Source organism: Pan paniscus, chromosome 14 (assembly GCF_029289425.2).
Source record: "Pan paniscus chromosome 14, NHGRI_mPanPan1-v2.0_pri, whole genome shotgun sequence".
In the NCBI taxonomy this organism is placed as follows: domain Eukaryota; kingdom Metazoa; phylum Chordata; class Mammalia; order Primates; family Hominidae; genus Pan; species Pan paniscus.
Window position 1 is genome coordinate 36,367,152 of NC_073263.2, and position 288,358 is coordinate 36,655,509.

General features: G+C 39.3%; 6 protein-coding genes and 2 pseudogenes across 57 annotated transcripts; 1 reads left to right on the plus strand and 7 right to left on the minus strand.

Annotated features, from left to right (window-relative positions):
- Positions 1-818: 818 nt before the first annotated feature.
- On the minus strand, positions 819-75,967 carry SMAD9 (SMAD family member 9). Of its 2 annotated transcripts, XM_034936587.3 has the most exons (7): positions 75,733-75,945; positions 35,279-35,876; positions 28,637-28,894; positions 23,255-23,365; positions 21,519-21,740; positions 9,406-9,662; positions 819-4,793 (listed from the first exon to the last, which is right to left on the minus strand). In XM_034936587.3, the coding sequence occupies exons 2-7, from the start codon at positions 35,688-35,690 to the stop codon at positions 4,650-4,652; spliced, it is 1,404 nt and encodes a 467-aa protein (XP_034792478.1). In that variant the 5' UTR covers positions 35,691-35,876; positions 75,733-75,945; the 3' UTR covers positions 819-4,649. The 2 variants fall into 2 exon arrangements, with proteins under 2 accessions (XP_034792478.1, XP_034792482.1); XM_034936591.3 differs by lacking the exon at positions 23,255-23,365 and having other exon boundaries at positions 75,733-75,967.
- A 2,713-nt stretch (positions 75,968-78,680) lies between these two features.
- On the minus strand, positions 78,681-79,783 carry LOC134728862 (large ribosomal subunit protein eL29-like; annotated as a pseudogene).
- A 10,246-nt stretch (positions 79,784-90,029) lies between these two features.
- Positions 90,030-91,933, minus strand: LOC100977412 (eukaryotic initiation factor 4A-I-like; annotated as a pseudogene).
- Positions 91,934-102,395: 10,462 nt separating this feature from the next.
- Positions 102,396-153,255, minus strand: ALG5 (ALG5 dolichyl-phosphate beta-glucosyltransferase). The gene is made up of 10 exons (XM_003826894.7): positions 152,434-153,255; positions 148,630-148,801; positions 148,194-148,240; positions 146,809-146,877; positions 142,667-142,759; positions 138,209-138,322; positions 124,540-124,599; positions 118,135-118,286; positions 105,063-105,148; positions 102,396-102,605 (listed from the first exon to the last, which is right to left on the minus strand). Exons 1-10 carry the CDS (start codon positions 152,683-152,685, stop codon positions 102,490-102,492), a joined length of 1,161 nt encoding a protein of 386 aa, XP_003826942.2. The 5' UTR covers positions 152,686-153,255; the 3' UTR covers positions 102,396-102,489.
- LOC100987737 (mitochondrial import receptor subunit TOM6 homolog) lies at positions 138,759-139,108 on the minus strand. The gene has a single exon (XM_008952255.4). The coding sequence runs from the start codon at positions 139,103-139,105 to the stop codon at positions 138,881-138,883; it is 225 nt and encodes a 74-aa protein (XP_008950503.1). The 5' UTR covers positions 139,106-139,108; the 3' UTR covers positions 138,759-138,880.
- A 247-nt stretch (positions 153,256-153,502) lies between the features above and the next one.
- On the plus strand, positions 153,503-162,615 carry EXOSC8 (exosome component 8). 2 transcript variants are annotated; one of them, XM_003826896.5, is made up of 11 exons: positions 153,503-154,028; positions 155,481-155,517; positions 155,694-155,757; positions 156,140-156,213; positions 157,746-157,791; positions 159,153-159,258; positions 159,348-159,393; positions 160,192-160,288; positions 161,272-161,392; positions 161,943-162,049; positions 162,398-162,615. In XM_003826896.5, the coding sequence occupies exons 1-11, from the start codon at positions 154,012-154,014 to the stop codon at positions 162,511-162,513; spliced, it is 831 nt and encodes a 276-aa protein (XP_003826944.1). In that variant the 5' UTR covers positions 153,503-154,011; the 3' UTR covers positions 162,514-162,615. The 2 variants fall into 2 exon arrangements, with proteins under 2 accessions (XP_003826944.1, XP_063451829.1); XM_063595759.1 differs by lacking the exon at positions 155,481-155,517 and having other exon boundaries at positions 153,754-154,028.
- On the minus strand, positions 162,526-214,453 carry SUPT20H (SPT20 homolog, SAGA complex component). Of its 50 annotated transcripts, none has more exons than XM_063595732.1 (26): positions 214,168-214,453; positions 205,796-205,891; positions 202,841-202,876; positions 202,154-202,212; positions 201,811-201,877; positions 199,523-199,649; positions 198,353-198,456; positions 194,851-194,967; positions 194,680-194,733; positions 186,589-186,728; positions 184,878-185,034; positions 184,728-184,784; positions 182,922-182,993; positions 181,316-181,473; positions 179,956-179,982; positions 179,370-179,402; positions 178,487-178,604; positions 177,507-177,609; positions 177,202-177,360; positions 175,179-175,248; positions 174,616-174,770; positions 172,512-172,567; positions 170,419-170,538; positions 165,378-165,483; positions 163,768-163,871; positions 162,526-163,023 (listed from the first exon to the last, which is right to left on the minus strand). In XM_063595732.1, exons 2-26 carry the CDS (start codon positions 205,796-205,798, stop codon positions 162,886-162,888), a joined length of 2,340 nt encoding a protein of 779 aa, XP_063451802.1. In that variant the 5' UTR covers positions 205,799-205,891; positions 214,168-214,453; the 3' UTR covers positions 162,526-162,885. The 50 variants fall into 50 exon arrangements, with proteins under 50 accessions (XP_063451802.1, XP_063451800.1, XP_063451780.1 ...); XM_063595730.1 differs by having other exon boundaries at positions 199,523-199,652; positions 214,168-214,390; XM_063595710.1 differs by having other exon boundaries at positions 175,179-175,485; positions 199,523-199,652; positions 214,168-214,390.
- Positions 214,454-257,829: 43,376 nt separating this feature from the next.
- On the minus strand, positions 257,830-260,745 carry CSNK1A1L (casein kinase 1 alpha 1 like). The gene has a single exon (XM_003826899.5). The coding sequence runs from the start codon at positions 259,825-259,827 to the stop codon at positions 258,814-258,816; it is 1,014 nt and encodes a 337-aa protein (XP_003826947.1). The 5' UTR covers positions 259,828-260,745; the 3' UTR covers positions 257,830-258,813.
- Positions 260,746-288,358: the final 27,613 nt, after the last annotated feature.

Below are 288,358 nucleotides of genomic sequence, written 5' to 3' on the forward strand. Positions count from 1 at the left end.
CTCTAAGACGGGCTGATGTTTAAAGACAGTATTTTATGTCTGTACCATGATATGTTTAAAGAATGTGTATTCGTGTTTGAAATGCCAATACCAAATATTAGATGCAAGCACAGGGTCGGGAACCATGGGAGATGCAGAGACAAACAAGACACAATCACTGCTCTCCAGAAACTTACAGTGTAAACTGGAGGCTTCACGGTCCCCACCAGGATCTAAACAGGCACATCTTTCATGTGTTTGTATTTTGGAGTTCCACAAAACACTTTTTTTGAATACAGAGCTCCATTTCGTTAAAAAAAATTGACAACTCTGATCAAGTAAATAAGAAAGCTGCTTTATAGGTATAGAGTTTCCCCTTCCTTTTTAAGATTAGAAGGAAATTTAGATGAAAGGAATTGAGAATTTACATTTTTAGATGTGTTCATATTTCTTTGGATTTCATCTTCGTTTTCCCTCACCAGTTGCCTTTTAGCACCTTTCTAATAGGCAATCTGTAGCAATGTACAGATGTTTACAATAACAAAAGTGCTCATTCTTTCCTATATACTGCAATATCACATATTTGCTACTATCCAGAAAAAGGTTCTACATATATCCTTTCTAAAGTTACTGTGAAGTATCTTCAAGATCTATACTTCATGACGGTTATTCTAAGGTGTTTAATTCAAAACCACTACCTAATTTCTCTATAGCATGTGGAATTTAACATCCCATTTTCAAAATAGAAGAATGGTTTAAAATTAATTGACTTAAGGAGCTGCAGACCCACATACAGTGAATCTTCTATGAGGTTTACAGGAAAAATGAGCCAAAAGACATGTAAGTACAGTATTCTTTATTATAAACAATCAGATAACAGTATAAGTGTGCATTTGATGGATAACCAAAGCCAAGTTATTATAATAGAAAGCATGACTTCACTCCAATAGAAAGTTTCTTTGTTGTTGTTAATCTGTTTTACATTAATTTGAATTTAACATATGCTAGGATCACCTAAACTTGTCATACAGTTCTGCTATTAAAATCGTAACACGGAAAGACAAAATGTGAAATGCATGTTATATTTTGCTTTATTTGTTGAATATATATGTGTGTGTGTGTATATATATATATATATATATATATACACTAAATATTTGGGACACATTCAAAGTTAAGCAGGTGCTTACAGTCTATCAAGTGATATTTATGAAATGTTTCTGTTGCTGTTTTGTTGCTGTTATGGGAACATCCATCTCCTTAGAAGACAATAAAAAAGAGGATTCTAAATGCTAGGTGGTTGGCTAACTTCTCCTGATTTATACTGAGTGTAAAACAAAACAAAACAAAGGTATATGTGTTAAGTAGTGACATCTTTATAGTTCCAAAGCACTCGCAGCTATTAAAATATCATCTAGCTAAAACAAACTTTTCACAATTTTTTAACAGAAAAATAATAAACCAACAACAAAAACTGATCAATGTTCTGGGTCTTGTGAGCAGACCGAAATGTTACTACAGTGTTCTCTATTGTGTGATCTTTGTCCGTGGCAACCTTAAATGTGTGCTGCAGTGCTGATGTATTTATAGGCTTAGCATGTCTGCTTTATTAGTTATCCTGGAAAGAATGCTATTCAGTTTTTTTTTTATTGTCTACATCAAGGAATGAATGCTAAATGAGCCCATTTAGCAGCCTGAAATCAAATACTGCATTTATTTTTTGAAACTCTTGGTAGCAAAAGAAAAAGCTGATTAAAATATGATTGTGTTACAATGACTAAAGGGTTAACTTCTCATTAATTCTAAATTCTTCAAAATGTACAAGCATCATAATAAAGGCTTTTGATGAGACATGACTGGTGATGATCATATGTGCCAATTTAATAATTTATTTGTCACAGAAAATTCAGATTCACTGCAGTATTGTGTTCTGGCTTCCCAAAGCTGCAGGGAAATACAAGTTTTTTGTTTCTTGATTTTTGTTTAGAGACAGGGTGTCACTTTGTCGCCCAGGCTAGAATGAAGTTGTATGATCATAGTTCACTACAGCCCCAAACTCCTGGGCTCAGATGATCCTCCCGCCTTGGCCTCCCAAAGTGCTGGGACTACAGGAATGAGCCACTGCATCCAGATTTTTTTTGTTGTTTTTAATATCATTTATGAGCCACCAGTTTAGATTAATTCTGTAAAGGTGTAAGATTACCAGAGGAAGCCGGGCGCGGTGGCTCATGCCTGTAATCCCAGCACTTTGGGAGGCTGAGGCGGGCGGATCACGAGGTCAAGAGATAGAGACCATTCTGGCTACCATGGTGAAACCCTGTCTCTACTAAAAATATAAAAATTAGCTGGGCGTAGTAGCCTGTAGTCCCAACTACTTGGGAGGCTGAGGCAGGAGAATCACTCGAACCCGGGAGGCAGAGGTTGCAGTGAGCCAAGATCACGCCACTGAACTCTGGCCTGGTGACACAGCGAGACTCCATCTCAAAAAAAAAAAAAAGATTACCAGAGGATAAGTTAGATAGCTGGTAGAGAGATCACGAAAGCTATGTTTGATCTCTGGAGCAAAAACTGTGTTGAAGTTCTCCCATGGAATGGTTCCCATACGAGATTCACCATATTAATGCCTTTTCCAAGAAAAGGGGAGATGGAGAATTATTGGAAAACAGGGAAGAAGGGGAGGAAAAAAAACAACTTTGAGACATGGAAGAAAAGTAGCATTTATACAAGGAATCCATTACCTGACTTTGCAGAAGAGTAAGGAAATAATTTCAAAACAGAGATAAGAAATCAATCACATTCTTTCAAGCAAAAGATAGATTGCATTATTTTGTTTTGTTTTAAAAGTTCTGAAACATGAAGATGTCTGTACAAACAGATTCACTATTAGATTCTCGGCTCCATGAGGGCTGGGACTGTCTCTTATTTACATTTGATTCTACAGTACCTAACATTGTACCTGATACCCATAGGTAGGTGCACAATACATAGTTGATGAACCAATAAACTACAGATTTTTCTATACACTACATGGGCCATATATTACATTTTTCAATGTAAAATGTAATAATTCTTTTCTATTGTGTATATATGAAAGTTTCTATTAGCTAACACTAGTAATTATAAGAGGTGACAGTAGTAGCTCAATCATATGTCTTTCTCACATGATCATTTCTACCTTGAATACAATTTAATTAGAAAAACTACTATGTGCACTAATGCTAGAAAGAGTTGAGATAAAATGTATAAATGAAGAAACATCTTGGATTACTGAAGTGCTGTCTGTTACAAGCATAACTGCCATCTTAAATTGTACATTTTTAAAGAGGGTGTGAAATATTTTTCCAAGCAATGCAGTGTTTAGTGCATGGCAAGTATATATATGAAAGTACCTAGAAATTTGGGGGATTTTCCTCCCTCATCTAAAGTAAAATAAGAACAGGTTTTTAATATTGTGTATATTTTTAAAAGATGTCTTATTATTCAGTACCACTGTTCCCCAGAAATTGCAGATGATTATGAAATTATTATCACTTTCCTTGGGAATTTATTTCCAGGTTAGATAATCACTAGAGACACTAGGTTAATTAACTCATTGATCCAATAATGTGTCTAGATTTTCTCAAAGTCTTTACTGTTGCTTTAGTAATCTGCAAAGAGTTAATATTTGCCAAGAGGCAGGAAAACGTGGCAAAAGAGTGCCCTTCCCAGGAGACTGGAACGTGGGAAATGAGAAAGTGTAAGTCGACGTGTGATGCTTTTCTCCAACCTTTGGTTTCACCTGCTTCTTGACACAGGACTGAAACACAAGCTATTCTGGCATGCTGCGCAGACTCAAAGTTTGCAGGACTGCCTGACACAAACAACCAGCACGACAGGAACCTGGTCTCCTCTGTGGAAAGCAGGAGTCTCCCTGGGTGGCTCTTGGACCAAGTTCTGGTCTTATCTTGTAATCTGGGAAACAGCATTTCATGCTATTTTCATATTTATTTTCCCATATTAGACTCTGTTTTTACAGTGGTAGACTGAGGGAACATGACTTTTGGCTTCACAGTTTTTTTTCTTTTCCGATCACAGTTTGTTTAAAATGTACCACTGAATATAAGCACAGGAGCCCAGCTATAGGTATGTCAACCTTAGAAATAAAGTTTCTATGGCCTATCTCATTAATTCATTGTACAAGTTTGTTGTTTTTTTTTTCTTGCCAACAGCACTAAAAGTGACATCATTTAAACTGTAGGGGTTTCACTGCTTTGTTTCATCTGAGTGATATTTGCTCTAGTGCTGCTAATACCTGACTTTTGCTGTATAAACAGTTTCAATGTTTCTGTGAGGCCACACAACATGCTTTATAATGACACGGCTGACTAAAGCTGCCTTTTATTCTGCTAACACCCTTCAAATACTGTTGACAATATTGCCTCTCAATTTGTTTCCTCCCACAAAATCTGCCGCTTATATCACAGGCACCAAAGGCCTGCTTTTCCAATTGCACTGTACTGGCATCAGGTTAACTAGAAAGCACAAAACAAATGGTGATTAAAAAAAATAAGAACAGTATACATTCTATGTATTTACACGTTTTTAGAAACTTCAGTTGCAAATCTGAAATGATACAAGCCACTCCCTGCAATAGCCTCTATCCTATGGAAATGCAGCTTAAGACATGACTGTTAAGACACTGAAGAAATGGGGTTATGTGGAGAGCCCATCTGAGTCAGAACTTTGTCCAGCCACTGCAGTGGCCCATGAAGATGAATCTCAATCCAGCAGGGGGTGCTGGTGACATCCTGGCGATGATACTCAGCGCCCCAACCCTGAAAAACAAGAAAGGAGCTGAGTGATGGTGCCACACTTACACTCAGCCTCCAGAGCCCCAGGCAGAGCTCAGCGAGGCACAGAGCCCACCCCCCAGCGTAGCTCCTGAGACCTGAGAGGGAGAGAACATGGCCTCTACCTTCCTGTAAACACAGGTCAACTCTCACACCAACCAGATGCTTTCAGATGAATCCAAATCAGTGCATTCCCTCAGGGTTCACAACTGAATACTCGGATCTAGAGAGGTTCTGGCACTCCAGTCACACGGGAAGCACTAAAAAATCATTTTCCCTTCCACAAAGGAAGAAACTTGACCTTTTGTTCACCCCTTCATGCCCAGGACAGCATCTTGCACAAAATGGTTACTGCAGACCAGTGACTGGACCTGAAAGTGGTAAAGACAGAACTGGAAGGTGCTCTTGGTTTTTCAGGGCTCATTATCAAAGCTTGCTTGTTCTCTCTCTCTCTCTCTCTCTCTCTCTCTCTCTCTAGTTCACGTGGCAATTTCCCTTTTATCACCAAAGGAGAGACAGTAAAAATTTTTTTTAAAAAATTTGCATATTTTTCTCTATATGTTATATATCAATGAAAGGATATTTAAAAATGAAGGGAGATCACAGCCAAGTAAATCAGTTCTGTGACTGGGAGCAGTGATTCTCTGTAGAGTTTTTTAAAACTTGGATTTCAACACAACCATGCTGCCTGATCACATTTTACTTTCATGACTGAGAACCTCAAGTGAACCTGTGATGTCCCTGGCAGTCACAACCCACCCCCCCAGTCCCTTTTCTCATGTCCCCCTCCTAGGTGATCGCTCCTCCCCACTAAAACCTCCAACCCCTTTTTCCCTGTCCATACCTGCAACTGATATTTATTTTGTAATTTAATGAGAAAAATGAATACATCAGAAATAAGGGTTTCCATAGGACCTGCATCCACATACTTGGCCTTTCTACCTCTTACTACAGATTAATTATTTGTGTTTCCAAATAAGCTGGTCCACCCATTTATGCACTCTCAGACCTGCCTTCCCAGAGACATCATTCCAGCAAATCTTCCCTTTCTCTCCTGCAATCTTTTGCGTCTACTATATCATTCCCGTCAACATTTGAACACACTGAAATGTCTTCCACCTTCAAGATACTTCTCCACCCCCCACCAGCTACTGCCCTATGTTTTTATCCCCCTTCTGGCAAAAACCCTCAGAAGAGTCATCCATACTAGCCGTCTCAATTTGTCTCCTTCCATTCTCTCTTAAATCCATTCTGATCATCATTTCACCCCAGCCGCCAACAAAACTTTTCTTGTCAAGATCAAAAAAGGCCTTCATATTGTTAAAATGAATGATCAGCTCTCAGCCTTTGTGTTATGTGGGCAGCATTTGATTTAGTTCATCACATCCCCTCATCAATGCACTGTCTTTTCTCAGCTTCCAAAGCACCACACTTCTTGGTCTTATTACTACCTCACTGGTTGGTCTTTCTCAGTTTTCTTTGCTGATTCTGTCCCTTCTGTCCCATCTTTAAATGTTGAAGTGTCCCAGGGCTCAGTCCTAGAGCCCCCTTTCTTATTTATTTAATTTTTTTGAGATGGAGTCTGGCTCTGTCACCCAGGCTGGAGTGCAATGGTGCGATCTCAGCTCACTGCAACCTCTGCCTCCAAGGTTCAAGCGATTCTCCTGCCTCAGCCTCCCAAGTGCTGAGATTACAGGCACGCGCCACCACGCCTGGCTAATTTTTGTATTTTTAGTAGAGATGGGGTTTTGCCATGTTGGCCAGGCTAGTCTTGAACTCCTGACCTCAAGCAATCCACCCACCTTAGCCTCCCAAAGTGCTGGGATTACAGGCATGAGCCACCATGCCCGGCTCTTCTCAGTTTAAACTCAAACCTTTGGTGTTCTCATCCAGACTTAGGGAGTTAAATACGGTCCCTTTGCAGACAATTCCCAAATTTGTATTTCAAGCCCAAACCTCTCTCCCCGAATCCAGACTCTTACATTGAACTGGCTACTCAGCAACTCCACTTGAATGCAACAGACATCTCAATTACACCTGCGTCTTCTCCATCTTGATTGAAGGCAACTAACTTCATCTTCCTCTTTTTCTCCCACGCCTGATCTGCCTTCACAATTCAGAAGCCTTCCACTTCTCACAGCTGTACTGGATCCCTCCAGGTGGGGGCGACTCTCACCTGAATATTACAATAGCCTCCTAAGTGGTTTCCCTACTTGCAACCTTGCCTGTATAATATCTATCCTCCACACAGCAGGCAGGGCGATCCTTTAAGAATAGAAGTTAGATCATGAAAATGCTCTGCTCTGATCCCTGCAAAAGCTCGCCACCTCCTTACAGTCACCGCTGAACTCGTAGCAGAGGTTCAGGAGGCCTTGCTATGGTTCCCTGCGGCTGCTCTCATCTCACTTCCCCTGCTCATTAGGCCCCAGCCACACTGGCCTGCCTGCTCTTCAGAGTTTCCAGGTGTATGCTGTTGCCTTGCTCTTCCCTCTGCTTCTGCTCTTCCTCCAGGGGTCCCTGGGCCTAGCTCCATGTCTCCTTCCAGTCTCTGCTGACCTGTCACCTTTTCAGTGAGGCCCACCCTGATGTGCAGATGACTCCACTGCCCCCGTGCTCCAATTCCCTTCACCCTGCCCCCCAGACTTTCTCTTTCCATCCTTCTTCTGTGTTTTGGCTGTTGTTTATTATCCATCTCTCCTTCCTAGAACATTGGTTCCCTGAGGGCAGAGATCTGTGAGTAAACATTGGCATGTCCCACGTGCCTGGCCTGCACATGGCAGGTGCTCAATAAACATTTGTTGACTAAGTCCTAGAATCAGTAAAAATCAGAGCTGAAAGAAACCTTAAAGAGATCTGATCCATCAGCCCAGTGGTAGCTACAGCTGCTCATCTCAAATGTTAAAAAAAATGATCTATAGTTATATTTACTATGTATTTATTTTTAAAGTTCCTGCAGTATTAGGAACAGTTTGTCTTCTGTGTCAATTGTGTAGCTTTATGAATGTAAATGCTGCCTATCTGAGAAATGTATCTAGTTATTAGGAAAATCAGATTTCTATATAAGCTTATATTTAATTAGAGTGAAATAATTACCTATGAGATATTGGCATTTCATCCTAATTTTAAAAACACAGACCCGGAAAAAAAAAACTGTATGATTCAAATGATGCCCTCTGCCGTTTCTAAAGCAACAGAACATTTGAAAAGATTTCAAAGTTATTTGTTAATGTAACTTTATAATATATGCTTTCAAAACACTAAATTTGAATGAAACTGCTTTGCCACCATGAAAGAGAAATAATTTCAAGCAGCTGTTTTTTAAAATTGGAAACTATATTGTTCTTACTTTTTAAATAATTACTAAAATGATAATAAAAACATAATTTGAGTATAGAAAAATTATTTGTCATGGTAATTTTAAAGTGCTATAAAATTTACTTTGAAAAAAATGCCTGGAACAAGCCATGCTGATTCCTTGGACGGAATCATGGCAGTATGAAAACTGTCACACATACCCCGATACTTTGATAAGCCCAGATTTTGAAATACTAGACTCATTTGCGAGTACTTTGCAACAGATAAAATAGCAGGTGATGAAACTGAAGGCTTTCACTTCCATATACAAACCCAGTTGTCTTTCCTTCCCACTAAGAAACTTCTTTGGTTCTCCAGCCTTCATAGCAACCTTAATAAGATTCGATATGAGAAATTCAACAAATATTCATCAACAGAACATATACTGCTCTCTGAATTAATCACACCCGCCTCATGTTTCTATTCCAAATTGTTTATACCTTTATAACACTACTTAGTTTATTATCTTGTATTAGAACCAACCCTGCCTATTTTTGTAGCTTATTCATAAATATTATCTCCTCCATGTGCCTGTATGCTTTCTAAGAGTAAGGAGAGTATCTTACTGAATTCAGATAAATTCACCAACATTCACTGAGTGATAACAGTGCTTGGCAATTGGAAGGATGAAAAAATCTCTGTTGCACTAGTCCTGTAAAATTACTGTTGTTACTTTATCATCTGCATTAAAAACAATCAGATAGCCACCTTGTTTTTCCTCAAAAGAAATGTGTAACAATTTTCATATAATTGCTAAACAAGACAGTTTATACTCAAAGAGGAACTCCTCCTAAAAACAATAGAATTTAAAAAAATTGGTTTTGGGCCGGGCGCGGTGGCTCACGCCTGTAATCCCAGCACTTTGGGAGGCCAAGGTGGGCGGATCACAAGGTCAGGAGTTCAAGACCACTCTGGCCAATATGGTGAAACCCTGTCTCTACTAAAAATACAGAAATCAGCCAAGCGTGGTGGTGCGTGCCTGTAATCCCAGCTACCCGGGAGGCTGAGGTAGGAAAATCGCTTGAACCCGGGAGGCGGAGGTTGCAGTGAGCCAAGATCATGCCACTGCACTCCAGCCTGTGTGACAGAGTGAAACTCCGTCTCAAAAAAAAAAAAAAAAACAATAAAAAATTGGTTTTGTCTATCTGAATTGACTGCAGAACTGCCTGCCACATCAGTCAGGGTGCTTTTTTGTTTTGTTTTTCACTGAACATTTTATAATGTGATAGCAAGCACTCCTTACCTTAACAAAACTCATCCGGATAGTACACATCTTGGTCAGTTCATACACGACTTCAAAGCCGTGGTGAACTGACTGGGCCAGGAGCTGAGCGAAGAGCTGGTTGTTGAAGACCTTGAGGCTGCAGCCGCTGGGGATCTTGCAGACGGTAGCTGGGTGGAAGCCGTGTTGATAGTTGCAGTTCCGGCTCTGCACAAAGATGCTGCTGTCACTCACACACTCAGCATACACCTCTCCCCCGACGTAGTACAAGTGCACACCTGCAGACACAAAAACACAGCCTTCCTTCACATGCCCTTTCATAGCGTGCCTCTCCCACTGATTCCTGAAACCCTAGGAGATGTGACTCTCCCGTCAGGTTGTCAGATCACTGATCAGATGAATGAGATGTGTGACCTAAATGCCACTTAGTTTAATTATAATCTGTGCTTTTTCCACAAATCCATTTAAAAGTGGATTGCAGCTGGGCGCGGTGGCTCACGCCTGTAATCCCAGCACTTTGGAAGACCGACGTGGGCAGATCATTTGAGGTCGGGAGTTCAAGACTAGCCTGGCCAACACAGTGAAACCCCTTCTCTACTAAAAATACAAAAATTAACCAGGCATGGTGGTGGGCACCTGTAATCCCAGCTACTCGGGAGGCTCAGGCAGGAGAATTGCTTGAACCTGGGAGGCAGAGGTTGCAGTGAGCCAAGGTAGTGCCACTGAACTCCAGCCTGGGTGACAGAGCAAGATGTCATCTCAAAAAAATAAATAAATAAAAATAAAAAAATAAAAGTGGATTGCAACCCATGTTAACAATCACTCCCAAGAACCAGTCAGTAAGGTCTCATATACTATTCCTCCCATCATTCCTGTTTATTTGTTCCAAAAATTAGGTTTTATAATATTAGAAATGAAGTGAATATATCACACAAAAAAATCAAGTAATCCTTCATGTACATACACAAATTTTTTTTTTTTTTTTTGAGACGGAGTCTCGCTCTGTCGCCTAGGCTGGAGTGCAGTGGCACGATTTCAGCTCACTGCAACCTCTGCCTCCCGGGCTCAGGTGATTCTCCTGTCTCAGCCTCCTGAGTAGCTAGGATTACAGGTGCCCGCCAACACAGCTGGCTAATTTTTGTTTTTTAGTAGAGACGGGGTTTCACCATGTTGGCCAGGCCAGGCTAGTCTCAAACTCCCAACCTCAAGTAATCCACCCGCCTCGGCTTCCCAAAGTGCTGGGATTACAGGCATGAGCCACCGCACCCAGCCCACAAATTTTAAAATTTAAAACTGGACACAGTTAATATCATGAAAATGTAACTTAAGTGCACATATTAAACCTACCTCAGAGGAAACAATAAAAGACACTTAAAAAAATTACCAATACTTATAAATCTGTTTCTCTTAACAAATACCTCAGAGATCTATTTCAATTAAGTTTGTCATCCACTAATATAAATCATATAAATAATGTCTATTTTTATTTGTGAAGTGAAATTTCTACATTTTCAGATACAGTAATATAAAAACTCATAAGCAAAATATAGCCTATATCACTTTATCTAATATTCTTGGAATTAAAGTTCAAAAGAGCATCTTGAGGCTGGGTGCTCACACCTGCAATCCCAGCACTTTAGGAGGTCAAGGTAGGTGAATCACTTGAGATCAGGAGCTCAAGTCTGGCCTGGCCAACATGGTGAAACCCTGTCTCTACTAAAAAATACAAAAATTAAGTGGACATGGGGACACACGCTTGTAATCCCAGCTACTTGGGAGGCGGAGGCTGCAGTGAGCGAAGATCACGCCACTACTGCACTCCAGACTGGGCGACTGAGTGAGAGTCCATCTCAAAAAAAAAAAAAAAAAAAGAAAAGAAAAGCATCCTGAGAATGTTGCTGCTCATGCTAATTTCCATTCCAAATTAAATTTTAGTTGATCCTTTCCCTCTAAATGTCTGGGTTTGAGATTTAATATAAATGTATAGCAAGGGACTGATGTTAGAAAAAAATGAAGAAATTCTAGTCTAGTGAATATTAAATATCAGAACAATTTTACTCCCACTTTTGATGGGGAAAAAAAGTCTCCAGCACTAGAAGTCAATGTGATTATACATATGATCACTATGCAGTTATAAGGTGTTTGTAGAAACAATCCAGAATATACTTATATATTTGGGGTCTAATTGTGAAACTTTTAAAGAACAGAACTCACAGCTTCCAGGGCTGCTCAGGGCCTCGTGTGCATGACTCTGAATCTAGGAAACGTTACTGACATAGCTGCTGGGAGTTTCTTTGTCAGGTCCTAAGTAGCACTTGAGGCAGTTCTGCATTATATGTGATTACATCCCACCATATTTATTGTTTCCTTTTCCCTTAATAAAATTTTAGAAAAGAACAATTTTGAGTAGTATGTATCCCACCCACATCACTCTGAAGAAACTGAGCCAGGGTCGCACAGCTAAAGCACAGCCCTGGATATCCAGTCCACGACTGTCCTGTCACTGCCTCTCCTCTTCCTCAGTCAGAGACTGGCTCCCCTTCTCTGCTTCCCTCAGCCTTCCTCTCCCTCCTCTATCTCATCGCTGTTACCCACTCTCCTGAATGGCCTTGGGCCCTAACCCCAGGGCCTAGGCGGTGGTGCCAGGGGGCAGAAGGATGGTCCTAACTGGCTGGGAGAGTTACTTGGCTGGACCCTCACGATCATAAAGAGAACCCCAGGCCAGGGCAAAATGCAAACACCGCCTCTTACAACAACCCCTGTGGGCTCCAAAGGGGAAAGACCTGCCTTGTGAGGATGGGCGGAGGTTTTTTCAAGAGGGAAAGCAGGTGAAGGAGCCAGAGTGGAGCTGCTAAGGATTTAGTTGGTATGTGAATTGAATGACCTTCAAATATGTAATCCTCTCAAAACCTATTACATAAGATAAATACGATTTTTTTGTTATCTGAGTCTGTTATCTATCTTTAGGGGTTGGTTTTCAATCCTGTTCAGGTCATCTGCAACCACAGTCCACTTTGGCAAAGCTACCAATGCAGAGAAGAGCCTGGGCAGGTAGGCAGTCATCCAGCATCCAGAGAGAGAAGAGCAGAGCCAATGGGACCAGCATGCGGAGCCCGCCCAGAAACACCAGAAAAGGGTGGAACCCAGCCTCAGGGTGAGGGAGGCCAGATTCTGGCTAGAGACACCAGCATCTGAGGAGGAGTCAAGTAGGCCAACAATGTTATTTGCATCCATTTGGTAGGCCAGAATAGTAGCTTTAAACGCTAGTGTCAGATTCAAGATCACCACAGAGTAGAGCAGTGGTTCTTAAACCTGAGCTTGCACTAAGACCACTTGCAGGACTTATTAAAACAGATCACTACTTCAGCAGGTCCAGGGTGAGGCCGGGTGACCTGCACTTTTTTTTTTTTTTTTGAGATGGAGTTACCCTCTTGTCGCCCAGGCTGGAGTTGGGGTGGCGCGATCTCGGCTCACTGCAACCTCTGCCTCCCGGGTTCAAGCGATTCTCCTGCCTCAGCCTCCCGAGTAGCTGGGATTACAGGCGCCTGCCACCACACCTGGCTAATTTTTTGTATTTTTAGTAGAGATGGTGTTTTGCCATGTTGGGCAGGCTGGTCTCGAACTCCTGACCTCAGGTGATCCACCTGCCTCGGCCTCCCAAAGTGCTGAGATTACAGGCATGAGCCACCATGCTTAGCCAGTGATATTCCTTTAAAACGGTACAGGAAAAGCATGAACATGTGCAGATTTTACTGCAGCCTACATTCTGACAGTTCTGTATGAAATGCTTAAAAGAGACATCACACCTGTTACTGTTGCAATCAAATATGCCATTAATATGTTCATTATTGTAATTTAGTAGCATTAGAAGTGGAAGGAAAAGCTAGTGTTACAATCCTGCAGCCTGTTCTAACTCCTAGCAATAAGGAATAAATGCCCCAAAGGAAGTACTGCCTGAGATCATAAAGAGAACGCTGGCAATGCGGCCCTCAAGCAAGTTCCACCCACATCTTGGGCTCTGTATCTGCTTGGGCTGTGTCTTTCTTTATCTGAACTTTCCATTTGTGTGTGACTGCCACCCACTTTTTATGAGATCAGGGAGTGTGGAGTCCTGTGTTGTGGTTAATGAGGACTAGAAGAACCTTGGGTTTAATTTGGGTTTGCTGGGTGGAACTACAAAAGTGTGTCCCCTTTTAATCCTCTTCTTTTGCCTTGAATGACAGGAAATGACTGGGAAGAGGGCAGGTTGGGCAGGCTGGTGAGAGTGTGCCAATCTCTGGAACCTACTAACAGAGGAAGAAGTCAGTGTCCCAAAGTAGAAGGAAGGTGCAGGGATGCCCTCCTTACTGGGAGGGAGGCAAAAAGATCACCATAAAAGGCAGAGTGTCCTGCACAGAAGATGCAGAAGCCTCTCCACTCCTCTTAGGACAAAACCTAAACGTCCCAACACAAGCACAACGCCTCCTCTCGAGTTTGTAATTAATCTTCCCCTTGCCTTTGTTGCCTTTTCCTCTGCACAGCTATTTTAGAAGCTTTAAGAAAAAATATATATTTCTGAGTGTAATAATGGTATTATTTCTTATATAGTTAGATATAAACTCCAGTAGATGGGAAAAAGGATATGAAGCATGAGATTTGCTCTAAAATATTCTAGCAAAAATACTATAGAGCGATAGATGAAAAAGAATGGCACAGAATGTGAATCTTTATTGAAGCCAGAGATATTAAGATGAAGACTCATTATATTCCCCTCTCTGTTTTCCTATTTGAAATTTCCCACAATAAAAAAGTTTTAATGGGTGGTAAAAAAAAATACTAATAATATAAAAATACATTTTTCCAGATCCACACCATGGCCTAGGTCAGAGGATGGAGGCAGGTCTTCCAGAGGACTGTGCCTACCGTTGCGCACTGCACAACCACTGCAAACCAGGGTTTGCCTCCTAGTCTTCAGAGCTTTGTGTAATTATTACAATCCTTTCCCAGCAGATGGCAGTAATTTCTCTTGAGGAAGAGGCACCTTTTCCTAACTCACACAAAGTCACCTCTGGGCTGATAGCAAGGCTGGTCCTCCAAGACTGCCCCTGATGACCAAGTTTCTCAGGACAACACGATAAACAAGCTTGTTTGGGTCCAACTGTACTACACGGCATGTCCCATACTGTCACTCAAACACGCAGCCACTCTGCCTGGGCTGCACTGTGAGGTGTCTCCCTTACCACTGCTGCTGCCTTCCAGAGCACCCTTACACACCATGCCCACCCCATCCTCACAGGATCAAGAAAGCCCACTATAGAAAATTTAGAAAATACAGACAGAAAAGAAAAATCAGCCACAAATCCACGGCCCAGAAATAATCAAAGCTAACATCTATTAGTTATTAGCTATTAACATTTTTCAGTCTTTTTTATGTGTTTTTGAGACAGTCTCCTGCCTAGTTGGGGCTACAGATGCACGCCACCATACTCAGCTAACTTTTTTGTATTTTTTGTAGTGACAGGGTCTCACCATGCTGCCCACCTGGTCGTGAACTCCTACGCTCAAGCAATCCACCCACCTCGACCTCCCAAAGTGCTGGGATTACAGGTGTGAGCCACCATGCTCAGCCATGTGCATTTTTAAGAAGAAAATTGGGATCATACTCTACAGGATGTTTTAAAACTTGTTTTCAGTTAATAATATCTTGTGAACATTTTCTCAGGATATTAAGTATTCTGCAACATCAAGTTTAATGACTGTAACAGTATGACATTGCATCCTATGTTAAAATATTTTTTAGAATTTGCTTTTTTTAAGATGAGAAGCCTTACATGTGTTCAGAGGCAGAACAAAAGGACTATTTTGAGACAGGGAAGTGAAATCCATTGGGAAAGGAAGCAACCCAAATACCACCTGGACATGCAGACCCTCTGCCCAAGGAGTTTGAACCAGAGTGACTCCGTCTTGATTAGAAGCTGGGTAAAATAAGGCTAAGACCTACTGGGCTGCATTCCCAGACGGGTAGGCATTCTAAGTCATAGGATGAGATAGGTTGGCACAAGATACAGGTCATAAACACCTTGCTGATGAAACAGGCTGCAATAAAGAAGCTGGCCAAAACCAAGATGGCGATGAGAGTGACCTCTGGTCATTCTCACTACTACACTCCCACCAGTGCCATGACAATTTACAAATGCCATGGCGAACATGGTAACATCAGGAAGTTACCCTATATGGTCTAAAAAGGGGAGGCATGAATAATCTACCCATTGTTTAGCATATAATCAGGAAATAACCAGCCAGGCACGGTGGCTCACACCTGTAATCCCAGCACTTTGGGAAGCCGAGGCGGGCGGATTGCTTGAGGTCGGGAGTTTGAGACCAGCCTGAGCAATATGGAGAAACCCCATCTCTACTAAAAATACAAAATTAGGCGGGCATGGTGGCACATGCCTGTAATCCCAGCTACTCGGGAGGCTGAGGCAGGAGAATCGCTTGAACCCGGGAGGCAGAGGTTGAGGTGAGCCGAGATTGTGCCATTGCACTCCAGCCTAGGCAACAAGAGTGAAACTCCATCTCAAAAAAAAAAAAAGAAATAACCATAAAAATAGGCAACCAGTAGCCCTGGTGGCTGCTTTGTCCATGGAGCAGCCATTCTTTATTCCTTTCCTTTCTTAATAAACTTGCCCTCACTTTACTCTATGGATTCGCCTTAAATTCTTTCTTGTGAGAGATCTAAGAACCTTCTTTTGGGGTCTGGGTCAGGACCGCTTTCCGGTAACACCTCTGCAAGGAGCTGACTGGCGAAATCCTTATGTCAGGATAATTCCTTTCATAAAACAAGAAGAATTACTAGAATTATACAGAACTTGAGATATACAAGAAAATAAAGATTCATAAAATGGTTTAAAAAAAGCCCAATTCCAAAAACAATGCAATGATTTGGAATATGTGATAATTATTTTCAGGATACGCTTGATCTATCTCAGAAAGTTCAATAACCAGGGTTAATGGTTATCACTTTTTTTCTCCCACAAAGGGAGAAATTTTTTTACCTTTTTTTTTTTTTTTTTTTGAGATGGAGTCTCGCTCTGTCGCCCAGGCTGGAGTGCAGTGGCACCAACTCGGCTCACTGCAAGCTCTGCCTCCTGGGTTCACGCCACTCTCCTGCCTCAGCCTCCCGAGTAGCTGGGACTACAGGCGCCTGCCACCACACCCGGCTAATTTTTTTTTGTATTTTTTAGTAGAGACGGGGTTTCAGTGTGTTAGCCAGGATGGTCTCGATCTCCTGACCTCATGATCCACCCGCCTCGTCCTCCCAAAGTGCTGGGATTACAGGCATGAGCCACCATGCCCGGCCACCAGCGTGTCTCTTACATATTAGGTAATCAGTGGGGGTAGCTATCATCATCATCATATTATTATTATTTGATATGTCATTGTAGAGAGTTCAAGTGGTCTGCCTAGTTTCTAAGGAAGAATATGGATAGATCCCACACTGGAATGAGATGTTCCAGGCTGCCCAAGGTATTGCCTTTGACAAAAGCTACCTACACAAAAGTGGTAGCTTTTGGTGTGCTAGTGCTAACTGTTAGTAGCTATTTAAAGCATCTTGCTAGTGAGGTCAAAGTCATAAGTTCAGTCCCTTTGTACCAGTTAACTGCTGCATGGCTACAAATAAATGCTTTCTACCAGCCCCTCTACCTCAGGGACATACCCACTAGATGGTAAGTGGGGTAAATGAGGACCCATCATCACCACTAGAGAAAACAAAACTCAAAATGCACGCACTGCTGACAGGGTGGCAACGTGACCTTCCTTTAGCAGGGCCAGCCATTTAGCTAATTTAAGTCACAAGGAATAAAAGCCAGAAATGGTGTGAAGGCTAATTGATATCTACTGGGTAGGGGAATGGCTCATCATTAACTATAATAAAAAGAATTTTTTTTTTTTTGAGATGGAGCCTTGCACTATTGCCCAGGCTGGAGTGCAATGGCACGGTCTTGGCTCACTGCAACCTCCACCTCCTGGATTCAAGTGATTCTCCTGCCTCAGCCTCCCGCATAGCTGGTATTACAGGCACCCGCCACCACACCTGGCTAATTTTTTGTATTTTTAGTAGAGACGGAGTTTCACTATGTTGGCCAGGCTGGTCTCGAACTCCCGACCTCAGGTGACCTGCCTGCCTTGGCCTCCCAAATTGCTGGGATTACAGGCATGAGCCACTGCGTCTGGCCACTAAAAAGAATTTTTAAAAATGATATATTCAGGCCAGGTGCGGTGGCTTACACCTGTAATCCCAGCACTTTGGGAGGCCAAGGCAGGGGATCACCCGAGGTCAGGAGTTCGAGACCAGCCTGGCCAACATGAAGAAACCCTTTCTCTACTAAAAATACAAAAATTAGCTGGGTGTGGTGGTGTGCGCCTGTAATCTCAGCTACTCAGGAGGCTGAGACAGGAGAATCGCTTGAACTCTGGAGGCAGAGGTTGCAGTAAGCTGAGATCGTTTCATTGCACTCCAGCCTGGGTGACAGAGCAAGACTCCCGTCTCAAAAAAAAAAAAAAAAATCTTCCATCCTTGCCCATCACCGTCTAATTAATCTCAATAGAACAGCCAGGCAATCTTTTCGAAAGTGTAAAGTCAGATCATATTGTAAACCAAAAATAAAATTGGAAGGCCCCGCAACAATTTCAATGGACCCTCTCCTCAGCCAGGGAGCTCTAAAATTTAACCTGACAGACTGGTTCAGGCTCCACGAACACTGACTTCCTTGCTCTCTGTGTCACAGCCATTTGAACCAGAGCAACTCCATCTTGAATAGGGGCTGAGTAAAATAAGGTGGAGACCTACTGGGCTGCATTCTCAGGATGCTAGGAATTCTTAGTCACAGGATGACATAGGAGGTTGGCACGAGATACAGGTCACAAAGACCCTGCTGGTAAAACAGAGTGCCATAAAGAAGCCAGCCAAAACCCACCCAAACCAAGATGGCATGAAAGTGACCTCTAGTCATCCTCACTGCTCATTATATGCTAATTATAATGCATCAGCATGCTAAAAGACACTCCCACTAGCACCATGACAGTTTACAGATTCCATGGCCATGCCCAGAGGTTACCCTATATAGTCTAAAAAGGAAATGAACCCTCAGCTCCAGGAAATCTCCACCCCTTTCCCAGAAAACTCATGAAAAAGGAAAAAGTCCACCCTTTGTTTAGCATATAATCAAGAAATAACTACATTATCAGTCGAACAGCCCATGCTGCTGCTCTGCCTGTGGAGTAGCCATTCTTTTGTTTCTTTACTTCTCTAATAAACTTGCTTTCAGTTTACTCTATGGACTCACCCCAAATTCTTTCTTGTGTGAGTTCCAAGAATCTTCTCTTGGGGTCTGAATCGGGACACCTTTCTGGTAACATCTGCTCAAATGTCACTTTTTCAGGAAGGCCTTCCCTGGTTACGCTGGTTTAAAGTCTCCATTCTCTCCCCTGCTTTGTGTTTCTCTATTGGACATACTATATGTTGTATTTCGTGTCTGTCTTTCCCCAGCAGCAAGTAATCCAGGAAGTCTGGTCATTGTCTTTTTTCCACTGTTGCATCCCTAGTGTCCAGTCTGGCTGAGAGTCGACGCTCAGTAAGTACTTGTGAGATGAATGCATATTACTAAAACCTAATGTCTGTTAATTAACTCCACAGAGCAAGTTAACTCATTTGCTAGCCTAGGAATGCATTTTGCAGATAACTTACTCAGGCTGGTGCTCCTGGAAGCCATGCTGCTCAGAACCAGACAACCCATGGCAGCATCTGAGAGAGAATCCTGTGATCTCACAGAAGACTGACTGCCCTTGCTTTAAAATCTCCCAAGCCAACACTTTTTTCCACCCACGCTTTATGGCAAGGCTTGTGGCATGTCTAAAAAAAAATTTTTTCCACATTGGAGTAATTTCTAAGCAGCTCTGAGAAAACTGTAACTTTGCCTTCAGACCATGTGACAATGAGTGCCCTTGCATTGAGGGGAGCACTATTAGGTGCTCCAGTTTGCAGAACAGGTCATCAGTCCCAGCTCTTGCTCATGTGGCTTCTTAACCCTAAAGATGAGCTCTCAGTCAACAACACAGGAGCTACTGATATAATTGGGACATTTGACTCCTCCAAATCTCATATCGAAATCTGATTCTCAATATTGGAGGTGGGGCTTGGTGGGAGGTATCTGGGTCACACAGAAGGATCTCTCATGATCTGCTTGGTGCCCTCCTTGAGGTAATGAGTGGATTCTCACTCTATTAGTTCCTGCCAGATCAGTTTGTTAAAAAGAGACCAGCACCTCCCTCCCTTCTCTTTCTGTCTCTTCCCAGGGGACCCACAGGCTCTCCTTTGCCTTACACAATGATTTTCAGAAGCTTCCTAAAGCCCTCACCAGAAGCACATGCCAGTACAGCCTGCAGACCCATGGGCCAAATAAACCTCTTTTTTTAATAAATTACCCAGTCTCAGGTATTCCTTTATAGCAACGAAACAGACTACCACACACTCTCCGTGTCCTCAGCAGGAGCACCTTGAAGAAGCGACTTGCAGACAGGTTCCTAGAACACATTCAGCACTCCTTTAATATTTTAATCCTGTCTTTGGATCCACTGGCACCAGCAGAACTTGAACATGCAGACCAATCTGCAAAGCTCCTCAGCAAACTGCTTCACAACATTATGTGTTAATGTTTTGCCTTGAGAGTTCACTGAAGGTTCTTCTAAAAATCATTTGAAAGTAAAGCCATGCTCAAGAAACTTGTTTAGGAATTAATTCAAAGATTATTTCCTTTGAGGAATGGCTATTTTCCCCCTTTGGGATAAAAATTACATTCCAGAGTGAGTTTTTCATTTCTTCCCTCCTTGTCAGGAAACCTAGAGTAAAATCACCACCATCTTCTCCAGCTCTCTGTGTCAGAGACGTTTGAACCACGGCAACTCCATCTTGAATAGGGGTTAGGTAAAATAAGGTTGAGACCTACAGGGCTGCATTCCCAGGAGGTCAGGCATTCTCCCATCCAAGTACTAACCAGGCCCGACCCTGCTTAGTTTGGTTAACAATGCTAACCCTTATGGATGACATATCTGGATTCTTCTCCCCTCCCCTCGACCTGTTTCTGATTTTCTATTTTTCATTTATCATTTCACTGCAATGGTTTCTCGTAAGTTGCCTCAAAGCCACTATGGAGACAGAATATAAATAAACATAAAGTAACTGTCTCCATTAAGAGTCAACATCAATGAATGATTTCAACCTGTTTCTAAACAATGGCTTTTAGGTTTACTCCAACAGGAGACATTTTGAAGGTATGTTAGGAAGAATATTAGAATGCATCACCAATGGAACAATGAATCTCGCCTGGAAATTTGAAAGAAAAGGCTGAGGCTCCCTTCCCGAGGTGGCTTAAGTGCTGGATGGAGAGAGGAAAGGTCAAATGACTGAAGGTTCTTCACATCTATGACTCCATGGTATCATTCGAAGATACCAACTATTCCAATAGAAAAGAAAATAATTTAAAGATCCTCAGCCAGACCACACACTCAGCTGGGATTTGCTACCATCACTCAGACCAATGAGATGGGCTTCAAAAGCATCACTGGTCAGAAAAGAGACCAGTATGACTTGTACCCAATCAGCCTGCACACAGGAGAGCCCCAATCACATGCCAAAGGCTTCCAGACATAAATCAGTCATTCTTTCTAACTACCTAGCTGCTAAGTCTCCAAAGGGAACTTCACCTGATACAAATAATCATCTAGTCAGAATTCCTGTTCTTCAGAAATGATCCTAGTTTGTAAGTTTTAGGGAAATGAAAAATAATGCATAACAGTTCTATTTAATAATTTCATCCGGCTTTCTTCATATTTATCATCTTGCTTGTCTTCACAATCCCCACTCCATGCCACCCCTAGAAAGTGGCATGATGACATTAGAGGAAGAGGGACTAAGATCCTGACAACCTATGTGCTTTCCCCAGTGGTAATGTCAGAGCTATCTCAGAGCTCACCAGCCCTGGGGTCCTTCCACAGGGGCACGTGACCAACATGTGAGGGTGGTCACGTGCACTTCTACACACATGACCATCTACATTTCGGCTAGATGACTAAAGGAATAACATCTTTGCTCTTACCCTTTCCTATATGTCTCCTGGTATTTTCTATCGTTGAGTTTCTGTTTACATTAGAAAGAAGTCCAAGACAGAATCTGTTCCTGTTATTTGAAGGGTCGGTGAACCCATCTATGAGCACACTTCGGGAGGAAGCCTGGAATGTCTCCCCAACTCGGTTGTTCAGTTCATAGTAGGCGACCGAGCACCAGTGCTGGGGCTCCTCATAACAAACTGGTCGAAAGTCTGGAAGAAAACAAACCAGAGAGCACATGGCTACTGTCATACCTGGGCTGTGTAGTTCATGATTCCACCAGGAAACTTAGTTAATGCTTTTCACCAGAAAGTTGGCTGCAAGACCAAGCATGCCGCTCTGCAATCTTTTAGAACCTGTAGCTCTCATGGGAGCTGCTTGGGGCTGGCTATTTCACTAGCACACCTGAGATGTAGAGCCCATGGTCCTTGTTCATCTTCCATGGCTAGAGCATTTATAAACATGTGTATTGGTCATGAAGGGGCCAGGGAAAACATGACATGAACAGATGAACATAAAAAAACTGTCGGCCCTAAAGCAAGCACAGCTCAAAGGAAGCTGGCAGGTCACCTCTTCTTTCAGAAACATGTGAAAGATGGCATGTTGCTGTTACTGTGCCCACTTGAATCCTTGTGGCAAAAAGTATCATTTTCTAACAAACTAGACATGGAAAACAATAGTTTGACTATGATAAAAAGCAAATCAATAATGCTGAATAAGACATTAAATTATTTAAGGAAAAAAAAACCTTCCACATAGAGGGGCTCACATTCTGCTTTGTGGATATCTAGTTATGCATGGAAAAAAAAAACATTTAAAGAGAGCTGGATATTTCATCAGGAAACCCATGGATGTTTTCACACCCAACATAAAGTTAAGTCACTTTCCTGTAACTAACCAAAGTTCAGAGTTCCTTCTTTCTTTGCCACTCACACCCTTTCTCTGCCTTTCTAGTGATTGTATTACCTTTCTCTTCCTTGAACATCCTTGTCATTCTTGCAACTAGAGTGTGTTCCTATATGCACTAAATATAAATTTATGAAACAGATAAATTTGGGGGTTATTATTTCTCTTACAAAAGGATCTTAGCTTATAAAATATTCACTTGGAGTATTTCAAATGGTACACTTCTTTAGAACCTCTCTACTCAAGATCTGGCTCATGGAACAGTAGCCTCTGCATTACATGGAAGCTTAACAATGTAGATTCTTGGACCCCACCGTAAGATCTACAGAATAAAAATCTGCATTTATGCAAGATCACAACGTGGTTTATATGAACATTAAAGTCGAGCAACACTTATCTAGACTATTATAAGAAGCAAATAAAATTTTGTAAAAACCTCATTTATGTATATTTCTAAGAGTATCTCTCTGGCCAACTGAAAGACACCACTATAAACATATAGTAAAAACACAAATAGAATAAAATCCCTAACTTCTTGAGTTCCCAACTCCATACTTAACATCAAGAACTACAAACTTCTAAATGCTGAGTTAAAATAAAAAGTTAACTTGTTCTAGTAATGATGATAAACAAAACATTAATTCTATTGTACTAAGGAATGTCAAAGTTAAAATGCAAAGCCATCCCATTTGCCTCTTAAAACACATGCAAAACAGCAGGCCAGTACATTTCTGGTTTTCTTTTTTGAGTTGCTTTGTTTGGGGGTAATAGGAAATACTTTTGGAAAACAGCTACATTTCACTGTTCATCTGCAATTTACCTCCATTTGGTATCGATAGCACTAAATGTCTATCAGCTGTGGCATCTACAGGTTGGCCACTCTGGGTCTCAGAGGCTTCTGTGGCATGATAAGGCAGGGGTGGTGTGTCAACTAAAAGAAAGCAGTAGAACAAAGGAATTGTCAAATCGATAAACCACACAAAGACAGTTGGATCCGACATCTTTTGCCATTAAACTGCTGAGCTTGGTGGACAGTGCTACTCCTACAGAGAGACCATATTAATGTAACAAGGCTCTTCTGAAGTGACATTGTGAGTACCCTACAGAAGAAACTGGTTGTTCTGAGAGCCTCACTAAAGGGTCAATTCATTTTCCCTCCGACTTTTGAGTTATCATTGAGTTCTCATGACTTCAGGGCAAGACTTTCAAATGCAGAACCTGTTCTCCTAGCTTTTCTCATAGCAGAATAGTCTGTGATCTGGCTTGCAAAACACAGAGAAAGCTAAACCTTCTTTGAAGTGAGCTTAATTTTCAGCTTCTATGTTGTCACAAATTGTACAATGGCCACGGGGACGCTCTATCCCTGAGATACTTCAGGATACCTGAAACGTAATTATAACCTTGTACCCAAGGCACGCTGAGAAGGGCCCTTCTACCCAAATGACAGTCCTGTGACTGGACAGTGATCATGGTTAGGCAAATGGGATGCATTCCATGGATAGTAATTCATAACACAGTAAAAACTCATGAGGCACAGGAAAAACTCTTTATGGAGGACCTCAGCACAAAACAACCGATTCCTTCAGTATGCATGTCTAATGTTAGTTCAGAATGGTCTTGTTAACATGCGTGGTGGAATACAACAGCGTAAAAGGTTGGATCAATCTGCCTTTGTTGTATCGAATTGTCCACACAAGTAGTTCTCACACTTAAGTGTACACAAAAATTGCCAGTGGAGCTTGCTAAAAATGCAGATTCCTGGCCCCATCCTTAGCAATTCCGATTCAATAGGTCAGTGGTTGAATGTAGCCATGTACATTTTAACATGCCCCAGTGGCAATTCTAATGCAGGGTTCGTGGACCATACTAGGAAACCATGGGTAAGGTATTTCCTTGTGAGAAAATGGACTATGACTCCTATGACTTTGGTGAAAAAGTTATAAGGCAAGATGACCTTTTTGTAGGTCTTTGACTAAATATGTCTATTTACTCAAGAAGCAGAACAGGCTGAGCACAGTGGCTCACACCTGTAATCTTAGCATTTTGGGAGGCTGAAGTGGGAGGATCACCTGAGTCCAGGGGTTTGAGGCCAGCCTGGGCAACATGATGAGACCCCATCCTACCAAAAATTAAAAATTAGCTGGGCATGGTGGTGTACGCCTGTAATCCTAGCTACTCAGAGGCTGAGGAGGATGACTTGAACCCAGGAGTTTGAAGTTACAGTGAGCTATGACCGTGCCACCATACTCCAGCCTGGGTAACAAAACAAGGCCCTATCTCTAAAAAATTAAAATTAAAAAAAGGGGGACTGAAAATAGAATTACCATATAATGTAGCACTTCCACTCCTAGGTATATACCCAAAGGAATTGAAAGCAGGGTGTTATTTACTAGAGCCAAAAGGTGGGAACAATCCAAATATCCAACAGCTAATGAATTGATTTTTTAAAATGTGGTATAGCCATACAATGAGATATCGTTCAGTCACAAAGATGAACTACCGATATATGCCACAACACAAACTGTGAAAATACTTGGCTAAGTGAAATAAAACATACACAAAGGGGCAAATATTGCATGAATCTAGTATATGAGGTACTTGCAATAGGCAAATTCAGAGAGACAGAAAGTAGATAGAGCTTACCAGGGGCTGGCAAAGTAGGGAAATACGGAGCTATTGCTTAATCAGGACGGAGTTTCTGTTTGGGGTGATGAAAAAATTTTTGAAAATAGATATGGTGATGGTTGCACAACATTATGAATGCACCTAATGCCATCAGATTGTACTTTTTTTTTTTTTAAATAGTCCTCACCCAGGCTAGAATGCAGTGGCACGATCTCAGCTCACTGCAGCCTCCGACTCCTGGATTCAAGCGATTCTCGTGCCTCAGTCTCCTGAGTAGCTGAATTACAGACGTGCACCACCACGCCCAGCTAACTTTTGTATTTTTAGTAGAGATGGGGCTTCACCATGTTGGCCAGGCTGGTCTCAAACTGCTGACCTCAAGTGATCCGCCTGCCTAAGCCTCCCAAAGTGCTGGGATTACAGGCGGGAGCCACTGCACCCAGCCAGACTGTACTCTTAAAAATGGTTAAAATGGGCTGGGTGCAGTGGAGCATGCCTATAATCCCAGCACTTTCGGAGGCCGAGGCGGGTGGATCACCTGAGGTCAGGAGTTCATGACCAGCCTAACATGGTGAAACCCCGTCTCTACTAAATACAAGAAAATTAGCCGGGTGTGGTGGCGCATGTCTGTAATCCGAGGTACTTGGAAGGCTGAGACAGGAGAATGGCTTGTACCTGGGAGGTGGAGGTTGCAGTGAGCCGAGATTGCGCCATTGCACTCCAGCCTGGGCAACAAGAGCAAAACTCCATCTCAAAAAAAAAAAAAAATGGTTAAACAAATTTTGTGTTAGATATATTTCACCACTGCTTGAAAAAAATTAACATATGAGAAACCACTGAATTGTACACTTGAAATGGGTGGTTGTATGGTATGTGAATTATACCTCAATAGAGCTTTTTAAAAAATTTAGAGGCTGAACCAGTAAATCGCAAAGGTTCCTTTTACTCTTGTTTATCTACAGGTCTGTTACTCAGGTTGGCATTTTGCTGTTAATCATTCAGACAAGAATTATTTTCTTTGAAGTGAAAAGGGCTATGCCTTCGGTGAGAAACTAACCAGCTTCTGCATCATTGTTGGTGTCTGTCCTGCTTGGGTGGGAAGAGTAAAAAGAACATCAACCTGTCAGAGGAACCAGGGCAGGAATTCAAAGTCAGCACAGGAGGTCTTTGTAGCATAGAGGTATGTTAGGTAAATATATATTTTGCAACACAATTATCCTCCTGTTCCTTAACCAAGGTTCTGTCCTCAAATGACTTCTCTTTCTGTTGTATTTCTTCTTTCTCAGTGAACTCAGCCACTTGCAAAACTTCAACCATCTGCTCCTACACCGAGTGAATGACTCTCAAGCTACCCTCCAGCATCTCTGCCTTCACCCTACAGTAAGTCCTGTTGGACCTCCCTCCTCCAATTCACTGCCCTCTTTCCAACCCCACATCCCTGTTTTAGTTCAAGTCCTTATAATCACTTGCCTGGACTGCTACAGGCTACCTGTATGTGATGGCTCTCAATAGCTACTGCCTCCTGAAGGTCAGAGACCACAGTAGTCCCCACTTCTCCACCAGAGATACAGTCCGAGACCCCCAGTGGATACCTGAAGTTGTGGCTAGTACAGAATACCACATATAGTATGTTTTTTTTCCTATACATACCTGTGATAAAGTTTAATTTATAAATTAAACACAGTAAGAGATTAGGAACAGTAACTAATAATAAAGTAAAACAACTAGAACAATATGCCAGCATCACTACTCTTGCACTCTGTGGTCACTATTAAATCAGAGTGACCTCAACAGTAGATCTGATCACAGAGACAGCTACTAATTGACTCACAGGTGGATAGCGTCTACAACGTGGATGCGCTGGGCAATGGAATGATTCAGAACCTGGATAGGATGGCACGAAGTTTCATCCCCACATACAATTTAAAATTTATGAATTGTTTATTTCTGGAATTTTCCATTCAGTATTTTCAGGCTGCAACTGACCTCCGGTAGCTGAAACCTCAGATAAGGGGGGACAACTACATTGTCTTAATCATCACTGCACCTCTAGCACTGGCCCAGTGCCAGACACTTAGCAGGTGCTCAGTCATCACTTACTGAGTCAATAAAACCTGTGCCTATGGTCTGGAGCTCCATGTCCATGTTCTAATGCCTGTGTGGGCTGGGTGCAGTGGCACCTGCCTGTAATCCCAGCACTTTGGGAGGCCGAGGCGGGCAGATCACCTGAGGTCAGGAGTTCAAGACTAGCCTGGCCAACATGGTGAAACCCCGTCTCTACTAAAAATGCAAAAACTAGCTGGGCATGGTGGTACACCCCTGCAATCCCAGCTATTTGGGAGACTGAGGTGGGAGGATTGCTTGAACCTGGGAGGCAGAGACTGCAGTAAGCCAGGATCATGCCACTGCACTCCAACCTGGGTGACAGAGCAAGACTCCGTCTCAAAATAAAAAATAAAAATAAATAAATGCCTGTGTAGTAATTTATTTATTCAATAAGCAACTGATGAGCAACCACTGCATTTCAGGCTCTGTGCTAGACATAGAAAAAAAAGGCTCACTGTTCAATGGGGAAAATAGACACACAGGAATTATATAATATAGTGCAATAAATATAATAGATGCTTATCTAACTTGCTGAGGAGCAAAAGGAACTAAGTAACTGAGAGGTGAAGAGGCAATTCCCTCTTTATCTTCCCACATTGTAGGGACAATTTTTATTAACCTTTTAATTCCCCTTTCAGCAATCCTAAGGCAATGCTTGCATATAGTAAGAGTTTAATAAATATCCATTAAATAAATGATTATAGGAATAAATGAATGAGGCAGATTGTAACATCTGGCACCAAACGTATTTATGCATGCCTTTAGGAACTTGTCAGCTCCACATAGTATTTATCTCACACTCACGAAGTGCATATGTATCTTTTATTCATTATCTCAACTTAGATCCACTTTACAGGTATGGTAGCAAGAGCAATTATGACAGCATGCTAGAGGCTCCCTTTCCCTTCCATATGCTTTCTCAGTTCAGCAAACTGAAGAGCTCTATATTTAAGATGCTGTCCTGGCTTCACATGGCAGAAAGGGATAATGCACTGGCTGGAGCTGGGGCTTCACTTTCTGCCTCACTCAAAGGATGCAGGCATATGTTTTAGGCAAGGGCTTCCTTTGATTGTTGAAAGAGGCAACCAAGGTAAAGGCCTAGCATTGATCTTCCATGTTGCTTGTCCTCAGGCCAAGTCTTCTGCTTGGATTACAGAAGTCTTTTCATCTTATTTCTACTGCCTTAAAAAAAAAAAATCCTTGGAAATTCCCAGGGATACTATTCAAATCCATTTAGTTTCTGAGAGCTTCCAGAGCATTAGAACTAAAACTAGAGGAAAAACATGTTCTATCTCCAGGGTAACTGCTTCAAAATAGGTATAGTCCTAATCATTTCAAGGCTGATTGCTTTGTAAACTGTTTATACTATATGAATGACAGTTACAATGACTGTCATTGTGACTGTTCATCATAAATCATGATGTTGGGCTTATTTTCCCGTATTTCCCCACAGACCATAGTTCTTACTGACCTGAGTGTTGATAGGGACTCTCTGGCTCAGAAGGACTTCCTGGGGAGTGAGGGTAGCTGGCCGTGCACGGGGACTGGGAGAACGCGTGGCTGGGTGAGGGAGGGAGTGCAGAGCATGGAGGCTGCTGGAAAGAGTCAGGATAGGTGGCGTTGTGTGGCATGAGTGGCTCACTGTGCAGGGAGGCGCTGCGGAACTTGGCCAGGAGGCTGAGCTGGGGGTTATATTCACTGTGTCTTGGCACGAGCACAGGAGGCAGTACTAGGATCAGAAAGGAACAAGGCAGTTAGAATTGAACATTGCTCATCAGTACACAACAGAGTGGATAATTGCTGTTCTTATCTATTTTTTTTTTTTGATGATAGAGCTGTTTTTCCCCTTGGGAACTACTCCCATTAGTCTTTGTGCTCATCATAAACCTGTCGATTAAGTCCCCATCTCCACCTAAGAAGCAAGCATGTGAGTAAGCTAAGGTAACAGTCTTCTCCTTGTAACCGGAATCTTAAGCAGAATGTCATAATTCACAAAAGCAGGAGGAGGATCTTTCCAGTGTCAGCACTCTAAAGAGACCTGCTATTTATTCCTACCTTGGAAATGACCAGAGCTGTCCTAATACCTCGCCTTCTGGCGACCTGATTGTTACATCTTTCTTTAATTCTGCCAAATAAGTCTTTTTTTCCCCCAAGGCAAAATCAGTTTCTATTGCTTGCAATGAAACCCTAAGTGATCCCCAGAATACTTTTCCTTCAGAGATCATGTTGAATTATTTAGATGACCAGACTCAATTTCAGGTTCAGCAGTGCCACTGAAATAAAAACATTCTATGTGTCCTTAATGGAAAGATTTCAAGGTGAGTAATTAGTTATTACTAATTACAAAGTGAGTAAAAAGTTATTAAGTAAAATACAAACAGTGAATAATAATAAAAGTGACTAAGTAAAAGATAAGCAGCAGCAGGGCACAGTGGCTCACGCCTGTAATACCAGCACTTTGAGAGGCCGAGGCGGCCAGATCACCTGAGGTCAGGAGTTTGAGACCAGCCTAGCCAACGTGGTGAAACCCCGTCTCTATTAAAAATACAATTAGCCGGGTGTGGTGGCGGGCACCTGTAATCCCAGCTATTCAGGAGGCTGAGGCAGGAGAATCGCTTGAATCTGGGAGGTGGAAGTTGCAGTGAGCCGAGATCATATCATTGCACTCCAGCCTGGGTGACAAGAGTGAAACTCTGTCTCAAAAAAATAAAATAAGCAGCAATAACAAAACATAAATGATGTTTGTTCATTTACTATGCTTTTCTGGGTTTCATTTTTTAAAAAGAATGTTACTGTTCTTGATTCTGATTATATACAAAATTTCAGAATAAATTCAAATTCTTAAGGGCAAGCTTTGCCCAGGCCCTCACGTCCTACCGACTCCTAGAAGGTTACAATGCCTGGCATAAAGTAGCTACTCCAAAACTGTTGTTGAAGAGCCATCTGTGACCAACATAAGTTCCAGACAGGGAAGCAAAGAAAATACAAGGGGGAAGTGGTCTAAGAAATAACAAAGGAAAACCTCAAAGAGCTACAAAGGACCTACGTCTTCATGTTGAAAAGAGCCAGAGTGTGCAGAGCTCAATTAATGAAAAAAAGATCCAGACCTAGTCTTTCCATCTTGAATTTCAAACACTGCGGGATAACTGGAATATTACAAAAGCTCCTAGAGGATCACCGCAAAGTCACCTACAAAGAAATGAGAATCAACCGACCTCAACTTCCCACTCTAACCCTGGCTACTAGAAGTCAACAGACCAATGCCCTTCTGAGGACAAATAATTCTTACCCCCGAATTCCACAATGGAAACCACTGGAATAACCAAAAACAAATACAAACTATGAACTAAAATACAGATATCAAGGATGAGAAGAGGAGGAAGGAAGAAGATGAAAACATAAGTGAGTGAGGCTGGGCACGGTGGCTCATGCCTGTAATCCCAGCACTTTGGAAGGCCAAGGCAGGTGGATCATGAGGTCAGGAGATCGAGACCATCCTGGCTAACACAGTGAAACCCCGTCTCTACTAAAAATACAAAAAATTAGCTGGGCGTGGTTGCGGGTGCCTGTAGTCCCAGCTACTTGGGGGGCTGAGGCAGGAGAATGGCATGAACCCAGGAGGCGGAGCTTGCAGTGAGCCAAGATCGCACCACTGCACTCCAGCCTGGGCAGAGCAAGACTCCATCTCAAAAAAAAAAAAAACTGCATATATATATATATATATATATATATATATATATATATATATATATGTATGTGAGTGAAATCCTCATCTTTTATGGTAGAGAGTCAATGACATTATCTAAAAGGTGATAAATTTGGAAATAGATCTGTAAGCATATTATATATTATCTAGAGTTACTGTCATAATTCTTAGTAATAATAGAGAGAAATATGAAAGAACTAAGCAGGAATTATTTAGAAGAGTTTGTCTCTGGGTATGAATAGGACAGATCTTGGTTCTAATCACACTACTGATTTGTCAACCACAGGCAAGTATTAATAAAAACTCATAAAAAGTAAATGTTCTAAAACTGCTCTAAAAAATAAGGTCTTAAAAAAAGGTAAATGTTTTGGAATAAACAGACAATTACGATAACAATGACATTAACCCCGAAGTCTGCCATCTGCCTTTGACATCATACATCTATCTCTTTCTTAACAAACAATAATTTTCAGTTATACGGACAGAAAATAAACTAAGAAGGGTAAATAAAAGGTTTTAAACTAAAACTGCTACAGGTGAGGGTGGCAGAGAAACAAATAATTTCTTCCCCTTTTATAAGCTATCGTATACGTACGCTGCCTTATGACACCAGAGACCAAACATTCAACATCACCATCAAACAGTGACATGGATCATAAACCATTAAATTCCCCTTAATGTATTCATATTCCACAACTATGCAGAAAAAAAAAGATTATGTGCCTCACGAATAGTCTGAAGTGAGGAGTTGACACAGCGAATGTGTATGGCTTCTTTGTCAATGACCCTTCATCAAAATGTTAACGATGTTCAAGTAAACACTCACTTCTTTATGAAGAAGAATTTGAATCATCTCTGTGACTTCAGTTTTAATGTAAAATATCTACGGTATATTCCTAACACTGATAAAAATATAATGCCTCCTATCCATCTGAATGTAGAGACTTCTATTTCTTCATGGCCTGTAGATCTGAGGCACCAAGAGAAAAGAAAGGATACATTTCCCTTTATCATAACAACTATCTTGATAATATATTTTTACCATCTGGGTAAAATCAAAACCAGGGGATGTTTGCAAAGAAAACTGATAGTTTCATCCTAGTTGTTATTTGACCTGACTGGCTCAGTTGCCTTAAATGTGCACTGATCATATTTTTAAATACTTTCACTCACAACACAGCTATCCCTAATTACTTAATTCCACTTCCACAACTCAACTGCTGCTTGTAAATATGACAGTGCGCTTACAGACACTCATGCCTATCTTATGCCACTTTTAAATACCATGCTATCTTTACATCTCAGTGTCACACAGGGGGAGACAGCGGAAGGAGTTACAGGGCACATGGGCATGCAAAGCAGAGCTGGAAAAAAAACACTTCTGTCTTTTTTAAAAAAGTCATGTGGTTTTGATATAATATGAATATTTTATATAAAAAAGAAATTACACTCCTGAAATAACCTCCAGCCAAATGGAGTAAAATCATCATGTACCACAACAACAGTCTTGCATGGCTTCCACCAGAACTGTGCCAGGTAAAGTGTGGTTTGAGGACTGGGGACCCTTCACCAACTGTTGGGTACCAGTCTGTGAAGAAATTAGTGCTTAGAAACTTTTCACAGCAATTTGACAGAGTTTCTAGTTTACATTTGTTTAAATAATTTTTAAAATTGGGCTTACATTTTCTAAGTCTTTTTAAAATTTCATTTGCCTAGTAATTCGTCTGTACTATAAAAGTATTCGTTTGAAGGACTGGAAATTAAAAAAATAAAAACTGATCCCTCACCACACATAACTTGGAAAGCACTGAAGTCAATTATTGAAGTGGATGTGTGAATGAAAAGAAAATGGGAATGCAGCCTTCAATGTATCTAAAATGGATGGCCAAAAAATGAGATTTCAAAGGCAAAACTTAAGCTTTATGATAAATAGGAACTCAGCAAACTTGTTTAACATTAACATTTTTATTATTCCTAAAATATTTACTTTAAATATGGATAGCTAACTAGATATAAAGTCTACTTTTTCTATTAAAAAAACACAAGTAAGAAAAACCTCTGTAACTTAAATATTACCTTAAATTAATATAACCATTACCCATCTTTCCTTCTGGAAATTCACACCTAAATTATGATAAAATGAAATATATTTACCATATGTGAAACACTCACACTATCATTCCTAAAAGAATCTTACAGAACATGAAAAACTAAAGGCCAGGTATGGTGGCTCATGCCTGTAATCCCAGCACTTTGGGAGGACGAGGCAGGCGGATCATGAGGTCAAGAGATCGAGACCATCCTGGCCAACATGGTGAAACCCCGTCTCTACTAAAAATACAAAAATTAGCTGGGCATGGTGGCACGTGCCTGTAGTCCCAGCTACTCAGGAGGCTGAGGCAAGAGAATCACTTGAACTGGGGAGGCGACAGTTGCAGTGAGCAGAGATTGCGCCACTGCACACCGGCCTGCCAACAGAGCAAGACAAAAAAAAAGACATGAAAAACTAAAACGTCAAACAGTTCTTTAAAATTAGGCTTCTGAATATTCAAAAGGAAAACCAGGTACATTTTACAAGGTATTTCTTACAAGTTGTTAAATTTTACAACTACATTATTCAGGAAGACAGAAATGATTTATTAATGAACATTTTTCCATTTGGATATATTTTGGATGCTTAATGTAATTCAAATCTTTGAAACACAAAATGGAATCAAGTCATTTTTGTTATAAGCTTAGACATTATTGACTTTTTTTTTTAAGTAAGCGAAGAGAGTCAAAATGAAGCAGGGAAGAAGGGTGGAAAGCAACTCGCTCCAGGATTTAGGGGAAAAGCATCAGATTTGCCAAGCATGTGGAACCTTCTAATACCTTCTCAGCCAGGGCCTCAGTCCCTGAATGGGCTGTGGGAGGCATCCACACACAGACAGATGTTAAGTTCTGGGAGCTTGAAGGATCACTTAGCTAAGACTGAGGTAGGCTGGGCATAAATCACTTATTGGATACTGTTTTAAGGTTAACTGAACCTGCCTACGTAGACAGGACCATCTCTTCATTGGACATGGGCAATTTCCCTGAGCTAATGTGTCAGCGCTTTGGTTTCCTGGGATGAGGCAGATGGCCAAAGAGAGAAAGCTCTCCTAAAACTGTGTTCTTGTGTGGAATGCCACAGAAACACTCAATCTAAGAGAATCACAGTGAAACCCTGTTATAGCCAGTGTGAAGGAACAAAGACAAACACCAGGCTTCTCCAAGAGGAGGAGGAAATATATACATATTTCTTACACACATATATAGAATATACACACACACACACACACAGGGGTGTGAAGGGTTTTAGAAAGATACTTTCCTATACAATCATGCACTGTGTAATCATGTTTTGGTTGAGGGACCAATATAAAACAGTGGTCCCCCAAGATTATGATACTGTACTTTTGCTGTACCTCTTCTATGTTTAGATCTGTTCATATACATTCAATACCATTGTGGTTAGGATTGCCTACAGTATTCAGTACAGTAGCATGCTGTGCAGGTTAGTAGCCTAGGAGCAATAGGCTACACCATATAGCCTAACGGTGTAGCAGGCTCATGGTTTGTGTAAGTACACTCCAGGGTGTTCACACAAGGAAGAAATTACTTACTGATGCATTTCTCCAAATGTATTTCCATCATTAAGTGATACCTGTCTGTACTTAAAACCATTTTTAAAAATAACTGCCTGGAATGATTTCCAGCAACTCTTTCATTGGCTGTTTTCGGACCTAGACATGAGATATCTTCTACTTACCTGAACTTGAACAAAGTAGCAGCCAAAAACCCTGCCTTAGTTCAGTTTAGTACAGTTCAGTTCAGTTGTTTGGGGCGGGGGGAGGAGGATGTTTAATTTTTACAGCTCATCATTATCAAGGCCATTTTAAAACCTTTCAGGACCCCAAGAACTGGTAAAAGATTATGCTGACTTGTCCCAGATACCTCAAAATAAAACTTTTATGGCAGTTTTCTCCGATTAGCCATCTGCCTCATTTTCAAAATCACACAAAGCTTACCAGCATAATGAAATCAAATGAAAATATCTTCTTTCTAGATTTTCCTGACTAGTTTATCTTCATTCCTTCACACTGGCTATAACAGGGTTTTACTGCGATTCTCTTTGGATTGAGTGTTCCTGTGGCATTCCAGGCAGGAATATCATTTTCATGGGAACCTTCTTTCTTTGATTGGACAGCTGCCTCATTCCGGGAAACAAAATTTTGGACGAGTCCCTCAAAACTGAACCTCCCTCTCCTCTCTCTCTCTCTCTCTTTTGGGAGAGGTCCCTCTCTGCTGGTGCGCCATCATTCTCCATCAATGGGGCACACGACCTTCACTCTGAAAATAAACCTCGACGTCGTAAAGACGACCCACCTGGAGTCTCCACCCGGCGGTAGTGGTAAGGGTTAATGCACACCTCTTTCTGCTTGGAGCCAAATGGGAACTCACAGCACTCCAGCGGCTTCAGCTCGTGGTGGGACTGCAGATCCGGCCAGCGCCACACGCGGCAGTAAATCACGTGGGGCAGGCCCTTGCGGTGGGACACCTGCAGCCGCCCGTCCAGGGAGCGGGGAATCGTGACGCATTTGCTGGGCTGCCCCGGGCAGCTGAGAGCCCTCTCCAGCTCGTCCATGGCTCCCTTCTTCTTCTTTAACTTCTTCACTAGAGAGTCCACTGCCTTCTCTGCCCACTTTTCCTCTTCATCTCCTTGCTTCCAGCCTAGCAGTCTCTTCACTGCGGGGCTGGTGAAGGAGAAGAGGGAGCTGATGGGGGTGGTGGAGTGCATAAGAGGCCACAGCAGGCTCCGGCGCGCACGGGAACCGCACAGCCCTTCACGGCAAAGTGGGCGGCGAGTAGCTCTCCAGGGGTGGCATAGGGACCAACCCGCCCGTTCTTCTGGGAGCAGCTGGGACCAATTCAAGTTGCGAAGTGTGTTGACTTTCTCCTAAGCCCTTGAACAGGCTGGCTAACTCTGGAAAACACGACAAGACTTCAATTAGCTTAATCAGGGTAACATTCAGAAAAAGTTGAAGTTGGATAGAAAGAGGCAATCTACACCTGCAGTCCCAGCTACTCAAGTGGGAGAATGGCTCGAGCCCAGGAGGTCAAGGCTGCGCCACTGCACTCCAGCCTGAGCAACAGAACCAGGCCCCAAAGTTGGATAGAAGGGAAAAAACATTCTTCAAATGTTTTAATTTTAAAACTGTTGTCTTTGACTCTGCCCTCTCCTGTATTTCCTATATCCAGGTCTCAGGTCATTCTGCCCTCAAAGTCTTTGGAGTTTGTCCTTTCTCTCCATTTCTGCCAACACCTGAGGTCTGACTCACCACACCACTTCTCTGAAGTAGCATCTCTCTTTCTCTCTTTCAATTCGAATTCACTTACTCCCAAACACAGCTCTTATCATTTTCCCATTTAAGAAATGACAGTGGCTCCTTGGTCTCCCAAGTGTAAACTCCTCTGCCTGGGTTTTTCCAGGGCCTCCATAATCCGCCCTCAACATGAGTATGTTCTTTCTTTCTCATTTTTAGTTTGCACAAGCAATCCATCTTCTTGTAGAAAATAAATACTAATGAAAAGAAAAGAAAAAAAGAATCGTGAATAATCTCACCACTCCTGGACAGCCATTCTTAACATAGTCTTCCAAACTACTTTTCAGGACAGTGGCTCTCAAAGTGTGCCCCAAGGATCCCTGGGAGTCCCTGAGATCCTTTTAAGGGGACTATGAGGTTCTCTCTTTTCCAATTACTTATTTGTGTGAACTAACTTCGCTTCACATACTTCAACCAAAACAACATAACACAATAGAGTATATGGAGAAACAGATGACAATCTAGGTGCCATTTATTAAGCCAAGTATTAAATAGATTTGCAGTAATATAAAACAATAATACTCTTCTCAATAACTTTTTTGAAAACAATGTTTTAAATAAAAATATTTTATGTTAATAGTTTTTTAATGAATCAATCAATATTTTTTAAATTTCTTAGTTTCAATTTTTAAAATGGTAAAAATTGATAGATACAGCCTACAGAAGCAAGAGTTCTTTGGAGTTCTCAATAATTTTTAAAAGTGGAAATTTTCAAGACCCAAATGCATGAGAACTGCTTTTCTAGAAATTATACACTATCACACACCAATACATACACAAAAAAGCACAGCTGTCACATTTGTTATTTGGCCTAAAATCAGCTTAATTCTTCTTTGCCCTGTCATCCACAGGAGATGTTCTTTCCCGGTTATTCAGCAGTCTCATTTAAATTTCCTGAGGTAGAACTGTATTTCCTCTTCTGTGAAATAGTTGGCTTAAACAAAACCTCCTCCTCCTTCCAGATTTTAGAAACCAGCTACCTCATTAATGTTTAAAGTGGCTGGCTGGTAACATTTTGGAGTAAGCTGACTCAAGTATTTTGGGATCTTGGAATCGATGTAGCTTATAATCTCCAACAATTGTTTGTTTAATATGCATTAAATATAATTTTCTCCTTTGCTTCCCTGGAGGGCAAGCTGTACCTTTCTGAGTCCAATTCTATAAACTTCTTTCGAACAAAGGTGCCTTATAACCCCCCGCTAGGGTGACCATTATCGGGCACCTCAGGTGAGGAGGATGGCAGCATGGTCCCACAATAACGGATGAGATTTAATAAGTATAAAGCAATAGTCACATCACTTTATTCCTCATCTGGGCTTTATCTGGCATTGTACAGAGATAAACTATGACAAAAGGGAGAGTTGAGAGCTCCATAGCTGCTCTTTTCGCTTGGCAGTTTGACTTACACTCAGTTTTATTTGGAAAGGTTGATTCTGTGGCTTAACAATCATGAATTTATAAAGTATAGTTAAGTCATTGTGTTCAAGTTCTGTTTACTTAATCTAGTCAGGCTGCCTTAAAGCAATGGCTGAAGAGGGTTAGAAGCTTTAAGGAGAAGTCTCATGATAGAATAACCTGAACCCCAAAAGAGTTGTGAATTCTGCTTAGTTTTACATGGAATTCATTATTAGTAAGTTGTGGTATAGATCTTTAAGCTGAGGTCAGTCATACAGAAAAGCTTTTTATAAAAACACTCAGCAGAGTTAAACCAAATACACCTTTTAGAAACTTTTGCTCCACATACAACAGTTCCCTAAACCAGGTTTTGTTTGGTTCGTTTTTTTAAACTGTGGGTTTCTATTTACCAATGGCATGTGAAATCAATTCATTGGAACAAAACAGCTTTTGCACAAACAACAAAACAAAACAGACTTTATTGCAGAGCAGCTGACAAAAAATAAGTATAATAATAATCATTTCATGAAAAATTTTCATTCACAGGTATGTGTTGTGTGTGTGTGTGTGTGTATGTGTGTGTGGTGTATGTGTCCAGGGTTACAATGGAAAATTTACTTGTTAAGTTGGGTTACAATAAAAAAGTTTGAAAAGCACTACTCCTAAACCATACATTTTTCTTCAAACTGTCTGTCTGAGGTTTCCCTTGATGAGTGACCTTCAGTGGCCACCACACTTTCTCATCCCTTGGGGAATTCCCAACTAGTCATGAATCTAGGGTCTGAAACATCTCGGGTCTCTGCAGACCGATCTCACTGACACATTTCAAATCATTACAGTGGTCTCACGACAGTTCCAAAACTGTGATTTTACTGCTGCAAGATACCGCTCCTGTCCCATTAAACATAGGCCCTTGCATTGAGGGAGGCCCCAAAGAGTTAAACTCAGAACTTCAAGAGTGATAAACACCCAATTCATAACAGTGGCCTCCAGGTAGGCTAGAAATAGATCGAAAAGATTTTAATTAGGCTGACTGGTGGGTATACAGATGTTCCAAATATTATTTTCTATGCTTGTTTGTATGCTTGGCATATTTTTAATAGAAAAATTAATTGTAAAAAATGAATCATGCCAGGTGTGGTGGCTTACAGCCTGGGTTCCAGCTACTCAGGAGGCTGAGGTGGGAGGATCACTTGAGCCCAGGGGTTTGACTCTGCAGTGAGCTATGACTGCACCACTACACTACGGCCTGGATGGCAGAGACCTCATTTCCTTGTCTAGGTTGTTTCTATTTGTCCAGGCAGTGCACTTTAGGGTTCATAAAGGTTATTCATTCTCATTCCTATAATGTTTTAGCCACTAGTAGAACAAAGGGCCTCCCTGTTTGTCTCCAGGTGGTCATCGCCCTGACATTAACAGTGCAAGTTTGTTCAGTTGTGTCAACCTGGCTCCGAACAGCTTTCCATTGTCAGAGAACTGAAATGCCCACAGACTCTAAGCTCTAACCTACTCTCATCTCCTGATAACTCCACGGCCCAGGTTCACCATAACAAAACAGAGCACCCTCAGAGCATTCACTGAAAAAAAAACTGGTTGCAAAAACAGGAGGGGCGATTAATATTTCTCTCAGTTACTACATTTCCAAAAAGTGCAAAGAAGAATGAAACAAACAATAAGTGAGCCCAACCTGAGGGGGCGGAAAGTCTGGAAAGATTCCTGAGAGGATAACTGGGCTGCACTTAAAAGGATTTAAATCACAGTTAAAAATAAATAAATAAACTGGCCAGGCACAGTGGCTCTCGCCTGTAATCCCAGCACTTTGGGAGGCTTTGGCGGGCAGATGGCTTGAGCTCAGGAATTTGAGACCAGCCTGGACAACATGGTGAAACACCATCTCTACAAAAAATACAAAAGTTAATTGGGCGTGGTGGCGGGTACATGTAGTCCCAGCTTCTTGAAAGGCTGAGGCAGGAGGACGGCTTGAGCCTGTGAATCGGAAGTTGCAGTGAGTCATGATTGTGCCACTGCACTCCAGCCTGGGCAACAGAGGGAGACCCTGTCTCAAAAAATAATAAAAATAACAAAAAATAAAAATATAAACTGTGGTGGATTAGGATAATTTTCTAAGATTTTTTGGTGTGGTATAGTCTCACTTTTGTAAGAAAATCGTGTATCCCTGTCACAGATCAACTGTGTGCTCTTAGGCACGTCATGCTGTCTCTCTGGACTTCACCCCCTCCTCATTTGCAGATCAAGACAAGGCTCAGTCTCCAGGGAAGGGTGTTTCTGAGCGATGGGTCCAGGACTCCATGGCTGTTGGCTGGATGTGTCACATGGGATCTCAAGACTTGCTCAGCTGTTTTGATGCTACTGGGACTACCTGTAGCAGTCTGAGCGCGACCTTCACTCATGACACTTCATAGCACAGAGCAGGGCAAAACAACAACTCTGACACGGCTATCAAACTGACCCTGTTAATAACAAATATCATCTACCAACATGAACCAATTCCCACTTTGCTCTCCAGCTACTTGTTTCATTTTAGTATTAATTACTGCAAAGGAATAAAAATAAAAACATATACTGGGCGTTCCTGTGTTTGAAACCATTGGTCAGTGCGTGATTAGCGTTCATAAGCCCAGATCCCCCACAAAGCCTCCTGCTGGCCCTTACAGCTTTCCTTCTTTGGGCAGAGAGAAAAAACACCATGACTGTCCTTTCTTTGGAAAGGACACACTTCACACACTTGCAGCATAAAAACAGTACTTTTTTCTTTTTCTGGCATTGAGTTTTACAATAAACCCCAACTGAGTAAGAAAACAACTTCTCATTTTCGAGTCTCTTAAATAAACAAGCCCACTTAAAAGAAAAGCAGCGCTGACCACATGCATACACCATGATTTAAGTGTACATAATTCCACACTAAAAAACAATTTACCCGGCTGGGTAACAGTACAGGAGACATAAGCTTTTTTACTTTAAGTTGACGGTTTTAAATCCAGCTCCCATTAGCAGTTACTGAAGATGATTTCCACTCAGTTGGTCTCCTTGGAAGGTTCAGTTGGTGATTTTAATCCTGAAGAAAATACAATTTTAAAAACACCGTTTGAGATGGAGCATTCCTAAGCCCTGGGCACATGGAACCTTTGAGCAATCCTTCACAGGCACTGCTTTTGGGTCAATGTGGCCAAGGCCTCCATCACCTACCAGGGTGCACAATGCGCTCAGCCCAGGGGGTCAGGGAGCACTTGTTTGTTCTGCGAAGGCCTAGTCCAGAAACAATCACCCCGATAAAACATCATGATTTCCTTGTTTTTGTCTTTTAATTTTTCAAACTTATCAATTTTGACCCTCTAATCCATGACCAGCATTAAGTATACCTTGGTATCTATAAAACAGTTTACTAACCAATTTACAAAGTGAACACATTTGCTGAAGGAACATTTAACCCCCTCCAAGAAACATACTGTTATCTAGACTATTTCTGCAGCACTTTTTGTATACTGGTAATTAATACAGCCATAATAAATGCTTATTTTACTTTATAATAACTTATTTATACTTTACACACAAGTATAAAACTATGTCCAAAAGGACTTCTATCTAGAAAACAGCTGGCTGTTATTATCACCATTGGCACACATATATCATGTCTTATTACCGTACAACTTGAGAAGAAACTGGGCTTAAAACACACACACACACACACACACACACGTATATTTAATTCAAATTTGTCCTCACTTAAAGTAGCCTGGCATTCCCATATGTCCCAAATGAGTAGCAATCATAAGCTGTATTATAAGACATAATCACTTTATGCATATACCCGTTTAGTACCATGCGGCTGGATACACATAGAAATGGTATCATAATTTCACCTTCTGGAAGGAGACTTTTCTAGCTGTATTCTGAGGTTTCCTAAATATCCATGAAGGGTCAGTTCTAGTTTTCTGGGTGGAATACCTTTGGTCCACAGCACCAAAGAAGACAACAGAGACAGGGGAGCTCTATCTAGGGGGCCGTAGAGAGATTCCAAGGCATCTGTGGACATTTGAATTGTATGCTCATTTTGGGTGATTGCACAAATACTGAGTTTTTCTAAGGCAACAGTCCATAGGTATTCTTCTTTAAATTCTCAGAAGAGCCGGTGACCCCCAAAAGGTTAAAAAAGCAACAACAACACTGAATTAGAAAAAGGGGGGAAAGGAGAAAGTAAGAGTGAGAAGGGGACTAAGCTAAAGGGACTGTAGAGAGTAGCTGACTATTCTCACTATGCGGGTACTGGGAAGAGCCTGGAAGGATTACAGTGCATGGAGATCATGAGAAGAACGTAGAGGGGAGAGAGGCAGATGGCCAATGCATATTGACTATCTTCATGATAAGTGCCTTAAGTACATTTACTCACCGAATCACTGTCACAGCTGCATATGCTCATTAACCCCACTTGACATGTGAGGAAACCAAGGAACACAGAGATTAAGTATCTTGTAAAGGTCACACCACTAGTAAGCCAGGATTCAGACCCCTGCAGTTTGGCTCCATACATCCTAAACCACTGCACCATAATCCCGCTCCCAAAGGACATGGGAGGAAAGCCACATGGGTGCTTCCCCTGACAAGGCGAGACGGACAGCAAAAGACCCCCTGAATCCAAGGCTGGGCCTGAGCTGTACTGAAATGCAGGAGGATGGGAGATGGAGCCCAAATGGCGGATATGTGAGAGAGAAGCCCTCCAAGATCTCCTCAATCTCCAAAACGTTGTGGCTCTAAAGGGGCATGAAGCACAACAGAGAGGTTGGCTCTGTCTCCTAAAGGAAAGGACAAACCCGAGCTGAGCTGCATGTCAGCCTCCATTCACTCATTCACATACCTCAGCAAATGGCCCTGATATGAATGCCTATCATGTGCCAGGCCCTGCCCAGTGGGGAGCAAAGCAGACATGGCTCTTGCCCTTACAGGGCTTAGAAACTGTCTGGATATGAAACATGTAAATATTAACAAGCCATGAAATCTTATGCAGGAACAAACATGATTGTGGGGCCAGGGACCTGCTTGGACTTCTGGTGAAGACCCCTTGAGGAGGTGACAATGAGATCAAGAGGACGAGAAAGTGCGGCCACTCCAGGGGCTGTAGAGTGAGACCTCCAGAGAAAAATGCCAAGAGGGTGGCACAGGGGTGGAGAGAATTCCATGCATTTGGGTAACTGGAGGAAAAACTGTGGCCAAGGAAGAGTGGGCAACGGTGTGAGTGGCTGGAAGTGAGGCAAGAGAAGACACGAGTGTCCTGCTGGAGCTGGAAAGCAGCATATGGAAAATGGGTTTTATCTAAAGTGCAAAGGGGAGCCTTTGAATGGTTTTTTTTTTTTTTTTTTTGTAGAGACGAGGTCCAGGCTGGTCTTGAACTCCTGAACTCAAGTGATCTTCCTGCCTCAGCCTCTCAAAGTGCTGGGATTATAGGCATGAGCCACCATGTCCAGTTTGAATGGGTTTGAAAAGCAAAGAAGTTAAATGATCTGACTAGATCTTTTTTTTTTTTTTTGAGATGGAGTCTTCCTCTGTCTCCCAGGCTGGAGTGCAGTGGCGCGATCTCAGCTCATTGCAACCTCCACTTCCTGGGTTCAAGTGATGCTCCTGCCTCAGTGTCCTGAGTAGCTGGGATTACAGGTGTACACCACCACACCCAGATAATTTTTGTATTTTTAGTAGAGATGGGGGTTTCGTCAAGTTAGCTAGGCTGGTCTCGAACTCCTGACCTCAGGTGGTCCGCTCACTTCGGCCTCCCAAAGTGCTGGGATTACAGGTGTGAGCCATTGCGCCTGGCCGACTTGATCATTTTTAAGTGATCGTCCTAGCTGCTTATATGGAGAACAGATCAGATGGGGGAGCAAGTAGAAAACAATGTAGAAGGACAGATGAGAGAGCTGGGAGACCTGGCAGAGGTGGTAGTTACTAGGAAGGTAAGGTCAGTGTGGTGTGTTTTGTTTAAAGATGAGGCTTCTAGAGAGAATCTTACTCATTTTACTGATTATCCATAAAAAGGAGAGATGCATGTGGCAAAAGATAGAAGTGGGACAACAGAAGGGAAGAGGAGTAAACGGGAGCAGATACAGGCAGGTTTGTCTATCTGGTCACAGGATGATGAGGGTGTTCCCTCTGAAAACTCCAAGGTTGCAGAGAAGTTAGTGAGACAGGCAGCAGGAGGGGTGACAGATTTAAGGAGCAAGGAAAAGGTAGGAAGTAGCCACAGTGTGGGGAAGCAGAGGTGTGTTCTGCATTGAAAACAAAAGGCAAACTCCAACAGGGGCCCGTCTGCCAGAAGGGCTGACAACAAAGCCACTGCAAGGGTCCCACTCTGAGGAGTTTCAGAAAAAGGAGCTCCACTCTCAGAATAAATGAGCACTGCTGTTTCAGGGTGTTCAGCCTACAACCAGAGTTGGTTACGGTTATGGTTTGGCTCTGCGTCCCTGCCCAAATCTCATCTTGAACTGTAGTCCCCACTTGTCGAGGGAGGGATCTGGTGGGAGGTGATTAGATCATGGGGGAAGATTCCCCTCTTGCTGTTCTCGTGATAATGAGTTCTCATGAGATCTGGTTGTTTGGTAAGTGTCTCGCGCTTCCCCCTTCTCTCTTTCCCTCCTGCTGCCATGTAACATGTGTCTTGCTTCCCCTTCACCTTCTGCGATGATTGTGATGATTGTAAATTTCCTGAGGCTCCCCAGCTATGTGAAACTGGAAGTCAATTAAACCTCTTTTGTTTATAAAGTACCCAGTCTCAGGCTGTTTCTTTATAGCAGTGTGAGAATGGACTAATACAGCTTACTGCTGGGCTCTTTTCACCTTTATGATACAGAAGGTGACCAGAGCTGGATAAAGAGGCAGAAGAGCCAGGCAAGTATTTGGGCACTTATGTACAACAGATGCAAAAATATCACTGCAATCAACTCCCAAATCATACACTGATCACGTTATGATGAAAGTAGGCGGTGCTCTCAAGTGGGAAAAAACAACACTCCTAAATATGTTTTGTGATGTGCATGACACTTGGCACCTGGAAGTGAGGAAGTGGGGAGACATTCTGAAATGGGAATACAGAGTGTTTGCGTGCTTTACTAAAGGATGTGATTAACTTGATCGTCCTTTGAACCCTTTTAATATAATAGCTTAGAGAGGAAGGGAAAACACTTTCATGTGCCAGAGAGGACGCACATGAAACTGACCACATTTGTTGCCTTTGGAAAGGGAACATGGCCAGAGGAGAAGGGTGGAAGACATTTCAGTTTGCATTTTATATCAACTGAAAAATGCCTCCCAAGTCAGAAAAATCACAATAGGAAATTGAGAAGAGGACTGCAGAAGAGTGGGAAACAGGTTGCCCACTGTCTTTCCAAACACTGATTCTGCTTCAGAAGAAATATCATAATTGAATTTATTCCTGAATAAACGTTTTATTAGCAAAGATTCATTTTTTCCCACCCTTCCTCAAAACGCTTTGAAGCAGTATAATATGATTAGTGTCTCTGGGGTGCCCACATATTCTGGTCCAGCTCTTGTTAAGACCACAGGAACACTGGGTTTCCTGTATTCATCAGAAAGTTGTGTGCTATTTACTTTAAAATGTGGCTCCATGTTTCTTTCATGCTCAAGATAAGTCTTGCACTTTCCAGTTAGACAGCAGGTAGTGACCACCTTTCTAACAGGGACAATCCATTCATCACGAGCTCCTACTTGTCCTAAAACTCTAATTAAATCGCCAGAACTCAGCAGACAAACGAGAAAACAGAAGCAAAATGGGCCTTTAACTCATAGAACAAAGCAGCCCATGTTACTTCAAGACAATTCTTAATATAGATCTCCCTCTAACAGGCTTTTTTATTTTTATTAGAGTGCTTTGATTGAAATTTTATGTATACACAAAATTATATCATTACATTACTGACAATGAAATCATTTCTTCCTGCCCTACTCTATTTGTAACTCTTAATGTGTTTATAAAACATCCCACATTCTCAAGGAGAACAGAATCAAGGCCAACTATTTTAGCATGAATGATTATCAATTACAAAATGTAGATCCTTAGAAATCTATTTTTATTGAATTGTTTATCATCTGGTAAATAACGATTGCCCTTAAAAAGAACCAAACCTCTTATACTTTGGCAACCTCAAAAAGAATACCCCAGATCTTATGCAACATCAAAAGATGTCCTTACTCCAGCAATTCTGACCCATGAAAATCTAAGTTTATCAAAAATATAAACTTAGGAATGATTATTTGTCTTATGAAATAAGTCATAATACATGTAAAAATATGATTCAATTTACAAAAATCTGATTCACAGACAGCTTTTTCAGGAATAAATATCCTTTAATTCAATAAACATTTACACCAAGCTCTTGCTTGGTGTAACTGCTAATTTTACTTCGAAAGGCATATCTAATTTTTTTTCTTTCTTTTTTGTTTTCTAAAGGCATATTTAATTTTTTGGTCAGAAAAAAATCTATACCCTTTAGTAAAATTAAGAGATCTCAATTTACATTTCTACTTCCAAAATATAACTCTAACTTTTAAAATGCATTGTGCTTATCTTTTCATCTACATGTTCTGGAAGGGCACTGAAGAATATCACTGTTAAGCAAACTGTAAAACAAATCAAATTAGTTTTGAGGACGCTTTATAACTCTTTGCCCATCAAAACACCAAGCATCCTTAAAACTTTAAGAATTATACAACTGTTCCAGCTTTTTGGTAAACAATGCAGCAAGTAATATTTTATTGACGTAGTCAATGAACCAGTTTTTTTCAATGTTCCCAGCATGTCCTTCAGAAAACAGATAAATTGTATTTTTCTAAATATCAGACAATACCCAGGTGGAACAGCTCAGCTTGAATTTGGAAGAGATATTTCTCTTTGTTTAAAGTAGGTGTTTAAAATTGGTTTTGCAGGTAACTAGGCACATTCAACTTTCTTCTCATTGTTGTAAAGTCACCTCAGGAGAGTTTGGATGCCCTTTTTAAACTCTGATGCCTGTTTGGGAACCAGAGAAATGAGCTCCCCTCCAACCACACATGTATGCACTCGTACCCTCTCTCCCTTTCTCTCACCCCCCACTCTCCCCTCTCCACACCCCCATGACCCCATCTCTCTCAAAATCAATGCAGTTCAGCCAAAACAGGAGGAATGTGAGCTGGTGGCAGAGCAGGAACAGTGCATCACAGACACACCACACAGACTACAGAGCATGTTCTTCAAAACGTTCCCTATTTTTCATTCAGAATCTCTCATATGCTAACTCACAAGCCACTTTTATGGGGCTTATTAGAAAATGTATTAACTTCACTCCAGCCTGTAGTTCATGGTGGTAAACCCAACAAATGACCTTTCGCTTTTCCTCCTTCCCACTTTGGTCCTCTGAGAAATACAAATCCTAAGAAGAATGAATGGCCATTTTGCCTAGTCCTACTAAAAACATGTTACTATCTTTCCTTGTGCTTAGGAGTAGAGATTATTTCTAAAAAGCCCTTTAAAACCTCCTTGCGGAAGCTATCCCGACATACTTCTCAACACTTTCACTCATTCTTTGATTCAGTCAACAAGTATTTACTGAGACTCTGTCATGCACTGGGTGCTGTGGCATGAGCTATACTTTCCCAGATTCAAAATCTCCATTGCCTAAGGAATAAGAACTCTAAGTCATGATGCCATTAGCCTGCTTCAAATATTCAGAGTCTTAAACATGTAATAAAATATTGGGGAGGTGCTATTTCTGGCCTTACTAAATGGTTTACTAGGTGAAGGGGGAGATGTGTTGCTTTGTTTTATATTGTTTTTATTTAAACGTAGGTGGCAACAGAGTGATTTCATTGTAGAGAGTCTAAAACTCTGGGCTAGGCCAGAAGTAATGTATTTTCTTCATTACACCCGGCCTGGTAAGCCCCAGAATCTGTAACTGGCACCCACAGGACAGCTTTCCGGTTCCCTAGGTCAGAGCTGGATGGACCCTAGGGCATAAGCTCGAGCTAATCCAACTTGCTATATTTTTCTCCAGGTGGAAGTCTGAAAATGCAGTTATGGTGTAACTGAGGAAATGACAACAATTAGGCCTTATTCCTGCTGCACAATCATTCATCTGCTCCTTCCATCTGGCATCTGTTAAATGCTACAGTCCCACCACACAAACAAGCACTTCTTTAGATTTGCAGTTTAGATTCTTAAGGTTGGGAAAGAATTTCAGAAATTAAAAACAAAACAAAACCAAAAACTGAATTTGTCCTGGAGTAAGGGTGAGCTCATCCATTGTAATGAGCTCTGTACCTTCTCAAGCCAGAAAAACACACAGAAAATGACAGAGTACAAGACCACGTTGAAATATTTTTGTCAATGACGATGGTAGTATTGTTGAAATATACATAAAATGGTATTAATGGGTGACTAGGCTTCATTCTACCACTGACTTGAAAACTTAAACTGGAGCCACTCAGGTCAGACAGATTAAGGAAAGAACCTTACAAAGTCACGGAGGATACATATCCCATGAATAATGAAGTTGGTCATCGTGCAGAGCAAAAATTCTTCCTATGTCGATTTACTCACTGAATGTAGATGAACAAGTAGATTTTTATGTGCTAAGGAGTCATGAAACACAGCAAAAGCCAAAAGAGGATACACCAGCCTATCAAAGCACCACCCTATCAAAGCACCACCCTAGCAAGTGCAAAGAAAATATCAGTAAAGACATTCTCAACCTTAAAAATTATGGCAAAGCCCACAAACTAACTACACTAAGTTCTTCCTGTGTCGCTTCAGATATTAAAAACCACATTTTGACAAACTCAACCAAAATTTTTCCCTAAACCATCTGCTTGTATAAATTTAACCATCATTTGTCCTTTAAAGTTGACATCACCAACTGTCCATAAACATTCCAGTCTTCTGAGAGTGAAATGGATCGGACTACATCAGGAACGACCGAGCTGTTTTCTCAGTAGGTTTAAGTTTTACTAAGTAGATAACTTATCAGTGATGCTTAACTTTAAAATAATCCAGCACAAAGCCACAACTGAGATAGATCAATAGCTGTAATCTTGAGCAGCAAAGCAAAGACAATAACAAGCAAGAAGTACTTTTAAGAAAAGAAAATGTGAAGACATTCTATGCAAAATCTCAATCAGAATAAAGGACAACTCAGCATTCTCCAGTCTTCTAGAAACACTGGCACTTTTTTGGGCCAGAAATGTTTAGTTATAAAATTAGAATATAAGTAAAAATCATTAAAATATCTTCATATAATTTACTAACTTACTAGACTTCTTGTAGAAAACTTAAATTTGGTCTGGATTGGCAAGTGTTGATAAGAATGTGAATAAAAAGAATTTATAGAAATAGTTGGTTCAAGAACTGTGGAAATAATTTGCCATTATCTTGTAAAGTTGAAATTTGTATAAGACATAGCAATTCCACAACAAAGTATATAACCTAGGCTAGTTTCTAAACATCAAGTAGAAATGATTAATGAAACCAATTCATTGGATCTCAACCAGCACTTTAAAAAATGGACTAGATTTTATCAGTCATTGTTGATAGTAGGGAAAAATTCTACTTCTTGAAGTTTTTGAAGACATGAATAGAGGTATTTGTGTATATGTCCAACTGGATCATAGTTTTTTTTAAAAAATTGAAAGCCACTTCCCTAAAGAAACTATTGTATATATTCTGTGAAGGGGGAGTTTTATATATATATAAAGATACATATGTGATTAAATTTCATTTTAAAAATCAAGACAATAAAAACACAGAATTCAGAAATTAATGCTTCTGAGCAGAAGGCAGGGGAGTAGCCCAACAAGAAGATGTGGCATTAGTATGTTATACTGTCCTATTATATTATGTGTTATATTATTATAATATTCCATAATTTTTATAAGTGTGCTACATATTCTTTCGAATGTATCAAATATTACAAAATAAAATATTTTAATTTAAAACAAAATCCTAGACAATTTTATATAACATGGTCCCTGCTGTTAACAATATTTCTTATCAGATATAAGTTCAACAAAAGTTCAAAGATTAAGAAAAAATAAGAATTTTAATCCATAACTAGAATAGCGTTGGAACAATGAATAAAAAGGTTAAGAACAGTATTTATTGGGCAACCATTATGGTTTGATATGGTTTGGCTGCATCCCCACCCAAATCTCATCTTGAATTGGAGCTCCCATAATTCCCACATGTGAGAGGGACCTGGTGAGAGATAATTGAATCATGAGGGCAGTTTCCCCCATGCTGTTCTCTTGGTAGTGAATAAGTCTCATGAGATCTGACGGTTTTCTAAGGGGTTTCCTCTTTCGCCTGGCTCTCATTCTCTCTCGTCTGCCGCCATGAAAGACATGCATTTTGCCTTCCACCATGATTGTGAGGCCTCTTCAGCCATGCAGAACTACGAGTCCAATAAGCCTCTTTTTCTTTATGAATTACTCAGTCTCTGGTATGCCTTTATCAGCAGTGTGAGAACAGACTAATACAACAACTCATAAAGTTACAAAACTAACACATGGAACAATTAATGAGTAGCCAAAGAATGAAATTATTCGTTATATACTAGAAACTCTTTCCTGGCTCCGTATCTTCATTCCTGTCTTTCTGCTTCCTGACCTCTTCCTCTCCCCTCTTTTAGGTCCAGTCACCTCCATGGAGTCCTCCTGATCCCCTGCCCGATGCTTTGTACTTATCATATGTCACTTATCCTGTGTGGCATCATGCTGATTGAGGTCCCAGTGGAGAACCCCACCTCCCCTGGAGCCTGTGGTTCCTTTAGCCCCCAAGTGACATCTCACTGAGAAATGCAAATGATGCCATGAAAAAGACAGCAGTGAACCAGCCCTTGTAGAAACATCTCACACCCCAAGAACACTACTTGGCCATGATTTATGACAAATTCCCTTATGTCACACTCTCCTTCACTTCCATGGCAAGGAGGGCTATCAGTTTTCCCGAATTGTTTGGTAGTGAGGGGCTCCAAACTGCCTGTTTACTTAGCACTCACCTCAATCTCCGGCAGTCAGTTCCAGCCAGCACCTGTCAGCTTTAGGTTAGATTAACCAGTTAGATTCCTCCACCACTCCATCAACCCTAAATCCTCAAAGCTACATCTTCCTCAGTGTTCCCAGGTCACCCCTTTTCTAATGAGTCCCAAATTTCTATACCCATATGTACCAATGATTTCCTTAACTGTAAACAACCCTGTGATGTGGATATACCTATCCTCTTAGACATGACTAAGAGGAAACCCCTTAGTCTCTTACTAAAACATGAGCTCACTTGCATCTCTGTATCGATCTAAAGATCTAGCATAGGTTTCTCAACCTCAACTAGCATAGGTTTCTCAACTACTGACATCTGAGGCTAGATTTGTGTGGAGGGGCTGTCCTGTGCGTTACAGGGTGTTTAGCAGCACCCTTGGCCTCTACCTATAGATGCCAGTAGCACACATTCCCATCAAATTGTGATGACAACCAAAAATGTCTCCAGACATTGTCAAATATCTCCTGTCACCCTCGTAGAGAACCACTGATATAGCATAAATCCTGATTCTGCTCAATAATCACAAGATCTTTTAGATTTGGGTAATTGTTAAATAGAAATTAAGCAGAATTTCAGAGAAAGATGTGTTCAATGTGAATTTCAATATTTGGAGAGAAATTGCTTTGCTAATGGCTGCACACAGATGAAGTTTTGAATCCTAGGCATAGGAAATTCAGTGCTTTTTTTTTTAAGTTGGCCTAGGGACTGTTACCCAGTGAAGTTACTCAGGTTGAAGACATTAGAAGGATTTGCATCATAGTTTTTATATTCAGATATTAATCTACTTGAAATAAATAGTATTTTCCAAGTCAGCCTGAAATTGGGATTTCCACCTAAGCAGAGACTTAAGTTATTGTCACAGAAAGAGAAGAACTGCAGTTTCCTATTTATGTTACCTAAATCAGAAGTAATGTGCAGTTACAAAATAGATTTGAAAAGACTTAGTTTTAAAATGACAAATGTAAAAGGCGGAAAATTAACCTCTCCCTTATTCTTTCATTCTACTCCCACCCACCCTGTTGCCAATCCTGTTGAGTATTTATTTATTTATTTATTTAGAGACAGGGTCTCACTCTATTGCCCAGGCTGAAGTGCAGTGGCACGATCTCGGCTCACTGCAACCTCTGCCTCCCGGGCTCAAGCAATCCTCCCACCTCAGCCTCCCGAGTAGCTAGGACTATAGGCACACGCCACCATGCCCAGCTAATTTTTGGATTTATTGTAGAGACAAGGTCTCTTTATGTTTCCTAGGCTGGTTTCGAACTCCTTGGCTCAAGCAATCCACCCACCTCAGCCTCCCAAAGTGTTGGGCTTACAGGTGCGAGACACCAGACCCGGCCGATTTTTTATTTATTAAACGTCCTTCAAACACAACTCTTCCTCTCCATCTTCTTGATCTCCCTCCAGACCTCCCAAATCTCTTCTACAAATTGCCAGACTTCTAAAATGCATATCTGATCCTACCATTCTCCTGTTAAAAAGCACCAGAATTCCCTGTAGCATGCTTGTAAATGCTAAGAATTTTCTTTCTTCTCTTCCCTTCTCGGAAATTTGTGTGAATGAAAAACAAGCCAAAAAAATAGAAAAATATGGAAAAGTTCCTAAAAAAGAAGGCTCAAATAACCACTGTTTATCCACCCAGAGAAACCAATCACTACTAACATTTTTGTGTATTTCTTTTTTCTAAATAAACATTTTTAAATAATTCACTTATAAATATATCTTATATTCTGCCTATTTCAATGAATGGTATACTCCAAGCATTTTCATGTTATTAAGTACTTAATGTTTTTAAAGTTTTGAGGTAGCAAGAGTAATATCCAACTTTTATTTGAATTCTAAGTTGCATTTGAACTTTACTTGCAATACTTTCTTATGCCATAATTTGAAAAAAAAACAGATTTAGAACACTCTATGTGTAGATTTTATGAGCTGGTTTTCAACAGCTTCAAAGTAACTGCTGAAACAAAAACAAAAAACAAAATCTGGAGGCATTTTCCCTCTAGTCATCAGTAAATCTGCCACAGCCCTTCACAGTTCTAATTACATAAGTTCTATGGTAATCTGCTATTATTATGAAAATTCAAACTTCTATAATCAGGTTAAATCTCATCTGACCATCACCCACAGTTCCCAAATCCTTATGCACTCTTTGGTGTGACTACTAAAATTAGCTTGGACTTATTTATAGATATTTAACTCTGCATATCTTTACATATTAAAGTCCTTACAAAAAATATAGCATTAGTTTGAATTTTTAAAGAGATTCAAGCATTCTGCAACTTGCTTGAGGATATTTTCTGTTACCAGGACATAAATCTACTTCATTCTTGGTAACTGCTTCATAGTGTTCCATACTGTGGCAAAGCCCTTTCTGCTTAAGCTCAACCTGCTATACAAAAGACTCTCCCACAGTACATGAAATCTACAATATATTCATGACTGTCTATTTGAAAACTGGCATCAACTGACAAAATGTGGGATATCTTCAGAGGAAATTAGAAAGTTAACATCTTCCTAAATAAAAAATAATAATGCAGAATTTGATAACCTGCTTTTCATAAAAACAAAATGTAGAAAAATTCCTATTTTTTTTTGAAAACTGCTAATGAAAGAAAACTCTTACTTGATTGGGTAAAAAAGGTATAATGCATTTGCATTTTCAGTTATAATTGCTCAATTCATGCAGTTCATGACTTACAAGGAGCTATTTACCCAAAGTTCATTAGTGGAAACATTCCAAGGTAACAGAAATGTCCTGTGTCTTTTTTTTTTTTTTTTTTTTTTTTGAGACAGAGTCTCGCTCTGTTGCCCAGGCTGGAGTGCAGTGGTGCGATCTTGGCTCACTGCAAGCTCCGCCTCCCAAGTTCACGCCATTCTCCTGCCTCAGCCTCCCGAGTAGCTAGGACTACAGGCGCCCGCCACCACACCCAGCTAATTTTTGTTGTATTTTTAGTAGAGACAGGGTTTCACCGTGTTAGCCAGGATGGTCTCAACCTCCTGACCTCGTGATCCGCCCGCCTTGGCCTCCCAAAGTGCTGGGATTACAGGAGTGAGCCACTGCACCCGGCTGAAATGTCCTATGTCTTAATAAGGGTGTGGGTTACCCTTATTAGGGGTAGGTAACATAGTTGGTCTACACAGAAAGATGAAAATTTGAACTGCTTTAAATATATTAAAGAAACTGAATTCACAATTTAAAACTTTCCCAGGAAAAATCACCAGGCCCACATGGTTTCACTGGAGAGCTCTATCAAACATTTAAAGAAGAAATTATACACCTACTCTTAAGAATACAAAGGAGCAAACAGTTCCCAAATAATTTTATGAGGCTAGCATAACCCTGATGCAAAAATCTTATAAGATATTAGAAGAAAAAAGAAAACACAAATAGGATTCAGAAAAACAGATGTACACATCCTTAACAAAATATTAGCAAATCACACCCAGCAGTATAGAAAGGACTAACACACATTTTGACCAAATGAAGTTTATCACAGAAATGCAAAACTGGTATTAAATTTGAAAATAAATTAGCATGTTTCACCATACTAACAAAATAAAGGAGAAATGCCATACTATCATGTTAATAGATGCAGAAAAAAACATTTGACACTATTCAATACCCATTCATGAGTTTTAAAAAATTATTAATTCTCACCAAACTAGAAATAGAAGGAAACTTCCACAATCTGTACAGGGTAACTACAACCTATAGCTAACATAATAATTAGTGGTGAAATACTGAATACTTCTCCTAAGACTAGAAACAAAGTACAGAAATCTACTCTCACCACTGCTATTCATGATTGTATGGATGTCCTAGCCAGTGCGATAAAGCAAACAAACAAAACCAAATACAAGCATAAGGATTAGAAATGAAAAATTTTCTGTATTCACAGGCAACAGAAAGAACAAAGTAAGGAAATCCTAAAGAAATCTACCAAAAAAAAAATTGAAAAAACTGTTGAAACTAATTAGTGAATTTAGCAATTGCAGGATACAAGATAAATGTACAAAAACAATTACATTCCTATTTACCAGCAGAAAACAAATGGAAAATTAAAAAGTGAAAACATTTACAATAGCTCAAAAACCATAAAACACTTAGAAATAAATTTAACCAAAAAAAGGTGGGGCGGTGGAGGGAGAACTCGAAAATGATAGCTGCAAAACACTGCAGAAAGAAATTAAATGAAGAAATATACCATGTTCATGGATGTGCAAAATCAATAATGTTAGGATTTCAGTTCTCCCCAAATCAATCTACAGATCCCATGCCATTTTGACCAAATTCCTAGCAGTACTTTTTTGTATATGTTGATAGGGTGATTTTAAAATTTACATGAAAAAGTATGTAGAATATCGCAAAAATCTTGACTATTGACTAGGAATCAATAAAGTAGGAAGAGTCCAGATTTCTTGGGCACCTGAGCATGCCATTCATGAAAATGACAAATTCAGGAGGAACTAAATGAAGTTGGGGGTAACACAGATGCAAAGACATCCATCTTGGATTTACTGAGTCTGAGGTAGTGAGCTGGATAGAGAGTTGGGGGAAGCACAATATCAAAATGGAATTCAGTTGGTAGGTGGGTTCAGGGTCTGGAGCTCAAAGGAGAGGCTGAACTGAAGGATGGAATCCTAAATTTATCAGCATATGAGGGGAAAAGGAAACTAGTTTGGATGAGATTGTGTAGTATGTGAAAAGCAGAAGCAGAATATTTCATTGAATTATTAAAGTAGCCTTCTATAGTCTCCCTGCTTTACACTAGTCCCTCTATTCATAACACCACAGCCATGTTGGCCCAATTAAAACATAAGTCGGGTCACAATCTTTCCCTGCTCCAATCTCTCCAAAGGTTTGATTCACTCTAAGTAAAAGCCAGAAGCCTTACAATGGCCTGCAAGGTCCTACACCACTACTTCTCAGTACTGGTGGCATATTAGAATGATCCTGCTTGAGCACGAATCCGTTACCTTCCTGCCTTCTTTTCCTTCTACTCTCCCCCTTGCTCTCTCTACTCCTGCCACAAATGCCTCCTTACTTTCCCTCAAACATACCAAGTATGCAACTATTTCAAAGCACTTACTGTTTTTCCAACGTTCTTCCTGTTAGTATACACATGGCTGCTGCCCTCATCTGCTTTGGGACTTTACTCAAATATCTTAGTAAAATAAATAGCCTTCCCTATCTTATTTTATTTTTATTTTTATTTTGTGAGACAGAGTCTTACTCTGTCATCCAGGCTGGAGTGCCGTGGCGTGATCTCGGCTCACTGCAACCTCCACCTCCCAGGTTCAAGCGATTCTCCTGCCTCAGCCTCCTGAGTAGCTGGGATTACAGGCGCATGCCACCACACCCAGCTAATTTTTGTATTTTTAGTACAGATGGGGTTTCACCATGTTGGTCAGGCTGGTCTTGAACTCCTGACCTCGTGATCCACCCACCTCAGCTTCTCAAAGCGCTGGGATTACAGGCATGAGCCACCCGCCTGGCCGACTATCTTATTTTAAACTGCAAACCCCCACCACCCCTACCTTACTATCAACCTTTCCTGATTTATTTTTCCCGAAAGGACTTACCACTAAAACTATCATTATGACTACACACACACACACACACACACACACACACAAATGTAAATTATTTTACTTATTTTAAAAAAATTATTAAAGTGAAATGCACGTAACATAAAATCACCCATTTTAAAATGAACAATTCAGTGGTGTTTAATATGTTCACAATCACTGTTATGTAACCAACACCTTTACCTAGTTCCAAAACATTTTGATCACTCCAAAATAGAACCCTATACACATTCAGCAGTTTTTTCCTATTCTTCCCTCCCCATCGACCCTGGCAACCACCAATCTGCATTCTGTCTTTATAGATTTACCTATTCTGAATTGTTCACATAAATGAAACCATAAACTATGTGTGATGAATCATATATGTGTGTGTTTGTCTGTATGTGTATAAACAATTGATAGATATAGTCCATATTCCACCTTCAGGTTATTGTGAATAGTGCTGCTATAAACATTTGTGCAAAAGTATCTGTTTGAGTAGCTGTTTTCAGTTCTTTCGAGCATATACCTAGGAGTGGAATTGCTGGGTCATACAGTAATTTTACGTTTAACTTTTTGAGAGACTGCCACACTATTTTCCACATCATCTGAACCACTTCACATTCCCATCAGAAATGTATGAAAATTCCAATTTCTCTACATCCTCACTGACACTTGTTATTTTTCACTGTTTCTGTTTTTTTTTATAGCATCTTAGTAGATATGTAGTGATATATCACTGTGGGTTTGGCTTCTTTTTTGTTTTTTGGGCCTTTTTTTTTTTTTTTTTTTTGAGACAGAGTCTTGCTCTGTCACCCAGGCTGGAGTGCAATGGTGCAATCTCAGCTCACTGCAACCTCCGCCTCCCAGGTTCAAGTGATTCTCCTGCCTCAGCCTCCCAAGTAGCTGAGACTACAGGCACGTGCCACCATGCTCCGCTAATTTTTGTATTTTTAGTACAGACGAGGTTTTGCCATGTTGGCCAGGCTGGTCTTGAACTCCTAGCCTCAAATGATCTCCCTGCCTCGGCCTCCCAAAGTGCTGGGATTACAGGCATGAGCCACTGTGCCCGGTCCACTGTGGTTTTGATTTGCATTTCTCTAATGCCTCATGATACTGAGCAAATTTGCTGTCCATTTGTATGTCTTCTTTGGAAAAGTATCTATTTCAAGTCCCTTGCCCACTTTAAAATTGGGTTGTATTTTTGTTGTTGCATTGTTAAAAGTTCCTTACATATTGTGGATATATAGACCCTGAGATACATGATTTGCAAATATTCTTTCCTTTTCTGTATGTTGTCTTTTTATTTTCATTATGTCATGTGATGCATGCAAGTTTTTAATTTTGATGAAATCTTTTTGTCTTGTTATTCATGTTTCTGGTATCCTAAGAATCTATTGCCAAATTCAAGGTTATAAATATTTACCAATGTTTTCTTCTAAAAGTTTATGGTTTTAGCTCTTATGTTTGGGTTATTGATCATTTTCAGTCAACTTTTATATCTAGTGTGAGGTAGGGATCTAACTTTATTATTTTGCATGTGGCTGTGTAGTTGCCCCAGCACCATTTGTTGAAGAGATTGTTCTCCACTGAATAAAGAACTGGACTGTTTTCCACTGAATGGTCTTGAAATCCTTGTCAAAAATCAATTGGCCACACATGTTCAGGTTTATTTCTGGACTTTCAATTCTATTCCATTGATCTCTATGTCTATTCTTACATCAATACCACACTATTTTGATTACTGTATATTTGTAGTTAAGTTTTAAAATTAGGAAATGCGAGTCCTTCAACTTTGTTCTTCTTTTTTTTTTTTGAGATGGAGTCTTACTGTGTCACCCAGGCTGGAGTGCAGTGGCGCGATCTCAGCTCACAGCAACCTCTGCCTCCCGGGTTCAAGCGATTCTCCTGCCTCAGCCTCCCAAGTAGCTGAGACTATAGGTGCCCGCCACCACGCCCATCTAATTTTTTTTTGTATTTTTAGTAGAGACTGGGTTTCACCATGTTGGCCAGGCTGGTCTCGAACTCCTGACCTCGTGATCCGCTCATCTCGGCCTCCCAAAGTGTTGGGATTACAGGCGTGAGCCACCGCACCCAGCCTTGTTCTTTTTTTCAATGTTGTGTTGTATTTTACTTTTTAAAAATTATTTATTGTTTCTGTCCCTAGCACAATATGGCCTCAATTAGGATATGGACGTTTGTCCATTTTGTTCACCACTGTACCCTAGCACCTAGAATAGAGCCTGACACATATTATGTGTTTGATGTTTGCTAAATGAATGAGTGGGCTCCTGAAAAGATAAAGTCATCCACAGCTGAGATAAGCGTGAGGATGGGAGTATAAGAAGCGTGGAAGAAAATACCATGGCTAAGTAATTTCTGTCAAAGAGGAGTTTACATGGCAGGGAGGAGGGGAGGCCTAGACCTTGGGCTCTAGTGCCGAGGGGCTCTTTCTTTTTTTTTCTTTTGGTTTTTTTTTTTGAGACAGAGTCTTGCTCTATCACCCAGGCTGGAGTGCAGTGACGCCATCTTAGCTCACTGCAACCTCCTCCTCCCGGATTCAAGACATTCTCCTGCCTCAGGCTCCTGCATAGCTGGGATTACGGGCACGCGCCACCACACCAGGCAAATTTTTGTATTTTTTGTAGAGACAGGGTTTCACCACGTTGGTCAGGCTGGTCTTGAACTCCTGACCTCGTGAACCACCTGCCTCGGCCTCCCAAAGTGCTGGGATTACAGTCGTCAGCCACCACGCCCGGCCTGGAGGGGCCATTTCCAGGCTTCAATGGCAGAGTGAGCAAACAGCAGCAGCTATTGTGTGCAAGTCAGTCTTTAGTATTTCAAATGTACCAAAACTAAAAATCAGTAACTATCACATTAAACATTTTTTTCAAAAATAAAATATCAGGTAAGATGAAATGGAATGAATAACAATGAATTGTTTTCTTTGAACTGAGAGAGAAAATAGCTTTTGCATCTAATCTCAAAAGTCTCCAAAACTTTTAGTGTATACAAGTAATTCTTCTAGATAAGTTAATTTTACAGTCATACTATATATAATGCAAAAGTAACATAGTGACCTTTTTAAAAACATTCTGAACAAAATCTTAAATAAACACAATTATCACACATCACTTTTAGTCAAATTAAATAACCAGGCAGCCACATCAGCAAGTCTGAACATTACTGTTGCTAATGGAACAGAAGCCAGTGAAGAAAAAGCAGAATTACAGGGCACACGTGATAAAGCTTAAGAAACTCATTAGTAATTTTCTTTGATGCATACTATTTACTTTTCCAATGTAAAATATTTAAAATATAAATAATTATGGAAGTCCAAAGAGCACCCTACTGTTAATATATATTATGTAAACTGCCACTGAATAACTATTTGTCTTACATAGCAAATACTGCTATGTAAGAGATTAAGCAATATATTGCCACTCCACAAATCAAGCCATATGGTCCCATCTGTTTCTAGGTTCCATTACACCACACCTACTGCTGGTTAATAAAGAAATTGTTAAGCAGAGGATGCAAGTGTACCTCTTATTTGATTTTTTCAAAATCAACAATGTGTCGTCAATGTAACTTGGCAGGCAGTCTGATACCTGGTGGGAGTTAGATATGCGACTCTTGATCTTCCTTGCCTGGATAATGATTTACAACAATATGTGAAGTGTATAAACTGTCACTAAAATTGCATGGCGCTGGGATTTGCCAGGTGCGAATCGCTCTATCCAAGCCTCAGGGAAAATGTATAATTGCCCTATGCAATCACCCCAGCTTTAATTATGGTCTGGGCCTTTTATTCCCTGGACGGCAGTGACAGTCTGGAGAGAGCTTTGCCACCTGCTTGGTCTTCAATTCAGCCACTAAAAGGCCATGGGCAAATACATTGCCTTAGGCAATTTATTACCTCATCTGCAAAACCCACTCCAAGGGGCAACACTGCTACTCATCCTTCAACCACAGCTCAGACATCCCAGGACTCTGTGACTCCCCCAAATAAAATTATCTTCTCAGTCAGTACCTTGTACATATTTCTATTTTCACTTGGAACTACAATTTACTGCCCATTTGTCTCTTTATTGAACAACAAAGCCTTTAAAGGCAGCAAGTATTTTACTCATTTCTGTAGCTCCAATCTCTCCCATAAAAGAGGTGTTCAATAAATTCTTATTGTTATTTATGTTAAATGACCATAGCATAGCACCCAGTGGTGCCTAGGATATAGTAGATGCTTAATACATATTAATTATTGATAATTTTCTTCTTTTCCTTTACTTGAGATTTCACTTGTTTTCATCCTTTTATCACCATTCTTCCATTAGAACTCAGCTCAGGCTCTTATCACACTGAGCCCTGAGGGAAGACGGAGATGATTTTGCCCCCCACGGGACATCTGGCAATGCCTGCAGAAATTTTTGGTTGTTGTAACTGGGGGAGGGAGGTACCACTGGCCTCTAGTGGGCAGAGGTCAGGGATACTGTTTAACATCCTACAAGTTGGAGGACAGTCCTGAGAATGATCGGGCTCCCAATACCAACAGAGTCAAGGTTGAGAAACCCTCATCTAGACTTTAATTACTTGAAATCGACTTGGTTGTTTTACCCCACTCCCATTCTTTCTCTGTTGTAATTCACTCTTCCTGAAAATCTTAATCATTCTTATCCTGTTCAAAAGGTCTTACACTTCTTTTGAGTATCTTCTTTTGTTAGTTACAGTTACTGCCAGATTTTCAGTAATGCTAATCAATATATCAATATGAAAAGGCAGAACTGGAGCCGTTTTAAAAATTATTATTTCCGGCCAGACACGGTGGCTCACACCTGTAATCCCAGCACTTTGGGATGCCAAGGCGGGCGGATGGCTTGAGCCCAGGAGTTCGAGACCAGCCTGGGCAACATGGCCAAACCCCATCTCTACAAAAACAAAAACGAAAAACAAAAAAACAAAAATTAGCCAGGTATGGCTCTGCAGGCCTATAGTCTCAGCTGCTAGGAAGGCTGAGGTGGGAGGATCACTTGAGGCTGGGGAGTTCGAGACTACTGTGAGCCGAGATTGTACAACTGCACTCCAGCCTAGATAAAAGGGCAAGACGCTGTCTCAAAAAAAAAAAAAAAATCTTACATCCTTTGTTATATTTTTTAAAAGTTTTGTTTACTGTTTTGAAAATACAGATAGGGTCTCACTATATTTCTTGCTATGTCTCAAGCAATCCTCCCGCTTCAGCCTCCCAAAGTGCTAGTATTACAAGTATGAGCCACTGCGCCTGGACAAAAATTCTTATTTCTAATCTACATGCTTTACAACTCTTAAATCAAAAGAAAGTTTTAAATAAGGAGAACACCAAGGGAAAAATAACAAAGACTCTAAGGAATGGCAGCTAATTTTTCTTCACTGATCAAATTTCTACAGCTACAAAGGCCAAATGGCCCTTCAAATTTCATTTGAAGAATAAATGCTGTGTCGTTGAATGTTATATCACACACTGGACTGTTATCTCTTATGCTGGCTAGGTATCTTTTATTCTAACCATGACTTATTTAAAATTAATGTGAACAAAAATTGGTGGGTTTTTAGAAACAGGAAATTTAAAAAAATGTTTTATTCCTTTTATTTACATGACCATATGTTATGGAATTCCACATAAGTAATTATCTTAGATGTGAAAAGACACTTACATAAATAAATGGAAAAAATGAAGTTTCTTGAGAAATACCTCACTAAAAACCATATTCTATGCAAATCATACTTCTGATAAGGGATACACATCCAGAATATATCTCATCACCAGGAAATTGAGGCAAAAAAGAAAAAAGTTAACAGAATATATTTAAAAATTCTTAAAACTCAACAACAGCAAAAAACAAACCACCCAATTCAAAAGAGGCAAAGCACTAGAATAGACACTTCTCCAAAGAAGATATACAAATGGCAAATAAGCACATAAAAGGAGGTTCAACATCATTAGTTACTAGGGGAATGAGTGCAAACCAAAATCACAAGGTACCACTTCATACCCACTAGGATGGCTCTTGTCAACAAAACAGAAAATAACAAGTGTCAGCAACAATGTGTAAAAATCAAGGATGTGCAAAAATTTGCACATTGTTGATGAGAATGTAAAATGGCTTAGCAGGTGTGGGAGAGAGTCTGGGAGATCCTCAAAAAAGTAAACGTAGAATTACCATGTGACCCAGTAACTGCACTCCTAATTATACACCAAAAACAAGAAAATAGGTACTCAATGTTCATAGCATTATTTACAATAGCCAAAAAGTGAAAACAACCTAAACATCCATCAACGAATGAATGAACAAATTGTTATATATATACAATAAAATACTACACAACCATTAAAAAGGAATGAAATTTTGACACTTGCTACAATGTGGATGAACCTTCGAAAGATTATGCTGAGTGCAATAAGCCAGACACAGAAGGACAAATAATGCATGATTCCACTTACTTATATGAAATATCTAGAATAGGGAAATTCATACAGAAGAAAGTAGAATGAAGGTTACCAGCGGCTAAGAGAAGGGGAAAATGGGGACTATTGTTTAAATGGTACAGAGTTTCAGTTTGGGAAGATGAAAAAGTTCTGGCAATGGATAGTGGTGGTAGTTGTACATAAAACCGGAATGTGCTTAATGCCACTGAACTATATGCCTAAAAATGTTGAAAATGAGGCCATGTGCGGTGGTTCATGACTGTGATCCCAGGGCTTTGGGAGGCCAGGTGGAAAGATTGCTTGAGGCCAGAAGTACAAGACTAGCTTGGGCAACAGAGCGGGACCCCACCTCTATAAAAGTTGTTGTTGTTGTTTTTGATTAGCCAGGCGTGGTGGCACCCACCTGTAATCCCAGCTACTCAGGAGGCTGAGGCAAGAGGATGGCTTGAGCACAGGAGTCTGAGGATGCAATGAGCTATGATTGCACCACTGCACTCCAGCCTGGGTGACAGCAAGACCCTGACTCTAAAAATAAATAAATAAACGTTAAAACGGTAAATTGCATTACTATTTATATTTTACCACAATAAAGGAAAATCCTATCCAAATGTTATAGTAATTTGCTTCATCACTACCTTCAAGGGATTTTACAAATGGAGTTTCTCCCTCTGCCAAATTAGAGGTATTTTAATAAACTCTAATTTTCAGGTAGAAAATAATGTGCCATCGGTACCTGGAAGCCTTGGAAGAAAACAGAATCCCTGATAAGGTAAAATGCTGGGAAATCTTCACACTCGCCCAGGCCCAGTTACATAGGTTAATCTCCTTTCAGCAGCCCACCCTCTCTGAAGGACAGCCAGTCCCATGAGATCCCCGGCAGGCTGCCTGCCTTTCAGATCCTTTCTTCTACTTAGTGCCAATTAATGTAAACATATCCATTTTCTCTGATGGTGGTGGTTTTGAGGGGGAGAAGAAAGTACTGTTTTTAAAATAACAGTTGCTTCTATACTAAAAAGGGGAGAAAATATGGAACAATCTCTAGAGAAACCTTTTTTAATGAGATCTGTTTTCTGTTTCACAACCATCCAACAGCAATGTTACATGCCATGAATCAGTATTATTCAGCTTGATTTTCTCAGAACAAGTTATTCTTGTAATGCAAACTATAAAATTTCTTCAGTCAAAACAAATAATTAAATACAACAAACATTCCTAGATTCAACAACTGTGAGCATTCTGAAAGAAGACCGAAATACAAATTTCTGTTATGCTAAATTTTACTAATACCCCAGAGTCTCCATGACTTCAAATCAATTGAAAAGTTCACAAAATTCAAAATTCATTCTTTCATAAAACTGACTTTAGGATCCCTCCTGGAATAGGAATATAACAGAATAGAATCTACTACATAAAAATATTGGGTTAAGTGAATTTACCTTACAATACACAACTAAATATGAGAATATTTGAAGTTCATTTTAAAAATACATTATCATCACTCCTGAATTTGGGTATACTGTGGCCCAGAGGAAGTGACATAATAATCGCTTGAGTCTCATCTGATAAAATAGTCAAAAGGAAAAAAAAGAAGTGAAAATAAAAACAAATTAGCAACTAAACAACTAATTATGGTGGGAGGAGAAAGAACACACACGATCTCACTGTAAAATCAGAGACTCTCCAATAACGGCTGGATTTTTTATATTCACACTGAATTTCACATGAAACTGAAGGCCATGACTACAAGGGATATATGTGGCCCAAATGAAGACTCTTGGTTTACCAGGCAGCCTTGTGCTCATGGCAATGAAGTACTATGGTAAGCAGATGTCACTGGAATTTATACTTAATAAGCCACTTGGGAAGCCTTGGTCTACATTTACTTACATCCCTGAGATACAGTTCTCTTGGCCACTCATACAGTTTGATTTTTTGGCTAGAATGTTACTATTGATTGCATATCATTTTTAAAGTTTCAACGGAGATTTTGAATTATTTTTTAAATTAAAGAGACTAGATATAGTTTTTATTGTTGCTCATTATCACTTCTTTGGAAGACAGAAACACTATTCCATTGCCTGTTTGCTATGTAGTGAAAGGGAAGTAGAATGGGCATTAAAGCAGCAAAGACAGGAGTCTAAAGGTCATGCCCAATAGTTTGGGTCACTTAAGGTAGGTTTAGAATGCTGTATATTTTTCCATGTAATAGTCTGAATATTAAGATCATATTTAAACATTTCAGTGATAAGCCAACATAACAGTGATACAAGAGAAGGCCAGCACTACCTTGTAGAGATCATGGTGTAAGTTTCTAGTATTGCAACCTACATTCTTTACACATACGTAATAAACTGTATATAATTTACATACACATATAGTCAGCATATTCTTGGAAACACTGTATGCCACCCCACAAATGTGTTATTTTATTATTTAAGTTTGGAAGGGCCCACAATTTAATGCTTCCAGAAGCAAGAGGCAACATGATATAATGAATAAAACACAAGAATGGAGGAAGAAGACTCCAGTCTGAGTGCTAGTACCATCACTGTCATCTTCAAGTAATTAGTCACCTCCATATTGTTTCCTCCTCTGTAAAATGGAAACAATAGTCATTACCTTTTGTGCAGAAGTACTGAGGGGATGTGAGAGAAAGCAGTTTGAAAACTGTAAACTAAGATAATATTGTATATTACCAACATGGAGTTATACTTCTGTTTATTCCTCCTGTAGGCTTCACTGTGGGAGTTAAAAGGTGCCCCAAAAATTAAAAACAACCGGCTGGGCGCAGTGGCTCACGCTTGTAATCCCAGCATTTTGGGAGGCCGAGGCGGGTGGATCACGAGGTCAGGAGATCGAGACCATCCTGGCTAACACGGTGAAACCCCATCTCTACTAAAAATACAAAAAATTATCCGGGCGTGGTGGCGGGCACCTGCAGTCCCAGCTACTCAGGAGGCTGAGGCAGGAGAATGGCGTGAACCCGGGAGGCGGAGCTTGCAGTGAGCCGAGATCGCGCCACTGTACTCCGGCGTGGGGGACACAGCGAGGCTCCGTCTCAAAAAAAAAAAAAAAAATTAAAAACAAGCTCTTTAAACTAAAATTTAACCACCATTGACTCCAGGATCCTCAAATACACTATGTTCAAATGTAGAGATGGAACCATAGTGAATATGAGAAGAGGGAGGGATGAAAACACAGACCACAGAGAATTTGCAGGGCAATGAGACGACTCTGCCTGATACTACCATGGTGGATACATGTCATGATACACTTGTCCAAACCCACAGAATGTACACCACCAAGAGTGAATCTCCCAAATTTCTACTCTGAGTCTGTATCCATACATTTCACACTTAAAAGCCCACTAAATATCATGAGGTGGGGGTTGTGAGTTGACGCCTGTAACATCAATTTCAAATAAGGCTGTTCGCAATCTGGCCTCCCCAGACTGCATTCCCAGCCTCATCTCTTTTCACTCCCTTTGCCCATCACTCCTTCCCTCCCTGCCCAGAAGGTCCCTGTACAGCTCTATCTTTCCTGCTCCTTCTTCAAAACAGAGCTGGAAGCCAACTTCCTGGAAACCTTCCCTGGAGGCCCCCAGGCAACAGCACTGATCAGCTCTCTGCTGCTCCTCTGGGCTTCCACAGCACCTAACATGTGCTAGTCACTCACAATAGCACTTACCACACTTGAATCCCCAGATTTGGTAAGTGTTTTCTCCAGAGATGCCTAGCCTTCTATCAGGCCACAAGCCAAGCCACACTGTGGTCTGTACTACCTACCTAGCATGCAGGAGGCCATCAATAAATGTTGAATGAATGAAAGTAAAATCCAGTTTTATCAATACCATTAACTATTGTATTATTAATATTATTATTACTATTTTGAGAAAGGGTCTTGCTCTGTCACCCAGGATGGAGTGCAGTGGCGTGATCATGGCTCACCGCAGCCTCAACCTGCCAGGCTCAATAGATCCTCCCCCTGCAGCCTCCTGAGTATCTGGGACTACAGGCACGCCCCACCAAAACCAGCTAAATTTTTTAAATATTTTTCTCATAGAAGGGTTTTCACCATGTTGTCCAGGCTGGTCTCAAACTCCTGGGCTCAAGCAATCTGCCCCGCTTGGTCTCCCAAAGTGCTGGGATTACAGGCATGAACCATTGCACCTGGCCAACTATTGTATCATTAAGCCCCATGTAATTAATTGAAGTTCTAACCTAAAGCCCATTGCTTTACTAACGCAATACAATAAATTTCTTTGAAAGACAGAATTATATAATGCATTCCCTACTTCCTATGCATAGTCTATCTACTTAAGGTAATATTATATAGAGCATAATTTGTCTGAATACTTGCAAAGTATTAAATGGCTATAAATAATCTGTTTAATATATATATTTTTAATGATGTGTGGGCAATTTTTAAAATTTTATAGATGTGTGTCTCAAGGAAGGCTGTTTCCCGGCCAAAGGCTGCCTGGGGGGGTGGAGTTCATAAACTGATAAAGAATCACAAATAAGCCGTGTTATGAACTGCTGTTCGGGGAAGCTCAATTTTTTTTTTTTTTTTTTTTTTTTGAGACAGAGTTTCGCTCTTGTTTCCCAGGATGGAGTACAATGGCACAATCTCAGCTCACTGCAACCTCTGCCTCCTGGGTTCAAGCGATTCTCCTGCCTCAGCCTCCCCAGTAGCTGGGATTACAGGCATGTGCCACCACACCCAGCTAATTTTGTATTTTTAGTAGAGATGGGGTTTCTCCATGTTGGTCAGGCTGGTCTTGAACTCCCAACCTCAGGTTATCCACCCGCCTCAGCCTCCCGAAGTGCTGGGATTGCAGGTGTGAGCCACCGCACCCAGTCGGGGAAGCTCAGATTTTTATTTGCTAAAGAGAAGCATGAAGCAGTGGAGATGGTGTGTCAACTGCTTAGCTAGGAGTTGTGGCCATTTAAAAGCATGCAAACCACTTGAATTTGCCTTCACTCTTCCAAATACCCCTTTGATTATGTGATTCTTCTGTTCAAACCATTTAATAGTTATCATGACTACGGGTTAAAATTGAATAGTTCTCCTTTGCCTACAGATTAAATCCAAATTCCTTGCCCTTCCTTCCACCTTACTCTACAAAAACCAACCTATTTAGGGAAGAGAAAGGTGGGGTCGTTGAAAACCCAACATATTTAGGGAAGTGAAAGGTGGAGTGGTTCAAGTATCAACAATGAAGTGGACACTACCCTAGCAGCTGAATATTTCAAGATAAGACATGGTCCCTTTCCTCTATACTACTATTGAGACAGCAATCTAAGCACATTATTATCAGGCAAGTAATAGGTGCACTATTACAACAGTTACTAGAATAGTGTATTCAAAGTGGTCTGGAGGCCCCTGGCTGGCTAAAAGGGTTGGGTGGGGTTTCCTATAGGACCAGCCATGCAAACTCACCCTTGAACCAGTAAAGGGTAGCAGGGAAAAACAAGAGGAAACTGTACAAAGGCTGGATCCTCCTCCTGACAGACTCAGTAAGTAGTGAAATTCCATGGCCTAGGGATGTTCTCAGCATCTCTAAGTTCTCATAAGGACTTACTGAAAGAATCTCTTCCTGTTTATGTCTTCTATTTTACCTCTACCTTCTAGTTTACCTCCCAAATCCCAAATGAGATCATTCTCATTATCCTTGACAAGACTAACTAAAAATTCACACACAGAAAATACGGAAGTCTAATCAGGAAAAATACAGTCATCCCCAGGTATCTATGGGGGATTCAGTCCAGAATCCCCACAGACACCAAAATCCAAGGATGCTCAAGTCCCTCGTATAAAATGGTATATTTGCATATAACCTACCACATCCTCCCTTATACTTTAAATCATCTTAGCTTACTTATAATACCTACTATACTGTAAATGCTATGTAAATGGTTTTTATATCTTATTTTTTATTTGTGTTATTTTTAATTTTTTCTCCAATATTTTTCATTTGCGGTTGGTTGAATCTGTTGATGCAGAAACTGCTGACTCACAGGGCCAGCTGAATAGAGAAATAAACCCAAATAGATTACAATTTGGGGAAGTAAGACATCTTACTATTGGAGAAATATTTTAATATTTGCTTTCTTGATCTCTTTCATGCTAACTACGCTATGAAATCCTGGAGACTAGGGTTTTATTTTTGTCACTTTATTTCGTTGTGTAGTCCCCAGGGCCTGTTCTGGGGCCTCATAGGCAGGGTAGACACAATAGACACAGAGTAAATAATAGTTGAATGAATATCCTATACAAGCCCCATAAATTTACAAGTTCCACCTTCTAAAGTGATTGCTACACCCACAAAATTGCAACACTTTAAAACCCCAAGATATAATCAATACAACTCTAAAAAAATAAAGTGTATTTAGAATATCTTGTAATAAAATTAGATGCAATGACAACAGAAAGCAAGTAAAACTGCCACTCCTTTGAAATAATACCAACTTGTCATTATTTGCAAACACAGCCAACACCTAATGACTGCTTTGTGTAAACATATAGTCAATAAGCTGAAAGGGAAGCATTCATGTCCATAAATGTTTGTCTTTGACAAATATTTTATTCAACTCCTATTCCTAAAAATAAAATTCTACTTCCACTAGAAAACAAAGAATGACTAAATGCATAAACAAGAGAAAGAAAACCACATGAGACCTAAAATCTTTTTAGCTTAACACATTTTTCATCTTCCACATTCATTACCACCATTCTTGGCTTCTAATAATCACTTATGTCATTAATAATAATCACCCATATCATCAATCACTGGTGGTCTTGCTTTATGAACAAATGGTGTTCAATCCTGCATAGTTATTTGGAAACTGGAATTCACTTTCCCCTAGAACAATGTCATGAGTGCTAATGTACTTCCCTAGCCAGCTCACTAGGATCCTCTCAACTCACAACGCAGGTGCCTTTCATACCACTAACACTAATTCAAATATGTGATGTCTACCCTTGGCATCTGCCAATCTGCTTTCTGTAACACCCTCTTTCCACACTTAGGTGCCTCAAACTTCTCAACAGTGCTACTGCCCAAGCCTTAAAATGACTTACTCTTGGGCCAGGCGCGGTGGATCACACCTGTAAACCCAGCACTTTGGGAGGCTGAGGCCGGCGGATCATGAGGTCAGGAGATCGAGACCATCCTGGCTAACATGGTGAAACCCTGTCTCTACTAAAAATACAAAAAATTAGCCGGGCGTGGTGGCAGGTGCCTGTAGTCCCAGCTACTTGGGAGGCTGAAGCGGGAGAATGGCGTGAACCCGGGAGGTGGAGCTTGCAGTGAGCCGAGATGGTGCCACTGCACTCCAGCCTGGGCGACAGAGAGAGACTCCATCTCAAAAAAAAAAAAAAAAAAAGACTTACTCTTCCTTCTTCCTTCCTCACTCCTCCTCTCAGCCAAACTCCAATTCTCTCACTGTGATTCTCAGCAAAGAAAGGAGCAAGATGAATTCATGAACTTATGATGAAGTGTACTGATAAGAGATGTCAAATATTCTGCCACAAAGTGGGAAACTGATGGAATCTGTGAATCCCTTTCTGCGTTACCATTAACTCCTGAAATGTGGTACTACCAAGTCAGTTAAATTTAGATACAAGAATTCAGAAAGCAACTCCTGGCACTTCAGTTGAACGCTACCATCCATCAAATGCTTCTTAAAAAAGACCTGCAAATCTGCTGTAAGCTTTCCATAGCCCACAAGTACTTAGGACAAAATCCTTTAGAATGACATTAACCATTGCACAATTACTGCGTTTTGTGAAAACAAATCAAAATACACAGTAACCAAAGTAAATCTGTATTTGATAGGCTTCTAAGCACTTTAACAGATGAAAAGTAAAAAACAGGCTGTATGGAAGAAGATATTCCATAGATTAAAGCAGTCATTTAAGGCAAATGGCCCAGTCTATCTAGGGATGTGCTCCTGGGGTCAGTGAGTTCAGGATGTGGCTACCTCACAGTGTTCACACTTCTACTACTTGCAAACTCTAAGTCGTCAGAATCCTCAACTCAGAATCCCCAATGTCACCAACACGTTTGAATGGCCCCAAGACCACATGTATGCTATCCAGATTCCTTTGTTCAGTGATAGAAAACTGGCAACTGGTGTCCTAGAATGAATGGGCATCCCTGGCACTCCTAGTGCTTGTAAACTGAAGATTGCTTTTCGCAACTGCAGCACCAAACTCTCCTCGGGACTGAGGAGTACATGTTTTCTATTTATAGTCCCTCAGAATTAAATATGAAAAAGAAAAGGAAGTCATCAGATATTAAGTATTAAATTTCCCCAAGGGGAAATTCACATAAAAATAATCCCCACCAGTGAATCAGCTAATCAGAGTACCAAAGAATGAGACAAAGAGAGACAGAGAGAGAAGATTTTGATATTTCATATCTAAAAAAGAGGAATTGGAAATTGTCATTATAGGAAAAAATCAGAACTACATAGGTCTCCTTTACAATTATTCTTTGGGTTAAACTTTTTTCTTTGAATTAAATGTGGGCCGGGAATGAGGGGGAAGAACCATAATCTCTTCAGTGCTTATGACTTCTAAAGTGTTACAACCGTGTGCACACACATATACAATCCACCTTAATATTTATGCCTTTTATTTTAAATTCTGAATTTAAATTTTATATTGGGAGTCGTTTTGATTCTTGAAAAATGCGTTTTGAGCTGATTAGAGCTTCCCAATTAAAACGGTACAATTGAATATGTTATATGGGCATGACATTTATAAGCAAATTCTATTTTTTCACATCATATTAACTTTAATACTGGATTGTTACACAGAACATGATATATTTTAAAATGAGAGTTAGTATTGTTCGATAATAGAATGACCGAGGCACAGAAGGGAGATTCTGCCTCTGACGAGGCTGATAACAAGACCCTTTATACATCCAACGTGAACAAAGCAGCAGCTCATCTCAGTAGCAGTCTGCTTTTCTTTTGTGAGCATAGTTTGAAACACATACACTAAAAACAGTATCAATTTTTATGCGGCTATGGTGGGGGGAGGAATCAGCATATCGTGTTAGCAATTTTCTGTGGAATCACATTAGTGTTTCATTGTGGTAGCCATATCACATTAAAATCTGTTTTTCTACTAAATGGCTTCCATTGTGTATTTAGTGAATCTGATATGGAAAATTGCTAATGCAATAAGAGTATCATAGAAGCTTTCCTGACTGTAATGCTCAGCCACAATATTCAGGAGAAGGAGGCTCTCAACTGGGCTGAGGGGATTTCAGGCCTCTTAACTAGTCCTCAGCTCAGATTCAACACCAGCTTCTTGAAAGATGGACTTTATCCTATGGGTGAAATGCTTTTACAGACTTTATTTCAGGAGGGACCATGGGTTCAGTGAAAAAATGTGTCATGTATTTGTTATTTATTGATAGAGTACTATAAAGGGCACTGTGGTCAGCATTCAGAGAATAAAAAAGGTAGATGAAACAGTCCCTTCCTTCCTGGATCTTGTAAGGATGGTCTGAGGGGAAGAAATAAATTAGTCTATGAGTAACTTAATACAAAACAGGTAAGAGTTGAAAAGGCGAAGAGCCACAAGAGCTCGAAGGAGGACATACCTGGGACCAGGGTCATCACAGAAAGTCCCGTGAAGGCAGAGCCTGAACAGGGCATACAAGATGAAGAAGTCATATTTGAGGATCCTGTGGGAGGTGGGGAAGCTGGGAAGGCCTCAGCGTGGGGTAAAGGTGCACAGGAGAGGAAAGCCAGGGTATGCATGGAAACTAGCATTTGCTATTTTAACTGCAGCATAAAATAGGGAAAGACCGGGAAGATAAGCCTGGAAAAGCGGTCTTGGGTCAGCCTAACACAAAAGGAAGCCGACACCAAAGAAGAGCAGAATACAAGTCAGGCAAGTGCGGCCGAGGTGTCCGTCATGGTTTTGGGGTAGGAAGTGTCAGGATGAAGACCACCAAGCAAGAAGAACATCCAGTTTTCATGGGTATAATGACTCCTAATGCTAACAGATATCTTGAAATCCTAACAACTTTAGTTGACACAAGTTTCTTAAGAGACAAAATTTACCGGAATATTTATTTTAAAAGGTTAGTTTATTACCAAGGGATAATTGTTTATTTTTTTAATGTCCTTACTTAGGACATGGACATTCACCAGGATAACATGAAACATTGTGAAAATGCTCACAGTATTGTTAGTACTTATGCATTTACTGTTTGCATTTTTTTTTTGCTTTAGAATAACTTTTCAACCCACTAGCAACAGTAACCAAGGAAATATAAATCCAACAGCCTAGAATTACAACTATTTGAGAAGATTCATGGTTTCAACGTACTGCTGTATTTACTGTTTCATTCTGGACAGTTTCCCGTTTCTTTAACTCCTCTCTAAGTGTCCAAAACAATATACAGAAAGTCTGCACTAAGCTTCGTTAAAGCTTTAAAATTTAGCATAGTATGTCTGGCAAATCAGAAAAACCACATATTTGTCATAACCTTTACCTTCCCTAAAATCAGAGTACATCCTGTGGATAAGGATTATTTCCCACGTATTAAAGCAGAACATGATGAAACTGCTGTCCTATTTATTACAGAGGGAATGTCAGATATAAACTAGTTACCTTAATCCTACAGTGCTCACTTACGAAACACCATCCCTCCAGTTTGGCAATGCATAGTGCACTCTCATTAATCAGAATTAAACTATTTGGAAAACATATTGAGTATTTTCATACTGACATTGAATATTTTCATCTTTATGAAACAATTTCTGGACAGACTTTTTTCCCTCCAACTGACCACATGATTAGTAAAGACAGTGTACCACTTGTTTATTACTTACGGATATCTTTAGTAATGTTTCATTTAAAAAACAAAACTCTTTCTCATCCATGTCTTGGGCAATCACAGATGCAAGAGTTGACATCTGTGAATATTTTCTGATTACTTACTAACTAGGAATATATAAGTTAAAAAATTTTTTTAAAGGAGAAAAGCCAAATAGTTCATGTTGACTTTGAAAGACTGATGACAATGATGTGGCAATTCTAAAGTACTTAAGAGGTTTAACCCAAAATTTGTTTACGTCTTTGATTTTTAGTAAACACTGCACTGATAAACATGAGTTTGTTCAGATCAAGAGTATGTTGGCATTCTCTTAAGCATAGTTTGAAACCAGAGAGCTCAAGCATAAAACAGCTCTGACAAAGATAACCAGTCAAGCATAAAAATGGGAGTTGGTTGTGTCAGAATACATTAAGAGGCCGAAGGCTGTCTGGCAGACAGCTGTCTTGCCATCATTGAAGGTGACTATTACCACTAAAAGTTGTTTTTCGGATACAGTACTTGAAATTGCTGTCATCTTGTATTTAAAATGCTCCTTATTTATAAAGCGTCACATCCTTTTCTTATCTGAAGCCTCCTTCTTGGATAACCACAAACCTAAAAGCAGTCTAAAATTGTGCTGATGCTTTCCTACAAGCACAGGGAAACTCTTTTATTGAATCTTTGTCTATTTGGAGTTGAGAATGTCTTTGGCTTTTATATTTTAAATGCCTTCTTAAATATAGATCACTATTTTTAAAATGTAAACATCCAAAGGCATTCCCTCACACTTGGAGGAATGCTAAGGCAGGAGATATGCTTGTAGTAGTCACATTTCACTTTCCCAGACGGGTGCCACAAACGTTCCGCTCAGTTACTGCTTAGGAGGCAGCATTATTAAATGCCTCACGACTTAACGGTCAGCCTCCACGCTTCTTGCTAACCTACATTTCCAAAAGATCATCCGAGAAATCTGGCAAGCCACCGAAATGGTACTAGTAAACTGGATCCATCCAAAGCACTCCACAGTGCCCTGTGGGTGTGTTTCTCACTGTAAACTACTGGGTAAAGAATTTACATACAATTTTATCTCCAAACTCGATTTGTATCCTTTGTAGGTTAGTTCTCAGGAGTACCCACTCCAGCCCAGAAATAAGTCAACGTAGTACTTCCAAACTATCACTTCAAATGTCCACGGTCAAGGGCAGGAGGAGGAAGGAATAGTAACGGGAAGACTTGTCAGCGATTAGCCATCCATAAAAATGTTCTCCCAGCGCTCCTCCTTCCGATCACAAAGCTGGCGTCAGGCAGTCTCCTGTATCTGCTCCCCACCTCGCCCCCTCCCCTCTGCGGAGAGCTGGCACCGAGGGGCGGGCCAAGGAAAAGACAAACACCCCGGCTCCGACACAGTCCAAGCGCGAGCCCGGAGACACTTCAACAACATTCCTAACTTTTTTCCTCGCTTCGCATGCCTCAAAGGTAAACAAAGCAAAAAGCCTACGAAACAGAAGGCAAGTGAGGCCAATTCGGCACTGGCGAGTTTAAAAGTGGCCCCCAAAGAGTCACAATGACGACCCCCGCCGCCCCCTCTGTCCGCTGTCCCCGATCTCCAGCTACAGCAAGCGACTCCTCAGGCGCCTATCCTGGTCACTGCCCACGCCCCGGGCCCCAGCCCCGACCTGACCGCCGCCCCCGCCGCGGGTCGAACATCCCCTGACAGGTCCCGGGGCCCGCGGCGCGGGCGGATGCAGGCGCGAGGAAGGCGAGCTGCGCCGCGGCCAACTCCCCAGAGCGGTCCCCTCCGGCCCCGCGCCCACCCCACCCCACCCCACCCCAGACAGGATCCACCAAGAAACCCCGGGACAACGAGCGCCAAGAGCCAAGCCTCACGCCGAGAAGCCTCCCAGGCTGCCCCGAGGACGAACAACCTCGCCCTCCACTCAACGCGCTCACACGCACGCACACAAGCAGCGCGCGGCCGAGGAGGGCACGTCTTACCTGTCCCCGCGGTGCCACTCATCCCTCCCCCACCCAGGTCCGGCGCCCCCCACCCCGCCCCCGCGGTGGTCCCCCGGCCGCCCGCTCCGAGCGCCGCGCACTCACTGCCTGGCTGCGCGCGCCCAGCGCCTGCAGGGCCCGGCGGCGGCGGCGGCGGGGACCGAGACAGCGGCTGCGGCGGCGGCGGCGGCGGCCCCAGCCGGCGTCAGTCAGACTGGAGCCGCGAAGCCTCATCGCCCGTATTAGTGCGCCGACCTGGAAAGCGGCCAGGGAGCCCTGCTTGCGGCCCGCCCCCGCCCGCCGCCGCGCGCTCTGGCCGCTCCGGGAGCCGCAGAGGAGGGGGCTGCGCGGGCCCGGCGGGGGGCGGGAGCGAGACCGGCCCCACGGCCACGTGCGCGGAAACTCGCGGCGCGGGGGTGGCGGGGTAGTACTCCTCGCAGCGGCCTGCGGCTCGGTTCCCGCCTCTTCCCCACCCCCAGCCCCGGGCTGCCCTCTAGGTCCCCCTGCGCGACCCCAGGCTCGGCCCCTGCCCGGCCTGCTGGGGTGGCCCCGGGGTGGGGTGGGAGCCCTTTGTCTGCGTGGGTCGCCTCGCGTCTCTCTCTCCCACCCCACCTCTGAGATTTCTTGCCAGCACCTGGAGCCCGAAACCAGAAGAGTTGTCAGCCCAACAAGAATATAGGATCACCCGCCCATCAGTCTGGAGACCCTTCTGAGCTGCTGTTTCTCACATGTTTCTGGGCCCTGATAGTGACTCTCACTTGCCCTGTTTGTTCCTGATTTGCTTTTCGGAGTAAAGGGATCCTGTCCCCATGGGCAGTGACAGAGCAACTGGGCCGCAATGGCATAGGCAGAAGAAAATCTAATCACTCTGGGAGTGAGTGGTGGTTAAAACGACTCATGTAATTATGTGGATTGTAATTTCCTTACACATATTTATTTGCTTAACAACCCAGCATGTGAGATATATTATCTAATCTAATAAAAGATACAAACTTATGGGCACACAGCAATGTTACTGTACAACTTTCTCGTCTCACGGCCTGGCTGTCCCCCAGGTAGCCTGCCTCTTAAAGTCACTGTGGACTCCTGGAACCCACTCAGAAACGCCACTTAGGAAGAACCACCTCTGATTCCCCATCAGCCCGTAGCTCCTCACAGAAAAGGCATTTGCTGCAGGGGTGAACGTGGAATAAAGCCACAGGGCAGTTTTCAGCTTGCTCCTGTGTGCAGGAAAGTCATACCTCCAGTTGGCCCCGATGGCGGCTCCGAAATGTAAAGCAAGGCCTTAAATTTAACTGCTTTTTCTAGTTCTCAAAGCACTGCACTTTCTTCATGGCAGATGCTATTTTTGCATTATTATACCGTTGTAGTTGAACGGTGATTTGTTTAAAACAACATTTGCAGCAGAACCTTAAATACCATGCCTTAACCTCAAAGTCTTCTTTCTACACTGGCCCAGATACCTCTGCATCCGGCTATGTGTTGGGTTTGAGATTGTCCTGGGTGAGAAACACCAGGAAACAGCGGGACTGGTAAGGGCTACAGATTATATATTAAGGATTAGGCTGGATGTGGACTTTATTGCCAGTAAACTAATTAGGTCCTCAGAATTGATACCTTGTGGCTCAAGTTTTTAAAAATTAAATTAAGAAAAGAAATGGCCCAATCACTATCTCAGTTTCCTTCTCGTATATGAGCATAATGCGGAGGACAAGATGCAGAGAAAGAAATTATAACCTCTGCGGCGCTGGCTCATGCTTCTGGCATGGAGTCTTTCTCAGTTCGCGGAATTCTCTTGACTCTTGGCAGGCCTTTGATTTAGAGTATGTCTAGTCTGCTCTTTTCTGTACGTTCTCATTTACATACCAGGATATTTCTGCACGATGATGACTTTTTCCTGCCTAAACATTAGTCTGTCACTGATATAATTCCTATCATGTATTCCTCAAGGCTAGTATAGAAAGTTAATCCATTACACTCAAGAACAATAAGATCTGGTGAATTCCAAGAAGGAGAAAATGCTTGGCCTAAGACAGAAGGCGCAGTGTTGACACTCCATTTTACAGAAGCTGGCTGTCCTGGTTAATGGAAAGCTAGACTTTGCTTTATCTTTCCTGGTGATTTCTTGATTGGCTGTGGTTTTACTGCTTAATAGAACTTCCACCAAAACATTCTGTTATGGGAATCATATGAAAGGAGAGACTCAGTCAGAGGTTGTGATTTGGTAGAACCGCCAGTGAAATTGTGGTTCAGGACCTCAAAACCACGGCAAAACTGAAATCTGTTTTCTGAAAGATGGTAAGGTCTTGGCCTAACACGAGCTCCAGCCAGCTGTGGCCGTGTGAGAATAAGAATATCCTTTCAAGAGATAAAAGACATCCAGAATTTTATGGAAAATCTTACAACTTAAAATAGTTTTTTTCTGTCGCCCAGGCTGGAGTGCAGTGGTGTGATCTAGATTCACTGCAACCTCCGCCTCGTGGGTCCAAGCAATTCTCCTGCCTCAGCCTCCCGAGTAGCTGGGACTACAGGTGCATGCCCCCATGCCCAGCTAATTTTTGTATTTTTAGTGGAGATGGGGTTTCACTGTGTTGATCAGGCTGGTCTCGAACTCCTTATCTCCAGTTGATCCGCCCTCCCAAAGTGCTGGGATTACAGGCAGGAGCCACTGTGCCCAACCACAACTTAAAATATTTTGCAACCCACCTGGGTTTTATGGTGAACCAAGTTTGGCTAGCAATTTGCAGCCTCTGGGTTTCACTTCTCTTGAGTCCATTTGGCATCTCTCTTTTTGTTCTATGAGAGAGAAACAATAACCAAGGTCATGAAATCAATCAAATTAGAGCTTTTCGTCCTGGGAGAGAACAAACCCTTTCTCAAACCGACACAATATTTGGCCTTTCTTCCACTGTCAGGCTTCACAAGGAGGGCTGATATTTGTTTCTTCTTCCTTGCCACCCCACCCTTCCTAATTTCACCAAATCTGGCTTTTGTCTTCCGCTGTGCACTGTTTGATTTCAGTGCTGTTCTAATATTCTTAGAGGTCACCGGTGACCTTTTAATCATTAATTCAGTGTTTTGTTGACTATCATTCTTTTTAAAAAATTTTGAAACGCACCTTTATTATTTCAGTTAAATTCATGTTACTATTGGAGTTAATCAGATTTATTCATTTATTTAAAAATGTGCTTAGTAATATGTTATTTGGAACCATTTTAGGGACTAGATGAGACTGACTTTTTTTTAATGTCTGATTTTTTTTTCCTGCCTCAGGTTTATTCGTACAAATAGCACGGGAGAACACCAACCCCATGTACACGGCATCCCGGGGGTGTTGCGCTAGTCCTCTGTCCTCACGTTGGCAGACAAAGACAAAGATCTCTACTCTGAAGCCTTTGTAGGAGGCTGGGCACTTAGGGAGCCTGAGCTGGAACTGGAGCTGGAGCTGCAGCCTGGGTCTTGATTTATTCCTTGGCCTTGGCCTTTGGCCAGTACAGCCTGAGCCCCTGGGCAATGAGGGCACGAGCATACTTCCCAAGCTTGGGGTAGGGCAATATAGGCAAGTCGATCAAGCTTGCAGCTGACTCCCTTTGGGATCTTGGGCTTAACCTCCTTGGGCTTTACGAGGGCCTTGATAGCCTTAGCACGTGCACTCATGGCCTTGGCACTGTTGGCCTGCATCTTCTTTGGGCCTTTCTTGTTGTGCTTCTTGGCAAAGCACGTGTTCCTCAGGAACTCAGGGCCCACCCCCCTTAAGAGATTCGTATCGGCTGGGCGCAGTGGCTCAGGCCTGTAATCCCAACACTTTGGGAGACCGAGGCAGGTGGATCATGAGGTCAGGAGATCGAGACCATCCTGGCTAACACGGTGAGACCCCCCGTCTCCACTAAAAATACAAAAAATTAGCCAGGCGTGGTGGCGGGCACCTGTACTTCCAGCTACTCGGGAGGCTGAGGCAGGAGAATGGCCTGAACCCGGGAGGCGGAGGTTGCAGTGAGCCGATATCGCGCCACTGCACTCCAGCCTGGGTGACAGAGTGAGACTCCGTCTCAAAAAAATAGAGAGATTCGTATCTTTGTGATCGGAGTTTCTTGATGCCATTTCTGTGCAGTTTTTGGGACTGGTTGTGTGTGGTGTGGTTCTTGGACTTAGACATGTCTGCATCGTAAGCCGTGGCTTCCTGGAAGTGGAAGCTAATGTCTTTAATTTTTTTAAATGCACAGTTCAGTAGTCTTAACTATTGTCTTGCAGCAACAGATCTCTAGAACTTTTTTATCTTGCAAAATTGAAACTCAGTGCCTATTAATCACTAATGCCGTCTCCCCCAGTTAGAAACTACCTTTCTACTTTCTGTCTCTGTGATTTTTGACTGATTTGGATACTTCATATGAGTAGAGTTGTACAGTATTCGTCCTTTTGTGACCGGCTTATTTCACTTAGCATAATGTCCTGGAGGTTTATCCATGCTGTAGCATGTGACAGGATTTCTTTATTTTTTTAAGGCTGTATAACATTCTGTTATTGCGTGTATATACCATATTTTCTTTATCCATTCATCAGTGAACATTTGAGTTGCTTCTACCTTGTGGCTGGTGTGAAAAAATGAACATGGGTGTGCAAGTATCTCTTTGAGATTCTGCTTTGAATTCTTTGGATATATATCCAGAAGTGGATTGTTGGAGCAAACAGTAATTCTGTTTTTAATTTTTTGAGAAAACGCTGTATTGTTGTCCACAATGGCTGCCACATTTTACACGCCCACCAACAGTGCACAAGGGTTCCAATTTCTCTACATCCTTGCCAACTCTTGTTATTTTGTGTTCTTTTGACAGTGACCATCCTACAGGGTGCGAGGAGATGGCTCGTTGTGGCTTTGATTTGCATTTCTCTTATGAAGAGTGCTGTTGAACATCTTTTCGCATGCCTGTTGGCATTTGTATACCATCTTTAGAGAAATGTCTGTTCAAGTCCTTTGCCAATGTTTTATTCTGGTTGTAATTGTGGTGGTTGTTGCTGTCCAGTTGTAGGAGTTTCTTATGTAATCTGAAGATGAACCCTTATCAGATATGTGATTTGCAAATATATTCTCCCGTTCTGTAGGTTGATTTTTTTATTCTGTTGAATGTTTCTTTTGATGCACAGACGTTTTTTCAGTTCGATGTTGTCCCATTTGTCTATTTTTGCTTTTATTGCTTGTGCTTTTGATGTCATATTTGCTTCTCGTTCTTGATACCTCTGCTGCCCTTAACAAACCCACAAAGATTTTAATAAATTAAATCAATAAATGAATGAATATGCCATAAATAAAAAAGAACAGAAAGCCTTCTACTTACTTAAGTGGCAGGACTTACTCAACCATCAGCTCCCAGTTGAAATTTCACCTGGGCTTCCTCATAGAGTGCTCCTTCTTCCCCTCCTTGCCTCATTAGTGACTTCCCTTCCTCTGCATCCCAGTTTAGTGTCACATCCTAGAGAAGCCTTCTTGGTCTTCTCTGACTTAGATCCTCTGTTTTGTCATCTCATATGGCCTATATCTTTCTCATTCATAATCAACACTGTTGTTCCACATTGATATATAATTTAACTATTTGATCAATATCAGTCCCCTTTAATTAATTATAACATCAAAAAGAATGAAGAGTGTGTCTGATTTTGCTCTCATTTCTCACAGCTAAAACTGCATCTGGCACATAGTAAATGCTCATTACTTCTGAAATGTAGGAAGATTTACTATGAGTAGAAGAAGAGAATAGGATAATGGATCCTGGGCTTGGGCTTGAGTTTTTGATATCCCAGGTGCAGAGCAATGAAGGAGAAAACAATGCCTGCCCCTGGACTCTTTTTTGGAAGACTAACAGTAGTGTGTGTGTGTGTGTGTGTGTGTGTGTGTGTGTGTGTAGTGAGGGTGGACTGGGTGGTGATGCATGTTCATAGAGAAGTGGCAGGCATGTTAAAGGGGCTGAAGAGACAGAGTATGATCCACAAAACTTCCACTGTAAGGGTAAAACTAAGGCTTATTCTTATTTTTACGTGGGATTTAATTATTTGACGGTATATGTGGCACAGACTCTAATCCCATTATAAGGGCTTTTTTACATTTAAATTTTATTTATTTATTTCATTTTTATATATTTTTGTAGTTCGTGATGGGGGTGTTTGATTTTGTGACACCTGATCCCCATAGAACTAAATGGGCCCCATTCTTTTTGAATAGCAGCTATTTAAGTTAAAGATAAATTTAATTTTGATTTGGAAGCTGTGCAATACTTTCTGAAATAAAAGGCAACAACCTAGGGAACCTCAGAATAATAGTTGGGGTTTACCGCTAATAACGGGAAAACAAACCCTTAGTTTAAAGCCAAGTTTTGGCCTCAAATTGGCTAGAAAATGTCTCTCCTTTCCTTTAAAGGACAGGCTGAAGCCATGAGACCAGCAAGACCCCTGCCTGTGTGCTGCCTGTCTGAAATGTGCTGATTTTTTTCCTCATAACTGTGAAGTGATTAACACGTTGCCTTTTTGCCATTTTCATGGTATTATCATCTTTATAATGGCTAATAAATCTTATGCTCTTCGATCCACACATTGCTCTTTCATTTAACTTTAATTTATAGAACCCTAGGAGAAATTAAAGAGATATTCAAAATACTTTAAATGCTAATAAAAGAATATCTCTAAAAGCATTTTCTGTACACATAACATGTTTCATGTGTACACAGAATCTTAAACATTTGACCTAATCACTTTTCTTCCTTGATGATGCACTTCTATGTTCACATATCATTTTTAAAAATTTTTAATTTTAGTTCTGGGGTACAAGCGCAGGATGTACAGGTTTGTTACATAGGTAAATGTGTGCCATGGTGGTTTGCTGCACCTATCAACCCATCACCTAGGTATTAAGACCAGCATCCATTAGCTATTTGTCCTGATCCTCTCCCTCTCCCCACCCTCCCTTCCCAACAGGCTTCAATGTGTGTTGTTCCCCTCCCTGTGTCCATGTGTTCTCATTGTTTAGCTCCCACTCATAAGTGAGAACATGCAATATTTGGTTTTCTGTTCCTGTGTGTGTTTGCTGAGGATAATGGCTTCCAACTTCATCCATGTCACTGCAAAGGACATGATCTCATTCCTTTTTATGGCTGCATAGTATTCCATGGCATATATATACCACATTTTCTTTATCCAGTCTTGTTCATGGGCATTTGGGTTGATTCCATGTCTTTTCTATAGGTTCACATATCATTTAATGAGTCTTAGGTCTATTTTTTAGCCCTCTGTTGACAATAGTTAGGGGCCAGGTGCAGTGGCTCGTGCCTGCAATCCCAACACTTTAGGAGGCAGATCACTTGAGCACAGGAGTTCGAGACCAGCCTGAGCAACATGGTGAAACCCCGTCTCTACAAAAAAAATACAAAAATTATCTGGGCTTGGTGACATGTGCTTGTAGTCCTAGCTACTCGGGAGGCTGAGGTGGAAGGATCACTTGAGCCCCAGGAGACGGATGTTGCAGAGAGCCGAGATCCCACCACTGCATTCCAGGCTGGGTGACGGAGCAAGGCCCAGTCTCAAAAAAAAAAAAAAAAAAAAAATTAGGGATAGAAAATTTCCTTTACAGGAGGAATACGATCAGGAAAACTATTACACAACATGGTGACTGGTGACTATAGTTAATAACAATGCATTGTATACTTGAAAATTGCTAAGAGAGTAGATTTTAACTATATATATCACAAATAAATGATGAGTGTGTGAGGTGATGCATATGTTAATTAGCTTAATTTAGCCATTACACAATGCATGCATATTTCAAAACATCATGTTTTATACCATAAATATATACAATTTTTATCAATTAAAATGAATAAATTTTTAAATAGACATAGAAGGAAACAAACCCTGATACTTATTTGTTCATTCATTGTTTTTTTTTTTTTTTTTTGAGACAGAGTCTTGCTCTGTCACCCAGGCTAGAGTGCAGTGGCACGATCTCAGCTCACTGCAAGCTCTGCCTCCCGGGTTCATGCCATTCTCCTGCCTCAGCCTCCCGAGTAGCTGAGACTACAGGCGCCCGCCACCACACCCAGCTAATTTTTTGTTTGTGTTTTTCGTAGAGACGGGGTTTCACAGTGTTAGCCAGGATGGTCTCGATCTCCTGACCTCGTGATCCACCGGCCTCGGCCTCCCAAAGTACTGGGATTACAGGCGCAAGCCACCGCGCCCGGCCTGTCCATTAGTTTTTGCATTACTCTTAGAGTGAGAAGTTTGAGTGGAGAAATAAAGTCTTTTTTTTTTTTTTGAGAGAGAGTTTCACTCTTGTCACCCAGGCTGGAGTGCAATCACTCGATTTCAGCTCACTGCATCCGCCAGCTTCGGCCTCCCAAAGTGCTGGGATTACAGGCATGAGCCACCATGCTCGGCCTGAAATAAAGTCTTTTAAAATAAAGTTGCCTATAGAATAAGGTAGGTCATAAACACATAAATAAAATATGAGATAATATTCTGTATTTACCAAATACCAAAATATTCTTTCTGATATGTACATGTGTGTTACTGTACATTTTCATTAAATTTTAGTTTGTAAGCTGACGCTCATATTATTTAATTTGGTTATCATTATAACCCTGTGGGGAAGCAACCCACATCATATCATAGATACCATGTCATAGATAAGAAAACTGACATGCACACAGCTTACCTCACTGGAAAAAGTCACATACTTGCCAATCAGTATCTGTCCCCCAAACCAATGCCTGTCTAGAGGAAAATATGATGCCCAAGAAACCACATTTTTAATGAGATTAAATTTTCCAACATATATTTCTTATGTGAAATATAAATAAGTTTCTGTTTTCATTAGAAGAATTTTTATGAAGTGAATGTAAAAAAGTGAATGTGATATGGTTGCCACTAAAGCTCAGCTATAATACATTTACTGTTAATAATCAGAAAGGTGAATTGCAGGTGGCAGGTGTTAAAGAGGGTAAAACGTTACATGGGACTTGATTAAACTGAGGGTTTTAAAATTAAAACCTCCATTTGTTTTTCTCTTTACATAATCAGCCTGTGGGAAGAGAAAAGTAACCATAGTTGAAAACATTAGTGGGCCCAAATCTCATCCTACCTACATCTGGAGTGGTATGATAATCTGTCCTCTTCTGATTAGGGCTTGTATTTGATAGGTTCTTCTAATGCTTCTTTTATTTTATTTTTATTTATTTATTTTTTTTGAGACGGAGTTTCCCTCTGTTGCCCAGGCTGGAGTGCAATTGCGCAATCTCGGCTCACTGCAACCTCCGTCTCCCGGGTTCAAGCGATTCTTCTGCCTCAGTCTCCCTAGTAGCTGGGATTACAGGCAGATGCCACAATGCCCAGCTAATTTTTTTATTTTTAGTAGAGATGGGGTTTCACCATGTTGGTCAAGGCTGGTTTTGAACTCCTGATATCAGGTGATCCACCCGCCTCGGCCTCCCAAAGTGCTGGGATTACAGGTGTGAGCCACTGCGCCTGGCCAATACTCCTTTTATTTTAAAAAGGACAAGTTAGACACTAGTTTGCATGCATAGCTGATTGATTCTCCTGCAGTGGGGTCATAGCTCCCCATTTGTGATGCCAGAAGATTGCCTGTGGAATCACAGGACCCTTCCAATGCTCTGTTATGCTATAAAAAGACCAGAACTTTTACATTTTAAATTAAAAGAATATCTGTGCATTTTTTAAAAATAATAAAACAAAACCAGTAGTTGTGGCAGTAGTAGCTGGTAGTGGTGGTAACAGTAATAACAGGACTGGGGAAAAAAGTTAAATGCCTATTTTAGTTTTCAAAATTAAACTTTTTAGGCCGGGCATGGTGGCTTACACCTGTAATCTCAGCAATTTGGCAGGCCGAGGTGGGCAGATCGCTTGAAGCCAGTAGTTTGAGACCAGCCTGGGCAATATGGCAAAACCCCTTCTCTAAAAAAAAAAAAAAAAAAAAAAAAATTAGCCGGGCCTGGTGGCACGCACCTGTAGTCCTAGGTACTCGGGAGGCTGAAGTGGGAGGATCGCTGGAGACTGGGAGGTGGAGGCTGCAGTGAGCTGAGATCATGCCACTGCACTCCAGCCTGGTTGACAGAGTGAGGCTCTATCTCAACAAACAAATAACAACAACAACAACAAAATTAGAATTTTCATTTTGAGATACCTATAGATTTACATGGGTTATGGACTGAATGTTTGTGTCTCTCTAAAATTCTTATGTTGAAATCCTAACCCCCAATATGATTGTATTAGGAGGTGGGCCTTCGAGAGGTAATTAGGTCATGAGAGTAGAGCCTTCATGAATAGGATTAGTGTCCTTATAATAGAGAACCCACTCTCCCTCTCTGCCAAATTAGAGCGCAAAGAGAACACAGCTTACTGCAAATGAGGAAGAGTCCTTCACCAGACCATGGATCTGTTGGCACCTTGACCTTGGACTTCCCAACCTCCAGAAATGTGAGAAATAAATGTATGTTGTTTAAGCCACCCCAGTATATAGTGTTCTGTTATAGCAGCCTGAACAATGACAAAATGCAATTTTAAGAAATTATACAGAAAGATCTCAGTGTTCTTTGCCCAGTTTCCCCCAGTGGTAGCATCCTGCAAAACTATGGTATAAGACCAAAACCAGGATATTTACACTGATACAATTAAGATACAGGACATTTCCATCACCACAGGATCCCTCCTGCTGCTTCTTTATAGCCACACCCACTTCTTTCCTACTCCAACACTTTCACTAATCATTAATTCATTCTCTATTTCTATAAATCTGTCCTTTCAATAATGTTTTATAAATGGAATCATACGGTATGTATGCTTTTTTTCCACTCAGCATAATAATCTGGAGATTAATTAAGGCTATTGAGTATATCAATAATTGTCCCTTTTGGTTGCTGAGTAGTATAGCATGGTACGGATACACTCCAGTTTGTTTAACCATTCATCTGTAGGAGGACTTCTGGGATATTTCCAGTTTGTGGCTATCATGAGTAAAGCTGCTATAAACATTTATGTAAAGTTTTTGTGTGAACATAAATCTTCATTTCTTTGAGATAAATGCACAAGAGCACAATTGCTGGGTCGTGTAATAGTTGCATGTGTTGTTTTTAAAGAAATTGCCAAAATACTTACCAAAGTGGCCATACCATTTTACATGCCCACCGGCAATATATGCATCATCTAGTTTCTCTGCATCCTTGTCAGCATTTATCATTGTCATCATTTTTTGTTTTAACCATTCTGCTAGGGGTATAGTAGATATCTCATTGTGGTATTAATTTGTGTTTTGGTAATGGCTAATGATGTTGAGTATGGTTTCATGTGCTTATTTGTTACCTGTATATCTTTCTTTGGTAGACATCTCTTTGTACTTTTGACCATTTTTAAATCGAATTGTTTATTTATTTACTTTTTTACTGTTGAGTTTTAAGATATCTTAATATATTTAAGATACTAGTTCTTTGTTGGATATGTGGATTTGGGGTATTTTCTTCCACTCTCTAACTTGTCTTTTCATCCTCTTAACAGGGTGTTTCATCGAGCAAGAGGTTTTAATTTTGATGAAGTCCAATTTAATTTTTCCTTTTATTGATTGTGACTTAGGTATAAAGTATAAGATCTCTTTGTCCAGTTCTAGATCCCAAAGATTTTCTCCTGTGTTTTTCTTTCCAAAAGTCTGACATTTTACATTTAAGCTATGACCCATTTTGAGTTAAGTTTTGTGTATGGTGTGAGACTTAGGTTGTTCAATTTTTGCCTATAAATGTCCAGTTTTCCCAGTACCAATTGTTCAAAAGACTGTGTCCTTCACTAAAGTGCAATTGTACCTTCATTGAAAATCAGTTGGGTCCAGGTATAGCAGCTCACTTGTAATTTCAGCATTTTGGGAAGCCAAGGTGGGAGGATTGCTTGAGGCCGGGAGTTTGAGACCAGCCTAGGCAACATTGAGAGATCCTGTCTCTACTAAATGTTTTTATAAAATCAGTTGGGCATGTTCATATGGGCCTATTTCTGGGTTATCTATTCTGTTCTGTTGATTGATCTGTATCTATCTATCCACCAATAGTGTCAATCTTGATTACTGTAGCTATCTAATAAGTTTTGAAGTCAAAAAGGTTGATTCTTCCTCCTTTTTCAAAATTGTTTTAGTTATTCTAGTTCCTTTATCTTTTCATATAAATTTTAGAATAATCTTGTCTACATCTACTAAAATTCTTGCTGAGATTTTGATAGAAATTGTATTAAGCCTGTACATCAATTTTGGGAGAATTGACATCTTTACTATGTTGAGTCTTCCAATTTAGGAATATGGTATATGTCTCTCCATTTACTTAGATCTTCTTTGATTTCTTTATCAGCATTGTAGAGTTTTGTGTATACATGATTTACACCTATTTCCTCTTTTTTTGGTTGATTATAAATGATATTGCATGTATAATTTCAGTGTCCATGTGTTCATTGCTAGTATATATAAATACAATAAATTTTTGTATGTTTATCTTGTATTCTGTGACTTCATTTTTTTTATTTTTTATTTTTTGAGACAGAGTTTTGCTCTTGTTGCCCAGGTTGCAGTGCAATAGCGCAATCTTGACTCACTGCAATCTCTGCCTCCGGGGTTCAAGCGATTCTCCTGCTTCAGCCTCCCGAGTAGCTGGGATTACAGGCGCGTGCCACCATAACTGGATAATTTTGCATTGTTAGTAGAGATGGGGTTTCTCCATGTTGGTCAGGCTGGTCTCAAACTCCTGACCTCAGGTGATCCACCTGCCTCAGCTTCCCAAAGTGTTGGGATTACAGGCATGAGCCACTGCGCCCAGCCTCTGTGACTTTAATGAATTCACTTATTAGTTCTAGGTGGATTTTTTTTGATAGGTTCCTTAGAATTTTCTATGTAGACAATCATGTGATCTACAAATACAGAGTTTTTATTTCTTCCTTTCTGGTCTGTATGTCTTTTATTCCCCTTTATTGACTAAAACTTCCAATACTATATTGAATAAGAATGTGGTAAGAGTAGACATCCTTGCCTTGTTCCTGCCCTAAGAGGAAAATACTCAGTTTTTCACCATTAAGTATAATGTTTTATGTAGGTTTTATGTGCTTACATTTTATCAAGTTGAGGAAGTTCCCCTCTATTTCTAGTTTTCTGAGGGTTTTATTGTGAATGGATGTTGAACTTTGTCAAATGGTTTTTGTGGGAATCAATTGATATAATCATATAATTTTCTTCCTCAGCCTGTTAATATAATGAATTATGTTGATTGTTTTTCAAATAATGAGCTAGCTTTGCAGATGTATAATAAATCACACTTGGTCGTGATGGGTAAATCTTTTAAAATATTCCCAAATTCTATTTGATAATATTTTATTAAGGATTTTCATGCCTGTATTCATGAGAGATACTGGTCTGTAGTTTTCTTTTCTTGTTCTCTTGTTCTGGTTTTTTCTATCTGTTCTATTTTCTGGAAGAGAGTATGTAGAACTGGTGTTAATTCTTTTTCTTTAAATGATTGGTAAAATTTTCCTGTAAAACTGTCTGAGAGAGAAGTATTGAAATCTCCAACTATAATTCATCTGTTTTTCCTTGCACTTGTGTCCGTTTTGCCTCATGCATTTTGCAGATCTGTTGTTTGGGACACGCACACTTGATTTCTATGTTTTCTTGGTGGATTGAATCTTTTTTACTACATAATATCCCACTCTGAGTCTAGTAATTTGCTTTGATATAAAGTCTTTTATCTGATATTATAATAGCCACTCCTGCTTTCCTTTGATTAAAGTTTGTATGATATCTTTTTCCATTTTATACTTTCAACCTGCTTATATTGTTATATTTGTAGTGAGTTTCTTGTAGACAGCATAGAGTTAGGTCATGTTTTTAAATACTCTCTGCTAATCTCTTTTACTTGAATTTAGATTAGTTATATTTAATGTAATATATTCTTGATATGCTTAAGGCTTAAATCTGTCATTACTTTTGCTTGTTTTATGTCTGGGTTTTGTTTGTCTTTTCTTTTTTTGAAATAGGGTCTTACTCTGTCACCCAAGCTGGAGTGCAGTGGTGCAATCATGGCTCACTGCACCTCAACTCCTGGGCTGAAGTCATCTTCTTGCCTCAGCCTCCCAAGTAGCTGCGGCTACAGGTGCATGCCACCAAGCCTGGCTATTTTATTTATTTATTTATTTTTATTGAGATGGGGTGTCACTATGTTGATCAGGCTAGTCTCAAACTCCTAGTCTCAAGCAATCCTCCAGCCACAGCCTTCTAAAGTGCTGGGATTACACACATGAGCCATCATGTCTGGCCTTCTGTTTTGTTTTATATTTCTGTTTTCTTTTTCTGCCATCCTGTGGTTAGATGAACAATTTTTAGAATTCAATTTTTGTTTATTCATAGTGTTTTTGAGTATATCTATTTATATAGCTTTTTCGTGATTTCTCTAGGTATTACATTATACATAACTCATCACATTTTACTGGTGTTATTTTACCAGTTGGAGAGAAGTATAGAAACATATCTGTTTTTGTCCCTTTACCTTCCCTCATTTATAACAATCTTATATACTTCCTCTGCATACGTTTAAAACTACATCAGTGTTACAATTTTTGCTTCCACAATCAATTTTAAAAACTCAAAAGGAGAAGGAAAGTTTATTTATTTATTTTAGTTTACCATATGCCTTCTTTCTCCCTGATGTTTCAAGGTTCCCTTTTTGGTTTTTTGGCAGTTTCTAAGACATTTTATTTAGAATTTTGCATTTGTTTCCTGAATCAATAAATACTATACAACACAATGTAAACATGGCTACCATTTTCTGTTCCCTGCTTCCCCCTACCTGGGCACAATCCCCTGGCAACCTTACTCAGGAGTTTTAGGGGTTCTCCCTCCAGATTTGGTCCAGAAAATGAGGTTGAGTGACATAGTCCCTCGAATCACTTTCAAAGGAGGTCAGCTGAGGTGAGGAGTGTGCTCTCTCTGGGATCTGGAGGTTACTAGATTGGGGAAATGGATTAGTGATTTTTGGGAGAAGGGCTGGTGCCTGGGGCAAGGGCCTACCCCAAAGAAAAGGGTGTCTAAAATGTTCATGTTTCCTTCTTTTGCCTCAAAAAGTGACATTTATTCGAAGAAAAAAAATGACAAGATGTCCATCCCTTGGCTCCCCTTCCCTCCCCACCCCTGCTGCTCCTCAGCCCCTCGAGACTGAACCCTGGCTGGGGCTAGGAAGCAGGACAACCCCTCAGGTGAGGTCAGCAACATTGAGGGGCATTTCCTCAATGGAGGTGTTGTAGAAGATCTCGATGTCTCAAAGAGTCCTCTTGTCTTCTGCCACCATGTTAATAGCCACACCTTTATGGCCAAACTGTCCACCTCGACCGATTCTGTGGATATAGTTTTCCCTGTTCATGGGAAGGTCGTAGTTGATGACTGAAGAAAACTGCTGCACATCAATGCCTCTGGGCAGCAGGTCAGTGGTAATCAAAACTCTGCTAGAGCCAGAACGATACTCCCTCATGACCACATCTCGTTCCTTTTGGTCCATATCTCCATGCATGGCAGAGACAGTAAAATCTTGGGCATGCATTTTCTGGGTTAGCCAGTCCTCCTTCCTTCAGGTGTTGATAAAGATGACTGCCTGGGTGATGGTCAGGGTTTCATTCAAGTCACACAGTTGTGTCCAGCTTCCACTCCTTTTGTTCCACGTTGATGTATAATTGGTGGATACCCTTCAGGGTTAACTCTTCCTTCTTGACAAGAATCCGAATGGGGTCCCTCATGAACTTCTTGGTCACCTCAAGTACATCAGAAGGAATTGTAGCTGACAGCAAAACTACCTGGGTGTTGCTATTGAGCATTTGGAATATGTCACAGATCTGGTCCTTGAATCTATGGCTTAACATTTCGTCAGCTTCGTCCAGTACAAACATCTTGATGTATTTAGGAGACAGATATCTCCAGTTAAGCATGTCAGACACACGGCCAGGGGTACCCATGATGATATGGGGAGCTTCCATCTGCAGTTTCTGTACCTTAGCACACATGTTGATGCACCTAATACAGGCATGACAGGAGACACCCATGTAGTCTCCCAGTGCTGTGATCACCTTCTGTATCTGCTAAGCCAATTCTCGAGTAGGTGCTAGGACCAAGGCCTGGGTGACCTTTAGATCTAATTCAATCTGCTGCAGAATCAATATGGCAAATGTGGCCATTTTCGCAGTCCCAGATTGGGCTTGAGCGATCACATCATAACCCTTGGTTAAGGTAGAATGGCTCACTACTGGATGGCAGAGGGCTTCCCAAAACCATGGGCATAGGTGCCACAGAGGAGGGACTCCGAGAAGCTCATGTCATCAAAGCTGTCAACAATCTCATTCCAGTTACTCTCGATGATGCCTTCAGGCTCCATCCCATCAGGGCCATTGTCTCTGGATCAGGAATCCTGACTCGCTCATGATCCTTAGAAACTAGCCAAGGTTCCCTTTTTTATTGTCTCCTTTCTATTTAGAGAATTTTGCTTAGCCATTCTTTCACGGTAGGTCTGTGGGTATTAAATTCTGTTAGCTTTCTTTCCTCTGAGAATGTTTTGATTTCCCTTTCATTCTTGAATTATTATTTTTTTTGCTAAGTATAGGATTCTCTGTTGATTCTCTGTTGATGTTGATGTTGACATGACCTTCTGATCACCATGATTTCTGATGATAAATTAATTCTCTGTCATTCTAATGGTTTTCTTCTGATAAATAAAGTGTCATTAGTTTTCAGCAGTTTAAGTGTGATGTGTTTTGGTGTGGATATCTTTGGGTTGATCCTATTAACAGCTGAATCTGTAGGTTTTCATCTATCGTCAAGTTTGGGAAGTTTTCAGTCAATATTTCTTCAAGTATTTTTTCAGCCCTTTCAGGGATTCTAATGACACAAATGCTAGATCTTTTTTATATATAGTCTCACAAGTTTTTGAGGTTCTGTATTTTTTGTTCAATTTTCTCTCTTTTGATCAGATTGTTCTATTTTCTAGTTTACTGATTGTTTCCTCTGTCCCCTTCATTCCACTATCAAGTTCATTCACTGAGCTTTTCATTTCAGTTATTCTATTTTTAAGTTCTAAAATTTCCACTTGGTTCTTCTTTATACTTCTATTTATTTGCTGAGGCTTTCTATTTTCTTCATTTGCTTTAAGAACGTTTGCAATTACATTGAAACTGTTTTGTCATGGCTGCTTTAAAAAAATCTTGGCCAGATAATTCTATTATCTCTATAATCTTATTATTGGCATCTATTGATTATCCTTTTTTATTCAAGTGAGTTTACTTGGTTCTTGGTTTGATAAGTGATTTCCTTTTAAATCTGGATTTCTAAATGTTTGGAGACTTTGGGTCTTATTTGAACCTTTTGTTTTAGCTGGCTTTTCCTGATACCACTCCATTGCCAGGTAGAGGTGTAAGTACAGATGCCCCACTAGGTCTCTCTACAGACACCAGAGAGGAGGACTACTACTGGTGTTGGGCAGGGGTGAGAGGTCTGGCTTACTACAAGGTCTTCACTGTCACTGTGATGGGGGCAGCCTCATCACCACTGGGCCACGAGAGAAACAAAACCTACTCTGACACATGACTAACTCTCTGCTTGGCCTCCTCTGACACCACCCCAATAAACACTTGTTACTGCCGGGTAGGGGTGAAGACCACACCTCCCTGATGGTCTCCACTGATATCATAGGAGTGGAGGACTCATTACAGGCTAGCAGGGATAAAAGTCCTGCACCCTACTTGTCTTCTCTGACATCACCCCAGTAGGGTGTTTGGTGACTAATTACAGCCTCATTAGAATTTGAGTTGTCTCCCCGCTCAGTCTTTGCTGGTATCAGTTGGGGAGTGGCCACCACTTTTCTGTAGTATTGGTTGGAGTAGAATAGTTCTTGTCTAAATGTTTTTTTGTCTTGTAAGCCTGCCCCTTTCTCAGTCTTTTGGCAAGAGAGGCATTTATTGGGTCTTTTTCTTTTTGTCCATGTCCATTGGCATTTCCAGGTTGCCAGCTTCAGCTTCAAGTCTGGGATATAAGAGACAAACAAACAAACAAAACAAACAAAAAACAAAAACAAACAAACAAAAAACAAGGAACTCACCTTTATGTCATTCCTTGGGCCTCAAGTTCCCTAGCCAGTTTGCCTTCTTCTTTTCACCTTTCAGAGTATAATTATGTTTGTTGTATATATAATGTCCACTGTTTTTAGTTGTACTTAGTAGGAGGAATAGGGGAAATTACATCTACTACTCTGTCTTCCCAAAAGTGGAATTCCTTACTTTACTTGCTTTTTTCCTCATCATATAATTATCATGATTCAACAGGCCCTTTCACTAAAATTCATAAGAAAACATTTCTATAGATCTCAAAAAATACAATGTAAAATATAAATGTGTAGGATTGCTATCCTGTTTCAGAAGATTGACAAAGATCAGGCTGGGCATGGTGGCTCATGCCTGTAATCCCAGCACTTTGGGAGGCCAAGATGGGCGGATCATCTGAGGTCAGGAGTTTGAGACCAGCCTGACCAACATGATGAAACCCCGTCTCTACTAAAAATACAAAAATTAGCCAGGCATGGTGGCACGTGCCTGTAGTTCCAGCTACTCGGGAGGCTGAGGCAGGAGAACCACTTGAACCCAGGAGATTGCAGTGAGCTGAGATCACACCACTGCACTCTAGCAGGGGAGACAGAGCAAGACTCTGTCTCAAAAAAAAAAAAAAAAAAAAAAAAAAGAGGCAAAAAACGAAAAAGAATGACAAAGATCAAAAGGAACTGACAGTATATAAACTATCTTCCCAGATGGAGGTGATTTTACTTACATTGTAATTGTGCATTGTGCATGCGGAGTCCCATAGAGATGCAACAATTTAGGGGAAATTTTCCTAATTTTAGACTGCAAAGATTCATCCTTCCTCAGAACATATCTGGCTTCTTGATCTCATATTATTTGCATTGCAATTTAAATGTTTAACATATTCCTTTCTTTCTAAGTAGATCCCTCGAGAATAGACATTTTTTTAAAGTAGAACTGCTAGGCATTCAATCATTGAGTGGATGATGGAAGGACTTACACTTCATAGTGTATATAGTGCGATGTTATGGACTTTTATTTTCCTTACAATTTTATTTCGAAATATTTAAATAAATTCACACCACTGGAGAGTTGGGACATGTTTTGCAATTACTATGGCTTTGGGGCCCTAGGTTTTACTATTTCTGCGATGATAGAAAAAGCTGCAGTGACATTCATTTACCCTGCACACAGGTACATGTTGTTACTGTAATATTAATGGGTCAGAGATATAGACCTTATGACTTTGTTTTCCCCAGCAGTATTTTTTGGTTTTTTTTTTTTTTTTTTTGAGATGGAGTTTCACTCTTTCACCCAAGTTGGAGTGAAGTGGCATGATCTTGGCTCACTGCAACCTTCATCCCCCGGGTTCAAGTGATTCTCCTGCGTCAGCATCCCGAGTAGCTGAGATTACAGGTGCCCGCCACCAGGCCCGGCTAATTTTTGTATTTTTAGTAGAGACAAGGTTTTGCCATGTTGACCAGGCTGGTCTCAAACTCTTGACCTCAAGTGATTTACCCGCCTCTGCCTCCCAAAATGCTGGGATTATAGGCGTGAGCCACCGCGCCTGGCCCCAGCAGTATTTTTGAGGTGCATTGTGATACTGCTCAGGTAAGGACCTCTTTTGTTCCCCTTTGTCCTTTCTCAGTACTATCAGAATTTAGACAGGATCAAATCTAGGTAAAGTATTATGTTTTGTGACCATCAAAATACTAACTGGAGTTTTACTTCAAAATCAGTGAATCAAAAAGATATCACTTCTTAGAGTCTCTTATTGGATTAATAAAATAAATTTATCAATTTGTGGATTTGGCACTTTTGAGACTGCACAAAAACAAACAAAAAACTGCACAAAAACACAAACAAAGCATTTTTGAGACTGCACAAAAACAAAAACAAAGCAGTCCTCTAGACTTCTTCTTCAGGGGATTTAATTGTCAATAAAAAGGATAACCTCGTTCATAGAATTATTTTTTCGATGAGTGAATTGAAATGGTAGCATTATCTAACCATTTCCTTTATTGAACAATCACAATTTAGGATGCTGTAGAGACAAACAAATAAAATAAAGGCAAAGTTTCTGCTCTTAAGGAAATTATAACTGATATGGTTTAGTTTTGTGTCCCCACCCAAATCTCATGTCAAATTGTAATCCCTAGTGTTGGAGGAGGGACCTGGTGGGAGATGATTGGATCTTAGTGGTAGATTTTCCCCTTGCTGTTCTCATGATAGTGAGTGAATTCTCAAGAGACATGGATGTTTAAAAGTGTATGGCGCCTCTCCGTTTGCTCTTTTCCTCCTTCTCCAGACATGATTGTAAGTTTCCTGAGGCCCTTCACCTTCTGCCATGATTGTAAGTTTCCTGAGGCCTCCTCAGTTATGCTTCCTGTACACCTGTGGAACTATGAGTCAATTAAACCTCTTTTTTTAAAAAAATAAATTACTCAGTCTCAGGTAGTTCTTTATAGCAATCTGAGAAAGGACTAATAAAATAACTGAATAAAGAAGGTGGAACATAGAACTGGAGAATCAACTATGAGTAGAAGTACAGTGCACCCCTGAACGATGCAGGGGTTTGGAGTGCTAACCCCTGTGTAGTTGATAATCCATTAACTTTGACTCCCTCAAAACTTAACTACTAATAGCCTGCTATTGACTGGAAACTTTACCGATAACATAGTGTATTAACACATATTTCGTAAATTATATGTATTATATATTGCGTTCTTACAATAAAGTATGCTAGAGAAAAGAAAATGTTATTAAGAAAACCATAAGTAAGAGAAAATATATTTAACATTCATTAAGTGGAAGTGAGTCATCATAAAGGCCTTCATTCTTGTCTTCACATTGAGTTGGCTGAGGAGTAAGAGGAGGGGTTGGTCTTGCTGTCTCCCAGGTGACAGAGGCAGAAGAGGTGGAGGAGGTGGAAGGGGAGGCAGGAGAGGCAGGCACCCTTGGTGTAACTTCATGGAAATATTAATATATCATAATTCTGGTCTGATTTTTTTTCATTTCTCTGAAAATGTTTCTCTACAGTACCAATCCTTCTTCTACCATTTGCTTTAGTTTCAGTGCCCATATTGTGGAAGGGTCCAAGTTGTAAAAGAAGTCACAAGCAGACTTCAATAATTGGAGTCCTGCTTCTTGTATGTCTTCTTCTGCATCATCTGGCACTGGTTCAGAAGCACTCATCTTCATCAAGTCATCTTCTGCTAACTCCACTGGTGTTGTCTCTATTACCTGTTGAATTTCTCCAACATCCATATCTCAAAACTGTTCACCTGCCATCTTTTTTTTTTTTTTTTTTTTGCCCTATCCACAATCTCTTTCATGATTTCTTTGATTGGCTCTGTCATAAATCCTGTGAAGTCATGCACAACATCTGGACACAGTTTTCTGCAGGAATTATTGTTTCATACTTGGTGACTTTCACAGCTTTTATTTTTCTATAACGATGGCTTGCATCTTCAATGGTATAATTCTTTCAGACTTTTTTTTTTTTGAGAGACAGGGTCTTGCTCTGTTCCCCAGGCTGGAGTGCAGTGGTGTGATGACAGCTCACCACAGCCCCAAACTCCTGGGCTCAGGCAGTCCTCCATCCTCAGCCTCCCGAGTAGTGAGGACTACTGGCTGCACCAACCACCATGCCCAGCTAATTTTTAATTTTTTTGTAGAGATGGGATCTTGTTATGTTGCCCAGGCTGGTATTGAACTCCTGACCTCAAGTGATCCTCCCACCTCGGCCTCCCAAAGTGCTGGGATTACAGACGTGAGCCACCAGACCCCAACCCCTTCCAGCCTTTCATGTCCTGTTGGGCTTTTGTTCTAGCATTGACAATCCTTTCTACAGAGAACTGTGTGTAATGAGCCTTCAAGGTCCTATGACTCCCTGATGTAAAGGCTGAATTAGAGACATTGTGTTTGGGGGCAAGTAGACAACTGCTAAGCCTTCCGTGTTGAACTCATGACGTTCTGGGTGATCAGGGGCATTGTCCAATGTCAAAAGAACCTTAAAAGGCAATTTCTCACTGGCAGGGTACTTTTTGACTTCAGGGACAGAACGTCAATGCAGGCAATCCAGAGAAAGGGTTATCATTGTCCAGGCCTTCTTGTACAACCAGAAGACTGGGAGCTGATGTTTATCATTTCCTTTCAGGATTTAGCAGCTTTACAGATAAGGGCAGTCCTGATCATAAACCCGATTGCATTTGTACAAAACAGCAGTTAGCCTGTTTCTTCCTGCCTTAAATCCTGGTGCTTGCTTCTCTTCCTAATAAATGTCCTTTGTGGCATTCCACCCCCCCACCCCCCAGATTAGGGCACTTTCGTCTGCATTAAAAACCCGTTTAGGCAGATATCCTTTCTCCTCAATGATTTTCTTAATGGTGTTTGGGAACTCGTGTGTTACCTCCTGGATCAGCAGAAGCTGCTTCTCCCTTATCTTGACTTTTTTTTTTAAAAGCCAAACCTCTAAAATGAACCATTCATTTCTGGCATTAAATTCCCCAGCTTTAGATCCTTCACCTTCCTTTAACTTGTCATATGATGACTTTGCCTTTTTGTGAATCATATTAGAGTCTATAGGTATGTCTTTCTTATAGCAATCCTGTACCCACTTAAAAGCTGCATTTTCAATATGAGAGAAAAGGTATTTTGCAAAAATTGCAAGATTTTTGTACCTGCAGATGTAGTAGTGGCAATGGATTCACAAATTTTCTTTTTTTTCCCCCCCAATAGTCCTTACACTATTTATGTATTTTTTTGAGACAGTCTCGCTCTGTCACCTAGGTTGGAGTGCAGTGGTGCAATCTCGGTTCGCTGCAACCTCCCTCTTCCGGGTTCAAGTGAGTCTCGTGCCTCAGTCTCCCAAGTAGCTGGGATTACAGGCACCCGCCACCACGCCTGGCGAATTCTTGTATTTTTAGTAGAGATGGGATTTCACAATGATGGCCAAGCTGGTCTTGAACTACCTCAGGTGATCCGCCTGCCTCGGCCTCCCAAAGTGCTGGGATTATAGGCATGAGCTACCATGCCTGGCTTGGATTCATTTATCTTGAAATGGTGAGCAACCTCAGCTGCAGCCCTCATCTATGGTACATATCAAGCAATTCAACTTTTTCTTGTAACGTCATGACTTTTCTCTGCTTCTTGGGAGTATTTCCAGCATCACTAATGGTACTTCATATCGGTCCCATGGTGTTATTCAAGGTTTACAGTATTGCACTAAACATGAAAAACACATGAGAACTCCAAGAGCTCAATTTCTACTGTTAAATGCAATTTACTGGAGAGATGAACTGCTCATATGGAGATGGTTAGTGTCACACAGCATTTAAGTGGATATTTACAACACCTGAGCTCATGCAATAGCAACAGGAGGTGGCTACGAAATTATTAATTTTATGCAGTTATGATTTAATACTGCATCTTTTTTTTTTGAGACGGAGTCTCACTCATGTCACCCACGCTGGAGTGCAGTGGCGTGATCTTGGCTCACTGCAACCTCCACCTCCCCAAGTGATTTTCCTGCCTCAGCCTCCCAAGTAGCTGGGATTACAGGCACCTGCCACCACGCCCAGCTAATTTTTGTATTTTTAGTAGAGATGGGGTTTCACCATGTTGGCCAGGCTGGTTTCGAACTCTGACCTCAGGTGATCCACCCACCTTGGCCTCTCAAAGTGATGGGATTACAGGTGTGAGCCACCGCGCACAGCCTAATACTGCATCTTTGTTTAAATTTCTCTCAACTGAATATGTATGGTCTACGTATGCATAAATTTTGATAAATCTCTGAATAGATTCACGTGTATTTTATATAGTAAATTATAGACTAATATCAAAGTCTTTGATAGTATGAAAGATATTAAGAAAAAGGTTATGTCATTAATGCATAAAATACATGTAGATATTAGTTTATCATTTACTACTATAATTTTACAGCAACCTCCTGTTGCTATTTCAAATTTTCACAGATCCCCAAAAACTTTTTCAATACACTTTTTGAAAACAATCCATGTATAAGTGGATCTGTGCAGTTCAAACCTGTGTTATTCAAGGGTCAACCATACATAACTATATGGAGATAGAGGATTACAGATGTCAAGAGACATTATTGTCCATATGTGACCCTCAAGTCAAATGTTTCATATATATCTTATTCTATAAGAACAAGTGAGAAGACTTGACATAGACATGGCCAAGTTGTCTGAGGATCCTCAGGTTATACTGTTTTAATCATGCTCCATGTTCCTTTGTTTCCTATTTTTTATTTCAGTAGAAGCATGAATAATGGCTACTTGTGTAACCCTGGGCAAATTATTTGGCTACTTCGTTCTGTGAAATGCGGGTAATTATACCTGCATGATAGAGTTGTTTGATCAAACCACATAACGCATGCAAAATGTTCATTACTCTTCCTTGTACATACTATGCAAGGATAGTAGCTGGTGGCCGGGTGCAGTGGCTCACACCTGTAATCCCAACACTTTGGGAGGCCGAAGCGGGGGGATCATCTGAGGTCAGGAGTTCGAGACCAGCCTGGCCAACATGGTGAAACCCCATCTCTACTAAAAATACAAAAAATTTGCCAGGCATGGTGGCAGGCACCTGTAATCCCAGCTACTCGGGAGGCTGAAGCAGGAGAATCGCTTGAACCCGGGAGGCAGCGGTTGCAGTGAGCTGAGATAGTGCCATTGCACTCCAGCCTGGGGGACAAGAGCAAGACTTCATCTCAAAAAAAAAAAAAAACAAAAAAACAAAAAACATAGTAGCTGTTATTTTGCTATTTCACTCTGCTATTGCTGCATGTAGTTTTTGTTAGCAGATTCTGTAAGTTAACAGGTTAAACTACCTTTTCTCTCTGATTGCCTCAGATTCTGTCCCATATTCTTCTTAGGTAAATCTGTGCTTAGAAAGGTAAGCTGGCATCAATGATATCAGACTTTTCCCTACAGTGTTCACAGACAAAGTACATAAAAAGTATCGTGACTTTCCTTCAATATTCCTATTATGCTTCAAATATGCATTTCTATCTCGTTTATAAAGAGCAATAACAAATTATTTCATTGCCTTTTTATAATTTCATTAAGGATCTTATTTTTGGCTCAAGGCTTATTCTTAAAAATTCTTATGAGCATGGTCTTTTCTTCTCTTTGCTTTCTATTATTCTTGATTTATCCATTTAAGTGACTTTAATGCTCACAAAATCTGGTAGTAAATAAAGTTTATTCATCTCATCATTATTAAGTGTTTACTATATGCTAAGCCCTGTGCTGGAGATACTAATTGTAGTAAGACATGCCTTCTGTTTTTTTTTTTTTGAGACAGAGTTTCACTCTTATTGCCTAGGCCGGAGTGCAATGGCGCAATCTCGGCTCACCGCAACCTCTGCCTCGCGAGTTCAGGCGATTCTCCTGCCTCAGCCTCCCAAGTAGATGGGATTACAGGCATGCACCACCACCCCAGCTAATTTTGTATTTTTAGTAGAGACGGGGTTTCTCCATGTTGGGCAGGCTGGTCTTGAACTCCCGATCTCAGGTGATCTGCCTGCCTCGGCCTCCCAAAGTGCTGGGATTACAGGCGTGAGCCACCGTACCCGGCAAGCCTTCTATTTTCAAGAAGCTTATTGTCTACTGCAGATGTGATATTATCGCTGTTGTTCAAACTACTGGAGTTATTTTTAGCTTACTTTTCTACTCAAAAATGTTTTATTCAATGTACTGCCAAAACTTTCTACTTATATGATCCCCAGTTTTCATACCTTCAGAAACTGAAGACTATAGCAGTCATTAACGAGTGTGGGCTTGGGATCCAGACTATGCAGGTTACAATCATGACTCCACTCTTTCCTAAATATGTGACCTTGGGCAGGTCACCCTTTTGTGCTTCAGTTTCCTCTTCTGTTGTGAGTCATTATATATCAAGTGCTTAGAACAGTGGGTGGCATACAGTAAACACTTAATAAATGTCAAACTATTACTAGTTTGTTTCTCTAAGATGGCAGAAACAATCTAATTCTGATTTTGGGGGTTCATTATTTTGTAATTGCTATTAGTTCTTGCAGTATCTCAAAGAGGCTTCTGATGTTACTATGTAAATATATTAATATTATAAAATTGATTGACAGGAACTCCCTCCATCATCCAGGCTAGAGTACAGTGGCACGATCATAGCTCACTGTAACCTTGAACTTCTGGGCTCAAGTGATCCTCCCACCTTGGCCTCCAGTGCTAGAGATGAGTAAGACTATAAGGAAATGAACACCTTTGTGACTAAGTCTGTATTCTTGCCTTTAACATATAATTTCCTAAAGTTTCATAGGCTGAAATAGGTTTCTTTGATTTGGATAAATTTATGTACATTTAAACTTATACCCTAGCTTTATTTTTAAATCTCTGAAAACTGTTACATGATTGTAGTTTATAGTTAAGTTCATGAGAGTTATGCAGGCACTTTAGGGTAAGAATAGCTTCTGTCTACAAAAATTATGTTTCTCAGAATTATAATGATAATGAAGCTAAACAAACAAAAGAAAATCTGACTTTTTAAATAAACATCTTTTAAAAATCATTTATATCCAAAGAGATTTATAATTTTTTACTTATGGAAGTTATTTCTTTAAAATTATCAAAAGGCAGACAATGACAAGAAGTTTATTTCAGCTTTACTTAAAATTTTAGTTTCAAATGAAATGAAATGTGACACTGAAGCATAAGAACACAACTGAAGACTGCAAACAACCTAATTCATTTTCCGAGTTTGCTCAAGCCTCCAGGCACCAGTCAAATACCGAAGTCGTATAAAAAGTAGGTCTTTACCCATTTGTAGCCAGCTCCAGAATGGAACTAATTTAGAACCTGTGATTTAAAAATAATTAAAAACAAATTAGCTTAAATAAACTCAGCAGAAAATGTATCAGTTTAAAGTCAGTCTACATGATCGTTGTGAGCCTTTAGCACCTTAATTTTTTAAATCATAGACCAAAAAGTTAAACAATTTCAAAGCTGAAGTGAGTGGAGTGGTTTTCTCTAAAAACAAAAACAGAACATGTTGAAGTGAAACGAAACTTGAGAGGATCTAAATAGTGAAAATTTCATACGGCCCTACTATAGAAAGGAAGGACTACATATGGTGAGGGCTCTAGAAGTCTAATAAAAAAACTACTCACTGAGTGCTCATTACTGAAAATAATTACATATGAAACAACTAAAGATACAGCACAACAGATAAATATGATTATTTCTACATAAATCCAATCTTAATGATAAAAAATAAAGCCTATGATCAGACTTAAGATAATTTTGTCCAGACCTCTTTGTCTCGGGCTACACAAGAACACCAGCCTAATTAAATATCTGATCCACATATCACAGCAGATTCTTTTTTTGTTTTTTTTAAACAAGATCTTGCTCTGTCACCCAGGCTGTAGTGCAGTGACACGATTATGGCTCACTGTAACCTTGACCTCCCGGGCTCAAACGATCCAGTCCTCCTACCTCAGCCTCCCCAGTAGCTGGGAGTACAGAGGCACGCACCACACCTGCCTAATTTTATAATTTTTTTTATAGAGATGAGGTCTCACTATGTTGCCCAGGCTGGTCTCAAACTCCTAGGCTCAAGTGATCCTCCCAACTTAGGCTCCCAAAGTGCTGGGATTACAGGCATGAGTGACTGCACCCAGCCACAGCAGATTCTTATAACCATTACTTATAGTATATACCTGCAGATAAAGAAGTATCAGGAGGAAGGTTTAACATTTCATTATCATTTTAATTATACTTTATATTTAAAGAAGACCTTTTTCACTGCTCTGAATTTATATGACAGCTTTCTTCTGAAAACATTACCACCAAAGCACTGTAGAGACATTATCGTTTATCAGGGCCAAAAATTATCTTCATCCCACAAATGAGGAAGTTGAGGTACCTACAATTCATATTATAATACAACTATCTCTGTAATGCAAATAAGCAAATGACTAAACATAAAATGGACTTTTACTTTTCCCCACCTCATCTTCCCATAGAGTCTAGGTTGGCCAAAGATCAACACAAATCAACAAAGTTGATCATGATACCCCTGAGTGATCCTTTGACCTGCTTCCCAATCCCCTTTGATTCTAGGCAGCTACTGTGGAGATGAGCTAAGATTTTGTAAACTCAGTTTGATTCAGCAAGACGTAAAGAGGTTTGAATTCATCCTAGACTATACAGTTTGTATAATCTCGAGACTGGTTCTTAACCTTTTTCTGTCCCTAAACATCTGAGGTTACAAAGCAATAATGGTTTACTGCAACAAGGACTCTCACCAGAAGAGCTGGACTTTGAAAAAGTCTCCAGTTGATTATGTTAACTGCTCCCACACTGTGAATTAATTTAGGTTCATTCTAAGGTAAGGAGAAAACTAGAATATGTTTAAAATTCTATACAGCCAGAGCTGTCTAAGCCTTTTTAAATAGGAATTATTAAGATTTATGATAGATTTCAAGTTATTATAGAGTTGGGATCTTTATATTTTTGGATATATGTACAGATATAGTTTTTAAATGGCTCTGGATTGACTGTGGACATTTGGAGTAAAAACACTTTTAGTTATTTATTTTTTCAGATGGAGTTTCACTCGTTGCTCAGGCGGGAGTGCACTGGTGCAATCTTGGCTCACCGCAACCTTTGCCTCCCGGGTTCAAGCAATTCTTCTGCCTCAGACTCCTGAGTAGCTGGGATTACAGGTGCCTGCCACCATGCCCGGCCATCTTTTTGTATTTTTTAGTAAAGACGGGGTTTCACCCTGTTGGCCAGACTGGTCTCGAACTCCTGACCTTAGGTGATCCACCCCCTTGGTCTCCGAAAGTGCTGGGATTACAGGCATGAGGCATGGTGCTCGGCCATAAAAAAATTTTTTATTTCTTATTTAGCTTTGCATAGTGGTTTGCAGGTACCTAATTAATATCCACCTAGTGATAAAAAAAATATAGGAAATGGTGATGCAAAAAATAAATTTATCTATCTCAAAAGACTATCAACCTTCTAACTTCAGATCACCATGACTTTGTCTATTGTAGGAAGTTTTATTGAAGTTTCTTCGACAAGGTAGTAGGCCTACTGAAGGCCCCATGAACAGACAAAAAATATAAAAGGCAGCAAGCCAGATGGAAGGTATTAGTAGGTACTATTCTCCTTGGAACTGGATCTTTGAGTCAAGACAGCTGAGAAGGGCTTGATGAGGGGAGCAAGGAGAACATTAAAGCCAGCTGACTTTACTAAACAACTGTATTATCTGACTCAAGACAATCATACAATAAACAATATACTCACCTTCAATTTCTGTCCAGTTGACAGCAATTTCTGCTATTGGAATTTTAAAGAACTGTGCTATGTACAGTAGTTCTACATCAAATGCCCTAAAATAGAAAATATATTGATATTTATTTTTAAAGACAAATAGAACACAACTACATCTCTACCTTGGCATGTTTTAAAGAAGCTTACATGGCAGATATAAAGCTTATACCATATATCTGAAGATCAGATTCATAGAAATCAAATAATTCAAAGCTGAGTAGTTCAGAAGTTTCAAGTCAAATAATAATTTAGAATATCATTGCATAATATTGTATCTCTATTACAACTCAGAAACTCACAGAGGTAAAACTAGCCTCATGGGTTCCAAGAAAAAATTTAATCCTGGAAAATTTCAAGATTGATGGTTTTCAATCCTAACCTTAACTGGACTAGCTCAAGGTAAAGAACTGACATTTTCAACTAATTCAGAGAGCTGATAAAACAAAACTCTGAGATGCTCTAGTTGAGACTGTTTTACATTACTTTAGAGTTGGTTGCCTATTTTCTTCTACCATCAGAGGATCCAGATTACTTTTCTAATAGTGTCCCCAGGGCCTTCCTTGTCTTTTCTGTTCCCCTTCCCTGTGGTGTCCTGCACAATATAATACTGGCAACTATTGAAAGTAAAAAGCTACTTTGGACTAGTCTGAAATACTCTTTGGGTATAATTAATACATACATAGGAATCTGATATATTGTCTTACTTGTCCTAATATATACTGTTAAAACCATTTCCAGTCGAAATCTCCAGTGTATCCTTCCTTCCACTTACGAAAGGTCTTTCTTAAAGCCTCTTTTCAGTCAGTGCCTTGGCTTAGGTCAAACCTGCTTTCCTTAAAGGTTCTGAATCCTGGCTCATAAATTTTCCTGGATTCTGCTTACAAAATTTCTCTGAACTAGTTGCTTCTCTCACTGGTATTAAAGCTCAGGAAGAAAAGCACCACTACCTGTTAAATCTTCTTCATCGTCATTGAAACTGTCTAAAGTCCTTGACTGTTTTGCCTTCATCCATGAGTCAGTCCCCACTTTCTAGACTGCACAGAGCACAGTTCAAACTTCTAGGGCCTGGTTGTAAAATATTATTAATACAGACAAGAAAATGCCTAAAGTCCACTTATATTTGATTTCTCCAATCCCAGACAACTTGAATTTGGGAGATTTTTTGGTTTTTTGCCACAATACCATAATCATCCATTAGGTAAATAGTTTAAATTCCAAGTATTATGATAAAACCACTTATAAAAGTGGGTTGTATATTAAAACTTTCGTCCCCTAGAATTGTGATACTTATGAAAAAAGAAATAATTTCAATATTAAGCCTGGTGCTTAACCCTTAACTTTCCTTTTAACACAAAAACAAAATATTAGCTAGTGGGCTGAGTTAGTTCCAATGATACTTGATAACCTGAACAAGATTATTATATATTATTTCTAAGGATATCAGTATATAGCTAGTGACTTATCAAATACACAAAACAATTGAGTAAAAAAGAGTGGGGTGGTTAAATGAAATCACTTTATATTAAAAAAAAAAATCCTAGACCAAAAGAGTTTTTCGGTTTTGTTTTAAACAGGGTCTTACTCTGTCACCCAGGCTGGAATGCAGTGGCGCAATCAGGGCTCACTGCAGCCTCGACCTCCCTGGACTCAGGTGATCCTCCCACCTTTGCCTCCTGAACATCTGGGAGCATAGGCCCAGATATTCCTTACTAGTCCTATAATTTTATCTTCTTCTTTTCTAGTTTTGTTCTTTTGAGATTTCCTCAATTTTATTATCTAGCCCTCTTTTTGAATTTTCATCTCTGTGCCACCATGCCTGGTTAATTTTTGTATTTTTTGCAGAGAAGAGGTTTCATTATGTATCCCAGGTCTTGAACTCCTGGGCTCAAATGATCCGCCTGGCTTGACCTCCCAAAGTCCTGAGATTACAGGCTTGAGCCACTGTGTCTGACCCAAAATTAAATTATGTCTTTCTCCTCTTAAACATTTTAGAAGACATGAAGATATTTATTACATACAAAAAAATGCAGCTCATATCATCATATTATAAGTGCCCAGTCTGTTACCTAAGCAAACATTTTAACTAAAATACCAAGTACTTCTACACAGAGCCTTATGTTATTAGGGGGAAACAGTATAAGGGTTATTCTCCAACTAAGATGCCTTCATTTGTTTATGCAAATATGGGTTGGGCTGAGCCACTGTGTTTTCTTTTCTTACTCAGTTCCTGGTACAGCTGTTATCTCACTAACAGATTCCTAAAGGACAAAAAATATGCTGAGACCCTGTTAAACCCACCAGATGGACATGAACCCCACTGCTGCCTCCTGCAGCCCTATCAAAATTAACACAACAATATGGAATAAACATATAAGAACAAAGATGGGAGGAAATGATAATAAAAATAAAAAAAACCTTGGAAGTTGTAGGGAACATGGACAGGACAGTGGGAGAAGGGTGCCACAGAGCACCCCAGAGGCTCAGGCATTGAAGGCCTCAAATGATGTCTTCAGGTGAAGACACAGGTGGGGCTACAAGTAGGACTCACTGAACATCTAAGATTTTCCTTCCCTTCATGCCTTTTCTCTGTTGGTTCTGTGAATGCTAACAGCCAGGCTCACAGCTCCTAGGCAGGAGATTGAAGGACTCTACTTTCACGAAAATGACCTGTCCAAAAGACAATGCCAGTTGGGACTTTCTCACACGTAGCTCTGCTGGTTTAACCTGTAGCGAAATTTACCAATCAGAGGCTCTGCGCATGGACACAGCTTCTACTGAGTGTTTTAGTGCCATACTATAGACATGTGAAGAATGAGTGTTAAAAAGAAACATAAAATCAGAGGCAACAGAAACAATGCAGGTAAAGAAAATGACAAAGTTTTAAATAAGATATTCAGAGGTAGTGGAAGACACTGTAGTCATGCAACAAGAATAGGTTTTTAAAAAAGTTAATACTGAAAAACAAAAAAAAAGAGTTCTAGGAAATTACAATTTTGATAGCAGAGATAAAAATTCAAAAAGAAGATTGGATAATAAAATTGAGGAAATCTCAAAAGATCAAAACTAGAAAAGAAGAGAGAAGATAAAATTACAGGACTAGTAAGGAGGTTCCACATCTGTAAGAGAGCAGAGAAAATGAAGAGAGATGGTGAAAAAAAAAAAAAGATTAAGAAACATTTCTCAGAACTAAAGGACATGACTTTTCAATAGATGGTGTTGGGAAAACTGGATATCCCTATGCAGAAGGACGAAACTGGACCCTTATATCAAAAAACTAAAACAAAAACAAACCTCAACATGGATTAAAGACTTACACACTTATACATAAGACCTGAAACTGTAAAACTACTAGAAGAAAACATATGGAAAAAACTAAATGACACTGGTCTGGGCCATGTGTTTTTTATTAGATTGGATCCCAAAAGCATAGGCAATAAAAGCAAAAACAGACAAATGGGATTACATCAAACTAAAAAGCTTCTGCACAACAAAAGAAATACTAACAGACTGTACAGACAACCTATGGATTGGGAGAAAATATCTGTAGGCCATATATCTGATAAGGGGCTAACATCACAAATATACAAGGAACTCAACTCCATAGAAAGAAAACAATTAATTTGATTAAAAAATGGGCAAGGGACCTGAATAGACATTTCTCAAAAGATGACATACAGATGGCCAAGAGATATAAGAAAAAATGCTCAGCATCACTAATCATTAAGGAAATGCAAATTAAAGCCCCTGTCAGAATGGCCATTATAAAAAAGATGACACAACAAGCACTGGTGAGGAGGTGGAGAAGTGGGAACCCTTGTACACTGTTGGTGAGAATGTAAATTAGTATAGTGATTATGGGAAAGTGTATGGAGGTCCCTCAAAAAACTAAAAACAGAATTACCATATGGTCCAGAAATCTCACTTTTGAGTATTTATCCAAAAGATTTGAAATCAGTATGTTGAGGAGATAACTGCACTCTCATGTTCACTGCAGCGCTGTTCACAACAGCCAAGTTATCGAATCAACCTAAGGGTCTGTCAACAGAAAAACTGGGAAGGAAAATGTGGTATATGTACACAATGAAATATTATTCAGCCTTGGGCAACCTCCTTTGGGTCCCCTCCCCTTGTATGGGAGCTCTGTTTTCACTCTATTACATCTTGCAACTGCACACTCCTCTGGTCCGTGTTTGTTACGGCTCGAGCTGAGCTTTAAGAGGTGGCAGTCTTACACTGCTGGGATCATCAGAAAGGAAAGAAAAGAGAAATAGAAGGGAACCGCCCAGCAGATACTGAAGCCAAAAAAGCCAAAAGAGCTGCAAGGCGGGACCCTCCATTAGAAATGCTTATAGAAGGACCCCTAGTATGGGGTAATCTCCTCCAGGAAACGAAGCCCCAGTACTAAGCAGAAGAAATAGAATGAGGCACCTCATGAGGACATAGTTTCCTCCCCTCAGGATGGCTAGCCACCGAAGAAGGAAAAATACTTTTGCCTGCAGCTAACCAATGGAAATTACTTAAAACCCTTCACCAGACCTTTCACTTAGGCATTGATAGCACCCATCAGATGGCCAAATCGTTATTTACTGGACCAGGCCTTTTCAAAACTATCAAGCAGATAGTCAGGGCCTGTGAAGTGTGCCAAAGAAATAATCCCCTGCCTTATCGCCAAGCTCCTTCAGGAGAACAAAGAACAGGCCATTACCAGGAGAACACTGGCAACTAGATTTTATCCACATGCCCAAATCTCAGGGATTTCAGTATCTACTAGTCTGGGTAGATACTCTCACTGGTTGGGCGGAGGCCTTCCCTTGTAGGACAGAAAAGCCCCAAGAGGCAATAAAGGCACTAATTCATGAAATAATTCCCAGATTCGGACTTCCCTGAGGCTTACAGAGTGACAATGGCCCCGCTTTCAAGGCTGCAGTAACCCAGGAAGTATCCCAGGCGTTAGGCATACAATATCACTTACACTGCGCCTGGAGGCCACAATCCTCAGGAAAAGTCGAGAAAATGAACGAAACACTCAAATGACATCTAAAAAAGCTAACCCAAGAAACCCATCTTGCATGGCCTGCTCTGTTGCCTACAGCCTTACTAAGAATCCGAAACTCTCCCCAAAAAGCGGGACTTAGCCCATATGAAATGCTGTATGGACAGCCACTCCTAACCAATGACCTTGTGCTTGACCAAGAGACGGCCAAGTTAGTTGCAGACATCACCTCCTTAGCCAAATATCAACAAGTTCTTAAAACATTACAGGAAGCCTGTCCCCGAGAAGAGGGAAAGGAACTATTCCACCCTGGAGACATGGTATCAGTCAAGTCCCTTCCCTCTAATTCCGCATCCCTAGATACATCCTGGGAAGGACTCTATCCAGTCCTTTTATCTACCCCAACCGCGTTTAAAGTGGCTGGTGTGGAGTCTTGGATACATCACACTTGAGTCGAACCCTGGATACTGCCAAAGGAAACCGAAAATCCAGGAGACAACGCTAGCTATTCCTGTGAACCTCTAGAGGATCTGTGCCTGCTCTTTAAGCGACAACCGTGAGGAAAGTAACTAGAATCGCAGATCCCCAATCCCCATGGCCTTCCCTTGTCATATTTTTCTCTTTACTGTTCTCTTACCCCCTTTCACTCTCACTGCACCCCCTCCATGCCGCTGTACCACCAGTAGCTCTCCTTACCAAGAGCTTCTATGGAGAATGTGGCTTCCTGGAAATACTGATGCCCCAATGTATAGGAGTTTTTCTAAAGGAAACCCCACTTTCACTGCCCACACCCATATGCCCCTGCACTTCAGGCCATACATTTCAATCCCTGTATCTTTAACCTCCTTGTTAAGTTTGTCTCTTCCAGAATCGAAGCTGTAAAACTACAAGTGGTTCTTCAAATGGAGCCCCAGATGCAGTGCATGACTAAGATCTACCATGGACCCCTGGACGGGCCTGCTAGCCCATGCACCGATGTTGATGGCATCGAAGGCACCCCTCCAGAGGAAATCTCAACTGCATGACCCCTACTACGCCCCAATTCAGCAGGAAGCAGTTAGAGTGGTGGTCTCCCCAGCAGCACTTGGGTTTTCCTGTTGAGAGTGGGAACTGAGAGACAGGACTAGCTGGATTTCCTAGGCCGACTAAGAATTCCTTAGCCTAGCTGGGAAAGGTGACCGCACCTACCTTTAAACATGGGGCTTGTAACTCAGCTCACACCCAACCAATCAGGTTGTAAAGAGGGCTCACTGAAATACAAATTAGGCTAAAGCAGGAGGTAAAGAAATAGTCAAATCATATATCGCCTGAGAGCACAGGGGGAGGGACAATGATCGGGATTATAAACCCAGGCATTCGAGCAGGAAGTGGCAACCCCCTTTGGGTCCCCTCCCATTGTATGGGAGCTCTGTTTTCACTCTATTAAATCTTGCAACTGCAAAAAAAATAAAATTAAAAAAAAAAAGAAATATTATTCAGCCTTAAAAAAGAAATTCTGTCATTTGTGACATGGATGGAATTGGAGAATATTATGCCAAGTTATGCCAAGTGAAATAAGCATCAGACCCAGAAAGACAAATGTTGCATATCCTCTCACTTTTATGTGGAATCTAAAACCATCAAACACACAGAGGCAGAGAGTAGAATGGTGGTTTCCTGAGGCTGGGTGGGGAGATGGTGAGATGATGGTCAAAGGGTACAAAGCCTCAGACAGGGGGAATAAGGTTTTTTTTTGGAGATCTATTATACAATGTAGTGATTATAGTTAATAATAATGTGTTGTACATTTCAAAATTGCTAAGATAGTAAATTTCAAATGTTCCCACCACAAAAAAAGGATGTACATTAATTAGCTTGATTTAATTATGCCACGTTGTATTCATAAATCATAATATCACTTTGTATCCTAAACATATGCAACTATAATTTGTCAATTTACAAAAAATTAGAAGGACCTACTGAATACTCAACAAAATGCATGAAAAAGAACTACATTAAGGCCTAGAATTATAACATTTCAAAACACTGTGGAGAAAAAGCTTCCAAAAGGGGGTGGAAACAACATGCGAAGAGTCAAGATTCAGAATTGGACTCCTTCACAGAAGTATGGAGTGCCAAAGACAATACAGGAATGTTTCCAGAATTCTGAGGAAAAATTTCCATTTTGAATGACTATAATCCTTTCTCTACCTAACTATAAAACAAATGTGAGGGTAGAATCAATTTTTTTTTCACATGCAAGGAATCAAAAAGTTTCTTTCTCATATTTTTAGAAAGTTAATAAAGGAATGTGCTTTACTAACATAGGGGTATAAATAAGGAAATGGAGATAGAGGATGGAGCAAGCTGTATCACAGGCCACAGAGCAAGCAGAAAGACATGAGCTGACTGAGATGTCTCCAGCGAAAATGAAGAAATGCAGAATCTGTGTTTAAACACAGTGAGGGATAATTATACTCTTGAGAGCCTGAACATGAGTAAGTAACAGATCCATAGTAAAGTCAAGCAAACAAAAACCCCAAACATTTATTACCTTCAGGAAAACAAAAAGTAGTACAAGAAAGGTAATATAATCATGCTGCACTCAAATGTGAATTATCTTCACACAGCTATGACTATCAATACTGACAAAAAATAATTATTTTAAAACTGTATTTGGAGTTTACGTGTGGAGGGTATACAGAACTTTAAGAGAACTTTAGTTCTTAGCATCAATTTCCTATTTTGGAAATTAATATCTAAAACTGAACAACTGAGAAATAGCTATGCAGACCCATTATTTTGAACACAAATGCAAATACCACAAAGAAATAGCAAAAAACAGTTGAAAGTGGCCTCAGCTATGGAGTGGAAATTGGGGCAAGGAATTACTATTCTAAGCCTATCAAACTAACTATTTAATATATAAAATTATAACACTGATTAAAAATAAAAAGTATTCATTGAAGCAAAGTTCATTTCAAAGAAAAAACATATATATATTATTATTGAGACAGGGTCTCGTTCTATCACCCAGGCTGGAGTGCAGTGGTGCAATCAAGTGCTCACTGCAGCCTTGACCTCAGGGCTCAAGCTATCCTCCTGCCTCAGCCTCCTGGGTAGCTGGGACTATGGGCATGTGCCACCACGCCTAGCTAATAATTTGCTTTTTTTTTTTTTTAGATGGAGTCTTGCCTGCAATCTCCACCTCCCGGGTTCGAGCGATTCTTCTGCCTCAGTGCCCCGAGTAGCTAGGATTACAGGTGCCCACCACCATGCCCAGTTAATTTTTGTATTTTTTTTGTAGTGATAGGGTACTGCCATGTTGCCCAGGCTTGTCTTGAACTCCTGGGCCCAAATGATCTGCCCAACTCAGCCTCCCAAAGAGCTAGGATTATAGGTGTGAATCACTACACCTGGCCCAAGTATTTTAACTTCCATAAATGGAAAGAATTTAGGTGAAGTACAGCTCTGAAGATGAAGCTATATACATAGTTGGTTCTCCATATCCATGGGTTCCACATTCGCAAATTCAACCAATCATGGACTGAAAATATTAAAAAATAAACAGTAGAAAACCACAATAAAAAATAATACAAATAAAATATACAAGCAGAGTGCAGTGGCTCATGCCTGTAATCTCAGCACTTTGGGAGGCTGAGGTGGGAGGATCACGTGAGCTCAGGATTTTGGGACCAGCCTGGCAATATGGCAAACTCTGTCTCTACAAAAAAATACACAAATTAGCTGGGCGTGATGGCATGTACCTGTAGTCCCAGCTACTCAGCAGGCTGAGGTGGGAGGATCGCCTAAGGCCAGAAGGCAGAGGCTGCAGTGAGCCATGTTCACTCCAGCCTGAGTGACATGAGACCCTGTCTCCAAAACACTAACAACAAAAAACAAACACACACTATTTACATAGCACTTACCTTGTATGAGGTATAAGTAACCTAGAGATGATTTAAAGTATATGAGAGTATGTGCATAGGTTATATGCAAAGACTACACCATTTTATAGCAAAGACTTGAGCATCTGTACAGATTTTGGTATCTGTGGGTGATGTTCCTAGAATTCATTTACTGTGGATACCAAGGGACAACTGTATATATATGTATCTGAATTTGAAGGCCAAATTTACATTACTTAAAACTTTTTAATCTATTTTTGTTTTTAACATACCCATTTAATTTATATTAATATTTGAATATATATACTTAACATACCTATACTCAACTCTGCAGTTCTGAATCCAAAGAGATACTGAGAGTCTTTTTTTGAGACAGAGTCTCACTCTGTCGCCCAGACTGGAGTGCAGTGGCGTGATCTCAGCTCACTGCAACCTCTGCCTCCCGGGTTCAAGCAATTCTCCTGCCTCAGCCTCCCAAGTAGCTAGGATTACAGGTGCCTACCAGCACGCTTGGCTAATTTTTAAAAATGTATTTTTAGTAAAGACGAGGTTTCACCATTTTGGCCAGGCTGGTCTTGAACTCCTGACCTCAAGTGATCCATCCGCTTCGGCCTCCCAAAGTGCTGGGATTACAGGCGTGAGCCACTGCGCCCAGCCGATACCAAGTCTTAATTTTAGGTATACTCCTTTACAGATTTCTAATACCTAGAAACTCTATTTGATTTCGATTTCTTGAAAGTTCTGAGAAAAATTTCAATGAATCCTTAAGAAAAAATAGTCAAATGTCAAAGGTGACATTTGGAAATAAGGCATAGATATACAACTTGGTTTCTGTAACTTATATCGTTCTTTAGTCTTGATTTAAAGTGCAGGAACAAAGATGTTTAAATAAAAACCACTGATGACATATTATTGTGGTGAAGGGTATACTGCTCATTAAGCTGATACATGTATACTTGGTGGTTCTCCTTTAGAGGCACCAAATAAACATAATGTACCCTAAAGAAAAATGTGAGCAGTTAAAATTTTAAGTGAGGTGAATCTTTTTTTTTCCCTAATAAAATTAAAGCAAAAAACAAACCGAGACAGGTTTCACCATTGTTGCCCATGCTGGTTTCAAATTCCTGGACTCAAGCAATCCACCTGCCTCAGCCTCCCAAAGTGCTAGGATTACCACTGTAAGCCACCATCCCCAGCCATTAAGTGAGGTCAATCTTATGTCAATTAACACAAAATAAATAAAAGGCTTGCATGTAACATTAACACTAAACAAAGAAAAAAAACCCCAATAATGTTCTTTAACTTAACCCCACAAGAACTGCTGTCTAATACAACAGCCCCTCAGCACATGAGGATACTGAGCACTTGAAATGTGGCTAGTCTGAATTGAGATGTGCTGTAAATTTGAATATATAGTACAAAGAAAATAATGTAAAATATTTCAACTTTTTTCATACTGATTGCATGGTGATATGACAATATCTTGGAAATATATTGGATAACAAGTAAATCTTATCAGCTTTTTACTTTTTTTAAGAGACAGGATTTCACCCTGTTGCCCAGGCTAAAGTACAGTGGTGCAATCATAGCTCACTGCAGCCTAAACTGGGCTTATGAGATCCTCCTGCCTCAGTCTCCTGAGTGGCTGGGACTACAGGCGTGCACACCACCACACCAAGCTAATTAAAAAAAATTTTTTTTCTGGAGACAGGGTCTTGCTATGTTTTCCAGGGTGGTCTTTAACTCCCGGCCTCAAGTGATCCTCCCCACCTTGGCCTCCCAAAGAACTGGGATTACAGGCATGAGCCATCTTTTTACTTTTTAAATGTGGCTAATAGAAAATTTGAAATTACATATATGCCTTGCCTCTTGTCTCATATTTCTATTAAACAATGCTGCCCTAGAACAATCCTGACAGGGAAGCTTCATGATTTTTAAGTTATCAATCCTAACCTTTTATATTTCAACAAAAATGAAAGATCCTCAACAACGAAAAATAGTATTCTCAATTTCTAAATTCTTCCTTTCAAACCACAAAGAACCTGCATCTCTGACCCTAGTTCTGGAGCCAATAGCTGACTGAAAAATAGCTAATGCAGACAGAGGGCTTTACTTCTAGAGTCGTTTCTTAAATTAGATTTTCTGATTTCGAAGTCTATTAACTATGAGTTTATTTTATTTTTCAACATAATAAAAACACATATCTAAATTTGACAACTAATGTAGACTACTTAAAATGTTTTAATCTAGGAAAAAAAGATTTTAAAAAGTCTGAATGATAATTCTGAAAATACATTTTTTAAAGTAGTATTTTTGGGGTTATATGGCATATATTTCTAGGAAGACAACAGGTCTTTGAAAACAGATGCCCAAAAATTGTAGAGAGTATAAAAATGGACACATACTGGCATAATCATGCAGATACCCAACATGAACAGGATTCACACAGAACCCATGACTAAGTATTAGTTCTTTCAACAGTATTTACTGGGTACCTACTATGTGCCGGGCATGATATTAGATAGTGGGATATACTAATAAGTAAAATTAAATGTGACTCTTGCTCTCATGGAGAAAGATTATGCTTTAATCGAGAAAAAGAAACATTAAGTAATTACGTAAATATAAGAAAAAACTACAAATGTCATAGGTGCTATGAATACAGCACATGGCACTGCAACAGGATATAATTAGGGGCACCCGAGCTAATTATATTATCTTTAGAGAGTGAGGGCAGGCTACCCTAAGGAAGATCTGAAGAAGGTGAGAAGGGGCGTGGTTAGAAAAGAAAAGAGTCCGCATGTGGAGACACAGGTGGGGCCAGACTAAAGACCATGGGAAGCCCATGAAGGAATATAAGCAGAAGAGGTGCATATGATTGATCACACTTAAGTTTGCAAAGACCTTGTGGGCTACAGCATGGTAGTCTGGAGAAGGATGGTGTTCTGGATGGCGGTGGTAGAGATGGAGAGAAATGGAGGAACATAAAAGCTAAAATCAACAGGCCCTGTCATGGATTGGATATATGCATGTGGAGAATGTCAGGGCTGATGTCAGGGTTTCAGCTTCTGTACGACAGTGCTAGCCACCTGTATCTCCAGTATGTTTCAAAAGAGAGCTCAGGAGTATCAAATGCTGCTGATGGGTTAAGTGTGACAAGTGGTCATTTAACATGACCACTGGCTTCAATGACATAGAGGTGGCTAGATGTTAAGATTAAGTAGACTGGGTGCAGTGGCTCACGTCTGTAATCGCAGCACTTTGGGTGGATCACCTGAGGTCAGGAGTTCAAGACCAGCCTGGCCAACATGGTGAAACCCCATCTCTACTAAAAATACAAAAACTAGCTGGGTGTGGTGGCGCCCACCTGTAATCCCAGCTACTTGGGAGGCTGAGGCAGGAGAATCACTTGAACGCAGGAGGCGGAGGTTGCAGTGAGCTGAAATCCTGCCATTGTACTCCATCCTGGGCGACAAGAGCGAAACTAAAAAAAAAAAAAAAAAAAAGATGAGGCATGGAAGAAAATCCATATGAAGAAGGTGGGGTGAGGAGTGAGTGGGAAGCAAGAAAACAAAGCCAGTGAATATAAAACACTTTTTCAAGAGAAGGTTGCTTGTGAAGGAGACAGGGCTAGAGCTGGAAGGGCACAGCAGGGTCAATGGAAAGGGTTCTGGGAAAGATGTGATGGAGGGGAAAAGGCTGAATACACAAGAGATGAAATACATGGAGAGGATTAGGTTTTGACAAGGTGGAAGGAGATGTAGAGGTCAAAAGATCGGTCTTAGGAAAGACACCTTATCTCCCGTAGAAGGAAGAAAAGAGAAAATGGGTGCCCTATTCTGTTTTGATATTTCTGAGCTTTTTCTTTTTTCTTCAAAGGAAAAAAAAGGAAGTCTAAGGAAAAAAAATGTTTTCAGGCCACTCAATTTCTACTGTCTACAATTAAGGTGAACACACATAACTTTATACCATATGGTTGGGTTTGTGTATTATCAAAATAAGATCCAACTCAGGAAAAGTATAAAGACAAGATCAAGTTTACATACATTATTGTCAATTTTGTTTAAATCTACATGTTCATTATAAATATACAGGGCTGTTTCTCATTACCTAGAAGATGGCTGGGTCATAAGACAGACTGGATACATTCCAGTCAGAAACCTACCATCGTTCAACGTGTAGAGATGAAAACGTCCGTGAAGCTGCTTCTCGAGTAAATAATTTGAACCCACACTGTGTGTCCCTGATTCCTTTGACACAAAGGAACCACACCAGAAAGTGGAACCCATACATGAGAAGAGTACGGAAGTAAGAACGCTGAAAACAAAGACAAAATATAAATGACTTTTCCATTCATCTGTAAAGGAGACACCGAAAACACCTGGCTGTAGACAACTGTATTTTAATATTTAATTGACTGGTAGATCTTACATAAGAACACCACTGTTCCATGAGCTTCACCAACAAAGTATATTAAAGAAACAGCAAGAATGCCTACTGCTTGGAGCAGAGTAGAGGCACTAGGAAGCAGTTACTCATTTCCTGGAGGTTGAGTCAGACAAGTGGCCAGGGCTTTAGCCTACCAGGAGAAACAGGTTTGGGGCTGCTGCTGTGAGCAAGGAGAACATCTCGTTTACTTACATATTTTATGCTGCTTTGCCCCACATATATTTCAGTTTCAAAAAAGATGTCAGTTTCCAGGATGTATTGACAAAACAAAGCACAGATGTAAGCCTGCAGTTGATACTTAACTAATGAGAATATTGACAGAAGATGTATAGCAGAGTATCATGAAGGTTATGGACTAGAAAGGAGTTTGAAACAAACACCTGGTCTTTCTAAGTATGCCAGAGATCTAATTAAATACATTTAAAATATTGAGTTCTTTAATACTTTGGATATTAAGATTAAGTAAGTTTTAATCCCATCTGAAGTTTCACTACTGTTACTGATGATTAATTTTATTAGTAGTAACAGAATATTCCATTATTCATAAAACATAGCACATTTTAAAACATAAGAACATAAGATTATTATCACTGGATTCCAGACTTTCACATTTAAGATTTAGTAAAAGATAGGATCTTTCTAAAAAATAAAATAACAAAATTTTTTTTAGAGACAGAGACGCCTTCTGTTGTCCAGGCTAGAATCCAGTGGTGTGGTCATGGTTCACTGCAGCCTCAAATTCCTGGTATCGAGTGATCCTTCTGCCTCAACCTACAGAGCAGCTGGGATCACAGGCGTGTGCCACTACACCCAGCTTCTTTAAGACACGATCTTTTAAAATGTTCCTTAGTTAAGGCAATAGACTCAAGTAATGATGCGTTACTTACATACATAAGCAACCTATTAAGAGTCTATTAGAACATTTAATATCTCATACTATAAGATAAAGGTCCCTGCCTCCTTTTGGCTTTTGCTTTTCAAAATTATAATTTTTAGTATCATTCTTCCTTTGCATGGCTTTTTCCATCATCACCAAACAGAACCACAGTGGAACAGAGTAACAAAGAAAAAGCACCAAATCAGGCGAGGTGCGGTGGCTCACACCTGTAATCCCAGCACTCTGGGAGGCTGAGGCAGGTGGATTGCTTGAGGTCAGGAGTTCGAGACCAGCCTGGCCAACATGGCGAAACCCCATCTCTACTAAAAATACAAAAATTAGCCAGGCATGGTGGCACACGCCTGTAGTCCCAGCTACTTAGGAGGCTGAGGCAGGAGAATTGCTTGAACTTGGGAGGCACAAGTTGCAATGAGCCGAGATGGTGCCACTGTACCCCAGCCTGGGTGACAGAGTGAGACTCCAACTCAAAAAAAAAAAAAGAAAAAAAGAAAAGAAAAGAAAAAGCACCAAACTAGCAGGCCTATATTTGAATCCTGGCTCCGTTACTAATTAGCAGAGTGACCTTCAACAAGTTACTTCAGCCCTCTAAGTCCATTTCCTCACTGATAAAATGAGAATAATGCCTACCTCACAAAGTTATTATAAGGATTAAATGAGATTATTTTAAAGAATATAGGGAAGTGTTTGGCACAGAAAATAACAGGAACTCAATAATGTTCTTCATACAGGAAGAAAGCTTGAAAGCTTACTTTACTCTCCTGACCACAATTTTACTTATGTATTAAATAGGGCAGGAAGGAAAGGAAGAATAAAATACTTATCCATATGGTATGTAAAACAAACTTTTAAAAATGATCTAGCACTTCTCATTTATCATCTAGAATCATTAGTTATGGGTTGATGTAAATATGTCTTACCTCTCTAAGTAGATAGGGCAGAAACCTCATCTTAAAATACTTTAGGAATCTCACAACAGCTTGCTCAGTGCTTTCCATACAAAATACTTCCAATAAATACTGGTTGACTGATTAAACCTCCAAAAGAGCACTTATGCTTAGGAAAGGAACAAATAGAAATTGAAAGATAGAAAAATAAAAATTAAAGGTAGAAAAATAATACCTATAAATTATTCTCCTTGAGTGATTTTTAATGTGATTTGAGTGAGCTTATTTGTTAGCAAATAAAACTATTCATGACTGCTCTGGCTTGGATGTTAATACAGGATTTTTGTTTGTTTTAGGATAATGGCTATTTTTTAAAAAGCAGAAAAATGTAGAGTTCACATGAAGACCTTAAGTTATTTGATTTCTCACATATTTAAAAGCTTAACAAGGTTAGTCACAAACAAGATAATCTTGTTTTTGTTTTTAGAACTTTGCAAAATATCTTAAAATTTAGAAGATACCTAAAATATAGGATAGACTTATTTAGTTAAGTGAAGCTACTAAAAGAGAGAAGGCTTATATGATCTTCTGAAATGGCCATTTAAAACATTAAGGAAAACAATTTTCACTGTTTCAGTGTTAACGCTAGTATCTTCAATGTTTATAAAATGTAAACAAGAAATTAATTCAGGTGAAATTTAAAGGTGACTGCTAATTTCATTAACTTAAAATAAGAAGTTCAAAGAAGTCCCAGGACTTAAGCAAAGACTCTTTAAACAAAAACTAAAAACATTAAGTAACCACTAATGGATTCTATTTTTGAATCCTTTTAAAATGATAAATTCAAGAATAGCCAGACCATATATAAACATTACTGTTATACAGAACACATGGGAATATAAGCACTTTTAAGGATGATACAAGACTCCATCAGGGCAGTGTCATGTTTGTCTTCCAAGGGAGCGGTAAAAGAGGTGGTAGAATAATTGAGAAATGTAGAAAAATATCAAGGAAAGATGTTTCTGAACATTAGGCAATAAGCTACCGAAGTTGTCATTTGCTATCTTGATTAATTCTTTTATAATTTTCTCATTGTCCACAGATTGATCACCATGCAGGGGTTTATTACTGACAGCACATGAAGGGAAATGGAAAGCCATGCTGCAGTTTTCTGGACATGAGGCGGATGCATGTCTTGTGCCTCTTGGAGACCACCTTTTGTGAGACAGCTATGGTTCTATAAGAATAAGCTGGACTCGAACAAGCCTACTGAGCAGTAGTTGTCATAGCATCTGCAGCGGACAACCAATGATCTCTAGTGAGTATCAAAGGTTATCCCTTCTTTCTATAGAATGACAACCAATTCTGTGGGAATCAAGAGCACTAAACCAAACACTTGGTTTTAGAGATGAAAGAATGGATGGATGGAGACAAGATGAATTATAAATATGTGGTTCCTGCGATTGATCCCTTGATACCTGGCTAAGAGCAGTACTAGGTAAAAGATTTAGACCATAGCATAAGTCTCATTTAAATACTAGTGTATTTCTAGGAAAAATTCAGAGTTTTCAACCAATGAAAGTTCTAAGTGAAAAGAATTTACACCATGAAAAACAAAACCAAAACACATGGCTCCTTTCTACAGCCACCACCAACAAATACAAGAACTATCTCTTGCCTATATTACTCACTGGCTCCTAAGTCTGCCTTTGGCTATTTTTCCAAACTATATTTTTTCCTTCACCAAGTAGATTATCCTTTCTCATCTCATTAATATATTTTTTAAAAAAAAAAAAAGAAAGAAAAAAAGTACTTAAAAAACCATTAAATTAGTATTGATCTATTTTCATTAGCTGTTTTAGTGTGCAAAAACAAATTTTTATTTATTTATTTATTTAATTAATTAATTTTTTTGAGGAGGAGGCGTCTTACTCTGTCGCCCAGGCTGGAGTGCAGTGGCCTGATCTCAGCTCACCTGCAACCTCTGCCTCCCGGGTTCAAGTGATTCTCCTGCCTCAGCCTCCCAAGTAGCTGGGATTACAGGTGCCTGCCACCACGCTTGGCTAATTTTTACATTATTAGTAGAGACGGGGTTTTACCATGTTGGCTAGGCTGGTCTCAAACTCCTGACCTCAGGTGATCCACCTGCCTCGGCCTCTCAAAGTGCTGGGATTACAGGTGTGAGCCACTGCGTCCAGCCTATTTGTTATTTCAACACAGATAACTGTATTTATAATATCATACTATTTTTTACAAACAACCTAATATTTCAGGTTTTATCCCATGTTATTAAATAGTCTCCATTATCATCAGCTTTACTGGCTGCACATTTCATCTAGGGCTATAGCTGTATTTCCTATTGTGGGAATTTAGTATTTAATAGTTTCTACTATAATTTTATATATATACTATTTTATAATTATACATATATATACTATTTTATAATTATACACATATATATATAAAATGTGCTGAACATCTTAGACACATACTTTTCCTTTACTTATCCCCCGTGCGTTGTTAAACTGATGAAGCAGGATTAATTCCAAGCTCTCTTCCCATTTTAAATATCTAGGAGTGTGCTATTCTCTATGGTTAACAGATTAACCTTTTTCAAACATCAGTGAGACTCTCTAGGATACATAGAATACTAGACTAGGTGCTAGTGAAATAATTACTTCTAAAAAAAAGGAGAAGAGGCCAGGCGTGGTGGCTGACACCTGTAATCCCAGCACTTCGGGAGGCCAAGGAGGGCAGATGGCGAGGTCAGGAGTTCGAGACCAAATGGCGAAACTGCCTCTACTAAAAATACAAAAATTAGCTGGGTGTGGTGGCGCACGCCTGTAATCCCAGCTACTCGGGAAGCTGAGGCAGGAGAATCGCTTGAATCCGGGAGGCAGAGGTTGCAGTAAGCCGAGATTGCGCCACTGCACTCCAACTTGGGTGACAGAGTTAGACTCTGCCTCATAAAAACAAAAAAACAAACAAAAAAAGAAGGCCGGGCGTGGTGGCTCATGCCTGTAATCCCAGCACTTTGGGAGGCCAAGGCAGGTGGATCACCTAAGGTCAGGAGTTTGAGACCAGCTTGGCCAACATGGTGAAACCTCTTCTACTAAAACTACAAAAATTAGCCAGGCATGATGGCGTGTACCTGTAATCTCAGCTTCTTGGGAGACTGAGGCAGAAGAATTGCTTGAACCCGGGAGGCAGAGGTTGCAGTGAGCCAAGATTGCGCCACTGCACTGCATCCTGGGTGACAGAGCGAGACTCTGTCTCAAAAATAAATAAACAAAAAATAAAAAGAGAGTCTGGGTTTTTGTACTTCAATATAATCCTTAAAAGGTTTTTGTCACTCTGTCATCAATATACCTTTTTTAAAAATTAAAATTTCTACATATCTCTTTTCCGAATCATTGGGGGAAAGGTTCAACCTTTTATTCTACTGGTTCTCAAAGCCTCATGTACATAAGAGTGACCTGGGAAATTGTTACTCTAGTTTTTCTAGCATAACCTACAAAATGAAGAATTGAACATCTTTAGTGACATTTTTACACCCTAAAAGGGCAGTTGCAAACTTGTGAAATTTTAAGGTATAGTGTTTTTCTAAGAGGAATGAGGTTAAAAAAAAATTTTTAACTGAATAAAATTCAAAATAAAGCACTTAACTGTGCCAATGTTAGAAAAAAATAAAGGCAAGTTGATTGGTTAAAAAATGCATCATTTAGGCCAGGCGCAGTGGCTCACACCTGTAATCCTAGTACTTTGGGAGGCTGAGGCAGGCGGATTACCTGAGCTCAGGAGTTCAAGACCAGGCTGGGCAACACAGTGAAACCCTGTCTCTACCAAAATACAAAATCATAGCCAGGTGTGGCGGTGTGCGCCTGTAGTCCCAGCTACTTGTGAGGCTGAGGCAGGAGAACTGCTTGAACCCAGGAAGTGGAGGTTGCCCAGTGAGCCGAGATTGCACCACTGCACTCCAGCCTGGGCAACAGAGGGAGACTTCGTCTCCAAAAAAAAAAAAAAAAAAAAAGCGTAATTTAGAAGTTTGTTTTATTACTGAACAGATTCTCTTTATCTTAAAAATATATTAAAAAGAACTGCTTCCATCCTAAGGCAAAGCGAAGTCCACATCTTCTTGTATATGCTTAAAAAAAAAAATCAATTCTAAAATGTGCCAATCCTTCATAACCTTTCCACAATTAAAACATTAATTTCTTTTGAAAGGAACCTCATGTTTAAGAGATTAGACATAAAAGCCAGTTTCTTGCCAGATATATATATAAAAAAAGAAATAAAAGCCAATTAATTGGCTGTCCCATGCCAATTAATGAAGTCTCACCTGAGCAATTGATTCTTTTTCTAAATGAGCTCGAGATCCACATGCTATAGCCATTTGATTCTGAGGGAAAAAGCAGAGATAGTTTTTCAATATTTAAATATCACTAATAAAAATATTTATTTTCAATGAGAATATCTCATTTTTAGAAACTGATTTTAAAAAAAGTTGACATTAAAAATCTTTTAAAGGTTTATTGAAAAGTTCAGAATATGTACAACTTTGAGAAGCCTAATCATACTAAAAAGACACTAAATTTTGCTTAAATAGAGCTAAATATAAGGGGCATGTGTTATGTTAAAATTTGTAACTTTAAATGATATTTTTTGTGTGAAAATACTATATTATTTGAGAGAAAAATTAGTGGTATGAGAAAGAAAAGGGTTACCTGTAGATGACATAATTATATACCTTGAAAATCAAAGAATAGCAACTGAAAAACTACATTAGAAACAAAGAATTTTAAAAGATGAGTAGTCACAAAATGAATATAATATACAAAACTTTAGATGTCACATGTACGAACAATAATCACAAGATATAATCGAAGACAGCATTTATAACACCAATAAAAATGAAAAATCTAGAAATAAAGTTTATAAGAAAGGTAGAAAGTTTAGACAAGATCTAAATAAAGGAAACATGTAAATGCTAACAAGGAAAACAACAGATTTAAACACACAGAAGGTCTTGTCATGATATATGAGAGGATATAGTAACAGCATTAAAAAGTCAATGCTTCTGGCCAGGCGTGGTGGCTCACACCTGTAATCGCAGCACTTTGGGAGGCCAAGGAGGGCAGATCACGAGGTCAGGAGATCGAGATCATCCTGGCTAACACAGTGAAACCCCATCTCTACTAAAAATTCACAAAATTAGCCAGGCGTGGTGGCGGGTGCCTGTAGTCCCAGCTACTCGGGAGGCTGAGGCAGAAGAATGGCATGAACCCAGGAGGCAGAGCTTGCAGTGAGCCGAGATCACACCACTGTGCTCCAGCCTGGGAGACAGAGCAAGACTCCGTCTCAAAAAAAAAAAAAAAAAAAAAAAATCAATGCTTCCTAACTTAAAACCAATAAAAATACCAAAATGATTTTTCATTGAACTGGACAAGCTGATTTTAGAGTTTCCATTAAAAAAAAAAAAAAGGTCCTTGTTAGTATAGTGGTGAGAAAATAAAAAAATTTTTAAAAGAGAAGCAAAAATAATCAAGAAAGAGCCAGGAAAATTCAAGAGTAAAGGATGACTCATCACAAAAATTTTAAAAATATATGATAAAGCTACAATAATTCAAACTAAGGTGCTGGAATGTGAATAGACAAATCCATGGACAATTCCATGGACAGAATGAAAAGGCCAGGAAACACATACACAAAGCCATATGAGTACTTAGAATATGATAAAGATGACCTTTTAAATCAGTGGGAAAAAGAGGAACTGACAAATGGTGTGGGACATTGTGGTAGCCACTTGGAAACCAAATTAAGTTGGACTTGAGCTTCTTAACTGAATAATGGGACATAGTCCAGATACATCAAATATTTAAATGTAAAACATCAGAAATCATTTTGTAAATAATCTGAAGGAAGGTACAAGTACAAAAAACCAGAAGACGGATCCATTTGTTAGTAACATTTTAAAGAATTGTATGACAAAATAACAAAAAATCCAACCATATTCAAAACTAAAAGACAAAAAAACTGGGGGAAAATATTGGCAATTTATACTACAGACAAAAGGTTAATTTCCAAAAAGCATAAAGTGCATTTACTGTTTTAAAAAGTACCCAAAAATACAGTTGGAAAAGAAGCAGACTTGAAACAGAGTACACAAAAGAGGAAGTGAAAATAGCTCTTGAACAACTGAAAAGATCCTCAATTACACTTATTCCAAGAGTAATGCAAATAAAACCTGTAATTTTTTACCATACTGTGCCCGCACACTCTCTAGCAACAGCAATTTGAAATGTTATCAAAATTACAAATATACATATAACCTGACCCAGCAATTCCAACAATTCTTCCGACAAATATACTTGCATATGTGTAAAATGACTTTCACAGAGTTTAATCATTTCAGTATTTGAAGTAGCAAACCTGCATCTCCATCCGAAGGGACTGGCTATGAAGATGTGAAAGAATGAGGAAGGTCTTTATGCATAAATATAGTGCAATCTCCAAGACACATTGTTAAGTAGAAACAAGAGAACACTGTATAGTACCACACTTTGCAATTTTAAAAAGAATACATAAACAGTATGCATCTTCCCAATAAAAGAAATGAGTAACACTAGCTATATCTGAGGGTAACTGAGAGATGAAAAGTAGAGCTAGTTTCACTGTATATCTTTCTTATACCATTTGAATTTTGAATGACTAACAAAAATAAATTTAAAAGTGCTCATTATAAAAAATTTGCAAGTATACAAATTTACATATATAAATGATAATTAAAGAGAAAACTCATGTATTATCTTACTACCTAAAAGCAGCCACTGTTTTAAACTGTGTATATTTCTTTGTATTCTTTTTTCTCTACATTACAAAAAACCATAGCTCAAATTTACTCATGTATGTCATGTTCCTTTTCAACAAAAATTTATTCATGTTAAAGTTTATTGTTTTTATACTTTTTATTATGGGTATTTTCAAACATACGCAAAACTAGAAAGAAGGGGAAAATGAAGCACCACATATCTACTACCTAGCTTCAATAATTAGCAACACATTGCCAATCTTGTTCTATGTAAAGCCCCCCCACCACCATCCCACCCAACCTGGGATTATTTTGAAAAAAATTCTAGATATCATATGTTACAAATTCATATAATGTCAATCATAGTACCACTATGATACCTAAAACACCAATAATTCCTTAATACCATCAGACATACATATTTCAAATTTGCCCAATTATCTCTTAAATGTTTTCAGTTTGTTTGAATGAATGGCCAAATAAAATCCATACAGGGCCAGGCGCAGTGGCTCAGGCCTGTAATCCCAGCACTTTGGGTGGCCGAGGCAGGCACGTCACAAGATCAAGAGATCCAGACCATCCTGGCCAACATGGGGAAACCCTGTCTCTACTAAAAATACAAAAATCAGCTGGGCGTGGTGGCATGCGCCTGTAGTCCCAGCCACTTGGGAGGTTGCGGCAGGAGAATTGCTTGAACTCAGGAGGCGGAGGGTGCAGTGAGCCAAGATTGCACCATTGCATCCCAGCCTGGGCAACAAGAGTAAAACTCTGTCTAAAAAAACAAACAACCACCACCAAAAAAATCCATACAAATCAGTTGGTATTTCTTTTATCTGTGGGTTCTCCCTACCTCTTTAAATTTTTTTCTTGTAACCTGAAGAAACCACATTGTTTGCTCTACAGTTTCCTAGGTTTTAGATGTTGCTGATTGCACCCCCATGGTGACATTTAACATGTTCTCCTGTCCCCTGTACTTCCTCTAAACTGGTAGTTAGATTCAGAGGCTTGATAAGATTCAAGTTGGATTACCTTTCAAGAATTTGTCATAATAGGGCTGCATGGTAGTTTTTCTTTTTCGTGTCAATTGTAAGGGCTATACAATATTTTAATGTACAGATTTACCATTACTTTGACTATTTGCCTATTTGTTGTCCTTTCTAATTTTATGTTATAGAAAGGCAACTGAAAGGACATCTTTGAATATAAAACTCTTATCTGTATTTTAGATTTCCTTCTTTGGAGTCCTAGATGTAGAATACTAAGTTAAAACTCTGAATGTTTTTTAATGCATATGGGCCAAATTTTCCTTTAAAAGGTTCTTTACCTGTAATCCAAGTACTTTGGGAGGCCGAAGTGGGCACATCACTTGAGACCAGGTGTTTGAGACCAACCTTGGCAACATAGCGAAACCCCATCTCTATTAAAAATACAAAAATTGGCCAGGCATGGTAGCGTGCCCCTGTAGTCCCAGCTACTCGGGAGGCCAAGGCAGGAACCACTGCACTTCAGCCTGGGCAACAGAGCAGTAACTTGTCTCAAAAAAAAAAAAAAAAAAAAAAAAATGTTACTTACATTCCCATTAACTGGTATGATATTGACTATTAAATCAAATTCTTGTCAGTTCTAGTTATTCTATCTTTATTATTAATAAAAAAATAAAACGTTTGGGGGATGTTTTAGCTATCCATATTTTCTTTAAAGAATTTTCTAGGCTGGGCACAGTAGCTTATGCCTGTAATCCTAGCACTTTGGGAAGCTGAGGTGGGCAGATCACCTGAGATCAGGAGTTCAAGACCCGTCTGACCAACATGGTGAAACCATTTCTACTAAAAATACAAAAACTAGCCAGGAGTGGTGGTGCATGCCTGTAATCCCAGCTACTCAGGAGGCTGAGGCAGGAAACTGCTTGACTCTGGGAGGTGGAGGTTGTAGTGAGACAAGATTGCGCCATCGCACTCCAGCTTCAGTGACAGAGTGAGACTCTGTCTCAAAAAAAAAAAAAAAAAAAAAAAAGAAAACAATTTTCTTAGCTGGGCACGGTGGTTCATGGCTATAATCCCAGCACTTTGGGAGGCTAAGGCAGGCAGATATCCTGAGGTCAGGAGTTCAAGACTAGCCTGGTCAACATGGCAAAACCTCATTTCTACTAAAAATACATAAATTAGCTGGCTGTGGTTGCAAGCGCCTGTAGTCCCAGCTATTTGGGAGGCTGAGGCAGGAGAATCGCTTGAACCTGGGAGGCAGAGGTTGCAGTGAGCCGAGATCGCACCACTGCACTCCAGCCTGGGCAACAGACCGAGACTTTGTCTCAGGGAAAAAAAAAAAAATTGTGTTATATACTTTGCCTACTATTTAGTAGTAAAATAATTTCTTCCCTTGTTTTTCTGGTAGAGGTACTTTGTGCAGAAAGGGACAGAATGATTTTCTTAGAGAGGAAGCATGTTAAAAGTTCAAACAGCATATGGCAAATCAGTTTTAACTTTAAACTTGAAAAGAGCAACAACACTATTGAGTAATACATAAAAAAGAACATACTTCTCCATTTCAAAGATTCATGAGTAGAGTTAAAATACCATGTAATTTAACTAAAAACAAATCAAAATCCAAAAAACTTTCTTTTACAAATCTCGTTTTTATCTCAGCATAAGTCCCCAAGAGCTTTTAAGGGTTTTGTGTATCTGAAGAATTCTGATGTAAGAGCTGAATCCCTGATACCAATCTCACTATCAGGTAGAATTAATCTAAACATTTTTTCAAAAAGTTAGCTGTTCTTCAGAAATGAAAGATATCTTTGTTTTAAAAACTGCCCATGTTAGAAAATGTCTGCAGACATGGAGTCTCTTTCTTTTAAACCTCTTTTGGAGTATAACTGAATTTCCCATGGTTTTTTAAAATGAGTATTTAAGTTACTATGACAATTGGCTTTTAATAAGTGAGGCAGGTGTGGTGGCATGTGCCTGTAGTCCTAGCCACTAGGGAGGCTGAGGTAAGAGGACTGCGGCTGAGTCATGATGGCACCACTGCACCCCAGCCTGGGCAACAGAAGGAGATCCCAACTCATTTAAAAAAACAAAAAAAAAGGTGCAGTGGCTCATGCCTATACTCCCAGCACTTTGGGAGGCTGAGGCAGGGGAATCGCTTGAGGCCAGGAGTTCAAGACCAGCCTGGCCAACATGGTGAAACCCCGTCTCTACTAAAAATACAAAAATCAGCCAGGCATGGTGGCACACACCTGTATTCCCAGCTACTTGGGAGGCTAAGGCATGAGAATTGCTTGAACTCGGGAAGCGTAGGTTGCAGTGAGCTGAGATCATGCTACTGCACTCTAGCCTGGGCGACAGAGTGAGACTGTCTCCGAAAAAAAAAAAAAAAAAAAAAAGGTGGTAAGAAGTAAAGTATATTATCTTCTAGCAAGAAATGCTAAATCAATCAAAATCTTTCTCGGTATTTTTTTTTTTTTTTAAATGGAATCTCACTCTGTTGCCCAGGCTGGAGTACAGTGGCAAGATTTCGGCTCACTGCAACAACCACTTCCTGGGTTCAAGCGATTCTCTTGCCTCAGCCTCCCGAGTAGCTGCGATTACAGGCACGTGGCACCATGCCCGGCTAATTTTTTGTATTTTTAGTAGAGACGGGGTTTCACCATGTTAGCCAGGATGGTCTCCATCTCCTGACCTCATGATCCACCCGCCTCGGCCTCCCAAAGTGCTGGGATTATAGGCATGAGTCACTGTGCCCCGTCTTTGTTTTGTTTTGTTTTGTTTTTTGAGACGTAATCTCACTCCGTCACCCAGGCTGGAGTGCAGTGGCGCAATCTCGGCTCACTGCAACCTCCGCCTTCTGGCTTCAAGAGATTCTCCTATCTCAGCTCCCAAGTAGCTGGGATTATGGGCACGTGCCACCACACCCAGCTAATTTTTATATTTTCAGTAGAGATGGGGTTCTGCCACGTTGGCCAGGCTGGTCTCAAACTCCTGACCTTGGGTGATCTGCGTGCCTCAGTCTCCTGAAGTGCTGGGATTACAGGCGTGAGCCACTGTGCCCGGTCCTCAGTACTTTTTAAGTTAAATATTTTCACACAATTTACTGGAGAGAAGGAATAGATAGAGATATAGCTAATTTATATTAACAATCATAAACAGTAACAGAATTGGATCTGATGAAAAAATATCAAGCACAAAGATGAATGTTGGCCAGGCGTGGTGGCTCACGCCTGTAATCCCAGCATTTTGGGAGGCCCAGGTGAGAGGATCACTTGAGGTCAGGAGTTCAAGACCAGCCCTGGCCACCATGGTGAGACCCCACCTCTACTAAAAATACAAAAAAAGTTAGCCGGGCCTGGTGGTGGATGCCTGTAATCCTAGCTCTTTGGGAGGCTGAGGCAGGAGAATCACTTGAACCCAGGAGGCAGAGGCTGCAGTGAGCTGAGATTGTGCCACTGCACTCCAGCCTGGGTGACAGAGTGAGATTTGGTCTCAATTAAAAAAAAAAAGAAAAAAAAAGAAAAAAAGATGAATGTTAATAATTACAGGTACTGGTTGAGTGCTGAACACATGCTAAACACCTGACATACATTTCCTTATTTATTTATTTATTAATTATGGAGTCTTGCTCAGTAGCTCAGGCTGGAGTGCAGTGGCACGATCTTGGCTCGCTGCAACCTCCACCTCTTGGGCTCAAGTTATTCTCCTGCTTCGGCCTCCTGAGTAGCTGGGACTACAGGTGTGTGCCACCATGCCCGGCTAAGTTTTTGTATTTTTAGTAGAGATGGGGTTTTACCATTTTGGCCAGGCTGGTCTCAAACACCTGTCCTCAGGTTCCCAAAGTGCTGGTATTACAGGGATAAGCCACTGTGCCCAGCCACATTTCCTCATTTTAATCACTACCTCAGAGTTATGGTGTCTAAAACAAATGACTTTGGAGGTTGAGTTCTCTTTTGGAAGCCTGCTTTTCTACCCATATATTGAGAGGGTGAAACAAACATACCGGCTTCTTAGACTTGCTCACATGGTCCACAAAAAAAGGGAGAAGGACTAACTGTCACGTTCTTTTAAGGAACCAAACCATGCACGCAGATATGAATCATTGGTATACAAAACTAGAACTGGCCAAGGATTACTATATTAGAGATAGAAGAGCATTCAGGGTCATTAGTAAGCAACCCAGCACTCCAGATTGAGTTGTGCGTGTGGTTAAGATCTGCTTCCTATGGTTCTTCTTAATGTAATTTTTCTCCGTATCTTTTTCATATCCATTAATTCTAGTCATCTGTGGGCTTAAAAAACTAAAAACTCAGCTTGTTAGAGCTATGTCTAAATCAGAATTTAAGGGCCGGGCGTGGTGACTCAGCCTGTAATCCCAGCACTTTGGGGGGCCAAGGAGGGCTGACTGCTTGAGGTCAGGAGTTCAAGACCAGCCTCGGCAACATGGTGAAACCTCATCTGCTAAAAATACCAAACAATTAACCAGGCATGGTGGTTTGCACATGCACTCTCAGCTACTCGGGAGGTTGACACATGAGATTTGCTTGAACCCTGGAAGTAGAGGTTGCAGTGAGCCAAGATCGCATCACTGCACTCCAGGCTGGGTGACAGAATGAGACCTTGTCTCAAAAAATAATAATAAAAAATAAATAAAATAATTTAAAACCTAAGTCACAGCCTGAGAAATTACTCTATGATCATGAAATACACACTTTTTAGCATTTATTTTGCCTGTTAGGGATTTTTTATTCTATTTAGAAAAGTTAAGCAACTGAACAAGTGATCATCATATACTTTGGGATTATTTTTTGAAAAAATTTTATTTTTATTATTTTTTGAGACAGAGTCTCTCTCTGTTGACCAAGGTGGAGTGCAGTGGCGCAGTCCCGACTCACTGCAACCTCTGCCTCCCAGGTTCTAGTGATTCTCATGCCTCAGCTTCCCGAGTAGCTGGGCTTACAGGTGTGCGCTACCACACCTGGCTAATTTTTAGTAGAGACGGGATTTCACTATGTTGGCCAGGCTGGTCTCATACTCCTGGCCTCAAATGATCCTCCCACCATGGCCTCTCAAAGTGCTGGGATTACAGATGTGAGCCACTGTGCCTGGCCAGCATATACTTTGCTTAGAAAAATTACTAAAAAACAAGCATATTTTTAAAAAGAGGTAGACTAACTACCAGTTAGGAAACTGAAAATCTGAGAGGAAAGCTTTGCATATTAAAAAACAAAGATGTGGGAAAAGAAAATACAAGTAAAATATAAATGAAAGTTTTGGCTGAGCGTGGTGGCCCATGCTCCTAATCCCCACAATTTGGGAGGCCGAGGCGGGCAGATCACTTGAGGCCAGGAGTTTGAGACCAGCTTGGCTAACACAGTGAAACCCCATCTCTACCAAAAAACACAAAAAATAGCCTGGCGTGGTGGTGCGTGCCTGTAATTCCAGCTACTCGGGAGGCTGAGGCACGAGAATCGCTTAAGCCCAAGAGGCAGAGGTTGCAGTGAGCTCAGATTGAGCCACTGCACTCCAACCCGGGTGACACAGGGAGACCCTGTCTCAAAAATAAAATAAAATAAAATAAAATTTTTAGTATGAAAATGTAAATGCCCTATTTTATTTGTATGTATTATAAAAAGATCTACTTAAATTATATACATGTAGTTTAAAACCTTACAGGAGCACTTATTATCAGAAAAGAAATTGTAGGCAACTTTTGTAAGATGACTTTGTATAAGAATCATCAGACCAGAACATATAACCTGGTTACTCTAAGAGGAAATACAAGCAAGTAGTAACAAATTTATTTTTGTAGTCATTAAAAAAAAATCAGCTAAGAAAGAAGACATTAGAAACCACTGTAAAATGTACTAAAGAAATGACTTAAATGGTCAAAGCAATATTGTAAAAGATATTTAAGCTAATGACTGCCATCTAGTGAGACAGTCACGTAATTATAGGACTTGACTACAAAACCCATGTTCCTGTTTCATTATTTTCTGAACTATTTCAGTCACTATTTTTATTAGGGCTTAGGGAAATACATGCAAGGCATGCTTATCGAATTTGTGGCTTAAATGAATTGAGAAAACAGCTATTGCCCTAAAGATAGAACAAGAACCTACACTTTTAGACACAGAAATCTAACAAGTTGAAGTTGAGATAACTAGCCACAATTCCATTCCTGAAAACAAAGCAAAAGAACACGGAAAGAAATCCACACCAGTATAGAGATGGAGAGACAAAGTTCAAAGGCAATGAACAGGAAAAAGAGTTGGCAATACCTGTACGAAGTAACAATGTAATGTGGAAACCAAATCCACACAAACAGACACATCTTCAGTGGAAAATTATAAGAAAAAAATATGCTATGTTTAAAAACTGTAAGAACTGGGCCAGACGCAGTGGTTCATGCCTGTAATCCCAGCACTTTTGGGAGGCCGTGGCGGGTGGATCACGAAGTCAGGAGATAGAGACCATCCTGGCTAACACGGTGAAACCCTGTCTCTACTAAAAATACAAAAAAAAATTAGCCGGGCATGGTGGCAGGTGCCTGTAGTCCCAGCTACTGGGGAGGTTGAGGCAGGAGAATGGTGTGAACCCGGGAGGCGGAGCTTGCAGTAAGCTGAGATTGCGCCACTGCACTCCAGCCTGGATGACAAAGCGAGACTCTGTCTCAAAAACAAACAAACAAACAAACAACAACAACAAAAACCGTAAGAACTGACAGCCTAAAACAGAGAATACACATGGAAAACAGCTTTGACACTGTGAAGGGCTGTCACAAAGAAGTGGAGTAGATAATTTTGTGTAGCTACAGAAGACAGAAACAATGGAAGGGGGTGATTAAAAGGAGACGTATTTGCATTTGGTGTCTAGAGGAACTTCACAGCTGAGCTGAGACAGAATGAGCTGCTTAAGCATCACTAGAGCTATGCAGTAGAGGCTGAAAGATCACTAGGTAGTTGTAAAAACTTTCCAATATTGGATAAATGATTAAATTAGATTTAAGAGTCAGCAAAGTATAGCCTGTAGCCCAAATCTGATCTGCTGCTTATTTGTGTAAATAAAGGATGTATTTTATCTATGTCTACTTTCATGCTACAATAGAGCGTTGAGCAGCTGCCACAGAGGCTGACTGGCTTTAAAGCTGAAATATTTACTATATGGTCCTTTACAGAAAAAGTTCTCTAACACCTGAATTACATAAGTAAGAAGATTTCTTCTAATTTCTCTACACATGTCAACTTCAGAATGTAAGTTTTCTGAGAGCAATGACTGGCTGTTTATAAGCTTTGTCAGAACCATATTTTTCACTGGGTGGATCCAAAAACTATGAATTTTGTAACTTTAACCACCTATCATTTATTTGCCTCCTTTCCACCTCCTGCAAAGAGTATTACATGATGCATATTAATAAAACTTACTAAATTTAATTCAAATTAATTCAATTGAGCTGGGACACTTAAATAATTAGGGATATTTTAAGGTGCTGTAAAACCAAGGCTACGAATTAATAGCTTAATGATAATCACATGCTTTAATTCTTTAAAACTTAACATTTCTAGTAACAATGTAGTAAATGGGATTATGATAAGGAAAAAATATGGCATCAGAACTCCTTTTCTTTACAGAGTAGTATAAAGGAACTAGATTTATAAGAATAAAGTTCAGATTTTTTTTTTGTTTTATTGTTTGGTTCACTCCCTAACATCAGCAAAATCATTTAAATTCTCTTTGCCCTACTGCTGAATGACAAAACCAGCTGCTAAAAATCTGATGCCTTATGCCCTCCCTCCCACTGAGTGACTCCCTCTAGAAAGATAATGCAAGGGAAATATTTATCAAGTTTCTCTTGGGGTCCTCTGGAGAAAATCAGGAAATCACACCAAGTAACTTTATGAATCAGATTTTCCTTTTAGCCTATCATGATTTACTAAGATGTTGGACATGAAATACTTTTTTAGTAAGAGTGAACTACAACATATCCAACAATAAATTCATATCATGTTATAAGCCAGAGAACTTTTTGTGATGATGGAAATGCTATACAACAAGCGGGGCATGGTGGCTCACTTCTGTAGTCCCAGCTATTCAGGAAGCTGAGGCAGGAGGATGGAGTTTGAGTCCAGCCTGGGCAACACAGTAAGACCTTATCTCCTTTAAAAAAAAAAAAAGGTAGCTTTTAGCCACAAGTAATTTAAATGTGGCCAATGAAACTGAGGAACTAAATTTTCATTTTATTTAAATTTAAATAGACACATGCAGCTAGTGCTACTCGTCTGAAGAGCAATGGTATGAATATCTTTACAGCTAATTCTCTTAAGAATTATATTAGTTGATTCACTTAGAATCTTAAAAACACAAAAAACACCTAGAAAAAAAAAAACAGCTAGAAATACAAGGGATGGGGATGGATGATGGTGGGGGAGAAATATAATACTTCACAAAGTGTGGAATTAAATAAATATTTATTTCTAGAAAGATATGCAGTGAGTTTTTCTGTAATTATTATTAAATTTTTGGGGGGGCTTATATGTTTACCTTTTTGTGTTGTTTGGTTTGGTTTTTGCTATAACTGGATCTTAATAAATATGTAATAATATTCAGTTCTAAACTAGGTCTATTTCATTCATAGATAGTTTTACATATTCATCTTATTTTGGTCTCAATTTGTTTCCTGAGTTCTGTAATTTTTTTTTTTTTTTTTTTGAGACAGGCTCTTGCTTTGTCACTGAGGCTGGAGTGCGGTGGGGCAATCACAGCTCACTATAACCTCAAACTGCTGGGCTCAAATGATCCTCCTGCCTCAGCCTCCTAAGTAGCTGGGACTAGACGCATACACCACCACACCCTGTTAATTTTTCTCTTATTTTTACAGAGATGGGGTCTCGTTATGTTGCCCAGGCTGGGCTCAAACTCCTGGCCTCAAGTGATCTTCCTGCCCTGGCCTCCCAAAGTGCTGGAATTACAGGCATGTAAACCTGGCCTGTAATTTTTCTTTTAATACCATTTTGTTGTTTTGTCATCTTACCTTTGAAGACCTGTGTTGCTAAATTCTTATTTTCATTGTTTTATTTCTTTAGCCAGAATACTTGCATGTAATTTTGTCCTTTTCCTTGGATTACACTGTCTTAATCTTTTGTATGCAACTTTAATTCTTTTTGTGTAATTATATGTTGGTGTGATTGCCATTTCTTTCTTTTATTTTGTCATGATTAACATGGGCAGCTCTCCTACAGTAAATGAACATTCTCCTTGATGTACCTGTATCTCTTCCCCCTCTAAACTAGAATTTCAAGGCCTGAGTATTATATCTGGACTTGAGGGTAGACGGTGGGAAGGCAGGGAGGAGGGACCCTCCCCTGGAGCTCTACGTGGCTTTGTTGGTTACTTGGGTTCCCTGGTCTTGTGAGATTTTGTCAAGTGTCTTGAACAAGGTACACTCCATCCAGGAAAGGATCTAGTCACATGGATCTGTGTCCCCAATTCAGCTTACAGTCCTGAAAAATGGCAGACCTCAGCAAGTTTTCTTGCTTCTGCTGAAATTCTGACGTATTGTGTGATGGTAGGTATATTGTTTGACATATTGTGTGATGGTAGGTATATTGTTTGATGTTGTCCAAGGGTGCTTTTTCATTCTCTTATTCATTTTTTCCAGATTGGGAAGTATTTGGCAAACGCTCAGGATCCTGAGCGTTTGCCAAATTGATCTTATTTCTCTAAATGGCTTTTAAAAGGTAGGAATGGTACTAGGATTTTATTTCTTTCCTCAACCTCCACTTTTTGAAGTTATGGTGTGAAGTTTCAAATAATCCTTTTTGAGTGATTGCTGCTTGTGATTTTGTTTGTTTCATCAAAAACTGGATTCTGTGATCCAGCTTCATTTCACATCTTTACCTGGAATTCAGGCTATACTTTTAAATAAAAGTCTTAATTGAATATGCACAATAAATATTAAAACTTGGGTAGAAGCAATCAGAAACCAAGAGAGAGAAATGGTCACAATATTAAATAAGTAATTGTCAAGTGAATCTCATAAAATCAGACAATATTTGTAACAAAATGATCAGTTCCTCTATGGGGCTGTACCATTTGTATAAGGATTTCATACCAAAAACACTCAGTTTTTAAACTGATAGGTAAACTCTCCTTTAACTTTACTTTAGCTCTCCTGCATTCTTGACTGAATGTTATTTAAACTACATTCTTATACTCACAGGCCAAGGCTGTAGATCATTTAGTCCCTTTTCTAATTTCTCAACATCTGGAAACTTTGTGGCTCCATCAGCATCTGCCATAAGGATCTTTTCTCCTCGAGAACTGAATATACCCTGTATTTTAAAATTTCAAGTCAAAGAAAATTGGTTAAAACTCAGGTTAAATTCAATGACACTTCAGTCTGTTCTACTTAAAATACCTAAGAGTGAAAGATGAGGTATAAGATGGCTGAAGGAGGCCAGAGTTCACTGAAAACAAATTACCTGTATATTAAGAAGATCTTCTCAAATGAACCTATTGCCTATCTTCATTATTATTATTATTATTGTTTTTTTTTTGTGTGTGTGTGTGCGGTATTTATTTCAAATGTTTGTTAAAACAGCACTGTTATTTCTCAGGACAAGAGCAAAGATCACCCCCTGCAGAAGCTTGGGAACTATGTACAGAACTTTACAGAATAGAGGCAATACTTCAGCTTAAGCCTGTCTGCTGACCAGAGAATGGAATTCTGCGTGGACTCAAGGAACAAAAGGAAACTAGGCAGGGAAGGGGAAGAAAAGTGCCCATCTGAATCAAACTTCAGCTGCCATCAGGGCACATCTTGTGGTGGTCACAGATTGTAGGCTGTTTTTTGGAAGATTCGGGTTCAGCACAGGATTCCATTTGTTTGGCTACACCCCTGGCTGAGGTGCCATGAGGTCAATGTCACTCAAGTTCCTGGCCAGCCAAACTCCCGCAGCAAAGAGTCCCAAATTTAGTATCAAGTTCCTCCGGAAGTCATTCCTATCAGTGGCAAAGCGGTAGACGCCCCGAAGCCAATCTCCCACGTTGTCCGGTATTTCGGGAGTTTCATTAGCCGAGCCAGCAGCGCTCACCGGGACAGTGCTGGAAGCCATAGTGGACCTATCTTCATTATTTTAAAAACTTTGTGAAGTCATACTACAAATATCTTGGAAAATACCAAGATAATAGAATAGGTTTGGACAAATTAAAGATATTCTGCATCACAAAGAATAAAAAAGGGACAGTACGTATCATACATATTATATGTTTATCGTGTCATGATGCTTAAAATGAATTAGGGGCTACTTAGAACCACATATAAAGAACATGTTTATAGACAGATTAAACATTCTAATATATAGATATGCTGTGAAATGCACAGGTCTTTAGTATCATTTATTATAGGATCTAAAGTTTACTAAATTAATTAAAGAAATAAAAAGTGTCAATAAACTTTAAGAATTATGCATAAATCCAAATGTTATTTTATGCCATTTGCGGTATTTGAAACAGCAAAATTATGCCATTCAATTCTGAATTGGCTGGTCTTTTGTGCAAATTATGGCTCCATGAGTGCATATTTCATACAGAAATAAACTGCACATCAACTTTTAATTTCTCTGGTGTATTTGAGTGAATTCCTTATTTCTTACGTGCAAATATATTTATGGTTTGATATAGTAAAATTGCTTTGATAACACAACATAGTGTGACTATAGATAAGACATATACAAATGTAGAGAGAAATCAGATCATTTATTCTATGGTATAATAAGCTAACTAGTTAGTATCTGTGATGTCTTTTTAATCACACCCATTAGAACAAATGCAAAAGCCTAGGTGAGATGACTCACACCTACAATCCTAGCACTTTGGGAAGCTGAGGTGGAAGGATTGCTTGAGCTCAGGAGTTTGAGACCAGTCTGGGCAATACAGTGAGACTCCATCTCTACAAAAAAATTTTAAAAATTAGCCTGATATGGTGGCACATGCCTGTAGTCCCAGCTACTTGGGAGGCTGAGGTGGTAAAAAAAACTGGAGCTATTAGTTTGAAATGGGGCAAAAAACCAGTAAGTAACTAATTTCAATGATGCATGATCAAACTTGTTTAAGCCTACTTTCCTGTTCTACCGTCTATGGCCTTCACTTTGCTGCAGCTCCTTGAAAAGGCAGTCTACCATAGCAACTCCCATTGTGTTTCCTCAGTCATATTTTATGCCCATTACTTCTCATGTGCCTCACTGCCTTAAGATTTCCTGATTCTCCTTTTCTCTGTAACCTCCTCTTTGCCAGTTTAATGGCTTCAGGTTCAACTATCATCTGACATATGTGGATGACTCACTCACATCCTCTCTCCTAGGCTATTCTGGATACCACTGCATGTTGTTTCAAACTTAACATGGCTCAAACTCAACATAACTGCCTCTTATACCAGCTCCTCCTCCAGTGTTTCATTCCTTCTATTAATGGCATCATCATCCTCCCTGTTACCCAAGGCCAGTGGTACTCATTTGACATAGTTTGGATCTGTGTCCCCTCCAAATTTCATATTGCAATGTGATCCCCAATGTTGGAGGTGGGGCCCAGTGGGAGGTGTTTGGGTCATGGGGGTGGATCCCTCATGAACAGCTTGGTGCTGTCCTTGCAATAGTGAGCAAGTTTTCATGAGATCTGGTTGTCTAAAAGTGTGTGGCACCACCGTGCCCGCTAACTTGCTCCTGTTCTCGTCATACGATGCTCCTGCTTCCACTTCGCCTTCTATCATGAGTGGAAGCTTCCTGAGGCCTTCACTAGAGGCAAATGCTGGCACCATGCTCCGTGTACAGCATGCAGAACCGTCAATCAATCACATCTCTTTTCTTTATATGTTATCCAGTCTCAGGTATTTCTTTATAGCAATGTAAGAATGGCTTAGCATGTCATTCTTCTCTCTGATCCCAGACCCAATGCTATGTCATTTTAATAGCTCTCACATTTATCCCCTCATTTTCTTCTCTTCTGTCACTATCATAATCCAAATAAATATTCATCATACCTTGCCCAATATTGCTACACTTGCTGCTGGCTGATTAAAGTGTCACTCTGTCAATGGTAAAAAATGTAAAAGCCCCTCGTCTACAGTTTGTGACCTTAACTCACCCACCCCTCCAGCCTTATCTCCAGTCAAGACGTGGGTACCATGAGTGGGTCCTTTATTGTGGCATGTTCTTTCACATTGCTGTGCCTTTGTTCATGTTCCCCGTCTAGGCTCCCTGCCCTCCCAACTTGTAGGTAGTTAAGTCCTAATCCTCCTTAAAGACCCCGCCGAGAATTTGCCTCCTCTGGGACATCTGTGCTGCTGCCCTCAAAAGATGGTGGCACCAACATTTTGCATGTACTTCTATTATAGCATTTACAACACTGTATGGCAATGGTCTGTCTCCCTACTAAACTGTGATATCCTTAAGGACAGAATAGGTGTCTTTCATCTCAGTGTCTCTAATGAAAATACAATGTTGGCTGAATAAAGAAACAAATGGATAGATTTAAAGCCCATCATGACATTGCATCAATCCTACTTTCTTTCTGTTTCATATATCCTGTGACCCAGCCAAAGTGAATCACTGTTTCTAGTACATATCCAAAGAGTTCCTACTTCTGTCTTTTCTGGCTTTACTAAATGGCGTGCTGTTTTCTCAAGTCTTTTCTCTACAGAGTTATCAGAGAGGTTAAAAGCATGGCTTTCAGAGTGAAACTAACTGCATCCAAATCTTGACTCTACCTCTTATCATCTGATAACATTGGGTAATTTACTTTTACCTTCTTTACTCACTTTCCTCATCTATATAATAATCAAACTAATATTACCCAACTCATAAGACACTGTGAGGAGGGCAACGTGATGATTTGTATCCTGAGCATTTCCCTTCTCCTTCCTGTTGAATGTGGACGTGATGGCTAGCGCTCCAGGAGTCACCCTGTGTGCATGAGGAAGAAGGAGTGAAACGGCAGAAGCCTGGACTTCTGATGACTGTGGAGTTGAACAAGCCCTGGACTGCCCACCTTTAGACTTCTTTTTATGAGGGAAAAATAAATAAATGGACCTCAAAGTCAATTATTTAGGTTTTCTTTCACATATCTTGATTTTTAAACTTCCAGCTTGATTCATAGCTGATATGCCTCAGCTGACAGTAACCTCTTTTTTGAAATTTCTTAGCACTTTATCTGCATGTCTCTCATAATTATAATCTTCTTTTTTACTTATGCAAATGCTTACCTTTCCTATTAGACTGCACATTTCATCAGGATAGACCCAAGTCAAATTCATCTTAGTTCATGCTACCATGCGTAACAGCATACCTTCATCAAGGTAAAACTTAATACAAAAAATATTTTTTAAACTGCAAAAAACCACATAAGCTATCTGCTAACTCTATCAAAGATACAGAGGTAGATGGTAACATTTTAAACTTTAAGATAAACATAAATACATAAATATATTTTTAAATCACCCACTATATTATAGATATGACACATCTTAAAATTTGACTAAAAACATGAAGTTATTATTAAAATTATGTTATCACTAACTTGAAATGCTGGTATTCAAGCAGCGGGCAAACATACAAGTCTGCAAAAGACATTATTCAAGATACCTTCATATTTTAGATAAAAATGTTGAAAATATGTATTACCATTCTAATCGCTCCACCTTTTCCACGATTCTTCACCAGGGTTATCACACGTACTTTGTCACTTCCATATTTCTGGCAATATTTAAAAGCTACCTGTGAAATTATATAAAAATCAGAATAAAATTAATTTGGATTATAAGAGAATTATATAAGCTGTGTTTCTTGCTTTGGCTCAAACACTGCTATTGCAGTTTATCCCTTCTTGTGACTAGATTACACCCACTGTACATTCTGATGACCTGGAGGAGCTGTAGAAATCTTGGTGCCATTGACCTACTAGGTTGAAATCATAGTTCAGTTTCCTGCAGAGGAACCACCACAGTGGGCAATGACCTTCTTTTCTTGACTCCTCTACCTAAGCTACTGAGCTACTAAAAAACAAACAACAACAACAACAAAAAACAACAAAAAAACCCCACAAAAGCCATGTGCTATCTGACTGGTACAAACTTATGACTGGGCCCTTAACACTGGTTAATGACTTTTGTATTTGTTCTGGTCTGCAATCGCTCTTATTCCCCAGAGAGGCTGTTTGTATCCTGACCATTTCTCCCGAATCTTTTCACTCAAATTCCTCTCTCTCAGCAGTAAATTCTCTTCTAAATCTTCAATCTCTTCCTCTCTGCTGGCTCCACAGCCTCAGACTTGCTCAAGCTGCCAGCATCCTAAAAACTTTCCTTTGACTTCACTATTTTCTCAAGCTACGGCCATTACTCTGCTTTATAATCAAAGTCGTGAGATAGTGATCTATATTTGCCACCTGCATTTCATCACTCATTTATTTTTCGGTCCATTGTAGTATGGCTCATGCCCTTTGCTCTTCCACATCCCGTTTCCTTGTAACCTTAGCCCATCAGGTACCCTCTCCTTTGACAACCATCTCTACAGGCAGCTGTAAAGTTGCTCTCATCTGGCCTTTGCCCTCCTCTACTGTTCCCAAGTTTTCACCAATAACTCCTTTTGCTTGGCTTGCTCCTTAAATGCTGATAATCCGCCCAAGGACTGACTCTACACTGTACATACAGCTAATGGGAAACCCCTGGCCATCTTCTCTTCTCAACATAAAAGCTCACTGGGAGTCGCTGCATGGGCTTAATTACAGTTTATATTTATGAATTTCACGTGTCTGTTTAGAGCCCAGACTCTTCTCTCCTGTGTCACCTAGTTATATATTGGATAAATAAAAACTCCAGAATTTCATTCATCTCCTCCTCCCAACTTCTGCTCAGTCTATATTCCTTGCTGCAGCAAATGGCATCACCATCTACTAAGTTGCTCAAATTGAAAACCTGAGAATCATCTTCCATTTCTATCACCCATCACAATTCACTGGCTACTATAACTCACTGACTGATTTGTAAAATCCCTCTCAAATCCATGCTATCCTCACACCTTCCTGACCTAGTTCAGGGCCTTATCCCCTAAAGTCCCCACATCTCTACCCTGACTCCCTAATTCATTCCTAAAGTTATACGAGTAGCCTTTCTAATATGGAAATCAGTTCACATAAGCCCTGTTCAAACACCCTCAGTGATGACTTATGGCTTCTAAGCATCACATATGAGTTCCTTATCATAGCATAGGAGATCCTTTGTGATTCAGCCTTCACCTTTTTAGCCAGCTTCTGAGGCTGCCCCATTAGTACCGTGAACATTAGCAGTATTTGAGATTTCCAGACCATACCACGGTCTTACACTTGTATGCCTTTTCTCAGAACACTGTCTTCCAGCTTCCTCACCTGTCAGGCCAGCTTCAGACTCAGCCAAACACCATTTCTCTTTTCTAGCCTCCATGCCCATCCCCACCTTCCCCCGGGAAAAAGAAAAGTATAATTCTAATAGCAATGTGTACTACTAAAGCATTTTCTCATTCAACTATTACTTTACTCATCACATAATGCAACTGTAAATGTCAGCTACTTAAAGGCAAAGATTTTTATTTCTGGTATCTGGCACATAGCTGAAATCTATCAGTTTCAACCAGCAAATGCAGCCATGGTCCTGTGTACACACTCCTGTTGTAGCACTGTTAACTAGCTGCCAAACCAGCAAACAGTGCCTCCTTCTTTGCTGTTATGGCCCCAATAATGCACAGTGACAACTGTGAAGCCCTAGGGGATGAACCATGATTGGTCTAACTCCTCTTTGCTGAGTACTTTTGCAGCCTCCCTGCAGGCTTTGGTGGTCATGTCACTAAGTTCTAGCTTGTGAACTTTGGGTGTGGGCTTTACTAGAGGGAGGGGTGAGGACTTCTGATAAAGATTTTCGTTCCTAGTTAAAAAGGAGAGATGCACGCAGAGATGATTCTTTTTTTTTGACACAGGGTCTTGCTCTGCTACCCAGGCTGGAGTTCAGTGGTGCGATCACAGCTCACTGTAACCTTGAACTCTCGCGCTCAAGCAGTCCTCCCACCCTCCCACCTTGGCCTCCCAAAGTGTTGGGATTACAGGCATGAACCACCATGCCCAGCCCAGAGATGATTCTTAAAAGTCCTGGCTGTCCCTTACTACTCCAGGACATGTAATATTTGCAGCTGTGGCCATTTTGTGATGAAGGAATGCGTGAGACTGAAAATGATATGGATCTAGCAACCTGATCCTGTTTAAATGCTAAGCCAACTCTGGAATCAACTATTTCTAGACTTCCTGGCAGATGAGATAATTAAACGTCTTTATTATCTAAGCCACTCTATGATATAGTTCCTAATTGATAAAAATGTCTAACACATAGTACTCTAATTATTTGATGCATATTTCCAGTATTATTAATAGATGTGAACTCCTTCAAGGTAGAAAGTGGTCTTTACATCTTTGTATTTTAGCACCAGTCAGAACTCTCGACTCCTGCTTAACAGCTGAAGAAATGTGTTCAAAGAACAGTTATTTGTGCTGTAGATGTTTACTCTGGAATGGCACAATACTTGAGACTGCAAAACCAAGAAGATAAAGTCATTATATAAGTAGCTAAGTGAACTAATAAGACTTTACTATGTTAGGATGAAAAGCTCCCTCTAGAGTATGGTATCTAGCTTCAAGGAATATAACATTGTTGAAGCCACACCTGTTTGGAATGGATGCACAATGAAGCTTTACAGCATGGCCTTTAGTATACAGGGCAGCAGCTGTCACTCGGCCACCATTTGTGAACTGAGTTCCTACTGAGTGCCTACTCGCCTTTTTGGTATGTTGTTTGAGGATATAATAAACATCACTGTACAACTGTGGTATTCTCTTGTACTATACTTTGCGCCCCCTTGGTCTGAAACGCCTCAAGAACAAGAGCCGTATCTAAAATTTTCCTCACACCCCTCAGACTGTAAGACATTAACAGGGAATCTATAAATACTTAACTTAGCGAAAACTGGTTTGTTTTAAATAAAAACTTCTACTAAATATAATTTGAACTTTCTACTTCCTCCCAACCTTGGGAGCAGTGGGGCCAATTGCTAACCCTTCCCTTGCTTGTCCTCCCTGGGAGGGCATCCCTGATCCTTCCAGCAGAGCAGCTGGCCACTCACAGGTCAAGGGCCACCAAAAAAGTGCTCCTCAGGAGAAGATGCACAGCCTCAGCTGGGTCTAGGCTACCTCTCTAATCTCAACAGCAAGTGTCCAATGTGGCTTTCCATGCCATTCCCTTCATGTATCACTAAACTGCTGAGATGGCTTGTGTTCATAACTTTCACATCATACTATTCAAAGTGCAGCACTTACCCTTCCTAAGCCAGATCCTGCCAATGCTCTCTGTGCATGTGAAAGGACACACCTGCTTCCCAGGGGCTGGTACGAAGGCAGCTTTCTATTGGCGTGACTGCTTTAGAAATTATAAGGCAAGATGGAGCATAAAGAAACTGTGCTTAGGGAAAAAGGAAGCACAAATTGGTAGGCAACGAAGGTTCCTACCCTAAAGGCCAGGAGGAATTGTGCGCGGGCATGTTTCTTCCCTATCTGGTGATCTTCAAAGCTTCCCTGGTCTTATGGAGAAGTTCAATAAATGAAATCTGTTTTTTCTGCTATCTAGACTATAACGATGGAGAGTGTTAGGCACAGCTTTAGGGTCCCCTGGTGAATGAAAGTGAGATTTCACATGTGCAAAATTATTCTCTATTTTCTATCTATTGTCAATTCTAAAAGCAAGTGTATTTACCTTTGAGGTCTGATCTTTACTGCCATCATCAACTACTATCACTTCATAAGTGAACGCAGGATCTCGTTTCTGCAAGAAACAAAAATAAAGTAATACAATTTGGCATAACTGCCATAAAGTATTCTAATCAAATCACCAGTAATTTAAAAAACAAGTGCTTTAGTGTTGATACATATAAATTTGAATATAAATATTAGTGCACAAACCGCATAAAATAAAAAGGCTAAGTAAAAAAAGAGAGAGAGATCCTGGGTAGAGGTGGAGAGTGAATATTGACTCAATCTCTCCATGTCACCTTGCTGTTCCCCAGTCTGCCCTGTACCTTGGTGGTGGAAGAAGCCAGGTACTTGTTGTGCTATAGCACATTTGAGAGGGTACAGGTGTGTAAGAAAAAAGCTCCTGAGGTTTGAAGTCAGAGAGGGCAGATTCCAGCTTGGCTGCAGCATTTGTTAGCCTAATGACCTTGGGCAACTTAACTTTTTGGGCCTATTTTCTGATTAAAAAAAGAGAACAGAAAAACCTACGCTATGTGGCTGGTGTGAAGATTACACGTAATTGAAGAGGTAGAAGCCTCATACATATTAAGGGCTCAATTCCTTTCTTCTTTTCTCTAAATTGAATGTTTGGAGTTGGTAATAAGGTAATACAGCCCTTTCTCTTTCAGTGAATCTTCTATTTCCCCTTTATACAAAAAATCTAAAAGCAAAGTAAATCAAAACAATTTTTTTTAAAAAGAACTCTCTTAATTCTTAATCCCTCCAAGGGGATTCCAATGGCAGCTAATGTTACAAAAGAAGGTTGTGTATTATTTCTCTTCTCCTTATGTAGGGAAAACAGGAAGAAAATGTGAGGGGGAGACTCTTGAGAATATTGAAGAAATACAAAATAATTTCAATGTAAGTGTGTCTTTTAAAAATATTTTTTTTCTGTTCATTCAGACTTAGTTTTTCTGTTTATTCAAACTCAGTTAACCAAAAAATAAAAAAAGAGAGAAGAGAATAAAAGTTAACAGCAAAAACAGCAACAATACACCTTTTCTTACAAGTCACAAAAGTAAAAACAGCATTGTGGCATCATACAAAGTCTGCAGACATACACTGTCACTCAATTTTAAATATATCATCAAGCAAGACAGGATTAAAATGGGTAGGAGGGTACAGAAACAGAAATTTTCGCTTCCTGGTTTGTCCTGGGTCAACGACCTGCCTCTGGAGGTAGCATGCTACGTGCCGGTCTTATGGATAGCAACAAGCAAGCAGCAGGTGGCCCAGCGATCGGGGTGCTGCCAGGACTGCCTCTCACAGTGCATCTGGCTTGGGGTCCACAATTGGTGACCTGGTCTAGTTTTAATTGGAGATATCATATTAAAAGAGAAAACATGATACCTGTCTCTTCTCTAGATAGCTCAGAGCTTCATCCATCATCACAGGCACTTAAAGAAAAAAATATATTAAAAATCGCTTTTGAAAATGATTTTCCAAGCCCGGCACATTCAGCTTACATACAGAAAAAAGTCCCAATAATCTAACAAGCCCCTCTGGTACTTTCCCAATGGTCATTCCCATCTGAAATCCTGCCTTCTGTCCACAATGTGCTTATTACCTCTCTAGAACATTCCAGTCCCGCTGCCTCATGATGCTGCTCCTATTCATGAGAGCAAATATTCACTTCCCTCTCTGCCGAACTACAGCAATTATCAACTGTGTGCTCAACACAGCCCACATCTATTAATGTTTTGGCAAAGACAGTGAAGTCAAATACTTTAAATTTCCTTTTCTTTTCCAAACTACCCTTTACCAAAAAAATCAAAACAGGGCTTACACCGTTTTTCTTCATTGTATGAAGGCACAACGACAGAAAGTTGTTTGGTAGGTGAGTCCCATATGCTGGGCAAAGTTTCTTTCTGGCCTTTGGCATTTAAGAAGAACTTCTCTTCTTCATGTCGATGGAGTGCTGGCATTTTTGTAGCAGTTGTAAATGCAACGATGGAAATCTAAAAGCAGACATACATGTCTTTTACAAAACAGAAATTATGTTTTGCTGACTTTTCTGTATTTATGTTAGAATACATCATCTACTTTTCTTTTAGCTGAATACTCACTCTCAGGTTTTAGTTCATTAACAATGGTCTAGAGGTGACTCCAAAATTAGACAATAGTGAGTCCCCTACTTATGAACGAATTACTGTCCTTTTTTCCATCAGTAAGGTGCTGATGCCTTAGGAGGCTCTGTCTCTTCCCAGTCGTCATTCGCCAGGCCTCCACCATCCCAGCTACAATAAAGGTCAGTCACTACAGGAAGACCAGTCTACTCTTAGGTGCCCTAAAACCCTGATCCTTAGCATGTCTACATGCATAGAGACACACACACATATAGTAAGGTCCTATCGCTACTTGGAATCTATATGTGACAGGACAAGTCCATTTTGCAGTTGGAACATGCGGGGTGAGGGCACACTTTCCATCCAGGACCAGACAGACCCAAGATATAAAAGGAAGATTCCCCAGACTACCAAGTAGGGACCAACAATGTTTAAGAATATGTTTTTGACACTTAACTCGAATTTGAATTCAGAATACAGCATTTACTGAAGTATCTAACTTACAGGCTCCCTTCCATATGCACTTGGGAGCTAAGCTTTGGAAATAACCATTGTTTTTACATTGTTTCTATTGGTACACTTTCTGCTTTCAAAACAGTCTTTAAATTTTTGGAATGCTATTCATTTGTAATTTAATGATCAATTTGAAGACATTATCAAATTGCCATTGTCATCAGCTCCTGAGGTTTGATCTTTGAGGTCTGATCTTTACTGCCATCATCAACTACTATCACTTCATAGATTATAAGATTATAATCAAAGATTATCAAAGATTATAAGGGCTGTGCTGAAAGGACAAAGTAGTCAACCTGAATGGGCTCTCAGTGGCCTATGATGCAAGAATCTGATCATCCTCCCACTTCCCCCCTGCCAAAAAAAATTATTGCAATGGATCAAACCATGAAAAATACTGTAAATCATAAATTCGCAATGATACTAAAAACAAAAACTGGGTAAGATGCAGGAAGGATCTCATTTCAAAAATTTGCCTTTTGCGTTTTATATGTATGAAAGGTATTTTAGGGTAAATGAATAGCTGAGGATGAGATTTCTTTCATTACAAAACTCTAGGTAATAAATGAAGGATACAATGAGAATATTTCACTTTGCAACCCGCAATGAAATAAAGCATTTAGGTAATGATCCTCAATGACTACTAAAACCATTAGGCTGATGACAAACTTTATAAACTGGTGGGTCTGGCTGGCAACATTTGAAACCACAGATCCATCTTAACACCAGAGACAAATGGCCATTACATGACTCCTGATGAGACACGAGAGTAAGGAAGAAGCATCACTCACAATTTTTTCTTGATTAAAAAACACATCGAGTATGTATCTGATCAGGTCTCTCCATCCTAACTACCAGTTTATAGAAAATTTGAGATAGAAGATGTTAAAAGGCATTAAGGGGATGCAATCAAAGAAATCCAAATTGTGAGAAGTTCTATAGGACAAATGATCATATTAAAGACAAGGAAAAAGGCCGGGCGCGGTGGCTCATGTCTGTAATCCCAGAAGTTTGGGAGGCCGAGGAGGGCGGATCACCTGAGTTCAGGAGTTCGAGACCAGCCTGGCCAACATGGCGAAACCCCATCTCTATTAAAAGTACAAAAATTAACCGGGAGTGGTGGTAGGCGCCTGTAATCCCAGCTACTCAGGAGGCTGAGGCAGGAGAATTGCTTGAGGGCAGAGGTTGCAGTGAGTCAAGATCACGCCACTGCACTCCAGCCTGGGTGACAAGAGCCAGACTCCGTCTCAAAAAAAAAAAAAAAAAAAGACAAGGAAAAGAAAAAAAGGGGGAGGAGAAACTGTCAACTGATTAAGAGACTCAAGACATCAACGGAGTACAATGTGTGGCACTTGTTTGGATCCTGATTGGAACAGACAGACATATATACTGAGACATATATGAGACAAGTGAGGGCAAGTGAACTGAGGGGGCATTTGAAATCACAGAATAAATTTAAATCTGTGACCACTTTATTGTGGTATTTTAAAAAGAAGGACCTTATCTGTTAGAAATAAATGCTGAGGATTTAAAGATAAAATGTCTTCGAGTTGTTTTAAAATAATTCAGAAAGGAGGTGAGACTGTGAGTAATGGAGAGTGGATACATATGAAGACAGGATGAGGTTTTGAAAAATTATTTTTTTAATGATTTCTTGCTCTGGCATTTAAAAAACCTAAGTTTCACTAGTTGTGCAACATTTGAGTACACGAGCTCATTTCTCCAACATGTTTCCTCACCAGTAAAATAATGCTAATGATAACATATATGTCACAGTGTTAAAGATTTAATAACTCCTATTAAACCAAGTGCAACACAACATATAGTAAGTACTACAATCAATAAATGGTAGCTCTTATCACTTCAAGCTAGTGGGAACAAATACCGTCAGTACAATCCCATAAAATCTGTGCAAAAGACCCAAAGTAAGGCAGCTTCAATCTAAGAATGTGTGAATCCACTCCCCGCCCGCACCCCGCCAAAAATCAATCAATCAATCAATCAATCCTGGTTTGCTCAAAAACTTGAAAAAACAAAAAAGCCCTAAACCCTGAAATCTCTACTAGTTAGGGCAAGAGAGGACTCCTCTCTCACCCAGATACTATCAACAAAGAAGTAAGGATGCATTACATTTTATCTAAACTGTAAATTTATACAACCTCTGGAAAGATGGCAGAGTGGCCTTCCTGGCAGTGCTGTCTAGGTGGCTAATCTGAATGTCAAGGAAGCTGAAATCCTCTCCACTTACTAACTAGAGGGCAGGCTCATTCCAAGGTGTGCGGGAGAGAGTTCGCCAATTTTCTACCACTTAACAATCAGCAAGTGTTTACAATGTTTTTGTGTTTCGAGAGCAAGGGCAAAGACAATCGAGTTTACATTCTATCGTCCTGCCTTGTTTAGGGGCAGTATATTTAGGGTGCTTAATTCTGGGACACAATGCGCCCCCGGACAAGACGCCTGAGGCCTGTCTCTCTCGCTCACCCTGCGTCCCTAGTGGGTCTCATCGATCCACGCATTTATTCCCATTTGTAACAGATGGCTGCCGTCAAGGCTCCGTCACCCCTATTTGCTTAACCACATCAGCCAAGGGGGCAGGCTAGGGAGCACACCCCTTCTGAGGGCTCGAGACCTCCCTGGGTGGAGCAGAACTGCAGCGGCTGCAGGTCCCGGAGAGTCTGGGAGAGGTCGAGGTTGACAGAGGAGATGGGTAGGGGGCGCGGGCGCCAGGGGCGATGGAAGCGGCGACGATGCCAGGCCGGGTGGGTGCGCTCCAGTGTGAAACTTACAAGTCTCTGAGCACACAAAGAGATAAGATTCCAAGGGAAAATTAAAGAACCGAAGAAAAGGAGAGTGAAACTCCAGGAAACTCCGAGGTCAGGAATTTGGGGGAAGCTAGGGGAAAAGGGACTTCTCCGAGAACTGGTAGCGCGGAGGAGGGGACGCCTGAGGAGCCGCAGTCTCCAGGAGAGCGGTAAGCCCGGGCCTGAGCGGGTTCCCATCCCTGTTCTCACCAGTACGACGACTGCGGCCGCCAGCGCCGCGCCGAGCACCGCCAGCTGCAACAGAAGCGGAGCCATTCTCCATGCCGGGGCAGCCCGCCCAATCCCGCACCTCCACACAGGCGGAAGCGCGCCCGCGCGACCCGGCCCCGCCGCCAGAGAGGTCGCGCCCGCTGGCCGCAGCGCCCCCGCGTGGCGAGGCGGAGAAAACGCCGCTCTCGTGCCCTCGGCGCCCAGTCGGTGGAGAGGAGCGCTAGGTTCCATAGCGGGGCGCCAGGTTTATCAAGTATGCAAGACGTGTACTTAATTTGAATTTCAGATTAAAAAACTAATCGTGTTTTTAACAGCCTTATTAAGATAGCCACATACCATACGACTCATCCAGTTACAGGTTTCTGGTTTATTACATTAGTTTTTATAAACTGTGGTAAAATAAAAAGTTGCCATTTTAATCATTTTAAGTTTACAATAGTGAGTGGCATTAATTACATACATACTGTGCAACCATCACCACTATCTATCTGTAAAGCCTTCCCAGCTCCCTCCAGGTTCTGGCAACAACTAATTGCATGCCTATTTGGGGCATACTCATGCTAAAAAAACAAAAACAAAAAAACCCACAAAAAAACAAAAACAAAAAACAAAAAAACCACGCTGTGTTTATCAGACATTCAAATTTAACGTGGTATCCCGTATTTTATCTGGTAACCCCACCTAGGAGGGAGATGGCAGCCTTGAGCACGACACAGTCTACAACACAAGGTGATGCTTAGGGGCCCTCAGCTCCGGGACCTGCAGAGCAGAACGTGGTGCGGACAATGAGCGCATAGAAAGTTCAGGTTTCTCGGCCGAGCGCCGTGGCTCACGCCTGTAATCCCAGCACTTTGGGAGGACGAGGCGGGCGGATCACAAGGTCAGGAGATCCAGACCATCCTGGCTAACACGGTGAAACCCCGTCTGTACTAAAAATACAAAAAATTAGCGGGGCGCGGTGGCGGGCGTCTGTAGTTCCAGCTACTCGGGAGGCTGAGGCAGGAGAATGGCGTGAACCCGGGAGGCGGAGCTTGCAGTGAGCCGAGATCGCGCCACTGCACTCCAGCCTGGACGACAGAGCGAGACTCTGTCTCAAAAAAAAAAAAAAAAAAAAAGTTCAGGTTTCTCATGTGTTGGAGCACGGAGCCCTTGACCAGTGAAGAGGTAAGGCCAGGGCTGAGCCTAAGTCACAGGCGGAAAAAAGACGCAGAAACATTGGAATAACGCTCCACACGCACTGCTTGATTCTTCGCTAGAAACCCTGCTATCTCCGAACTGTTGGTGTTATTCTGAGTTACAGCACCAGCTCTTTTATAAAGAGGGAGACCCGGTCCTTCTTTAACAGCAGATTCGTCAAAATACGTCCAAGGCAAGGAAACCTAGAAAGGCGTCTGGGCAGGGGAAAGTCGATGCGAAGGCGGGCCAGGGACCTTTCGTCGCGTCCCCACCTTGGCATTTCCTGTGGCGTGAGCGGCCCCGGCATCCGTGTCGAAAGTGCGGCGGCGGAACAGGCGCGCAGGAGAGGAGCGGCGCAGGCGCAGACGCGCGGGCGGGAAGATGGCGGCTGGGTTCAAGTGAGTGTTGGCGGGTGGCGGGTAGAGTTCTGTACCCTGGCGGACGGCAGCTTCCTTTAACTCTTAGCTGGGATTCTCTCACCTGGAGGCCGACCCCGTTGGGGTGCCATTTCCTTCCTCGTCGAGGCAGACGATGGGCGGGAGGACCTGGAGGTTGTCACAGTGAAAAGAAAGGGCTTCTTCCTCAGTGAGACGGGAGATGAAAGGACTCTGTAGAGTTCCATACCCGCTGCGAGCGCTCGTGAGCGTGGTGTGTAGTGAACGTGCAGTCCCAGGAGACATAGTTGTAATCTTTTAAAGATTGTGGCCGGGCGCGGCGGTTCACGCCTGTAATCCCAGCACTTTGGAGGACGAGGCGGGCGGATCACCTGAGGTCAGGAGTTCGAGACCAGCCTGGTGTACATGGTGAAACACTGTCTCTAATAAAAATACAAAAATTAGCCGGGCGTGGTGGCGGGCGCCTGTAGTCCCAGCTACTCAGGAGGCTGAGGCAGGAGAATCGCTTGAACCCGGGAGGCAGAGGTTGTAGTGAGCCGAGATCGCGCCACTGCACTCCAGCCTGGGCGACAGAGTGAGACTCTGTCAGAATCAGTCAATCAAGATTGTTGCATCAGAGCCACATACCACCTGCTTCTCCCTCTCCCGTAATTTATTTCTAAAAGGATCATGCCTCGTTTGGAAGGTTTTTGTGTGTGTGAAGCCAATGGACTTTCTTAAAGTTTTTAAAAAATGGATAAAATAAATAGGATTCCAAAGGAAATCCATTATGTTGAAATAGTTTTCTATGAGTATAAACTCCGAAGACGTGATATAGTAGTATATATACTTGCTTTAAAATTAACCTTCGTAAACAAGATCTAATGGCGAGACTAGTAGTAACTCCTGGGATTTCAAAGTAACGGTGAGCCTGAACATACCTTACACAGCTAAAGGGTGCAAACGAAAACATCTGTGGTCTCCGTGGTTGTTAAAGTTGCAGGTACTGCTAATGTTACTATGGTTTATTGCTTACAGTCATAATTGAATAATATGCTAAATTTCACTTACAGTGAAAATAAAGATGTACCTTTTTGTTTCCTGAGTTATCTAGTAAGAGGTTAACTATTCATGATCACTAGATTATGAAAATAATCTTTTTTCATGATCACTAGATCACTCTGAATCCTTGTTTCAGAGCAAGAACGACACGATTCTTTTGACACAGATTGAGCTTTTAAAGAGCTCACTCAAAGGGCTTTTAGACGCCAATCTTCTAATCGTTTATGGCAGAGTTAAGGACAGCAATTGAATGTGATTGCTACTACAAGGATTTTTACTTTCTAGAATTACTTTTAGTTAAAAAGTTGTGGAGATTTATGCTGCATCACCACACTCTTAAGATCTTTGCCAATTTCTGGATTTATGTTAAGATTCATCAGTTTATCTCAGATATATTTTTAACACGTGTTTCAGAACCGTGGAACCTCTGGAGTATTACAGGAGATTTCTGGTGAGTAAAGGTTATGTACATGTTATGCGTTTTGATAACGAGCTGCTTTTAAAGATGAATTTCAAGTAATTTAAATTAATCCATTTGAAGTAACATTTAATGTGTGTGTAAAACTTGTGATAGATGTGTAAAATATGTAATAGGTATAATCTATTTTTATATAAACATTTATTTAGAAAGAGAACTGCCGTCCTGATGGAAGAGAACTTGGTGAATTCAGAACCACAACTGTCAACATCGGTAAGGATGTATTTTCCACTTTCAACTGTATGATATTCCCAAGTTTTAGTCTATGAATCAGCCAAACAGTTTTTCACCCAAATTCTTTGTCTAAAGGATTTGATGATTTTTTTTGTCAAGAGATTTTTATCCGTACAAAAGCCCTGTAACTAAATGAAAAATGATTAACACAAATTCAAGGACAGGTGAATAATTATTTAAACACTAATTTAAAATAGTTATGTAAAAATCAATTATTCTAACTTGAAATATTCATAAGCAACTGAGAGGGGTAGCAAGATAATCATACACAGCAAACTAAAACACTTAATTTTAATTATTATGTGGATAATTTTGTAGCTGTTTTCCTTTTATGAACTTTTCATTTTGCTTATCTTTTCAGGTTCAATTAGTACCGCAGATGGTTCTGCTTTAGTGAAGTTGGGAAATACTACAGTAATCTGTGGAGTTAAAGCAGTAAGTCTAAATATGTCCTATTGAGATTTGAGTTACAAAGTTAGCTTTATTTATTAGATTGTAATATACACCTGTAATTCTACTCTTGATTTGGTAGTTGGGTGTCAATTTTTAATATTTAATTTCCCAAGAGCTTTCACTATGAGTGTTAGATAATATGACCCAAGTTTAATGACTAAGTGAACAATTGTCAAATGTAGCAAAATGAAACAACTTTTAAAATCTGAGTCACCATTTTAAAAAAATTCAGTTATATCATTTGAGAAATTAACAGATTTTTGGTGACATCCTTTTAGCCAGTGATGACATGTAATCTGTGTAAATGTGTAGAAAATTGAAATTGTTGAAAAGAAAAATTTGAGGGAATACTGGCTACCATTTACTGAGTACCTGCTATGTTCCAGACACCTTTTTAGGTGCTTTACAGAATTATCCACTTTAATGCCTATAACAATCATTTGTTACTTGTCTTCACCTCCTGTTTTACAGATGAGTTTCAGTAACCTGTCCAGGTACATAAGACTCATAAGTAAAACTTAGACATAAATCTGACTCCAAAGCCTGTGCTTCTTTGACTACAGTATACCCTGTGTTATTTAACCTCAGTTGAGATTCTTCTTTCGTAAACCTGGAGTGATGTATAACAGTAAGATTTGAGAACTTGCTTCTTGTCAGGTTTTATGCCTGGGATTTAACAGGTCTATCTCATTTGGCCCTTATTAACAGTCCCTAGGAGTAGACACTATTTTCTTCCCATTTGTCAAGATGAGGAGTTTAAGGTAAGAGGTTAAATAACTTGCCTGAAGTCTCTCAGCCAGTAAGTATGGCTCTGACATTTGAACTGGCTTAGTAATTGCAGAGCATTTGCTTTTTTTTTTTTTTTTTTTTTTTTTTTTTTTTTTTTTTGAGACGGAGTCTTGCTCTGTCGCCCAGGCTGGAGTGCAGTGGCACGATGTCGGCTCACTGCAACTTCCGTCTCCTGGGTTCAAGTGATTCTCCTGCCTCAGCCTCCCAAGTAGCTGGGATTACAGGCGCCCGCCACCATGCCTGGCTAATTTTTGTATTTTTAGTAGAGACGGGGTTTTGCCATCTTGGCCAGGCTGGTCTCAAACTCCTGACCTCAGGTGATCCGCCCGCCTCTGTGTCCCAAAGTGCTGGGATTACCGGTGTGAGCCACCGCGCCCAGCTGAGCTTTTGCTCTTTACCACTAAAGCAGCAGTTCCTAAATCTTGCTCTATCATCTGGAGAACAAATTAAGATTCTTGGCTAGTAGGTGGGGGCACAAACCCAGTTACTATTTTTTAAAAGATCTCCAGGTAATCTTGCCGAGCAGCACTGTAGTGTAGTCCACTGTACTGTAGTGCCTTCTTATCTTGTAGAGCTATTGTGAGGATCAGCACCAATGTCCGTAGAGGCCCTGACACAATTCCCTAAGCTGATATTTGATAGAGCCTTCCATAACTGATTGCTAAATTGTCTTCATAATTTTTCAGTAGCTTCTTTCAATAGGAAACATTTCTTTGCTACTATAGGAATTTGCAGCACCACCAACAGATGCCCCTGATAAAGGATACGTTGGTAAGTTAAATGGTTTTGTAATTTTAATACAAATACTTTTAACACATTTAATAATTTTTAGTTAAGTCCTAGTTAAGTTGATGTAAAGAAAATTATTCCTAATATTCGGAAATATTTAGGAATAAAACAAATTCCTCAAAAGTTTTCCGTGTGTTAGTAAAAGATAGCATAATAGCAGAATATAGAATTTCATAAATTTAACCTTTATCAAACTTGTTTGCTCAATTTTTGTTTATACATTCATATGTTACTAACCAAGAAAATAGAATTTTGGCTGGGTGTGGTGACTCACACCTATAATACCAGGATTTTGGGAGGCCAAGACAGCAGGATCGCTTCAGCCCAGCAGTTCAAGACCAGCCTGGGAAACAAAGGAGACCCCGTATCTACAAAAAAAATCAAGTTAGCTGGGTGTGCCAGTGCACACCTGTGTCCCAACTACTTGGGAGGCTGAAGCAGGAGGATTGCTTGAGCCTGGGAGGTTGAGGCTACATTGAACTATAATTGTGTCACTGCATTCAAGCCTGAGTGACAGAGTGAAACCCTGTTTCAAAAGAAAAAAAAAAAATAGAATGGAATTTTTTTTAGTCAAAGAACTGTTATTGCACACCTTTTGTTTCCATAAAGATTCTTTACTTTATACAACTGCTATTTTTTTCTTGCCTTGGAATCATCTGTTCTTTATGGTAGGAACCAACATTTTTTTTAAATGAGAAAAACAGTTGGATGTTAGCAGAGGGGCTATATATACTTCAGTTACAGATTGAGGTATTTTGAAAGATATCAGGAAAACTCGTAAAGGATTTAGAATTGAGGTCTAAAATAGATTTTTTAAAAAGGCATATGGGGGAAAAATGTCAGAAAAATAGAAATTTCATGGCTGGGAGTCTTAGAGAAACCAAACAGAATATAACTATAATGTTACAATGTATTCTACTCAGAAGAGCCTGTCCATGGCCACAGTTGCCTTTACTGTGGATTGATCATACCTTTAACACTTCAATAATCCATAAATTGAAAAGTTTAGGCCGGGCATGGTGGCTCACACCTGTAACCTCAGCACTTTGCGAGGCTGAGGCGGGCGGATCACGAGGTCAGGCGATCGAGACCATCTTGGCCAATATGGTAAAACCCTGTCTACTAAAATACAAAAAATTAGCCGGGCGTGGTGGCGTGTGCCTGTAATCCCAGCTACTTGGGAGGCTGAGGCAAGGAAATCTCCTGAACCTGGGAGGTAGAGGTTGCAGTAAGCTGAGATCGCACCATTGCACTCCAGCCTGGCAACAGAGCAAGACTCCATCTCAAAAAAAAAAAAAAAAAAAAAAAAGGTTTAGTTCATAGCTGCAGAGTGTTTCTTTCAGTTCCTAATGTGGATCTACCACCCCTGTGTTCATCGAGATTCCGGTCTGGACCTCCTGGAGAAGAGGCCCAAGTGGCTAGCCAGTTCATTGCAGATGTCATTGAAAAGTAAGAGCACCATGATAAAATTTTATTACAATTCATTTTCAGATAGTTTTGGGCTTTTCATTTACTTTGCTCTTTGTCATTAAATCAAGTTCACAGATAATTCAGAAAGAGGACTTATGCATTTCTCCAGGAAAGGTAAGAGGAATAGAGAAGCTGTAAGTTCTTATTAATTCTGAAGGGATTTTTTTTTTTTGTGGGGGAAAGTGAACAAGGAAATTAAAACCACCAATCAAAGTAGCTTTAAATATGGATGTCTTACAGATTTTTCTTACTCTATAATTCTCTAAAGAACCATATTGTTTATAAAAAAACAAATTTGACTAACTTACTGCCTGTCTGGGAGCTACCTTTTAAACTGAAGTAATTTTTTTCCCCCTTAACTTTTAAAGTTCAATCATTTTTTATTCCTTATAGCAGATTATAACATTAATCATGTTAACATGTTTATGGTGAATCCACACAGTAGATTCCAAAGTCTATTTGAAAATGTAAAACTACGTTGATTAGAACCTAGAGAGGCTTTCCTACTAGATCATATAAACTGATACATTAGCACTGTAAAACTTAAACATTTCATGTATTATGAGAAAGTGCATTTTGAATTTTAGCTAGGGCTTTCAAAACCATCTCCCTTATCTGTAACCTCCCAATGAGAATGGAAATTCCTTCTACATCTGTAGCTCCATTAAGGGAAATGGACATGTTTGTCATTTGTCAGCCTGGCAATCAAAAGCCAGCTTTCACAAAACCTGTCCACTTTCTTCTGGTTTTCTATAGAACTTTAAAAAGGTGAAGCATTTTCTTAAGGTTTTTGAGCCTTGAAGGTTATCTTGCTTGTTTAACCAAGGGTTCTGTGGTTCTTAAGTCTAAGCGAATAGCATGTTCTACGCATTAGAAGACTTTAATTTCCTTTTGTGTTTAATTCTATTTTAGCTTGTCTGGGTTCTATACTGTGATCTCATTTGCCTCGACTACGATGGAAACATTTTGGATGCCTGCACATTTGCTTTGTTAGCGGCTTTAAAAAATGGTAAGCAGCCTTACAAAAAAGGCAATATTCCCACTCATGGGTTAGAATGTTCTGTTTTGTGAAACTTTTAATGTACATTTGCTTTCATATGCTTCCAAATTAATGAATGTAATGCTGACATGACTTTCCAAATATAGTTGATAGTTGTATATTCTCTAACTGAATGCTCTTTAGAGTGCTGCTTTGACTGTACCCATCTACTTAAGTTAGGACTTCAGTCCTTTCCAAAATAGTGTTAATATTGGTGGGAGAAGGAGACAAGAGTTGTAACTTCTGGCTAGGTGACTGGTGAAGATCTGCCAGTATCCTCATAGTTCTTTATGTGATATTGCCAAAAGAAGTAGAATGGATTCTGTTGTTTTTACTGTGAGGCCATAGTAATAGGGAAGTTTCTTAGCAAGGAGTCTAGGTTGACTGATTAGTTACAGATTTCAATAACTTGTGCATATTCCCTATCATTGATGAATGATGAATTGGTAGGAACAAATAATTGGAGGTGGAATATAAAGTTAGCACAGCAATATTATAGTAGAGTGGTTAAGTGAATTGGAGGTAGAAAATGAAGTTAGCAAAATATTATAATAGAGTGGTTAAAGTAGATTCCTGGCTCTCTCACTCTGTGCTGAAGTTTCCTTATCTATAATAAAATAGGGATAATAGTACTTACTTTGTAAGAGTATTGATTAGGTGAATACAATGAAAATATGAAAATGCTTAAAACAGTACCTGGCAGATATAAATTAAAAAAAAAATCATTGACTTCTTAAACTTAAAAAAAAAAAATGCAATAAGCACTAGGTAGGAATGTCAGATGTTGTGAAAAGCAATGTATATCCTCTATATTTACCTTAGTGGCTGTAAGGTGCTTTTTAAAAAGAAATGTTCTGGGCAAGTTAAATAGAGGGAAAGGTGAATTAAAAAAAAAAAAGCTTAGAAATCATTTGTTTCTTAGAGACTTACTTTACAAATTTGCCTTTTCTTAGTACAGTTGCCTGAAGTTACTATAAATGAAGAAACTGCTTTAGCAGAAGTTAATTTAAAGAAGAAAAGTTATTTGAATATTAGAACTCATCCAGTTGCAACTTCCTTTGCTGTGTTTGATGAGTAAGTTAATCAAACTTACTTTAAAATTTTCTATATTTAAGATTAGGGTAATTGATGTTCAGCATTCTAACTCTTTAGGAAGTGCTATGGTGACGTACATCCTAGTTTTCCCTGGACACTTGAGTTTCTACTTGTCCCTGCACAATTATTTCTAGTCCCTGCACAATTATTACCTGTTCCTTGGTTTACTTATACCTGTGTAATGTTAATTTCCAATTCTTTCACTGTAAGATTTATCTGAAGCTATCTTCAATATTTTCCAAGGATTTTAGCACGTTCAGAAATAGAAGAGCAGGGCCGGGCATGGTGGCTCATGCCTGTAATCCCAGCACTTTGGGAGGCTGAGGCAGGGGATCACCTGAGGTCAGGAATTCAAGACCAGCCTGGCCAACATGTTGAAACCCTGTCTCTACTAAAAATACAAAAATTAGCTGGGTGTGATGGCGTGTGCCTGTTAATTCCAGCTACTTGGGAGGCTGATAGTATGTTTAGTATTTTAAAGTAAAATTTGTTCCATGGATTGATAACTTTTATTTTTTTCTTTTTATAGCACTTTGCTTATAGTTGACCCTACTGGAGAGGAGGAACATCTGGCAACGGGAACCTTAACAATAGTAATGGATGAGGAAGGCAAACTGTGTTGTCTTCACAAACCAGGCATGTTCCCGCCACTTCAGTCCTAAACATATGTAGATGAAAACTCAGTGTGAGCCTTAAATTAGGGAGGGCCAAATAGAATATGGGATATTTTATTTACCTAATTTTAGTATAGTTTCTTAGCTACCTAAAATGTTCTTCCATCTTAATGGTATATGTCAGTGGTTCTTAAACTTAAGACATACATTAGAATCACTTGGAGGTCTTGTGAAACTAACTTGTAGATCTTGAGACTGTACCCTGATTTACATTATCCAATTTTTTTGTTTTATAATTTGACATGACATTAATGTTTTTTGAAAAGGAATGATAACTGAGATTTAAAGTATTGGCAAAATAATTTTTCAGGTGGAAGTGGGCTAACTGGAGCTAAACTTCAGGACTGTATGAGCCGAGCAGTTACAAGACACAAAGAAGTTAAAAAACTGATGGATGAAGTAATTAAGAGTATGAAACCCAAATAAACAGCCATCACATTTTCAAAACAGATTTGTAAAAATTGTATTTGTTAACACTGTGCACAAACGTTTTATACTAAATAAATATCAAACTACATTCTTCTGAAAGACGTTTCTATTATTTCTTAGGTCACTTCCATATATATTATGTATAGTGAAACCATTTTTAAAAAGCAATGACTTAGGCAAACCAACCCTAGTTTGTTAAACCATTTCCCTGTTTTTATTTAAAAATGATAAGGTTGTGCTTCTGTATAAAGTTTGTACATCTAGCAATGTAAAATACTGACACATTAAAAAAAACAAAAAGTAGAAACTCAATTCTTTTGAATCAGTGCTCTTGTGTTTTTAAAAAAGGAACAAAAAGTAATGCAAGACTCAAAATTTTGGAGTGGTTGGCGTGCCTCTCTTCATTTTACTTTTTGACTGGCTGCCTGTATGCCGATGATGATGTAGCTGAGCTGTTTGTGCTGCTGCTGCTGCCATAGCCATTTGATGCTGCAAGAATCGCAACTGCTGCAAAAGGGAGGGAAAAAAATCGAGTTATGTTAAATGCAGGCAGGTGTAGAAAGGTGCTTTTCCTGAGAGTGACGAAACAACACAACTGAAAAAGGGAGAAAGCACCAAGATAACAAAAAGGGACTATACCACATTGAGACAATGCACAGTCAAACAGCACCAGTGGCACAGAAGCCTGCTAAGGGCTTTAAAAATGATTCTTGGCAAACTTCAAAATTATTTGTTACTTTGCCCTGCCAGTCTATATTGTAGTAACTCAGCAACTTCAGTTACCATTTTGTTGTATAATGATAGTTTATAGCAATATAAAACAACCCTGAATATCAAGATAGTCAACTATAATATGCTGACTTTCCTTCCTAAAATTATGGTATAACATTTTTCTAAATAAACAGGTATGACATTTACTAATAGGAACACTTTTCTGCAGTAAAATATTAGAAAGTTAACAATTGGCACTTACAACTGTCTTTCAAAATATACTGCATACTAGAAAAATGTATGTTAATGTGCCACCAGCACTTCATGAAAAATTTTATAGAGTATGGCTTAAATATACAAAATATATTCAGTGCTCCAAGTTGACTGGCTAAAATGTCAGACTTTAAAATTTGCTAAATTATTTACCAATTACTGTACAGTCTTAAAAGACAGTAAAATAAAACTAAAGCAAGTTATTTTGAGGTACTTTTGGAGCTGAGTATCTTTAAAAATGTAATCAGAGTGAAGTTGCTGGATTACTTGTATCTGTTGCTGCTGCTGTTGAAAGGCAGAGGAGAGCTGGAATCTCTGCTGAGGAAGGCTTTGCTCAGGTCTGTTCTCGGCAGAGCCAAGCTGAGACAACACTACAGAGAGGAGAAGGGGAAAGCAGGCCAGTCAAAAAGTTTGAAGGCTACCAGGGTTAGAAAAGGACAACATAGAAAATGAAATAATAGAAAAGTTAGCAGTATGATTAATCTTAAGTATCAAATCATAGACATTTCAGAATAAATTTAGTATATGGTCTCCTGTTGGGGGTACCACTGATAATGGAACTTTCTGGACACAAAAAGAGAAGGGAGTGCATTATGTATCAAAGCACTGAACCTCTCTTCTCTTGCATCTGTATAAAATTTGATATTGATGCTATTTTGTTTAGAAGAGTATATTATTTTTGAAATAAAACCAACAAAGTAGGAGAAGGGAGATGGAAGAAATCCAAACTATTGTAACAACAAAGCTGGTAGACAGACAATTGCTTTAAACAAAAGATGCTGCAATGAATATCAGACTACTCTACTAACAATAAAGGTGGTGAACTGAGACTAAGCATTGTTTGTTATTTTTTTAGCTGAATGGGACCACAGTAATCAGTTCAACACTCATTTTACATATGGGGAAGTTTGAAGGCCAACATGATTTAAGTGACTCAGACTCAAAGTTAAGTATGGCAGTCTGTGGCTAAGAACATTCTCATGATTTTTTTCAGACTAGAGTTGTTTCCACTAAATTATACTACAGCTATTTTCGGAAATTCACAATTGGTCTGATAAAGGTATATAATTATATAAACTTCTATTTGGAAATTCACTACCTCTAAATTGGAACTTTATATGTAAGGATAACTGACTTCCAAAATAAAGATTATCATTCTAAAAGACTTCTAAAGGCATCATAGTAAGCCCACAGTGATAAGATGCTGACAACACAGTCACTCATTCAATCCTCAAACTCTTATCATAGTTTTCTTATACATATGGCTTACTCTTTTAATTAAGTGTGAAGTTAGAATTATCGTCTTCAACTGACAGGAAGTTAGAATTATCGTCTTCAACTGACAGGATAATCATTAAGAGTAATCTTTAGTTCACCATTTACTGCTGGAAGTGTTCAGAAGTAATTTAATCTTTTTTTTTAAATGATAAAAGTGACTTACAGAAGTTATGCTATTGACCATTAAGACTTAAGTCATTTATGCAACTACAAGTTACCAGAACGAGACAAAAGATTATGCAATCTAGAAAAATTCAGTCTTAACCCAAGAAAACAAAAAAGTTATTAATTAAGATAACTGTTGGCAAACACTGAAAACAGCTCTGGTAACCTAGTAAAGTGGATAATTATTTTGCCAGTAAACTGTAACAAGGAAACACAACTGTGGTAATTATGTTAAGTCAAAGCTCTTAATTAATCCACTATCAATGAAAAAAAATCTCAGCCATCAATCAATTTAATAGTTTACACATTATAGCTTTACTTTTTCCTGTTAACTGGTTGCAAGGGAAGGAAAAGAAAATAATTTAAGCGGTGAGATCCCAAATAGATTAGATATGTTTAGTAAATTCAGCATATAAAGTTATGAAGATACCTACCAGCTGCCTGTGACTGCATAAAACTTCCTACTCCAGTAAGGTTAATAACAGCAGCTTGCTGAGCAGATAAGGCCTGTTCTTGACTGGTTGAACCTTGCTCAGAACCCTGAATAAAAAAATAATAAATGACTTGTACAAGAAAGAAAAACAAATTTGAGCTGGTGAAAAGAAATCAGTATTTTTTCCTATATGAAAGAAAGCAGTATTAGACTAGTCTTGTAAAAAGAATAACAAGGAAAATACTTCAAAGGTATTTAGAATAAGCAAGAATAAATTTATGGTATTTGAACAAAGAAAACTTCATTTTTCAGTGCATCTGTATTTATTGTTTAATGCTACCTAGATAACGCCTAAGGCTTTTATAAAGCTTCGCTGAAACAATTTTTTAAAGCTTAAAACACCCTTTGTAACATAAACATAGTACTGGAACTTTTAGTCAGCAGACTAAGTCAAGAAAAGGAAATAAAAGGTGTATAGATTTTATAGGAAAAAATAAAATTGTCCTTATTTGCAAATGGCACAACTGTCTATATGGTAGAAAACCCTAAGCAATCTCCAAAACAGCTCCTAGAAGTAGTAAGTCCAGTAAGAGGGCACAAAACAAGACCAATATACAAAAATCAACACTATATATACTAGTAATGAACATGTGAAAACTGAAATAAAAAAAATACCATTCACAATTACTCAAAAAAAAAGAGAAAAGCTTAGGTATTAAGTCTAAGAAAACATATACAGGGCTTGTATACCAAAAACTACAAAACATTGACTTTGGTCTAGATAAGGACATATACTATGTTCATGTACTGGAAGACTCACATCATAAAGATGGCAGTTCTTCCCCCAAACTGATCAACAAGTTTAACTCAATTCTTTTAGAAATGCTGGCAAGGTTTTTGTAGATATAGACAAGATGACTTTAAAATGTATATGGAAAGGTAGAGAACCTACATTAGCTACAACAATTTTGAAAAATGGTATGGGAGAAAACACTGCCCAATTTTAAGACACTACAATGAACAAGACAGTGTGGTATTGGCTGAAGGAGAGACACATAGATTAATGAAACAGAACAGGGAACCTAGAAATAGACCCACTCAAATAGACCCAACTGACTTTTAACAAATGTGCAGACGTAATTCAATTCAGAAAGAATAGCTGTTTTTTTCTTTGTTGTTGTTTTGTTTTTTTTCAACAAATGGTATTGAAACAATTGGATACTGATAGGAAAACAAAAACAAAAACAAAACATGGACCTAAGTTGCACATCTTGTACAAAAATTAACTGAAAATGGATCATGGATTCAAAATAAGAAACTATAAAACTGTTAGAAAAAAAACACAGGAGAAAATCTTTGGGACCTAGAGCTAGGTAAAGAGTTCCGAGACATGAAAACTAGAGGATATTCCATAAAGAAAAGATACTGTTAACTTGGACTTCAGCAAAATTAAAAACTTTTGCTCTGCAAAAGACATCCTTTGGTACCACCTAAAATAGTGTCTGAAGTAACATTTCAGTATATAATGGCAAGCCAAACATTTCAAAAGTTACATTTATCTTGAGGGGATCTCCCTGGATATAAAAAGAGATTGGACAAAAGAGCACAGAGCTGAAAGGAGGATACATTATTGAATTTGGAACCCAGTTCATGAAATGAACAACAGAATAAGGCAGACCACATCACCACCATAACGGAGCTATGATAAAACAAACAAACAAACTCAAAATGCAAAAAAACTACAGGTGATATCAATTTCCCCCCAAAGCACTCCACAAACCTAATGTAGACTATAAGCCACCACCACAAATGGAATATTCAAACAAGGAGGAATAATGATTAAACAAACATCTTGAAGAAGAAAACAAATACTAAGAAATAAAAGGACTCAGGCTAAAACTAAAAGGATGAAAAAAGACGTACTAAGCTAACGTTAATCAAAAGAAAGAAACAAGAAATATTACCAGAGATAAGGTCATTTATTAATGATAAGGGGTAAATTAATCAAGGAAATAACAATCCTAAATGTATATGCACCTAACAATACGGGCTCAAAAAACAACCTTTAGCAAAAGGAAAAATAGAAATTTTCAGTTTTGGTTGAAGACTTCAACACTTCTCTCAGTAACTGATAAAACATACAGAAAGAAAAGGATATAGAAGACCTGAATGATGCCATCAAATACCTTGATCTAATATGGAACACTCCTAACAGCAGAATATACATTTTTTCAGCCATATATGGAGTATTCATCAAGACAGATCACGTTCTCAAGCATTAAACAAACCTCAACAAACTTAAAAGAACCAAAAATATGTTTTCAGATCACAGTGGATTTAAACTAGAAATCAACTGCAGAAAGATATTTGGAAAATTCCCAAGTATTTGGAAATCAAACATATCTAAATAACTGATTTAAGAGGAATCCATAAGAAAATTCTGTGGAACAAAATGAAGGCGCAGCATATCAAAATTTGTGGAAAGTGGCTTAAGCAGTACTGAGAAGGAAATGTATAACATTAATTGTTTATTTTAGAAAAGAATGACCTCAACACAATAATCTAAGCTTCCACTTATGAAACTACAAACTATCATCCAAGAAAACATTCCAGAAATAAAGAAGTGACTCTACACATTAAAAGGATCCACAGGAAAAACATGGAAAAATCAATTCTGACACACACACCAGGGAAAATATTAGACAAGCATTCAGGGCCTCTAGGCAAACTGCTTAAATAAACTTACAAGAGCAAGATAATTAGACTGGCATCAGATTTCTCAAAAACATATAAAGCAAGTCAACAGTAGGAAGAGTTCTTAATAAATTTAAAGGAGACCTAAAACTAGAGAACATTTATAAGAAAACAAGTGAAAATGCTTCAGGACATTGGATTTGGCAATGACCTTCAATATGATACCAAAAGCACAGGCAAGAAAAGTAAAAAGAGAAAATGAACTACATCAAAATAAAAAAAAAAAACTTCTGTGCAATGGATGCAATCAAGAGTGAAAAGACAACAAATGGGAGAAAATATCTGGAAATCAAACATCTGATATATGTGTATATGAAGAATGAAGAACTCCTACAATTCAACAACAAAAATTAATCTGAAAAAAAAAAATGGGCAAGGGACCCAAACAGACTTTTCTCCAAAGATGATACACAAATGGCCAACATGGATATGAAAAGATGCTCCACACCACTAGTCATTAAGTAAATGCCAATCAAAACCACAATGGGATTATCACCTCACACCCATTAGGAAGGCTGCTTAAAAAAAAAAAAAAAAAAAATTCCCTAAAGACCCAACCACCACCAGAAAATAACAAGAGTTGGCGAGGATTTGGACAAATCGAGATCTCTGTATGTTGTTGATGGGAATTAGGTAAAATGGTACAGCCACTATGGAAAACAGTATGATGCTTCTTAAAAAATTAAAAATTACCACATGAACCAGCAATCCAACTTCTGGGTATATATCCAGAAGAGTTGAAGACAGGGTCTCAAAGAGATAACTGTACACTCACACTCACACTAGCATTATTTACAATAGCCGAAAGGTGGAAGATACCCAAGTATCCATCAGTGGATGAATGGATAAACAAAATATGGTATATACAAGTATTATTCACCATGAAAAAGGAAGGTGATTCTGACACATGCTATAAAATGAATGACCCTTGAAGACTTTATGCCAAGTGACATAAGTCAAACACAAACGGACAAATAACTATATAAATGCACTTATATGAGGTATCTTGAATAGTCAAACTCATACTAACATAAAGTAGAATAGTGGCCGAGGGGAGGAGTTGTTATTTACCAGATATAGTTTCAGTTTTGCAAGATGAAAAAGTTCTATAATAGAAATCTGTTGCATAACAATGTGAATACACTTAACACTGCTGAATTGCACACTTAAGAAGTTAAAATGGTAAGTTTTGGCCAGGCGCGGTGGCTCATGCCTGTAATCCCAGCAGTCTGGGAGGCTGAGGTGGGCGGATCACGAGGTCAGGAGATCAAGACTATCCTAACACGGTGAAACTCCGTCTCTACTAAAAATACAAAAAAAAAATTAGTCAGGCGTGGTGGCACATGTCTGTAGCGACAGCTACTCGGGAGGCTGAGGCAGGAGAATCACTTCAACCCAGGAGGTGGAGGTTGCAGTGAGCCAAGATTGCGCCATTGCACTCCAGCCTGGGCAACAGCGCAAGACTCTGTCTCAAAAAAAAAAAAAAAAGTTAAAATGGTAAATTTTATGTGTATCTTAAAATTAATTTTTTAAAAAGAAAATCAAAGATTTTATATCTAGCCAAGCAATCTTTAACGTGTTTAGAATGAAAAAACAGTAAGTTTTTAATGTGCCCTTCCTGAGGACTCTATTAGAGGATGAGCTTTATCCAACCAAGACCTGACTGGGGGAAACTGGGCAAAAGGACTAATGGTGAATATTTCATATAATTTGTGAGATAGAGAAACTCTGGATTTGGGACCCAGGAATCAATATTTTTTTAATTTCCCAGATGACTCCAGTGTACCCAAAGTTTAGAAACACTTGTACTTCCTTCTTCTACTGTCATTTATTGCAATTCTTATTCAATTTCTTTCCCTTTGGCAGTGTACACGTTTGTTTTTGTCTGTGTTCCCACTGCCCTACATTTTATGATAATAGGGATATCTTTATTCCAATAGCAACAAAATCCTAAAAACAGAAAGATAATGATGGGGTAGAAAATACATGAGCGATAGGGGCACAAAGACCTAGGTTTGAATCTCTGGCTCTGCCACTCACTGTATGGCTAAGAGCAAGCCATTTATCTGGATCTCAATCATCTATGCAAGATGCAGGTGATACCATCTATTCAGTATGGTATGACTGTTTTATTAGGAATACACACCCAATAGCTGAGTGCTACTATTGTTAATAAAAACAGTACAGGAAATGTTTACACTAACAAAGCAAATGAAGTATGCTTGGAATATACCAAAAAATGTTATAAATTCGATGTGAAAGCATATGGAAGGCTAGAAAATCCATACCTGCTCCCCTGGCTGTTGAGGACTACAAGTTGTGGGCTGCTGAGGTTGTTGTGGTGTAAACTGGGAGAGCTGCTGTTGCTGCTGCTGCAGAGTGTTAAAAATAAGTGAACCACCTGGAAGCTATTAAGAATTTAAACAAAAATTAACCAATTTCACATGATTTTATATCAAATATTTAAATTTATTCTACAAATATTTTTGGATCATTTGCTATGTGTCACTCTTCTAGTTATTGAAGAAACAGGTAAACAAAAAACAAGTTGGCTGCCCTTAAAAAAAAGACCTATTTAGAAACTGTTTTTAAGTCCTATTACTTTGGGCTCCCAAGTATGCTAATACTCTTAAACATAAATTTTTCTGCTTCAAGCTAGTAGTTAGCTATTCCAATTCACATGCTATTTTTCATTTCACTCTTTTTATACATCAATACAAAAGAGCACTAAATACATTAGAAAGTACAAACAAGCAGCTTATGAATCAGAAATGTATACTACGAAAAGCCACCCCTCATAAATTTGTTCTAGTTTTGCCAAAAACACAAATATTACACAAGATCTTTTGTACAACACAGTGAGGAATTTCAAAGCTGAAAAGAAAGTGCATTTAGATGTCCATATTTATTCTGTAGACCACTACTTTCTCTTTCATTCAAATCTAATTTGAATTTAATCCAAATTAAAAAACAATTTTTAAAGAAGCACTCAGAAAACTCCAGGTTAAAAGGGAAAACAATGCTTTTCAAACGCACCAAAAAACAAACAGTTTTTCCATTTTAAGCTATAGGGGTTTATATACGGACCACTTTGAGGTCCTTAGGAGAATGTCCAAGAAAATACCAAATACAGAACTCTTAGGTCTGTATAGTCAAAAAAATAATAATAATTAAAAAATAAAAAATCCTTGGGTCAAAGTATCTATCTATATCCATCACAGCTCATCATTAGGTAAATCTAGACACAGCACAGATCAAATGTTCCTTCCTCAATCAGTATATAGTAAATGTAGAAAAATATAACAAACTAAAGGATTTCCATTCCTGTTAACACTGAGACTGATCCCTAAGAAAATTTCAAAAGCAATATGCCGGAAGGTAGGCTAAATAAACAAATACAATTTGTGGGCTTGTCCATATTATAAGTATATTGTTCTGCAATTAGTCTGTAAACATACTGCATCGTATATAGGAAACAAGTTTTAAATTTTAGCTCTAATGAGAATTTCCCGATTTGTTAATCCTGAATACCAGGGTGGCTGATCTGTTTTTGTTATTTCCCATCAATCCATAGCTCTACTATGTTACATATCCAGATCTTTATAGTCACGTCTATCCATTTTCCAAACTACTAGCTTAAAGCTTACTCCTTCTTTAAATTAGAGGACCTAGCATAACACGAGGAATGTTGTAAATTCACCCCCCTTGTTTTTCTTTTGAGGCAGGATCTTACTCTGTTGCCTAGGCTGGAATGCAGTGGCACAATGTCAGCTCACTGCAGCCTCGACTTCCTGGGCTCAAGTGATCCTCCGACCTCAGCCTCTTGAGTAGCAGGGATTACAGGTGCATGCTACCATGCTTGGCTAACTTTTTGTAGTGATGGGGTTTTACCATATTGCTCAGGCTGGTCTCGAACTCCTGAGCTCAAGCAATCCACCCACCTGGGTCTCCCAAAGTGGTGGGATTCTAGGTGTGAGCAACCATGTACGACCCACATACCTATTTTTTAAATCTTCAAGCACAAAAAAAACCAGTATTACATATATGTATACATAAAACATCTGTTGGGAAAGCAATTATTTTCTAAATACATCCACTATTATTATTGTAGGGAAGTATCCTCCTTGGTAGGTGCAAATTCTCCCTACTAGCACAGCTAGTTCTTAATTAGGCAGGGCTACTGGAGCCAAAGTGTGGTATATAGGATACTGATTCTTTCTCTTTATCCGCTTGATCATACAAAGGTAGCAATAATAACCACACCCTTAGAAGAATCTAAACAGACCTCAGAATTTCAAGTGCTGATACATATAGATATACATTGTTTAGAAAAAAAGTCAATGTACAAAAAATTTAATCAAAAGCAGTATTTCAGGTTTACCTGGAGTAGATTTAAGGGCCTGAGACTTGAAGTATTTTTTAAACCAAATGGAACACCTGTTAAATAAAACTCATGGTTAAAACAGAATCGAAAGTTTGTTACACATGAAAATAATTTATACTTTAGTATATATAAGTACAATAATTTTATGTATTCTCTGCATAGATGTGCTTATTTTCCATACTTCAAAAATATCTTAAAAACAAAAGATTGTCTTCAATATTTATCAATACTGAGATTTTATTCATAGTTGTGAAGCACCAGATGCACATTATATTCTATATTTCAGAAACTGGGACTTCTTTTTCATTCTTCTGACTGTTGGCTGAACAAAGAGTAATCAAGAATTATGTGAACACCATGAATATAACAAAACTATCACTGCCGTGCAAATACATTCCAGGTATTGGCATCTATTTACATTTCTCAGTGCTACATAGTATACTATAATAATCATATCTCTAAGAACAGGTGTGCTTTATGCTATTTTTTTTTAACTAAAAATGTTAATCAGAATGCTAAAGAATGTTGCAATTTGTGTATAAAGATCAAAACAGAGTCAGGAAACAGTGCTCTGTTAATTTAAACTTATTCCTAAAAAATCTGTTACATTAACACAGAGCATATCTTAAAGCTGGGGGTGACAAACGTTTTCAATAAAGGGCCATCATGTGGGCTTTGTGAGCACAAATGGCCTCTGCTGCATTTTCTTTTCATAATCCTATAAAAATGTAGTAACCATTTCTAGCTTAGGCTGTGTGCTGTAGTTTGTTGATCCTGGTCTCAAGGTATGTATATATTTTGCTAACAAAATATACTAATTTGAACACTATTTAAAAATGTATCTAGTTCTCTATCATATCATTTTTTTTTTAAAGATTTAAGGGAAGAAATGCACATGTAACACTAGCGAAGCCTTGTATAAGAAACTGAAATTTGGCAAAAATATCCCTTTCTGGAAAAATTCTCATTTAAGAAAATGGCTTAACCCCCTTTTAAAAGTGGATGACATCTGTATAATGCTTTCTAGCTTACCAAAGGCACTTTCATACTTCATTTATTTCTCTTAAGTACCAACTGGAGATATTTTTATTCCCACTTTAGAGCAAACTGAACTGAGGCTAAGGGGGAAAAATTTAGTGACTTCTGTAGAACCCCAGTTTAGCAACTGAAGCCACATGTAACTGGTACAACTAGTAGTTACATGTAAATATCCTAAGTTCAAGATGTGAAGTCCATTTCCAGGACTTCTCGCACTAAGGCACACTTACGCTTATTAAAATAAGAACACTAGCTAGAATTAGGAAATTACAGCAACATGTTAGCATGTTTAATTATATTCTCTGGGTTCTCTTTCTCATAACTAAGAAAGTTTTTAATAAATTTTTCTAGATTGTTTTTCCTATTAAATTTTTCTTCAAGTGAAACTGAATTGTTTCAAGATATTATAATACATTATTTTAAAGAGCGTCAAAAAAATAAGCACAAGTTATTATAACTGTTTTCCTGTATAGGTAATAACTACTCCTAAATAAAAGAATGCTTATCATGTCTCAGGCACAGTTTAAACACATAATTTGTATTATATTTCATTTAATCCTCACAACTATGAGGTAAGTTTTTATTGCTATTCCCATTTTATTTATGAGGAAAATTAAACACAAAGGTAACTTTCTCAAGATGACACAAATGGTAAGCTGTACAACTGGGATTCAAGCTGAGGTAGTCTGGCTCCAGAATCCAGGCTCTTAACTGCGATGCAGTTGCCTCTTGTACACAATGTATATTTTCAAAATACACTTATTTTCCCTGGAATATAACTACAATGACAATAAGGCTACCAAAATTAATTTTGTTATTTGGAAAGCAGAAGAAAGATTTGCACAGACTCACAGGCTTACCAAGTTTTCCACAGAAGTTGACTGCTAGAAGACTTTTAATTCAAATGCCAGAACTTTTAAAGGCTTTTTAAGTGAAATATATGTGATACAACACTTCATGAAATAATGACATTAAATGCCTTTAGCATTACTCTTAAAATTACATTTTTACTTTAGCATATACTTTAATTTTTTTTAGAGGTTATTATTTCCAACATTCTGACCTGCTTGAGAAGCTGCCTGCATTGCACTGGGCAGTGCATTTGGTAGCAGACCTCCTGAGGGTAGAAGGCCGCTCAGGTTTATTCCTGCAGGAGTTATGGCACCAGTGTTACAGCCCAGCATGGGGTTTGAACCACTCATCAAAGCCTGGGCCCCACTGCAGGAGAATAAGACAAAGCATTAAACTTCACTGTAAAAGGAAAAAATCAGCCACACAATTCCTCAGATTAAAAAACAAAACTACTAAGCAAACACAACTAGTTATTTATCTGTCTTAAATATCAAAGAAAGTAATGCAGAAGATAAACAGGAAATTCTAAGCTGCTGTCAAGATGAAGTATCAAAAAACAAAAACGATAAGATGAGATATCATCTTAGTGCAGTTAACAGATGTATTATTTAAAATTAAAACATACATGGTCAGGCAGCTTCTGTCCATATCTAAACTATTCCTTTTCAGTCTGAGTAATATGCGGTTTGTTCTTAATTTCACACATTATGAATTTATTTAGATTGGTGAAACTATCTTTATAAAAAAAAAATCCAAACATCAATGCAAACTTACCAAACAGAGCCCACTACATTGATGAAGTTAAGTCCAGCAGAGTTTGCCATGACCTGGGTGGCCGTGGTTCCTGGAGTTATAGATGTTACCATGGTGGAAAGAGGAATGGTTGTTACAGGCATTGCCTGGCTCAGAGACCTTTGCTGCTGAGCAAACTGAGTTAACAAAGTGGGCTGAGGGGTGAAGCCTGAATCTTGGGGAGTAGGGGTGGCTGAAGGGGTACTAGGAGTTGAGCTCTGAGCATCAGGAGGGTGTGGGGCCGATGAAGGGGTTGGTGTAGGAGTAGATGGCTTAGGAGTTCCAGATCCTGCTCATTGAGAAAAATAAAAATTGCTAGTTTGTTATAAATGGCCAGTCCTTTTAAAATAAGGTTAATGGAATCTTACTTAGCACTGACAATTTGTTCTAGTTTTTTTTTTTAAGCAGTTAACTGCAAGTGTTAATTTCTACACATGATACATGAGTGTTGCTACACTCAATTACAATTAAGGATGCAGTATATCACCTAAAAATCCCATTAAAGATGCTATTGCAGTAACAGTAAAAATATACAGTTATATTCTACCACAATACCCATTTAAAAGTTAGTTTCCTACATGCTGCCTTTGGCCTAAAAAGTTCAAAACGAATTCAAATTAATTTGTTATTTACGATTTCACTAATTCAAGACTTCATTTAAAAATATTGCTTATTTAGTGTAAAAGTCTGAGATAAACTGTAAACATATTTAATAAGTTACATATGGTTAACAATCATATTTGGCACCTAAATATACATGTTTAATTCCTAACACATCAAGTTTATCCTGACAAACAAATTTACAAAAAACAGTAATAAAGCAAATATCTGAGAGATAATACTGCATCTTTAACAGTAACTGTGTACTTCTGTTTAAATGTAGAATGTATAGAAAATCTGTTGTGAATGAAGTATGCACAGTTTATCAATTTTTTAAAAAACAAAAACAAAAAACAAAAACCAAAAAAGTAAAACCAAAAGCTCTTGAGGTGTTTTCTTTTTTAGCTTTCATGTCCTGCAGAAAGAAAGGAAAGAAATGTGAATGTCCAGAAGCTGTCACTCAACCCTTACTTAAAGTAACAACTGTGTGCAGTAGATTACCATAATCCATACCCACAACATAAGAAGTGTGAATAAGACTTTCAGAAAATTTATATATTTTTCTTTGTGCAAAACAAGAAGGCAGAAAAATTACACCTTTTGAGCTATCGAGATGAAGATGTTTATATCTAATGCAAAGACCACCCTATCACTGTGCAGTGTACTAAAACTTTCAGCATATATTAGCTATCTATAAAAAATCTAAAAAACTGGAATGACTTTTTTCCCCAAATTGGTACTTTCAGATATTTACTAATTTGAAGAAATTCTCCCAAACTAATGCTAGCATTCTTGTATAACTCTTCTTGATGTTAAAAAAAAGTATTCAGTAGTAAAAATTACATTTCAGTATCTTCAGAATAATGCTTTATGATTATCATCACATTTTAGTAACTGACAACAATTTATAAAAGAGTGTAGGAGTGTTTTTGAAATATTGTTTTTCAGTTTATTGTATCACCACCTTGGAACTAGTTGACTTCTTACATATACACAAAGATAGGACCTGCAGCAACAACTCTTATGACATTTTTTTCATATCAGCCACACAATTTACATAAATATGTAAAATGATCCTAGGGTATACTGGAATAAAAAATATTTTGAAATCTTATTGCCACATGTAACTATCAGGTTATTTTTTTAAGGAGATGTGTAGGTTGTAAGCCTATAAGAAAGGTATACGCAGAATGCATACATAGATACAGAAAAACAAGTACAATTACAATAGAGACATAATACATACAATCAACAAGAGCTCTGCCTGAAGCTTCTAGCAACTTATACATTTTGGGTACACAGTACATTCAGATATCACTACTTCACAGGTTGAAAAAAGCTGTCTTAAGAAACACTAATGCAAAAGCTTATGAAGATTTAATGAAGAATTTAAGTTATGACTCACTTTGTGATGAGCTGGCAGGTGATAGGGCAGCTGGAGAAAGCATGCTAACTTGATTGAGATCCACAGATGATTTCCGAGGAATACTTGATGGCTTAGAAGAAGGAGGAGGAGTTGGAGATTTGAGAAAGCTGCTTGTCTGTTGTGGTGTAAAATAGTTACCTAGAAGAACATAAAAGTTATTTCCTAAATTTATAATTCAAACTTCTGTGAACTGCAGAAATCAAAATGGGGCAAAGTTTTAAAAAGAGATTATGATTATATAATGTTTGTTATTCTAGACTGCAAAAAACTAAGAAATGTAATACCTGAGGAACTATTTCCTGAGCTTGAGGGAAGTTTGATTGGTGGGGGTCGATGTTTTACACCCTTCCCCAATACCGAAGACTGAACTGACACGGTTTCAGTTTGCTAAAAGACAATGACATTAAGCATACTTGTTAAAATTAATACTGCTATAAACCCCAGATGATATTTATATTTAACTTCATAGTTTATTAAATAAAATTAATACTGCTATAAATCCCAGATTTTTAACTCTGCAAAGTGCTCTTAGTGGTTACAGATTGAATACTATATGTATTACAGAGAAAATTTCACATGAGACTCATGAAATATATTACAGTACACATAAAGAATGAGGAAAAGATTTCTGAGTAATAGGGTGGGAAGAGAGAGTTTTAGGGAGAAAGGCAGAGGAGTAAGATGAAAGCAAGCTTCCACTCTTCCATACTTATCTATTAAAGGAAAATAACAGCTGTTGAAGCCAAATGACTAGAACACAGGTGTTCATTGTAATTTTCCTTTTATCTTTGTGTACATTTAAAAATCATGTTATAAAGAGTTAAATAATTTTAAAAAAAGGTAAAAGTAGAAACAAAACTAAACTGTACCCCCGCTCCTCAAAAAATGATTCTTTTCTTTTTTTGAGATGGAGTCTTGCTCTGTTGCCCAGGCTGGAGTGCAGTGGCGCTATCTCGGCTCACTGAAACCTCCACCTCCGGGGTTCAAGAGATTCTCCTGTCTCAGCCTCCCGAGTGGCTGGGATTACAGGTGTGTGCCACCATGCCCAGCTAATTTTTGTGTTTTTAGTAGAGACGGGGTTTCACACTATTGGTCAGGCTGGTCTCGAACTCCCGACCTCAGGTGATCCACCCACCTTGGCCTCCCAAAGTGTTGGGATTACAGGCATGAGCCACTGTGCCTAGCCTCCAAAAATGATTCTTAACATTTCTCAGATTACTTGTGAAACAACTGGTCACAAAGAAGTAACATTAATGAAACACACATCTGTTTCTTTCCCTGGAGAGACCTGACTCAGACTGGCTGAGCCACTGGAGCTGTGTGACATCTTGACCGGACATTTGGCTTCATTCTGGACTAATTCCTGGTACTGATTGACTACCCTAAAATATCAGGAGAAAACAGGTAAAGATTAGAAAACCTGTTTTAAACACAAATTTATTTTATAGGAAAGAATAATGACTATTAATGGCAAAAAGAAAGTTCTATCAAAATTAACATAAATATTAAAAATTAGGCAATTTATCTTTGTGTTAAAAGTACATATTTTTAAACTGTTCAATGACAAATTGTCCAAAACATTGTGCTAAGTAACAATCTAAAGATATACTTTCAATATCTTATTTCTAATACAGAAATTACGGGATTACTTAAGTAATAAGCAGCCAAAGAAAATACTCAATTCCTTTCTTAGATTCTGATTAAAGTACTATCTAGAAATCATCTTCCTTAGCTACAGTAGATATGTCTAAGTTTTCTTATTTAAAACAAAACTATATTTTAAACATTTCTTTTGTTTTCTTAATTCTATGAAAAAAACCCTAGGTATTATAAACTTTGGAAAAATGCATTTAAGTCCCCCAAAAATCTCATCCCATGAAAAGAACCATTCTTAGTAGTTTGGTGTATCACAAGCTTACAGATATTTTTCTAGAATCAGTAAGATTTTAAAGTTGGAAAGGACCTTAGAGGTTTTATTGTCCAATGCCCTAATTTTACAACAGAGGCCCATAAATATTAAACAGTGTAAATATGGTTAACAGCATAACCAAAATCAAAGTTTTTAACTCCTAGTATTCTCTATCCTATAAGGGTGAAAAATTTTTCATATCCATCCTGACCAAAATAAGAGATGCAAATATTTTTACCTCTCAGCATCGGTCTTTGATCCAATAATGAACCTAAAATGTTTAAGGAAAAAAAAGGAGAGAAAAGTATTAGGTAAGAGTTGTCTTAAGAAGGCTTGGGATTACTTTTGAATCTTCCATGTTTTAGTCACAATAATATAAACTGGTATTAAATCTACCAAGATATGAAAAAAAAATTTTTAATGCATTTAAACATATGAAACAATGACTAAGTTTTGCATGCATTATGAAACAATGTGAATAATTTGGTTGATTTAATTAAGTGATATTTCTTTTGGCACAAAATTTATTTATTAAAACATAATCTGGGCTGAAAGTTACCAAGTGCTATATACCCTTACAACTATTGATCCTAAAGCAAAATCACTGAACCACCATGTGCAAAGGTCTTTGGCCTTCCTCTCACTTTAACCTGCAATTTTAGAAGTTACTATTAATGTCTACATAACAGATCCTTAGAATATATTTCAAACAAGGTATACATATTTATCACTGATTCAAATAAAGTATCTTTAGCAAGTCTTTTTAAAGAGTTTGATATTTATGTAATTTCTTAACAGATTAAAATAGTTTATTTTTTAATTACCAATTTGAATGATCATCTGTGGACGAGCTGAAATATAAAATGTAAAAAAAAGCTTAGTTAATGCAGCTCAAACTTTAACTTCATAGTTTATTAAATAAAGTATTTTATGAATATGGAAGAATGACTGGAAGATAATAAATCATGCAGCTACTCTGATGCAAAGGTAAAAAATGCAATTCTCTTCCTGTCAAACAAATTAGTCATTTGGCTCTATAGACCAATTTTTTCACAAAAGAACATGTATCACCCTTGTGTTCTACAAAAATAAGTTAATAAATTAAAAATGGCCAATGTATGTTGTCTTTAAGTGAAAAGATTTTTTTAAATATAAGTAATCAATATTGGGTACTATATTCACTACCTGGGTGATGGGATCAGCAGACACCCACACCTTAGCATCATAAATATACCCCTGTTACAAACCTGCACACATGCCCCTATATCTAAAATAAAAATAAAGAAAAAAAATGGCTTCCTTAGAAATGCATGCTGAGGATTCAGAAATAAACTGTTGTGATGTCTATAACTTAAAAAAAAAAAGAAGAAAATGTATGTAATCAAAATATCTGATCCTTTTACAATAATAAAAACTGGTCATGTGAAAAAACAAGCTGAGGATTCCCTGTTATTTCCTTTCATTGACTTTTACCTAAATATTGGTGGGGTTGCTCTTTAAAATCCACCTTTCTACTGTAGTTTCAATTAGTATTTTGTGTAAGTAAAGGCTTTACAATTAACATAGACCTGGCCCCCATCCTTTTCTGCTGAGCTTCTTTTTTGTTTTCAAAACAGAAAACTGATTTTTCAAATCAATTTGATTAAAAAAACCAAATAAATAGTAAAACAAAATAAAACTAAATACTGACAGTACCAAATATATGTAGTTCATACATTTTGGAAGATCATCTATATTTTTATGTATTAATATGTAGGGCCAATAACTACAATAAGCATTGAGTCTGTGTCCTTACATGCAGTGCCAAAATACCAAGCATCTTTTCACATTTATAGTAAACTTGCTTCCTATTTAAACACACTATTGCCCAAACACTTCATGTTCACAGGTTAAAGTCCTAAGTGCCATAAACATATAAAGAAGGATATCACAGGAATAGCCTTCAAAACAAGCATAAAAATAATTATACCATAGGTTTTTTTATTTTTAATAACTCTTGAGCAACATGGTAACTACGACTTAAGTTTACTTAGGTCTACCGCCAAATCTAATTGTTATATTTAACTAATAAGTGAGTTCCCAAAGAGAAATTTTTATTCATTAATGGTTCATCAGTAGTTACTAGATAAATTCTTGGTGCCTTATTTTTTTTTTTTCCAGTTACTTGTATTTAACAGAACTCACTGTGATGGAGACATCTGGCTGTCACTTTCTTCATCTGCTTTACATGGCTGTATTTTACCATAGTAAAGTGGATCTCCAAGCGACTGCAAGATGGTCAGCTTTGTTTTCTGATACTGAGTACCAGCTTCACATTCAAATACATAATCATCTTTTACATCCTGAAAAATGCATAGCACCTCAAATAAATACCTTCACAAGTAGGCAAGCAATAAGAATTAGTAAAAATCAGGAATAAATGATACAGTAACATGTATCTGACGATAGGAAGACACACAGCACTTAGGCTACAAAGATATTTAAGTCTGCCTATGAGAATAAAGCACAGCACGGTTCTTTTCCTAAAAACTATATGGGCACTCAGCATGCATTTAGTAAAGCATTAACATATACTATGAAGTATGAACACATATGTAACAATATTAATACATCATTAAATACATTATTAGACATATTGATATACATATAATAACAATGAATATTAATCAAACACTGTTCTCAGCACTCTACAGGGACTGAAAGCTCCACCATATTTTCATGGTTGGCACTGTTATTACCTCCGTATTAGAAGTCAGGGAATTAAGCAAAGAGAGGTTAAATGAATTGCCTAGGGTCACACAGGGAGTTAGCAGTCTGTCCCTAAGCTTGCACCCCTGATCCTCATGCTGCCGTGCCTGTTTATGCTCAGGAGGGCAGTACAGGATTCTTTTTTACATGGCACTCTGGGAATGAGAGTTTAGATGGCATGTTTAATCAAGCTTAATATGGCAGAATTTCATACTAGATATATGAATTGCAAATATTAAATAATATTAAAAGGATAAAACTTTCAAAAGCAGATCTATTTATCATTTGTCTGCTTTTGCTATCACACACAAAAAATATCTGTCATCATTTCACTCCCAGAGTTCACCTAATTTAAATATTACACCTATTCCTCTCTTTTTAAGACGTTATTATTGCAATTAGGAAAACTTATAAAGAACACTTCTGTTAAAAGCCAGCCTTAGAAGAATTTATTAATTAGAAACAAAACAAATCAGAACTACCAATACGCAAACCAAAAGTAAAAATGAAGTTCTTCATTAAAATTGCTCTTTAAGGCTGGGCGCAGTGGCTCATGCCTGTAATCCCAGTACTTTGGGAGGCCAAGGTGGGCGGATCACCTGAGATCGGGAGTTCGAGACCAGCCTGGCCAACATGGCGAAACCCTGTCTCTACTAAAAATACAAAAATTAGCCAGGTGTGGTGGCAGGTGCCTGTAATCCTAGCTACTCAGGAGGCTGAGGCAGGAGAATTGCTTGGACCTGGGAAGTGGAAAAGGTTGCAGTGAGCCAAGATCCCACCTCCAGCCTGGGCGATAAGAGCCAAACTCCATCTCAAAAAATTAAAATAAAATAAAAATAAAAATAAAAAATTGCTGTTTAAAATGCAAAGCATACCCTGATAAAATAGTTGTTTCTTCTTGTAATAAACTGAACTCGCAGAAAGTAATTTAAAAAAGAAAAAAGGTCCCAAACTAATGGCAATTGCACTTTATGTTTAATAAATTCAGAGGCCAGATTAGAAATGGCATAATTAGAAACAGAGACAGGCAATGATTACTTACATGGGCTGGCCAGACTGTTGGCTGTGAGTCATCAGATTTGATAGACTTTTCCACTTTAGCATATTTCTCCACCTAAACAATCAAATCAAGAAATACCACATAAAATAGAATCCATATCAGATAAAATGGAATCAGTATTCTGATCAAAGAGAAGAAACTAAGTAACTCGACAATACAATATACTTGTTAGCGCAAGAATTCTTAAATTACCGGTATCAACTACTTATGCTTAAGCAGTTTAAAAGTCTTCTGATGTGTATAAAACAACTTTAATAAAACCAAACCAAATAAATAAGTGTTAATAAACACAGCTGCTTTTCTAGACAGTGCCTCTTCATTTTTTTTCATTTTTTTGTCCATAAGCTGATATGTTTTTCCTTTAGAGCTTTTCCTTCAGGAAAATTGGAATGTCAGAGAGATAAGGATAAAGATCTTTTCCTTTTGGCAGGCTTTTCTTGAAATAAAAGCGGTCATGTAACAGTGGGGACAAAACTAAGGGAGACTAGGGAAGGTAAAATATTAAAGCTGATCAAATTTTTTGAACGTTTTCCACTTTCTAGTCAGACTTGACCATATATTCTGTACATGTCCTAGGCATCTGTGTGAGTCAAATGTTATTATCTTACTGGCAACCACGATCTTAAGAGTAATTTAGACTTACCTGGGGCACCTATTAAAAATACAGATTTTCATGTCTGTCCCTTAGAAATCCTAAGTAAGTAGATTTTGAGTAGGGCTTGAAATCTCTATGTTTAACTGATATCCTAGGTGATTCTTCTGATTGAGCTAGACTGAGAAGCTTTGAGGGCAACTGCTACTCAATGTGTGGTCCATGGACCCCAGCATCACATAACCTAGGAGCTTGTGAGAAATGCATCTTAGCACCTCAGACTTGCTGAGTAGCAACCTACAATTTAACAAGCTCTCCAGCTGATTCGTAAGGACATTAAAGTTTGGGAAGTACTCCAGATTGTCCTCCAAAGCTAAATTCCACCCTTCAGTATTTATACTGAAATTCTATTATCAGGCCATGTTCCTTGAAGAACTGCACATAAGCTACCAAAAGATAATATGGCTTACTTCCTTGAGCTGTATATACAGTCTACTGCTGCTTCTGGCTTTGTGCTTTGTGTAATTTCTTTTTTTTTAAATCACAAATAGTAAGAATAATGCATGTGCTAGCATGGAAAGGGTGCAACAGAAGAACAAATCTGAAAATAAAGAGTTGAGTGAATATAAAAAAGAACAGAGGAGAAAGAAAAACATAGGATCACTCATCAAAATATCCCTTTTTTGTCTTCAACCATTTATAGTTCATGTATATTATGGATCAATAAAGAATACAACCCAATGTTCCTAATCTTGGTTACTTCTCTAGTATTATTAATCTTTATTTTATGTCAAATAATATTATTAATCTTCAAATTTAACCAGTTTGAGTAAACAAGCACTATTAGGAAATTTTGATGAAATATTATCAAAAAAAGAGAGATTTCACGTGATTATGTAATATACACTGTATTTTTCCAATTTTAAAATTGTTTTACTATTCCTGCTCCAAAAAACTATATTAAGGGGTTATGTTCTTTCAACTTAATGTGAAAAAAGAACAATACACAGCTTCTAAAATCATTTTTTGATGTTTTTTGAAATAAATCATATTGTTTTTAAAAAATTTGTTTAGAGTATGATCTAAATCACTTTGTTTTTAAAGTAAGTATTTTTTTGTTTTCTCAAGGTATAAGCAACCGAATAGTAAAACTGAGAAACTTTATATGAAAAAAAGTAATTCATGAACTGACTTACATCTACTTCAGAAGGTATGGCCAAATTACAGGGACTCCGTTTCCACATATCTACACACTGAAAAATTAAAAACAATATAAATATACTGAAAATGCTAAATAAGACAGGCTTTTGGGCATAATAAGCTTCATTTAAAATATATATACTTACATTTCCTGCCTTAGAAATTTTGAGGTCATAATGCTGACCTGCTTTTCTTTCCTTTCTTTTTTGTAAGAAATCAAGTAACCTCAGCTGAGGAGGAGGTGGACAATGAGATAGATCTTGCTGCCGATTCAGAGAGGATCTGGAATACCTCTTGAAACACCTGAAATATTAAGAAATTTGAACTAAACGGCACTAATAAAAGAAACTCATAATATATGTGAGTTGAAACTAGTCAGTGCTGAATATGTACAAATCGTGTTTATAGAACACTGCCACATGCCAAGCACAGTCCTAGGAACTAGGACTAGGTGAAATAAAAATGAATAAGACAAACAAAATTCCCATCACCACAGAGCTATCAAGTCCAGAGGGGGAGGAGACATTCACAAGTAAACAGATAAAATAATTTCAGATTTCAGATACCAAGAAGCAGTAAGAGAAGCAAAAGAGTACTGTGGAGAGTATGGGATAAGGAGGGCAACATTAGGGAAGGAATGGGGAGAGGGAGGGGAGGAAAAGAGTCTGAAAAAATGACATGTGAGCTGAGATAGGAATGATGAGAAGGAATTAGCTATGGAAAGATGGGAGTGAAGGGGATAACTTCCAGTTTTGGGTACAGGCATGTAAGACTCCGGAAGTTGCCACCTCATCCTAACAAGTAAAAAGCTGAATAAACAGAAAAATCAACGATTCTTCTTAGATCCATCAAAGAGATGTGGTCACAAGACAAACCACTGCCCCAAACTTGGAGAAACCAATAGGCAAATGCAGACCATCATGGCTTGCTGAAGCAGAAACCCATTAGCAGAAACCTCCTCAGGAACCAGTGCCAGGGTAGGGAACCTCAAGTATAACTGATGAATTGCTGGAGGCCTACTGTGGACATGTCTGAGAGATTCAAAACTCCAAGGGGATCTAGTCACTGGGAGCCCCCAGACTTTTGGGGGTTTTATCTCCAGGAGCTCAAAGAGGTTCTCACAGTGACTACCGGGGAAGAATCCCCTCATGTTTCCCATGGAGGGTGGGGAAAAGAAAATATTCTGAAAGATCAGGGAATGACTATTTGAAGGGACATTTTTAAAAGATGCCGAGGGAGGAATAAGCTTGGTTTGTTTCAAAAACAAAAGGTAGGTGTGCCTGGATTCAGTTTATAACTGACTTCTAAAAACTATGATCATATTTTCTCAAATCTCAAAATTACAAATTCTTTCCTTAAAGTAGGATTAACAACAATTAAATCAGTCATTCATTATTAGGAAAATAATGAAAAAATTATTCTTTCTGTTCATATTTGATCTCAGCCTCTTTACCTTTTTGGCAAACAGACTATAAACTTAGAAAAAGTTTATTCTTTAAAAGACTGCAGAAAATGCAACAGTTCAATCTAAAGCATAGAGCATTTAAAAAAATAATAATACTATATAAAAATATATAATATGAGACCATTAAGAATCCTATTTTCAAAAAGAAAAAAAAAAATCAGAGGCTGGTGCAGTTGGTCATGCTTATATTCCCAGCTGTTTGGGAAGCCAAAGTGGGAGGATCACTTGAGGCCCAAGAGTCTGAGACTAGCCTGGGCAACAAAGAGAGACCTCATCTCTACCCTTCCCCACCAAAATCGGAGCAACCATACCCTGGAGGGAAAAGATACTATAAATAGCAAAATTTATAGCTACTTGTGTCTTTTGGTTCACCCTTCCACAAAGGCAATTACCGTTTCATTGGGCGAGTGTTCATCTTTTGCTTGTTATAGAGCAGTCTGTTTGCAGTGCAGGTGACTGCTATAGAAGGATCAAGACAGAGTGGTTCAGCTGTAGCTAGGATGAGCTGGCTCTCAAGCAAAAGTTTGTCTTCCTGAAATGTGTAAGAGCATATGTCAATACCAGATTTAAGATTTTCAAATATGTAATCATACATTGCACTTAATCTAGAAATATTCCCTGGAATTCTGCTAAGGACTACAGTAAAATATGGTATTTCAAGTTCCAATGTTAGTGTGCATGTAAACTTTTAGAAACCAGACAGCATAAAGAAACTTCTAATGGAAATTCAATGCAGGTATACCTCATTTTATTGTGGTTCGCAAATATTGCACTTTTTACATATTGAAGATCTGTGGCAATTTTGCACTAAGCAAGGCTATCAGCATCATTTTCCCAACAGCACACACTTATTTTGTGTCTGTGTCACGTTTTGGTAATTTTTTTTGTATCTCAAACTTTTTCATTATTATTAAATCTATTATGGTGATCTGTGATATTCAATGTGTACTAAATCAAGAAATGATGTATGTTCTCTGAAAGCTTCACCGATCCACCACTCCCCAGTGTGGGATCTCCCCTATCTTTCTCCTTCTTCTCAGGACTTCTTACTTCTAGAAACATTATAATATTTAAATTAGGCAAAAAAATGGCCTCTTAGTGTTCAACTGAAAGGAAGAGTCACACATCTCTCATTTTAAATCCAAAGCTAGAAATGATTAAGCTTAGTGAGAAAGGCCTATAAACAGCTACAACAGGCCAAAAGCTAGGCCTATGGTACCAAACAGTTAGCTAAGTGGTGAATGTAAAGGAAAAGTTCATAAAGGAAATTAAAAGTGCTACTCCAGTGAACATCCATAACAGATAAAAATGCAAAACAGCCTTATTGCTGATACAGAGGAAGTTTTAATGGTCTGGATAGAAGATCAAACTAGTTGCAACATTTCCTTAAGCCAAAGCCTAATCCAGAGCAAATTCCAACTCTTTTCAATTCTATGATGTGAGAGACGTGAGGAAGCTGCAGAAGAAAAGTTTGAAGCAGAAAACTGGTTCATGAGGGTTAAGAGTAGAAGCTGTCTCCATAACACAAAAGTGCAAGGTGAGGCAGCCAAGTACTGATATACAAACTGCAACAAGTTATGCAGAAGATCTAAGATAACTGATGAAGGTGGTTACCTTAAACAACAGATTTTCAAATTAAAGAAGACAGTCTTATATTAGAAGAATATGCCATCCAGAACTTTCATAGCTAAAGAGAGGTCAATGTCTGGCCTCAAAGCTTCAAAGAACAGGCTGACTCTCTTGTTGGGGGTTAATGCAGCTGATGACTTGATGCTGAAGCCAATGCTTATTTGATCATTCTGAAAATCCTACAATCCTTAAGAATTACTACTCTATCAGTGCTCTATAAATGAAACAACAAAGCCTGGATGACAGCACATTTGTTTACTGCATGTTTTACTGAATATTTTAAGGCCACTGTAGAGACCTACTGCTCAGAAAAAAAAGATTCTTTCAAAAATATTACTGCTCATTAACAATGGCCTTGTCACCCAAGAGCTCTGATGGAGATGTACAAGGGGATTAATGTTTTCATAGCTGCCAACACAATATCCACTCTGCAGCCTATGGATCAAGGACTAATTTTGACTTTCAAGTCTTAATATTTAAAAAATGTATTTTGTAAGGCTTTAGCTGCCATAGATAGTGATTCCTCTGATGGATCTGGGCAAAGTAAATTAAAAACTTTCTGGAAAGGATTTGCCATTGTAGATGACACTAAGAACATGCATGATTCATGGGAGGAGGTCAAAATAGAAACATTAATATGAGTTTGGGAGAAGTTGATTCCAACCTTCATGGATGACTCCAAGGGGTTCAAGACTTCAGGACAAGAAATCACTGCAGATGTGGTGATAGCAAGAGAACTACAATTAGAAGTAGAGAGCCTGAAGATGTGACTGAACTGCTACAATCTCATGATCAAACTTGAATGGATGAGTTGCTTCTTATGGATGACCATATACGGTGTTTTTTTTTTTTTTTTTTGAGTCAGAGTCTCCCTCTGTCGCCCAGGCTAGAGTGCAATGGCGTGATCTCGGCTCACTGCAACCTTCACCTCCTGGGTTCAAGCAATTCTTGAATTGCTACTCGGCCTAAGCCTCCCGAGTAGCTGGGATTACAGGCAACTGCCACCATGCCCAGCTAATTTTTGTATTTTTAGTAGAGACAGGGTTTCACCGTATTGGCCAGGCTGGTCTCGAACTGCTGACCTTGTGATCCGCCTGCTTCGGCCTCCCAAAAGTGCTGGGATTACAGGCACAAGCCATGGCACCTGGCAAAAGTGGTTTCTTGAGATAGACTCTATTCTTGGCTGTGAACATTTTTGAAATGACAACATAATATTTATACTACTACATAAACTTAGTTGATAATGCAGCAGCAACAGGGTTTTAGAGGACTAACTCCAATTCTGAAAGAAGTTCTACTGTAGGGTAAAACTGTATCACATGCTATAGAGAACTCTTTCATGAAAGAAACAATCAATGGGGCAAACTTCACTGTTGTCTTTCAAAAAACTGCCACTGCCATCTCAATCTGTCAGATCCTGATCTGTCAGCAGTCATTAATATCCAGGCAATACCTTCCAGAAGCAAAAAGATTATGACTCCCTAAAGGTTCAGATGATCATTAGCATTTTTTAGCGATAAAGTATTTTTGAATTAATGTATATAGATTTTTTTTTAAACATAATGCTATGGCACCCTTAACAGACTATAGTACAGTTGACTCCTGAACAACACGGATTTGAACTATGCAGGTCCACTTACACTGGAGTTTTTTTGTTTTTCTTTGAGACAGAGTCTTGCTCTGTCGCCAGGCTGGAGTGCAGTGGTGCGATCTCAGCTCACCGCAACCTCCACCTCCTAGGTTCAAACAGTTCTCCTGCCTCAGCTTCCTGAGTAGCTGGGACTACAAGCACACGCCACCACGTCCAGCTAATTTCTGCATTTTTAGAGACGGGGTTTCACCATGTTGGCCGGGATGGTCTCGATCTCCTGCCCTCATGATCCACCCGCCTCAGCCTCCCAAAGTGCTGGAATTACAGGTGTGAGCCACTGCGCCCAGCTAGGAGATTTTTTTCAATACAAGTTACACTGAGTGTGCATGCCTCTTCTGCCTCCCCTTCCATCTTCTTTATCTCTTTGCACCCCTGAGACAGCAAGATGAACTTTTCCTCTTCCTCCTCCTTGGCCTACTCAATGTGAAGATGATGAGGATGAAGACCTTTAATATGATATACTTATTGAATAGTAAACATATTTTCTCTTAGGATTTTCTTAATAATGTTTTCTTTTCTTTCTAACAGTTAATTCTAAGAATACAGAGCACAATACACATAACATACAAAATACATGTTAATCGCCAGGCATGGTGGCTCACATCTGTAATCCCAGTACTTTGGGAGTCCGAGGCGGGCAGAACGCTTGAGCTCAGGAGTTCGAGATCAGCCTGGGCAACACAGTGAAATCCTGTCTCTACCAAAAATAAAAAAAAATTAGCTGGGCATGGTGGCATGCACCTATAGTCCCAGCTACTCAGGAGGCCGAGGTGGGAGGATCACTTGAGCCTAGGAGGCAGAGATTGCAGTGAGCTGAGATTGTGCCAATGCACTGCAACCTGAGTTGCAACCTGACTCTGCCTCAAAAAAAAAAAAAAATCCAGTAAGGCTTCCCAGCCAACAGTAGGTATTAGTAGTTAAGTATTAGAGGAGTCAGAAGTTATACATGGGTTTTTGACTGCACAAGGGCCACTGCCCCTAACCTCTGTGTTGTTCAAGGTCAACTATATAGTGTAAATGTAACCTTTTTATACACTAGGAAACCAAAAAGTTCATGTGACTTGCTTTATTGCAGTATTTGCTTTACGGCAGTGCTCTGGAATCAAACCCACAATAACTCCGAGGTATGCCTATAATTTGTAGAGCACGGAATGGTCAGGTTGTAAGAGTGGCTACTCATTAATTCAAGAAACTATCTGAGCACCTATGATGTGTTAGGCACCTTTCCAGGAACTGGGGATAAGGTAGTGAGCAAAACAAAACCCTCTGCTCTCACAAAACCTATAGGGTCATAAAGGGTTATGGCATTTTTCAGTAACTGTGAAGTAACAGTCCTATCCTATACTCAACTCAACTACATTACAAGAATAAAAATGACTCTGCTAATATTGTGTGAACTCTATATACCCAATTCCAAACATACAGGCTCTTTACTATTATCACATAACATATTTTACTGAATCCTATTATTTTGCTTAACCTCTGAAATATCTTTTTTTTTTAAATGTTTGATCTACTTTAATCTCCTGTTATTGTTTAGTTTGTCCCCCCTATGTATTTATTTATTTATTTTTTAAATTATACTTTAAGTTTTAGGGTACATGTGCACATTGTGCAGGTTAGTTACATATGTATACATGTGCCATGCTGGTGCGCTGCACCCACTAACTCGTCATCTAGCATTAGGTATATCTCCCAATGCTATCCCTCCCCCCTCCCCCCACCCCACCACAGTCCCCAGAGTGTGATATTCCCCTTCCTGTGTCCATGTGATCTCATTGTTCAATTCCCACCTATGAGTGAGAATATGCGGTGTTTGGTTTTTTGTTCTTGCGATAGTTTACTGAGAATGATGGTTTCCAATTTCATCCATGTCCCTACAAAGGACATGAACTCATCATTTTTTATGGCTGCATAGTATTCCATGGTGTATATGTGCCACATTTTCTTAATCCAGTCTATCATTGTTGGACATTTGGGTTGGTTCCAAGTCTTTGCTATTGTGAATAATGCCGCAATAAACATACGTGTGCATGTGTCTTTATAGCAGCATGATTTATAGTCATTTGGGTATATACCCAGTAATGGGATGGCTGGGTCAAATGGTATTTCTAGTTCTAGATCCCTGAGGAATCACCACACTGACTTCCACAATGGTTGAACTAGTTTACAGTCCCACCAACAGTGTAAAAGTGTTCCTATTTCTCCACATCCTCTCCAGCACCTGTTGTTTCCTGACTTTTTAATGATTGCCATTCTAACTGGTGTGAGATGATATCCCATAGTGGTTTTGATTTGCATTTCTCTGATGGCCAGTGATGATGAGCATTTTTTCATGTGTTTTTTGGCTGCATAAATGTCTTCTTTTGAGAAGTGTCTGTTCATGTCCTTTGCCCACTTTTTGATGGGGTTGTTTGTTTTTTTCTTGTAAATTTGTTTGAGTTCATTGTAGATTCTGGATATTAGCCCTTTGTCAGATGAGTAGGTTGCGAAAATTTTCTCCCATGTTGTAGGTTGCCTGTTCACTCTGATGGTAGTTTCTTTTGCTGTGCAGAAGCTCTTTAGTTTAATGAGATCCCATTTGTCAATTTTGGCTTTTGTTGCCATTGCTAACCTCTGAAATATCTTGATAGCTAAGGCTATTTTTCTAAAAAAGTGAATCAATTAATAATATTGCTAAACAAGAATTTGTTAGAATTAACCAGTTGCTTTCTCATGTCCATTAACTAGATCTGGCTGGTTTCTTCCTCATTGTGTCACTTAAGAGTTTATTTTATTCACTGAATTCCTACAAACTGCTAGTTACAACTAGTGGCTTGATTTAATATGGGCTTTTTTTTTTTTTTTGGACAAGAGTTCTTTATTGGTGCTATTACTACTGTTGTGTACTGTCTCTTGCATCAAACCAGGAGGTACACAATAATTGACTGTCTCATCTTCAATCAGTGGGTTTGATCAGATTTCTACATTATAAAATTTCCCATTAACCTATCATCTAATGGTTTTCACATCCAAGAAATACTTCTGTCTAGATTCACTACTTCATTAAGACTTTCAAACTTTTATTTTTTAAAAGTCTATCATTTCTTTTGCACCTATTAGCTGGAAATTTTCCTAAGAATTTTCCCTCAGTTACTTGGCTGCCTAAAATACAGTTCATAACAAGAAGGGCAGGATAAATATTATATTCTCTCCTTTATCAATCTTCAGAGTAAGAATCTGATGCCCTAGCAAACTCTGATGGTAACCAATGAGTTTTTCTGTTTTCTAATATTCTTTTAATAGCTTTTAATCTTTTTGTAGATGACAACATTATAGCCCAAACCAAAACACAATACTTGGTAGTTACTGATGAACTGAAGCTTAGTTTATAATCACATGTCACAGAAAGGATAACTACCATTACTGATATTTTCTTTTGACTTAGTAATTATTCCTCACTATAGTCAGGCAACTGAACACTTTTGTGAGTGGACATCTCATATACAAGGGGTCTTTAAAAAGTTTATGAAAAATGAGTATTAAGAAAAAACTATACATAGGTTTCAAAACTTTTTGCACCAAAATAAACATGTACTAAGCTGTTATAACATGTCTGAACAGAACCTAGTTTGAAACACTAAGAAGGATAAGACATCAGTTTGAAAACAGCCTCTACCAGAGCAACATGAATTCTGCTAAAACTGAAGCAAGAACAAACATCAAATTGATGGTGAAGCTTGAGTGGAAGAATCGTGAAATCACTGATGCTTTTTGAAAAGTTTATGAGAAGAATGCCTCAAAGAAAGCAGCAGTTTACAAATGGGTAACTGGTTTTAAGAAGGGACAAGACTATGTTGAAGACGAAGCCTGCAGCAGCAGATCATCCACATCAATTTACGAGGAAAAAAATTCATTTTGTTTGTAACCTAACTGAAGAGGACCAATGATTAACAGCAGAAACAATTGCCAACACTATAGGCCTCTCAACTGGTTCAGCCTGAACAATTTTGACTGAAAAATTAAAGTTGAGTAAACTTTCCACTCGATGGGTACCAAAACCACTGCATCCCGATCAGCTGCAAAAGCAGAGCTTTCAATAGAAATTTTCAACAAGTAGGGCCAAGATACTAAAGCATTCTTTCCAGTATAATCCTGAATATAGTAAAGCACAATTAAGGCAATGGCCACCAAGAGGCGGAAGTGATTCAGTCAAAGCAAAAGCAGACAGATGAAGAGCAAAGATCATGGAAACAGTTTTCTGGGATGCTCAAGACATTTTGCTTGTTGACTTTCTGAAGGAACAAAGAATGATAACGTGCTTATTATGAGTGTTTTGAGAAAGTTAGCCAAAGCTTCGGCAGAAAAATGCCTGGGAAAGCTTCACTAGAGACTTCTGCACCACAATGCCTCTGCTCATTCCTCTCATCAAAAAAGAGAAATTTTGTAAGAGTTTTGATGGGAAACCATTAGGTATGCACCTTACAGTCCAGATTTGGCTCCTTCTGACTTCTTTTTGTTTCCTAATCTTAAAAAAAAAAAGTTTAAAAAGTACCCATTTTTCTTCAGTTAATAATGTAGAAAAGATTGCATTGATATGGTTCAGTTCCCAGGACCCTCAGTTCTTCAGGGGTGGACTAAATAAATGGTTGATATCATTTACAAGCATCTTGAACTTGATGGAGCTTATATTGAGAAGAAAAGTTTATATTTTTTATTATTATCTTTTAATTCCAGTTTTCCACAAACTTTCTGAAGTCCCCTCATATAACACTGAGCCAGAACTGGAGGGTTAACTGGTTATTCTCAGGGGTAAGAGAGTTCCCCTCATTTCAAGGCAACCAGTATAAATGGCAAAGAAAGATAGGCTAGGCAAGGGTTTAGAAACTTGAATTATTTAAAAAAAAAAAATCAGTATCTATTTGTAACCATGGTAAAAACAAAACATTTTTCTTCTGTTTGAGAGGAGATAAAGAACTAAGTTTTATCTCATTGAATATATTAGGCCAGCTTGACCTTAAAATGATCTTAGGCAACTTGAGGGATTACTACACATATAAAGAGACCCTTAACTTCTAGATCTTATAAAGGAATACCAGCTTTTCACATAAAGCATCAAACTTAATTATTGAATAAAAATAAGCAGAAAATCACTTTTGCTTAATGATAATTTTTTTTCATCCTATATTTTGCCTGTTTGAGATTAAAAAACAAAACAACTAACCTGGGTCCATTTGTGGTTATCACTTGTTATTGAATGTACATCACAAATTAAAGTCTAGAAGAAATAAAAATTTAAAAAACTTATTAATCTATGCACAAACATATGAAGAATTCGATAAATAAAACTCCCAACTAAAATCTAAAATAGTATTTCTTAATTAAACATCCTTACCTGCATTGTTGGACGTAAGAGAATGTGCCGACTTTGGTAACCAGGAGATTTCATGTTACTGGACTGCCTGTAGTCACGTATTTCTGCTATGACACATCCGCAATGAAAAATATTAACCTGTTTGGGCAAAAATACGTAAATGTCATTTTTTTTTCCAAAAGCCTAAATAAGTGGGTTTATATCAAACATTTCGCATTCTTTACATTCATGCAACATTTCTGGCCACTCATGTATGTACTCTTCAGTAGATTTCCTTGGTAGATTTAACACTATGTAAACCTTTTCAGAGGAAGTATTTCATGTTCATCACTATGACACAAGAAGCAATTTAAAACTATTTAATAGTTTCTAATTATAGATTGACTTTGGCATCTACCAAGTCAACAGTTTGACTTTTGGCATTTACATACTATTATGTTACAGATCCTTGGAACTGCTGTTCTTCTGCAGCTCACAGGCTTACTGTTACATTTCACTAACTTTGTCATTACTGTAAAGTTTATCATTGTTATAAATTGCCAACCAACCTTGCCAGTGTTTTAGCTTCTAGATATAACTTCTATATTTGCTCTGCTAAAATTTTCAGAAATATAATTTTGCCCTTAGCCTTTATTAATAAGAGGGAAGCTAAATATAAAATTCAAATGAAAAATAGTTTTTCAGGCTGGGCACAGTAGCTCATGCCTGTAATCCCAGCTTTGGGAGGCTGAGGCGGGTGGATCACAAGGTCAGGAGACCGAGACCATCCTGGCTAACATGGTGAAACTGCGTCTCTACTAAAAATACAAAAAAATTAGCTGGGTGTGGTGGCGAGCACCTGTAGTCCCAGCTACTCAGGAGGCTGAGGCAGGAGAATGGCATGAACCCGGGCGGTGGAGCTTGCAGTGAGCCGAGATTGGGCCACTGCATTCCAGCCTGGGTGACAGAGCGAGACTCCGCCTCAAAAAAAAAAAAAAAGAAAAATAGTTTTTCAGTCCTTTCTATGCTCAAATGTAAGAACTATTATCATCGAAGTCTTGCTAGTTATGACTTGCCATGGTCACTCATAGTATGTTTTTCACCCATTCAGAACTTTTAGTGGGTACTGTGGTCTCCATGTTTTGTCATTCTTATTGTCATTCTTTTAAATAAATATTTACTGAGCAACTACAATGCATACTATGTGCTAGGCACTATCCAGGTACAGCTTCACAGATACAGTAGTCAGACAACATTTGCTCTCAGTTGTGGGAAGACAGGCAATAAACATGTGAACAGAACAAAGTAATTTTAGATAGTGATGAATTCTATAAAGGAAATCAAATAGGGAAGGGCTAATCTGGATTGTATGTGCAGATAGAAACCTTAGGTTTTACCTAAGATCTGAATCACAAGAAACGGCCAGACACTTCAGGGACAGATCATTCCAGACAGAGAGAATAACATATGAGAAGTTCTTACTGTAGGAACAAGCTTGGAGTGTTTTATTGTGGAAATGAGACAAGGATGGATGGAATGCAGCGAGTGAGGATGAGATCTAGAAGATGAAGACAAACAGGAAAGCAAAGGTTTTGTTCAGAACACTGGGCACGACCATGTATCTTAAAGAGAGGCTGGCATTTGCTGATGGACTGAATGTGGAAGGTAAGGACAGGGTCATCTGTTAGACTGAAGAGACTGGTGATAAAACTGGTTTGGGAGGTAAAATAAAGCTCTGTTTTTGTCATGTTAAATTTGAGGAACCTATTATATATCCAAGTAAATATGTAAGTTAGGAGCTTGGTGGAATGGCCATGGTGAGGCATATAAGCAATAGACTAAGTAACATTTTAAAAACCCATGAAACTGGCTGAAATCATTCAGGGAGAATATTACTAAAGAAAAACAGAGAGCCAAGACCTGAACCTGAAAACACACATGTTTACGGATGGAACAGGGATTATAGTAAAAAAGACCAAAGGATTAGAGAAAGCAGAGGAAAACCAGGAAAATGATGTCTCAGAAGTCAACAGAAAGGCATTTCAAGCAGGACGCAGTTATATCCACTGATCTTTGCTAAGAGGCCAATTAAGAAGAGAACAGAAAAGTGACCAATTATTCAGTATATGAAGATCACTGGTAACTCTGACAAATGCAGCCTCTGCAGAACGATGTCACGATGCCAAATGAGATAGGTGGTGGAAAGAATGGGATCTGCAAAAGAGGAAATGACTATAAATTCTTTGAGTAGCGTGGCTGTCAAGAGTAACAAGAGCAGTAGTTGGAGAAGGACATGAGGTCAAGGGAGGATTTTTTTAAAATTTGAGACATACAGGTTAAGAATCCTTTATCTGAAGTGCTTCAGACCAGAAGCATTTCAGAGTTGGAAATATTTGCATTATACTTAGGTTAAGCAGCCCTAATCAAAAAACCTGAAATCGGAAATGTTCCAATTAGCATTTCTTTTAAGTGTCAGTCAGTGCTCAGATTTTGGAACACTGTGGATTTCAAATTTTCAGATTTGAGATGCTTAACCTGTAACACAGTATGCTTGCATTCTGCATTTAATAGAGAAAAAGAAATAGAAAAAAAGAGAGGTTATAATTTTAAGTCCTTGAGAAGGAAGGGGAGGATCCAGAAAACAAGTGGAGGGGATGGATGTCTATAAACAGTATACATCAACTATTTTAACGGGAAGGCAGGCAGATATGAAGAGAGAGGTAGGGATGCTAGTCAACTGGTGCTAGGAGGAAACGAGAGTTCTCATGTGATGTCTTCTTTTTCCTCAGCAGAGTACACAGTATGGCTGGGGTTAAGTTAAGGCAGTAAGAAGAAAGTAGAACAGGGCAAGGGAGTGCTTACCTAGGCAAGCTATGAACAGAAGTACAGATGTAAAGGCCAGTTTCTGGCCCCCAAGTGAAAAACTTCATAAATATTCAAAGTAGTTTCTTTCATAATTTCTTGATTGTAACTATAGGGAGATTTCCAATTGATGAGCTAATTGTTCTAACTATTTTAGAAGAACTACGTCTCTACGTTTCAGTATACCCTAAAGGTTAAATATCCGACAACAAGCCCATTTCCAGATAGCTATATATGTCTCATTTCATCTTCTATTATTATTAGTTTTAGAGACAGGGTCTTGCTCTATCACCCACGCTGGAGTGCAGTGGTGCAATCACTGCAATTCTGGTTTTCCTCTTCCTTCTCTAATCCTTCCTTCTCTAATCCTGCAGTGGTACAGGAGGATCACTTGAGCCCAGGGGTTTGAGACTACAGTGAGCTCAAACTCCTGGGCTCAAGTGATCCTCCTGCCTTAGCCTCCCAAAGTGCTGGGATTACAGGCATCATGAGCCACCAAAGCCCAGCCTGATTTCATGTTCTAAAGGCTGTTGGGAACAGTGATAGAAATTAAATATCATCTGTCATGAAACATCATGTAGTCGTTTATATACATATATGTATACATACATAAAAATGTGACATATATATATCATATACATATAACAAATATAAAGACATTTTAAAGACAAAAATTTTGTACCTGAGATTTTTCTAGGAGATCAACCAAAATAGGAGGTAATTCTTCTGCATCCAAATATTCAAGCAACTCTCCTTCTTCATAGGGCAGTCGAATGGTCTCGGAATCTTAATTTAAAACATGAAGTTTGAAAATGATCACGCTCACTGAAAGCTTAGCTGTATAATTCAAATGGCTTTTCAAAGAACTGTATATAATAAAACCAAAAGGCATTTCAACCAAGCAAGGATCAAAAAAAATAAAAATAAAAAACAAAACCAAAAGGCCCTCCTAATGTCCTTCTTAAGGGGGAAAAAAAAAACCTAACACATTATGAAAAAACATCTGGCATAACGTCACAATCTGAACCACAGCCCAAAGCAAAATAATCAGAATATGATAAAATTCCAATGTCAAAGTAACTGAAAGTTCACTGAAGACCAATTAATCTAATCTGGAAATCAGAGGGACAATTTGGTGCCTTATCTGAAAAGTGGTCACTTTTAGAACAAAATTCTCTTGGTGTTACACTTTACAATTAATTACCAACACACACAAAAAATTCCAGCTATGTGAGTTCCTTGTAGAATTCACATTATCATCATATTAAATTTTTACACCTCTTTAATGAAACTGAAGTGTTTCTATTTTTAAATTATTTTCATATTCACCATTAACAGAAATGTTCATATTCAGTATTAATAGAAATATTTTAATATGTGAAAATTACTCAAAAGGCAGTGAGTCTGCTTAATTTTGAAGATTTCAGACTCATGTTCAAACTGCAGGATTACCTACCTTTAAACACGGTATGCTATCTTAAAATATAAATAGCAATAGAATGAAAGGAAATTCTATTTTAATCATCTGTAAGTTATGCCTCTATAATTTTCCTTTTTTTTTTTAACCTTTCCTTTGGTTCTGAGATGCTTTTATAATTGGACTTCAAAGACATATCAATTAGAATACTTCTAAAATGCACATTCAGGAAAGATAATTGTAAGAGAGATAATTTCTAATATTCTACCAAAACATATCATAAGGAAGAAAACTGGGATCAAAATCTGTTTTTATCACTAGGTCATCACTATCTGAAGGACAAATGCTTTAGCAGGTTAAAAAACTACTTTAAAAAAACAGCACATCCTGCCTAGCAAAAGTATTTTGTGGCAGCTGTGCTCTAGAGGGTCTTACCTGATCCGTTTTTTCCCCTGAGCATCAGAGAATATCCCTCATTTCCTGGGTATAGATTGACCACTAAACATGACAAAGTCTCTTGCATAACAAGCTTCTCTAACAAGTTCACATTTCTTCTTAATTTCTGCTTTAAAAAGAGGCAGAGCTCATGAAAATAATCCAGTATAACCTTAACAAATAATGCTATGATTTAACAAAATCAGGCTTGAATTAACCTTTTGGTGCTCTTTCTGCATTATGATTCTGAATAAATGGAGAAGGCTCACAAAACTATAGCCACTACGTATGGGACAGCTATGTAAACTTAATTTTTATTTACTACTATGTTTTATGCAAATTAATTCATATTTTAAAAATGGGTGACCTATAAGACAATAAAAGCACTTAAATATAAAACAAGTACTTTTGAATACTTAAGAAATAAAAATATTTAAATAAGTAGTATATAAAACCATTAAATGCAAATATATAAAACACAGAAGCATACAGTTTCCACTAAGTAGAAGTCTAACCTAAAGAATTTGGGGCATTCTCTTTGGTTGTATCTAAGAAGTGCACATTTCTTAAATATTTTATAGGCTAAATAAGATACAAACAAGTTCAACAGCTCTAAGCTGAAATGTTGAACCTAAAAATATCTAATTGGTAAGATGAAGTAAGCAATTTGGACATTTTCTATAAATCCAATTCAACAGCTCCTTAAAAACCACAACAAAGTCCATGATTTTAAAAATGCTTATAATTTAAAATAAAACCTACCTACTTACAGATTTAACAAATCATGTCATCAAATCTTATTTAGCAAAAATAACAGTAAATTTTTTTTAGAATCTCAAAAAACAAAATGTTTTGAATATCTTATCTTTAGTAAATATATATTAAACATATATCATACACACATACAGAAAGAAGTGATAAATTCTTAATCTGTCATCACCATAGAATCAAAACACTAAGCAATCTGAACATTTTTTAAAAAGGCAAACAACTTTTAACCACTTTGATGTTAAACTAGTAAAGAGAGACTTAAAATGTTAGTCTTTTCAGTGTAGAGAAAACCCTCATAATTTGACTTAAGACAGAATTAGAAAAATTTTTACAGTATGTGTACCTCTTCAACAAAACAAATTAGCTACCAGAGTTGATCTCATTTAGACTAGAGGTTGCAAATTTTCTTTCTTAATGGGCCAGATAGTATTTTACGCTTGTGGGCCAAATAGTTTGTGCTGCAATACTCAGTGTGTCTTTGTACCTGTGAGGCAGCCCTAGATAACATACAAACCAACAGGTGTGATGGGTTCCAATAAAAATTCATTTATAAAAACATGCAGTAGGCCACATTTAGCTGGTGGAGAGTGGCTTGCCAATTCCAATTTAGAATCTTCATATATGTAGCTCTCTTATTTTAGTTCTGTCACTGACATGATGAATATGTACATTCTATTGCTTGTAGTGATGGTTTCATGAGGTGTTTCTATAATGCACATGTCAAAACTTAAAAAAATCTATAAACATGTACAATTTATTGTATGTCAAGTATGTATCAGTAGAACTTATGAAAAACATACTGTAAGATTTACTTATAAGTTTAAAAATAATTTTTTTCCTAATGTAAAGATTTTAAAGTTAGACACTACTGGAATTCCACTGTTTTTGGCCTAAATAGTAAAACTGTATTCATTTTTAAAGACAGACAACAAAAGCTCATAGAGACGTTTAGACCCTTCCAACCCGAGGGCTCCAAGACATCAATAAATCGACTTCTGTTACATGTCTACTACCCATATCTTTATGCCAAATAAAAATGAATTAAGTTAAATTGGCCATGAACTCGGTTTATGACCAAGCTCACTTTTTATTACTGTACTTGAATTTCATACATGCTCTGTAATAGCTCTGGCTTTCCAGTTTAAATCATCATGAGAAAACAGGTTACTGCTATAAATCTGTAAATAACTTCTCAGGAGGAAGTGCTATAAATTCATAAATCACTTCTCGGGGGAAGAAGAAGCAAAAGATAATATATACTGTGGCTTTGCTTATGACTTCCTAGTGAGACAGTCTGATACTCAGTATAACTGTTCCTTCACTCCTACCTCAGCAGGTGATCTCTGCCTGGTGCCAGATTAGCCAGAGCTCTGGGTCAGCTACAGAATTGACTAGGGTCAGGTTAAAAAAGATGTTAGTTCACTCACACACACAAAAATAATATTCCAAATGTAACTCCTCCAAATTCCTCTCTTCTACATTTCAAAAGCTACAACATAATAAAAATGTATACTTACCTTAACTTCAGGTTCTTTTTCACATTCTTCAATATACAAGTCATAAAGTTTTTGAAATACAGATTTTCTAAAAAAATTTAATGAAACAAATATATAAAATGTTAACAGAGTAATCATCATGACATGAATGTTATTTAATTTTTTCCTAAATTTTCACATTTTTGCCTCAATTTCCCAAAAACTGGGGTGGAGCTGAATATAGTAGCTAACATCAACTTAGAAATTCCTAATACATGCAAAGAACCTATAAAATTTCTAGCTCAGTCCCTACGAGGAATGCAATAAAAGGTAGCTATCATCATATTTCAATGAATCTAAGATGTTACCAATTAATTATTCATACCTTCCACTTGATAGGTATTTCCTTTTAGGAGGTCTCTGTCGGGCACTTTCAATGACATACTAAAAAACAAAAGTTTATGAGAACAGCTTGCTTTTTGCTTTTGACTATGAACAACTGTATTGAGTATATCTAAAACATACGTAAGGCTAAAAAGGCTATTCACTTAACTCTCTGAATTACATCTTGTAGGAAAAACTACTTAACATCTAAAGATAAGTTTCAAACAAATGAAATTTGAACTGCACCACGATTTAGCAGAGTATTTCATTGCCATAAGCAAAATCATAGTTTCACAATCATGACTTCACAGGTCAGAAATATTATCAATATATTTTATGGTTGTTCAAAATATGCTTACTGTATGAAAAATTGTATACTGTATACCTTAGCTATTTTTTTCCTTTGAGTAATTAGAAAACTTGTCAAAACAGGAAAATACAATTTTAGAAATTCTATATCCTTCTTCAAGTAAGTTTTATTCCGTAACATTATTATCTTGAGGATTCCAAGTAACAGGTGATCCAAATATCACCTGGTATTTTTATATATTTACAGCAAAATGATATGCATACTTGTCCTAAAATAGTAATGTGCTCCTTTAAAAATCACATACAAAAATTTCTTAAAACTGAGCTTTTGTCAATTAAAGACAACACTATTTCAATATGTAACTTAGTCACACCTCACCTCTGCACGATCCAAAGCTAGTTCTAAAGCTTGTTGCTGTAAAAAGTAAATAGTATATTTGGTAATATTAGTTATTTCCACAAAAAAATTTAATATACATTTAACATTTCTAATGTTTTCTAAAACAGGTCTAATATATTTTCCTTTATTTGTCTCCTCCACTCCACTCTATGATCAATATATATATAACAAAGAAAAAATATGAGTCTTGGGCACCTGATTACTAACAACAAACTAAATAAGAATGCTAACACGGTCTCTCTGGTCAGTGTTTGTGAGGCTAACATAGGGGAGGTTTGGATGTGGCAGCTATCATCACTTCATAGACATTAATTTTTAAGAGCACCATTCAAAAAAATATACTGGCCATAAAGTATACAATCAAAATGAAGGAAAGGCTAAACTCTCCTCATCTGCTAAAAATCTTGAAAATTGGGAGTGCGGTTGTACTGGCACTTAACATTAACTTAGAAATTGCTAATATATTAATGAAAAAAACCTACAACATCTCTAGCTCAGTGCCTAGAAAGAATAAATGATGGCTATCATTGCCATGTTTCAATGAATTTAAGATGCCATTGAAAGCATGCATCATTATTCTGCATAACATTAAGACAGAAAAAAATATGCTATCAATTCTAAGATATTCTTGAGTATCAACTCATCATCAATTCAGTAATATTAAAATATAAAAGAAAATGAACCTCAGAATTGATGAAATATATTACTGTTACTACATGTAAGGTTTGAGATCTACTAGTAGATCTCTATCCATTCATTTTTTAGAGACGAGGAAAAAACATGGTGAAGCTATGCTATGTCTTCATTTGTAAAGCCATCATTTCTAAAGACACGTATGAATAAAAGTACTAGGTTCTAAACAAAATTAAACATGGCCAGGCATGGTGGCTCATGCCTGTAATCCCAGCATTTTGAGAGGCCGAGGCAGGAGGATCACCTGAGGTAAGGAGTTCAAGATCAGCCTGGCCAACATGGTGAAACCCTATCTCTACTAAAAATACAAAATTAGCTGGGCGTGGTAGCACGCGCCTGTAGTCTCAGCTACTCAGGAGGCTGAGGAAGGAGAATCACTTGAACCCGGGAGGCAGAGATTGCAGTGAGCCCAGATCGTGCTATTGTACTACAGTCTGGGCAAAAAGGGCAAAACTCCATCTCAAAAAAAACAAAAACAACAAACAAATAAAACAAAACCCAAATATACCACCAGTGGTTTTCTTTCTAGTTTTCTGTTTTATAGTCTTTTTCATTCACAATGATAGTCATTTTTAAATTTTATTAAGAGGCACAGAACTTTCGGTTTTTATTTAAAAGGACTTAAATTCTTCTGTCTTATTTTGCAGATTCCAATACCTCAACCTACCAAATTGCATGTGGGTAAAAACTCCTACCACCCACCAAAGTCCCAGGAGGGTAAGGGGGAAAAACAAATACTGCCACCCTTTGGAAATCATGGGAACTTTTAAGTGACCACCTAGTCCTAAGGATGGAGAATTTGTATAATTCCAAAAATAGTGGGCCTTCTTGCACTGTTCAATAAAAAACCCACATTATCAAATATCTAAATGATAAGTGAACAAAGTCTGAAATCTGCCATCTTTTCAAAACGTTCAGTTATAATAAATCTACACTAATTTGCTTTGTTAAAAAATCTTGGCCAGGCACTGTGGCACATGCCTGTAATTCCAAAGCTTTGGGAGGCCAAGGTGGGAAATCAGGAGTTCAAGACCAGCCTGGACAATATAGTGAGATTCTGTCACTACCAAAAAAAAAAAAAAAAAAATTATAAGAAGCGGATTCCCAATGAAACTGGTTCCCAGGATTCAAGAAGCGGATTCCCAATGAAACTGGTTCCCAGGATTCAAGTTAAGATTCCTGACTCCCATTTTCCCTGATCCCATTTTCCACCATGAAAACATAATTCTGTACATATACACTTCACAAATACAGAAGGTTCTTTTAAAATTTGCCCATAAAATTTGTTTGTATCAAAAAATTATAATAAACAAAATCAAATATATATAGTCTAGGACAATTTTAAACAGCCAGTCATCTCAAGTAAATATTTCATCTTCTGAAATTAAAACTTCAAAGGGTCTAGTGAGACATGCCTACATACATAAATAAAAGCATCATTCATTCATTATCTCCTTCAAAAACTTAAGAGGAAAATGATTAGGTAATATAGATGCAAAATACAAGGTGTTGTCAGAACCCCACTGTGATACTTCTACTTTTCTCTAATAGGGGAGGAGTAGATAGGCAAGAACCAAGAGGAGAAGGAAGACAGATGTTTTCTGAAGTTTGTGACGCAGAATAGGGGTTATCTAAATAAATAACATGGTGGTCAATGTTCATTTATTCTCTGTCAAATGCTGCTGCTTCTTTAAAACATTAAAAAGTGTTTTTCCCCCTTAGTCTGTCATTTCTTAATGGCAAAAGTTAAATGCCTACTCCTAAGTATGTTTAGTGACTGTAAGTCAGTGAACAGAAATGTGCCATTAGAAGATTAGCACTGATGCTGCCTGAAATACGTTATATGCAGTTAGCAGGTTACATTTGTTTTTAAATTTTAATACAATCTAAAGAAAAGCTTTAAAATACGAGAAATCTATACTCCCCAAAACTATTTGTATTTATACCCATCCTCCTTGCCAACGATTTGGAATATGGCAAAGTAGATAGAGGTAAATATTTTTAATACTTCATAAATACAAGCACAGATAGATGGATGAATGTGATCACTGTAACACTGATTAGTGAGCAATATATTTTATAGAGAAGACTTTGCAATGGGATTGCTAAGTAATTTCCCAGTTGGGATAACCTGTACAGCTTACAAGAGTATTTCTATATCTACAATACAAATATCTTTATGAAGACGAAGGAAGAGAACATTCTAAAACACAAATTTGAACATACTGAGCTGAAGCTTACCATTATGGCATAAAATAAGGGTCCAAAAGAAGAGATAACTTATGTACGCTGATGAAGTGGGGTGAACACCATGCCTTTAACATCAATCTTACAGTACTGAAAAGCAAAAACAATAAAACCCCAATATTAACATAAGGCTATTAAGAGAAAAAAAAAGAGATTACATATTTAATAATTAACAAGGAAAATTACTTATATTTTTAAGACATATATATTTTTAAGACACTTTTTAATAATGAGTAACAATAAAATTCATGTACCACAACCTATCCACTCACTGCTGAAAAGTAGTTTCAACTAGGAAGGGCAAAACACACTTGCCAAGTTACAATTATTACTCCTTTTCTCAAAAATACTTAACATCCCCAGAGAGAAAAAAATACATTTTTTAAAATCTCTTCTCTATCACCACTGTTGCTATTCTCATTTTTCCTCTGAATTATTTTAATAGCTTGCCCACTGGGCTTGATCACTATCCAGTTCACTTTACAAATCACAGATATAATCATGTCTGCTGATAAAAAATCCTCTTATTAATAAGAGAGGACACAAACAAATAGAAAAAAATCCATGCTCATGGATAGGAAGAATCAATATTGTGAAAATGGCCATATTGCCCTAAGTACTCATAGATTCAATGCTATTACCATCAAGCTACCATTAACTTTCTTCACAAAACTAGAAAATACTACTTTAAATTTCATGTGGAACCAAAAAAGAGCCTGTATAGCCAAGACAATCCTAAGCAAAAAGAACAAAGCTGGAGGCATCATGCTGTCTGACTTCAAACTATACAATGCTACAGTAACCAAAACAGCATGCTACTGGTACCAAAACAGATATACAGACCAACAGAACAGAGGCCTCAGAAATAACACCACACATCTACAACCATCTAATCTTTGACAAACCTGACAAAAACAAGCAATGGGGAGAGGATTCCCTATCTAATAAATGGCCCTGGGAAGACTGGCTAGCCACATGCAGAAAACAGAAATTGGACCCCTTTCTTACACCTTAACAAAAATTAACTCAAGATGGAATAAAGACTTAAACATAAAACCATAAACCATAAACCATAAAAACCCTAGAAGAAAACCTAGGCAATACCATTCAGGACATAGGCATGGGCAAAGACTTCATGACTAAAGCACCAAAAGCAATTGCAACAAAAGCCAAAATTGACAAATGGGATCTAATTAAACTAAAGAGCTTCTGCTCAGCAAAAGAAACTATCATCAGAGTGAATAGGCAACCTACAGAATGGGAGAAAATTTTTTGCAATCTATCCTTCTGACAAAGGTCTAATATCCAGAATCTACAAAGAACTTAAATTTAGAAGAAAAAAACAACCCCATCAAAAAGTGGGTGAAGGATATGAACGGACACTTCTCAAAAGAAGACATTTATGCGGCCAACATATGAAAAAAAGCTCATTATCACTGGTCATTAGAGAAATGCAAATCAAAACCACAATGAAATACCATCTCACACCAGTTAGAATGGCGGTCATTAAAAAGTCTGGAAACAGATGTTGGTGAGGCTGCAGAGAAACAGGAACACTTTTACACTGTTGGTGGGACTGTAAATTAGTTCAACCATTGTGGAAGACGGTGTGGCAATTCCTCAAGGATCTAGAACCAGAAATACTGTTTGACCCAGCAATCCCATTACTGGGTATACCCAAAGGATTATAAATCATTCTACTATAAAGACACATACACACGTAACGTATGTTTACTGGAGCACTATTTACAGTAATGAAGACTTGGAACCAACCCAAATGCCCACCAATGACAGACTGGATAAAGAAAAGGTGGCACATATACACCATGGAATACTATGCAGCCACAAAAAAGAATGAATTCATGTCCTTTGCAGTGACATCAATGATTCTGGAAACCATCATCCTCAGCAAACTAACACAGGAACAGAAAACCACACATCACATGCTTTCACTCATAAGTGGGAGCTGAACAGTGAGACCACATGGACACAGGGAGGGGAACATCACACACTGGGGCCTGTTGGGGGGTTGGGGGAAAGGGGATGGAGAGCATTAGGACAAATACCTAACACATGCGGGGCTTAAAACCTAGATGACGGGTTGATAGGTACAGCAAACCACCATGGCACATGTATACCTATGTAACAAACCTGTACATTCACCACATGTATCCCAGAACTTAAACTAAAATTAAAAAAAAAAGATACATTATCTAGCCTATTTGACACAAAAAACAACAATAAAAACAAAACGAAACCTCACTCCTTGGGTACATATGTTTCTAATATTTGGTGGAAAGATTCATTCAAAAAATCAATGAATCCAGGAGCTGGTTTTTTGAAAGATCAACAAAATTGATAGACTGCTAGCAAGACTAATAATAAAGAAGAAAAGAGAGAAGAATCAAATAGACGCAATAAAAAATGATAAAGGGGATATAACCACTGATCCCACAGAAATACAAACTACCATCAGAGAATACTACAAACACCTCTACGCAAATAAACTTGAAAATCTAGAAGAAATGGATAAATTCCTCGACACATACACCCTCCCAAGACTAAACCAGGAAGAAGTTGAATCTCTGAATAGACCAATAACAGGCTGTGAAATTGAGGCAATAATTAATAGCTTACCAACCAAAAAAAGTCCAGGACCAGATGGATTCACAGCTGAATTCTACCAGAGGTACAAGGAGGAGCTGGTACCATTCCTTCTGAAACTATTCCAATCAATAGAAAAAGAGGGAATCCTCCCTAACTCATTTTATGAGGCCAGCATCATCCTGATACCAAAGCCTGGCAGAGACACAACAAAAAAAGAGAATTTTAGACCAATATCCCTGATGAACATCGATGCAAAAATCCTCAATAAAATAATGGCAAATCGAATCCAGCAGCACATCAAAAAGCTTATATCCACCATGATCAAGTGGGCTTCATCCATGGGATGCAAGGCTGGTTCAACATACACAAATCAATAAATGTAATCCAGCACATGAACAGAACCCATGACAAAAACCACGATTATCTCAATAGATGCAGAAAAGGCCTTTGACAAAATTCAACAACGCTTCATGCTAAAAACTCTCAATAAATTAGGTACTGATGGGACGTATCTCAAAATAATAAGAGCTATTTATGACAAACCCACAGCCAATATCATACTGAATAGGCAAAAACTGGAAGCATTCCCTTTGAAAACTGGCACAAGAGACAGGGATGACCTCTCTCACTATTCCTATTCAACATAGTGTTGGAAGTTCTGGCCAGGGCAATTAGGCAGGAGAAGGAAATAAAGGGTATTCAATTAGGAAAAGAGGAAGTCAAATTGTCCCTCTTTGCAGATGACATGATTGTATATCTAGAAAACCCCATTGTCTCAGACCAAAAACTCCTTAAGCTGATAGGCAACTTCAGCAAAGTCTCAGGATACAAAATCAATGTGCAAAAATCACAAGCATTCTTATACACCAATAACAGACAAACACAGAGCCAAATCATGAGTGAATTCCCATTCACAATTGCTTCAAAGAGAATAAAATACCTAGGAATACAACTTACAAGGGATGTGAAGGACCTCTTTAAGGAGAACTACAAACCACTGCTCAATGAAATAAAAGAGGATACAAACAAATGGAAGAACATTCCATGCTTATGAGTAGGAAGAATCAATATCGTGAAAATGGCCATACTGCTCAAGGTAATTTACAGATTCAACGCCATCCCCATCAAGCTACCAATGACTTTCTTCACAGAATTGGAAAAAACTACTTTTAAGTTCATATGGAACCAAAAAAGAGCCCACATTGCCAAGTCAATCCTAAGCCAAAAGACAAAGCTGGAGGCATCACGCTACCTGACTTCAAACTATACTACAAGGCTACATTAACCAAAACAGCATGGTACTTGTACCAAAACAGAGATATAGACCAATGGAACAGAACAGAGCCCTCAGAAATAATGCCACATATCTACAACCATCTGATCTTTGACAAACCTGACCAAAACAAGCAATGGGGAAAGGATTCCCTATTTAATAAATGGTGCTGGGAAAACTGGCTAGCCATACGTAGAAAGCTGAAACTGGATCCCTTCCTTAGCCCTTACACAAAAATTAATTCAAGATGGATTAAAGACTTAAATGTTAGGCCTAAAACCATAAAAACCCTAGAAGAAAACCTAGGCAATACCATTCAGGACATAGGCGAGGGCAAGGACTTCATGTCTAAAACACCAAAAGCAATAGCAACAAAAGCCAAAATTGACAAATGGGATCTCATTAAACTAAAGAGCTTCTGCACAGCAAAAGAAACTACCATCAGAGTGAACAGGCAACCTACAGAATGGGAGAAAATTTTTGCAATCTACTCATCTGACAAAGGGCTAATATCCAGAATCTACAATGAACTCAAACAAACTTCCAAGGAAAAAACAAACAACCCCATCAACCAGTGGGCGAAGGATATGAACAGACACTTCTGAAAAGAAGACATTTATACAGCCAAAAGACACATGAAAAAATGCTCATCACTGGCCATCAGAGAAATGCAAATCAAAACCACAATGAGATACCATCTCACACCAGTTAGAATAGCAATCATTAAAAAGTCAGGAAACAACAGGTGCTGGAAAGGATGTGGAGAAATAGGAACACTTTTACATTGTTGGTGGCACTGTAAACTAGCTCAACCATTGTGGAAGTCAGTGTGGCGATTCCTCAAGGATCTAGAAGTAGAAATACCATTTGACCCAGCCATCCCATTACTGGGTATATACCCAAAGGATTATAAAACATGTTGCTATAAAGACACATGCACACGTATGTTTATTGCGGCACTACTTACAGTAGCAAAGACTTGGAACCAACCCAAATGTCCAACAATGATAGACTGGATTAAGAAAATGTGGCACATATACACCATGGAATACTATGCAGCCATAAAAAACGATGAGTTCATGTCCTTTGCAGAGACATGGATGAAGCTGGAAACCATCATTCTCAGCAAACTATCGCAAGGACAAAAAACCAAACACTGCATGTTCTCACCCATAGGTGAGAATTGAGCAATGAGAACTCATGGACACAGGAAGGGGAACTTCACACACCAGGGCCTGTTGTGGGGTGGGAGGAGGGGGGAGGGATAGCATGAGGAGATATACCTAATGTTAAATGACAAGTTAATGGGTGCAGCACACCAACATGGCACATGTATACATATGTAACAAACCTGCACGTTGTGCACATGTACCCTAAAACTTAAAGTATAATAAAAAGAAAAAAAAAAAAGAAAACCTTCTTTCCTATAACTACAGGAGTTCTTATCCTGGCTGCACAAGAGTAACTTGCAGAGCTTCAAACTGTGGGATGCCTGTGACCCACCTGCTTGAGACTGATTAAGTGGTCTAGAGTGAGGCACAGTCCCCATTTTTGGAGCTCCCCAGACGAGTCAAACGTGCTGCCAGGGTTGAAGCTCACTCTGCCTAGCAAAGGATGGTGCATAACATTTGCTCTGAGATAAGACTGGGCATGGTGGTTCACACCTGTAACCCCAGGACTTTGGGAGGCCCAGGTGAGAGGATCATCTGAGCTGAGGAGTTTGAGACCAGCCTGGGCAACATAGTGAGACTTGTCACTACTAAGGGAAGAAAAAAAAATTAGTCCAGCATGGTGGCACAGGTCCCAGCTACTCGGTAGGCTGAGGCAGGAGGATCACTTAAGCTTGGGAAATAGAGGCTGCAGTGAGCCATGATCACACCACTGTACTCCAGCCTGGGTAAAAGAGCAAGACCCTGTCTCAAAAAAAAAAAAAAAAAAGTTAGAAATAAAAATAAATAGAAAACATTTGCTCTGAGACTGATGACAAATAAAAATTATTATTATTTTTTTTTTTTTTTGAGACGGAGTCTCGCTCTGTCGCCCAGGCTGGAGTGCAGTGGCGCGATCTCGGCTCACTGCAAGCTCCGCCTCCCGGGTTCACGGCATTCTCCTGCCTCAGCCTCCCGAGTAGCTGGGACTACAGGCGCCCGCTACCACGCCCGGCTAATTTTTTGTATTTTTAGTAGAGATGGGGTTTCACCGTGTTAGCCAGGATGGTCTCGATCTCCTGACCTCGTGATCCACCCGCCTCGGCCTCCCAAAGTGCTGGGATTACAGGCGTGAGCCACCGCGCCCGGCCTAAAAATTATTTTTAATCTATTCACCTAACTTCATGTAACCACTACTGGGTGTCTACACAGCTGAACTAAAGCACAACTTCTGATGACAGAAAACAAGATTTTCCAGGTAAAACAGTTTTGCTTTGATTTTTGGTGAACCCCAAAGCTTTGTTTTTTGCCAAGCCATTAAAAAAAAAAAAAAAAAGGAAAGGGCCAGGTGGGGTGTGGCTCACGCCAGTAATCCCAGCACTTTGGGAGGCAGAGGCTGCCAGATGGCCTGAGCCCAGGAGCAGTAGTTCCAGACCTGCCTGAGCAACATGGGGAAAGTGTCTCTACAAAAAAATACAGAAGGCCGGGTGCAGTGGCTCACACCTATAATCCCAGCACTTTGGGAGGCCAAGGCAGGTGGATCGCTTCAGCCCTGGAGTTCGAGACCAGCCTGGACAACATGGCGAAACCCCGTCTCTACTAAAAACACAAAAATCAGCCGGGTGTGGTGGCGTACACCTGAAATCCCAGCTACTCAGGAGGCTGAGGCAAGAGAATCACTTGAACCTGGGAGGTGGAGGCTGCAGTAAGCGAAGATCGCGCCACTGCACTGCAGCCTGGACGACATAGAGAGACTCCGTCTCAAAAAAAAAAAAAAAAAAAAAAAGTTGGCTGGGGCGGTGGCTCAGGCCTGTAAGAGGCAGAAGCGGGTGGGTCACTTGAGGTCAGGAATTCGAGACCAGCCTGACCAACAATGGTGAAACCCAGTCTCTACTAAAAAAATAAATAATTAGCCAGGTGTGTTGGCACACACCTGTAATCCCAGCTACTCCGGAGGCTGAGGCAGGAGAATGGCTTGAACTGGGAGGCAGAGGTTGAAGTGAGCCAGGATCACCCCATTGCACTCCAGCCTGGACAGCAAGAGTGAAACTCCGTCTGAAACTTTAAAAAATGGACTAACCTCCTAATACAACACAAACACAAGCACCATACAACTGTAAATGATTTACGATCATTTACAATGAGTAAGATATTACTCCTACCCTTGAAAAGCTCGTAGGAGGTTTAAGTTGAATTTAGGTTAAGGTGAAAATTTTCTGACCACTGAATTTGAAGATGAAGATACACTATGTACTTTTCGGACAAAATGTGATGACTTTAAGATTTCTTGTCACTAAATTGGGGATGGGGGCTTACTAACTTTAAATTATTTAAGTACTTCAGACAAAAACTAATAACTTCATATCTCTCACAAAGCAAACATTCTGTCTATACACAGAATTTACTAGAACCTGTGAGGAAACTGTAATCATTATCATTTCCGTTTTACAGAATAAGGCAATCAGAACAACTGACTTTCCTAACATCACAGACCTAGATCAGAATTCAGAACTCTGTGTCCAATCTTAGGTCCCTTCCAATATTACAACCTGCAAACTAATCAAACCGGCATCTGTTTTTACATTTCTTGAAAAAAAGCGAAGCAATTAAAAAAAGGACCCAATTCTGCTCAGAGACGAATATGTATTTCTTAATTTGGATCTAACTTTATAACATGATGATCAACCCAAGTACACTGTACTCAACTCCGAAAATCCTGCTCGTCACTTTATATTTTGAGTCCTACTAGAGACTTAGATGAATTGCACTCAAGAAGACGCGGCCCCCACTACGCAGTGGTTACGGGAGATGGCTTCCAGGGCAACTGTTCTCCAAGTTCATTTCTGAGCGCCCGGTAACCATGGCCAGTAATTAATCCAATTCTAAGCGTTGCTACCAATTCTACTGATTTCCCTGATCCACCAGAGTCTTCCCATTGCAGGAGCTTTTGTCACAACTTAGGCTTTACCTGTACAACCGTCATCTCCACAGAGGAGCGACAAGCCTTTATGCAATATGGACACCAAGAAAACCGCCTTCGAAGACACGCAAGGCAAAATTCTTGCCAGTGTCCGGAAATACCCGTCTCTGGAACCCAAAAGTCAAACTAAAATTAAAAGTTCGGCTTAGCAACACCGCGAAAGGCGATGTAGGCGTCCACCGGGAGTTTAGCTGCCTCAACCTCCGCCCCGGCCTGCCGGGTCTCTGGGGACCCCGTCTTCCTCCAGCGGGCTCTGGGATGCGGCCCGCTCACCTCTGACCCTGGCCGGATCTCGCGCGTCTAAGCCACCGCGTTGCCAGTCGCTGGCCAGTCCCACCCACCTACCGCCACCGCCCACCTGTGCGGGTCGCCTCGCCGCTAGGCCCCAAGACGGCGCCGCCTGCTCGGCCGCAAAGCCCACCCGCCCCGTCGGCGGCTCAGTGCTGCACCCCCACCAACAGCCAGTTCCGGCGGCCGCACTTCCAACTGGTAGGCTGGGCCGAGGGGCGGGGAAGGCGGGCGGAAGGGGAGGAACCGGGAGGGCGGGGCCGCTGCCAGGAGCCTGGAGCGCTGCGTTCCGCGCAGGACGCCGGTGAGGCCCGCAGAGACTTGCGTCCGGGCGGGAGGCGGGGCCCAGGATCTCTGCTCAATCCTGGAGTCCGAGTCCGCAAAGTGGGAGGGAGGGTGTAGATGTGAATTTGGGGAAAAAACGACCCTGTTGAATTTCTAGAGTGGAAGAAACATAGAACTAGCTTTTCTCTTTGCTTAGCACATACAAATGGAAAAACAGCGACACCGTTACCTACATTTACTAGTCCAATGCGTACAACCTTCTGTAGTATATCAACTGCCAATGAGTTTATGTTTTTAAAAAAACCACCCCAGAGAAGGGTTCTAAAAATTCAGAAACCGCATTACTAGCACACATTGTAAGGTCTGTTTTGTTTTGTTTGTTCGTTTGTTTTTCAGACAGAGTCTCGCTCTGTCGCCCAGGCTGGAGTGGAGTGGTGAAATCTCAGCTAACTGCAACCTTTGCCTCCTGGGTTCAAGCGATTCTCCCTGCCTCAGTCTCCGGAGTAGCTGGGATTATAGGCGTGCACCACCACACCCGGCTAATTTTTGTATTTTTAGTAGAGACTGTTTCACTATGTTGGGCAGGCTGCTCTTGAACTCCTCAAGTGATCCACCCGCCTTGGCCTCCCAAAGTGCTGGGATTACAGGCGTGAGCCATCATGCACGGCCTGGGGTGAATCTTTTTAATGAGCATTTATTATTTGCCGTTCACAATGCCAAGGGTCATAATGAATGAAAATGTCTTGGAATTAGAGTTAGTGGTTGCACACATTATAAGTGTATTAAAGTACACTCCAAAATAAAATCCGAACACATTAAGTGGTTACTCCCATTCCTCCCTCTCTCAGCCCCTGGCAAATGCCAATCAGCTTTCAAACTGTGGTACCTATTACGGATATTTCATATAAATGGAATGTGTGACCTTTTGGTCTGTCTTCGTAGCATAATCTTTTGCAGGTTCACCTTGTACACCTTGTTGCATGTATCGGTACTTCATGTCTCTTTATGGCTACTATTCCACTGTACCTAGATGCCACAGTTTTACCTGTCCATCCACTGATGGACATTTGGGTTGTTTCCACTTTCGGGCTATTGTGAATAGCAATGATATGAACATTTGTATACAAGTATTTGTTCGAGTCCCTGTTTTCAATTCTTTTGGGTATAAACATAGTGGAACTTCTGGGTCTTATAGTAATTCTACGTGAAAATATTTGAGGAACCCATAAACAAATGTTTCTACAGCAGCTGAACCATTCATTTTACATACCAAGAGCATTGTCGGGGGATTCCAATTTCTCCACATCCTCACTAACACCATAATTTTCTATTCCTTTGATAGTAACCATCCCAAAGGGTATAAAGTGGTATTTTATTGTGGGTTTGATTTGCATTCCCTAATGGCTAGTTATCTTGAGCATCTTTTCATGCCCTTGTTAGCCATTTGTATATCTTCTTTGGAGAACTCTCTATTCAGGTCTTTCCCCATTTTTAAATTGAGTTGTTTGTGTTTTTGTTGTTAGTTATGTGTAGTCATATATTCTGGATATTAGACCCTTATGAGATATATCATTGGTGGATACTTTCTCCCATTCTGTAGGTTGTCTTTTCACTTTCTTTGTAATATCCTTCAGTGTACAAACGTTTTTAATTTTGATGAAATCTAATTTATCTATTTTATTACTTGTGCTTTTGGTGTCATCACCAAGAATCCATTGTGCAAGCACACTAGCTTTCATGTCTCTTCTTATGAGTAACTAATTCTATTGGATAAGGGCCCCACCTTTATGATCTTCTTAAACCTTAATTACCTCCTTATAGATCTTATCTCCAATACAGTGACATTGGGGTTTGGGGTTACATATATGAATTTTGTGGGGATATAATTTGGTCAACAGACTTCTGTACCCCTGCAATTCATGTCCTTATTGAATACAAAATACATTCATACCACTTCAACAGTCTCAAAAGCATCAACTCTGAAATCTGAAGTCCGAAGTCTCTTCTAAATATCACCTAAAACAGATAAGGGTGAGACTTGAGATATGATTCATCCTGATGCAAATTTTCTCCCCAGCTATGAAACTGTAAAACCAGGGAAGTTATTTGCTTCCAAAATACAATGGCAGAACAGGCATAGAATAGGCATTCCAAACAAACAAACAAACAAAAAATAGGAGCAAGAAAGAAAGGAAATAAAATAAATAGGCAAAAAGGAAGGGATGACAGGTCTCAAGCAAGTCCAAAAATCTAGCAAGGCAAATTCTAGTAGATTTTAAGGCTCAAGAATAATCCATTTTGATTCAGTGCCCTGCCTTCCAGACCTACAAGGGTGGTGGCCCTGCCTTCTGGACCCTAGGTGGATGCTATACCTCTCCCCACACTCTGCCAGGCATGCTCTTCCAGGCAGAGTCTCATCCCAAAAGTTTTGCTAGGTAATGGCCTTGATAACGTCTGAATTGCTTTGAGGTCATTCTCCCCTTTTCTTAAAGAATAGCACAAGTTTGGCCAGGTGCGGTGGCTCACGCCTGTACTCCCAACACTTTGGGAGGCCAAGGTGGGCAGATCATGAGGTCAGGAGTTTGAGACCAGCCTGGACAACATAGTGAAACCCCATCTCTACTAAATATACAAAAATTAGCCTGGCCTGGTGGTGCATGCCTGTAATCTCAGCTACTTGGGAGGCTGAGGAAGGAGAATCACTTGAACCTGGGAGGTGAAAGTTGCAGTGAGCTGAGATCCCGCCATTGCACTCTAGCCTGGGCAATGGAGTGAGACTCTGTCTCAAAAAAAAAAAAAAAAAAAGGAATAGTACAAAGTTAGCAGCCGGATAGCTCTATTGTCCTGTCCTGTAGAATCTAGGACATGTAAAAGCCTTCTGTCATTTTTGTCTTGTCTGCATCCCCTTCAGTTGAAACAGGCAGTGTTTCTGCTCATATAATCTCATCATTTATTTATCAAATGATAGTCTAACCATACCTTTGGTGTTTTCTTTAGAATGTACTTTCTCATTTTCTGCAACATGACAGGCAGATAATTTTCCAAATATTTAAGTTTTGGTTCCTTTTTGCTTAATAATTTCTTCTTTCATTCATCTCTTCTTGCATTTTACTATAAGCATTCAGGAAGATCCAGGTCGCACTTTCAGCATTTTGCTTAAAAATCTCAGTTAAATATTCAATTTTATCATTCACAAATTCTGTCTGCCAGAAAACACTAGAAAACAAGTCAGCCAAGTTATTTGCTACTTTATAACAAGGACTGCCTTTCTTCTGTCTTCCAGTGACCCATTCTTCATTTCCATCTGAGACCTCACAAGAATGGCCTTTAACAAACATATATTTACCAAAATTGTGTTCATGATTATGTTTTCTCTAAGAAGATGGAGGCTTTCTCTTCAACTGTATTTCTGAGTTCTTACCAGAATTGCCTTTAACATCCATATTTCTAGCGTGGAAATCTAGGCTTTTTCTAGCATGCACCTCAGAATTCTTTCAGCCTCTACCCATTACCTAGTTCCAAAACCACTTTCACATGTTTAGGTTTTATTAAAGCAACATGCAACTTCTTGGTAGCAAAATCTATCTTAGTTTGCTCAAGCCGCCATAACAAAATACCATAAACTGAATGGCCTAAGCAACAGAAATTTATTTCTCATAGTTCTAGAGGCTGTGCAGTCCAAGATCAAGGTGCTTGCCAATTTGGTTTCTGGTGAGGGCTCTTTTACTGGCGAGTAGATAGCCACCTTCTTTCTGCATTCTCATATGATAAAGGAAGGGGGAGAAGGAAAGGGAAACAGACAGAGAAACACACAGAGAAAGATATCTGGTTGTTTTTGTTTTTTTTTTTTTTTTATAAAGATACTAATCTATAGCATCAGAACTCCACTCTTGTGATCAATTTAACCTCAGTTACCTTCTTATATAGGTCCCATCTCCAAATACAGTGACACTGGGGGTTTGAGCTTCAATATGTGAATTTTGAGGGGACATATTCAGTTCTTAGCAAATGCTATTATAAATGAAATTGTTTTTAATTTTCCAGATTGGTGATTGCTGATGTATAGAAACACAATTGATTTTGGGGTATTCTCTTAGTCTATTTTCTGCTGCTGTAACAGAATACTACAGACTGGGTAATATATAATAAACAGAAGTTTATTGGCTCACGGTTCTGGATGCTGAAGAGTCTAAGATTGAAGGGCTAGCATCTGGTGAGAGCCTACTTGGTATGTATGTTATCCCATAGTGGAAGGACAAAGAGAGGGCTAGAGAGCAAGGGATCAAACTTGAAGCCTCAAGTTCTTTTACAATTGGCATTAATCTATTCATGAGGGTGAGACCTCATGACCTAAACAACTTACATTAGGCCTTACCACCCAACATTGTTGCATTATGGGTTAAGTTTCTAGCACGTCCTTTGGGGGGATATATTCAAACCATAGCAAGTGTTGGCCTTGTACTCTGAACATTTACTTATTAGCTCTATTAATTTTGTATGTGTGCCTACATGTGTATATTCTTTAGGATTTTTATATATAGAATCATGTAATCTGTGAACTGAGATAGTTATACTTTTTTTCTCCCAATTTGAACACTTTCATTTCTTTTCCTTGGTTAATTGCTCTGACCAGAGCCATCCCTTCATTTTAAATATTTTGCTCACGTGATTATGGAAGCTGGCAAGTCTGAAATCTGTTGGGCAGCTGAGTAGGCTGGAATCTCAGGCAAGAGTTGATGCTGCAGTCTTGAGGCAGAATTTCTTTTTCTCTGAGTAATCTCAGATTTTGCTCTTACAGCCTTCAGCTAATTGAATAAGTTCCACCCACATTATCAAGATTAGTCTCCTTTACCTAAAGTCAACTGATTATAGATATTAAATGTATCTTCAAAATACCTTCACAGCAAGACCTAGATTAATGTTTGATTGTGTACTGTAGCCTAGCAAAATTGACATGTAAAATTAACCATCACATTCAATGTGGTAGATAGTAGTGTTAGTTCACAGGATTTTAAAACATTTTTATTTCTCACTCTCCTTCCCATGGCTTCAGTGTGGGCACAGTATACTTCCTCATGGTGATTTTGCATGTGGCTATGTGACTCATTTTGGCCACTGGAATATGAACAGATCCACTAGCAGTTGAGGATAACTAGATGGGGTCTTAGAGAGAAGCAGAAGACATGTGTGTTCTGAATCCTCTGATTGTGTGTGTATGTGTGTGTATGTGTGTGTGTGTGTGTGTGTGTGTGTGTTTTTGTAAGCAATGATACAGAGTCCAATTTGAAAGAGCTCCTACTGGCAAAAGAAGGGACACTTGGAGCATCAAGGAGAATCAGAAAGATTTTTTTTGACTGAAATGGTTTGAAATATATCAAAAATTTCAAAATACATAAATTTCAATGCTTTTATTAAACCTCTCACTGGTCACATTGAGGATTGCTAGGGCACTAACTCATTATTCTGAAATTGCTTTTAAAAAGTTTTTAAACCAAATTTTTTGCTTTCCTACACAAACTGAAATTCAGAGTAACCAAAGAGTTGATAGGGGAAAACTTTATTTTTTATTTATTTATTTTTTTGAGACGTAGTTTCACTCTTGTTGCCCAGGCTGGAGTGCAGTGGTGCAATCTTGGCTCACTGCAAACTCTACCTCCCGGGTTCAAGTATTCCCCTGCCTCAGCCCCCTGAGTAGCTGGGATTACAGGCATGCGCCACTACACCCAGCTAATTTTGTATTTTTAGTAGAGACAGGGTTTCACCATGTTGTCCAGGCTGGTCTTGAACTCCTGACCTCAGATGATTAACCCGCCTCAGCCTCCCAAAGTGCTGAGATTACAGGCGTGAGCCACTGCGCCCGGTCTGGGAAAATTTTTTAATAGAAAAATTCCAGTGAATAAATAAAAAAGTGATAGAATATCACCATTTTGCAACCTGTGAGAAAATAATGCTTCCAGGGAATAATTACTAATGGTTACCAAATAACCAAATGGGTGGAAGGTTGAAAGGAAACTTAATAGTGATCCACTTTATGTATGTGCTATTTATGTGCTATGTACTATACTATATAAATAGTACTTTATAGTATTACTGTTTATGAATTTTTTTTTTACAAAATCCTAAATCTGAATTTAATCAAGCCTCTAGATCTAACTGCCAGTTTACTTGGAAAAAAGAGGCACAGAGTAACATGTTAAGTGATCTTTCAGTGACCAACAGTGGTGGTGGAGGAGACCCACCCAAGTCTGGCTGTGTTGGGTACTTGTGATGCAAATAACTCATGAGGAGCCTTGCTTTCCTCCTCTGGTGCTGTCAGGGCTGTTACCTTGAGCTCCCCCTACGTTAGTGGGTCCTCGATTTTAGAGTTGAAAGCTTGGCTGCCTGGCTGTGCTCTGAAAGAAATTATTTTCTTATGAGTATCACTCTGTTCCTCCTTCCCTAATGCTTGCCGCTCTGATACCATTGCTACTGATGTCACAGCTTCTTTTCTGGCTCAAGTCACTCCTCCCAGGACAGGGCAGGTGCAAGTGAAGACAGAGAAAGCGTGGTTGCAGCAGTGTGTGAGGAAGCCCTACCTGCTGGCTTGTGGACAGTTGTTCTGCCAGGTGTGCCAGCCACAGCCGTGACAATGGAAAGACAAAGCCTTCTCTCCCGCCTGACTCCCTCTCTCTAGCTGCTTTCCACACTTCCAATACCCAGATCATGTCATATGCCCCGTGTTACATTTTTTTGAGCCCCTAGTGTCCTTAAAATGAAGTCTGAATTCCTAATATGACATTTAGGCCCTCCATGGTCCAAGGCTATCCATGTTCCCAGACAGAGTCTTCCACGATAACTCCTTTACATCCTGCTGTCTTGCTGGCTGCATTGTCTATCTTGTTATAAAATTTTATTTCTCTATTTATTTTTTTAACGAATGATTTTTCTTTACCTGGCATTTTCTTTTTTAATAAATTTGCCCATTGAATCTTATACCAGCCTGCTTGACTACATAAATGTTAATACCTCTGAGATACTTGCTGGGATTTCTTCCAGTTGGAATTAGTTTTTCTCATCTGTAATGTCCCCAAATGCTTTTTTTTTTCTTTGAGATGGAGTTTTGCTCTTGTGGCCCACGCAGAAGTGTGATGGCGCATTCTTGTTTCACTGCAACCTCCACCTCCTGGGTTCAAGCGATTCTCCTGCCTCAGCCTACCTAGTAGCTGGGATTACAGGCTCCCGCCATCAGGCCCGGCTAATTCTTTTGTATGTATGTATGTATGTATGTATGTATGTATGTATTTATTTGAGACAGAGTCTCACTCTGTCACCCAGGCTGGAGTGCAGTGGCATGATTTTGGCTCACTGCAACCTCCAACTCCTGGGTTCAAGCAATTCTCTTGTCTCAGCCTCCCGAGTAGCTGGGATTACTAGTAGTGGGTGCTACCATGCCCGGCTAATTTTTGTACTTTTAGTAGAGATGGGGTTTCATCATGTTAGCCAGGCTGGTCTTGAACTCCTGACTTTAGGTGATCTGCCAGCCTTGGCCTCCCAAAGTGCTGGGATTACAGGCATGAGCCACCATGCCCGGCCTCCAAATGTTTTATTTTAACCAAGGTGGCCAAAATAAAGTCTCATTAATATTTCTCTTAGTTCTCCTAACTTTAGATAGGATTTCTTACCAACTCTAGGCCACTGACCTCCCTTTTCTTAGATCATTTACTATAAAAAAACTTTTAGGCTGTTTTTTTGCTCCTTGATATATAACTTTTTAAAAATGCCTGTTACCAGTTCTACAACCCTGGAATGTCTTTCTTAAGGAGGGCCATCTCCTTGAAATGTAATAATCAAGGAAGATAGAGCCCCTGTCTCCAGTTTCTGTAGGAGGGCAGTAACCAACTTCAGAGGGTGCTTAGCTCCAAGTTATAACAGTACCTCCTATCACGAAGATACAGTAAAGTTTGCATTTTATTTAGGTAAGGACAGTTAACATAGATGGCCTACTACCCCCTACTCCAGCTCTTAAAACCTCTCCTGCTAAACTTCTGTACATCAGTAGAGTGAAAAGGCAACCAACAGAATGAGACAAATATATTACAAATAATATATTTGATATATGTATAAATAAAGAATATGTAAAGAATGTCTACAGCTCAACAACAGAAAAACCAAATAACCCAATTTAAGAATGGGAAAATAATTTGAATAGACATTTCTCCAAAGAAGAGGTACAAATGGCCAATAAGCACATGAACAGGTGCTTAGCCTCACTCATCATTAGGGAAGTGAAAATCAAAACTACAATGAAATACCACTTCATATTCATTAGGATAATTATCAGAAGAATAGAAAATAACAAGTGTCGTCAAGAATGTGGAGAAATCTGGATATTTGTGCCTTGCTAGTGAGAATATAAAATTGTGTAGCTGCTGTAGAAAACCGTATGGTTGTTCTTCAGAAAGTTCAACACAGAATTACCATGTGATCCAGCAATTCTACTTCTAGGTATATACTCAAAGGAATTGAAAGCTGGGACTTGAACAGATATTTGCACACCAACATTTATAGTAGCTTTATTCACAATAGCCAAAAGGTGGAAACACTCCAAATGCCCACCGACAGATAAATGTATCAATAAAATGTGGTTAATACATGCAATGGAGTATTAGCCTGAAAAAGGAATGGAATTCTGATACATGCTACATTATGGATGAACCTTGAAAACAGGCTAAGTAAAATAAGCCAGAAACAAAAGCACAAATATTACATGATTCCACTTATATGAGGTATCTAGACTAGTCAAATTCATGAGACACAAAAAGATGAATGGTTTACTAGGGGATATGGGAAGGAGGAATTGGAAGTTATTATTTAATGGACATAGAGTTTCTATTTGGGGTGATGGAAAAGTTCTAGAAATGGATAGTGGTGATGTTTGTACAACACTGTGAATATACTCAGTACCACTAAATTGTACATTGAAAAATTGCTAAAATGGGAAATTTTATCTTATGTATATTTACCATAACACAAATATTAAAAAAAAAAACCCAAACCCAATTATCTTCCCCTTTGTTTTAGTGGAGTTGAGTTCATGCTATATTCTGGTCTCTCTCACCTATTGCAATAGCCTTAAAGTAAGTCTTCCTTGACTATGTAACTTTGTCCAGGCCAATTTTTGCTTAGACAGTGTGCATTTCTGGCATTGCATTGAACATACTGTGAATTGTGTTCAGCTACTTGAGCACACATCTGCTTCTTTGTAAGCTTTTAAGCCTTTTGAGGTCAGGAAGCATTTTGTAGTCATATTTTTATCATCCGGGATGGATGACCAGGTGTCCTTACAAATTAGAACCCAAAAAATTCTGAAACAAAATTATTTCTATTTTACATACAGAGTTTGCTTGTATATAAGTGACATCTTGTGGCACCAAATGGAATAGTCAGTACTGTATTAGTGTTTTCTTTGAACAAATAATGCTCTTTTTAGAGATCCAGATCCTACATATCTATTTTAAAGCTTGCCTAAAATAAGCATTGTTACAGTCAGAGGGCAACCAGTTAGTGGTATTTCTTAATTATGGTTTCGTCCACTTGGGTAGACCCTACCAGGGACAATCTGTGGCTGGATCAGGTCTGGAAACTTATTGATTGTGGCAGCGGGTGGTCCGGAGAGGCCACTGCCACCCCACCGGCTGCAGTGGGGAGGTGCGAGGGGTGGCAGCAGGAACGGCTGTGGGAGCAGCAGTGGCGGTGGTGGGTCCCCTATGCCCCACGTCCCGGAAGCAACCTCCTGTGCTGCCCCCAAACTCATGCAGCCAGGTGGGACCCGCCCCTAGGCCCGGAGCTTCCATCACTCGGGACTCTGGCCCCACACTGCTGCTCTCACCCACGCACTGCTGCTGTGGGGAGGGCGTGGGGAGGAGGTGGAGCTGGGCCTGGGGCTGTGCCACGCTTCACGCTTCACGGAACCAGCGGGAGCCAAGGACAAGCAGGAGCCGCCCCACAGCCCCTTGGGGGCCGCCGCTATGAGGCCAGGCCAAGTCGCCCAGCCCAGAGGGGGAGTGATGGAGCCACGCGATTGGGCACAGAGGAGTGGGCAGAGAGGCACCCAGCAAAGACCTGGAGCCCCCGCCCCAGGCTGTGAGGAGGCATGGCCCGGGCTGCCTGCACATTCCACAGAGCAGGCAGGAGCCCCACCTTCCCAGGTGCAGGACCCAGGCCGTCTGTGGGATCTGTACCCTTGAGGTCAGGAAGGCCCCCCTGTCCCCACAGGCTCGGGGGTGCCTGCTCCTGCCTGGCCTCTCCCTGTTCCCTGCACTGCTTTGATCTTGGAGCTGGGTTGGGGCCAAGCTCAGGGCAGTGCTGACACGCCAGCCCCCTGCTGCCTAGACCCCCTCCGGACTTTGGGCACTGAGGAGTACAGGGGAAGCCGAGGGGTGGCTGAGAGCAGCTCGGTGCTGGCCTACAGGTGCCCCTTGACTCCAGCATTCTGGGCTCCATGGACAGCCGCAGGAGGCAGACAGGCTGTTAAGCGGGTAGAAGGGGGCAGGTCCCTGGTTAGGCCAGGGAAGGCCTGAAGGCTTGGGGCTGACTGCCCATCCAGTTGATAGGAGTGGGAGGTGGTGGCTTTTCTGGCCACCCGCCATGGCCTCCCATAGACCAATCAGCAGGCACTTCTGAGGCCATAAAAGCCCAGGACTCAGCCAGAGCTGAACAGATGACGGGATGACCAGCTGCAGAGAGGAGCTACCCTCTCTGCTGGTAGCTGGACCATGGGAGGAACAGCTGCAGAGAGGAGCCACTCTCCCTGCCAAGAGTGAACACTTGTTGGGACGACTTGCCTGCAGAGAGGAGCTACCAGCTCTCAGTTAGGAGCTGAACACTTGACGGGACATCCTGGCTGGGGAAAGGAGCTGCCCCTTGTGGGAGACTGAGCTGTTCTATCGCTCAATAAAGCTCTTCATCATCTTGCTCACCCTTCACTTGCGTGCGTACCTCATTCTTCCTGGTCACAAGACAAGAACTTGGGACCCACTAAATGGCAAGGCTAAGAGAACTGTAATACAAACAGGGCTGAAACATGCCCCTTGCTCCCCACGTTACAGGCAGAGAGAAGGAGAGCTGTGGCCCTTTGGGGAGTCTAGACCTGGGAGCTCCCTGAGCCAGGGCTGTGACTCCTTCTTTGAGGCCCTGTGGTTCCTGGCATCTCCAAGCTTCCAGGCACCACTGCTTTCCCTGGTGCCAGCCAGGGAAGCTCCTTGTGGTGTGCCCTGTCCAGCTGCAGCCTCACTGAGAGCCGGCGCCTATGCTGGCATCTGGAGCTGCCTGCCCCATGGCAGCAGCTGCATGTCTGACTGCACAGTGGCCAGACCCCGTGCTCACACACACAACTCTTGCTGCTCCATGCTTGACTCACTGTCTCCCTTGGAGGTGTGGGATCCAGGCCAGTAGCATGAGCTGAGTACAGCCTGCTAGGCCAAGTGGGCAGAACGAGCCCAGTGGGCTGAGCAAAACTTGGGCAAGGCCTCCACCAGCCACAGGTTTCCAGCCAGGAGAAGGACACCCCAAAGATCCCATAACATTACCAAACTTGAAAGAGATTTCCCTAATCAAAATTATTAATTTATTGATAATTAGCAGAAAGATAATAGCTGAATCCAAGGAAAAGAAGAAGGTGGGTAGGCTATAAAGGCAAGAGAGCCCTTATATAATAAAGGCAACAGAACTTACAAAGATGCCTGATAAATGTCAGGTGCATTGCTAAATTCCCTTGTTTTGACAAGGGAAGATTTGGGGCTTGAAAAAATACCTGGAGTTGCTGGTGTTTTAGTGAATATTCAATTTATTAAAATTATGAGTTTATAAATTTAGATTTCTTAAGACTTTAATCTCAAAATACTAATTTTATTATAAATTTAGAAACTTATTTCAATTAAAAAGTCTCTTTTTCTTAACACCTCAGGGGATTCTTAAGTGCCCTGGAGTGTGAGAATCATTGTTCTGTAATGTATAATAATTTTCAGCCTTTTTTTTTTTAATAAGTAAGGTTTCTAAATTCCAATTAATGAATCTCTATTGACTTGTTTTCTCAGTGAGGCTGTCAAAGGGAAGCTTGATAGCTTTGGCATGAAATTCCATAGCATGTGTGGTTCTCATTGACATATGCTAAACCTGTTTCCTCCAGCCAGCAGTGGTTTCAGGGGAGTGTGTCTGACTTTTTCCTGAGGGTGACCCTGATAAAGAAAGAGAGAAAAAGAAAAGAATAATAAAGCAGGCATTGAAAGCAGAGAAACGTAGTGGTCCCCACTGTAGAATTTGATTCATTTCTTGCCCCTTTCTTCCTTTATCCAGGCAAACTTATTGAACAGGCATTCGTATAACTGGGCCACTGCCTGCAGAACATCGCCAGGATTTGCTCTGATGCACGTTTGCATCTATTAAAACATAACCTTTGGCACATTAAAAACTAAGAGTTTATTTGAGCAGACTGTGACCATGAAACAGGCAGGGAATGGCTAGGGGCTCACACAGAAATAGGGGCTCCTGGAAGAGGTTGAAGGAAAAGCTTTTGTAAGGTGAATGTGAAAGCAAAGAAATTATTTGTCTGGTTAAAGTTTGAGCAATTGCCTTATTTGGACTATTTCAGTGAAAGATTCAAGACAATATAAATAATGCCCAATTGGCCATTTGTGATTTGCTGAGATAAAGTTTAAAATTCCGTTAGGTTTCAGTTTGCTTATGTAGGAATCCAGGGTGTCAGAGCCACTTCAGTCTAATGGCCTCCCATTTAGTTATTTTAACACATCTCTAATGCCTACTCCAATCTTGGTGCTCAATATTCATTCATTAATAACTATTTCCTGAGAGCCTCTAATATACTAGGTATGCTTCTAACTGCTGGGAACATTAGCAGTGTCCAAAGGGATAAACATGTAGGCCCTCAGAGAGTTACTTCCTAGAGGGAGAAATGAATAAATGAGAACACATTATGTGTCTGTGTCCTTCAGGAAAAGGCCGCCAGCCACACACCTGTGGTTGAATAACTAGGGTTTGTTATTTTTTGCAGAGAGGGACAACAGTCACCATAGGGACTCATAGGGGGCTCAGAAAAAGAATGTAATCTATTATAGGATTTGGGCTTTAGCTGGCAACTTGGGGCAGGTTCTCAAAAAGTAGAGCTTTGCTCTGGATTTAAAGTTGTCAGGAAGTAGGGGAAATTCTGATTGGGTATCTTAATAAATCTTATGTGTAGAGAGGACAGACTAGATTGAGGCTAAAGTTGTACTTGGTAAAGAAGCAGCAGTCATTAATTTTAGCCAAAAGAAAAGAGGTGTTTGGTAATTTGTGGGTTGCACAGTGGCCTTGTTTTTATCTCACTTTATCAAAATCTGAGAGTGTCCTTGTCTGTTGTTGATGGTCTATGAAATTGTTTATGTACAGCAGGAGAATGGGGTCAAGCTGTGAGCATCAGGCCAATTGCCTGATGGCAGGGGCTTTCTCTTTATCAGATGATAATAAGTGCCATGAAGAAGAAAAAGAAAGCAGGGAAAGGCATATAGGGAGTGCTGGATGGAGAGAGGCAGGAATGATGTCAACTTAAAAACAGTTAGTGAAGGCTAATTAACCTGTAAGCAAAAAAAATCTGAAGGAGGTGAGAGAGGGGCCAACAAGTGAAACGGTGGGGAGAGCAGCAGGAGAGATGGGAGAAACCACATTCAGAAACAGTGAGGAGACCAGTGGGTTCAACAGTGAGTTAACAAAGGTGAAATAAATACTTCTAAGGACTTCACGAACAGCTGCCGATGCCCAGATGTCTGATTGCTCAAGGTGTTATCTGAGACTGAAGAAACATAGACTTTCCTCCTTCATTCCCTGAAACTCCCACTCCCTTACCCTTTGGCTGCATAAAAACTCCCTGCTTCTGCTTCTTCCTTTTGTTTTGAGATGGAGTTTCACTCTTTTGCCTAGGCTGGAGTGAAGTGCTCTGGGCTCACTGCAACCTCTGCCCCCCAGGTTCAAGCGATTCTCCTGCCTCAGCCTCCTGAGTAGCTGGGATTACAGCCGCCCGCCACCACACCTGGCTAATTTTTGTATTTTTAGTAGAGACGGGGTTTTGCCATGTTGGCCAGGCTGGTCTCGAACTCCTGACCTCAAGTGATCCACCTGCCTTGGCATCCCAACATGCTGGGATTACAGGCGTGAGCCACTGCGCCCAGCCCCCGCTTCTTTTGTTAAGATGGATTTGAAAAATCTTGCTCTCCTGCCTTCTTGCTTTGGCCAAATCAAATCTTCCTCTATCTCTGAGCACCTGTGTGTCAGTATTTGGCGTCAACTGCATGTCAGGTACACGAGCCTGAATTTGGGGTTTTATGACACTCTGATGATGTCCTATCTCATTAGAAGTCCTATCATCCCCTAATTATCCCACACCCCCACTGCCTTTCTGAGCTCATTTCCTCTGTGTCCCTCGTTCACTCCACACTGGCCTCTTTTCCTGTTCCTAAAAACAGGGCCTTTGCATCTGTAATTTTTAAAATTCCAGTCGTAAATAGTTCACTATATATATCTAAGAGATAATTTTAAGAAGCAATCATATCATATCATACCTTAAAAGTGAACTATAGTTCTGTCGTATCATATAATATCCAGTCAGTTTGCATTTCCCTATTTTTCACGATTTAAAAAAACTGTTCAAATCAGCATCAAAACAAGGTCCACAGATAGCATTAGCTTAATATGACACTTTTAATCTATAAGTATCTTAGGACACTTTAAATCTATAACAATAAAACTTTTAATTGTTTTCATCTATAATAATTTTCTCTTCTAGCACATTTCTTATGTTCTTTTGTGCAGTAGAACTTTCCACGTTCTAGATTAGTGGTGTCTAACATGTTTACCTGCCTTTTTATTTCCTCTAACTGCTTGTTGGACCTAGACACTAGATAAGATTCTGGACTGATTTTTGTTTTTTGCAGAAATATTTCATAGGTGGAACTGGATTTTGCCTATTGCATTATATTAGGAGGGTTATAATGTTGGGCTCTTTTCTTTTTTTGTGCCATTACGATTGTTCAGTAGGTTGAGGTATTTAATTAATTCAGTTTAGCCACTAGAGGTCAGGGCTTGATTTAAAAATAAATACTGTACTAAACTTGATGAAAGATCTAGACAACTTTTGATCTGTAAAGGAGTAGAAAATTCTTTATTATTAATGAGATGTCATTACTAGGAATTTCTGCCTAAAACTTTTTTGGTTCTTAAATATACAAATGTTCATTGCTTTAAAGGTCAAATACAGTTTTTCCAAAATAGTTTTTCCATCATTAGCCATTATCAATACTCTAAATTTCTGTTTCCTAGATTTAAATACTACTGTATCCCAGGCATTTAAGTCAGTTTATAAGCTGCTTTAACTATATACAATACCCTAGTTAAAATGGTAAAATAGGAAAGCTAGGACAGTGAGAAAAATACTGGTTAAACCAAACATGGAAAAAAGGACTGAGCAGCCAAGGAGAGGAGGAAGTCAGGTGAATTCACAAAACTGTAGTTGCAGCAGGAGGCAAGCAATGCTTCTTATCTGGGACTGTCTTCAGGCCCATCTCCCACAGCTGTATCCAGAGCTTTGTGTGAAACATACCTTGGTCTTGGCTGGTCAGCGCTGTGAGTCCAAAGATGTTCTTCAATTTAACCATATTGAGAAGTTTGAGTAGGGATGATAGTCAAGGTAGATGTGTGTTTTTCTTGTTTTGCAGAAGTGGGACAAATTTAACTTAGTGATGTAACTCTTATGGTAAATTACTGGCCAAAAACCTAATGCTAAAACAATAGATGAGTACAATTATAGTGACAATACACACATTTTTAGAATCTTTTCTTCAGTTATAATCTTAGAAGTGTAGAAAAACCTGAACTAAACTCAGATAATCAGTGGTTTAGATTCTGACCCTGTCTTACTGAGGCATCTTGTAACATGACCACTTTGAGCTTCTGTTTAGATGCATGTAAAATGGGACCAACAAAACCTAGAGCTTCCAGGGAGGTTGCAAGGATTGGGTTTTCTCCTTATCTCATCGGCTGCTTCTATTTAGTCTCCCTTGTTGGGTCCTGTGCATAGTCCCAACCTCATTTTGCTTTTATTGCTGAATAATATTCCATTGTACAGATAAATCATATTTTATATACTCATCAGTGGACAGACTTTGGTTTGTTTTCATTTTTTTGGTTATTTTAATTAATGCTTTTATGAACATTTATGTACAAGTTTTTGTGTGCACAGGTTTTCACTTGTCTTGGGTATATACCTGGGAGTGAGATTGCTAGATCACATGATAACCCTATGTTTAGCCTTTGGAAGAAATGGCAGGCTGTTTTCCAAAGAGGCTGCACCATTTTATATTCCCACTAGCAATGAATGAAGTGGTTTCAATTCCTTCATATCCTGCCAATATTTGTTGCTATGTATCTTTTTGTATTATAGCCATCCTAGTAGTTGTGAAGTGCTATCTCATTGTGGTTTTGGTTCACATTTCCTTGATAGCTAATGATGTTGAGCATCTTTTCATGTGCTTATTGGACACTTGTATATCTTTGCAGAATTATCTATTCAGATCTATTGCCCATTTTAAAACTGGATAATTTGTCTTTCTAGTGTTGAGTTGTAAGAGTTTTCTCTTCTGGATACCATCCCTTATCAGATATGTGATTTGTAAATATTTTCACTCATTTTGAGGGTTGTGTTTTTATTTTCTTAATAGTCATTTGAAACATAAAAATGTTTAATTTTGATGATGTTGAGTTCATTTATTTTTTTCTTTTGTTACTTGTACTTTCAGTGTCATACCTAAGAAACTGTTGCCTAATACAAGGTCATGAAGATGTACATTTAATTTTTTTCTAAGAGTTTTAAAGCTGGCACCTCCAGCTTTTGTCTTGGAAACTACTGATAAGATAATCAGATTTAGGTGAACTATCACACGACTCCCACAACCTCTTGGTGTGCAGATAAATGTTTAACCAATTTTCTGAAAAAAAGTGTATGTGTGTCTGGGTGTACATAAGTTATTACAGATTTTACTGCTTAAAAGGAAGTGTAGCATGCAATTTACAAATAATAATAAAATGTACTCTGAATTGCAAGTATCATATGTCACTTATCACAAATGCTTTCATTGATTTTTGCTAAATTCTTGTATCCATAGCCAACCTATAGTTGCCATTCAACCATGACTTGACAAATTGAGTTACATCCCAATCCAATTAGTCTTTCTCCCAATAAACTTATTGTCACTAAATTCAATATATGATCTACTGTTAAATGATTTCTCACCCTATATAAATTATATTTATTAAATTGAAATATTTTTCAATTTCTGATTTATAGTGTTTGCCAATTTCCATGGTATAAATACTCTCATCGTGATTGATTTCAAGCTATTAGCATGACATTGCTGAACACAGAACTGGAAAGAAATGCACAGTGGCACCCCAGTATATAGTATTTGCACCATAAAGATACAATAGAAATAAATAACCTCAAAAGCAAAGATAATAGAAAATGTAATAAAGTAATATAGCAATAAAGTAAGAAAAATGTAAGAAATTATGTAACAAAGTAAACCCTTGGTATCCATGGTATCCCTTGGTGTTTGTGGGGGATTGGTTTCAGGAACCTGATGGTGTCAAAATCTGTAGATGCTCAAGTCCCTTATATAAAATAGCATGGTATTTGCATGTAACCTACACACATCCTGTTGTGTACTTTAAATCATCTCTAGAGTACTTATAATACCTAGTATAATGTAAATGTTATGTAAATAGTTATACTATATTATTTTTATTTATATTATTTCCTATTGTTGTATTGATATTTTTAATGATTTTTTCTTTCTAATATTTTGAATCTTTGGTTGGTTGAGTCCATGGATGCAGAACTCACAGACAGAGAGAGCTTACCACATTTAGGTAGTGATGTTATTTATTTTTTGAGACGGAGTCTCACTCTGTCACCCAGTCTGGAGAGCAGTGGCGTGATCTCAGTTCACTGCAACCTCCACCTCCTGGGTTCGAGCGATTCTCCTGCCTCAGTCTCCCAAGTAGCTGGGATTACAGGCATGCACCAACACGACTAACTTTTTAAAATTTTAGTAGAGACAGGGTTTTACGATGTTGGCCAGGCTTGTCTCGAACTCCTGGCCTCAAGTGATCTGCCCGCCTCGGCCTCCCAAGGCTCTGGGATTACAGGCGTGAGCCAGGGTGCCCGGCCAGTGATGAGTTTTAAATATTTGTTGCCTTTATTTTAACATAATTTAATGAATTATAAGTTTGTATAATTTAATTTTTGATAATGGCTATGTTTAACAACTGCATTGTAAAATTTTTGAAAATTTATTTATTTATTTATTTATTTTTGAGAGAAAGTCTCACTCTGTCGCCTAGGCTGGAGTGCAATGGCATGATCTCGGCTCACTGCAACCTCTGCCTCCTAGGTTCAGGTAATTCTCCTGCCTTAGCCTCCCAAGTAGCTGGGATTATAGATGCCCGCCACGACGGCCAGCCAATTTTTGTATTTTAGTAGAGACGGGGTTTCACTGTGTTGGCCGGGCTGGTCTCGAACTCCTGACCTCAAGTAATCTGCCCCCTTCGGCCTCCCAAAGTGCTGGGATTAAAGGCGTGAGCCACCGTGCCAGGCCTGAAAATTTATTAATAGCAGCAAGCTCTCAAAAGCCTATAAAAGCCAATTCCAGCACACCACTAATTCGCCTCCTCCTCCTGCCCTAAATATACCATGCCCATCTTGATAACAAATGATGTAGAAAAGATTTTTGCATTTGATGTTACCTGTTTTGGTGTTGTATCATCTGTGTTTTGGGGCCTTTGTGTGGATACCTCTGCTTCTGGGTCTATCTCAGCCTCTAAGAATCTTGAAGAGGGTAGAGAAAATATAAGCCTTACCAGTAATTTCTGTTTCCACCTTCAGTATTTATTGGCTATCCATAGGCTATGGCAGTGTTCTCATACTTTATCACTACTACAAAGCATCAGAGATTTCACTAAAATGCAGATTCTTAGGGCTAATATTTCAAAACTCTCATTGTATAGACATAGATTGGGGGAAGAAATTTGTAAGAAGCCCAGAAATTTGTAAGATGCTGACACAGGTGGTTTTTATGCTTTGAGAAAGCAGCATCAGATTATTAAGAGATTCTAATGTTCAATAAGTAGAAAAAAGTCAATTATAGAGTTTATAAATTAATTGGATAACTAATTCCATTCAATCCATGAATTTATTCATTTATTGAATATAATAAAAACCATATTACATTTTAAAAAGTATGGCTCTTGGAGTCATGGGGTCACATTCAATCTAATTCAAATCCCTGCTTGTAAATATCAAATGATATTTATGTTTTTATCTTCTGTCTATCTATCTATCCATCCATCTATCCATCTATCTGTGTTGAATGAATAAAATTAAAATAAAACATGGCCCATGTTTTCAAGAAGCTTCCAGTCTAGTGAGGAAGTAGAAAACAAATTAATGGTCCCAGTTCAGTATGATTTTATTGTGTGTAGAAGCTATGTCAGCAGTGTAGAGGGAATCTAAATCAGACAGAGAGGTAGGGAGGGTAAGGGAGAACTCAGAGAGGCGATACTTAACTTTGATTCTTAAGGCCATATGGTGTTAACTGTAGGAAAAATGATTGAAGGTTATTTTAATGAGAAGAAATTAAATATATGCAAGTGGGAGGCTTGAAGATGCAGTATAGTTGGCCCTCCGTATCTGTGGGTTCCACATCTGCGAATTCAATCAACCATGGATTGAAAATATTTGGAAAAAAACTCACCCCAAATAACAATGAAACAATAAAAATAATACAGATAAAATAATATGTACAATATAACAACTATTTACAAGGCATTTACATTGTATTAGGTATTATCAGTACTCTAGTGATGGATTAAAGCATTTGAGAGGATGTACAAGGGTTATATGCAAATACTATGCTATTTTATACAAGGGACTTGAGCATCCACGGATTTTGGTATCCTTGGGGTTCCTGGAACCAATGGACACCAAGGGACGACCAAACTCTAAAAAGCTTAGCAGACATGCCTGAGGGGTAAGGCAGTTCTGCTAAATATTCAGACAAATAAAAACAAAATCAAACAAACACATATTTGGTTAAACCTGTATCCAAGTACAATGGAAGCCATTCTGATTCATATTTTCTTCTTCTTTTTTTTAGATGGAGTCTCACTCTGTCACCCAGGCTACAGTGCAGTGGTGCGATCTCGGCTCACTTCAACCTCCGCCTGCCGGGTTCAAGTGATTCTCCTGCCTCAGCCTCCCGAGTAGCTGGGATTACAGGCATGTACCACCATGCCTGGCTAATTTTCGTATTTTTAGTAGAGACGGGGTTTCACCATGTTAGTCAGGCTTTTCTCAAACTCCTGACCTCAAGTGATCCGCCTGCCTCAGCCTCCCAAAGTGCTGGGATTACAGGCGTGAGCCAATGCACCTGGCCTATATTTTCTTAACTAAATTCGCCATTCAAGTGTTTCTGGCAGGTGAACTAGGTCCCTCTTCTTCCGCAACCAAAAAAGGTATGATAGAAATGATCTATCTTACTTTCAAATTAATTTTTAAATTTAAAATTTGAATATCCTTAGTAGGTAGCAAGTTCTTTGAGGTCACTGATATATTTTATTTCTTTACATATTATCAGTCCAGCTCAGTGACATGCCTTGTTCAAATGCTCACAAAGGAAAATGTTAGTGATTCTGAATAGAGAGATTTAGAGATTTCTTACAGTATGCAAGTACATGGTTCACAAGAAGAGTGCTTCAAGAAGAAAATTATCTGAACTTTTAAAATTATGATCTGAGTTAGGATACACCAGAGTTAATAAAGAAATATGGAATAAGAACTGACAGAAACTGGAAATGCTGACCTCCTCATAATAGGAAACGAAAAGACAATAAATTGATACTTTGAGATAAAGTAGATTCATTTTAGCTTATGGTAAACAATATTTCCTTTACATTTTTTGAAGTAGGGAGTAAATACCATGCTACATGAGCAGATGTCTAGGTCCCTAGAGCAACAATCTATGAACATTTACAATGGGGTAGGAAAAAAATGCAGAACTTCCAACCATATGACTTGGATTTGAATTTCATCTTCAGTATTTGCCAGCTGTTTGGCCTTGCTTATTTTCAGTCTGTCTTTTGTCACTTGTGAAAGAGAAATTGTCATCGTCATTGTCGTCATCATCAGTTTCCTCACAGGGTGATTAGAAAGAGCAAATAAGATAATGTATGGGATGGTACTTTGTAAATAGTGAAATTCTCGGGAAATATGTTGTTGTTGTTGGTTGTTGGTTCTGTAAGGAATCCATCGTTCTGAGATCTTCTCTTCTCTGCCTTAAATTCACATTCTATTCCCACAGGTGAGTTTCAGCCAGGGCAAGATCTAAGATGGTTCTCCCAGATCAGGACCTGGGAAGCAGGTGTGACTGACTAATCCTAGGCAGTAATTCAGGAGGCCAGGATAGGACCTAACCAGGTGTATCTAACTCTTGGGAAAATAATGAAATGAGCCTGAGGCAGGAGGTGTGGAGACAGTACAGGAGTTGTAAAGGCTGGGAAGAAAATAACATTTCTGGAGCTGATTTCTACTGCTATAAAGGACCAGGGAGGGCACAAAGCTGCCCCAAGTTTCCTTTAAATATCATGGTTTCTGGAGCTGGAGGGATACAGGTTGCTAGACGTCCTAACTTAGGAAAGCAGCTCTGCTCCCAATATCTTCTTTGATATATCTTGATAATGGGCAGATGGCCCAATAGTAAGTAATTTTTTGGTTGAACAAACAATTTTATTTTAAAATAAAAACAGCTGCTGGAATATTTAAGGTTGGAAGATACCAAATCAATGACACTTCAGTGTGTGCTCATTTGATAAGGTTTTTTTTTTTTTTTCTCCATTCTGCCATATTCTTAGTTACCAGAAAGCAAAAGTCGATAGATATTTTATCTTTCAGGTAACTTTTTCACAGAAAAACTCAAAATTTTAGAGATAGTTCATATTGTTAGTGGCTATATGAAATTTACAAAACAATGGAGTTTTAAATTTTAATATTTGCATAATTAGTTTAAAGTAGTATTAAATATCATGTCTATTAATTTTATTTTTTATAATTTATTCACCCGACAACTACTTAGACGCACTATTTTGAACCAGCAATTGTGTTGTAGCCCAAGGATGAAAAGTGGGGCTTCTGTCTTGATGGATCAACTATGATATAATTCCACATTTGATAGAATGGATCTCTCTATAAAGGGTAATGTGAACAAAGGAGAAGACATTTACCTTGGAAAGTATGAGAAGGTCGTTTCTCTGAGCACATGAAAATCAGAAACGTGCCTTAGGAAAGATGGGGACTCATGGGTCTTTCATGGGTCATGCATTAAAAATATATACAAAGTCTGTTAAGAAGAAGGTTAGGGGAGATTAGCTGCTAGATAACAAGATTATCTTAAAATTGAAAGAGATTTGAGCATGTTTGTATTCTGCCAGGAGCAAAAGAGATTCCATATACCAGAAAAGAAAATCTTTGCTATCATTTAATAGGGTCCCTGAGTATGTTAGAGGGAAGGGATTAAAAAGAGTAAACCAAAGTGGGAAGTAAAATAGCCTGCAAGGAGTCCTTGGAGTGACTGATGGATAAACACCCTGGCGTGTTTGTATTTGAAATGGGGAATATATTAAGCACCTGGAATTTAGTTAATCCTGTTTCCCAAAGCAGTAACGATCTCCTTATTAGCACAGAAACCAAGAAAGCCAAACAAAGACAGACTGCCAACACTGAGCCTGAATCGAGTCTTCTTTTGCATCAGAGACACAGAGCTAAAGTTGTCTGTATTGGAATTTAAGCAACATATCTTTCCCCTTTAATCGTCTCATACATACAGACTGTTAATATGAATATGATACACCTAAATTGGAAGTTATAAAATACTGTATGATGAATTTTGTAACAAGACAGGAGTTAACGTGGCGAATAAAAAGAACTTTGTGGCTCATGCCTGTAATCTCCGCACTTTGAGAGGCCGAGGAAGGGGGGGATCACCTGAGGTCAGGAGTTCGAGACCAGCCTGGTCTACATGGTGAAACCCCATCTATACTAAAAATACAAAAAATAGCCAGGCATGGTGGCGGGTGCCTGTAATCCTAGCTACTCAGGAGGCTGAGGCAGGAGAATCGCTTGAAACTGGGAGGCAGAGGTTGCAGTGAGCCAAGATTGTGCCATTGCACTCCAGCTTGGGCCACAAGAGCAAAACTCTGTCTCAAAAAAAAGCAAAAACCAAACCCAAACCCCAAACAACAACAACAAAAGAACTTTGTAACAGTAAAAAGTTGTTGGATGCCAGAATGTTTTATCAAAAGGGGTTGTAGGATTTTCTTGGTTTAAGAGCTTTAAACTTACAATATAGATACACTTAAGATAACATTTCATAACAACCTCTGGCTTTGCACATGTGATTAGTCTAATTTACTTTTTTTTTGAGATGGAGTCTCACTCTGTCGCCAGGCTGTGGAGTGCAGTGGCACGATCTCAGCTCACTGCAACCTCTGTCTCCTGGGTTCAAGGGATTATCCTACATCAGCCTCCCAAGTAGCTGGGATTACAGGTGCCCCCCACCATGCCCAGGTAATTTTTGTGTTTTTAGTAGAGACGGGGTTTCACCATGTTGGCTAGGCTGGTCTCGAATTTTTGACCTCAGGTGATCCACCTGCCTCGGCCTTCCAAAGTGCTGGGATTACAGGCATGAGCCACCACGCCGGGCTGCCTAATTTACTTTCTATGACCCAACTCAATCATTACTTTCTCTACGAAGTCTTTCCTTATTCATCCATGAAGAAGATTTGACTATTTCTTCCTTTGTGTCTTCACTATCTCCTTTATGTCATACTATCACAGCACATACATTTTAGGACAATTCTTTATTTCTGTACCTGTTTCCCTTTACCGGATTACAGTTCTCTATGGGCAAGAACTATTTTTTATTAATCAGTTGCTTTTCAAGTTTCCAGTTCAGCACCTGCAAAAAGTAGACAATCAATATAAATAACCCCCGTACCTCTTTGATACTAGCTAAATTGGTCACCTTTCTTCTAGGAACTCACCATAAGCCTTCCTATTTTTTATGTTTATGTCATTTCTCTTATTTTGGAGCGCACTTTTCTGTGTTTGTGTAAGTCTTGTGCATGTTCCCAGGTCCAGTGCAAGCTCCTCTTCCTTCATAGAGCCCCCAGGAGATTAAAGGCTTGAGTGATCATTCTTTCGTTGGAAATTCTAAAGCATTTATTTACAGAGTCGGTATATTTTGAAAAAACATGCATATCCCATGCCTACCCAACTAGTTTGTGAGCATCTCAAAGAGAGGGGCCATGTCTTATCCCTCTTTATTGCCTGATGTGTAGCATGGTGTTCTATTCAGAGTACCTGGTCGTTAATAAATAATAGTTGGTGATAAAAGCGATGAGAAAATGGCAAATCTGACCACTTATGGAAACTTCTGTTCAGGAAACTAATGTTAACTCAGATATGTAAAATCTGCACATGATGGAGAAACAGGATCAATATTTCTAATATTATAAAATAATGATATAATCCCCATCTCTTATCCAGAACTCTGGGAGCCAAATTGTTTTGGAATTCAGAATTTTTCCTATTCGCTACAAGACCTGGGGTAGCACTTCCTGTTAATATCTCACAGTAAGTGGATAAATAAAGACTGTAAATACCCTAATGTCAGTTCAAATCAGGCTTTAATTGATAGTGAATTTTGATAGTTTGACTTTCATAGAGTATGAAATAAAATTATTTGCCTGATGATCAATCTACATGACTTTCATAGAGTATGAAATAAAATTATTTGCCTGATGATCAATCTACATGTCATATCGTTGGCCTTGTAAATTGGCCATAGTATGAGATTTAGCCTTTGCCGTTCAATTAGTTTCTATGGAGAGATGCTGTATTAATACAAATGTCGCAAGAAGACTGTAAGTCAGAATTTCAGTATTCTGCTAAAAATCATAGTTTTTAGGCCAGGCATGGTGGCTCAGGCCTCTAATCCCAGCGCTTTGGAAGGCCGAGGTGAGTGGATCACGAGGTCAGGAGCTCGAGACAAGCCTGGCCAACATAGTCAAACCCTGTCTCTACTAAAAATACAAAAATTAGCCGGGCGTAGCGGCATGTGCCTGTAGTCCCAGCTACTCGGGAGGCTGAGGCAGGAGAATTGCTTGAACCCCGTAGGCGGAGGTTGCAGTGAGCTGAGATGGCGCCGCTGCACTCCAGCCTGGGCGACAGAGGGAGACTCCATCTCAAAAAAAAAATCATAGTTTTTAGAGTTTCTCTGACTAACGCACATTGGGTAGTTTGTATTAATATATCTTAGATATTTTTGGTGAGAATTTTGGCAACAGTTTTTTTTTTTTTGAGACAGAGTCTTGCCCTGTCAGCCAGGCTGGAGTGGCACGATCTCTGCTCACTGCAACCTCCGTCTCCCAGGCTCAAGCAATTCTCCTGCCTCAGCCTCCTGAGTAGCTGGCATTGCAGGCGTGTGCCACCATGCCTGGCTAATTTTTGTATTTTTAGTTGAGATGGGGTTTCACCACATTGGCCAGGCTGGTCTGGAACTCCTGACCTCAGGTAATCTACCCGCCTCGGCCTCCCACAGTCCTGTGATTACAGGCATGAGCCACCTTTCCCGGCCAAGAGTTTTTAAGACTTCCTGTTCAATACGAACCACCTCTTCAGACAGAGTAGGCTTAAATGACAATAAGCTTCTAAATGTAGAAAAACCTTTTTAGTCGATTGACTCTCTTAGAAGCACACTGTTGCTGTTCTTTTTAAAAAGTGTTTAAAGAGGATTTAGAAATTGACTGTGTTTCTATGTGACCAGAACTGTATGCAGTATTTTTTTTTTATTATAACCCTTTACTCTTCTTGGCTAGAGTTTAATTATATTTTTTCATCCAACAATCACAGATTTCATTGAGTAATCTCTTTTGGCTTATATTTAGGTCAGTTTATTTGTTCATAATAATGAAGTCACTGACATATGGAAACATTTAGTGTGTTACTTAACTAATCAATTGGAACAATAAAACCTAGAAAGCATTTTTATCAAGTTAAAATTTCAAACCACACAGTTTTCTCCTTTTCACTTTTATCATAAAATTGCTCCCAGGAATTGTGCTGTGAAAATCAGTTTTTTTTTTTAATGTGATTTTTCTTTTTAACTTAAAAAAATAAACTTTGATGGAGTGAACCCCAAAAAGGATAGTGACCTAGCTGGACTTTTAAAAAACAGCTTAAAAGAAGATCAACTGAGAGAATTGAGAAGAGACATTGGAGGTGGTAGGTGAGGAGGAGAGAGAGGAGGGAGTACTGAGTGGTAAGGTGGCTTAGTCTGTTCCTGCTGTTATAACGAAATAGCTTAGACTGGGTACTTTTAAACAACAGGAATTTGTTGCCTATAGTTCTGGAGGCTGGGTAGTCCAAGATCAAGGTGGTAGCAGATTCAGTGTCTGATGAGGGCTCATTCTTTGTAGATGGCAACTTCTATGTGTCCTCATAGGGCAAAAGGGGCAAATGGGCTCTCCTAGCCCTCTTGTATAAGGGCAATAATCTCATTCATGAGTATGAAGCCTCATGACTTAATCACCTCCTAAAGGTCTCACTTCTTAATACTCTCACATTGGGTATCAGGTTCCAACATATGAACTTCGGAAGGACACTGATATTAAGACCATAGCATAAAGTGAGAAGGTGGAGGAGCCTGGATTGAATACAGTAGACAGTGGATTTGTGAGCATATTTTAACACATTATCACGAGCCACACAACGAAGAGCAGCTGAGAGCTGTCTTAAATCAGATCTGAAAAAGGCCATGACTGTGTGTATTAGGGTTCTCTAGAGGGACAGAACTAATGGAATACATATATGTAAAGGGGAGTTTATTAAGTATTAACTCGTAGGATCCCAAGGTCCCACAATAGGCCGTCTGCAGGCTGAGGAGCAAGGAGAGCCAGTCCGAGTTCCAAAACTGAAGAACTTGGAGTCCGATATTCGAGGTCAGGAAGCATCCAGCATGGGAGAAAGATGTAGGCTGGGAGGCTAGGCCAGTCTCTCTTTTCATGTTTTTCTGCTGCTTATTTTCTAGCTATGCTGGCAGCTGATTAGACTGTGCCCACCCAGGTTAAGGGTGGGTCTGCCTTTCCTCGTCCACTGACTCAAATGTTAATATCCTTTGGCAACACCCTCACAGACACACCCAGGATCAATACTTTGCATCCTTCAATCCAATCAAGTTGACACTCAGTATTAACCATCACACTGTGAAAACAGAAAGACAGCATCAGATCCAAAAGGGCCAGTAAAAAAGAAGCAAGAGGTCATGAAAATGGATCAAATGTAGCTGGCAAAAGAGAAAAAGAAACTTTTTTTGATAGAAAAGGAGAATTTGCAAATAATAATTATTGGTTGAGATAGAGGATATGTTGTCTTCTTATAATTTTCAGGCTGCTGACAATAATGCAATGATTTTGGGGCAGCATAGCCATGAAAGAGCAAGATGAATGATGTTGACAAACACAAGGTGGCCTTAACTGTATTGCGGCCAGGCTGGTCACTCTGCCCACCTATGTGGCCACATGTGTCTCCACAAATTACTCGTAGGCAGTATAGTATTTAAAGTAACTAAAAAAAAAATAGACTCATTAAATGTTGAGAATGCTTTCACAGTTATTTAGTTAGTTAAGGTTAAGAAAAGAAAGGGAAAAAGGAGAAGCACAGTTTCTGTGCAAGTGTAAAGTATATAATAATGGCGAAATATTTTTCCTTCCCCAAAAGTGACTGAGGAGTTGCTATGGGAAATGGAGGCAAATTGGTCAGGTCTCTTTTCTTTACAAATGACAGAAGCATACCTTGAACCAGTTTAGGCAAAAGAAAAGAAATGATCAGTTCACATGAGTGGAAAGTCCAAGATTTACAGCATTAAGCATATTTATCTCCAGGTGCTCAGATAATGCTGTCAAATATCTGCTTCTTTTTTTCTATTCTTGCCTCTCTTTGTGTTTTTGCTGGCTTCATGTCTCTGTCTTTTCAAATGATAGGGAAGACGGTCCCAAGTATATTCAGACCTAAATTTTTCTTCTAACTCTTAAGTATTCTCTACAATTTCTGCATCCACATCAGTCTCTCAAAAAACAAAAATAACTCTGATTAGTCTTGCGTGAGATATGAGTTTACTCTGAACCAATCAAGCACTCATTGAAACCTGGGAAATGGGAGGTCTGACTGGCAAGGCTGAATCTTTAGCAGTGAATGTAGGGAGGTCTGATGGTTGGAATTGCATGGAACAGAGAAAACAGGACTCCTGAAAGGAAGGATGTGAGGCTGAAATCAAGCACTGGCGTACTTAAAGTTATTGGTAGTATAGAAACATGAAAAGCAAAAGTAACAAAATAACATTGATAACTGGGAGATGAGGAAGAAGAGGAACCTAATCAATGTTCATCAAGTCAAGAGGGATTTGGGAAAACACAGAATCTGTAAGGACTGAGCCAAAGCTGAAGGAAAGCAAAAGTCTATTTCAGTCATTTCGCTAGACAATTCCCAGGAATCTCACGATAGACCAACAGTTCAGAGTGACAGGAAAGTTATTGACAGTTTTGATCTGTAGCCAAAAGACCTAAGCCTACCTCAGAGAAACAAGCATCTGGCTAATCTTCAAGGAGGACTTTGTCTTTGTTACGTATGGGTAGCACAGGCAGGTAAAGAGACAGTTCAAATAAGTAATAGTGATGCCGCAGATGTTTTAGTAGACACACATTTAGTTCTAGAAGGAGAGGAAAGAAATTGCAGTCACAGGTACCATGGCTTTGAGGGGTCAGAGAGTAAGAATATGGGTGAGTCCTGGCCCCAAGGCAGGGGTCATTTGCTTCCTCCCTCTCTGCTGGTTCTTTATTGCCACAGAGTTTCTGAACTTGCTCAACAGCTTCACAAACAGATTCCAGGTCCCTTCCCAGAACCACTTACCAAGTCAAGCTACCTGGGGAGGGACATGAGAAATCTGCATTTTTAGTTTTTTTTTTTTTGAGACTGAATCTTGTTCTGTGGCCCAGGCTGGAGTGCAGTAGCATGATTTCGGCTCATTGCAATCTCTGCCTCCTGGTTCAAGGGATTCTCCTGCCTCAGCCTCCCGAGTAGCTGGGATTACAGAAGTGCACCACCATGACTGGCTAATTTTTGTATTAATTTTTGTATAAGCTCTGCTATTACAATATATTCCCTGGTCACCTTCCAGTTTTGTCCCCTCTGTCACATGAGAACAAACGTTTCATTAAATACAAAGGCAGGAGGGAAAGTTATGTAATTTATTATCTGAGTCCCTAGGTCCCAATACAGTTCCAGAATTTCCAGCATCAAGTTTAGCAGAGTGCTTCTAAAGATTACTTCCCATTTTAGTTTTATAAATTGGAGGGCCGGATTCTTACAAGAAGGCTATATACAGCTACTGGACAAAAAGTATGTGGAGTTGAAAACGCAAGAGAAAAAATACTCTCATCTTGGGACTCAAAGCACCAAAGAGAAACCGTTTGGTAAAATTCTGGGCCAATTTGAAGCTATTCCTCCTTAAGGAGAAAATGGTGGATCTGGGCTTTCAACACAAAGGAATATTTGATATCCTATTGTGATGGTTAATTTTATGAGTCAGTTTGTATGGGCCATGGTACCTATACAGTTGGTCAAAATTTATTCTGGATCTTTCCGTGAAGGTGTTTTTTGGATGAGATTAACATTTTAACTGTTGAACTTTGAGTAAAGCAGATAACCCTCCATAATGTGGGCAGGCCTCATCCAATCAGTTGAAGGCCTAAACAGAACAGAGATGCCCACCCCTCAGCAAGACGGAATTCTGCCAGCAGATGGCCTCTGGACTCAGACTGCTGCTCTTCCTTGGGTCTCCAGCCTGCAAGCTTACCCTCCAGATTTTGGACTTGCAAAGCTTCTGCAATTATGTGAGCCAATTCCTTAAAATTAAATCAATCTCTCTCTGTCTCTCTGTCTCTCTGTCTCTGTCTCTCTCTCTCTCTCTCTCTCTCTCTCTCTATATATATATATATACATATATATCTCCTGTTGGTTCTGTTTCTCTGGAAACCGTGAATAATGCACTTATTGATGTGCTAATTATTTCCAATTCTGATTGAATATTAGGCTTTGCAGCATCAAGATTAAACCTCAGGTCCTTAATTCTCTGCCTGTCCCCAGCTCTACTGAAACTCCACTTAATTGAGGACCAAACCCAATGATCTGTAGTATATGTGTCATGTCACCCTGGCACTGTTTGTTGGGGGAAAGGCTTACAGAGTGCCTGTATAAACTGGCCATAAAAATATGGGACAATAAGTTGTGGAAAGCCACAAGAGGCCTCTGAGGAGGAAAGCCTTCTATCGCCATTATGTTCCCATGCCCTGAGCGAGACTTGCTCTCTTATCCATAAACACTGTGTTCAAGGAGAAAGACACTCCTTTGAACATTGGAATGTGGCCAGACGTGCAGGATCCTAGTTAAGCCTGCTCCCACTAGCTACTCTCCGATAAATTAAAGATATGCTGTTTGAGCACAAAGGAGATTAATTTAAACCGCCACTGTTATAGATTATGTGTATGATGCACTGTCTCCCTTTCACCGTTCCCTGAACGTCTGCTTCTTAGATCTAAGTGACTGTACTCAATAAATAGCGTGGAGACCAGAGCTTGGGGCCTTTTACAGCCTCCATTTTGCAATTGGCCCCCTGGTCCCCACTCTTTATGCACTCTTAACCTGTTTCTTCTCATTCCTTCATTGCCACCAGACTTTGGATACCCTATGGGTGGTGATGAGGCTGGTCCCCAACACCTGTTCTTCTTGATGTACTGTGGTATCCTGGTGGGCTGTGAAGGAGAAGCAGGTGTGTTCCCAGATAGTGAATCCCACAGTCCTCAGGGTGGTTGAGTGGGACCTGCACTGATAGCACCTCTGGTGGTGACCACCAGCCAGGCAACCCTGGCCAGAGTTCCTTCAGGACCCATCTAAGCAAGTGAAGCCTGACCTATGGTCCCTGCAGATGCCAAATGGAATGAGCAGCAGCTAACATTGGTTGCTTCATCAAAGGGCACATTACTTCCTGGACATTACTTCAGCACCCAGTTGCAAAATGCACCCCTGCCACGTCAAGGACAGGGAGCCAGTGAAGGTGCTGGAGAAGTGTTGATGTGTCAGCTCAAGGTAAGACAGGTGGAGGTGGGAAGGCGGTGGGGAGGCAGGGTTGGGGCTCTGAGCAGGGGCAGGGCCAGGCAGTCATCCCGGTCTCTGTATTTGTGGCTGATTTGCTCTGTAGCAGCAGAACAGAGACACTGTGCTTACCATGGGAAAAAGGAAGAAGAGGGAACTTACCTTCTTTTCTCTTACATTCCACTGGTGAGAGTTGGCCCCTTGGGAGTTAACCTCTGCTCACTTCAGAGGAATATCAGCCAGCACTTTTAGGAGCTACCAGGGAAGCAAAATGCTACGCTTTGCTTTGTGGTGGTTCTTCCAAGTCTGGAAATGGTAGAAGGAGCCAGAACTTCAAGGTGGGAAGAGACAGCCAAGCAAGATTCTGGGTGGAGTAGGCAGCTTCTGAAATCTGAAATGGTTCACAGTGGTCCCCACCTCCTGGGTTTTTGTTGTTGTTGTTGAGATGGAGTCTCACTCTGTTGTCTCGGCTCACTGCAACCTCCGCCTCCTAGATTCAATGAATTCTCCTGCCTCAGCCTCCTGAGCAGCTGGGATTGCAGGCATGTGTCACCGTGACAGGCTAATTTTCATATTTTTAGTAGAGACAGGGTTTCACCATGTTGGCCAGGCTGGTCTGGAACTCCTGACTTCAAGTGATCTGCCTGCCCCGGCCTCCCAAAGTGCTGGGATTGCAGGCATGAGCCACCAAGCCCGGCCCTCATCTCCTGTTCTTTATGTCCTTGTGTGATCCCTTCTTCAGTGCGGGCTAGTTCTAGTGATATACTACTAATGAAGACAATACTGCAAAAGTGATGGGCTGTCCCTTCTGAGATTAGGTTTAAAAGACTGTGACTTCATCTCATTGGCACACATACTCCTTTGGCTTCTCTGATGAAGCCACCTGCCACATTGTGGGATGCTCTACAGAGAAGCCCATGTGGCAGGAAGCTAAGAGAGGCCTCTGGCTAACAGCTCTGAGGAACTGAATACTGTTAACAGTGATATGCATAAGCTTTCTCTCTTCCTCAGTTTAGCCTTGTATGACGTAGTTCCAACTGACACATTAAATGCAGCCTGATGAGTGACCCAAAGCCAGAGAAAACAGCCCAAATTGCTGACCACAGATACTCTGAGATAAAAAAGCTACTATCTGTGCAGTACTAATACAAATACTAATATTACCTGTGTTTGTACTAATACAAGCAACTCATCAACTGCAGGCACAGGATAATAGGAGATCCCAGTGGAGTTGGAAGGCTGTGGTGGCAGGAGTGGCTGCAGGGGAAGGGGCGAGCACCTGAGAGCCTACTGCTGGCCCTGAGAGTCTCTGACAAGGTGCATAAGACCTGTGTGCTGTATCAGCCAAGTCCCACATTCTCAGAGGCCTCACAGCATGGTAGAAAGATAATATACTCTGTGGTCAGAAAGAAATGAGTTTAGCTCTGTCTGAGGTGATCGGGTCAAGTTGCTTAAACTATTTGAATCATTTGAATCTCAGTTTTCTTCTCCGTGAAGTGGGAATAATACCTCCTATTTAGAGGATTGGTTGAGCTACACATGTAGCAATACTCCTGACATACAGGGGCTTATAACACGTGGTCTTTATTTTGATGATTGTAGATTGTCTTTGGTAAGCTTGAACAATTTATCTTGCTGAAACTCTTTCCAATAGACATTTACTTGACTTGATGCTTCTAAGACAACACCCTTTTTTCTTCTCCTATCTTTCTGGCTACCCCTTTTTCTTTTGGTGGCTTTTATTTTTCCTAACTACATTTTTATTGTTTGTTTTCTTCAAGAATCCATAATGGGGCTCCTTTTCTTCCTCTTCATATGCTTCCTGAGCAATCTTATCTCTAGGGGAATCATTTTTTTCCCTCTCCCAAGTCCCTGCTGGTCATAAAATGGGAACATACACCACCAACACTTTCACCCATTTAGAAGCACCCATTTGGGAGAGTAATATTTCATCCTTCTCCACATCTCTAACCTGTCTTATATCCAGGAGGGGGAGTGACTTAACTTTTTGGTGAGATTGGAACACAGGGTTCACTATATAACCCTAGCCTATGGTTTGCTAGAGTTCTTTCTCTCTCTCTGTCAGCTGGGCATTATCCAGCTATTTTGTTGAATTGAGCAGATAAGTTCAAAGTTGTTTAAAATTAAAGAACTATAGAGTCTGAATAAACATTGTTGACACAAATGCTTTAAGAATTCAAAGTGTAAGGCTGGTATTTACTATTTCATTTCAGGTAAGGAAGATTAAATACAGTTTTATTTTTAATCTCCCAAGGTTATAACCTATAATATTAAGACTATGTTAACCTTAAGTCTTATTCAAATGTTTGTTGTAGGAAATTGTGTCAGCTCACTAAATTATACATTTTATTTGTCATAGGAAATTGAATTTACGCACCAACCTTTTGATAATTAACCCATGACTATGACTTCATTGATCTTACTAAAATTGACCTTACCTACATTTAAACTCTGCGCATTCTCTTTAGATAGGAAACTATCTCAAGCCCTTAGTTTAGATTTTTCTTCTTGCTGATTGTATACTTAGAATAAAATACCAAATCTAACATTTTTACACTTCCAAATGTGGTCCCAGTCTACTCTTTCCAACAATAAGGGATATATTCAGATTCTTATTTGACTTTTTTCATATTTCTTGATTGATTCTGAATCTAGAGAGGAAGGATATAACAAACCGGTCCTTTTGAACCCTAATAAAAGCCAGGTATTCACTGGGGATTTGCTTTCATTGTAACATGCCACTTGGTGGTCGGCTTTTCGAGAAGGGAGGAGATAACGCCACTTAATTCTAGCACAGGCAGCTAACGACATTTCCGAGAAGACCCTGCGTTTCTCAAAGGGCTGAATTGGCTTTAGCCTTATCAGTCTATGTAGCCTTATTAATGCTTGTAATTTTGGTCCTGTTAAACCCTTGATTGCTTACTATATTGAGATTGTGAACTTGGGGATCATATTTTCTCATACACCACTTTGCTGTTACACTTGCACTTTTCTCTGTTTATAATACTCAGCTCTTAAATGCCACGTAGCCCATGGCTCAGTATTTTCTGCTCAAATGCTGGCTCCTCGAGCCTTCGTTTCCTGACCCTTCCTCTCCCCTGCATTTCAAAGCTTGATTTAGTGCTTCATCTGAGCTTGTTTCTCCTGGGATATGTATCTATGGAGCTCATGACATTGTTGTCATTAAAACATACACAGATTCTTTCTGTTTTTGCTAAATAGATTATGAGTTCCTTGGGTGCAGAGATCATGGTTTTCATTTATGTAACTTTAGTGCTTAGTATCCTGTCAATGAATGTTTACTAAAAATAAATAAAATAAATAAACTCTGTTAAGTATAGTGACCAATTGTTCTAGCTGTGGACTAGTACCAACTTTTAACTTTATACTAACATAATTATTAACAGTACCCCCTTTCACTCTCAAAAGTGTTCCAGTTTGGAGGATAAATTCTAGGTCACCTTCTTCATAAGGAATCTTGGGGGAGATATAGAACTGAATTGCTTTTTTTTTTTTTTTTGCCTCTAAGAGGATAATGTTCTCAGATTTTCTGGAAAGAGAGACAATGATTCTTATAAATTATAATAACAAAAATATCTCAATGATAATTTTCTTACCTACAAAATGAAACTAGCTAATGGTTTCACAGATTTCTGTGAGAATAAGTGTATTAGTTCACTATGGCTGCCACAACAAAATACCACAGTCTGTGTTGTTTAAACAACAGGCTTTATTTTCTCACAGTTCTGTAGGCTGGAAGTCCAAGATCAAGTTGTCTGCAGGTTTGGTTTTTCGAGGCCTCTCTGGAGGCTCGCAGATGGCTGCCTTCTTGCTACGTCCTCACATGGCCTTTTCTCTGTGTGCACATCGTGGTGTCTCTTCCTCTTTTTGTAAAGACACTAGTTATACTTAATTAAAGTCCTGCTCTTATAACCTCACTGAACCTTCATTACCTCCTTTAAAGTCCCTTATCTCCAAATACAGTCACATTGGGGGTTGAGAAGTCAACATACAATTTTGGGGAACACAATTCAGTCCATAATATGTATGTATAAATATATGGTGTGTGAATTTTAATATCCACACCTACCAACCCATATATAAAAAGTCATTTTGAAAATAACACGATGAGGACCTTTCTGTTTTGGACAGAATAATATAAATGGGTGGTAGAAGAGTTTTTTTTTGAGATGCAGTCTCGCTCTGTTGCCCAGGCTGGAGCGCACTGGCATGATCTCGGCTCACTGCAACCTCCACCTTCTGGGTTCAAGTGATTCTCCTGCCTCAGCCTTCCAAGTACCTGGGATTACAGGCACGTGCCACCAAGCCTGGTTAATTTTTGTATTTTTCATGGAGATGGGGTTTCACCATGTTGGCCAGGTTGGTCTTGAACGCCTGACTTCAAGTCATCTGCCTTCCTTGGCCTCCCAAAGTGCTGGGATTGCAGGCATGAGCCACTATGCCCGACCCTTTTTATTCAATCTCATATTATCAGATTATTTTGTTTGAGCTTTAAAAACAAATTTATTACTCTATAACAGATAATAATAATTTACTCATTTAAAATAATACGTACAACTTCTAGGCTGGGCACAGTGCCTCACACCTGTAATCCCAGCACTTTGGGAGGCTGAGGTGGGTGGATCATTTGAGGCCAGGACTGTGCATGGCTGTTGTTCTCCATGCTTAAGAGGCCATAGTTGTGGCAGAACCTCGTCTCTACTAAAAATACAAAAAATTAGCTGGGTGTGGTGGTGGGCCCCTGTAATCCCAGTTACTTGGGAGGCTGAAGCAGGAGAATCACTTGAACTGGGGAGGCAGAGGTTGCAGTGAGTCGAAATCGGCCACTGCACTCCAGCCTGGGCGACAGAGTGAGACTTCATCTCAAAAAAAAAATAAAATAAAATAGGATAAAAAACAAAACAAAACAAAACAAAAAAATAAGAAACCATACAACTTCTAGACCTTGTCAAGAGAAGTCCTTGTCAGGGTACCATGCTTCAGAGGCCTGCTAGACCCCTTTTTTATGTGGGGTGAGGAGTCCATAGGCCAAAAGGACATGTGGGTGCCTAGATCTCTGGGATTTCTGCTCAAACATTCTCAAGCTGTATCTGGGACCTCTTTGGGCCTCCTTTGAGTCTCCATCCTCCTGAGTGTGGTCTGTACCACTGATAGTGTAGCACGGGCAATTGTTGCGTAAGAAGAAGAGTTCTGCTTCCCTCCTAACTACCATATTCTGGTGTGGAACTGGAGGGGATCCTAGGTAATTATGAGGCTATATAATAGATACAATAATAAATAGAACCTATTTTAGTTTATGGTTTGACTTGATTTTTTACCTTTCAAATATTTAAATCTATGCTGTATGAGTCTTCATTTGTGTTCTTGCTCCAGGCTCCACACATATCAGGAGTGAACTTTTTACTTTTTTGAGATGGAGTCTCGCTCTGTAGCCCAGGCTGGAGTGCAGTGGCACCATCTCAGCTTACTGCAGCCTCCACCTCCTCGGTTCAAGCAATTCTCCTGCCTCAGCCTCTCGAGTAACTGGGATTACAGGCATGCCCCACCATGCCTGGCTAATTTTTGTATTTTTAGTACAGATGGGGTTTCGCCATGTTGTCCAGGCTGGATTTGAACTCCTGACCTCAAGTGATCTGTCCACCTTGGCTTCCCAAAGTGCTGGGGTTACAGGCGTGAGCCACCCTGCATGGCCTGGGGTGAAACTTTTTAATGAGCATTTATTGTTTGCCATTCACAATGCAGAGTGTCATTTATCATTTGATCTACACAACAGATAATTGGTAGGTCCTATTGCTGACCTCAGTTTACAGAAATGAAACTGTGGCCAAAGTCAACCCTGCTCAAAGAAGCAGAGTTGGGCCTGGAATGGAGCTCTGACCTCAGAGACTGAACTTAGCCCCTCTCCCCTACTCTAGGGCCATTCAAAGAGTGATAGTAATTTTCATTCGTTTTGAAGGACATAAAACATGAACTCATTGACCACAAATAGTCAGTTTGTCTGAAGATAATAATCGTCTGGGAATCTGCAACAAATTGTCCAGATTCCAAAATTTGCATTTTCAGACATAAGACTTATAAAAACTGCATGCATTATTCTGTGACTAGTTCTGCCTTAAGTGGTGTAACTGCACAACGGAAAGAGTGGGTAATCTTGTTCAAATGAAAGTTTCTTCAAATAATGGAGCAAATGACTTGCAGGAATCTACATGAAACTGAAAAGAAGTAGCTCCCTATCACTTATCAAGGAGCGTTGAAAGGTATGGGGGCAGGTAGTTTTTCCGCTCATCTTGAAATGAAATGATAATGGTCGAGAATTCCACCAACACATACGTATTTTTGCTCCTCTTTTTTTTTGAATGTACACTACTGGCAGGCAGGATTCACACTGTGTCTTTAAGTGCAGAACATTAGAACACATCTTTACCTACACATATACTAGAACTGTTGTCTAATTTAGAACAGAGTGTTCTTCCTTTGCTCCTTATTGGGCCCTAGTAGAAACTTCACAGGTCTGTAAGCAAGGTCATTTAGTGCCTTGCTTTTTTGCCCATCATGTTTATGTTTGTTCCCAATAAGACTGTTTTGTAATTTGGAGAATGACATCTTTTTTGTTCTTCACATGACCACGAATGTCCCAAGCTCCTGATGATTTGTAAACCACAAGATATAGCAGCTGAAATGTATTAGTTTAATAATAAACATAAACACAGGGAACAGGCTGATGTTATAAAACAGTAATTATGCAAATTTCTCACAGTAAATAGTGGTCTTAATGATGGCAAGGTTTCAGTCCCAGCTGCTTTTCCAATTTACTTACTTCAAGAACTTCTTTGTATGTAATTTAAGAATTCCAACTTATTTCCAGGATACTTCGGTCCCTTTAAAAATTTTCTGCTTGCCCCTTTTACTTTAGCTTTCACAGTATTGCTGAGTAGCTACCCAAGCAAAGCAGGGGGACATCTTGAATCAGAGGTGGAATCCGCAATGAAAGGATCTGTGATATTTCAATCCCCCAAGCGAGGAAAGGGGAATAATTTAGGGTAGGCTGAAGGGCTAAGGGGACCGTGAAAGGACCTGTTGGAAGTAGATAAGGTGGAGAAGCCAGCCAAATTCCAGACACTGCCTATTAGGCATATCCCCAATCCCTCACTGAGGCATCTACATCTCATAAGCATCTGAAATTCAACATGAGCAAAACTGAACTCCTCATTTTGTCTTGCTCAAAACAGACTGTTACCCCATCTCAGTTTATGGTAACTTCTTCCTTCCAGTTAATCAGCCCAAACATCAAGAAGTCACCTTTGGCTCCTTTTGTTTTTTCATATATATATTTACAAAACCTATTAACTCTGCCTTTCAAATATACCTAGAATTCAACAACTTCTTTCCTTCCCCAGCTTGGTCCTAACCACAAGCACCTGGGAACCTAGATGATTGAGGTAGAGTTTCCATCACCTCTGTTTCCATCATTTCTGCTTCCATCATCTCATTCATGTCATTTATGGTAAAATCCAAGTCTCCTCTCCTTCACCTCTGGCTTCATCTCCTACTTCTCCCTCCTTTAGCCTTGCTGGTCCTCTTGCCATTTTTCAAATACTCCAGGTGTGTTCCTGTTTCAGAGTCTTTGCCCTTGCTGAAGTGCTCTCTCAACTCCATGTCTTTGCTCAAACAGCATTTTATTTTAAAGGAGATGACTTTATTCAGATTACTGCAGTAGGGAGAAGGTTCATAAATAAGGAACATCTCAAAAAAGAGAAAGGGGCCTACAACTTTACAGAGGTAGAGGAAGATGGGAGTCAGGACAAAGGGTAGAGGTGAGTCCTATCTACAAGCACAGGGTGGTCCTTTGCAGTTAGTCATGTCCCAGAACATAAAGGGTGGGGAATTTCTCAACCACTACTGTTTTCCAGGAGGACAGGCCTCTAATAAAGTTCAACATTCTTATTCCCTTCAGTTATCAGCTCTCATTAAACAACTCAGAGGCGGTTGTAAACCTCCTGAGTAGGTGACACAGTCTAAAAAACAATCTTGTTGTCAGTGTGCTTGTACAACCAGTTGAACCCGCTGTTGGAAGGTGGTGGCAAAGAGTAGTTGTTTGTGCGTGTGGGAGGTCACCTTAAAAGACCTCTTCTCATTTGCAGCCATACCCAGGGGTAGATGATGGTGCACTGGCTGTCATACACTGGCACTTTGTTGCAGACTAGCAGATCTTGTGACTACACCTAACGCAGCTTCCTATAGCCGCACATCTCTCAAAGTGGCAGAAATGAACATGCTCATTACAGACTCAAAGACAGAGGCTTTGCGGGAGTAAACAGGGATCTGAAAGTGAGGCCTGGCTACAGATATGTCAGTTTCATCTTTTCCAGCATCATTAGCTCTAGGTGGTGCAAATGTTTCCATTTAAGGAAAATTTATTCCACAATAATAATTAATTGTATGACAATGAGATTACAGAGATTATAGCAGGCATACCCAATGAAACCTTTATACTGGCTTATCACAAAGGATACACATGAAAAGATGCATAGGGTGGTGTGTGGGAGAAGGGGCATGGAGCTTCCACCCTCCAGGAGCCTCCACATGTTCAGCTATAGAAGCTCCTTCAATGGCATTTTCTAAGTGAGGGATTCTTTGACTGCCTTGTTTTTAGCTGGGCACAACACTCCTTATTCCCTCCACTGTTATTTTTCTTCATAGCAGTTATCTTCTGAGTAATTTTAGTTATTTCATTTATTGGTTGCCCCCACTAGAATGTAAATTTCATGACAGTAGGGATTTTCACCTATTTTATTCAGTGATACAGCCCCAGCAACTAGAACAATATCTGGCCTATAGTAGGTGCTAAACAAATGAATAACTGAAGGTGTGAACGAACTGTACTGAAACATAACTACGGCCTCTTAAGCATGGAGAACAACAGCCATGCACAGATGGGTGCTTGGGTATCAGAATATGTCTAAGGTTAAACATCAATATGAACAGATGAAAATCATTTTGTATAATTTGGTAACTTTTTTTCTGTGTTTATCACTCTTCTGTTTCTGTAACAGGGATAACAAACATTGACCAGATGAGATTTCAGAGGTAAAGATGAGATTTGTAGGTAAAACTTAATTTCATCTATAATTTCTGAGTCAAACCTTAGACCATTAAGATAGATTCAAATAGATGCAGTGGGAAGCCTTGGAAGTTTTTTTCAGGGTATATGTGAGCAAGTCTGTATGCATTGTGGGTGGTGGTGCTGGTATTGCTGGATTGGGGTGAAAACGCTTATTTCTAAACTTCTGTGATCATCTCTGATTGGAAAAGTAGCACCATCCTCAGCTGCTCCATCCTCCTGGTGGGTCTCGTAATGGCCCTAAGGAATCATGGATGTTAGAAGATGGAGGAAAAATAGAAAGGCTGTGAAGGACCCGAAGAGGTTCCACTCAACTTACACATTAATAAAATGGCCATCCTTTCTTCTTTTCCCTTTTTGATTTAAAAAGCTATAGCTGCCATTTTTCAAAATTTTTTCCTTTTAGTTTCTTTACAACTTATTACTTGCCTGGATTTTCCATAAATATTTTACATGCTGAGGGACATAGTGTTTTTAAGTCCTGTGATTCTCCTGTGCCTAAACCAAGTTTCTAAATTATGTCATATGTTGGGAACTGCAGCCAGGAGTTAAAACTTGGCAGTTAAAAACTTGGATTCAGTACAGGTTTCTACTATTGCTTGGAATCATTCAATATGACCTCTTGATAGGTGGGGGGCTCTCCTTCTCTCTCCCTCTTTTTGTAGTTCCTAGGGATTTTAAAGTTGGAGGACAGAGAAATACAGAACTGATGATGTACTTTATTTGGAAAATGTGTGATCTTACTTCTGCACATTTCAGATGTGTGCTGCTTTTTAATGTGTGTGACCTATGAGGAGCTATAAATATGTTAAGGAAAAAAGTACATACATATAAATGTGTGCGTGCTGTTTCTTTTAAGCTTTTGGCTTTAAAATATAAAATGTTATTGTCTTTTGTCTTCATGTGGCAGAATATAGTTCCTTTTGTTACTCTACAGTAGGTTCCCAATGTAAGAAGGTTAATGACAAAGAATCCAAGAAGATTTTTAAAAAAATTCTTTTGATATTTTTATTATAATGGAATTAAGTTTATAATTATTTCAGTGTGCTCTGCTTGAAACATTAATAAATCTTTGTGAGTATTAGCAGAAGTAGGAAAATCTCTTAACAAAAATATTTGTTGGTGGAAAAATCATAGTAAAGGTAAACCTCTAAATACCTATTTGTAGACCATCAAAGCATAAGCACATCCATATGGTAGGAGATAACTAGTGTCTCCCTTCACGTCTACTCTTTTTTTTTTTTTCAGACAGTCTTGCTCTGTCACTCAGGCTGGAGTGCAGTTGTGCAATCTCGGCTCACTGCAACCTTTGTCTCCCGGGTTCAAGCGATTCTCCTGCCTCAGCCTCCTGGGTAGCTGGGACTACAAGGTGTCCACCACCATGCCTGGCTACTTTTTGTATTTTTTGGTAGAGATGAGGTTTCACCATGTTGCCCAGGCTTGTCTCAAACTCCTGACTTCAGTTGATCCATCCGCCTCAGCCTCCCAAAGTGCTGGGATTACAGGCATGAGCCACTGTGCCCGGACACGTATACTCTTTTTTTTTTTATTTTCTTGTTTTACCCTCCCCAAAACAGAGACATTGAACAGTAGTTAGAATGGCCATCTCCCAACATTGAAAAAAACTGCACTCTCCAATGGGTGAACAAAGTAAAGAGCAGTAACTTAGAATTCAGCTGAGTAAGCCACTGTGGAGCCTTAAGTGGTGAGGTCTCCCAATATCACAGTGATGTGTCTTCAACTTATATCACCTTTTAGTGGAAAAACATAATTTAATTTTTGTGAAATGAGATTCATCTCTTGGCACGACTAGTAACAGCATTCACTGAATTTCACATTCTTCTTTTGTGAACTGTGAAGACAATGAATGGTATCTAGAAGAAAAATGGAATGATGATATACCAGGACAAAAACACCTATATTTTGTTTTACAAAGCTAACAGTAGTTTTAAATCTGCAACTTCATTATAGACCAACTGTGCCACAACCTTTTCAAATGGCAAGAATGCAAAAATATTTCAGAATAAGTGCATACTGAATAAAAGCACTGAAAAATATCTTGCTAGAGGGAGGTCAGGTTGGAAAAGTTACTACCAAAGCTAAATATTTTTCTTTTATATAAACTATACTCAAAAATAGCTTTATGAGACTGATTTCTGGAAAGGGCTTAATAGCTAAGAAACGAATACCTTAACTAACAAGGGTGGATAGAAAGAAACAAAGAAGCTTCCTACCCCCAACATTTGGATTTGTTAAGATTTCTTCAGTATTATAGTACTAATATATCCCTTAATGGCAGAATGTGGTAATCATGGAATTAATTATTGCTGAAGTAGTTTTCAAATGAAAAAGAGAAAAAAATAAATGAAACCTGACACAATCTGACCAAACATGTGGCAATTTACAATTTCAAGGTTATTTTACAAAATGCCTACATTTACACAATAGGCTCCTGGCAGCATTTTCAGACAAATGTTCTTTTAATTTATCCTGACATGCTATAAGTGAATAAATTACACGATTTAAAGAATTAAAAGGAAAATGAGTTTTCCTTTATCTTGCATCAGAGAAAAAGAAAAGAACGTGCAAAAAGATTGAGAGGAAGAGCACGCACACACAGATAATTCAGAGAAGCACACGGGGGTTAGGGAGGGTCAATGATCACAGAACCTCACAGTGTGCTCTCCAAGGGTAAAAGTCAACTGCTTATAGCCATTTCACAAGTATTTTAAACAACAATGTTTTGTAGTCAAACCCTTCAATGCCTGCATTCTTATTTGAAATCAGCCCAGCTATTAGTCAGTGGAAGAAGTAACAATACCAAGTTTTGGCAGGTGCAGTACTAGATATTTTACCACAAGTCATTAGAAAAAGAAAAATGAAAGAATACATTTCCCCTTCATACAAAACGATTATTTTAGAATAAAAACATTGAAAAAAGTTATATAATGAAATAAAATTTACTTGCAAGGGAATATCATGTAACAAATGGCTCGAAGTTGACTATTGAAAAATTGGGGAGATTTTTATTTCCTAGTGAATCAGCAAGGCATTTTTTGGTTGTTGTTTAAAAAAGTATCATTTCCTTATAGAAACAGTTTTCAGATTTTAGTGAACTTGTAAAACATAAAAGCTCCCATTTCAAAATATGAACAAAATCCCAGATCATATAGGTGTTTACGGTGATTACATTTATCTAAGCCATGTACATACATGTTCAGTTGTAAGATGTTAACTAAATTTCTGTGACAAATATGGTTGTTGTTGTTTTTAAAATACTGAGAACATGATAGAGTTAATGTGGAATTCTAAAGATAATCTGGTAGTTACTAAGATTTTCTTATGTCTTCACAGGTAAGCAGGCGGAATCTTTCCTATTCTCAAAACTGGAATTTTTGGTTACTACTAGATCAGCTGGCTTACAGACAAGAAGCCAACCATTTTAAGAATGCTCTTTATGTGAACAATTTGCAAACCCCAGGGATGGAGAAACCCTAAAAATGCTCAATCATAAGCATTTACAACCTTTGCAGCTGTGGCTGAAGACTGTCCTTCTGAAATGATATCTCAAAGCAGTCTAGTTCAAAATAAAAAGTTTTAACAAAAAATTGGCATATGGACAATGTCTCCACCAATTCGTGTGTGTCAACCATTTAGTTAACTTTTCTACTTGAATAAATGCAATAGAAAACCAGACACCACGTTTCACTACCTCAGTTAATATTCACAATTACAGCAGCTACACTTTGGGATACAGCATCACCAACGCTCCCCAGAGTCAGTTTATATTGAAATAAAGTTTTTTACACCAACTAAATGGTTGTCCACAGCCACTAGCTGGTGTACATATGAACTACAATTTCTAGATGTGGGGAGAAACAAATGCTGCTCGAATCATCTGCTCTGCTTCTTCTGTTCCTCATTCACGCTTAGTTATCTTTCACATTATTCTTGTTTTTTTCAGTTTGCTTGCCTGTCTGGGTTTGGGCCTGCTGACCCTGCCCACTGGAAGAGGCTGCCTGCTGTGCTGCTTTCTGCTTTAACATCGTCCAATCAAATGTGTAGTCATATTGGTGGTTCAGGGTCCTGAAAAGAATGCGGAATAGCTGCCTCAGATACATGTAATCTGGGACTTCCTCAAAGCGCAGCCCACGACAGTAGTTCAAGTACATGGCGAATTCTGCAGGAAACCCCTTACATAAAACTTCAACAGGGGTGGACACCTTCTTCTCACTAATCTTTTCATATTTTTGTTTTTTTGTCATAGCCCTTAGTCCTTGCCACGGCAGGCTGGTTCTATTAAAATACATGAAAACGTAGCCTAAGGATTCCATGTCATCTCGGCGGCTCTGCTCAATACCAAGATGTGCATTGATGCTGGCATATCGGACAGTGCCAATGAGGTGTTTATCTTCTCTGTACGGTATGTGTTGCCTGGTCCTGTTGTCTCTGTACTTTTTGGCCAAACCAAAATCAATAAGGAACAACTTATTACAGTGACGCCCAGTACCCATCAGGAAGTTATCTGGTTTAATGTCTCGGTGTAGAAAATTCTTTGTATGCACGTATTCAATTCTGCTGATCATCTGGTCGGCTAACATAAGTACAGTTTTCATGGTGAACCTTCTTGAACAGAAATTAAAGAGGTCTTCGAGGCTGGGTCCCAGAAGGTCCATGACTAGCACATTGTTGTCTTTTTCCTGACCATACCAGTGCATGTGGGGGATGCCAACCCCACCTTGAAGAATCGTGTAGAGTTTGCTCTCATACAGCAACTGGGGGTGCTTGACTTTCTGAGATTCCAGCTTCACTGCTACTTCCTCGCCGTTGGTGGTGGTGATGCCCAGATAAACGTCTCCAAAGGAGCCAGACCCGATCTTCCGCACCAGTTTGTATTTCCCTCCCACAACGAGTTCGGCTTTGGAGCCGCTGTTGTTTGCCATCCTGAGAGGCAAAGATGGAGGCTGGGCTCAGCCCTGACCCCTCTAGGGGAGGATGGAGGCCTCCGGGGCCCGCCGGCCCGCAAGGCTGAGGATGAGGGCTGCTGGAAATGGCCACCGAGGCCTTTCCCGGTGTTACAGGGCCTGGAGTCAGCCTGATCCCTGCAGCACACCAGGATTTCCGCCAGGCCACAGTTTGCGAGAGTTTCTCAAGGTTGCCACGCTGGGCCACCACCTCTTTCTGGGTGTCGGTCGCTGCCTTGCTGTCGCGGCGACGTCGTGGGCTGAGAAAGGGGGCACAGCGAGTTGGGGCAGCGGTACTGCTGCCACCGCTGCCAACGGCTGTGGGCCAGAGGGCCCGGTCACGCCGCCAGCGCCGCCATTTTGTTCCTCCGCTTCAGCCAACCACAAATAGAGAATTTTTGGAGAAGCTGTTATTGTCTGAGTCCTCTGTTAGGTGTTCCACTCATCTCACTCCATTTAACACGAACTTGCTAGTCTTGTAAGGTAGCTGTTATTTTCCCTGATTTGTTGGGTAAGAAAGGCTAAGTCTCAGGTAAGCGACCTAAGGTTGCAAGAGACTGTGGGCGAGCTGGAATTCAAAACTGCCTAGGCTTACTTAACTCGAAGCTCACCTTCTTTCAACTTAATCGTGCAGAAATGGGAGGCTTTTATAACAAAGATTTTCTTGTTTTCGGGCCCAGTCATTGTCCCACCTACTTCCTTAGCCATCATGTCTCCCTGGGTTAATGCGAGTCGGGGTGCCACCTCTTGAGGTTTTTCTCTGCGATCTCAGTGGTTGCTTCTTTATTGAGTTTAGTCAACAAGAGTTACTTACTGCTAGTTAAATTGAAATGTCTTTTTTTTTTTTAAAGCGATCCTTTTGAAATTTTTTCATAGAGTGCTTTGAATTTAAATAGGATTCCACAGAGAAGTTCTGGCAAAACTGACTAAATGAAGGATTCAAGTAAAATTTAACCAAAATATGGAGAAGAAACAAGCCGGCAGTTCTGAGCATTTTCTCAGAAGAATTGGGGCCAGCACTAGCAGAAAAAGCGGTACCATTTCAATATTTTTATGAAAGTTCACATCACAAATAACAAAACCCGTGCGATTATTTTGTTTTATGAGGAGATGGGATAGGAACTGAGTATAATCCTAACGGGGCAGTAGCAACGAATTTGGGGGCCAATGGCAGAAAGGCAGGATAGAGAGGTGCAGCTTTGAAAGCAGGTATTCTCACTTTACTGTCTCACATAAGTTAGTGCTGTTCCTAACTTTTCTGACCTGCATCAATCTATGGCGAGAGAAGGAGCTGGTTTAAGACATAGACGGGCATAGAACATTATAAAGTGCTTTAAAACATTTTTAAAGTCCGCTTCAGATAAATATGTGAGGTGCAAAGCACTTGGCTTTGCAGCAGGAACAACTCGCAAATCTCAGTGGCTTACAATGACAAAGTTTATTTATCATTCAGGTTTTATGTAAGCTGTAGATCAGCTGCATCTCTGCTTCCCGTGTCCTCTTTGTTCTAGAATGCAGGCTGAAAGAGCAGCCTCCTTAGGAGCATGCTGTTCTCATAATAAAAGGAGTGGGAAATGTTACATTCCACTGGGCAAAACACATCACATGGCCAGGTCCAAAGACAGTGGGGTGAAAATACATACTCCTCCCTCAGATGGATAGTACTACAGTATACTGCTGGCATATTTTATTATTATGGTTGTACTTCTCATTTTATACAAGTGGAAATCAAGGCATAGAGAGGTTAGATGAATTGCCCAAGACCACACTACAGACAAGCGTCAGAGGCCAATTTGAAACTGAAGTCTGACCCAAGGTAGTTACTTTTTATACCGTACCAACTAGAATGGCATTTCTTTCATTTACTCATCCAACTTTGTTGAAATTTGCCTGGAGAACAATTTCCTTTCTAATAACCAAGAACAAAATTTATGTTGTTAACCCAGTGCCCATTATGCTTCCTTCCCTTTCAGTCTTCCAGTCAATGGCTTCAACACGAACCTTGAAATTCAAATAATCTCTATATGAGAGAAGTCAGTATTCAAAAAAGTTACAGACAACCCATACATGGACAAAAGCTTGAATCAAAAAATCCCCTTTCAATTCTGGAACTAGAATAGTTTAATTATAGTTTATTTATTGTTGACTAAGTCCCATACTTTTTTGTACCAGTTAAATAAAGGCACTGTCTATAAAGAAGGTCAAGTGTAACTTATAATGGTGGTTGGGTGAACCTTCACTTACAGGGAAGTTGTGAGCATCTCCAGAATGGGGAGGATCAGTAACTGAAGTGATGATACGACCCTGAATAGCTTCCAATCCAGTCTCCCACGAATTCTCTTACCACAAGCTGGTGGGACTGCGGATTTTTCCCCGAACACATACTCCCTGCATTTTTTCATCTTTGGGTCTTGGCTTATGGTGTTGTTTCCTCAGCCTGAAATGCTTCCAGCCTGCTTTATCTTTCCCATCGCCCGGGTCTAATCCTAATAAGCTCAGGGCTCTTCCTTAAATGCTGTTTGCTCCATGAAACATTTTCCAATCTCCTCAACCAAATATAAATACTCTTTTTAAACCCAAACAACACTTTGCTTAAACTCTTGCATCCCCTCCTACCCTTTTGTCCAAAATTTTTCCGTAAAAGATGTGCAACAAATAGTGTTTAAAATGGAAGTAAATTGAACTACTGTATTTCATAAAGTTTTGTGGACAGTGTGTGGGGTTGATGCATTATTTATTTATTCATTCATTCAACAAATAGTTATTGAATGCCTCCTATTTGCAGGGCATGAGTGGCTCACCAAAGGTGGCATAGATAGGTAATGATGGATTCAGAATGGAAATCCAGGATAGCCTGGCTCCAAAGCCAGTACTTTTAACCCCTACATAGACATCAACAGCCAGAGGCTCCTGAATGCTGGGTGGCTTCACTGTTGGGAATATATTAGTTCTGTTTCTTTTCTTTAATTGTATAAAGTATTTTACCAATGCATTTTAAAGCTATGATTTAGCCTTGGTTTCAAAATTGCCTCTAAAATAATTTCTATTAATATAAGATGACCCCAGTAAAAGTAAAATAATGTATTCTGGGCAGGATTGTACTGGGTGGTATTATACTAACAGCCAATTCGGGTTTTGTCAGTCCTGAACTTTATACAATCTTTTTTGTGGCCCTCTTTAAGAAAAACAACAACAACAACAACAACAACAAACAGGCATGAAATATTTAACTTAGGAAAAGAAATCATTACAATTTACCTGAGTGTTAGAGGTTCAAGTCTCTTTTTTTATCCCCTAAGCTATCTTGATGCAATTGACCAGAAATTCTTACATAGAAATGCTTCCACATTGCAATCTGACTTCTCCTCTCCACCTGAAATACTTCACAACTCCTGTCCACTTCTAACACTTAGAAGGGACCTTGCAAAGGAGGCTTTATTCGCTTCCCTGTAAGTCCATGTCTGCTTTTGGCAATTAAGAAATGATACTCAAATGGCATTGTTTTTAGTCTCATATGAATTTTGGGGTTAATTTTCTGGGCTTCTTGGTATCTTTTCCCAGGAAATGGAGACACTTTAGTAGAATGGTCGTTTGAGACACAAAAATTTCTTAGTTAAAAAAAATTTTTTTGGCTATTAAATTGGGTCAGCAGTTGTCATTACAGAAACAATTTGGCATGAATATAATCTCCTTTTGGAACTATTTAAATAGAATACAAAATAAATGAAAATATGTTCTTAAATAAATAATGCTGTCACTAAGGGATTTACTGACATTTATGTGGCTCAAACACTGTGTTCAGAATAACATTACCCAGAATCAATCACTTCAATTTTAAAAGATCCTGGAGATGACTAACTTTATAGAAGGATTTAAGTCATTCTTTCCTCAACGCTTTTTGGAAGTGTTGGCACTGCAAAGACAGTGAGACACTATTGGAAATGAGGTTATTTGGTGTAGTATCAAAAATCACAGCAGAGGGCGTCATTGTAATGTGCTGGATTTTTCTTTCTTCATGAAACAATGTTTTCTCCATGGCTCTGCGTCTTTCTGTTCACTCATTTTGAAACTTGCAATATGTTTATCTGAAAAAAAGAAAACACTTAAATACCAATTTTACTATATTGAGAATGTAGGGTGCAATTTCAGCCTTAAAAATCATTACTTATTTTGTTTGGTTCCCATGAAGTTATTGCAATTCTGGCACCTTTCTGGACTTCCTTCCAGAGCAGTGAGGAGTTGTGTAACCTCTTTTGCTTTTTCTTGCAGGTTGTCACTTTATTAAGACCATTCAAATTATTGGCAGATCATTATGTGAACACATTCATTAATTATGTTACTTTATTCAAAGATCAGAAAAATTACATGAAAACAGTTCATGACGTCACACTTATTGCATCTTCCAGTTCCTTTCAGTGAATTTTGCTTGAGTTCTAACAGCTATCTACTCTAATACAAAGAGAAAGCTGTAAGTTGTAATTATGTCAGATGTTCAAAATGAATGAGACTGAGTATAAATGATCCATTAATTTAGGTTGTTTTAATTATTTTATGGATTCATCTTGTGAGTAGTTTGACTGCGATTAGGGTGAACAATAGATTGGAAAATAAAAGGATTGGCTGAACTACAGTTTAGTGCATCCTGAATGTGCAAACACAGGCTTGCACTTAATCCCAGTGAAGTTCCTTTTTGACAATTTTGTCTAAGAGAGAGCATCTCCAGCAGAGTACAAATAGTTTTTATAACTCTGGGTTCTGCAGTCAAATATATTTATTTTTCAAGTCTCAACCTGGTTCCTTATAATTATGTTCACAGAGATATTTAATTTTATCCAATCATCATACACTCTAACAGTACATGTCTAGCATCCTGTTTTTTTAAAAACAGTAGTCCTAATGATCTGTCAGAAAAGACATATTTTTGAGATAAAGGAGTTTCTAAATAATGAATTATTGTTTAGTACCAGCTTTTGGAATCCTTACATTTTAAGGAACTTGAATAATTTAAATATTAGATAATGTAACTCCTCATAAAAACACTGTCTAGACAAGGGCCAATATTGCATTGAGATTGGATGAACATTTTATTTTGCGTAAAATTGTTGTCTACAAAACAAAATACTAATAATAATGGCTACCAGTTAGACAATTTAGAACATGTCTTACTATTTACCTTTGTGGTAAAACATTGCATGTTTTTATTTTTTTCTAATAAAATATTATACAATAACAAAACTGGACAATATTGTGAAAAACAACCATTTCAGGGCTCTTGACATTCACCAAAGGCATACAACAAATTGAGAAGCAATTATTCACAAAAAAATGCTCAATGTAAGTTAGTAGGAGCAGTGGGAGTCTATGGCATTCTTATCTGGGGCTTCTCCTATCCATGTCTTCTGTACCCCATTCCCAAGATGGATCTGTTGAGAAGTTTATGAGGGCACTGCTGAATATGAAAACCAGCAGCTTCCCTGCCAAAGGGGGATCATTTGGTTTGGCGCACAGTGTGGAAAAACTTCACACCCAGTGGTGTTGTCAGTAGAAATAGCGATCTTTGTGGCAAATGAAAGGAAAAAACTAGCTGTTCAGGTAGTCTGAAGTTATAGTCTTGGTTGCGGCAAATAATGGACTCGTAGACAAGCCTGGAAGTTAACAGGGAGATCTGAGAATGATAGCCTTGGAGGGCCTTGCTAAGTTCTCCATGTATCTATGCAGGGGAGACTACGAGAGAATCCAAATAAGCCACATATCTTTGGCTAAGTGTGAGACAGGCCACAGAGGAGGTGCCACCAGAAGGCCTGGTGAGAAGTAAAAGCCAAAGTCAACTTGACAACTGATTGACTGAGTCAATGGCAAAACTTTCTTTGGATTATTTAACTGGTATTAAAAGACTATGCAAGGATTTTACAGTTTCTTTTATTTTTGTAAATTCTTCATAAATTTTAAATTCTAATTTATTGGAATATATTCTAATTTATTGGAATATATTCTAATTTATTGGAATATATTCTAATATGAAGGAATACATATATTCCTTCATAATAATTAGGAATAATTTAGGAATACACTAGAATGGGGAAATGTTTTTTAATTTTTGAATTGTGACTCTCTGAACTCATTCCCCATCTATAGATTAGAGCTCTTTATTGGCTTTACTACTTTTTTTAATTTTAGAGGAATAATATCTATGAGAACCTTGCAATATTAATAGTAGCTTACATTTATTGAACACCTATTATGAGGCAGACATTGTGCTGTGACTTTACACACATTTTATGTTATTTAATTCTCATAATGGCTTTATGGTGATGTTATTCCCTTTCTGGGTGTGGAAATTGGAGCTTAAGCAAAATAATTTTCCAAGGTTATAACAGCTAAGAAGTGAAGTATGTGGAATGCACCTTGGCAGTCTGATTCCTGAACTCAGATCCTTAAATACTATGCTATGTTTTCAGATGATGGTGCTATAGAATACAGAATATTTTTCTATGACTATAATAACATAATCTGATAGCAATTAAATTACCTTATGTAGAGTTATTGGTACATTAAGCAGGTTTTATATTTCAGTTTTTTTAAAAGAAAACCTTTATATCAAAGAGAATTTCAAACAGGTACAGAAGTAGATAATAATGTAATGATCCTTCTTGTACCCTTCACACAGCTTTGAATACTTTTTATAAGTGCTAAAATTACTGCTTTCTATGCTAAACTTTGCTGCAAAAAGGAAATATTATAGACCAATTTTTTGTACAGTGAGCATCAGTAACTGTTAATTTTGCAACTAAAATGTTCAGTAATGGATTTTACTAACTCATTACTTTGTGAGTATTTCCTTTTAAAATAGGCACACTAAGGCCAGACCCTGTGGCTCATGCCCGTAATCCTAACACTTTGAGAGGCTGAGGCAGGAGGATCACTTGAGCTTGAGTTTGAGACTGCAGTGAGCTATGATGGCACCAGTGCACTCCAGTCTGGGCAATAGAGTGAGACCCTATCTCTACAAAAATAAATTAATTAAAAAATAAGTAAATTGAATAAAATAGATACAATACGTTTTTAAAAGTAGACAACTCTGTGCAAACAACATGAAGAGTACAAGGAGGAGAGGGTTGTAAATATTCTGTGGCTATTTGGCATAATGGAGCAAATGACTGGAACGTAGCAGGGTAGAGCTGTGGAATTTGGTTTACTCATCCTCTGTTTCTTTAAGATGCTGCCTATGGACCTCTATGGGTCTCCCAGCCTCTGTCATGTGACCCCGGGCTAGTCATCTTTTAAAGACTTTTTTTTTTTTTTCTGAGAAGTTTTAGGTTCACAGCAAAATTAAGCAGACAATACAGAGTTCCCATATCCTCCCTAACCCCTGCCAGCCATGCATAGCCACCCTCACCATCAACATTTGGCACCAGAGTGGTACGTTTATTACAATTGATGAACCATTCATACCTCATTATCACTCAAAGTCCATGGTTTACATTAGGGTTCACTCTAGGTGTTTGTCATACATTCTGTGGGTTTGGACAAATGTACAGTGATGTGTACTTACCATTAAAATACCATAAACAGTAGTTTCACTGCTTTAATAATCTGGCTTGGTCTTTTATTCATTACATTTTCTCTTATAAGCATCAGTATTGTTCTTTCCTGGATTTCTAATAATCATGTCATGGTTTTCAGTGACTTGTGGAGAAACTGAGAACCAGTTCTCCAAATCTTGTCCACAATTACTTGGCATAGTAGTATTCAACAGAGCTATGGTAGTTTGCAGGACTGGAAGGAAATAGTAATATCATCGTATTTTGTTCTTTTAGGCCACCTACAGAAATATTTTGTGTTATAGAGAGGATTTAACTTCTTTATTTGAAACCTTAGATCCCTTGAATGGGATATGATGTTTTATGCCATATGTTTCTGTAATAGTCTTTAAATTCTTGTTGTCAAATGTATTTCCAATAACTCTGGCTCCTGAGAGAAACTATTCTATTTTTCTGCTTTTCTTTGACTTCTAGAATGCTGGAAACTGCATTTTGGTTATTCCTGTAATTTGTGGCCCTTTAAAATACTAATTGTCTTTTGCTTTTCAAGAAAACTCAAAATCATGTCAATAAGAGCTATTTCCTTTGACTCCTTAAATCTGGAGTGGGCAAGCCCACTGGTCAGAGTAGGATTCCTGACAATATCCCCTGTCTACACTGTAGCCCAGGTTGCCATATACACAGTAGAGTTGTAAAGATCCTGTTTTCTGTTCAGCTAGAGTTCTTGCTGCTGAACTAGGTGGATTTTACTCAGTTTTAACATAATCTGCAGATTGCATAGCACAATCTACAATTTTGTGCTACATTTTGTGGAAAATTTAGATGACTAAATGTTTTTCATTTTGAAGGACTTAGAAAAGGCAGTGTGGAGCTGTTAAGAGCTCAGATGCTAGAGAAAGCTAAACACTAGCTCTGCCACTTACAAGCCAAGTGATCCTAGGAAAAGTGAGCTTCACGTTTTTCATTTGCATAAAGGACATATTAATAGCAATCTCAAAACTGTAGCTAGGATTCATTGAAATAATGCACACAAAGCCCTTGACTTGATCTGGTGCACACTAAACCCTCATTGTTACCTGAAAGAAGAAAGGTGGTAACAAAGTACACTTGGATTTCATAACTACAAAGTCTCTTCCCTTCTAGGATCCTCCAAGGGGGTTCCATAAAATCAAGTATGAAATAGTCGTTAATGGAAAGGCTAATATGGTCTGGTTAGAGTCCATGAAGACTTCTGGATTCTTGTTGCTCTTGTAAGGTTAATTTGGATTATACTATTGTGTTGAAGGACATAATTGGGAGCCAGGGGAAGATGCTTTTGTCTCTCTTCAGGGTATAGTTCTGTCTTCCACCCATTCTGAGAATCTAATGTAACTCTGAAGATGATAGCAGGGCACTTGTCTGGTTTTTGTTTAAGTTTTTCTACCACAAAATCTCAAGTTCCGGTAACCTGAAGGGCTAGTCTTTCCTTTGTCTGCTTTGGTGGTTGCTAGAATAGAGTCTACCTGCTAACGTTTTATTTCAGAAATATTTTGTACAAAGCTTCCTTCATCTGCTATTGTAATGTTCTTGTTAACATGCAACAGTTTGCTAAGGGATCTCTGGCTTTGGTCCTGGCAGTCTGGAGGCAATGAAATACGTACTGCCAGGTATATATCATAGAACATTTCCATACAACTGAGCAGAAAGGCAGACTCTCATGTAGAATCAAATGAAATAATAAAAAAATCCTGTAAATCTCAAAGATCCCATCAAAATTCCTGGATGGAATTACTTAGACCTGGCAAATAGAAATACAGCAGCATTTTCAATGATTAAAAAAAAACTCATTGAAAATACTGGTGACAGCAAAGCAAATTAAAAGTTTAATATCATTTTGATTATATAGTATTTTTATAAAAAGTCTTAGTCCTTTCGCATAATTGATATGGTGAAAGAAATCTTGGTTATATGCTCAAATGTGAGAAGAGCTTGGTTTAAGCACAAGATCCATTATTTAATAAATATGTAATCTTGGACCAAATAATGTTCTGAGCCTTGGTTTTCTCCTCTGTAAGATGGGGTTAATACTCCACCTACTTCGTTTGGTTTTGGGGAGGCTTGAGTAAGATAATATGTATAATCTGTAAAGTACTCTGTAAATAAAATACGTTAATCATATGATTTCCAATGTTCAAAACTGAGAGTGATAAAATCTTACATTTGAAATGAACATTAGAAGACATCCAATGTATGCATCTTTCAAAAATAACATTGTTGAAATTCAAAATGTAACATTCAAAATATAACATTCAAAAATAACAACGCTATCTCTGTTTGGTCATTTCCAGCAATGCATTCAGACTACTTAGGATGCAAGCATTCCACTTGCCATTGGGCAAGTTTCTTAAATTGGGCTCTTTAGGAAGCAGACTTAGGAAAATTAAGGTGCGGGGCATTTATTAGGGAGTTCCCTTGGCATCACCCCTGAGGAAAGGAGAGAAGGAGATACTATAGGGCAGAGGACAAAGGCTTTAGCTGAACCCATGGTGAGCTTGGGCCTTCAGTGGCCCCTCAGAGTTATCATGAGTTTGGGCTGGAGGGCCGGGCCTTTACACCTCCATCATGACCAGTCATTGCAGGCTGGCTTCCCCAAAAGGAGGTGCCATCTTGGCAAGGCAATTCCCTTCAGCTGAGGCCATCCCCAAGGAAGGTTAAAAACGGAGGCACATCTTCTGGCAGTCCTCCTGCAGCTAGTGGAATAAGTCCTTCCTTCCTCAAGGAGACCCTGTGCATTATGGCATCCACCACAGCAGGCCCTACAGATAAGACATTCTGCCTTATATTGAATTGACACCTTCCTCACTGTGACTTTCATGTAAGCTATTCTCTTCTGAGTCAATTCCAAGTCTTATCATTATTTTCTAAAAGATAATTCTTTACTATATTCTGGCAACACTAGTGCTGTAATACTGATACACATATATGTATCTATATCACATATATAAGATATATATCTCACATAGATATATACTCAAACATATATTACACACACATATATAAGGCTCAAATATATATTTATACGCCTTTGCATATACATATGCCCAACTACACCTGACACATAGCTGTTAGTGACCATAATTATGTCATTTATTGGAGATAATAAAGTAAGTCTGCTCTTCTAAGAGAATCAGATTAGGAGATTCTGTTTTGGACATATTGAATATGAAGCACTTTTAAGACATCCAAGTAAAAATGTTGGGCAGGCATTTGAATTTACCTGGAGCTTCAAAAAGGGTCTACTGTACAGATAAGTAATTACAAGTTGGTGTTTATATAGTAATTGAACTATGGGTCATGGGTGATATTATGAAAAGAGAATAAAGAGTAGAGCAGCGAGAGAAGAAACATTCTAGTAGGCATGTTGGGTTTACTTTGATTAACAAACTGGCTTTTACAATTATTAGAAAATCATTTATTTGCCAGTATTTAAAAATCAGGAGGTTCCACATGATCCAGATTTAAGCTACTCTTGAAAAACTAAAAAATCAGGCAACATTTATTTTTTTATTCCTGCCTGCCAGTAATGACCCAGAGCTGGGTTTCCCCTTTAGATACTGGATTTTCCCTTCAGTGGAGGGCTTCACCCCCTGAGGTGTGTGCAATCACTAGTTTAGTGTCGGGAGAGAGAGGACCCGTGGCTGAGACACAAACAACATCAATATTTATTTATTTTGTTTTATTTTATTTTTTATTATACTTTAAGTTCTAGGGTACATGTGTACAACGCGCAAGTTTGTTACATATGTATACATGTGCCATGTTGGTGTGCTGCACCCATTAACTCTTCATTAACATTAGGTATATCTCCTAATGCTATCCCTGCCCCCTCCCTCCACCCCACAACAGGCCCTGGTGTGTGATGTTCCTCATCCTGTGTCCAAGTGTTCTCATTGTTCAGTTCCCACGTATGAGTGAGAACATGCGGTTTTTGGTTTTCTGTCCTTGCGATAGTTTGAAAGAGCATCAATATTTAAAGACTGGTGGGTGAGAAGTCTGGCACTGAGACGTGGCCAGAGATGTAAGAGGCTGCAGCCCATAGGTACAAGGGGAGAGAGAAGTGGTTAGAAGTATACAATTTTTTTTTTTCAGGCAGAGTTTTGCTCTTGTTGCCCAGGCTGGAATGCAATGGCGCGATCTCGGTTCACTGCAACCTCTGCCTTCTGGATTCAAGCAATTCTCCTGCCTCAGCCTCCCGAGTAGCTGGGATTACTGGTGCCCACCACCACGCCCAGCTAATTTTTTGTACTTTTTTTTTAGAGAGACAGGGTTTCACCATGTTGGCCAGGCTGGTTTCGAATTCCTGGCCTCAGGCGATCCACCCGCTTCGGCCTCCCAAAATGCTGGGATTATAGGCGTGAGCCACTGCTCCTGGCCAGAACTATAAAATTCTTCAGAGAAGTAATACCTTTGGGAGATGGAGCTCATTGACTTTAGGGAGAGTGGTTTTGGTGTAGCAAAGGGGATGGAAGCCAGATTGAAGTGGGATGAGTGAATGAGGGGTGGGGAAATGAGGAAAAGAATGTGCACAATGAGAAGTGTAGCTTCGAAGGTAAGTACAGAAATAGGGATTAGCTGGAGGGAAGTTAGGTTGTGTTGAAATGGGGTGGGGGAGGGGGTTGAAGGGCAATAGGAAGAAGAGAAATAGAGGTATTTTCCCCATAACATTGCTTTAAATATCCCCTCTCACTTTTAAGTGGTTTGAACTATTTCTGAAATGTTAAGAGAAGTGAAAATTCAAGGATGTTAGTGCTTTGTTGAAAACAACCGTGACCAAAGTACTTGGGTAGTAGAAAACTTAGATTGTACAGCTCAAATTGAAATGGGTAACTAAATAAAAGATTGAAAATTTTCTACTTGAATTATTTAGTCCAACACTTCATGACCTCATTTTGCTTTTAACGAAGAAAATCTCACATGGCATGAGAGAGAAATTTCATATTATTTGAAAAGTAAAGTCTTAAGTCTGACTTATTTTTCAGATAAATAACGTCTTTGACAAAAACGAAATGAAGCATTTTTGTATGATTCTAGTGCAAACATAGATTATGTGACACTAATACACGATTTAAAAAATATTTTCCTATATATGTGATAGGAAAAACATTATGGATTTTCTTCCTGGAAACATTTCACAGATTCTTTCATTGAACACCTATATCATGGATCACTCTGACTCTAGCACCCCTCAGCTCAGGGAAAGCAACAGTTTTCCTCAGTGTTCCTATAGCCCCCAGAGAGTGCTTGCCAAGTGCTCAGCAACATTTCACTGCTTCGTGCCATGCCACCGGGTGCTTTGTTCTATCCTTGGCATGCCATGGTAGCTTCTGGGGCTGCTGCCCAAACCCTACTGGCTTGCTGATAATTTATCTCACTCTTGGCAGAAGGTGCTCTATAGTTAAATTTTTTCCACAGCCCAGTTTCCCCAGGGTGTGATAATTTAGGGTGGAGAGGGGGAAGAGAGTGACGGCTTCTCTCTTTTGTGTTAATTTCTTTTAGAGGGATCTTAATTATCTAAGGTCCCCATGTGTTCTGAGAGAAGTGGCTTTTTCTTATTGCTTATGGTTCTTTTTTCCTTAGAGTCAGCTATATTTGTTTAGGGGCTAGATCAGAGATAGAGTTTTTACTCTATCTCTGATATGCTTATATATCAGACTTCCTTTTTAAATAATAAATAAATATCATGCCAGGTAAGATTTTCTTAGTTAAAAGCAAAATGAGGACATGAAGTGTTGAATTAAATAATTCAAGTAGAAAAATTTTCATTTTCTATTTAGTATTTTTGTGTGTGTGTTGTGTGTGAGAGGGAGTCTCATTATATCACCCAGGCTGGTCTTCAGTTCCTGAGGTCAAGCGATCCTCCTGCCTCAGCCTCCCAAGTAGCTGGAACTATAAGCACGCAGCACTGTCTCCAGCCATCCCTATATTTATCTTCAATCAGCAGGTCATCAGGATCACCTCCAGAATTATAAAATATGAATTTTCAGATTCACTCACTGAATCCCTATTTTCATAAGTTTGTTCCAAGCATCTGCATTTTTAACAAGTTCCAAAGAGGGTTGTAATATATACCCTTAGTTAAAAACATTGCCCTATGTATTCTTAACTTTGCTCCCCTACTCTCCAGAATAAAGACAGGTATCACCCTCTCTTTAGATGGCTTTTTGTTTGTTTGTTTGTGAGGAAAAAACATTCAAAATTTTTTCTCCAACAAACAGCATTGGCAGGTACAACTATAGGGGTTTCTCCATAGATCATACATTCATGAGGCATTATTAGCTTAACATTGAGAAAGCCACTGGTATGTTCTCTGTAACAATATCCACTTCATGTTTAAACAGGTACTATTATTGTGTTCACTTACAATTCCAGAAGGAAAGGCATCAGTTGGAAAATTTTTTTTTTTTTTTTTGGATCCTAAAGTCAGATGCAATAGCAGAGACAAAATTTTGGGTAACAATCTTGATCTACATTTCAATAAGGGCCTTCCACAAAGAGGGGAAAAACTCTGCCCAGAAGTTAGGGTCTTTCTCCTTCCTCATTAAATCGTTGGAACAACATTTCACTGTTTGTTCAACATTATTACATGTACAAAAGAGGATTAAAAAAAGGAATCACAAAAGTATCTTGAATGGCCAGCTATTCTCACCAATATGTGAATTCTTAGGTTTAAGAGAGGGCCTGGGAATACTTCGGTGGTCATAAAATAGGAAAATAAGACACTTTGGCTACAAAAATAAAAAAATACATCCCCGTTTGGCTGGAATGCACATGCTCCAGTAATTCCAGGTAGGTTCTATACTAATTATTAAATGTGTTTCTTTGCTCAGCTCTTCTCAGTCCTTTATCTCTTTTGATCAACAGGACCTTTTTAATGTTAGGTCCCTGGGATAGATCTGAATGACAGCTATAGCCATTAACTGAGAGCTCTTAACATTTCTTATTATATGTCTATGCATCTTGCTACTTATCCATCTGTCCATTGATCTATCTTAATTTATTCATCCATTAATGACAGGTTTGTTTATATTTATTGAGTACTTGCTGTGTGCTGGGTACTGAGGATATAAAGGTGAGCATGGCAAACCTGGTCCTTGACTTCGAGGAGGAGGAATAATTAATGTTTGCACAAATAGGTAATTACAAACCGTGATAAAGGCCACAAAGGTTGATGTGAGATTGTTTGACAAAAGCTTCAGATCTGGGCTGGTGAAGTCAGGGAAGATTTTGCTGAGGAAATTACCTTGAGCTAAAACCTGAAGGGTGAATAGATGTGCCAGGGTATTGGAGGTGGGCATGTATTTTGAATCATTTCCTTAAGTAGACTATCAGAAGCAAAATTTCTGGGTCAAAGTACATGACTTTTAAAAATCATTTAAATGCTTTTTATTATAATTTTTTTCTTTAAATTTTAAATTCATTTAAAATTATTTTTATGTAATTTAAACTTACAGAGCAGTTGCAAATATAGTGTAAGGACCTTTTTTTTGCCTTGAACTATTTACCAGTTTCCACTATGATGCCCCCAAACCCCCAAATACTTTATGCGAATAGCCTTCAAACAAGGACGTTCTCTTATATAAGCACAATATGATATTAAAATTCTGGGAATTACCATTGAATTATTAGTACTTTCTAATCCTTAGACCTCATTTGAGTCTTGCCAGTTTTCCCAAGTGATATCTTTTGCAACAAAAGATCCAGTTCAGAATCAAGTGTTGCATCTTGTCAGGTCTCTTGAGTTGGCTTCAGTCTTGAACATTTCCTCAGTCTTTTGTTGACTTTGAGGACTTTGACTCTTGAAGATCACTGTCTAGTTATTTTGTAGAATGTTCTTGCAGTTGAATTTCCTGATGTTTCTTCATGATTAGGTTCAGGTGATGGAAATTTGACAGGAATATCACAGCAGCGTGTTCTTCTCATTACATTCTATTAGGTGGCACAAGGTTTCAATTTGTCCCATTACTGATGATGCTCAAGTTGTTCACCTGATTAAAATGGTATCTGCAGAATTCTCTCTTGAAAAGTTACTTTTTCCTTTTGAATTTAATAAATATTTGGAAGCTTAAAATATCCCATTCTTTATAAAACTTTCAATTTATCCTTTTTGATATTTATATCAGATTGGACTTCTTGTTTTCCTCTTTTATGCAATCGGTTACAATCCATTATTATTATTATTTAATTTGATGCTCAAATTATCTCATATTTGGCTGGCTTCTGTGTCCCATTGGTACCATGGCTGCCCCTCCCCATCTCGGATGCCCTCGTCTGCCATCTCAGGCCACCAACACTCTGAGCTGAGCTGCTACTCAACGTGGATGCCCTCTTTCCCTCTCTGCTCAGGATCCGACATCCTTTACCAGCTGTTCACACCTCCTGTTTGTGGAGGAGCTGTGGAGGAGGTGTGGACAGCCAGCATTTATGCGGAGACATCCTCCTCAGCCTTCATGGGCTCCAACACTCAATATTGGCTGTCACACACTTCCCACCCTAATTGAGCTCTAATACCCTGTTCCCGGTGTAGCTTGGGGATCCCTGCCATCTATGCATTTTTCCAACTTTTGCTATTTTATCACATTTCCTTCTAATCTTTTCTCTATGCACTTAACATAATGCTGATAACTATGATTTTTAAATCCCATTTATTTATTTTTAATAATTTCAACTTTTATTTTAGATTTGGGGGTACATGAGCAGGTTTGTGACATGGATGTATTGTGTGATGGTAAGGTTTAGGATATGAACAATCCCATCACCCGGATGGTGAGCATAGTACCCAATAGTGAGTTTTTCAACCCTTTCTCCTTATCCTCTCTGCCCACTCCATTAGTCCTTAGTGTTTATTATTGCTATCTTTATGTCCACTAGTACCCAATGTTTAGCTCTCGTAAGTGAGAACATGATGTCTTTGATTTTCTGTTTCTGTGTTAATTTACTTAGATTATGGCCTCCAGCTGCATCCATGTGGCTGCAAATGATATGATTTCATTCCTTTTTATGGCTGTGTAGTAATCCATGGTATATATATGTACTGTATTTTATTTATCCAATCCATGGTTGATGGGCACCTATATTGATCGCATGTCTTTGAAATTGTGAATAATACTTCAATGAACATAGGAATGCATGTGTCTTTGGTAGAATGATTATTTTTCTTTTGCATATATACCCAATAATGGGATTGCTGGGTTGAGTGAGTTCTGTTTTAAGTTCTTTGAGAAATCTCCAAACTGCTTTCTACATTGGCTAAACTAATTTACATTCCCACCAACAGTGTATAAGCATCCCTTTTTCTGCACAGCCTCACCAGCATCTGCTATTTTTTGACTTTTTAATAATAGCCATTCTGGCTGGTGTGAGATGGTATCTCATTGTGGTTTTGATTTGCATGTCTCTGATGATTAGTGATGTGGAGCATTTTTTCGTATGTTTGTTGGTCACTCGTACGTCCTCTTTTGAGAAGCGTCTGTCTTTTGCCCACTTTTTAATGGAGTTATTTGTTTTTGCTTGTTGAATTTTTAAGTTCCTTACAGATTCTGGATATTAGACCTTTGTTGGATGCATGGTTTGTGAATATGTTCTCTCATTTGGTAGGTTGTCTGTTTACTCTGTTGACAGTTTCTTTTTCTGTTCAGAAGCTCTTTAGTTTAATTAGGTTCCACTTGTCAATATTTTTTGTTGCAATTGCTTTTGAAGACTTAGTCATAAATCCTTTCTCAAGGTTGATGTTCAGAATGGCGTTTCTTAGGTTTTCTTCTAGGATTCTTGTAGTTTGAGGTCTTATATTTAAATCTTTAATCCATCTTGAGTTAATGTTTATATATGGTGAAAGGTAGGGGTCCGGTTTTATTCTTCTGCATTTGGCTAGCCAGCTATCCCAGCACCATTTATTTACTAGGGTGTCCTTTCCCCATTGCTTACTTTTGTCGTCTTGGTTGAAGATCAGATGGCTGTGGGTGTGTGTTTTTATTTTTGCGTTCTCTATTCTGTTCCATTGGTCTGTGTATCTGTTTTTGTACCAGTTCTGTGGTGTTTTTGTTACTGTAGCCTTACAGTATTATTTGAAGTTGGGGAATGTGATGCTTCTGGCTTTGTTCTTTTTGCTTAGGTTTGCTGAGGCTCTTTGGGCTCTTTTTTGATTCCATGTGAATTTTAGAATAGTTTTTTTAGTTCTATGAAAAATGACATTGGCAGTTTGATAGAAATAGTTTTGAATCTATAGATTGTTTAGGGCAGTAGGGCCATTTTAACGATATTGACTCTTCCGTCCATGAACGTGGAATGTTTTTCCATTTGTTTATTTCATCTACGATTTCTTTCAGCAGTGTTTTGTAGTTCTCCTTGTAAAGATCTTTCACTTCCTTGGTTAGATGTATTCCTAGGTATTTTGTTTTTTTGTGTGTGACTATTTTAAATGGGATGGCATTCTTGATTTGGCTCTCAGCTTGAACATTATTGGTGTATAGAAATTCTACTAATTTTTGTATCTTGAACTTTACTGAAGCTATCTATCAGTTGCAGGAGCCTTAGTGGAGACTTTAGGGTTTCCTAGGTATAGAATCATATTGTCAGTGAGGAGAGATCATTTGACTTCTAAGCCTATTTGGATGCTTTTTATTTCTTTCTCTTGCATGATTGCTCTGACAAGGACTTTCACTACTATGTTGAATAGGAGTGGTGAGAGTGGGCATCCTTATCTTGTTTACACAAGACCCATTTTCTCAAACCGTTGAGAATGTTTCATAAATGTGACTTTAAATGACTTGAAATGGACATAATATTTTTGTCTGTAATTGCACATTGCTGCCTTATGTGAGAGACTCCTAGAAGAGGAATTACTAGGTCAAAAGTACCAATATTTAGGTTCTTGACACACATTTTCAAATAATCATTTCAGAAAGGTTACATATTCAAATATATATACATATTTTTTGAGTTGGAGTCTTGCTGTGTTGCCCACTCTGGAGTGCAGTGGTACGTTCTCAGCTCACTGCAACCTCTGCCTCCCACGTTCAAGCGATTCTTCCACCTCAGCCTCCTGAGTAGCTGGGACTACAGGTCTCTGCTACCAGGCCTGGCTAATTTTTTGTATTTTAGTAGAGACAGGGTTTCACTGTGTTGCCCAGGCTGGTGTGCAACTCCTGAGCTCAGGCAGTCTGCCCACCTCGGCCTCCCGAAGTGTTAGGATTACAGGCATGAGCCACCGCACCTGGCCACGTATTCAAATATTTTTAAGTTAGTTTATAAATGCAATGCTGTGCCAATAAAAATATCATTTTTTTAAATGAGCTAACCAATTTGATTTTAAAGTTTGTTGAGATGAATAAACAAAGAATGGCCAGAAGAATTCTGAAAAAGAAAAGCAGCATATGGGTGTAGGGGAGCTACCCTTATCAGCTTCTCTATTGAGAAGAGTGTGATATTTGTGAGTGTATAGACAGAAGCCCAATGAAACAGAAAAGAAAATCCAGAAATAGACCCAAATATATAGCAAAATTTAGTATATGTAAAAGGTGACACCTCAAATAAATATGTTACATAGTGTTAGGATAGATAGTCAGTCACCTGGAAAAAGGTCTAATTGGATCCGTTCCTTTCTCCATAAACCAGGACAAACTGCAAATGTTTCAGAGAGGTAGCTAAAAAATGAAACCATGGAAGTACTAGAAGAAAACTTAAGTTTCTAATATGAACCAAAATTAGAAGCATAAAAAACTGATAAATTTAACTACATAAAAAATCTTCCCAGGCTCAGGCCTGTAATCCCAGTACTTTGGGAGGCTGAGGCGGGTGGATTGCTTGAGCCCAGGACTTTGAGACCAGCCTGAGCAACATGGTGAAACCCCATCTGTACTAAAAATACAAAGATTAGCTAGGCGTGATGGCATGTGCCTATATTCCCAGCTACTTGGGAGGCTGAGGTGGGAGAATCACCTGAGCCTGGGAAATCGAGGCTGCAGTGAGGCATGATCATGCCACTGCACTCCAGCCTGGGTGATGGTAAAATGACAACTGAGAAAAAAAAAATGTTACCCATTTCAGGGAAAAAGGACTAATAAATCTAATAATAAAAAGAAGAAAGTGATGAAAAACCTAGAAAATGGGCAAAAGATGTGAGAAGTTTACAGAAAAACATTGCAAAATATCTTTAAAATATATTAAAAGATGCATTGCTCGTAATAAGATAAATGTATACTAATATTATACTGAGATGCCATTTTCAATTATCAGATTGGTGAAATTCCAAAAGTTTACAATATTTTGTTGGCGAGGCATGGGGAATACAAAATGGCAAACAGCTATGGAGGGGAACTTGATATTACTTAGCAAAACTACATATGTATTTCTGTCTTTCAATCAGTAATCCCACTTTGATGAATTTATCCTCAGGATATACTAATAAAAATATGACATGTCAGGGTAGTGGGAAAGAGTGGAGTCAACTCAAATGGCCTTCAGTAGGGTGCTGGTAGAATAAATCATGATACATACATAGTAGATCAGTAACTATGCTAAAATTACGCTCTATAACAAACCACCCCAGAAACCTTTGCAGAAGGTAGGTTTTTAAGGAATTATAGCAGAAACACACACACACAGGATAGTACATATCTTTCATTTTACACAAATAATAGACTATACACACTTCTTTGTGCCTTGCTGTTATTTCACTTAACAATATATATTAAAGATAATTTTATATCTGTGTATAAAAAGCTTCCCTATTTTTTGTTGTGGCCATATGTTATTTCATGGTATGAATACACCATTATTTATTAAACCAATCTCTTATTGAAAGATGTTTAAGTTGCTTTCAATTCTTTATTATTAAGAAGTGCTAGGCTGGGCACGGTGGCCCCTGCCTGTAATTCAGCATTTTGGGAGGCCGAGATGGGTGGATCACCTGAGGTCAAGGAGTTTGAGACCAGCCTGACCAACATGGTGAAGCCCCGTCTCTACTAAAAATACAAAAATTAGCCAGGCGTGGTGGTGTGCCCTGTAATCCCAGCTACTAGGGAGGCTGAGGCAGGAAAATCGCTTGAACCCAGGAGGCGGAGGTTGCAGTGAGCCTAGATTGCGCCATTGCACTTCAGTCTGGGTGACAAGAGTGAAACTCCACCTCAAAAAAAAAAAAAAAAAAAGAGGTGCAGCAATGCATTACTATGTATGTATATATACATACACACATATAATTTTGCACAGACATGAATATATTTTGGCTACCTCCTCAGAAATAGAAATTTTCAGCACATTCGAAGTTCCCCTTTCATCCAGCACTTCAGTGTTGACTCTGTTTCTTGTTTAGATTTCATATATAGTGATACATTCTTTGAAGAATACCTCGCAGGCTCTTGTTTTTAGAGACAGAATAAAGTTGCAGTAGAGACTGAGAGCAATATGTTTCCTTTTCTGTTTACAAAATTACCTGTGACCAACAAATGGGAAAAGCCATGGTCTTTAAAAGAAAAAACATGCAATTACATTTCCACTATTTATTCTTGTTAGTTCACTGACTGAAACTGAAATGTGGTTTATTACAATGGATGAAAATTTGGAAAGAAACAATTAATTTGCATAATCAAGCAATCTGCATTATATTGCATAAAAGACAATAACAGAGTGAATCATGTACAAGGCTAGACTTCATGCTTTGACAAACAAAATGTAGCAGAATAGTTTCTTTAAGTGGAACTTCTGGACAGAATTTCCATATGAGATATAGGTAGCATGGATGAAATAGAGATGTTAAGACATTTTAGTTTTTTTTGTTTTTTGTTTTGATCTTCCTGAAGGGTGACTTACCATAGTTTGAGGGGGATGTAAGGAACTAATACATTAAAAAATAGATGTTGGCTATTATTATGATGAAAGGAAAGTGGTTTACTGTATGGAAAATATCATGAAAGTTTATGCAGATTTGGGAAAGAGAGTGATCGAGGCTCAGAGGATGCCCTGAACAACACAGGAAGAAAAGAAGGCAAGAGTAATGTGAGAACATCAACTCTAAAAACTGAAGTGTAGTCTGACGGCCATGAATTCTCATAAGTCCCTAGTAGTGTGAGCTTTCCCTTATTTTCCTCAATAAATGTGTATTTGTATATATGTTTGTGTATGTTTGCTTTTTTTGTTCCCTCAGACAACTGAGAAATACTTTGTACTTCACTATCCAGTATTTATATGTCTTACAGCACCTTTTCTCCTTGTATGTTAGTTTTTTCTTCAGTATCCTTAATTTTAAAGCTGTACTTCTCTTTTCTACTCAGTTGTCTTTCCTATCATTTAAAGCCATGAGATTGTTGCTTTTCCTTCTCAGTGCATCCATCCCCCATACAAAGACTCTTTTATTTTCTTATTTATGGAAGTTTCTTGCCGTCACATTTTGGCATTCTTCCAGACGATAAGCAGTTATGTGGCATTGGCAAAAGTCCTGCATCTAGTTCTAAAGAGATGTAGCCACACTGTGTATCTCAAATTTCCTCTTGACCTGACCTTTCTCTTTGCCCTGGCTTAACTTATCTGAGTTTGCTGGTGGTGCCAAGTTCCTTCTGCTTGTGAGCTGAATTAATGAAAAGGCATCAACATCAACTTCCCTTCCTGTAATACACACACACACACACACACACACACACACACATCATCATCATCATCATCATAATCATATCGTTGGGGAAAGTTTTCATGTTGACTTTTTTGGGGGAGATGGTTATGAAGGTAGCATGAGGAAGGTGAGGGTAATAATAGAAATTCAGTAGATCTTGCAGGACAAATTGCCTGATTCAAATGGTGAGCTACTCTCATTATATTCAGAGTAGGCGACATAATGTATTCACTTCCTTCCTTTTCATGGGCAAGTTGTACTTGTGTAAACAGAGGGAGAATAGTACACATCTGTTCTGTTTCCAGTCCTATGATTCAGACTATTTTAAGTTGCCAAGAACCAGGAAAGTCTGGAGCCATTGTTTGCTGACATAGTCAATGGAGTTCAGTCGGGAAATAGGAGCAGCCAAATGTTCCCCAAAACGGAGGTGGTGTGGCTTCCACCAGCCCACCAATGTCAGCCAGCCTTACTTTAAAACTTACTCAACTGCACAAAATTGCAGATGAAATGAATAACCTAAGCTCATTTCTCTCATCATTACAATCTCCAAAACACTAAGTTTCTTTTAGCAACTCAGCACTGTATTAATTTCCTGCCAGGCAGAATACTTCTCTAGCCTTCTGTGGAGGTCTTTTTTTATTAGTCACCCATGGATTCCTTTTCCCATAGTGCTGCCTGGAATATTACCAACCTATGGTGAATTTAATTTTAACCATCATGTTACATTCTTTGCTTCCTCCTTTCCTTCCTTTTATTCAATATGTATTGAAGGTCTATTTGCTAAACACCATGGGAGGTACCAAGGATACAGTAGTGAAAATACAACACCAGGACGCTAGAGTCTAGGAGAGAAGAAATACTTTAAAAATGAGTGAATTATTATCATAATATGTCCTACAGAGGGGAAGTACAATATAATATAAGTATGTATGCCAGGATGAACTAACCCACCTGTGGAAGTGACATTTAAAAGGAGACTTGGAGAGTGAGTAGGAATTACTGAGACAAAGGGTTTGAACGTAAGGGCAGAGCTCACGGGATCTTTGTCAGGCAGAGGGAATGGAATGTGCAAAGGTCCTAAGACCTAAAGGAACTGGGTGAATTTAAGAAATCTCCCAAAGGTTAATGAGGCCTGGACTCAGAGTGAATGGAGTGTCTGAGATGTTATGCTGAGGCCAGATGAACCAGAACCAGGACCTTGTAGTCAGGTTAACAGTTTAAAGTTTATCCTATTATAATAGGGTGAGTTTTAGGGTTTATCATGTTGCAGTAGGTTGCGTGTGAGATGAAATTAAAGAAAACAGACACAAGGCACACAGAGTTATTTATTTATTTATTTATTTATTTATTTATTTATTTATTTATTTATTATAGGGTCTCACTCTGTCACCCAGACTGGGGTGCAGAGGCACAATCATGCTCACTGTAGCTTCGACCTCCTGGGCTCAAGTGATCCTCCTGCCTCAGCCCGCTGAGTAGCTGGGACTATGGCTACTCTTGGGCTCAAGCCATCCTCCCACTGCGGCCTCCCAAAGTGCTGGGATTATAGGCGTGAGCCACTGTACCTGGCACAGACATTTAAAAGAGATAAACTGTTATTCTAATCTTGTCAGCAATTTTATTTGTAAAGTGAAACCATTACTTTATCTTCTTTGTTTCGGGAAGGTCTGTTTTTGTGTCTCAACAAGACAAATTGGAACCCACTCATCTAGGGGAAGTGTAACGGGAAACAATTTTGGTGGAGAATCACCTCATTCTTGCTCTCTGTAGAGGGCTTTGCGGTGTCTCCTCAATAACAACAGACCTGTGAAACTTAAAGACTAGAGAATGAGTTATCCCACTTTTGTAGGAGCTATGGGATCTTCTGGGAGGTAAAGAATTATAATCCCCCAAGGAGTTCAAAATTATTATTCTTTTTCTGATAGATGAGGGTAGATGAGGCCATCTCGTAGGAAAAAATGAAGTGCTTTCTTCCCCCTTCCTCTCCAAAGAGGCTATCAGTGATGTACAATTAGGGTCTGGTTGTGAGAAAATGGAAGGCATTGTATGCATTCTGCATGTGGAGGGTTTCGATACAGGAAAACAGAGGCTTCATAACTGCTGGAAGAACTTCAGGAACAAAGGGCAAGAAAGCTGCACTGATGGATGTTTTCCTGCAGCTTTCCTTTTCTTCTGCCTTCTAGATCTCACGCAAATGCCTCTCCTTAGCTGACCTGGAACCACAGAAGGAACTGGAGTCTGGAAATGTATTTCCTGGTTACTCTTATGTAATGCATGGGAGACCTCTGAAAAGGATGGCAGTGATGTCAAATTGACAATAGGACAATTCAGCACAGGTGATGACCCTGGTTTAACAGCAAAGCCTTGGCTGTTGTGAGGGGAAGAGGGTTCCCAGCGTAACAGACTGCTGTTCTGACAGTGTGGATATATCTTGAGGCATCTTGGCATTTGTCAGGTTGCTCCAGAAAAATGGAACGAGTTAGATATGTAGATGCAGATATATTTATATACACACATGCAGATTTACTTAAGGAACTGGCTCATGTGATTATAGAGGGTTGGCAAGTCCAAAATCTGCAGGGGGAGTTGGCAGGCTGGAGACCCAGGGAAAAGCTGATGTTGCAGTTCAAGTCCGAGAGCTGTGTGCTGGCAGAATTCCCTCTTGCTAAAGGAGGTCAGTCTTTTGTTTTATTCAAGCCTTCAACAGATAGATGAGGCCCACTCACATTATGGAGGGCAATCTGCTTTACTCAAAGTCCACTGATTTAAATGCTAATCTCATCCAAAAACACCCTTACAGAAACATCCACGATAAAGTTTGACCAAATATTTGGGCACTGTGGCCTAGCCAAGTTGCTTCACGTAATTAACCATCATACTTCTCCTTCCTTATTCATACCACTGCTAGATGGTGTTTTGAATTAAATTTTATATCAATATGCCTCAAGTGAAAAATTCATGGTCTTTTTATGTATATATGGTTTAGTTCTGCCCTTTTAAGCCAAAGAATGTGATGATAATTATTTCTTTCCTTTCTCTTAGATTTTAGGAGTAGAGACATCTCTTTAGGCCATATTTTCTTAATATTTCATCATTAATTTATTAATTTGTTCAGTCTTTCAACAAGTGTTTATTGATGATTTAGGCACTGAGGATAACACAGTGATATGAATAAAAGATCAGGCCCAGGAAAAAGACCTTAAGCTAGAGAGCAACACAAGCGTTCTGCTGTAATTGTGAAAACAAATCAGGAAAATGCCAAGTGCAAAAGACATTAGATTTACAAGCCTTTAAGAGATGAGCCAAAATTTTAAGAGGGATATTTTATGAACAAATTCAATAAATGAAAATTTACAAGTTTTACAAATCACGATATCTGCAGGTATGTTCCTGAATAAAATTGAAGATGAGTGAGGACAGTTGTTTATTGAAACACTTTTTAATGTCAATTAATATGGTTTGTTTTGGAACCAAATGCCTTAGTAAAGAATACACACACCCTAACATATATATTTAATGATTCTTTCATTGGGGCTCCAATTTCCTTTCTGATCTCAACACTATTGTCTTGCCAGCTGCTATACTTTTCAAGAAAGTAACTGCCATGGTTGATAGAGGATTACTACGTTGAGAGGTAGCTGAGATGGCAGTTACTAGCTTTATGACAGTGCATATTTCACAACATCATCACCAATGCTATGGGTGTTAATAAAATCAAACAAAACTGTGGTAGGTTGAATTCCAAGATGACTTCCAATGACCCTCACCTTCATCTAATCCTCTCCACGTTGAGTGTGGATGAAACTTGTGAATATAATGAGACATCCACTGCTGTGTTTATATTACACTCCATATAAAAACCTCCAGAAGGGAGGTTATATTGAGTGGGCCTGACCTAATCAGTTAAGCTCTGCAATAAAAGCCTTCTTTGGAGGATGCTAGAAGGGAAATCAGAGTTTTGAAGTAGCAGAGACATATTCTGGCTGGCCCTAAGGAACATATCAGGAACATACCATGTTAAGGGCTACTTGACAGGGAACAGAAGGAGGTCTGTAAGAACTGGTTGACAACCACCAAGGAAACAGGGACCCCAGTCACAAAACCTCCAGGAACTAAATTCTGCCAAGAATTAGAATGAGCTTGGAAGTAGATTGTTTTTCTCAGAGCCTCCAGATGAAAACTCAGCTCAACTGACACTTTGATTTCTGCCTGTGATACCCGGAGCAGAGAATCCAGCCACATGGTGCCAGACTTGTGACCAACAGAACTGTGGGCTAACAAAGGGTGTTGTTTTAAGCTGCTAAGTTAGTGGGATTTGTTGTGCAGCAAAAGAAAACTAAGAGATAAACAAAAGCAAAACAACTTTTATCCTACTTCTCTTTCTTTGGGATGTGAAATTGTGCTGAGACTGGTCCTGGGGTACCCTCATCTTATTCAGCTTACATAGGGTAAAGGAAGGGCTCTGAGCTCAATGGCAAGGCCACATGGCTGAGAGCAGAATCCCATGGTGCAAAGGCAGTTTCTTTAGGAGAGGCCCACTGCAACCCTTGCAAAATCTAGGAACAGCCAAGAAGGGTATTTTCTCCATAATCTTTCTGAATGTGGTTGAGTATATTTGGGTTCCCTACTTTTTGTCATTTATATTTCCATGAACATGAGGTTTAGAATATTCAGCTAACTTATTAGTCAATCCAGGACTTGATATTATAGTAGTTCCTGTTTGTCTGCTGTTTCACTTTGTGCAGATTCATTCATTACCCATGGTAATTCCAGAAATGGAAAATAAATGGAAAATTCCAGAAATGATCAATTCATAAGTTTTAAAATTGTGTGCCATTCTGGGTGGTGTGATGAAATTTCTTGCCATCATGTTCCGTTCCTTCCAGGGTAAGACTCCTGTCTTTATCCAGCACATTCATGCTGTAGACACCACCTGCCTGTGAGTCACTTGGTAGCAGTCTCAGTTATCAGATCGAAAAAGCATAGTATATTTAGGATTTTGTACTATCCTTGGTTTCAGAATCCACTGCAGGGAGTAGAATGTATCCCCTGCTGATAAGGGGAGATTATATACATCATGTTTTGACCCAAAGCAAATTCAAGTATGTGACTCAAATAATCACTTTGTAATGTTCAGTTCACAGTTGCTGAGTACTAATTCTATTTTTTTTTTTTTTTTTTTTTGAGACAGGGTCTCACTTTGTTGCCTAGGCTGGATTGCTCAAGTGATCCTCCCACCTCAGCCTCTCAAGTAGCTGGGACTACAAGCGTATGCTAATTTTTGATTTCTTTTGTAGAGATGGGATCTCACTGTCTTACCCAGGCTGGTCTTAAACTCCTGAGCTCAAGCAATTCTCCCACCTGGACCTCCCAGTGATGGGATTACAGATATGAGCCACTGTGCCTGGCTAATCCTATTTTTATTTTTATTGTTTGTGAAATATTTTGCTTTTTAACTGGTGATACATAATTTTCAAAATCTTTTAATAAGTATACTATCATTGTTTGAATAACCAGAATTATATTTATTTCAAGAAAGCTAGATCAAATAAAGAATGCAAATGTGTAAAGACTTCTTGAGAAAAATATAAAATGCAAATTTAGATTTGTACCTTATTCATTAATCGTGTAATTTAAAATGAAGTTGCTCTATTTTATTTTATTTTATTTTATTTTATTTTTTGAGACTGAGTCTTGCTCTGTTGCCAGGCTGGAGTGCAGTGGTGTGATCTCAGCTCGCTGCAACCTCCACCTCTCAGGTTCAAGTGATTCTCCTGCCCCAGCCTCTCAAGTAGCTGGGACTACAGGCACATGCCACCACGCCCAGCTAATTTCTGTATTTTTAGTAGAGATGGGATTTCACCATGTTGGCCAGGGTGGTCTCGATCTCTTGACCTCATGATCCGCCCACCTCAGCCTTCCAAAGTGTTGGGATTACAGGCGTGAGCTACTGCTCCCGCCCTGCTCTCCTTCATTTTATCCTCTTGTGGGGATAAGGCCTTATGTCAAGGTTCATGGCTCGTCAAGTGGTGTATGGGCTGGATTCAACCTCCATTGATTCTCCTAGCTGGGCCCTTTTGTGCAGAAAAGAACTGGTATGTAGCAGCACCAGTGGAGAGCCATTTGAGTAAATGTAAAACAAGCAGAGGATGAAGGGGAAGGCTTATGTTATGAAAGCTAAGGGCAATTCATACTTCCATGGAAAAGCAAGTCTACTGAAGTTCTTTTCCAAGCCAAATAAAGTAGAATGAACATCAGGGTTTATAATAAGGTGTTGGAAATATGTACTTCAGAAGGAAATCAGAGTAAAATTGAAAGAGTAAAGATGGGT

Coding starts and splice junctions, on each gene's coding strand:
- SMAD9 (XM_034936587.3), bottom strand. CDS start 35,690: ATGCACTCCACCACCCCCATCAGCTCCCTCTTCTCCTTCACCAGCCCC. Junction 21,741..23,254: donor GCTATCGATACCAAATGGAG/GTAAATTGCAGA, acceptor GTTTTCTTCCAG/ACTTTCGACCAGTTTGTTAT. Junction 9,663..21,518: donor CAGGAGACATATAGGAAAGG/GTAAGAGCAAAG, acceptor TTGTGTCTGCAG/GTGTGCACTTGTACTACGTC.
- LOC100987737 (XM_008952255.4), bottom strand. CDS start 139,105: ATGGCTTCCAGCACTGTCCCGGTGAGCGCTGCTGGCTCGGCTAATGAA.
- ALG5 (XM_003826894.7), bottom strand. CDS start 152,685: ATGGAACCTAGCGCTCCTCTCCACCGACTGGGCGCCGAGGGCACGAGA. Junction 148,802..152,433: donor CGGCCGCAGTCGTCGTACTG/GTGAGAACAGGG, acceptor GTCTGCTTTTAG/ATTTCCATCGTTGCATTTAC. Junction 102,606..105,062: donor CAACTGGACAGAAATTGAAG/GTGAGTATATTG, acceptor TTTAAATCACAG/GTTCTAAATTAGTTCCATTC.
- EXOSC8 (XM_063595759.1), top strand. CDS start 153,864: ATGCGAAGGCGGGCCAGGGACCTTTCGTCGCGTCCCCACCTTGGCATT. Junction 156,214..157,745: donor TAATCTGTGGAGTTAAAGCA/GTAAGTCTAAAT, acceptor TTGCTACTATAG/GAATTTGCAGCACCACCAAC. Junction 159,259..159,347: donor ATTGCAGATGTCATTGAAAA/GTAAGAGCACCA, acceptor CATTAAATCAAG/TTCACAGATAATTCAGAAAG.
- SUPT20H (XM_063595710.1), bottom strand. Junction 194,968..198,352: donor ATCTCCTAGAAAAATCTCAG/GTACAAAATTTT, acceptor TTGCCCAAACAG/GTTAATATTTTTCATTGCGG. Junction 179,403..179,955: donor ACAGATGATCATTCAAATTG/GTAATTAAAAAA, acceptor TAAACATTTTAG/GTTCATTATTGGATCAAAGA.
- CSNK1A1L (XM_003826899.5), bottom strand. CDS start 259,827: ATGGCAAACAACAGCGGCTCCAAAGCCGAACTCGTTGTGGGAGGGAAA.